General features: G+C 44.6%; 1 protein-coding gene across 9 annotated transcripts; it reads right to left on the bottom strand.

The window, feature by feature from the left end:
- Window positions 1-64,914: 64,914 nt before the first annotated feature.
- TBC1D1 (TBC1 domain family member 1) lies at window positions 64,915-270,612 on the bottom strand. Of its 9 annotated transcripts, none has more exons than XM_057729957.1 (22): window positions 270,398-270,612; window positions 259,024-259,531; window positions 162,693-163,151; window positions 160,634-160,723; window positions 158,787-158,891; window positions 158,328-158,460; window positions 153,891-153,982; window positions 146,724-146,834; window positions 141,673-141,801; window positions 140,131-140,217; window positions 136,076-136,356; window positions 134,131-134,292; window positions 133,174-133,293; window positions 132,025-132,164; window positions 99,762-99,947; window positions 93,413-93,574; window positions 89,274-89,432; window positions 84,235-84,479; window positions 82,090-82,249; window positions 75,480-75,649; window positions 69,025-69,198; window positions 64,915-65,439 (listed from the first exon to the last, which is right to left on the bottom strand). In XM_057729957.1, exons 2-22 carry the CDS (start codon window positions 259,438-259,440, stop codon window positions 65,239-65,241), a joined length of 3,783 nt encoding a protein of 1,260 aa, XP_057585940.1. In that variant the 5' UTR covers window positions 259,441-259,531; window positions 270,398-270,612; the 3' UTR covers window positions 64,915-65,238. The 9 variants fall into 9 exon arrangements, with proteins under 9 accessions (XP_057585940.1, XP_057585941.1, XP_057585943.1 ...); XM_057729958.1 differs by having other exon boundaries at window positions 136,115-136,356; XM_057729960.1 differs by lacking the exon at window positions 93,413-93,574.
- Between the last annotated feature and the right edge of the window lie 17,746 nt (window positions 270,613-288,358).

The raw sequence follows: 288,358 nt of genomic DNA, 5'->3' as shown, positions 1-288,358 counted from the left end.
GCACTGTTCTTAAAGCCTACCACGAACGTAAACGGTGAATGCATAAAACTCAACGTCCAGGAGCCATTTCCTTCAAGATTAGGGCCATGACAACAATCTTCACTATTACCACTTCCATTCAGCATCTCCCAGGAGGTTCTGGCCAGAACAAGACAAAACAGAAAAAACACAGAAGAGAAATAATCTGCTGCGGACCCGCCCAAAGCTGACTTTCTATAAAAACAGGTGACAAGAGGGGGAAGTTGTGAAATACCTTCTGCATGCCATGTAAATTCAAGTCCTGCTAACCGTAAGACATTGCACAAAACATGGCATTTTTGGAGAGACATGCAGAGAAGGCCCACATGCCCAGCCAATATTACAGCTGAACTAAGGAGTAATATTGGGGAATGCAAAAGACTATTGGAAATCATTGAAATGTCATATCATATCCAGCCTTAATGAATCACAACACACAGTAGGACCAAGTCAGCTCTGTGAGTGAAAGAACCACAGAGCTCTTATCTTTCACTGTTCTCCCAGCAGCTGCAGCCTGCCCGCATGCAGCTTAGAGCTCAATAAAGGCTCATTAGACTAACTAGTCTGTAGAGATTCCTCTCCTGGCCACACACACCCAAACAGTTGCTAGAAACAAACAACAAGAAAGAAACACCCCTGTGCAAAACAAAACCACTTTTCAAGCAACATATCTGGTCTCATGGATATCTGGTTTGAGATATTCTCAGCATCCCCCTGGAGTTTAAGCATTTCTATCCAAAAATCACAGAATTCCATCAGAGGAGCAAAAAGTTGGGAGAAGAGACCCCTTTGGCCATAAAACAACTACAAGCATTTCATGGTACATGAGATAATGCAAATAAAATTGCTTTTTAAGTTTCAAAGCACTATGCCTATATCAGTCTTATTTTTGTAGCAGTATTTATTCCATGTCAGTGTCTATTTCAGAATAGAACTTCCCCTTACCCCTTCCAAGTTAGTTTTTATCTTTCATCTACAAAATATTTGCAATTTCTAAAGTTTCTCAATTTTGACAGTCTTCAGACTCTGAACTACCAAGTCTTTCTGTGATAATTAGGCTCTCAATTCTGGGGGATTTTGGTACATCTGACAGCTTAAATTCTGCGGCAGCTTGAATTTCCTACCTCTTTCTCTTCCACATTTTGCTTCCTTGATCTTTGTGTTTGGGAAAATTTTTTCTTCTCTTCTCCCTGAGTTGTAAGTCATAGTATCTCACTGTTTAAAAAAAAAAAAAAAATCTTATCCTTGCCACCACCACACTCACCCTCACTCTCACATTCCTTTTCTGGTTCTATATCCCAGAGTCCTTGTAGCATTCCAAGGATAATATCAGAAAACACAATGTATTGGAATCAGGAGACCAGGGTTTCACTGCAATCTTTCTTCCAGGTGTGGAGAAAAAAGATTGGGTTGGGTATGAAAGGTCCTGGGTTAAAGTCCCAGCTCTGATAGTTACCAGTCTATCTCATCTCAGGTAGGACATGTTCCCTCTGGGGGCCTCCGTTTCCTCACAGATGAAGGATATGTTGGTCTACAGCAGGAATTCTAGAGCCCAGCAGCAAATGTAAATGAAGGCAGCTGACTGGGTGAAAGGAAAATGTCCAGAAGGCAGTAGGGAGCAGTGAGGATGTAGAGATCTGTGGGCACAGGCACCTCCTGCCATGAGGACCTCCTACTCAACTACAGCAATAAACGCAACTCGCATAGCAATTCAAGCTCTGTGCTGTCAGTCTTCTGATTTTTTTTTTAAGATTTATTTTGTTATATATTTATTTATGTATTTTTGGTTGCATTGGGTCTTCGCTTTGGATCTTCGTTTCTGCGCAGCGCACGGGCTTTCTCTAGTTGTGGAGAGCAGGGCTACTCTTCATTGCGTTGCGTGGGCTTCTCAGTGCAGTGGTTTCTCTTGTTGTGGGGCACAGGTTCTAGGCATGCCAGCTTCAGTAGTTGTGGAGTGTGGGCTCAGTAGTTGTGGCACACAGGCTTAGTTGCTCCATGGCACGTGGGATCTTCCCGGGCCAGGGATCGAACCTGTGTCCCCTGCATTGGCAGGTAGATTCTTAAACACTGCACCACCAGGAAAGCCCAGCCTTCTGATTTTTTTTAGAGAGTCCTAACGTGGATTTTTATTTGAACTCGATTTTTTTTCTTTCCAGTTTTTTTGAGATACAATTGATATACAGCGCTGTATAAGTTTAGGTGTACAAAATAATGATTTGATTTACATACATCACAAAATGATTATCACAATACATTTAGCAAACATCCATCATCATATAGACACAAAATTAAAGAAATAGAAAAAAAAATTTTGCTTATGATGGGAACTCTTAGGATTTACTCTCTCAACAATTTTCATACATAACATATAGCAGTGTTAACTGCATTTATCATGTTGTACATTACATCCCTGGTACTTATTTATCTTATAACTGAAGTTCGTACCTCTTGACTGCTTTCATTCAATACCCCCTCCCCCCACCCCCTGCCTCTGGTAACACAAATCTGATCTCTTTTTTGAGTTTGTTTTTGAAGTATAATTGACCTACGATACTAATGTCAGTTCCTGTTACACAACACAGTGATTCGATATTTCTACGTATTGCAAACTGATCACGAGAAGTCTAGTTACAATCCGTCACCATACAAAGATACTGCATAGTTCTCGACTGTATTCCCCACACTGTAGATTTCATATCCGTGACTCATTTATTTTGCAACTGAAAGTTTGCACCTCTTAATCTCCCTCATCTGTTTCTTTCTCCCCTCCCCGCCCCGACTCCTCTCCCCTCTGGCAACCACCTGCTTTTTCTTTATTTCTAACTCTGTTCCTGTCTTGTTATGCTTATTCATTTGCTTTGCTTTTTAGATTCCACATATAAGTGAAATCATACAGTATGTGTCTTTCTCTGTCTGACTTATTTTGCTTTGCCATGTTGTCTCCGATGGTAAGATTTCATTCTTTTACATGAAATCTCACATCTTCTCTATCCATTCATCTATTGATGGGCACTGGATTGCTTCCGTGTCTTGGCTATTGTAAATAATGGTGCAATGATCATAGGACTGCATACATCTTCTGGAATTACTGCTTTCGTTGTCTTCAGATAAATACCTGGGAGTGGAATCGCTGGATCATACAGTAGTTCTATTTTTAATTTTTTGAGGAACTTCCATACTGTTTTCCACAGTGGCTGCACCAATTTACATTCCTACCAACAATGCACGAGGGTTCTCTTTTCTGCACATCCTCACCGACACTTGTTATTTGTGGTCTTTTTAATGATAGTCATTCTGACAGGTGTGAGGTAATATCTCGCTGTGGTTTTAATTTGCATTTCCAGGCTGATTCATGATGTTGAGCATCTTTTCACGTGCTGTTGGCCACGTGTAAGTCTTCTTTAGAAGAATACGTTGCTTGTTTTTTTGTTTCTCAAAATTTTGTAAACCATCATGGGTCCTTTTGAAGTAAATTCCTAGAGTCTCATTTACATCTACTTTGTATGATCCTAAGAATATGCCTGGTTGTTCTGCTGCTCTTGAATTTTCAGAGACCCTTCCACAATCCTCCCTCCAGTTTTGCTGCATGTTCTTGGTGCTTTGCATTGCGGTACCTCAGCCTTTGAGGCTTTGCTGCAGATCTGGGGAGTGACCACCTCTTCCTGAGAGGAGAAATATTTTGGAGCTAGAATTTCCTCACACAGACAGAATTCTCCTAATTCTAATTTCTTGGCTAAGAGTAAGCAAAAGACGCAGAGCTGGCTATTGAAAGTTCTGCATCTAGAACAGTCTCTACTGCTTGGTAAGGGCCAGGACTGTCACCTGGGTCTCTCGGCAAGTCTCCTCCCACGCACAACCTCTTTTCAGAAGTGGAGCATGCTTCTTGCCCCCTTATCTGAAATGAAAAGATTTCCAGAGTGTGAGCTCCCTCTCCATTCCATCTACCCTTGTAGATGCTGGAATTCTCAGTCCTTCCTTACTCCCTTGTCTCACCCGTCACTAATCCTGCCCACACTGCCCTAAGTCATCCATCTCACCACCAGGAAACCAACCAGCCAATGTCCGGTAGGTCTGACCATGCACAATTCCCTCAGGCCCCTCTCACACTCGATTCCTGAGGCCCCCAGAGGCCCTCCCCTGGCCGACATCTCTTAGCCACCGATGCTCTGTTCATCCTTTCGGCAGCTCGTTTGACAACACTGACTAACTTTCCTACATGCCAGATTCCTCCAGAGCCACCACCTATATGCAGATAACAGAGCCAAATGGCTAAGAGCCCAAGCTCTAAATACAGAAATACGTGTGTTGGAAACAATAAGGGGAAAAAAAGAAAAAAATCCTCCAGCTGCCATTTACTCGCTTATGATCTTAGTCAAGTTGTTTCAAGTACCTAAGAATCAACTGCCACACCTATGAAATGGACGTAAGATTAAATCTTAATGTTATAATTCTGTGTTAATTTTATATGTCTTGACTGGGCCACGGTGCCCAGATACGTGGGCAAACACTATTCTGGATGTTTCTCTGAGGGTGTTTTGGGATGAGATTAACATTTAAATGGGTAGGGTTGCTGTAAAGATTGCCCTCCATACGTGGGTGGGCCTGTCCAGTAATATAATGGCCTGAACAGAACAAAAAGACCAATCTCTTTTGAGCAAGAGTTACTTCTGCCAGTAGATGGCCTTCAGACTCCAACAGTGACCTCAATTCTTCCCAGATCCCCAGTCTGCAGGCCTACCCTGCAAATTTTGGACTTGTTAGCCTCCCATGAGCCAATCCTTAAAATCTTTGTCTCTCCCCCTCTCTCAATAGATAGATGATAGATACATAGATGATAGATAGATGATAGATAGATAGATAGATAGATAGATCGATCGATCGATCTAGATATACTGTATATAGTAGATACCCACATACTGTATGTGTTATATATCTATATCTTTATCTATATCTTTCTGTAACCCACACACATTCTATTGTCTTTTTTTCTCTGGAGAACCCTGACTGATATAATACCTCATTGGGTTCCTATAAGGATTACATGAGATAAAGTTTATAAAAGGCAGGGGTGAAGGGGAAACTGAGAAGAAGCGAGAGAGTAGCACAGACATATATATACTACCAACTGTAAAATAGTCAGTGGGAAGCTGATGTATAACAAAGGGAGTCCAACTCGAGGATGGAAGATGCCTTAGAGGACTGGGGCAGGGAGGGTGGGGGGGACTCAAGGGGGGGGCGTCAAGGAAGGGAGGGAATATGGGGATATGTGTATAAAAACAGTTGATTGAACCTGGTGTACCCCCCAAAAAAAAAAATAATTTAAAAAAAAAAAAGAATAAAACTTGGCTTCAGGCAAAAAAAAAAAAAAAAAAAGGCCAACCACATGCCTGGTACGTACACATCTCTGACTAAAGGATCAAAAGGGACAAATTATTCCAGCTGAGCCACTGCCCCTGCATGCTGGCACCATCTCACCCCAGTGCTGCTGTCTGCTACACCGGCTGTATAAGCTGGAGGAGAAGGGAACAACAGCCACCCTTTCTGCAGTATTCTGGGAGCAAAGTCAACTATTTCAGAGCCATGGACTCAGGTGTCCCTGAGGGGTACCTGCAGGTTTAGGTACCATATTGGCCACCTTTAGTTGCTTCTAAAACTGGGAAAGCCCAAGTCAGCTTACGCAAAGGCCCTCAGGAGTTAGACCAGCCTAGAGAGATGAACTACTTACCTAGAGGTCCAAAACCTAAACCCTTCCCAAATACTCAGACTCGCTGACCAGGCTACCATCAGGCCAAAAGTTGAAACTCTCACAGGATGCGCTACATCAACAGACCATATGAGGAAGCAAGGAAGATAGAAATGCATATTCAGAAAGGTGAGCCGTTCTACATTCTTACCACCTTCTATTTACTTAGAGTCCAAAAATCTGGTCCTCCTGGGGCTTTGTCCAGAGCAAACACAGCCTCCCCACATCCACAGCTTTGCTCTCTCCACCACAGGCCCTATTGGAGGGGACGAATCTCAAAAACATCCTCCCCTTCTCCTGACAAGTGCTTCCTGGGAGTGGCAGCTCTGGGTTTCTACCCAGATTATTTTTTTGCTTGAACAACCTCTGCTTTTACAAACAGACCCTGGCTGCTCTGCAGGCGTTTCTGTGCCGGAGCTCCATCCCAGGCTGCTACATTGTTTTCATTTCCTGTGCTTCTGAACTTCCTTGTCATAATATTATCTTACAGCACTGGCAGCGCTGGCCGGCAGGCAAGTGATATGCCATCCTTTGGCATCAATGGAAATGTCTCCTTCAGCTGCTAATCGCAATCCCTCTAAGGGGCCCTTGGGTAGCTGTGTTGCTAGTTAGGAGTGAATGTCACAGGAATGCGAGGCCTGACTTAGACGTAGTAGATACTTTCCAGAGAGGCTGCCCCATATTGAAACTTGTCTGGGGACTTCCCTGGTGGTCCAGTGGTAAAGAATCCGCCTTCCAACGCAGGGTTCGATCCCTGGATGGGGAACTAAGATCCCACATGCCGCGGGGCAACTAAGCCCGCATGCCTCAACCAGAGAGAAGCCATCAAGCCGCAAATTACAGAGCCCAGGCACTGGAGCCAGAGCACCGCAACTAGAGAAGAGAAAACCTGCCCGCCACAACTAGAGAGAAGCCTGTGCACTGCAACAAAGAGCCCCTGTGCTGCAACTAAGACCTGACGCAGCTATAAACAAATAAATTTTAAAAAATAAAGAAGTCCAGTTGCAAATATTTACAAAAAAAGAAAGAAAGAGAAAAAGAAGAAAGAAGGAAGGAAGGAAGGAAGGAAGAAAAAGAAAGAAAGGAAGGAAGGAAGGAAGGAAGGAAGGAAGGAAGGAAGGAAGAAAGAAAGAAAGAAAGAAAGAAAGAAAGAAAGAAAGAAAGAAAGAAAGAAAGAAAGAAAGAAAGAAAGAAAGAAAGAAAGAAAAAGAAAGAAAGGAAGAAAGAAAGAATGAAAGGAAAGAAACTGGTTTGTGAGGACTCCTGCGGCCCGGTAAGGCATCGGGAAGTAAGAGTGTGCCACCTGGTGAGGTGGAGATGGAAGCCTGAACCTCCCTTTCACCTGGGTCTACTAAGTCAGGTAAGTTATCAAAACCCCGGGAGCACCTGGCCCCGCCCCCCAGCCTCCTTCCCCCTCAAGTGGACAAGCTGCCCCGGCTGCTCCTCCCACACGCCGCGGTGGGAACCCCACTCCCATCATCATGACAGACTTGCAGCCTCTCTGCAGACACTCACTACACAGCAGCAGAGGTGAAATCAATAGGCATATTTTCTCTCAAACCTCCCTGGTTATAGATTTCAAGGACATTAACATCCGGCTAATGGCAATTAACAAACACCATTTATCAAAAGACATATTCTTATTTCAGAACTGTTAAAAGATAGGGTGGGGAGGTGTGTGTCTAAAATGGATAAAATACAATATTATAGACCTGGTAGTATTTTAGTAGCTAAATTATTTGTTTGGGGTACAAGGCACAGCTAGTCTATCATCTTATATTATTAATCATGTTGACACCTACGAAGATCACAGTAATATATTACATTTTTATTGTGTTTTACACTTTATAACGTATGTGAAAAGACTTCATACTCAAATTTCCCCCTTTATGCACCCAAGAAAAACCCTGAAGTTGTCAACCTGATTTCCCTCCTCTATCCAGGAAGAATTCCTTCTTCCTGGGAAAGAAGCTGAGTTAATTTACATAATGAGGGAGCAAGGGATAAATTCGGAGCTTGGGATTAAAGTACACACCCTACTATATATAAAATAGGCAAAGCAACAGGACCTCTGCATAGCACAGGGAACTACACTCAGTATCTTGTTATAACGGAAAAGACTGTAAAAAAAGAATATATATATTTATACATATTTGTAGATTGACAATCATGCCACTATTAAAAGTGATATTAAAAAGAGTTGTGGGGTTTCCCTTGTAGCGCAGTAGTTAAGTATCCGCCTGCCAATGCAGGGGACATGGGTTCGATCCCTGGCCCGGGAAGATCCCACATGCCCCGGAGCAACTAAGCTCGTGCGCCACAACTACTGAAGGCCACGCACCTAGAGCCCATGCTCCGCAACAAGAGAAGCCACCTCAATGAGAAACCCATGCACCACAATGAAGAGTAACCCCTATTCACCACAACTAGAGAAAGCCCATGCGCAGCAATGAAGACCCAATGCTGCCAAAAATAATAAATAATAAATCTTTTTTTTAAAAAAAAGTGTTGTGCCCATCCATTCCACACCTACGTATATACCTAAGAGAAATGAAAGCATATGTCCTCACAAAGACTCCTATGCCAATGTTCATAGCCACGTTATTCACAACAGCCGTCCATCAACTGGTGATAGATAAACAAAAGGTTGTATATGCATACACCAGAACACTATCCAGCAGCAAAAAGGAACTGAATACTGATCCAAAATCCATCCAGGTCTTATGCACTACTGAAGCCTGCACTTGGATCCAGAAAAAGTGGGAGTGTAGTGACAGTACTCAGACAATCACAGTCACCATCACACAGCAGCCCAAGACCTCCTGGCTCGGAAGATAAGCCGCGGTCTATTAGGATGCTCTGTGAGGCAGGCGCTGTGTCAGGTATTTCATAGGTATCATCTCATGTGATCCTTACCATTATCCTCTAAGATTGGCACTGTCAGTCTCCCCTTGTATGGAAAAAGAAACTGAGGCTGGGAGAGGCTTAGTTTACTTTGCCAAAGGATACACAACTAATTAGCAGGACTTCTAAGCTCATGCCTTCTCCATCATGCCATGGGTACCCTGGAATCACACCAGGAGTTGGGAGCTTTATGAGAGTCAGGGGCCCAGTTCACATTCCTGTTCTCCTGCTCCAGCAGGATGAGCTTACCACTGCCTGGAGGAGGCCAGGTTGAGGGGGTGAATGTCAGCTCTGTCAAAGAGCCAGGCTGATAGGAGGGGAGTCTGGGGGAGAATGGATACATGTATAGCATGGCTGAGTCCCTTTGCTGTGCACCTGAAACTATCAACATTGTTAATGAGCTATACTCCAATATAAAATAGAAAGTTAAAAATAAATAAATAAACTCAAGTGGAAAGACAAAAAAAATTATAAATGGAAAAAAAAAAGAAAAGAGCCAGGCTGCTGTCACAGATGTGGGGACCTTGGGAGTAATGCTGAGAGATGTCCCATGGTAATTGGTACATCAACCTGTGTTTGTGTATTTTAAAAAATACATTTCTATTCATTTTCTTATTGGTTTTGCCCCATTTTAAAGAGTATAGAATTTGGAATTGGAAAAACTAGGATTTAAACCTGAATGCTCTGCAGTGTATTGTTGAGTGATCGTGGAGAATTTACTTAAGCCCTGAGCCTCGTCTAAAATGAGGATAATTGGTCCTACCTACCACGTAGAGTTGTTTAAAGACTTAAATAAGATCCTTCTCTAGAGAAGGGCTTTGTAGGGTATTACATATGTTAATTGTTGTTCTAAAATTTTGGACCCTTTCATTTTTTTGTATTAGCTACTTCCCCTTGGTTTATGGCATTCAACAATTTTATAAACCAGCCTCCTGTATCTTATCCAAGTTGTTCAGAGAGACAAGTGGGTTTGGTTGGGGTGACAGGATCTGGCTGAGGAAAGAGTTCTATTGTTTAATAGCAACAGCCTCCCTCGAGCTGTCATTAATCAGCACATCTGATTAATGACAGCATAATTTTTTAACCGCCAAGAACTAATCTATTTGTCCTAAATCAGCCTGTGTTTCCCAATCTTCTGAAAGAGATCATGAAATCATCTGTCAAGCCCCTGGAAATCCAAATGCTACCCTCATGACCCTCCCTGGATCTGCCAGCCCAGTGTTTCAACAAATGAAATCAGATTTGCTAGACCACCTTCATCCTTATTGAGCTCATGCCACTCTCCATGGATCACCCTTAGAAATGCCCATGAGCCACTTGTTCTAAATTTGTTCTAGAATGTTCTAGGGAAGTTAGACTATCATCCACGGGGTGATGGGACTTGGAAGAGCCCTGATGGCACACCAGGTTGTAAGGAGAGCAGGGGTCAGGCACCAGGCTTTGTCTGGGATCCACAGGCAAGGTGGTGTGGGTGACCAGCAGGAACCCATGTGGACATTCACGCAAGCAGCCCTCAAGCCATCCCTGGGGGGACCCAAATCAAAGGTCCACAGTACAGGCAAGTGGAGAATTAAGGTAGCCAGGCATTAAGAGCATCAAGGCCATGAGAGAATAAAACCAAGACTGGGAGCAGAAGGGGTGAGTGAATATTACCGCCCCCCACCAGGCTGCGTGATTAGCAAGAGGAATTTCAGATGAACTCCACGCATCTCCTAACAGAGTCTAACCTGATTCATTAGCCCAGACATAAGAAAGGTGGCTTTTTCCCTAGATTTTTTTTTTCCAAACAGGGAAGCCATCCCTGACACAAAACGAAACTCAAGCTTACGTACAGTTTTAGGAACCCACTTTCTCCCACTTCTTGAAAATGCATCTATTTGTGTGTGTCTAGTCTTCTGGCTCTTTCCTTATCACCCACAGTTTTTCAAAAATTCCTGGCAGATTCTCTTCTATCACAGCTGATAGTTTTCTCAGTAGAGTTGAGTCAAGGCTAAGAATATGGGCTTCCATTGCTAAACAGGACTGGGTGTATGTCCCTGCCAGGCTATTTACTTCTGTGAGACTGGGCAACTATACGATTTGAGCCTAAATTTTCTCATTGAAAAATAGAGATGACAATAATTCTACCACATAGGATTGTTGCGAGGCTTCAGTGAGATGACATATGTAAAGCACACGGCACAGTGCTGCCACCATGCACGTTCCACGGGTCCCTATGGTCAATGCATCATTACTCCCCACCCTTCACTCCTCCCACGATTGATATCCTTTGCCATTTGCCTCTGCTGTTCTCCCCGCTAGACAGGGTGAGTACCTCCCATCCCATGGGTACTGGGCTTTGCTGTCCTGTGATTGGCTTCAGACAATGGAATGCTTCAGAAGCAACAATGGATGATGTATTTCCACTCTTCCCATCTGTGCTTCTGCCCTGGGAGGCCTGCTGGTGCCAGCAGAATGCAAGACTCATGGAGCAGACCTGACCCAACTCACAGCTTGGAGCCATGCCCAACAGAGCTCAGCCTAGATCAGCCAAACCCCAGCCAACCCACAAACACAAAAACAAGAAATTAGAGCTTATCGTTGTCCACCACAGAGTTTTGGGATGACTTTGTTAAGGACCATTATCATGGCAGTAATTTATACTTACCTTGTCCAGGGCTTGGAGATTTAAGCTTATTTAAAGCAGTTAAAGGACTCGTTTCTCTTTTTTTTAACTTTTTTTTTTTTTTTTGAGTTACATTTGGTATATAGCATTATATCAGTTTCAGGTATAAAACATAATTCTATCTTTGTACACACTACAAAGTGACCACCACAATGAGCCTAGTTACCATCCATTACCATGCAGTAGACCCCCTTTATCCTTTTCAGCCACCCCCAAGCCCCCTTACCCTCAAATAACCACCAATCTGTTCTCTGTATCTATGAGTTTTGTTCTGTTTCCTTTGTTCATTTTTTTTGTTCCCTTAGATTCCACATATAAGTGGTATCACATGGTACTGGTCTTTCTCTGTCTCATTTCTCTTTTACTCCAGTTCCCGCCAAGCCTCAGTGCAATGGAAAGGGAGAGTGTTTCAGAACCAGAGAGACTTAATTCACATCTAGCTTCCACACCTTACTAGCTGGGTAGCTTAGGGCAAGCCCTTTAACTTCTCTGAGGCTTGGTTCCTTGTCTATAAAATGGGAATGAGAATACCAGCCCCTATAGTGTGAGAGTCAAATGGCATTGTTTGTGTCATACATGTGGACATCACATGGATTCTCGGGAAAGGTGAGTTACTCTCCCCTTTTCTTTATAAGTATGTTGTCCTTTACGCAATTTGGAGAGCCTCATCTCCAAACCTGAACCGAGCAGACAGTAAACAGAGTCTGGATACCTCCCCCACAACATAGAGGTTGAGGTATTTGACTTTGTCTCAGCCTTTGGTCCATTCCTTCACATTTATGTAGCCCCTGACATGTGCCAGGCACTGTTCTAGGCCCTGGGAATCCAGTGGCCTATAAGGCAAGTGAAGCCACTACCTTCATAGAGCTTACATTCTAGAAGAGCTCAACGTAGATAATGAATAAGAGAACAAAGAATAACCTAGATCATTCCAGACAGCAATCAATGCTATGAAGTAAACCCACAAGGGTGATGAGACAGAGAGGAACAGAGTGGGGGCCAGGGGTCAGGGCAGAGCTCTTTGAAGCAGCAACACCCTCCATTTTCCAAACAGCAGACATGTGGCTCTCTAGTCCTTGCTCCACACTCACCAAGAGAAGCACTTTTTGTCTTCAACACTTTAACAGGTCGATTTTTCTTCTTTCCTTAACCACCGACCACTCTTGGTACAGATCTAAGCAACTCTTTAAAATTCACACCTGGTCTTGCCTTTCTCCCTCCTCCCTTTGCCCACATCTGGATTCTGTAAGGTACCTTGGGCAACCACATCCATCTTTTTAGACACCACCTCCTTTTCTTCCCCACGGGCACCGTTTTTAGTTCCGTACGTAGTAGAGGTTCCGTTTCTGAAGGCTCACACCTTCTCATGCCACCTTCCCTTAAAGAACTTTGATTGCTCTCATCTTTGAACATGTTGAAAACTGCCTCTTTGTAGCCCACAATATTTTGCTCACCCTCCAGTCCCCAGGCAGGCTGTTAAGAACTTCAATTTAAATGAGGCAGCCACCTTAGTGGTCCCAGCCCACATCAACCTCAGCCTTCTTCACGGGCCAGAGGAGAGCTCACAGTAGCAGTTGCCCTCTCTCCTGACAGACGAAGTCATCAGGTAGTTTTCTGAGGAGATGATGTTCAAGCTGAGAGTCCAAAGAGGAGACGCAGGAAGACCTGCGGAGAATCCGCATGAAGGCGGAGGGAAGAAAGATCACATCAGGGAGAAGGAACAGTATCTGCAAAGGCCCTGAGGTGGGAAAGAATCTAGTGGGTTTGAGGAACTGAAATAAGTCTGTTGGCTGGAGGCTCACACAGTGGGTGGGCAGGAGGGGAAGTTAGAAGGGCAGCTCATCACGGACATTTGTACACCAATGGATTAACCATGACTATTAAGCAAAATGAACTTGAAACCCTAATGCAAGATGGTAAATCAATGATTTGGTAGGGTGGGATTTGTTGGAACAAATACTTTCAGAGTGCCTCCTTGTTCCAGGATTGGTATATGGAAATCCATGGTAGATTAAATAAAGTATCTGATTGAAGAGAATGAGAAAGACCAGTCACTGTTCAGAAAGCTGTTTATTTGCCTGGGTAGTAGATATGAACCCAAGAAAGGAACTTGGTGAAGAGGGTTTGCGTGGGAGTGACAGACACCCACATCGTCTTCCAACAGGCTGGGAGCAAGAAGGGGATAAACATATCATACGAAGTGAAGTCAGTCAGACAGAGAAAGACAAGCATTATGTGTTATCACTCACATGTAGAACTTAGAAAAGCACACAAATGAATTTATTTACAAAACAGAAACAGACTCACAGACATAGAAAAAAAATTTATGGTTACCAGAGGGGAAAGGGGAAGGGGAGAGGTCAATTCGGAGTATGTGAATAACAGATAAACACTACTATACATAAAATACATAAGCAACAAGGATTTACTGTACAACACAGGAAATTATATCCAATATCTTCTAATAAACTGTAATGGAAAATAATCTGAAAAAATACATATATACATACACACAAATGAATCACTTTGCTGTAAACCTAAATTAACACAATATGGTACATCAACTAGATTTCAATTTTTTTTTTAAAAACATAAGGGGGTAAACACACTGCACGTGCCTGTGTGTGTGTGTGATGGGGTGCGGGAGGAGAGCAAGGGCAGTGCAAAATGAAACAGAAGCCCCAAAGAAAAAGCAAGTGGACTGGAGAAAGGAAAATAAAAACCATCTCACACCTACTCAACCAATCTTTGGCAATACAGGTAACTGAGGGCACAGGGGCAGGAGGGGGACCCATGTCACAGGAAGTCAGCTAAAGGTGTAGTGTGGGAGAAATCTGTGTAGCCCACTGGGCAGGGGGCATCCCTATGACCTCACCCACCAAACACAACAGCTGGTAAATCACCCATTCGATGTAAGGCATCAAGTCCAACATGACCTGGACAAGATTCTACATTTTTTAAATTTCTTCAAAGCCCGAAGTCAGGGCAGAGCTCTGTGAACCCCTGGTCCGGCGGAGACAGCTCCTGGCACCACCTGCCCTGGGGCCAGGTTCCTCCTGTTTGGAGCTTCTGCAGGAGAGAAGAGAGAGGACCCAACTCTTCCCTTCCGTTGCAGGGCTTCTCAGAGACTTTTGCAGAGGCTGAAGGAAGCTGGGGACTTGGCTGCATGCGTGATTAACTCCTCCACAAGGTCCCCCTGCCTCCGTGTGGAGCACACTGAGTTGACTAACCACGTATTGACCCAATTTGGACAAATCTTAAGCTAAAATAAGACACTCTCTGTGCCCTTTAAGAAGCAGTCTCAGTGTATCTGAGAAGTTGTTTTCAATATATTTTTTCTTCTACATTCTCTATATTTCTAATTTTTATTGAGATGTAACTGACATACAGCACCTTATAAGTGTAAGTTGCACAGCATAGTGATTTGACTTACATAGTCACGAAATGATCACTGCAATATGTTTAGTGAGCATCCATCATCTCATATAGATACAAAATAAAAGAAATAGAAACAAAATTTTTTCTTGTGATGAGAGCTCTTAGGATTTACTCTCTTAACAACTTTCATATACAATGTACAGCTGTGTTAATTATATTTATCGTGTTGTACAGTACAGCCCTAGTACTTATTTATCTTATAACTAGAAGTGTGTACCTTTAGACTGCTTTCATCCAATTCTTCCTCCCCACAGCCCCTGCCTCTGGTAACCACAAATCTGATCTCTGTTTCTATGAGTTTGTTTTTGAAGCATAATTCACCTACACCACTATGTCAGTTTCTGGTACACAATATAGTGATTTGATATTTCTATACATTTCAAAATGATCACCAGGATAAGTCTAGTTTCCACCTCTGACAAGTTTGGTTTGTTTTTGTTTTTGTTTTATTTTTTGGCTGCGTTGGATCTTCATTACTGAGCGCGGGCTTTCTCTAGTTGCGTGAGCGGGGGCTACTCTTCATTGCGGTGCCAGGGTTTCTCATGGTGGTGGCTTCTCTTGTTGTGGAGCACGGGCTCTAGGTGCCCGGGCTGAAGGCACACAGGCTTCAGTAGTTGCGGCACATGGGCTCAATAGTTGTGGTTCACGGGCTCTAGAGCACAGGCTCAACAGTTGTGGCGCACGGGCTTAGTTGCTCCATGGCATGTGGGATCTTCCCGGACCAGGGATCGAACCCATGTCCCCTGCATTGGCAGGCAGATTCTCAACCACTGCACCACCAGGGAAGACCCTCTGACAAGTTTTAATTAGAAATATCTCTCCACAATATTAAAGAAAATTTCAAAAAATCGAGCCCTCCATGATCTCACCAAGCTCACCCGATCTTTTTCCTTTTTGCCACATCTTACTAGGACCTGTTCACGTGCTGAGTGCCCTCACTTGTTACAGCTGTCACATGGGTCACACTTTGTTGCTTCTTGCTTGTCCTTGCAGCACACATTGCTACACAAATGCAGTACCTTCTACACCCCCATGTCTCTATAGTCTCCACAATTACCGCTTTTGAAGGGCATCTCGCACGTTTGTTAAGAAAAAAATAATTCTCTTCCCCTTCAGTGGTTATGAGGCCATGTTTTGGAATCAGACAGGCCTGGAGCCAAACCCTCATTTTGCTATTTACCATCTGGGCAACTTTGGTTAAACTGGCCACGGGAAGCGTCAGTCTTCTCATCCATGAAAAATGGGACTGGGACTCTTACCTCCCAGAGTGGCTATGAGTATTAAATTGAGATACTGAATAGAGTCAGCCCTCAGTATCCCCAGGGGATTGGTTCCAGGACCCCCTTCAGGTACCAAAATCCATGGATGCTCAAGTGCCCTCTACCAAACGGTGTCGTTTGGTCAGTCCGCTGTATCTGGACAGAAGGAGGGCCAGTGACTGTGTAAACGAAACTAAACTGCACAGACTTGCACACTGTACGTCAACGGAGGCTATTTTATTAACAGCATTATTTTTATTTTTCTCCTTTAGAAATTCCAAACAGGATAAATAACAGCACAGAGGAACTCTGAGTGCAAATCCCGTCTTAGTTTCTAGGCAACATTCAAGACCCATTGTCTTCTCTCTGAGAAGAGCCAAAAGGGCTTGGAGGGAGGTCTTCTCCCCACATGAGGTGGAAGCAGTGCCCAGGCACTCACTCCACATTCCTGCAACCCACTCCACTCCTTGCCCCTGGCTTCCCTCCAAACAGGGATTTACCTGACCGAATCCTACCGCCTGGGGGGACAGGGGAGGGAGGTCCACGTATAGCCACCTTTTATAATACCACATAAACGCTTTAGGGACACCAAAGCATTCATCACACCCCTGAAGCAAAAACACTTACGGACGTTTCCTCCACGCTGAGTTCACACGCTTTCCACACAGAAAGCACAGGGGGGCTGCTGCCTTTCACATCCTCCTCCTACAGGCCACTGATGCAGATTATCCCTCTCTCCAATTGCAAGGGGGAATGCTCTGCATGAAGCACGCAGAGGTATTTGATACCTAACGCCACGGCCGCAAGTTGTGTATGTGTATAAAATAGCCAACAGGACCGTTCTCATTCCCGGAGGGAGGGAAAAAAATGGAGTCAGTATCATTCTCTTCAGCAAATCCATTATTAAGCACTCATTCGTCTGAGTCCTTTTTATTGAACATGTATTGTGTGTTAGACGCTCAGAAGGATGCTAATACTAACCAGGCATGGAAGTCACTTCTGGATGCTGACAGCCTAACAAGAGAGCCAAAGAAGGTAGAACACATGTATAGGTATACATTTATATGTGTACTAATGCAGACACATGAGTACAAGGAAGAGACAATGCCAGAGGAAAGGTTCAGATAAAGTATGAAGGGAGTTCAGATGGGGGACTCGTTTCCTCCCGCCGAGGCCCGCCCTCACCGCCTATTTACTTTCGCTAGCTGCCCAACCCCCACACTTCCAATCTGCCTCTTCCTGCTTTCCCAAGGCACTTATCACCTTGTCGTAAACCATACAAGTTACTTATTTATTGTTTTTTATCTGTCACCCCCACTAGGATGTAATCTCTCTCCGTAAAGGCAGAGATCGTTGATCGTTGTCTGTACTGATGTATCCCAAGTACCCAGAAGAGAGCCTGGCAGAGAGGAAGCACTCAACGTTTCCCTAAATGCAGGGCAGGCAGAACGAGTGAGTGCGAGAGACAGCCATGCATCCGCCCGTTCACGGAGTAAGCAACTGCTGAGTATCTCCTCAACGCCCAGAGTTATGCTAGGCCCTGGAGGTGTAAAGAAAGGAAACTTTCCAACCCCTCTAGGGGCCGGCAACCTGGACAGAGGGCAAGAGCTTCCCGCTTAGATAGGCAGCGTGAGCAAAGTCTCCAGAGGCAGAAGTTTGAAAGAAGGTGCAAAGCAGGGTGTGAAGGGGACGTCCTGGGAATAACGCCGAAGAATCACCATGAGCACCAAGCCCGGGGAGCGAGAACCCCTGACGAAGCAGTCCGTGCTGACAGCCGAACCCTCGCAGTCCTGGCCATATAAGCTCCATTTCTAAATAACTCCCTTCGATACAGACAGAAGGCTCCATCAAAGCCAAATAAATCAGACTTCATCCGAGAGGTGGCAAGTCAGGTGGGAGGAATGTTCAGAGCTCTCTTCCTTGCAGCCCGTGTATTTTTCATGCTTCGTGCTTTGCCTGTCTTTAAGTCACAGAGGAATGGGCTCACGCACGCACCCACATACGGGACACACTCAGGCTGCTTCCAACGTTGCACAGGTTCTTCCAGCCAAGGGAGGAGAAACCCAGGTGGAGTGAATACACCTGCCTGGCTCTTCAGTTGCCCAGCCACCTTGAGAGGCGTAAGGATTGCGTATTCAAGCAGCACATTTCTGGAAAGGTGTGGGCTGCAGCTCCCAGACACCATCCGACGCCCCGCACCTCAGGCCTGAGTACAACCAGCTGTCAGGATCACTTGCTGAGCTCAGAGCTAGGCACTGGGGAAAGTCGGAAAAGAAGTAGAAGAAAGATTCTGAAGAGCTCCCATCTGTCTCCAAAGAGGGGAAAAGGAGATGCTACAAAAATAGATGCTTATAGGCACAATTAGACTGAATGGCTGTACTGAGCTCTGGGAAAAAATGGCATATAAAAATAATTCTGTTATATGCTGACTCTCTCCTATACATAGCAAACACAAATAACCACCCACTTCCCCAGTTCATCTTTCTGAGTTCTTGTTTCTAAATGTTGCATTTTCTTAAAAGCTTGCCTCACAAGCAAACGTTCTAGTTCTAGCGTCAGTCACAGAGGAATGTCCAGCCTTCAAGGAGAGCTGGAGGTCCCTGCAGGGGGAGGGGAGATCAGAGAGGGGTTTGCAGGAACTGGGTGATTCATCCACAGGGGAAGTCAGGGCCCTTGGGCAAAATCAGAAGCATGCATTCCAATTGCTGGCGCTACTGGGCTCCCAGTCCTGTTCCCTGGGACCCAGAGTACTCAGCATCCCCGCCCCTCACCCCCTGCACCTCCTCTGGAATTCCTTAACACTATCACCATAAAATGCCCGGGATCAATGGTGGGAAGGAACCACCTACATTACGTGGTATAAAGACATTGGAAGAATACGAATCTCCAGGTAAACGTGTGGTCCCAGGTCTGACGCGCTGTCGAGGGCGCCTTTCCCTGTGTGTCCAAGGATGAGTGAAAAACCCCAGTCCCTCTTCCTCTAAACAGTTCAGCCAAGGAAATGAGCCCCCATCACACATCAGCGTGGCCCACGGGGCTGCTCCTAGGGATGCGTGCAGGGAGGGGCAGCGCAGACCTGGGGGATCACTCCTCTGAGGATAACATGCTAAGAGACCTCCAAGCCGAGTCTTGTCGGGAAATGCAACCTGATGTTACACCTTGTAATTCTACCCAAGAAGCATCATTTCCCATTTCTTCTTAATTGTTTCCTCCCTCTGTCCATGGGAACAATTTAAGTCACTCTGATGCCCCACTAACAGCCTACTGGGTGACAACAGATCAGAAAACAGAAGGCATTCCAGAAATAGGAAACCACCACGAAAAATGCCTGCTTAGAGTTTCATTAAGGCTCGGGTAGCAGGACCACTCCCCGGTCGTTGAATTGTTCGGAATGTAAGGGGATCTGAAACAGCAGTGGAATACATTTCTGGTGGCCTTCCGGCTGCTCCAGACAGGGCGTGTGGGTCAGGTCACCCATTCAGCAAGCAGGCCTTGAATGCCTGCTGCCTGCCCCAACTTTAAGCATCCACCACAGCTAATCGCTGACATCCGGTGGACCCGCACAGGCCAGACACTGGGCTAGTGCTTCCTCAGGGTACATTACCTAACGGAATCCTCCCAAATGTCCATGAGCATCTTTCCGCGATGGCTCCCGGTTCGTGATCAAGATAATGAAGGCACTGAGAGGTTAAGTAATTTTCCCAAGGTCACAGAGCTGAATCCTGGAAAAGCTAGGATGGAGCCCAGTTCATGCTCCAACTTTAACCGCTACACTCCACAGCCCCTATGAGAGATGCCCAAGGTAGACTGTGCAACCCACCCCGAAAGTCTATTCCAGGCTTTGCCCTCAGAAAGTCCCTTAGAGGGAATTCAAGTGTCTTCTACTTCCCTTACAGTGTATTTCCTCCTGCTCAGCTCGAAGGAGAGCTGGAGAAGAATGAGGCGGGGCAGATCCTGAGAAGCATAAGGAAAGAGGGGGGCAGCCCTGGCGGCAGTGAAGGGAGAGTGCATTCCTTCTGCCCGGAACTGCAGCCCCTGTAGGAGAGCCCTAGCTCCACCCTGGTTGAGGCCCCCACCTTCAGAGAGCGAAGGTCCATCTGCCTGTCGATAAGGCAGAATCCTGCCTCTGTTGCAACACCTCTGGCATTTTGTCAAGCTGACCCCGCTCCCAGAATAGGACAGACAGTGCTTTTGTATCCACTTAGAGAAGAGGCCCTTAGGCCAACAGTGTTTTCCACGCTTTGGAATCCCCACCAACCTGAGGGCTCAGTTATGCTCAGCACTGGTTAACACCACAGCCTTAAGCAGCTCTCTACTCAGCAGAACATGCCCGAGACACAAGATGCTGTGTTCCATAGCACCGCCCACTTGTTCCCTGGGTCTGGGATGATGTCCAAGAATTTGCGTTTCTAACAAGTTCCCAGGTGATGCTGCTGGTCTGGGGACCCTGCTGTCTCCCGAGATCGCTTTATGGGATTCTTGGTGCTGTGGTAGCACCAGCCAGGCCATTCCTATAGATCCCAGCTGCAAACCCAATTCCAGTACAATGTGATATTTAAAATCTCAGGAGCACAAACACGTGGGTGAGCTAGGAGGCAGAGGGAGCAGAGACAGGAGGACCTTGCACCCAACTGAATGGCCCGTTAAGAATAAACCCCTTGAGGCCTGGGGGGATGAAATAAAGGTGAGCTGAAAGGGCTTTCGGAGAAAGCCTTGTTTACAGCGGGGCTTTCCACCTCCTTGCTGAGAGTACCAGAGCTGGTCTGGGCAAAGCCAGCCCTGCCCAGTCCAGCCCAGCTCGGACCTGCCCAAGGCCTTCTCTGCCTCCTCTGGAAGCAGTTGATTTACCTTCCAGCCACAGCTCAGCGACTGCATTTTCCTTCCCTTCCCGGGGAGAGAAGGACCAGCTCCCCGCCTTGCCCTACCAGCTTGTTAGCACCCTTCCTCTAAGTCTTGGTCGGACCCTGGATTTCAGGATAAGTCACTGAAGGGAAGGGATCTTGCCCCTCATCTGCAATCACTGACCCTTCTGAAAGCCTGGAGGTCAGGAGCTAGAAAATAGAGCAGGGGCCTGACACAGTCCACCCAGGGACTCAACCTTCTCTTGTCGTTGCCAAGGGGACATCACTCCCTCTGAATGGAAATCCCTTTCTCCTTGGCCTCTCGGTGAACTCCTAGTCTTCCTCCAATACTCCCACTTGGTTTTCACCACTCTCACTTTCTCTTTCTTTCTGGGTATAGCGATCTCCCTTCCAGGATTCTTCTTTCTGTGATACAGAATCAAAGCTGGTGAGAGAAAACTGAAGCGACAGAGGAAAGAGGTATTTAGAAGAAATGAGAGGTGTGTGGACCTGGGCTAGAAAGATATTTTCTCTAAGATAGAAAAGGAAAATTTGTGTAGATCAGGGTAGCTTCCTGGGGGTTTTTTAAGGAAGAGTACCAGCGTAGGCTCAGGATATGAGGAAGCAGATTGAAAAGGGAAGAGGTTGTATTGAGGGTGCTCTGGACATCCATGAGGATTCTGGTTATCGAGTCTGAAAGCACAAGTAATGGACTTAAATTATGCTGAAGTATTTTCTGGTGGCTGGGACCCTCTCTCTCTAATGCTGCTCTGGGACTGGACCACGTGAGTTATGCGTTCATTGAGTTACATCCTTGGGCTTCAACCATCTTTTCACTTTGCTGTTCCCAGTGTCTAGCACAGAGCCCGGAGCATAAGAGATGCTCCTCAGAAAAGTTTAGCTTTTTTCCTCCCTTCTCTCCTTCTGTCAACCCTGAGCAGCCCATCAGGCTGAAAGGATGGCAGAATGGAGCAGGGGCTGACAGGATAGCTCGGGGGAGAGAGGCAAATAAAACATCCCACCAAGTCTCCCTGGACCGAGCAAGAACCAGTCGCACATTGCTGATCTTGGCTGGGAGCCCACCATTTACCAGCCCCCTCTGGGCCTCTGGGGTATGGCTAATTAAAGACATGGTTACTCATTTCATTCCCAAGTCGCTATTTAAGGAAGTAGAATCATGCCATTCCTATAAGGCCTCTGACCCTACCCTAGAGGCAAACAATGCCAGGGCTTGTCCGAGTGGCTGTAAGTACAGCGCTGTTGGGAGAGCCTGGGAGGGGGTGTAGGAGGGAGGAGACTGCAGGCTTTACTGCTGGGCCAGCTGCCGGGTTATCCCTCCTTCAATGCCCTCCTCTCTCCCTTCCCCTAAGGGCCAGAATCTAGAGACAACCCCTCCCTGAGGCCCCTGCCAGGACAACTCCTGTGTTTTCTGCACACACTGAGAGTCACACAGCTGACTCAGAAGGAAAAAAAAAACAAACTAATAATCTCCTTTTGGATTTTAAGTAACAGCAACTTGGAGCATTTGGGATTTTTCAGTTATTTTTTAAGAAGTAGAAAATCATTGCTTTTAAATCAATGGACTTACTGAGATCTGCTGAGCACTGGGAAGAATGAATAAACATAAGTCCTGCCTTCAAAGAGCATCCAATCTATAGTTGAAAGAGATGCATAAACAAATAAATTACACTAGTGTGGAATTGTGTAAAGGTAGAGTTATGTACTATGCACACTACAGAGAATGTGGTTATAACCTGTTACTGGTAGGGAACGAAAGATGTGTGGAGGGGGTTGGGGGTGGGAGACCTAAGAGGGGTTTTGAGGTGCAAATAGGAGTTCATCAGGTAACCTAGTAAAGGAAGAATATCCCTAGGAGGGGATATTCAAAGTCACTTAAATCAAGGAGAAATGGGTTGAACCCACTAGTTTCAATGGGTCTCAAACTTTCCTAACAAGTAACTCATACAGAAGAATAGAGTGAATGGAAGGTCTGAAGCATCCAGTACAAGCATGAATTTTTTTTTTAATTCGTTACTAGGAATTAATTGACATATAGCATCATCTTAGTTTCAAGTAGCATGAAATTTCTTAGACCTTTTTAAAAATTTTTTAAGCTGTGCAAATTATGCATTATGGTTTATGTCTCATGTTTCAACATTAAAATAAGGTTTTCAATTTCTAGTAAGATTATTTAACTTTCCAAACATACATTGTCAAATAAATTTGATCCTCCATGAAGGGGGACGCTCCACGTTGACCCCTTGAGGGAGAGAAAGGCAGTTTGTACCCAGCTTGAGAACTAGAAAGCCTTCTAAAGAGGGTTGGAGACCAGAGCTCTGTCTCTCAATGTACAAGCGATTTTTTACTCTCATATTTAGGTATTGGCCAGGTTTGACCACAGTTACAGTATTTTCCAAACCCTCTTGTGGAAGTAAGTTTGTCCTGGTGCCTGATGAGGCCATCCTTGTTTCTGCAGGAATGGGACTGTTCTTCTCACCCTTGCCCAGGCCACCACCCTCTGAGCTGTAGGGTATGTGGCAGGGGTGTGGTGCCCGTGGAAAGAGATCACAGGCTAGGAAGGCAATGATTACCGCCTGGAGAGTTCAGAACACAGAGGAAGATAATTCTACATTTGTGCTGGAACATTTCAAACAGCAAATTTAACACTCACACTTTCTTGCATGAGCGGGAACATGTGCATTTCATGCTTATTTGTCAAGGGGGAAGCCCAGGACAGCTTTTGAGAGGATCCTGGGGAGCCCACCCTCACCCAGAGCAGGGTGATAGGGCAGCTCACCGGTCACCATGTGACAACCCTTAATTTAATGATGGTTGGGGGAAGCTGAAGGGAGAAGAGCTATTTTGTTTCAATACAAACCAGACTCTGAGGAGCCCTAGCATTGGAAGAACAATGTTACTCCCTCCTTACAGTGGGAGGTGTGAAATTAACCACGAACAGTGTATTGGATGATAAAGGACAGGAGGACAGGGTGTCCAGACCTTACAAAGAATCTTCTCGTCTCTACCTATTATTCTAATTTTTCTCCAATAAATCACTATAACTTATACCGGCCCATGGAATTTTGTAGTATATTTTGTAATCAGCTTGTTTCATGGACATGACTCCCACCAGACAATTTTTGCCCAAGCTCTGCTCATGCTAGAGGCGATCCTGCTGGGCATCCTGTTTTGTCATTTTTTTCCCCAAAAGCTCCCCAGTTGATACCAGTTTTGTACCCAGAGCCAAGTGTCCCTGTACCAAAGGCAAGCAGGTAGATGTCCTCACCTCTGGTTTCAGCTAGCAATGTCAAAGTGCTCCGGGTGGGGTTAGAAGGTGAATTGTGTCCCCCCAGAATTCTTTTGTTAAGCTCCTAACCCCCAGTACTTCAGAATATGGCCTTATTTGGGTATCAGGTCATTGAAGATATAATTAGTTAAGATGAAGTCAGAGTAGAGTAGGGTGGGCCCCTAATGCACCGGGACTGGTCGCCTTATAAACAGGGGTACTTTGGACACAGACACAAACACACAGGGAGAACATCATGTAAACATGACGGCAGAGATCAGGGTGATGCATCTAACGCCAAGAACTGCGAGCAATCCACCTGAAACAGATCCTCCCTCACTGCCCATAGAAGGACCCAACCCTGCCGACACACTTTGATCTTGGACTTCTAGCCTCCAAAACCGTAAGACAATAAATTTCTGTTGTGTATGCCACCCAGTTTGTAGAACTTTGTTATGGCAGCCCCAACAAACTAACACAGGGACGGTCCTCAAGGGAACCAAATGGAAGTTCAGTAACAAAGGTTCTAAATGGATCAAGTGCAAAAACAAAAACAAAAGCAGAATCTCTCCAGGTAATGAAAGTGTTGGAAATCATTGGAAACAATTTGGAAATTCAGAGAACCAGTGTTTTGTTTTCTTTTTCAATGCCCTTAACTCTGCTGCAGGAAGCATCATAAATCTCCTCAATGAACACTCCCAATCTGCTGATAGCTGGTAAGAAAGTAACTGGCTTGTTTTGTATAAAAGCTCCTACACATCTTTCACTGCCTTGTTCATTTCAGCCTGTCAGACAAGGAGAGTTAATTGCATTAAATCACCTGGCAACTTAAATGCTCCCATCAAAGATGACTTTCTCTTTAATCAATTAAAAACCTGAGGTCTCCCTGGTAAGTGGGAAAGTCTTGGAATTAGGGGTTGGCCAGGAGCTGGATTCAACAAGAGAATTTCTGCGTGCAAATGGAAGCTTCTGGTGGGCCCTAATCGAGTCTCTTGCAGAGGAACCCGTGGAGTGTCCCAGGGGGCCCCAGACAACAGTGCCCTGTACATCTCCCACTAGATACTGAGTCCTTTGAGGGAGAGGACTGTCCCGCACCACAAGCCCTATTTTCATGACTGTGCCGTTGAATCCTCCTACCCTACCGCTTCCTCAGGCACCGAGATTGTTCTTCCTCACCTGATTCCTGTATAACGGGGACAAGGATAAGCAGATAGCTCCCAGCCTGCAGGATGCAGAAAGAGGGCAGGAAATGAGCACCTTAACAAGGCATTTGCGGCCGTTTTCAGGGTCATGCAAGCCAGATAAAAAGATGATAAACGGAAATTTAATTAGGATCAGTGAAAGGAGAATGGGTGTTGAACTTAGAAATGAGTTTTTCTTTTTGAAGATGCAAAAAGAACCTTGGAGTCCTTTGGTTCTTTTGACCTACAGAAATGGTTCTCTAATTGAAGAGCCTGAAACTCACTCATCTTCCTACATAAGACGTGAGCAGATCTAGGGAGCTTTAGAAAAGGCATTTGAAATAAATGCAAAAGAAAGAAATGAATATCTTCCACCCTGACAGCTCTTCTTTGGTCCCCTCCTACTCTAGGACTTTTCAGTGGGTAGACTTGGAGGGGGGAGAATATTCAAATATGCAATTAATTGTTCAATCTTAAGTCAGTTTCACCTCCTAGCTCTCTAGCAGGTGGCCTGCCAAATCAAGCCCTGCCCTCCGCTGTTCCCCAGACATGCCCTTGTGCAAATATGCAAACACCTGGTACCATTCTAAGTTGAGCCCTGCTCCTCTACTGGCTGCCTGGATCTCCACTGCTGGGAGGAAGTTCAGCCTCATGTAAAGAGCTTCCATAATAATGTCTCGGATTTGAGTCCAGGTCCTTCCCTGGTGCAAGTTACTTGACTCTGTAGGACTTGGTTTCCTCTTCTAAGCATGGAGATGAAATGAGTGATGTGAGTGGCTTCACAATCTCCCTGTGAGGATCCAGCAGAAGAATAACACCTAGTGCTCCTGATATACTGTGTCAGGAGAATAATAAGTAAAGCAAGCTCCCGATATGCTCCTGATAGATAATAAATAAAGCTCCTGGTGCACTGCAGTAGGTGCTCAATGAAAGGGCCTCCATGCAGCTCAGCTACAGGTCTGGTCCTTCTCTCCCGTCCATATGAAAATGGACAGGGGATGAGACCAGTGTTCTCTGCTGCCCCTGCCCTGACCCCTCTGGAGGTGGCTCTGAGCCCAGGCTCCTGTGCGCTGCCTTCTGAGGAGGGAGTTAGTGCCCATAGAGAATGAAAAGGGCAGACGTCTAGTCCTTTCCATTTCAGAGAATCAACTAAAGGAGACTCCACGTGCTGGACGTTAGTTCCAATCAGGACACGTGGGTTGAGCACAGACCGCACATGGAGGCTAGGCTAGGGCCTGAGGAGGAAGAAATGAGTAAGACTTGGTCCTTCCTCTAAGCCTCTCTTGATCTCCATGTGCTGCTGTTTAAGAACACAAGATGTCTTTCAGTATGTCTATTTCCTAACAAAAGTCACGATTCCATATTTTATTATATTATTTTGGTTTATTTTTATTTTAACAAAAAGATTTATGTGTGCCAGAGAAAAACGCCTTATTTTTTCCTCTCAATCTCTAAACCTCATTGACTTTTAAGATGGAATTAATTTCTAATAATATAAACAGGAAGTGACTTTCTTTTTAAGTTACTAAGTAAATAAGCCAACCACATTCCCACTGAGATAATTTGACAAAATAGTTTTTAAGTCCTGGAGAAGAACTTGTTATTGAATTGACTAATTAAAACCCATTTAATCTAATAAAGTAGATTCTCTATGGACCCCCTATAATAGATAAAATTTTATTAATTAAAACAGCTACAATATGAACATAGAGGAAATAAACTGCATTTTGTGAGGGGAACAAACATGATATAAGTGGAAACTCTCACCTATCCACACCAGCTCCTCAACTGACTCCAAGAGCTGTACTTACAAAGAAGCCTCCACACGTCCCCTTTTGATGCGCACTGTCTTCTTCAGTCAGGAACTGGAAAGCCAAATCCCCTCATCGATGGCCACTCATGTCTTTCCTCTTGGAAGACAGCATTCGCTTTTTTGCTTCTTCCTCCAGGTCAAAGTGATCTTCTTGTTCTGACACTTCCTTTCTTGTCCATCAGGTTCCCATTGAAAAGTGAGACCATTCTGGCCAGGTGGCTTTGCCCATGCCAGACAAGGGAGCTCAGGGCAGAGTGGAGGCTGGCATTGCCTGGTAGTCCTCCCACACAGAGGATATGGTACAAAACTCTCTCTCCAGGGACTCCCAGAAGAGTGGATGGTCATCTGGGTTATGAGGCCCCTAGAACACACTCCTTAGAAACTCACATGTATGTGTTACATATGTATGTATCTGCAAAAAATACAGCCATGAGTATCTCTATGTGTTCAAGAAAGAAGCTTTAGTTGAGGCCAACAAACATTTCCCTAGACCCTAGAGGTCTCTAAGGAACTTGCTTTAATTAATAGATCAAAATAGTTTGTATTTAATATATCAAATAAATAAATAGATGATAGATACATTGATTGACAGATAAATGGATGGATGGATGGATAGATAGATAGATAAATAGATTTGGAATTCAGATAGACCTGTTTATACCAATTATTGGCTGAAGGAGCCAGTATTAATTTCCCCTAAACCTAAATTTACTTGTCTGTAAAATGGGTTTGATTACCTCTCCAGGGAGTTTCAAGGCATAAATGAATGAGTGTATGTCAAGTGCTAATTAAAGTAACTGCCATAAAGTAAGCTGCAATAAACAGGAGCCATTACTCATTTCATTCTTATTGGAGGACAGTTCCTTTGGGGGCATCTTTGTGAGTTCAGGATTTCAGAATTTAGGGCAGACAGACTGGTTTCAAGGGAAGGCTCTGATATACCTATGTGTAAATGGATACTTTCTGCAACAATGCACAGCTTAAGTGGGGCCAGTCACCTGGTGGTCAGATGTTTCCCAAGTCCTGAGGGCCAGACAGTTCAGCCCCGGGAGCCCAGCTTGATTTCCTGGTTCAAAAATCACACCTGTGAAACTTGACCCAGGTGGGAAATTCTTCTGGTCGATTCTCCTGAAGCAACGGTTCATTATCAAGTTATTTCTCTGGGTCACTCTGAGGTCATCTCCTTAACTAATTTAACGGCCAAGGGAGGCCACAAAAGCTAGCTGCTCAGCCTTTGCCTAAAAGTCCATCACAGCAGCTCTTCTGTGTTGGCCAGGCACCATGCAAACAGCCTCGTGGCCATCAGTTTCTTTAATCCGCCAACAACCCCTCCAGCAGAACAGCTGCAATAATTCCCATTTATAGATGAAGAATCTCAGGCTTGCAAAGTCCAAGGTCACAGCTAGTAAGAGGTAGAGCCAACACTGCAGGTAAGTGAAGGAGCTCTTCCCACGCTTCACAGAAAACCATTCACCCTGCTTTGCTCTGCCCTGTCACGTGTGTTGACATTGCATCTGAGAACAAAAGGAGGTTTAAAATTCTCATTTTTCTCACCTGCAGCACAGCCTGTTGTAATCAGGTTCTACCTTGCTCCAGGCTCTCCAGACTCTTCCTCCAATCTTCTTCACATGGCACCTCTGTTTACCGCAATCCCTGCTCAGGATTCTTTTTGGCCTTTCGAAAAACAACTGGCAACAATTTAGCCACTAATTTAAATCCCTTTAGTGTGGCTAAGATGCCCCTTTGCAGCAGGACCTGGTTGGAGCAAGAGTGCCACCTGCTGGAACATTTGGGTCACTGCCAACACATATTCCTTGGGCCAGGTTGGGCCGGCTGGGTGGCTGAAGCTTAGCAGAGACGGAGTCACCGGGTTTGCACTGCCCAGACCCTTCCTGGGTAGTTACGAGAAATAACTCAGCAGTGTCCAGGCACCAGCTTACTGAAACCCAAAGTCTTGCACAAATTCAAGTTTGGGACTTTAAGGGTGTGCATTTCTTGGCTCCAAAGCCTAGGGCTGGGACCAGGGTGAGGCAAGTGGGGCAGGGCCGTGCAAGTACAGGTTTGCATCCCATCTTTGTCGAAAATTGTGAAGCTTTATTCATCATGGATTTTTTGCATTTATTTTGACCTTTTTTAAGTGCATTAAAATATTACTTATCTTTTTTTTAAGTACAATTAACTTTATTTTTTTATGTATTTATTTTTTGGCTGAGTTGGGTCTTTGTTGCTGCAAGGGCTTTTCTCTAACTGTGGTGGTGAGCGGGGGCTACTCTTCGTGGAGGAGTGCAGGCTTCTCAGTGTGGCGGCTTCTCTTGTTGCAGAGAGCGGGCTCTAGGCACATGGGCTTCAGCAGTTGCAGCACATGGGCTCAGTAGTTGTGGCTCATGGGCCCTAGAGCACAGGCTCAGTAGCTGTGTGGTGCACGAGTGTAGTTGCTCCACAGCATATGAGATCTTTCTGGACCAGGGATCGAACCTGTGTCCTCTGCATTGTCAGGCGGATTCTTAACCACTGCACCACCAGGGAAGTCCCGATATTACTTGTCTTGATAACTGAGTTGTTTCCTCTCCCTTATATTGTACACCCACTGCAAAGACCTCATTAGCTTCACGCTAGTGTCAGCCCTGCTGAAACCTTCTGCAAGAGGATTGTTTCATTTCAAAGCTCTGCCTATAGATAAGCTACACTCAAGAGTCTCCAAGCCGAATGCCCACATCAGGCCCAGTCACGATGCAGCTCTGTGTCTACACTGGGTCATTCCAGTCCCCTGATGCACAGCCTGAGGCCAGATGGCGGATTCTTTACCTGGAGTGTATGGGAGGGTTTGGGGGTGGGGGGTGGGGGGCAGGAGGGGCTGCGGAATGGTTCTGGAAATCCTGAAATTTTATGGAAAATTATGTGCATTTTGTGGGGAGGTGGTTTATCACTCTCCTTCCATTCTCCAAGGAGCCTTAACCCCATAAAGGGGAAGAACCACAACAGTCTTTATAGAAGCTTCAGGCTTTATCAAGGGTCTATGCAGGAAATAGCAACAAGAAGTATATTCCCATGTGTGCCCTGGCAAAACAAGCGTCAACTGCCTGATCCGTGGTCTATACACAGTGTTAGGCGACCCTGATGCAAAGATCCAAGTGTTTCTCAGGGGTCGGAGGAAGGAAAAGTTCCTCTCTTTTGATAACCTAGAAACTCAGCTGGACGTTGAGAATTGGATAGCCCACATTGCCTTCTTTACCTTTCACTCCTTCCTGAAAATCTCTCTCAACCTTGCCATTGTTCTCAGGCAATGATCTTTTGCGACCTCCAGACTCTCCTTTGGAACAGCCTTCCTTCCTCTTGGCGTCTTTTATCCATCCTTCAAGATCAACTTTCTCAACATTTCCAGGCAGGGCTGGGCCCATGCACACCCCCGTTACCCCACAGATGATTTTGCTCGATTGATTTGCTTATCGCTCTACCTGGCCCACAAGACTGTGAGCCCAAGAGGCCAGGAACCCAGTCTTCTTCGTTTCCACAGCCCCAGCACCTGGCCCAGAGCCAGTGTGGGATGACCTGAAAAAAAAGTAGATGCGTGAATAAATAAACAGGTTTGTGAATGAATGAACAACACGTCCCCCCAGCCAAGCCTTCTCGTCCTACACGAGGAGAGTGGGGCACCATAGACGCTGGCCTGTCAGGGGGCCTGCGCCCAGCAGGGCCTCCCCCAGGAGCCCCACCCTGGCCAGCTGCAGGCCCCCCACCGCTGTGCGCTGAGATCACCCCGCACCCCAGACCTCAGCAGTCGCTGCCACGGGGGCCCTCTTGCCCTGCTTTCCTTCCTTCTGCTGCTCCCTGGTTCAGAGCACGAAGCAGGGAGGCACTTACGGGGGGGGGACTTCAGAGGCGAGAAAGTGGTCGCTGCAGATGCCAGCTGTTCGCCTGGCAGGTCTGGGAAGCCTGAATCTTCTCCGTGGTTCTCTTTCCTTACCATAGGGAAGACCCACATGAAAAACACTATTTGACTCTTTCGAACTTACTTCAACAGCAGGGGAGAGAGCCGTATGTCATGCCCAGAAATGCACTGTCCGTGAACCTAAACAGCTCGTTTTTCTCTGCTTCCTCCCACCGGAATTAGATTCACAAGACGTCTGATAAAATCTCCGGACGGACGACCGCTCCAAGCGCTGCTGGTCCCAAACACGGTTCAGAAACTGGAAGAGAGCTGGGAGGAGGGCGGCCTCGCCAGCTGCTCTGTTCCTGCTCTGAAGGGGCGACAGCCCTCCGAGGAAAACCCAAGGCCTGAACGCAGCTGTGCTCATTACTGAATCGTTAGACGGGCCACAAAGGAGAGAAAAATGTCAAACAACAAAGAGGACTTTTCCGTGGTCTGCTGAATGGGGCTGGTTTCTCCTTAGGTTTTGGTTCCTTCTGGTGGCAAGGCCTCACCTACATGGTTTCCTCTGCTTGGGCTGCCTTCCTCAAAGAGCCACACAAGCCCCCACAGCCCCCCACGCTCTCCCCAGGAGTTCTCCTCAATGAGGCAAAAAACAAATTTTTTTAATGTAGGTAAATCCGGAAAAGACTCAGGGTTTTGAGTCATTGTTTTGTAAGCAAGCGTTGGACCTTCTCTTGTCCGCTTCTCAGAATTACTGGTCCTTTCTCCGAAGAACACAAAAGCCCACACAGGAAAAGAGAGGACTGTCCCAAGTTTATAGCTGGGAAAAGGGAAATCTGTTACTATTTGTCCTCAAATGTTCATCCAGTCCAAATTCTCCACCTCTTCCAGAAGTTGAGTAGAAACAGGCTGCTTCTCCTAGACCCCAAGGTTCTCTGTCGTGTGTGTCTTTTCTGTCGCCTTAGATCTTAGATCACTTTCTCTTCCCTTTTGTACCTACTAAGTAATAAATATTGATTAACTGATAACAGCCTAGAAAATCTAAAATCAACATAAAACCAAGGGCATTTTTATAAAAATAGAAATGATTTAGGAAGTATTACTACAAGCCAGGCCCTTTATTTCACGTCTAATTCTCATTTCCATCGTGTAAGGTAGGTATTTTATTCCATTTTGCAGATGAGAAACGGAGGCTTGGAAGGATTCTGGGGTGCAAGCAGCTTCTCAGGGGTGGAGTTAAGATTCTGAGACTGTCTGACTTGCAAAGCTTTGCTCTGCGTCACTTTGGAGTTCCCAGTGTTTCAACAGATGGCCCAGGGAAGCTTTCACTTACTGACACAAGTGACCTAAGGGATCAGGACACCATGTAAAATGTGGCCAGGCCCAGAGCAGAAAGAGGCTCCCCATATGCTAGAGGTGTCAGTACCTTTCCTGGCAGAGCTGCACGTACTGCCCAGGCCAAGCCCTGGTTCCTCAAGTTCTGCCGTTCCCTCCTAACCACACACAGCTCTTCTCACTCCCGTCCATCTCGGGTTGGTCTCAAACGAACCCTTGCTTTGTCTCCTCCATTTAACCAGCCCTGTGCTGGGTGGGTGGCACAGGGTGGTGGTTCTGAGGATGTGGGTGACTGCTGACACTCACCACAACCATGCCCATACCTGATATCTCTGAACCTATTCTCTACTATAGACGACAGACTGGACCTCAGCATCCTTCTTAACACAGCATCCCAGGCCTAGCCGCGACCCATCAATTAGCCTTGCCCTGAGGTTAAGCTTGTTTGTCATTATTGGCATAGCAAGTAATCAATGAAATGTAATTTCCATTTCCTTCTGTTCTTCCTGCTTGCTTTCCCCTGTGTTTCTGGGAAGGATAGTGGGATGGATGGATGGTTGGATAAAGGGAAACTGAATTCTCGTCTTACAGAGGAGGCCTGGGTGGCACCACTCCTAATTCTGCTGACTTCCCTCAATGCTGATGCCTCCTTGACAAAACTAGCTCCAGCAGGAGGCATGTTTTGTGGCGTTGGTTACAGGAACTGGTGAGATTCCTGGGTCATTTGGAGGCCTTGGAGGACGCTTAACGTCAGCACTTTGCTTCTCACTCAGTCTCATTTCCTCCCCCTTGAACATATGCTGGCGCTTAAAAACATCCAGTCACCCCAAACTTCCTTCTTCTTTTTAAAGCTCAAGCTGACAAAAGAAATTTCTTCTCCTGCTCACCTTTTTTTTTTCTTGTTCTTTTTCTTTTTTTTTCTATGCAAGAGAAAAATACAGCTCCGCTGTGGGGTGTGTAGAAATGGCCAATTAAAAACTCTTCTGTGTCTTTGGAGCCATTGGCATCTTTGACCTATGCCATTAGCTGCCTAGAGGTTCTGAATTATCCCATGTTTTTTCAAAGCCTTTTCAGAAGCCCCGGCTTCCGGTTTTGAGCCAGTCCAGTGGTGGTGATGTCAGGATATTCCTTCCCTTAGCAAAATACCACTCAGTGTTCAAGAGGAAGGAAATGTGAAGAAATTCTTATTCAAGAGAGTTTGAGGAGGACTAAAAGAGCACTTACAAAGCAACATTTTTGAGAACTGAGCACAAGTAAATCAGAAGCATCCAGATCATGTACTCTTAAAAACATGCTTTTGTTTCCCCAGAAAGGAAAAAATACTTGGAAAATATACCTTTTCTAAAATGACATGTATTGGAAAATAGCTGAAGATTTTTCAGAAAACTGAAATGCAGCATCGATGGCCCAATCCTAGTTATAAATATCTGGGAACACAGCTGGGGAGTAAAATTAGGTGGTAAAATGATTATATCATTTGTTATTCCAAGCTAGAAATGACACGTTTCTTGTATATTTCTAAAAAAAGAAAAATGCTGTCCTGAGGTCTACGAGATGAGGTTTGGCCTTCTTGTCTTTGATTTGATATTCATTACGATAATAATTCTTTTCACTCAACTACCAGACTGTGAAAGGTAAAACTGCAGAGGTAAAGACACGGCCCTGGGGTCAGACTGTTGGCTCCAGTCATGGCTCTGCCCCCACTAGCCATGGGATCTCGGGCAAGTCCATTCACCTCTCTGTGCCCTAGTTTCCTCATCTGGAAAGTGAGGGGAGGATGGTGATAATTGCTACACTTGGAATCCCTGCATGGTGCACAGGAAGGTCTCAGTCAGTGTTAGCTTGTATCATCTGTCATCCTGCCTAGAAATTTCTACCACTAAAGAACTCCGTGGTTTAGTCATTCACTTCGAAACCTGACAAACCTTTAGCTAGAGTGCCAAAGAAAAAATAAAACGAAATGACATGAAAGTGAGGATTTTACAACCAACCTTACAGAAATAAAAAGGATTAGAAGAGAATCCTGTGATCAACGGCACACCAACAGATTAGATAACTTAGACAAAACAGCAGGTTTTTGGAAATACAACACAAAAATTGTTTAAATTGACTCAAGAAGAAATAGAAAAACCACAAAGACCTCTAACAAGCAGAGAGATTGAATCAGTAATCAAAAACCTTTCAACACAGAAAGTCCAGGACCAGATATCGTCACAGGTGAATTCTACAAAACATTTAAAGAAAAAGAAACACCAGTCCTTCTCAAACTCAGACTCACAGTCTTAGAGAACAAACTTATGGTTACGGGGACAGGGGAGGGCAGGGGATGGGGGGTGGGAATGCGGGGGAGAGTTAGTTAAGGAGTTTGGGATTGACATGTACACACTGCTATATTTAAAATGGTTAACCAACAAGGACCTACTGTATAGCACAGAGAACACTGCTCAGTATTAGGTAACAACATAAATGGGAAAAGAATCTCAAAAAGAATAGATACATGTATAACTGAATCACTTTGCTGTACACTTGAAACTAACACAACATTGTTAACCTATACTCCAATATAAAATCAAAAGTTAAAAAAATAGAAGAGGAGGGAACACTTTCTAACTCGTTTATTCTATGAAGCCAGTATTCCTCTGATACCAAAATCTTCGCTCATTTCTTTCGAGTCTGCTCTTCCTGATCCTTGTATATAACCATAGCATCGAAAGAAAGAAAGAGAAAGAAAGAAAAAAGAAAGAAAGAAAGAAAGAAAGAAAGAAAGAAAGAAAGAAAGAAAGAAGAAAGAAAGAAAGAAAGAAAGGAAAGAAAGAACACAAGCTATAGCATCACACACACACACACTTATTCCCTCACCCTGATTTATTTTTCTTCATAGAACTTATCACAGCTGGTATATATTTATTTGCTTATTTATTTACTGACTCTCTTGTCCCACTGAGATGTAAGCTTCATCAAAGCAGGGAATTTGGGGTTATTTCCCACTATTGAATTCTCCATGCCTAGGATAGTGTTTACCACGTAAGAGTTGCTCATAAAAATGAATTGAATGAATAAATAAATTGTCTAATCATTCTTTCCCTGAGAAAGAATAGAGGGAAAACTAAAGAGAACCTAGGGATTGCAGAAGTCCAGGACACAGCTGACGAGAAGAAAACATGCCTTCAAAGGCGGATAACCAAGAAAGTGTTGTGTCAGGAAAACAAAAGGAAATGAGATTTCTGAAAAGCAGGGGATGGTCAGCAGTGTCAATTAATGCTGAGAAATCAAGTATAACGAGAACAAAAGTGTCCACTGGTCTTGCTGCGTGGTGATCATTGGCCACTTAGCGAGAGTCATGTGGGGTCATTAGACAGCCAAAAGCCAGGAGCCAGGCTGCTCGGAAGGGTGATGAGGGAGGCAGTACATTCTAACAACATCTTGACGTTTTCCTATAAAGAAGAAGGTACAGAGATAGGGAAGTTGCTGGGCGAGGTGAGACAAGTGAGGACGTTGTGTTTAAGTGGGAAAGACCTGTGGATGTCTAAAAGCCAGTGAAAGCAACCAAGTCGAGAAGAAAGAAGTTGACTATTCAGAAGAGGCAAAGTTCCTAGAAGGAAAGGCACGGGACCCAGACCAGAAGATTTGCCTAACGAGGGGCAACATCTCCTACAACTCAGACCGCAGACAAGGACTCCATGCAAACAAGCCCCAGAGGGCCGATGTGTCACACCCACCAGCCCCAACCGGGACCCAGGTCTCCTGACACCCAGTCCGGTGCTCTTTTTACTACAAAGTTTTTCTCTCTTGCTCAAATTAGAGTGTTCAAGGGGCAGTGTGAAAGTGGGAGGCAAAGAAACCAAAGCTGATGAGTAGAAAATTCTGCCTCTTATAGACTTTGGCATTTAAGACTTGGAGGGAGGTACCTCTTCCCACGAAGTTGTTCCCACCCCTGTGGTGTACAACCCATCAGCACAATGGTCCTCCTGCAGCCCCCACTCACCCCTGCCCAGGATGGTGGAGGGACCTCCCTGATTGGTGAGTCTGTGGGGAGAGACAGCATGCATAGCCTGGCCCCTTCCTGTCTCCTCTTCCTTTTAGGAAAACGCAGAGAAGACACGCTCTAGATGGCTCTCGATCCCATGGGGAACAGAGCAGGAAATGTCACTCCACCCCTGCCCTGTGTGGAGGCCAGCAGTGGTCCAACTCTTCCCATGGCCAGATGGGCAGTCCTGCCAATACTTGACCTCACAGTTAGGAAATCCATTAGCTCACAGATATATTCCACTTTCTCCCATGTCAACTTTATCAGTTGGAAAGATGATATTTTGATCTCCATCTGCCTTTCTCCTTTGTCTTTTTTTTCACAGTGGGTTCAGCAAAAGATGAGGAAGAAGGCTGCTAATTACTCCAACAGAAATTACACTGTTAAAGTTGGCTTATGAAACTGGATTCTCAAAGTCATTCTTTTCATAGTATAAGGACAAAAAAAATCATAAAACACAACAGGAATATTTTCTGATGTAATTTAAACAATGAACGTGCATTCTTCTCAGAGAAGAAGAGCTCTCATAGTGTCGAATATGAAAGCCTGATTCCTTTCGTGGACGTGGAAAACCCCAAGGGCCTTCTTTCTTTATTCAGTTGGATCAAAGTGCTAAATCACAGTCGATAACTTTTTCAACTCTTTCCAGGGTTTCACTGTTTTCTGTCTGGAAGCAGCCATGGCCACATCCACAATTTCAAACTTGAGAAAATGACCCAGAATCATCACAGCATGTGAAGAGGCCGCAGAGCAACAACCGTGCTGTGAGGGCCAGAGACAACCCTGCCAACATACATTCTTCGCTGATGAGAAAAAAATGCATCAACAATTGTAAAACTAGGTGTTGGCACCATATTTAGCCATGGACCCAGCCTTCACCTCCCTTCCCTCCAACTTTTTCAGTGCCAAATGCTCAATCCTAATAATCATTCCAGAAACAGTCACTATCACCTTCTCCAATTACTTCAGTCTCCATATTTCAAATTGAAAAATACTGGCCTTGACTGTACAACGTCTCTCTGCTGCTCCTAAATGGCTATTTGGAAATTTACCAAATAATCTTGAGCCTATCAGTGAGGACAAAGATTATCGGTGAAATCCCTCTCGCAATTTTGTTTGCAAGCTGTCTTAAGAAACGGAGGAGCTGGGGTTATTCAAAGACTTCATGGCGCAGCAGAACCCATGGGAGGTCGAGGTCCAGGGTGGGAAAGTGGGCTAAAGGAAACACTGCTAAAGCCCAGGCAGGGCTGTGTGATCCCATGCCACCCGGGCCCTGCGGTGAATGGCCTCCAACCTTCCCCCAGCCTCGCAGCCGTTGTTCAGATTCAAAGTTCCCAGAAACGGGATCTGGCCCTTTTGGTTTCCAAGAGGCAGGCACTTCCTCCACCACCACCACTCTCTTCCAAGAAACAGCCTGTGGTGGGAAGCTCGCTAAAAGGAAGATGCTGTGCTATCAGAGTGGCGGGACTGAGTGTCAGGGGTGGGGGGCAAAATGGGGCAAGTGCCCCCCCCATACCCGGACCCCAATGGGGAGTCCTGTGAGTATCAGTTCAGTGGCTTAATTTATTACCGAACTAAACATGAGTCTGCTCACCTGCACACAGTAAAGCCAATCTACTGACACCAGGTTGTGGTGAAGGAAAGAACAGTGTTTATTGCAGGGCACCAAGCAAGGAGTTCAGGACAGCTAGTGCTCAAAACACCCGTACTCCCCACTGGGGAGTATCACGGCATGCAGTATCATAGTTCCCTGACCAGGGATCGAACCTGCACCCCCTGCAGTGGAAGTGTAGTCTCAACCACTGGACCGCCAGGGAAGTCCTAGCAAAGCATTTTTAAAGGCCAGGTGAGGGAGAGGCACCTGAGGGTGTGTGATCAGCTCGCGCACAATTCTCTGACTGGTTGATGGTGATGTAACAAGGGGGTGTCACAGGGGTTAATATTATCCATCCTTAGGTGCCAGGAGGCCTGGGGGCTATATGTTCATGGTCGTTAAGTAGTTAATTTCTTCCATTTGGTGGGGGTTTCACATTTGTGAAACAACTCAGGAAATGTGCATCAGATACTATTATCTAGGTCCTTCAGAGAGGAGCTAAAGCAGAGGGTATGGGGGAGGGGTCTGTCCCAGGAAGGCCCCATAGGGTCCTGCTTGGTTGCAAATTCATCCGGGACTATTTGTTGCACGGTGATCCTGGAGCTCTCGTTCATTCACTACATGATAACTGAGCCCGTCTGGTGAGGACACACAGGTGAACAGGGGATACTGCCCCTGCCTTCATGCCGCTCACAGCCTCCTTAAATTGTCCACCTCAACTGACCGAACACTGAGCTCACGCTGTCGCTAAGAGCCCACAGTGGCTGTGAAACAATCCCATCCGAACTTCAGCCCTGGTCTCATCACTGAAAGTCTGGGTGGGAAGGACGCCCATTGGCACAGACTTGGAACACTGAGGGCTGAGACGTCGGAGTTCAACTCATCTGCAAATCAAAAAGTGAGCCCTGTGTGCAAGGAAATGCAGAACGCGATAACGTCACAGAGGACAGGTCTCCAGCTGGTGACCCCGCAGGGTCAGCAGACAACAGCACAGCTTGTTGGAAATTTTGTAATGAATTTCTGATATTGGCACATGGTAGTTCACACAAATAAACACTCCCATTTCAGCAGATTCATTTGTAAGTAATAATAATTCTCTATTCAAAGAAAGAGCTGAGCTACGTGGCGGGGGGTGGGGAGCGTGTGTGTATCTAGATGTGTAAACTAACAAGTATGAGAAAGAGTTCACGTTTTTCCTTGTCTTTTTTCATCTAGGCATCCATGGTGGTCAACGTCAGGGAAAAATTACAAGCCTTGGGGGCTTCTGCATCTAACCCTCTAAATTATTTACCTGCGTGGCCTTGGGGAAGTTACTTAACTTCTCTGAGGTTTGTTCTGAGAGCTGATGAGATTTTTTCTCATCCATAATATGAGAATAGCTGTCTACCATTTTTCATGCACTTTTCTTGTGCCAGGCACCCTGCTGAAAATTTAAGTATATTGTATAGCTTAATTCACTCCCTCAAATCCATTGAGGTTTTATTTATACTGATTTTATAAATGACGAGTCAGACACAGAGCAGTGCAACAACTTGCCTAAGGTCATGAGGCTGGCAAGCATATAAGAGGCAGGATTTTAACCAGAGTTGTCTGACCCCGAAGCCCACGCTCTGCAATGGCTCATTCTACTGCCTTCTTGCAGGGTGTTTCTGGTAGGACAGGTTCAGCTGCAAGTAACCAAAAAACTCAAAATTCTCCTCAGAATTACCGGGGACTGCAGCTCCTTCTTGGCAATGTACCCTTGTCAACAATGTCAACCTCCTGGTCTAAGGTGGCTCTTTACGTCCAGCCGTCATGTCCACATTCCAATAAGCATGGAAAAGAATAGACAAGAGGGGGCACGTTCCAGGACTTCCCTGGCGTTCCAGTGGTTAAGACTGCACTTCCGCTTCAGGGGGCACAGACTCGATCCCCGGTCGGGGAACTAAGATCCTGCGTGGCCTGCGTGGCGTGGCCAAAAAAAGCAGGGTGGGAGGCGCATTGTTCCTCCCTGTTAGGGATACTTCCTGAAACTCACATGCAGTACTTCTGCTTACATGCCCTTGACCACATGGGCACACACAACTACAAGAAAAGCTGGGCTATACGATCTGATTGAAGGAAGTCATGTGCCTAGCTGAAAAACAAGTAGGATTCCATTATTTAGGAAGAAGGGAAGAATGGATACTGGAGGACAATCTCCATCCGGCACACCGGGTTATTGACACTATGAGGGATAGTGTATATGAGGTACACTAGGAGGGCACCTAGTAAGGACCTGGAGCATAGCATCGTTTGCTCTTATTATTACTATTAATAATTGTATTATTATTGACCCGTATCAGGTGTCCTGCGGGACACATGCAGGAAATCATGAATTCAAATCAGACAGGGAAAAGTCACAGAAAAAGCGTGGGAGAAGGAAACACTTCTCAATCACCATGATGTTACTGGGACCTCCTATTTCACGCGTGCCGAAGTGCCGCCTTTGCTCATTTGCAGCATCCCCGGGACTGTGTGGAGCTGATGATGAGTAGGTGCTCCGGCAGCCATCCCTAGCTGAACCCGTCCCCCGCCACGTGACCTGCCGGACGACGCTATCTCAGGTGACTCTTGGTAAGTAATTTCTACTGCAGCCGTTAATGGAAATGCAGTTTTCATTACAGTAAGAAATTGAAATCTCAGCCAGCCTCTGTGGGTGCCATCCGACCCATCCCTCATTTCTCATCGAATGGTGTGTTTTCATCCTCCCCGTGATTAACCTGTACCGTGAAGGGTAGCGGGAGCAGGGTAATGGAAACCCCCAGGAAATCGTCACACCATCCGGCCGTTTAACAGTCTTCCTCAACCATCCTGATACCAGGGCTCTGAGTAAGTGGGAAAGGACTGTGTTTAATTTGAGGTGGAGATGTTATCCAGTACGGACGGTTGCATACAGCTACCCTGAGTTGAAGTGACAGACACGCAGCCGGTCTGGAAGGGGAAATAGGAAGGGGGAAGAGGGAAAAGTGGTGGCGTCAAGGGACCCACGTCATTCAAAAGTTCTCAGATGTACCAGACAGCTTCCCTTGGGTGGGACGGACATATCTGGGGCATAGGTACTGTGTCTGCCTTCCCAACACAAAGTCTGTCTTCAACTCAGGTTGGCTTTTGCTCTTTGAAATGCAAATGATCTGTGGCTGCACAGATTTTCTCCCTTGTTAGGAAAAAAGCGAACTGAAGACTATGCAGAGCTGCTCCCTCCGATGCCCCTTTCCTCTGATTTCTGGGTCATTGTCCCTCAGCTCCTGATCTCTCAGAGGCCCCGTGTCCTTTCCTGTCACTGCTGGCTACTCCCTTGCTGCTTTTATTTTTGCATCACCCACCCGACAGAGTAAGCAAGGAGCTAACAGATTTGGGGCAAAGAGAACATCTGTTCAGCCATGCAAGTCAAGACATTCAATTCCGTAATTTTGTTGAGACATTTAAAGAGCACTGGGCATCCTCCATTCTGCAAAGGCCCACTCTGCTTCCAGCTGATGGTTTTATCTCTTCCCTGTTCTTTTCTGTCACAGCTCATCCTATGACCAAACAGGTCCTGGCTGCCATTTTCTTAGCCCAGAACTGATCCTGTGTCAACCATGTGCAAGTAATTTCCAGAAGGGAAACTATGGTAAAATCAGGAAGGAGGGAAAGTTTGAGCAGACAGCAGAATTGGAGGCTTCCCCTAACCTCCTGCACCCTGGCATGGTGCAGCCATGACCAATTCGACATGGAGTGTGATGGGGAGATCCGCCTAAGCCTTCTGGCGCTGAAGACCTTTTCCTGTTTGGTTGGTCAAGACTTTTGAAGGAGGACAATTGCCCTATCCCTCATTTATTCATCACGTGTTCTCACGTTCTTCTCCTTGCTCAATCTCTCTCTTTTAGGGGATACCTCTTTTCCCACGACTGATAGACACTGGGGCTAAACCTATCTGTTCGTCTCTTGAAGGGCATCCTACCCCAACTTACAGGCAAACTGGGATTCCAGGCTGGGGATTGTTTCACTGGACAGTCAGTTGGATTCAGGTTCCCTCTTGTGTGGGAAAACATTCAGAAGTCTTTCTGAAAGCTTGAAAATGTTATAATAAATATGGCTAAAAGTAATTAAAGTATGTGGGCCGAGAGACTGGATGCAGGATATCCTGCTTGAGCTGCGGAGGAGCTAAGGGTGCTGGGTGTGGAGGCCATGGGGGCATAGGCTACCGTGGAAGCAGAATATTGACCCTCTCTGGGGGCACAGCCCCTTTCTCACTTGCACACCTCATATCACCCTGTTTGGCCCCGGAGGATGGCTGGTTAGCCAGAGACGGGTAAGATTCCTCAGGGGAGGAACAACCTAAGACAGGCACAGTCGCAGAGGGGCCAACAGGGGTGGGGCACAGACCCTTACTCCTTCTGAGAGAGGTCTCCTGCCCCCAGGGCTGCGTTGCTTCCCACACCCAGCTCAGATCGGGACCCAGGAGGCAAACAGAGACCTGGCCAATAGCAGATGCCCTCTTTCTGCTGTTCTTGCAAAAGACCACTGCCCCCAATTATATGAGGCCTTTGTTTGGTTATTTCAAAGAAAAACCTTGATTGTGGGACGAAACTGGGAGTGTGAGAACCTTATGCTATCTTGCTTCTGGAATGCCGAGAGCTCAATAAAAACAACGTGGGATGAAGCAGCAGGGCTTTTGATCCTAGAGGTCTTGAGTCCCCCGGTCCCATCTTTCTCTTAAACCTGTGTCTGTGTTTCTTTAAGCTTGCGGCACCCATCATTCACCGTGTGGCGGAGCTGGTCTCAGCACTCTTGGATCGTGGAGGCTTCCCCATCCCCACTCTTACCCTAAATCATGTTTCATTTGCATCTGCATATCCAGGAGGCATTTGAGCGTTTACTAGCAGGACCAACAGGAGACCAGCAGAGTCTGACTTATCCTCACCTTCTCCTTTGCATCTCTGAATCCAGTGAAACCGTGTGATGCCCCTCCAAGGCCCCACGTGTGAAGCAGACCCTTGCTCCTTGGCCTCCTGCACAAAGGCAGGCCAGCAGGCCCAGTGGAGAGAGAGTGAGCCAAGGAAGGACAGAACCACAGATCATAGATTTCAAAGTTATGAGAAAACTTGGAGACCACCCATGCTTGTCACATTACAGAGGGGAGGACCAAGGTCAAGGTCACGCAAAAACCCGTGGCAGAGCCAGGCCTGGAGACCAAACCTCCTCCCAGTTCAGGGCCCTGTCTGATGTGCCCAGTGTGCCTGATGAAATGCTGGCTGATTTGAACCAAATGACATCCCCCGATGCTAGAGTCCCCACTGTCATGGGAAGATACCAAAGAGACGTAAATGTAGAACAATCGACAGAGAGGAAGGGAGAGGAACTTTGTTTATGTGCGGACATCTGGCGCTGCCACTGGCCTGTTCGCAAGGGGGAAGAGTTGGATGGACCTGAAGGACAGGAAGGGAAACCAAGCTTCGAAACCAGCCAGCATGGGTCTGGAGACACAGCTTTGAACAAGATAGACCAAGCCCCTCTCCCTCTGAGGCAGAATCTCTATAAGGCTAATGAGAAGCCATTCAAGGACGTTTTCTTTTTATTCTAAATTCACATTCACTTTTGTGCTCAATTTTGTATTCTTATTTTTTAATTATAATACTTTTCTTAAAAAAGGACCTCAGATGCACACGCTCTTCAGGCTCCACAGAACTTGGATCTGCCCCTACTGCTCTCGTGGAGAGAACTTCCTAGTTGGGAGAAAGAAGGTAAACAAGGAAACCAATAGGGAGCTCCCTGATGGTCCAATGGTTAGGACTTCGAGCTTTCAGCTGCTGGGTTACAGGTTCAATCCCTGGCGAGGGAACTGAGAACCCACAAGCTGCATGATGCAGCCAGAAAAAAAAAAAAAAAAACACCAAGTAAACACACAAACATATATTGCATTGGATGGTGATGAGTATTATGTAAAACAGGAAGGCAGGATAAGGGGAGAGGGCACTGCTATGTTTCGTGTGGTTTGAGACCCTCTCCGAAGGGGTGTCATGTGGGCAGAGATTGATCAAGGGGAGTCATTCCTGCTATTTACTGCGGTAAAGACCATTGTGATTCACCTTCTTATACACAAATCTTTGTGTATGCTTCTGACTATTTCTTTAGAATGTATTTCTGGTCATGGAGCTAATGAATGAAAGGGACAAATGTTTTTAAGTTTCTTAAAACCACGTGCTTCCGAAACCTCTCTTTTTATTGAGACTACTCTTTAGGATTATGAAAGAAGCAATGGTAAAGACCTAGATTTTGAGGCACTTTAAATATCACATTTTCAAAACCTAGGCTCAAGGCTTTGTGTGTGTGTGTGTGTGTGTGTGTGTGTGTGTGCGCTGCATGCTGCTTACAGGATCTTAGCTCTTCCCACCAGGGATCAAACCCAGGCCCCGGCAGAGAAAGCACAGAGTCCTAACCACTGGACCACCAGGGAATTCCCGGAGAGGGTCAAGACTTTTAAGGGTTACTTACATCTGAACAGTCTGGGCTCTTCCATGCCTTCGTTCCTATCCTACCGACCCTGAACACCTATGTGTAATTCTTTATTCGAGAATCATGTCTTAAGTCACAGAATTTTGGTGGAAGAGGGAAACAGTGTTGATGAGTTCCTTCCAGAGATGTGCCTGGCGTACCCTAGCCTCATGGGGAGTTCATGGTCAAACTAAGATAAAGCCTCGATCTCTCGATTCCTGTGTCCGCAATCAAAACCACTCACGAAATGAAATGTGCCTGCCGTGTTTTGTGATAACAGAACTTAAGGCAGAAGTTTTAAATAAATACCCACGGGTAGGGCCTGCCAGATCGACCCACCTCGTAGGGGGTTGTGAGCCGAGTAAATGCAAAGGACACGGGACTTCGGTGCTGGAACGCTGCAAGGGACGTTCAGATGGTAGCAGTGGATGCTACTTGGTGGCAGAGCGGACGCGGGCCCCGTGGGAGAGGGAGCAGGTGTGGAGCGGTGCGGGGTGGTCTTGGGGCCTGCAGGCATGGACAGAAGACCTCAGCAGAAGGCGGCTGGCCGTTACACCTCCGGCAGCCCCGGAGCTGGGGCAGGAATCACAAGAGACCACCCAGAGGGATGGAGAACTTCAGCCTGGATCAAGGGAACCACAGGAGACGGGGGCCCAGCTGGAGGCCTCTGCGGAGCCCGTGCCAGGGCCGGCTTTAATCATCCGCCAGGCCACCCCACAGAGGCCGGCTGCCGGCCCGCAGGGCTTCGGCCACCCAGCCACGCGAGAACGCTCCATTCCCTCACCTCTCCCCTTTCCGGGCTTCGTTCCAGGCGTGGAGGGAAACAGCAGCTAGCAAGGGGAGGAGGTGAACAGAGGGAGAGGAGAGGAAAAGGACCGTGCCCCCTCTCCCAGGGCAGGCTTCCAGGACCAGGTCGATCTGAGCCAAGGCAGGAGGGAAGATTGAAGGCTCCGTTGCAGAGTTTTAACAGTTACTTAGGACTTGGAATGCTAAGACCTGAAGTGAGCCTACTTTTAGCAGCTCAGGGGACTTTTTTGATTGCCTGAATGTGATAGTAAGCTCCTTGCCTTGCCCAAGTCGTCGCGGAGGGTAGAGGGCTCTTGCGGCTATTAAAAAAATTTAAAGAGACAATGGGGGACCCCAAAAAATCTTGAATGGTAGATAGATAAATGATAGGTAGGAGAGTTGCATTTTGATCACAATCCCTGTTTCATGGTTTTCCAGCGTTGCCATTGCGTGATTTTAATAGTCATTCTGGTTGTGTCACACGCATGCATGTAATTTTTCTAGATAACCACTCTCTACTAAGAGGACCCACTTTTATTCCCCTCTTGAGCATTCACTCATGAGTTAAAAGTAATTCGGGGGCTTCTTTTTAAACGTCACCTTCCTGATTGCTCACGTGATAGTTTCATGTCCTGTAACCCTTTCACTCCCTGGAGCCCAGTAGTATCCACTATATAGGCCAATATTACTCTGAATTTGACTCAAGCTTAAATTGCAATCATTGACTCCTGATGTCTCCGCACCGTAGAGCCCCACACAATGTTTTCATGGTCCTCGAGGCCTTCTCCATCACCCTCCACTGACGGCTTGTTCAGATTCCATTTCGTCAGTTCACTTATTTATTCATTCATTCATCATTCGTTGGATTGGGGACCTTCTTCATGCCAATCACCCTGTGGGATGCTGGAGGTATAAACTTGAAAACTGAATGAGACACAGTCCCTGCCCTCAAGGCATCTACCATCTGCTAGTCCGTGATTCAGTGGATATTAAATCATTGTTATAACAGCTAATAAGGACAATGTTGGCATTACAGGCAAGGTGCAATGGGAGCACAGGAGGGTCAGATCAGCTGCGTGGAAGAGAACACCAAGGAACTGGAAGGACCTGTGGGACTTTCCCAGGACACTGAACAGGGTGGGGCAGGTGGAGGGGACAGCCAGGAAACAACGGAAGCTAGAAGAGGCAAGAAAGGATTCTCCTCCACATGTTTCAGAGGGAGCATGGCCCTGCGGACACCTTGATTTCAGACCTCTAGTTTGTGGTACTTTGTTACCCCTAGTTTGTGGTACTGTTACTTCTGAAACTAACACAACATCATACAACAACTATACTTCAATAAAAATAAATTAATTTATATATTTTTTAAATATAAAGGAGATTACTAAGGACATAGAGCACACTGGGGCATGTGCTGGAAGAGATTTATTCTGCCCAGGGTAGAGAGGAGGAAAGGGGATTGGACAGGGAAACTTCACAAGGAGGATGACATTTGCGGAGGGCTTCGAAAAATCTTTGTGTCTCTTAGCTGATGATAAGCTCCTGGGAGCCCAGTCTACAAATCTATTCAAGTATTTGACAAATATTCATTCAGCACTTTGTGTTAGGCTCTGTGCTAGACTCTGGGAATAGACTGGTGAGCAAAACAGGCACAGCCCCAACTCTCATGCAACGAATAATCTGATGGGGAGACAGACTAATGTCTGTGAGTACAAATAACCACCCAGAAAAGTATATAAGCATCACTCTGTGATATGAAAGGCAATTACCAAGTGTTAAGAGAACATATATTGCAGGGAAGTTGTTTAAGCCTGGAGGCTGTGAAAGTGATGTTTGAGGAAGTGATGTTTGAGCTGTGATCTTAAGTAAATGAGTTAATTTTAGGTGAGGAGGGAAGGGAGGAGACAGTCCAGGCTCAGAAGGGTGGGGAGGGTGGCTTGTGCAGATTTGAGGATCCGAAAGACAGCCAGTGTCACTGCAGGACAGAAAGGGAGGGACAGCTGACACTGGGAGCAGGCAGCAGCCATTGCAGGGTTTAGTCTTCATCCCACAAGCAACGGATGGAGGGGAAAGGCAGTCAGTGAACTGCAGCAGGGGTGCCAAGAGACAAGATCAGATTTGGGAGTTTTGTTGTTGTTGTTGTTGTTTTGATCACCTTGATGAGAAAGGTGGGGGAAAGTCAAGAATGGAAACAAAGAGAATCATTAAGAAACTCTTGCACTGGTCCTGCCCAGAGCAGATGGTGGCTTGAACAGGTGCTAGCAATGGAGAAGGTGGATTTAAAAAGCATTTCTCTAGACATGCAATGAAGGCAAAAAAATGAATGAATGAATGAATGAATGAGACCAATGGTCTTTATCTGCAGCAGTCCATATTCTTCAGGTATTCCATATTCTTCACCATCTCTGAAAAGTGACGATGATGTCTCCATATGAAATCTCTTGACATCTCATAATGAAGACTCGGTCTAAGAAGAAGGGGACATTCAATAGTGTTCTGGGAGATGGTGGGACTCTCTCCAGCTGGGGGAAAGAGAAGAGGAAAGAACAAGAAGCTGGACCCCTGAAGACTTTCAGAGGCCATGGAGGACCCAAGGCAAGGACCTATCTGAAGAAAGGGGTCCCTACATTACCTGCCAGCCAATAAGCTTCTCTCATCTGCAGTTCTCCAAGGAGCATCACTTACAGGTACCAAGTTCAGAGGGAACACAGCATACAATTGAGCCCCCTCGAGGCACCCTGCAACACAGTGTTATCACCTAGAAAGCACTGAAGCTCCTATAGGCAGATTTCCTTCCTTTGTTGCACTTTAACTCTGGACGTGAGGGCTGAGAATGGAGTACAGGCTACGGCTCTTGCATGGCAAGAGAGGGTGTGCTTCTTCCCAGGGACGCGGCACACACCTGAAATTCTCCTGAGCGTCAGATTCCCAGCTCCTGAAGGAGACCAAGCAGTGGTCCTGAGTGGCGAGAGACTTGGCCAGCTTCTGCTGCTTGGGATGTGTTGGGTTCAAATTGTTCACTCAGTTGAGTACCTAAAGTGCTGCCCTAGGTGGGCCTCGTGTTCCTTTTCCTCCTCCATCAGGCCAGGGAAAGACAGAGACAGGAGATATGAAAGGCAGCCAGCCGTCTCTGAACACCCAAGATGCCTCTCAGCTGACAGAATCTGAAGACTGGGGGAAATTACTTCCAATCTTACCCTCTTACTATTGTTCAGTAGATGCTGGAGTGGACTCTGGATTTAATTTAAGATGAATATTATGTTTTCATCCTAACTGACCATGCAACAAAAGCTACTTATGAAGTGAACAGATGACTCAATATTTGTATTATAATGACATCATATTCACATTTTTGCCCAAATTCCAATGACTTTGAGCTCCCCTTGCTAAACAGCAGGACCTGAGCCCTCCTTTATAATTTTCCCGTTCTTCTTGGACAGTCCCAAAGGGGTGTCAGTCTCTTGGCCACAGGAACTGCACTGCCCTGTCCATTGGCTTTTTCTGCAGAAAAAGTGGACAAAGAAGACGCTTAAGGAAACCTCCCTGTCACCACTGCTGACAGCGCTGAGATTGTCAAGAGCCCCGGGCATATCTGCAGAGAAGTGTTACTTACTCATTTACTCCTTACTAACTACATCGGAGGCTCAGCACCCACCTCCCTTCCGCCCAGATACACACACACACACACACACACACACACACACGCAAATTATTATAAGCATAGAAGAGGAGCTGAAAGGTCACACACCAAGGACTTTTAATAATGGTGAAGACTTCTGGAGTACGAGTGTTTGGGTGTTTCTCATTTTTGTCTGCTGACATACCCAGTTGCTTTGCTTTTTTAATGTCATTTTATCTTGTAATGCTCTTTTTTATTGTGTATTAACAAATATTTTGCATTTTATTATAAAGTGCTTTCATTTTTTTTTATTGGAATATAATTGCTTTACACACTTGTACCAGTTAGTGCTTTCATTTTTAAGTATAGTTTTGGATATAACATTTGGCTGATCACTGGAAGCCTTCTAATTTATTTCGACCTTCCTGTAAGTTGCACTGAACCCTTCAGCAACTGCTCTTTGAGTGTTATCTGGTTTTGTGTTTCAACCTAATACGGAAGCTGGTGAGAGCGGGCATCTGTGGCCCCTCGCTGTGTGCCGGGCACTCTGCCAAGTGCTTTCCATGCGTTGGGCCACACCACCCTCCCAGCACGCTGGGCGGGTGCTGTAACCCCCACTACACTGATGAGGAACAGTGCCTTAGACTGGATGTAACCTACAAGGCAGCACACAGTTGATGTCAGATGCATGGTGCAGACACCTAGGTTCTATGGGAGCCATGAGGTCTAGAGCCCTTCCGGGGGCATCTGTTAGGGCAGTAGTTTGCTAGGGGCTTCCTCAGCCACTGGCTAGCTGCACTCCCCACTCTCAGGGAAACATCTCTGCTCTTACCCCAAGCTCCTGCAGCGTAGAAGAAATGATGAGAAAGGGCTGGGCCCATCTGTGGAACCTTGCCCACTCCCCCCACACAGGCAGAAAGTCAGCAAAACTCAGCCAGCCCACGTTCAGGGCCGCTGCGGTCCTGCCAAGACCGCCCCACCCAACCTCCTGTAAGAGCTTAAGTCAACAGGCCCAGAAAATCAGACGGGCCATCTTGGGATAGAAACAGGAAAAAACCCTGCAGCTGCCACCTAACTGGCATTCTAAACAGCTAGAAGCTTCCAAGCACAGAAATGAATTAAATAAGCGTTTTTTCCCCTTCAGGGTGGAGTACAGCCTCCAGGTTTCCACCCAAGTCACACCCTAGCAGTGGCTATTTATAATATCTAAATGTCAGATGGAACCTGCCAAGGGTGAAACAGAAAACAGAGGGCTGGAAAACAAAGGCCCCTCGAGCCCGATTTTCCCCGGGAGCAGATGCAAACCCAGAGGGAGCACCTGGGGACTGGCTGAGGGGCAGGGCGCCGAGGACCCGGTGCCCGGCTGACCCTCCTGCCCGAGTGGCACTTCCCCAGCTGGCAGAGAGCCTCAGAGAGCAGCCTGTCAGATGCTTCTCGTACATTCCACAGCCCAGGGCACAGGGCTGGGCGCTGGGCAGGGACTCGGGCCGTACCTGTCAGATGGAGAGCAGCCAGCAGAGGCCAGGGAAGCTCGCCCGGGCCGGCAGCCAGCTGCGGAGTGGGCCAGACCCAGCAGCTGGGGTGGGGCCCCGGCTCCAAGCGGAGGTTGGAACAAGGTAAAGCATGGTGGTTCAAGGTGCAGAAGCGGGAATGGGAGGCAAACCCTGATGTCCTCTCTGACCCGGTGTGATTTTCTGCCTCTTATTAACCCCTGGGGTCTCTGCTTCCTTATTTGTGAAACGCAGGCAGCAATTACACCAACTGAATGGGATATTTGAGAACACTGAATAGACAGTAAGGGCTTAGGATAGTTCCGCAGCCCTGAAACGGCAGCTGTTCCTATTGGACTTTTTGCCCAGATACAAAAATGCCTCTGTATTGGCCACTGTCTGTACCAATGACTTGCAGGGCAAACACAGGTCCCTCTTCTCCTGGAGGGCTGACGGGCTTGGAGACAGATCACATCACAGCTTCCCGGTTCCTGCCCCTGATGGGCCAGTGCAGACCAGAAGGCTGGCTTGAGCTGAATAGGCACCTAAATAAAATAGGCACCTGGTGAGTATCCTGCTGCCCCCACTGCCCTGGCCCGGCTGGTCGGCTAGTGAGTGATCATAGTTTCTTCCAAAATGAAAAGCCCTTCTCTCATTCTCTGATGAAATCCTCCCTCCTGTCTCAGAGCAGCTCCACTCCACTTTTCTCTAGGAATGTTCCTGACCCTCAGACCGTGCTGAAGTTTCTTTCAGAGTTTCTAGAGTAGCGCTGTCCTATGGAAATGTCATGCAGACCACGCAGGTCATTTTAAGTGTTCTAGGAGCCCCGCGAATGAACGTAAAAAGAAACAGGTGAAACTAATTTTAATAATAGATTTTATTTAACCCAGTGTATCGAAAATAGCATCATTACAAAATGTAATCAATATAAACATTAGTAATGAGATGTTTTACAAAATCTGGTGTGCATTTTATGCTTATAGTACATCTCAGTTTGCTCCAGCTACATCTCAAGTGCCTGGTTTGCACATGTGGCCAGTGGTGACTGTAGTGGATGGCATATCCTTGAGTGTTTGCTTGATTTACTTTGATTTCCCATTGGAGGGCCTCCAGCTTCAGTCTTTGATGCCACCTGGCCTGTTCTGAGTTTCTGACAAGGGTAGGGATGCCGGGAGAGAAGCAGCGTTCTGTTACAGGCCAGTGTGGGGAGTTGGGAGAGACTGCCTTCCGTCTTCTCCTAGCCAGGCCCTCGACAGTTTGGACATAAGTCTTGGGGTGGGGATGGGTCACGGGCACTGTGAGTAAAACATAAAGAGCTGGGAATTCCCTCGTGGTCCAGGGGTTAGGACTCAGCGCTTTCACTGCTGAGGGCCCACGGTTCAATCTCTGGTCAGGGAACTAAGATCCTGCAAGACACGCAGCGTGGCCATTAAAAAAAAAAAAAGCCATTTGCCCCCAAAAGAGCTAGACAGCTGAGCTTTGCACACCCCCACCCTGGCTTCAGAGGAGTTGGTTTCTTCACCTCCTTCCAAGCTCTTGCAGCAGGAGTGAAGGTTGCAGTCAGGATCAGGCTGTCACTGTTGAGGAATAAAAGAAGCCTCCCAGGGAAAGGGTCTCATAGGGGAAGAAATGAAGAAAAAAGCGTGAAAGGGAAGAATCTTCAGCCCACCAGCTGCAAGGACATTGGCAGCCTTTTCACACAGTCTCAGGAAAGCTACTTTGGTTTCCAAAGTGCCTGCACCATTTTTAAGTTTGTGGCCTCTGAAGACTCAGTGAGCCTCTGCCTGTTAGAAATAATTTCCAAGACATCACATGAACAATATTTTCTTCTGGTGCTTGGAGGGCCTGAGCTCACTGAGGTCGGATGGAACCAGTGAACAAGGAGGAAGGCACTCCCTGACTGGTGAGCTGACAGCAGCCGCCCTCACCCCCCGTTAAACTACAGGATTACGGTGTCTGTCTTGTGCGGAAAATGCGAGAATCTTCTGGAAAACCCTGGAAGGGGCCAAGATGGGACTTCGTGGCTGATGCCTACCAGTCCTGAAGCCGTGGAGGCGACCCGTGGTTTCACACAGGGCCCCGCCCTGCCAGAGCCACTGGTTTCTGGCACAGCCCTGGAGGCTACCCAAGCCCTGGTTTGGCCCAGATTCCCAAGGCATTCGCCCTCTCTGTTGGCTGCTCACAATGCAGACTGCCAAGCCAGTTACTGAAAGGATTTGGAAGCTGAGGAGTAAGAAAAATCACCACCTATGCTGTAGGGGAACTTCTGGGAACAGTCTGAACAAAATGACCCCTTCCAGGCAACCTGGCTTTAGCACAGCCCTGCCCTTATAGAAGCACCACGTGCCCCCAAATTGAGCCAGTGTGCAAAGCTGGGCCTCCCCTGATTGTGTCTGGGCTACTCTTATGTCCATCCAAAAAAAGACCACGTGGACACCTTGTCCCAGAAGATGTAATGTCTCAGAGAACTTGCTACCGCACACTGTCCTGAAAAATAATTTCCTTTCTTCTTATCACCACAGAATCTCACAAATTAAAATGCTGAGAAAATGAGGTTCTCTGGATAACTGGCCTTTTCTGGTTAACAGGAAACTGGTTTTATTTTAACCAGTGGTGCTAACAATCTCTGTCCCCTGGACCAGGGCCTGGCCTGTTTTTAATCACACAGGACCCTGCCGGGCTACAGGGCACAGTGATTCCAGACAGCACGGCCATCGATGTAGAGCACACTGAGTCAGCCCACATTCCAGGCCTGCCACCGGCTCCCGGCATTTTCTTTCTGTGTGGTGTTAGCCAGGCCCTTTAGATGAGCTCATTTTGTTGTATTTATGTCCCTTTTCCCTAAAATCTAAGCATAACACTTCAATCTGGGGGCTCAGGTTAACTGGGTTCCACTTGGGAAGAGGCTCTCGTCGAAGTAAAATGTCTGTGGCTCACATCCAGCCCCGACCACACTGTGACCAGGGGACGACCTCAGCCTTCACTTGGCAAGCGCACCTCCGTTAGGCTCCCCATGCAGTCACTGAAATTCTAGTTGTTTCTGTCGTGTGTGACTGCCTGGTTTATTTGTAAGAACTATCCGTCGGGGCTGAGCTATTCTGCTTCTGCAGCCGCTTATACCATCACAGTTATGAAATGTTTATTTTCTCAGATCAGCTTGAGCTGATAAGGCACTTTTGAGCCATTAAGAACCCTGTGAGTCAAGATTGTTTAGATAGGAGATGATTTTTCTGGTGGGGGGGGGTTGGTAAATCAGAGGACTCAAGGCCTCTCCCTTGATTGGGCTATTATATTAAACGGGTGTGACTGTCACATGCTCCTCTGAGCAATGGTGCTGCCGCCTTAGGAAGACCTGCTGCCAGCTCGCTCTCGTTCCCCTGGCCCACACCCCAGCTGGAAAGCACAGCCCCAAGGGCCCGGAGAGACGAGGCCACCCCAGAGAGGCAGAGGGTCAGTCGTGAGTGTTCCAAGGCCAGGGGGCCTTTTCGCAGCCACGCTGGGTGCAAGCAGCCCGAAGAAGATAGTCCATATTAATGAGCCCTGAAGAGGCTCATGGATTTAAAGCCTCAGCACAAATCTGTTTGAAGACAGGCCTTTGCCCTCACCAATCTCGCTTTCCTGTGACAGGGACACATAGAGAAGGAAATACACAAGCACTAAGTAACTAGGACAGAGAAAGCAGGATAAGGGGAGAGGAGGGGAAGGGGAAGGGGGGCAGCGGGCACGTGTCAGGCAGGGCGGGCAGAGTGGCCTCTCTGAGGAGCAACCCGGATGGAGAGGAGAAATCCCGTGCTTCCAAAGCAGAGGGAGCAGTCCTGTCCTGATGTCCATTCTTACCGCCTCCTTTCAGTAATAAAATCCCCCACTGCCGTGGCAGGGCTCGTGGGCCTCTGCGAGTGACCACATCTTCCAGCCTCGCGTGCAGCGGCGCGTGGCCCCGTCATTACGTCCTTGTGGACGGACCGCGAATGGACATGGCTTCTGCGGCATCTCGGCTCCGCGCTCCCAGAGGGGGCGGAGTTCCTCCCTCTCTTTCATCCTTTCTTACAGGGGGAACCCAGACCTGGTGCCTGGGAGCCACCTGGTTCCTGTAGACCGGGGAAGGCCCCGGGCAGAGAGAGGTTCAGAAAGTGGGGTCCCTCGGCCTGCAACAGCAGCATCACCTGGAACCTTGTAGAAATGCAAATTGGGGGGGCCCCCTCCAGACCTACTGAATTAGAAACTTTGGGGGTGGGGAACAGCAAGCTGTGTTTTAACACACCCTTCAGGGGATTCTGATACACTCGGGTCTCAAAACCACGGCAGGGGGGACTCGAGGGGGGGGGCGTCAAGGAAGGGAGGGAATATGGGGATATGTGTATAAAAACAGTTGATTGAACCTGGTGTACCCCCCAAAAAAAAATTAAAATTAAAAAAAAAAAAAAAAAAAAAACCACGGCAGGCCTTCTCACCACGGGCCGTATCGGCCCTGCGGGCACCAGCGTCTTTGTTGTGGGGGGCTGTGTGCACCCTGCGGGCTGTTTAGCTGCAGCTCTGGCCTCTACCCACTAGAACACAGTGGCACACACCCTTCCTCCCCTCCGCTTGGTACCACCCAAAATGTTTCCATACACATTTCCTGTTGTATGTGTATCAACTTTTGGAAGGAGAGATAAGAAACTGACACAAGGGATTACCTTTGGGTAGTAGGACACGGGTTGAGGGGGCTTTGGAGGGCTGCCCTTTTATTTTGTGTGTTTCTGTTGTGTGCTCGAGTTTTTACCGTGCGTATCGCTGAGATACGTTTCTAGGCCCAAGATGGAGCTGCTCGTGTCCAGGGTGCCAGTTGAGCAAACCGAAACTTAGATAACATCCACGTCCTGCAAACGCTCTGCCTGACCAGACACGCAGTGTGTCCAGTCGGCCAGTCCCCAAAGGCCAAACCAGCTACGGCCTCCTCACCCCCATCCAGGGGGACTACGTGGCCCTGGCCAATCAGATATTTTCTGTTTGTCTCTTTCTCGTTCTGTGTTCTTTATCCCATAAAAGCTTCTTGCCATCTGCGCCATTTTGCAGTTCTGTGAAAGGAGATTATCCACTTCATGAAGTGTTAAAATTTGTATCATCTAAATTGTCTTTAATTATGTTTCAACAGGAGGTAACAATAACAGGGAAGAAACATTGTACAAAGACGACATACTGAAAGAGTGGAAACTAGGTTTCTTTACCACAGTTCTGACACCAGCTTCAACGTGCGTGGGTTTTCCCACATCACCCAGCAATTCTCAGACACCTGCAGGGTGTCCTACAATTCAACTCAGTTCTGACGCTACCTGGAGAGAGAGTCAGACCCCACAGGTTAAGGGCTCAGCCCCACAAGACCACCCACCCCGTCACTTCAGATGCCAACTGCAAGTCCAGGTTGTCACCTGTGCTTCTGACTAGCTGTAGATTGGAGGTTTCTACAACTCCATCCTTGGGTTCAATTAATTTGCTAGAGTGTGGCTCACAGAACTCAGGAAATCAGCTTTCTTACTAGATTCCTGATTATTTATTACTAAAGGACATAACTCAGGAACAGCCAGATGGAAGAGATGCACAAGGCAAGGGATAGGGAGAGGGTTCGGAGCTTCCAGCCCTCTCTGAGCACTCCACTCTCCCTGAATCCCCATGTGTTCACCAAACCGGAAGCTCTCAGGATCCCATCCTTTGGGGGTTTTAATGGAGGCTTCATTACACAGGTCTGATGGGTTAAATTATTGGCCATTGGTGATTAAGTCAACCTCCAGCCGCCCCCCCCCCCCCCCCCGCAGAAATCAGGGCAACCAGTCCCCCTTAGGTGCTTTCCAAAATTTCACCTCACACAACAAATGACACCTTAATGAGCATCATCTCAGGAAATTCCAAATGCTCAAAGCTCAAATCTATATTTCTTATTATAAGTCACAATATCACACTTACTATAGAGCTTCTCAGCATCCATAACACGTGCTAACACATTTTTAATGTCCAGCGGGAGCCAAACCCTGGAAACCTTGCGCCTCAGAACACTTCGGGAAGCACCGATCTGGCCAAACGCTGCTGCCTGGAGTTCCCCCAGTCCAGGAAAGAGTTGAAGGTGGCCAAGGCGGGGCATTGTACTGGATGCAGGCTGGTCCTTCCGCTTGGGTGAGAAATGTACCCTGAGATATGACAGTCCTTTCAGCAACTTTAGACTGGCCCCTGGGCAGTTCATTCTTGAGAGGAGTCCCGCAGGTAGTCTTGGTCTCTCTGGTTTGCACCTCACTCTGTGGATGAACCACCTGCAAGTTCCCCAGCAGCTGGAGGCGAGGGGTTTGTTGGCTCCACCGCCCTCTGCACCCCATTCTCCACACAGCCCACGTCCCCTGGACTGAGCCAGTCATCAGCCCTGCAGGCTCTCTCCCGACCCCTTTGCCCTCTCCTGTCCCCTCCAGGTGCGGAGGTGGATTCTTCTCCTCCTCTTCCTCACCTGCCCCTTTTCAGGGGGTGGGAAGGAGGGAGGGAAGGGAGGATGAAATTTTAAACCCTGGCGATCATTCATTTCTAGTCTTTTTTACTATTTACCCTACAGATCCTCAGGCACACAGCACACCTAGTGGTGTATTAAAAACACCGGAAGGTAACCAAGCCCACCCTCAATCCTTGCTACTCGTTTAATAACTGTGATCATTCCGCAACTGCAAACATTACATCCTCACCATTCCTTTCCTCATTAAATGAGTTAATGGTCATCTCAGGGGCTCATGACAGGGCCTGGCGTGTGATGACTGCTGGTTTCGTTTTGTTTTGTTTAGCCATTATTATAGCATCATACCCTACACTCAACTTTTCTCACTACTTAACAGCCTCTGGAATTATTCAGATTTTCAATCGACAGAATTATACCATGAATGTGGAATGAAGAGAGAAGCAAGTGGCATGACCCACAAAGTAAGGAAGATCTCCACCGCAATGGGAAAGTGAGGGTAAAGTAGGACTGTAGATCCACAGAGATCCTCTTCACAGCCTTGGATGCTAACTCAGGTGTCTCTCATTCTGTACCCGTCCAGGGAGACTTCCTCCCCCATACACAAGTCATTCTCACATTTTAACACAGATTAGAATCCCTTGGAATCCCTGAGAGGGCTTCTTAAAAAGAACACCAGCTCCACCCTCTAGAGTTTCTGAATTAGTAGGCTGGGGTAGAGCCAGAGAATTTGCATTTTTAACAAACTTTCATGTGCTGCCAATGCTATTGGTCTTAGGACTGTACTCTGGGAACCACTGCCCTTCGGGTGAACTTAGACCCTGGCATTTAAACATGCCTTTTGCTCGAATCAGGTCACGGGTCCAGCTTGTGTACATCAGTCAAGGCCCTGTCATTCATCAAGTTTGCTTTGCGGCATCCTTGCATCTGAGAGGCATGCCCCTTTGCAGGTCGTTGTACAGGTCATCGATGCAAATGCGGACTAGGCTGGCTAAGGACAAAATCCAGGTCAGGTTAATTAAACCCCTAGCTTTTAGGCTCATGTCAATTCATTATAATTACAGCAGTAGTTCTCAGTCCTGATTAAACTTTAAAATCACAGGGGAAGCTTAAAAAACAACGAAAAAAAAAAAAAAAACCTTAAAAAAAAATCTCTCCAGGGGATTCTAATGTGCAACTAGGGCTGAGAACCACCATCTAGAGGTCTTACTGGTTTAACCTGTTAAATCAACCCAACTGAACTATTCTGCCCGTGTAACTTTAAGTTATTGGGAGGGATGTTGTCAAAAGCTTTGCTGACATCAAGGTATGCTTTCCTACAGCTGGATCATTGCACTTCCAAAACCATAAAATTATATTGGTCTAGCATGACATAGTTTTAGGGAATTGTACTAATTTTAAAGGCCACCCTTTAAATATGTTTACACTCTGTTGAGGCATTTTGCCTGGGGTTGATTTCAAGCGCGCTGAATTGGATTCATGTAGTTTATAGAATGTAATGTAATGAGAGCTAACATTCATTGCCTACATTTTCTCAGCCACAGTGCTCAGTGCTCTTCATAAATATGCAAGCAATCCTATGAAATAACTATTATTATTTCTGCTTTACAGATGCAGAATCAGGGTTGGATTCTAGCTGACGCCAGGGCCCATGCTCATAACCACTAGTGCTGCTTCTACTTACAATTGCCGGGTTCCCTCTTGTTCTTCAGATGTTTTATGATGTCTTACAAGGATGTTAGGGATATGAGGAGGCATGAAATAGCTGGAATAAAGACAGACCGGAGAGGCTCAAAATGAGTCATGGGTCAAAACAAAATGCCTGCACATTTTCTAACTGAAGGATCACCAGGTTTGGCTTTGAGTGTTTTGGAAATGTCAAGCCAAAATAGGATCACGTGTTCAATTGCACAGTTGACACTGAACACAAACATTGCTCAGGAGTACCCGAGAAGCCCTGGGGCTTCTTAAAGACGACACTGGGGATTAAAGGAACGTCTGCAAGAACATCCTCATGGTCCAGGCAGACAAGAGTGTCACAGGACTCAATAATTTACACCAGCCAATGCCTCTCTTATTAACAATTTTGTGAATTTTGGCTAGCTTTATACTTCTTCAAGGATTTCTACATTCCCATTTCCGGTACCCCTTCCCCCACTCGCAACTCACTCCAAAAGAATATTAACAGCAACTGCACACGTCTTTGCTCACGCCTTCTCAGTACCCCGGAATATAGTCAAGATTTCCTTTTGGAGAGTTTCACAAAGTTTCTTGCCTCGCCTTCCGTTTTGGACTCTCATGCGTGAAGTCACACCTAACTGTGAAGAATCAGGTTTCCCCTGGGATGAAGCTGATGAGCTGTGGCTGAGTCCACAGGCTGGCTCTCAGGTCTGCCGGTGAGGTGAGCATCAGTGGAAATAACAAGGTCGCTCCCCATCAGGTGCCCATCACAATGCACGTGTCACCAACTCACCCCTCCTTGTAGCTTGATGGTGCAACGTCAAGAACAGCAGATGCCCTTGTGTCAGTTGAAACCATCAGTGATGAGGCCAATAATTTATCATTTATAATGTATCCGACTATAGAGTAATGGGAGTTTTATCTTGAAAGATATTAGTATTTTCTTGCAATCTGAAAAAGACATGGTGTTAAAAGTGCCGGGGTTTTTGAAAGGAGATCTCTTGACACAAGATTCACAGTCAAGATAGAATTATGCATCCTTTGGAAAGTACTCTGCCATCTTTGAACATTCAGCCACCCAACTCCTCCTTAGCGTGTTCCTTTTCTTATCCTTTGGATCCCACCTTGAGCACGGGCACCTCAGCTGGGCCTTCCCTGACCACTCTGTGCAGGCAGCCCCCACCCCGTGACGGATTTTTGTTTATTTCCATTACCTATGCCCCTGCTGGACCAAAGGACAGCAGGCACTTACCTTGTGGTCTCAGGACGTAGATCAGGGCTTGATGCTCAGTAGGGGCGCCACAACCACCTGCTGGGAAGAGTGAAAACCATCAGGCAGGTGAACATCACTGACTGTGGAGCTGGGCTCTGAGGTGGGCCCACTTCTACGTTACAGGAAGGCAGGGGGGCTGTCATGATGTTAGGTGTGATCACAGAAGCATACGGGGGAAAAGAGGGATCCTGAGTGAAAAAGCTCATTTTATCCTTTCCAATAACCAAGAGGAACAGACGATGAGAGCACATGAAATTCAGGAGTAAAGTTGATGGCCATGCACCTCAAAGGAAGGAAAATGATCACGAAATCCTTGGTGGAAAGTACAGGAAGAGCTGAAGCGGGAAGAACACCATTATATATATATCGATCCCCCTCCCCCCACCACGAAGCACACTTGCCTCTACCTCCCCCATATGCTGCTTCACCATCTGCACAGATTCCCCAAGATGGTACCCCAGGATGTCACCCTGCACGGGCTAAGAACCAAAGAAAGCCACGGTTTAACAGGAGCCAGAGTCAGCTCTTCCTACAGTCGGAAGAAATGAGGAACACAGAGGTTTAGAAAGAAGTGCTGTCTAGAAGAGCAGGGAGAAGACACCCCGAACACAGATCCAAATACAGAATAAGACAAAAACAACGGAGGAAGATGTAGCCAGAAGAGTGAGGAAAGGCAGATGAATCTGACTGGGAGAAAGAACGAGACAAAGCTGTCTCCCCATCCCCGTCAGACGGCTCATGCTAAGCTAGTGGTTCCAAGGGGCGGCCCTGCAGTCAGCAAGCGCAGGGATTCACAGGGGCTATCTGTACCACACACACTGTGCAGTTCCCCTCTGCTCTGCGCAGCCCAGTGCTTAGCAAGCTCCTGAAGGATGGCAGAAAAAGGGGACGGCGGGCACAGGGGCAGGGGAGCAGGCAGCCACACGGGGAAGGAAGACCCCCATACCAGTGCCTCCTCTACCCCTGTCCCATTACTGAGAGCACAGGGCTCTGAGAGGGGAGCCCAAGAAAAGACTACTGAGAATGTGCGATGGGAAGGGCTTTTTCAGAAAAGGATGCTTGAAGTGTTGCTATCGTTTAGGTCACCTCTTAGTCAAAAACTGTGAACGTGTTACTCAAACAATCTTGGAAATGCTTTTGTAACTTGTGCAGAGCTTTCCAAATGACAAGTTTAAGTGCTTTAAAATTAAAGTGCTTTTGATTAAAAATCCAAAACTCTTAACACATTTTGATTAGTTTACATTAGTCTACCCTTAGAGAAGACGGAAATTTACTAGTCAGATTTCATGAAAAACCTTTGCACAATTGGTGAATACACATGAGTTAAAAAAGCATCATGAGAGCTTGGGAGCCTCCTGTTTTCAGCCACGGCAGTGCATTCAAACCAACCATCACACTAGGCTGAACTTGGAAACTGACATCTGAATTACTGTATCACAGTCTTAAAACAATATTTAAAATGATGTGTTTATTGTTCTCCTTAGAAACACTGGATATCAACTTTTTAACCATCACTATTTTTAAACTGTTTTGTTTCACCTCATTTAAAACTTCTCATGATAAAATTTAGTGAAATTTTTAAATAAATATACACATAGTGGTACAGATTCAAACATTTTGCTAATAAGGGTTTACAACCAAAACAGTTGATCATTCACTTTAGAGATATGAAGGCAGTTATCTACGAAGCCTAGGTACTAAGAACATTCTTTTTCATCTTTTGTCACCAATTTCCAATGATGACTGCTGTGGCTGCTCCGTATCCCAGCTCTTACATCTCCTTAACTGTTCTGATCATTTCTAAAGACAGCAACAAAAAAACTTTACACAGTGGAAAGTTTCACTTCTACAAAACCAAAGGTAATCCTGTGTTGATTTTTTTTTTAACATGACAAGGCAAGGGTTTTCAAAGACTAAAAGTAAAAAAAGAAATGACTTTCAAGAGCAAGGACTGTACCCAATCAATGCAGACCCTGTCGCAGTAGCATTCCTCTACCTGGTTTTAACTCATGGCAAATTAAGGCCCCTGGAGACTCCCCATCTCAGGAGAGAACCTGAGTTTGGCTTCTTACTATACAGAGCACCCTTCTGGAAAGTGAAGCAGACCTTTCCTTGCCTTGAACATTAATGCTATCAGAAATGATTCCCCAAACTCGCTGAAATTAAAGCCAAGTGGTGTCGACTCGTAGGCACTCAGGAGGCTGAGGGTCCACCCTGACCCTGAAGCCAACCATTAGGTGGTTTCTGAGCCCCTCTTCCCAGTTTTTCCCTCTGTAAAGTGACGTGGAAGGTAGTTTTCTAGTATGAAATAGCAGCTTCCCTCCAATCCAAGATAATTTTGAGCTGTTTCAAACCCTTCAAGCAATTTCAATTTAGGACTATGTGGCCTGTCAATTATTTTCCCACCTAGAAAGTTTCTGAATCTTCATTTGAGGAATGTTTGGTAACATGTGACAGAGGGAAGCAGATGAAGGGTTGGGGTGGTCCTGGGAGTCAGCTGTGGTTGCTGCAGTGTTTAGTCTTCAGTGCTGCCCCATCCGCGACAGTTTAAATCAGTCAGTGTGATGCATCACGCGTCGTATATTCTCAGCTGGAGGGCCTCTGTCAAGTGACTCACACAGGCTCGCTCTCATTCCGGCTAGGCAGGTTCCAGAATTAATTGTGGTGGTTGGTATTATGTCAGCTTGGTTAAGCCCAGGACTACCTTTCCCCGCATGCGTCCCCTTCCCTAGTGGTTCTAAGTTAGAATCCGCTTGAAGACATGCTTGTGCGATTTTTGGAAGATAAAGGGAAGCAAGGGCCACTTTCCTGAGCGTCCATCGCAGTCACGTGCGGTGACGGACAGACCTGAGGTGCTGCAGTCCCAGCCCTTCCTCGTTCTCCTCCGCTCCACCTCCAGCTCTTTTCCCCAAGTTCTGACCTTGAGTGATAACCTAGGGTGGCTCCATTCCCACCACCAGATACTGGCCGCTGACTCAGAGGGGGTCACTACGTGGCGGCCACAGCTGCCCCCACAGCCCCACGTGCCCCCTGCCCCGGCCCCCGTCAGCATCTGCGTGTCCCCTGCCTCTCAGGCGGGCCACCTGGGGACTTCTCTTGATCCGCACGCCTCCTTCTGCACCTTCACCCCTGCGGCTCCTCACACAGCAGTGCTTGCTCTCATTCCTGTGACAACTCCTGCATCTCAGAGCCCTCAGAGCAACTCTCCTCCCCAGGTTCCCCAACCAAAACACACACAAATCCCCCAGCGGACGCTGTTGCTCTATCTACGTGTAACTCCTCAGAGGGCCCCAAACCAAGTGTTCTGCACAGAAGCCGTTTTTGTACATGTTCTATGTCACAGTGTGCTTCCTGGGGGCTCAACGTCTTCGTCTAAGAGGGTACAAATTGTATCAAAAGACAGACAACCTCCAAGTGCACACACGTGCGTGTGCATATAGTTTTGTGTTAGAGGAAAACATAACAGGAGCTTTCTTAGTTTAAACACTTGCCTCTGTGAATCCTCAGGCAGTGATGTGAACTATGGCTTTCTCTGCCCCTGGCTACGGCACAGGCTGTGGCCACCGCCCTCTCTGCCCGGCACACCCTCACAACAGTGCCCACCGGCACGCACCATGGATGCGGCTGGTCTCAGCATCCCTCCTACGACCGCCCGCAGAGGTACTGCACTTGGGTAGCAATACTGGACACGCAAGACAATCCCTCAGAGACCTCACCGCTGGTTACGTAATGTTCTCACTCCGAGCCACAAGTGTTCACGGGGCAGCCCTTCACTCCCAGGATGAAAAGCAAAAACCCAACGTTTAAAAAAAGAAACAAAAAAACAAAAAAACACCATAAGAGTATGGGCATGAATTGTTTTATTGCTTTCTTGTTTTTTATTTAATGCAGTCGCTGTTTTTGAGTAATGGTAATAAGATGTCCAAAATTCAACATTATTAAACATTCAAACAGTAAAGGATGTGCAAAGAAGCCCTCAGATATTAATAACTCCTTTAAGTTATAGCTGGTGGAACAACTCAGGATAAAGGCTACTGGGCTTGTCATCACAGTTTATGACACAGGGAACAGCAAAGAGTCCCCAGTGTGAACCAACTGTTTAGGCACCAGGGGCAGCACGTGTGCCTCCTTTGGAAATGTCTGTGGCGATCTAGAAAGGCTCCAGATATGAAAACCCTTCCTTTCATCTCAGGCTTGAAAGAAATGCCCACCACGAAGGGTGTTGAAGAACTCCCCTGGAAGAGAAGTGGTTACGATGATAAAGACCAGAAATGGCCCTGCTGTCCAGGAAGCGAACGTGCCTGCACAGCCCCTCTCTAACCCACTGCCCGCTCCAGGAGATCACGGGAAACAGCCTCACACAGTGACCGGATGACACCAGGGCCCCTGGGAGTGGCCTTTTGCTGGCTAAAGGCACCGGGTCCTCACCATCCTGAGGGAGGGGGTCGCTGGGTTGTGAGTTATGTTCCAAACACACATCCCATCATGAAAACCTGCTCTTAGCTGCCATACATTTGATTCCATTTCAGGCAGAGAGTCGCAAGACTTTGAAAGCCCCAAAATGTCTCGGACCCCTGAGAGTCCTGACATGCTGGGCGACTTCGGCAAGGCATCCGATTCCCAAGGGGCGGAGACTCACAGGGACACAGGGCTGCGTTACATCACACCACAGCAAAAATAAATACACGACTCTCAACTATGGATATGAAACACAACGAAATAAATACCTCAGATGCTACACTGCAAGCTGCACACTAGCAATACGTGGCTGAGTGTAAAAACTGCTGATTTTCTCATAAAACATTTATCTACCATGACTGTGACCAATGCTCAAGGGCTAAGCAAAAAGCATATGAAAACTACTCTTAAAAGACGAACTTCATTAAAAACCAAGCACAGCGATCGAATTTGAGATGCCAAATTTAAATAAATCACTTCCGATTTTTCCCGGCAGTAAGGTGGGGTTTCCACCACTGCGCCCCTGCAGGTGATGCTGAGGGTGTAAGTCACACAAACCCTCTTTGGAAGAACGAAGGACCCACATCTTGCCCGAAGAATCATCACCTCCGGCCTCTCCAGCTTTTACAATCCCACAGTATTATGAATGCCCTTTACGGACACAGTGGTACTGAAAAAGGAAACAACAAAGAAACACAAAGGTGCATTTATTCGAGTCCATGCCGTCTAAATCTACTGGGTACAGTAATCAGGACCGGAGAGGGGACGAATTAGAACCTAAAAAACAACAACAAAAACACCGGGACATTCGCCCCCTGCACTGCGAGTCTCAGTTCGGAAGAACCCGCGTGCTGGCAAGCCAGTCTCCTCCCTGAGAAGCGCGTCACGCCCTGCTCTCCCTCCGCGTCCTCGTCTCTCTCAGCGAAGGCCTGGACAGTGTCAGGGCGGTGGCGTCGCCTGCCCTGGAGCTGTGCTCTGGCGGGTGCCGGCCGGCCGTCAGTCTCCCGCGGGCTCGGGCGGCACGGGGTCAGGCTCCGGGCCGCCCAGCTCTGCCGTCTGCCTCCGGAGCTGCTCCACTGTCTGCAGCAGGGCCGACCTCTCCAGCTCCAAGGCCAGGCTCGCCTGCTTCAGCTTGCTCTCGCTGGTCAGGAGCTTCTCAATGGTGGCTTCCAGGCTCTGGATCCTCCCATTCGCCACCTGCAGAAGAGAAGACGAGATGAGACTGGAACTGCCCGGGAGGCCGCAGGAGACCCACGCGTGCTCCCCGGTCCAGCCTGGGGCGCACTCGGGAGCCCTATTCCGGCAGACACATCTCTCTGTGTTTACCCTCAGGTCTGGCCACAAGATGAAGATGCCACCTCCCAGGCTCCCTCGCAGGCGGGCTGGGCCGCCCCAAGATCCTCCAGCATCTCTGGCCCCCGCTGTGGCTACTCTGGAGCCGCACGTGGAGACGGTGGCTTCCCCGTGCGGAGGGAGCCCGGTTCCCGAGTCACCCGCTACAGGAGGGCCGCTGTGACACGGCCGCAGGACGCCTCGTGGACACGAGGCGGAGCGTCTGCAGTGCTGAGCCTGGGGGGCCCCGCGCTGTTCCTGCAGCACAGGCTGGCCCACTGTGACTAATACACACATTTACACGTACAAACTGACTTCAGACAGAGCATCGGAGTGGCTTCTATGTGAAGGCGCACGCAGTAACAGCTCTCCGACCTGAACCTTTAACTTTCCCCACAGTGCAAGGCCGGGCATTTCCCCGGGAACATGTGGAGCGCTCAGGGCAGCCGCTCTGCTGAGAGGGTCACGTGTGTGGCCTCCCTGACCACAGACACCAGCAGTGTCCCCACTCCCCCCGTCTGCATCCTCAGCACACAATCAATGTCAGGCAGACCTTCCGGGTGCTTCTCTCTAGCAACTGACCCTCCTCCGATCTCTAGTCCCCTCGGGCGGGCTTCCCAGGCAACCGGTGAGCTGGCTGCAGGGAAGCGGAAGCCCACCTCGCCGTGCTGCCGTCCTGGGCCCCCTGGCCGGTGCCAGCTCTCCGCTGCATTCTCCAGTGCTCAGGCCCGGGGTCAGCAAGGCACGACTCCCGCTCGCTCATCCACCCAGCCCTCTACGTGTCCCCGTAGGTTTTAGGTGGGGAGAATGGTAGGTATTTTTCCCCTCATTTTCAAAACAAGGGAAACAGCTTTTTGAACATGATAACATTTGTGCTAGACAGACAATTCATGACTCTGGCTGTGACACTGCAACACTCAAAACAGAAAGAAAAAAGGACTGAGATCCCATGTTTGTCACCTAACCAGGCAGGGGGTGGTCACACTCAGTGGGTATGTCCAAGCAGTCCTCTCTGACCCTCACACTCCTCCCCACAGTCAAGGCTTGGGACGGGTCCCACCTCGTCCCCTCCAGGGACCACTCTTGCGGAAGGCCGCAGCACTCCCAGGGGTACTCCCAGCTTAGCAGTGAGCCGATCTGCACGGTCATTTACCGGTCGGCATGAACGTCAGGTCTCCTCCTCAATGAGACCGAAGCTGTCTCATGGAAGAAGGCAGACCTCACCCTGCATGTGCGCCTGGCCTCCCACAGCACTCAGCTCATGGACTCTCAGGGACGGGTAGTTGATTATCACGAAAAACGCATGCCCCTTATCATCTGGCAACATCAGACATGTCTATGCAATCGTCTTACGTACAATGCTCGACAAAAGAGGTTAGACGGTTTAGTCTCCAGCTGCTAGACGACATTTTTAACTGTTTAACAAGAAAATAAATGGGGCTTTGGTACGTCCAACAACTGTATGAATGGAACAAAGCCAGGAAACGGGTCAATTTTGATACTTTGGCAAAAAAAAAGATTTATGTTGGAAAATTAAGTATTGTATTGAAGACCTATCCCTGGACTCTGAAAACTGTTTTAAAAAACAGAAAAAAGGGAAAAGAGGTGCGAGTCTCCCAGAGCTAATGTGGTCTGGCTGAAAGTAATTCCACGGGACTCGGTAATGGGAAAACTAGATGCAGGTACCCACAAACGCAATCCCTAGCCCGACCCTCTGAGCGCAGCAGCGTCTGACAAGTTTTGGTGGCCTCTGGCACCCAGCACAGCTGGGACCGGCACAAGCTCTAGTCTCGCGTGATACCTCCAGACACGCAGAGCCACGTGGTCAAGAGAAAGCTCACTCCAAGGAGAACATCTGTCGTTACCGATAGCCGCTTGGTGCCGTTCCTGAGGCCTGCAGATGTCTGAGCAGCTTTTCACAACTCCCTCTCTCTACAAAAGGGGCCCAGGATCAGGGCAGCAGCACAAAATTACCTCCCCGCTTCATCATAAAAAAACCCACACGGGTATCAGCCTAATAACATAAACCTTTCATCAAGCACTATCCTAACGAGATGTGCTTCAAAGGCGAATCTGAGCTTTACGAGAAATGTTTCCATCCTGCTGTGCTGTTTGGAAGGCAGTTACAATGACACCGGCACTGCAGACCCTTACAAGCAAGATAAGGCTCTTCGTCCCCTGGTGCCTCCCCTTCAGTTACAGCTAACACGCCCTGGAGAAGTTGTACTCAAGCCTATTTTCAGTTAGGACAGCTCAACCTTAGGGAAAAAGAAGATAACTTCCGGAATATGACTGGTAGTCATGACTGGGTAAGGAAAGACTTCTTTGTTCCTCTACAGTCAATATCTACTGGGTTCTACGGGGGTAAAACCCCTGCTGGGAGCAATTCACTTTAGACCAGGGTTGAGTTACCGAGCTCCCAAACGCTGGCCTTTCTCCTTTCACTGCCAAGCTTGATTCTGCAAAGCAGTAACTTTCTATGCAGAAAAATAAGAGGCTCAGATCAGGGTGGAAAGCTGATGCTAAGGACAGCCCAATCACACCACAGAATACACATTCTGGAAAAAATACAAATTATTCTCCACAGCAAGCTGAAAAATAATTTTTTAAGACACCCCCCACCCCCACCCACTTCCTTAACAATGACAGCTTTACCACCCATTACGACATTTAAAAAGCAGACTGGATGGTTACTTTATTCCATCTGATTGGTAGAGGAGTCATGCTAAGCAGTAAGGTATCTTTTGTCCCTGTCACAGAGATGAGGGAATCAGAGCAGAGCAGGTGACGGTGTGGGTGACACTGGATCTGGCACGATCTGGGCCTCTGGACTGCACCTCCAGGCTTGCTCCCTCTCGCCCTCCTGCGTGCACGGGCTGGGTTTGCCTATCTACTGTATGTCCTCAACCACATGTATCCATGTTAAAATGGAAGCTTCCAGAGGGGAGAACTGTGTCCCTTCATGAACCGAATTTTGGTATTTGCGCCAGGGACTCACAACTCAGGATCACAGGCTCTGGTTCGCTGCTAGACAGATTCTGTGGCACTTTCCTCACTTGACAGCACTCCATGGACCCAGCTGGTTTCACTCCTGAAAGTGCATGCCTTTGACGGCGTTGTCATTACTCAAAGCCCAGTCGCTGGCTATTTGGCTAACAGTGCCACAGCACCCTGAACCCAGGTTCAGCTCTGGGTCTGTCTCCTGAAAGGGTAAGTGCAGAAACAGCCTCTCAGAAAGTTCCAGGACAGTCTGACCTTAGCAAAGGAAAATCTGTCTGCTCCCTAACAAAAAGAACAATTCTCCTGGCCTACCTTTGATCCCAACTACAAACAAACCAGGAGAGAAGGGGCCTACGGCCATGGGAAAACCCAGCCTGCTGGTGCCTCCGGTGAGTTAATGAACTACAACACACTCAAGGTGCAGAAGGCTCCCTTGTAAATATGCCCTACCTGCAGTTGTTCAAGGAGGTCAAGGTTCTGTTTGCGTAAGCTGCTGTTGGTTTTCTCTAATTTGTCCATTCTTTGGTTGTCACTGAGAGGAGAGGAGTCAATAAGTTCTTCCTGAAGCACGTGGTACTCAACTTCATAAGCTTGTAGCTGTTTAGAGATGTCCATCTCAAACACCTGCGACACACAAAAAGAGAAGTCATCAGGCGCTGAGAATGAGAAAAATCACACACACACTCTCTCACACACACGTGACCACGTTGACAGGTATCCACTAAGCACCTACTGTGTGCCTGATACCGCTAGTGATAAACAGGGAAAACTCTGCACTGAGAAGGGAATAATTTTACTTGGGAAGAGAGGATTTAAGAAGCATTTGGAAATAAACCGAAGGTAACTGTAAGTGTAGGTTTTTCAAAAGCCAAAACACCTTATGTTTTAAAATGCTTACAAGAGTTTATTTTTAATTCTTATTTCAGTACTTAGATCCTTTTTCTCTGAAAATTCTATTAGATTAGATACACCAACTATGGGTCAAAGAGAGAATAAAACAAAACAAAAGAATCACAGCCCTATATGCCCAGTCACCAGGTCAAAGTTTAATTATAGTTCAGTTGGGTTTTCAGAGTTACAAGAACAGCTAAGTAATGGAACTGTTTACTAAAAAACCCTACTCTGCACATAAGATATGCAGAAATGAGCCAAAACCCAAATGTCACCCACACAGATGAGTGAATACGAAACAATGCCTGAGCTGCCTTCCTTCCCATAATAGTAACAGTCATGAAAAAAACCACTCGTGTGAAAAACAACCCCAGAGTGCACAAGTGAGCGAGCTGTTCATGTCTGTACTTTCTCTCCACGAGTGAAGCGAGCTGGATGGAAGCCGGGCCCGGGGGGGGGGGGGGGGGGGGGGTGGTGGTCAGAAGGCAGAGGCAGCGGCCGCCCCGGGCCTGCAGCCCCAGCGTGGATCGGAGAATGCAGTCACCACATAAAAAAAGCCAGCACGATCAGAACACACATTTAGAGAATGAAATCAGTCTTTATAAGAGCAGAAACTGACTCTTCACAGCATTTCCTTAAGAAAGAAACTCCAACACAGTTAAGATCAATGAAAACCTCACTTCCCTTGACGGCACCCTGTTAGCACCCAAACACGAACGCGTCCTATCTTTCCCGAAATCTGTTTTCAAAAACCATTCCCAGCAATCTTATTCTCTTCCCCGAGAATAATTTTCCAGCTTCCTGGTTTTCAATGTAATTCAATGGCTAATACTAATTAGGCACAAAAGTCACTCTCAGCTGAAAAACCAACACACGCTGTATTTGTGATGGGCGTGCGTGTTTGTGTGTGGAGCTGACTGCACGGATCTGATTCTCTGCTGTCCCTCAGAGTGACCGTGAGCTCAGCAGGGATTATTGCCTCTATTCTACAGTCAAGAAAACGGACACAGAGGCTTTGAGTCAGCCCTTGAACAGGGGCTCGGCTGGTGACTCCCTGGGTGACCCTGAGCAAGTTACTTGACCGTCCCGGCCTCCGTCCCGGGGGGGATAACGCCTGTCTCCCAGCATCGCTGCAGGAATCACGAGTCGGTGCCCACTCAGCTCAGGGATCTGCTTCCACACAACTGTCGCGAAACCCCTCACACCCAACCTTGTGCTGCAGCAAGATGACAGAGGACGCCACACCATGGGCCTTCTGAATAGTGCAGAGTAAAGACCGCACACATTAAAACCAAGATGGCCATGGCATTGGTGTGTGATTATAAATAAATGTCACACACACACTTTTTTTTTTCTTCCACAGAAGTTTTTAAATGAGCTCTAACCTGGAAAACCTGGGGACGAAACCATTGGCCTTTGATCTAGACGGACGAACGGCCAAGGTTAATGGCTCTCAGCTGTGCACAGAGCACGGCACTCTCGCAGGCCCCCATTAATCCCTAGGAACCATCCCGGGTCACAGTCATCTCTGCTTAATTGCATCATTACCTCCTGGCTGCCAAAACACACACAGCCCTTGCAGCTGTGCCTGGGAATTTACCCCCGACCACAGCAGCATGTGGCTGGCGGTGACAGGAGCGCCCTGGTCCTCGAACGACGCTTTCTCACGTTGCTGTATATTCTTCGTAACCATAATTATAAATGGCTTCATGGTATTCTACCAACGCGACATATCAATAACTATGTTAATCCAGTCATCAAATGCTGGATATCTAGTTACTTGCAAGTTTTTTTTTTTTTTAATAAATGACAATGTTAAACATCCTCTTATGTACAGCTTTTCCCATATTTTGGATTATTTCCTAAGCATACATTCCAAGAAATGGGATTACTGAGTCAAAGGGTACAAACGCTTCACTGGCTCGTGACGTATATACTGCCGAACTGCTTCCCGAAGGGGGGTAATCGACACACAATGCCATCAGCAACCTAAGAATGTGGCAGATACAGGATGCCCTCGGCACTGGGTAACGGCACTGAAATGTTTCACTTGGCTGCTCTACAAAGGTAAAGCATAAATGTTACTTAAATCTAAATTATGCACGAAGCTAAATATCTTCCCAGATATTTGTTTGCGAGATGAGTCTCCTTCTTTAGTGAATTTGTTTATGTTCTTGGCACATCTGCTATTGGAGACGTAGTGTTTCTCTTTGCTGTCTGTGGACACTCTGTAATGAGGCCAACAACCCTGATGGCTGCAGAACTAGTCACATACTTTCCACCCTCCCCACCTCCAGACCCTTCCCCCGAGCCTGCTGGTCTCAGAGGCATACCAAGAGTAGGATGGTGGAGCATCTGCCCGGATATCAAAAATAAGGGGGCGCAGTGTCTGTAGTGAATTAAAAAAAAAAAAGCCAACTAAAACTTGGTCTGCTTTTTATTATCACCAAATGCAAGCAATTCTAAACAATGCCAGTGGTTAAAGCACTCCCCCTCTCCATACCTCCACCCTCTTGGTACAGCACTGATTGGCCTTTTAAAAAACTAATTTTCAACTGCACAAGCTGCCCGAGCAGCGAGGGCTCCTCCCAAGGCAGAAGGGGCACCCTCGCCACTGTGATTCTGAGGAGCATCTTTTGAACAAAGGAACTTTGTTAAGATTCTGGTTTCTCTCCTACAAGCTCAACTAGAACAGAGACTTGTCTGGTGTGCTTACAATGAAGTCGCCCACAGCAGAGCTTTCCAAGGTGCCCCTGGGTGTGTGTGGATCCCCTGGGGATCTTGCTGAAATGCAGATTCTGACTCAGCAGGGCTGCAGTGCGGGGACCCAGATTCTGCGTTGAGTTCCTATATGATACGATGATGGTGCTGGTCCCGGGCCCCACTTGGAGCAGGGCCCAGAGGACGTTGAAAACGAGCTATCTGCCCCGTCCTCCAGGGCCCCCTTCACCTGCTCTCTTCCTGACGCTGACCTGAGGCTGCACAGGCACACCACACTCGCTGTGGTGAGACGACCCTGACCTCCCTTCTCTTCCTCTCTGTTTATTCCCAGGGCTTCCCCCTTCTTGTGAGGGGATTTTTAAGGCTTACATTCAACTGACAGTTAAGTCACACTGAGGAGCTGCCGCAGAGCCTCAGAGACCCTTGTCTCCGTGCCCTGGACCCTGTCAACTCTGGGCTTGCCCCCCGGTGGCGGCTCGCAGCCTGTCCGTGTTGGGCGGGAGCTCCAGGGCCCTGTCCTTAGGGACTCACCCCACCCTGGATGCAGACTGTGTTCCAGCTGCTCAAGCGGAGGCTTCCACAGAGAGCATGTAATGAAACGACGCCTGGCTATCACAGAGGTCCACCCAGGCTCCATCCTTCCACTCTCAGCTGCATGCAAAGAGTGCACTATCACTTCCACTCTGTGGGCTCTCCGAAGCTACAGAGAAATTGTGCTGCACCTCAGGCCTCTCTCTAAGCAGAAGTTGAGACTAGAGCACCCTCTGCAGGGAGGGGAGGGGGCAGCGAGAAGGCAGGAAGCCTGACAGCTCGCAGAGGTCAAGTTCCAGATGGAACACGTGGGAGGGAAGGAGGGCAGAGAGCTGCCTGGCCTTGGGTCTTGTTTCCCGGGGAGACCTGTGGCAGGCTGAAAACCTGGACCTCAGATGTAGATGCTGTGTCTTACTTCCAATCCCCGTGCCTCCCCCCAGGAAAGCTGAACCTGTGCCTAGAATTTCTCTCTCGCTCTTTGCACGTACTGTAATCGGGGCTCAGCTGACTACAGCCTGTGGACCAAGGCTGTCCCACTGCATGCTTTGCAAATAAAGCTTTATTGCAACACAGTCACTTCATTCCAACAAATACCAGGTCTGGTGGCTTTCATGCTGCGGAGGCTGAGCTGACCTCAAGTGACCTTATGGCCCACAAAGCCTGAAACACTTCCTCTCTGGCCCTCTGCAGAAAAGGCCCAGGTGAACTCAACTCCCTCACCTCTGCCCTGCAGACCTGCTCACTGCTCACTCCCTGCATGGCCCGCTCCTGCAGCCCTTGCACACACACCACTGGAGCTCCGACCACGCTTGCAATTATTGGGTCGCATACTCCTTTTCTGCACAGTGTGGGCTCTGGTGGCCCAGAGCACATTACACTCTTAGCTCTGCCACCTCACACAGGGTGTGGGGCATCTACTCCCTCCGGGCCCCAGAGCTGTTAAGGCGCCAATGGAATAAAGGATACCAAGTTCAAAACGGATGCCTGAAACAACTCAGGCACACACACAACTGTCTTCTCTCACCGCTGTGTCCACTGCTAGTCTCTCAACATTAAAGAGCACCGTCACATCCTCAGTAAGTATCCTTTACAGACGAGGGGAGGAAAACAGGATTGTTTTCTGGGGCTCAACAGCCAAAAGGTAACAACACTGGTGAGGCTGCCTGCCTTTTAGCCAGGCCCCAGGTGCCAGGTCAAGGCGCTCACGGCGCAGACTTGGGTTTAAAGCACCAAGGCTCTCGCATCTGCCCCTGCAGCCAAAAAACGTAAGTACATGCAATGAAAGCTCCAAAAGGGAGTAAATGCATGGAAATGTCAGAAAGTAAAGAATCAAAGGGTGGAGAATTCAGTCTTAATATACAGGTACAATACAGAGAAACTCTGATTAAACGACACCTGGAGGCACGTGGTGGAGCTGAGTAACTGCTAACGCGTTTGAGGTGAGTGGGCCCTCGTCTGAAACCCTACCTTCCCGCTTCTCGGCAGGGTGACGGAGGGCCAGTCAGGTGAGCACTCTGAACCCTAGGTTGCTTGTGGGTTAAAACCACTTGTCCTCTCAGGAATGCGGTCCTGACTGAATGAGATCAGGTGTGTATACGCAGTCATACAGAAACTGTAAAAAGCAGGGCGTCAACAAGCCAGGGCTATTCACAGACAGGGAGGCACCAGGCAAGTAAAAGCCTCTCAACTAACTGAAGAAGAAAGTGCAGTGACAAAAAGAGCTGCTCCTTCACGCAAGCAAATGAAATGTGCAGACACCCAAAGTGGCACCCGGACGAAACCCCCTCCCTCTTCCAGGCCAGACCTGCCTCCTTTTCTGGGCTCAGCACCTGAGGGGCAGCAAAGGAAACGACAAGCTGCTGCCTGCAGGTGAAACCCACCACCCCCGGGCTCTCAGAAGCCCTCAGAAGGACTTTTTAAAAACAGAGCTTTATTCCACTATTTGCTTTCACCAAATTGCTCCATATTTTCATTACATTTGGAGCAGGTGAGGTAAGTTCTAGGCTCGTGAGAGGCCCGACTGCTGCGTCTGTGGCGCCCACCGCAGAGATGCCTTCTGAAGCACTCGGCCAGCCAGCCTCCAGACCCTCCCAAGGGTGACCTCACCCTCTGCCAGGCAGCTCAGTCCTGCATGGTCAGCAATCATTACTGGAAGAGTCTTCCTGATACAGAGTCAAAATCTGCTCCCATTCCTAACCCAGACCATTTAACAGCTGGTCGAGCTGCAACTCCAGGATCACCGCGCCCTCAGCCCCTCACATTTCAGAGAGTGGTACATGCATACACGCAGTCCTACTGTATACAGAAACCAGAGGGACTGGAACCACAGGTGTGGAATTGAATTCTATTAAAAAAACAACACACCCCAGAACAAACTTATAGAATATACACTCTTCATCACAACTTTGTATCCAGTTATTTTTAGAAAATTCCAATTAATGCCATTTCAGCACAAAAATCAAGGCACTCATTTTACAAAAGCCTAAGTTCAGTAAAAATGTATGTATTTAAGAACAAATGCCAAGGGGTGAAGCCTCTTCACTGCAAGAAAATACTGATAATCTGTGCTGGCTGTCACACCTACAACTCACAGCACGTGCACACTCAGACACTGGTTTCATCTTGGAACAGGGATTCGACACAAACTGATAGGAAACAGCTCCTGCTCAAAAAAAAAAAAAAAAAAAAAAAAAAAACGGGAAATTCAGCTTCTGCATACCCAGGATTGCTGGAGCACTTGGAAGGTCCAGACTGAACCATACCTGACTGATGGTCTTTTCCATCTGCACCAAGCCCAGGTTGGGGAGCGTGCTTTTTATAAAGTCAACTATGGTTTCTAGGTTTTCATGTTGCAGAATCAAGGGCTTATGGCTTCCCAACAGGCTTAAAGCCACTTTAAATATGACCTCTGATCCCTGAAGAAAGATCATATCTGGGAAAAGAGAAAAGCAGAAAGTTAAGCCGGACCAGATTCTGATGAAATGGTACTCCATTCCTCTTCACACACATTGAAGAGCAGGACAGTGGGAAATGCAACCCCAAATTATAAGATCCTGGTATTTCAGATAGGCTTGTCAAGACAATACAGCAAATTAAAATATTAATTAATGTATGTATGTAAACATACTGCTAAAATTTTATCACAGGTACAGATAAATCTTTTTTTCACTCCGAAAAATACATTAAATTCAAACATCCTTCAAAAGTTGAACTGTGAAAAAGAAAACTTTTCATTAGTCTATTGTGCCAGGAATTCTCTGGATTTCAAAGCAGTTATTACTAAAACATATGTTTTTATGAGTAAAACAAAGATGTGTATAAATATCCTAATTTCTGATGCTCTAAGCAAAAAACTTCTGTTTCCTTTGCTTTGAAATAAGGGGTTGAATTAAAAGATCTCTAGAAACTGTAAAAAGCCTGCGCCACTGCAAAAGTACATTACTCAATACTTACAAGTATACTGAATTTTAGCATAATAATGGAATAAAAAGATTTTTTCCCTCTGAAGAATCCAAAGAACTTTATTAGCGTTATTTTCTAGTTCTTGCCATTTTTTACCTTGGAACGGCTGGCAAATGTTAACAATCCCCACATCGACTGTGCACAGGGAGAGGGCAGGCAAGTGGCCCCGCAGCCAGGCCAGGCCAGCCCAGCCCTGGCTCCACCTTTCTCAGAGCTGAAGCCATTCAGAATGAGACTCTAATGTCCTGGGGCTCAAGCACAGCCCTGGTAACTAATTGTTGGGTGATTAAATTTGGAAAAGTGTCCTAACAACTGGCATAATAACGTTAAGAAGAAATACATATTTTAAAAGATGAGAGCATAAATCTAATTAGAGGCAACTGTCAATTTTCTCTCTTTTTTTTTTTTTGGGTGCAGAATGGAAGAGACAAAGAAGCTGTACACTCCATCAAGCCAAGGAAGACAGAAGCAGGTGAGAGGGAGCATTCCCAGCCTGTGCCTCTCTGGGTGGTTTAGTGTGATGAGATGTCAAAGCCATTAAGAAACAAGCCACTGAGTGCAGGCTGGATGCTGCTGTGCAGATGGGAGAGGTGTCCCGGGGTGGCTGTGGACATCACAAGGAAGACACCCAGGCACCGGCTGGCCAGGTTAGCCCTGGAGATGCTCCGAGACCATCATATGAGCAGACTTGGTGCCAGGCTGGGTGCAGCCCTGCAGGCAGCCACTCTCATGGAGCCCAGGGCTACACTGCTCCCACAACTTCAAACTGCTCCTGCTTCAGGGCAGTGCCAGGAAACTGAAAAGGATGGATGCTGCCTCCTCCTTAGGTCTGGCTGCAGAAGATGGGAAGATAAATTAGAGGACCAATCACATCTTTGAAATCTGAGTTTCTTAGGGGAGATGGTACATGTATTGAGGCAGCGCTATGGAAGAATATTCCTGTGAAATGTCTGATTTATAAAATATACAGTCTACCCATATAATTCACCACTACAGAAAATATAAAGATCTAAAACTGCACTATAACTAAGACATATTTTTAAACAGAAATGATGTTTCCAAAAAAGAAGTAAATTTGAAGTTTCTTTGGTTTAGACAGTAAGACTTCCTTTCAATGTATGAACATTTATAGCTGAATAAAAACTGATGGCATCTATCAGAATCAATATCAAGGCATTCTCTGCAGGGTTTCTGGGGAGTGGACTGCATTACCAGACCAATGACTTGCTATACAGCTCAGAATCCTCAGTCTTTGGGGCAAGTACCTTAAATTTAGATATATACCCACATCTAAGCCAGATAAATAACAACTCTTATGAGCATAATCAAATATACCGTCCACATCAGCAGTATTAAGATTAACACCGGTCTTCCAAGTTTTATTCCTTTAGGATCTTGGTTTTTCTAACAAACCTACTTATTAGCAGAGTGCTTCCTGTGATTCTAAACTTTTCCAAACTGTATGAAGAAAACAAAGGGAAATTCGGAGAGGTGTTTCTTTTTCTCTCTTTTTGGTACCTCAAAACCAAAACAAAATACAAAAGGGAAGAAAATGCCCCAAGGAAAGGTGGCTGCCGAACCCAGCCTTGAAGTCAGGGAGTAATACTGCTGAGCAGAAGGAAAAGAAGGTGGAAGCGCAGCGAGGTGTGAAAGCACACAGCGTGTGCAGGAGCCTGAAAGAATAGGTAGGGCAGGAGCCCTGGCCGTGGGGCCAGATCGCCAGGGGCCAGGCCACTCTAGCTTTGCCAGCGCGCACACACCAGGAGCGCAGAAGGCTTTCTCTTCCTCTTTCCTGAGTAGGTCAGCGCATTCCTTGCTTAGGAGATGATGCCAATGGGACCCTGGTTATGGGTCTGAGCCTTGCAAGGAAGGGCTGGTTAGCTTTAGACAGAGACAAGCCACCTTTTAAGAGCCGCTGACAAGACCATGCTGATTCCCAGCAGCAGACACCCCCGTGCGTGCTGCCAGCGGCAAGATGCCCGACTCGCCAGCACTCCTGGAGGCCCGCCCCAGGTGCCCAGCCTGAAGACGAGCCGGCCAGTGGTCTGCACCAGTGAGGCTGGGAGAGCTCAGCCCCAGAAGCTTCTGTTAGACTAAGGAGGCTTCAAATAAGGATTTCCTTTGGGGACACAATTGAGGAACGTGTCTGAAGGGTAGAAGGAAGGACCCCTCTAAGCTTTGCTGGGAGGAAGGACCTCCTACATTTATCTGACTACACTTAGGGGCAACACCTGTATCCCTTAAAGGTAATTAGCATCTCTTTCTCCCTCTGGAGATTTTAAAAATTAAGTAACTTTTAAATAACAGTAAAGAAAAATGTTACCTATACACCCACTGCCCCAACCCAATTACTGTCATTTTTGCCCATTTCCCAATCCCTATACATTTACACACTAGAATTTATTAAAAAATAAAATAAAACAATAATCTCCTTGGAAAAGTGAGTTGATTTCCCACTGCACAAGGAAGTGAGCCGCTAAGCCTTTCAGCAGCGCGGCAGGAGCCCAGCTCACAGCCCTGTGGCCAACTTTCCTTTCTTCTCTCCTTTTGTAAGCCAACCTAGAAACAGGCAAAGGGGGAACCTTAAATTCAGCTGACTCCACCACTTTGCGAACTCTTTGCTGAGAACACCACAAATAACTACTTTGCTTAGAAGACACTTCAGCAGCCCTGTTATCGTGTCAGCGTGTATGGGAACTCCGAGACTCCCCACGATATAACAAGTGCGATTTTTGCCTAGCGGGGAAAATGATCACGGCAAAGCACACGGCCAGTAGGTGAACTTATCCTGCATCTCTCTTCCAGCCACCTCAGTCTCTGTCAAGGGCAATCCCCTCCTGAACTTTCTCTGGGAGGCTGTAGTCCTCCAGCCGTGACACCCCCACATTCCTACCAGGAACGGGCAGGAGGGAGATGAGGGATGATGACAGCCTTGCAGTAAAATAACAGCACAGATTTTGCAGAGACTCACTTCATCACCACTGTGTCACATTGCCCTGAAGAGCCGTTTTTCTTGCCCATCCAAACAATCTTATTTTCCAGTCTATTTTAGTCTGAAGCCTCTCAGAATCCTTCCCTACATTACAGGTGGCTTCTGTGTTTTTGCCAAACTCTCGGTTTTTTATATTCCGCCTCCTCTCTCATCTACTTGGCAGCACGTCCTATAGAAAACATCAGGAGCCTAATAATAGCACAGCCGCCACCTCCAGCAGGAGCAAGGCAGGTCCTATTTTTCAGATTTTCCCCCCCTCAAAGGTAGACATTAGAACGTGAACAGAAAATGCATCTCTCCCAGGACCCCTCTACAGCCAAACTGGAAAAATATAGGAGGAGGTTATTTTACATTACGTGACACTCAGATAAAAGGACTGACATCCAGAAAAGTGTGAATAATCACCACGTAAAGGTCGAGGCACAGGCATCATTGGCAGCTGTCTCTCCAAGCAGCATATACTTAGTCCGAGGTAAGCTATTTATCTATATGTGAGCTACACTGATTGCAAGCTGAGAATCCATTGCTTACATATAAAATAGTGAAAAGTTAACAAAAGTCCATGTGTTTTTAGGTTTTATCCAGGCCTAAAGGCCTATAATGAAATGGGCCTCAGGCCTAAAAAGCCTACAGTGTATGAATGGCAGGCTTTGGGATGTAAAACCAAGCTACCCACCAATGTGGCACTAAGTCACCACTGGTAAATATAGAAATGGTTTTTAGAAAATCTGTCGTTTCTATGGACCTTACTAATAAAATGGCTCACTTTTAAGTACTGACAGATGGAATGACATCACAACACAGTGCTGCCTTGAGTCCCCACGTCCTGCCTGTAATCTCGGAAGCCCTGAGCCCTAGCCAGCTGGACACGAACACAGTGAGTGCAGCGGGGGTCTCTGGGCTCCAGGACTCACGGAGACCGGCATCGTTGTGCATCCGGTACAAGAAACTCCAAGACCCACCTCTGACTACATAATACCGAGAAGAAGACCCTGCTTCTACTGGCTGCAGCTTTACTTCTGAAGTCATCAGGGTGAGCACTGGAGTTCTGAATATTCTGCAGCAGAAGGGCTGTCATCTCCAAAGCGGATTCTGGTTGTTGTTAATGCCTCTTACTCACTTCTGCAGTGAGGACAGAGCTTCTCCCCCAGAGCTTTACGGCCCCAGAGCCCAAAACACTGTGCAGCGGCAGCTTCCCAGCCTGCAGGTGGGGCAGTGACCCTCAGTGCTGACCTTTCGGCCCTTCCTGCTCAGCCCCCTCTGCAGAGTTTTCTTCAGAAATGGTGTAATTCGATGCTTGAACTGTTTTCAAACCAACTAATAACACTCCCTTCTCCCTCTTTCAATCTTCACTCCTGTTACCCTTTTGAAAAAATACAGCAAAGAATCAGGAGAAAAAGTTAAGCAGACTAATAATATTTTTTTAATTTACAGAGTAAGAAAAGTAAAAAACACAAATGTTTGGCAAGAAAGACTGAAGCCTACAGCTATCTCGTAGTTTCTGTGACTTTTTTGGTAAACTAAGCAATTTTGAGGACTTTTTAAAAAAAAAACTATGGTATAAAACCTTCATGAAATCTCACTAATGATTTGTTTAACCAGGAAGAGAGTTTAGTATCAATTATTTTCAGTACTTATTTTTTTTTTAGGGACAGAAAATAAAAATCAATTTGGGAAGGTAGTTACACAAAATGGGGAAGAGTAGTGAATATTTTAAGAACATAGATTCTTCTAGTAAAGCCAAATGGGAAATTCTTTAAAAGTTCTTGTGGACAGGAGTAAATGATGATAAAAATCTAGTACTCTGGGGGGAAGGGGAGGAGAGAAGACGACTCAATGCCCACTTAAAAAGCAAATTTTAGGATTTCTAGAATCTAGATATACACGTGGTCTGCCCACAGCTGCCTAAAGTATTGCTCTCTTTTGTGAACATTCCCTTTAAGATGCTCTCTAATTCTAAAAACAAATCTTAAAAAGTATAAAAAGAGTGCAGGTTTTTAAGCTACCAAGTGACTCAACATAACTGGCACGTTAAAACCACTTGGTACGTGACGATTTTTGAACACCCTCTTCCTCCACAGGAAAGAGAGAAAACAAACCTGAACTGTCAGAATTACTCCTTCACCCTGAGACAGGGCAAGCGCACCGCACAAGGGCTGACGGCTCACGGCACATCACTCGGCTCCCTCTCTGCTGCGGCAAGGCAGTCTTTGACATTTTTTAATTCTTAGTTTTTTAAATTGAAGTGTAACTGACAAGGCAGTTTTGAGACTTTGCACATGAACGCTTATTTAACTGTGACAATCTTCTCGAAAAGTGAATCAAGAAAACGGCAGATGGTTTGAAAGGTGACCCACCTACAGTTACGGGGGCACAGAAGCGGGAAGACAAGGCAGGGGGCACGTGAGGATGGACCGTGAGTCAGCGACACAGAGGTGCCTTCAAGAGCACAACGGCTGAGGACGTGAAGGGTCAAGGGTAGGAGAAGAGGAGAGCGAGGAGGAAGAGATGCAGAGGAAACCTAGAAAGGACAGCAACCCAGAACTCCCGGTCGAGAAGCCTTAAGGAGCTATCAGGGAGCAAGCCCCAGGCCACAGGGGTCGAGGAAGACGGTTCAGGAGAAACATCTCTGGACCGCGCACAGGGCTCCTCGGCCCAGCCTGCAGCACAGCTGCTCCAGGGAGAGCCTGCGGGGAGGGAATCAGATCTGAGGCCTCAAGAAGGCATCAAGGGGAGCCCCCGCAGGTCCTGAAACTCCCAAAACCTGAATCCTCAGTAAACGGAGAATGACAAACAACACCCTATCCTTGTAGAAGACATGGGTGTGAAAATGAGAAGAATCACCACGGAGTGAGAACACACAGCTCCCACCTAACGGGAGGACGCAGGTTCTGGCACACAGACGCGCGCACACTCACCAAAGACTCTGGCTACGAACCCCAGGGGGAACTGCGAGGCAAACACGGTGAGGAACCAGGGCGCGGCGTAGAGGCTGGGGCCGATCTCGTGCTCCTCCAGGTGATTGTAGAGGTCTCTGTGGTAGTCGTGGAGCAGCCTCGAGAGCTGGTACATCTGGATCTGCAGGGACACGCAAACACAGTCACGGTGGGAGATCAACATCCACCCCACGCAGAGCGGGAAGGGCCACGAGCACGTCCTACGTGGCTCCTGAGACCCCTGCTCGCGGCTCCGCTTCGTCCAGCAAGTGCTCGCCGGGGCTGCTGCGGCGAGGCAGGGGCTGGGGTGGGCCCGGGCACTCACGGCAGGGCTCCTCCGCCACGGCCTTTCTTCCTGTCCCCTTGTGTTCCTCGGCTGAGAGAAGCTACACATCTGCCTTGTGGAAACATCTCACAAATTTCCTTACACATTCTTAGCAAAACTCAAAGCCAGGGGAGTTTGAAATAAAAAGCCAGTCTCTCGCCAAGAGTCAAGTGCGAGCACAGGTTCTGTAGAAAGTTGCTACTGTACCTGTTCCCTACGTTCCTGCTGAATCCCCCCAAACCACTCAAGAGACAGGACAAGTGTGACCTTTTCAGGTTTACAACACAGGAACGTTAAAATAAGATGACAAGTGTTTATCTCAAGATGGAGAAAACTTTTCCAACTGGGCTGGACTTGAGCTCACAGGGCTCCCCCTTCAGAGAGGCACGGCTCTGGCAGGAAACCCAGAGGGTCCCAGGGCTCACGGCTGGCCTAGAGCCAGCCCCGACGGAGCGGTCCCTGGCCTGAGCCCAGAGGAACAGTGACTGGAGGGGGCGCTACAGCTGGATAGGTACTGCCCACACTGGGAAAAACTGTTCCCAGGGGGCCAGGTAACATAGTTCCCTCAGGTACCAGCTGTGGCTCTTTCGTATCAAAAAGAATCTAATCTCCAGGCCACCAGCCCAAACACAGTCATGTGTTATGATACTATATTATACAAATCTGAAAAATTCCACTCTCTTAGATGACAGGTGCACCTACGTTAAACACACTAATGAGAGAATGTAGGAAGAACCTGACAGCACGTGTGGAAAGTATTATGTGGGCCAAAATCTCCTAGTGAACAGGACGGCTTCCTTCTATGACATTTATGTTCACGTGAGCCACACACACAGGTGGAGGGGAAAGGATTTCTAGCCATGTCGCTTGGTGCTCTGGAAAAGTCCTCGGCTCTAACATATATTTTCTAAGGCTCTGAAATAAGAGTATCTTGCTGGTAAACAAACATGTAAACACATGTTCCAACATTCAGGAATATTCTCATAGCAGGATCCAGAGTTCTCCCCACCTCTGAAAGGCAATGGTAGCAGCCCTGGAACACACTGCTGTGTGGGGTTTTCTTCTTACATGACCTGCCACCTGTCACTCATTCATTCAACAAATAGGGACCAGGTGCCCACTTCATCCCAGGCACTGGCCTAGGAACTAGGGACTCAGCCCCAAGATGGGTAAGATCCCTTCCCTCTCATGATATACGCTAAGGAGAGCCAGAAAATAAACAGGTAAATACATAAGGAAACAAGATAATTTCGGGCAATGAGTGTGTTACACAAAAGGAATGAGACAGGACCATGTGATACAGCGAGCCAGGGTGGAAGCAGGGGGACACGGCATCGGAGTGAACAGGTGGTATCTCAGCTGGACCCGGGGTGGCAGGGGTTGAGGGGCGCGGAGGGGATTCCCCGGCAGAGGAAGGAGCAAATACACTGCGAGGTAGGAATCAGATCACCTGAAGATGGCTTGATAAAGGGTAAAAGGCAGGGCCCTGGAGTCACACAGGCCTTGGTTTAAATCCCAGCTCTGCCACCTGCTATCTGTGTGACCTGCTCAAATTACATAACCTCTCTGAGCCTCAGCTTTCCCATCTATAAATTGAGCTGATCAACAATGTCTTCCTGGGGGTTGAGGAGATAAGCGCACATGAAACATTTGGTGTAACGCCTAGCACAGAGTAAGTTCTCAGCAGTGACAGATGTTACAGTGTTAACTGATGGTGGGAAGGTTCCTTACATACACCTGGAAAGGGATCATAAACATTTTTAGCATTCATCTTTATCAAAGACTTAAGCAACGCTCTCTACCTGTAAAATAATCATATCCGGCCGATACTGTTTCCGCAGACCCATGTCAAACATCAGGAACTTGAGCATGTTGAACGCCTCTTCTTCACCCATATGAAGCAGCAGAATGCCTGCTACAAAGCTGAGACCTTGGCAATAGCCTACTTCCTGGTCTAGAAGCGAGTAGGCCTTCAAAATGTTGTAGAGTGATAGCTGCCCTGCTCCTAACTGAGCAGAGAAGTACGGATGTGTTGGAAAGGTTCGCCCTGTGAAAACAAAACATATCAGTTGTATTTTTAAAAAAAGAAAGCCTATTGAACCAGAAATCTGATGTGCTTCAGGTTAAAGCAACATCTTTACAAGTGGGATCATGTCACAAATCAGCTCTGTACACATGGTCAGCTGCTTGTTCTTGGAATACTGTTTGCAATTAAAAAGTCAGCAATTAATCATGCTTTCGCATGAAAGAAATGAGAACCGGCTTCAGGGCTGCCGATATCTGGACTTCAATCTAAAACATCAAGAAAAGTGTCCGTCCTCTGAACGGGAGTCTACTCTCCAGAGCAGCGGTCAGCTGTGGCTCCACCTCACCCCACCCCGGCACCATCACCTCGCCCCCCACAGGCCCTGATCAGCTCTGCCCAGACTGCTCGTTTCCCTGCAAGTGCTTCACACCACACGCACATCATTTCTGTACTTTTAAACCACAGGCAGTGCTTTGAAACACAGCGGGGAGCGGCAGGTGTTTTCTTTCATACAAAACAATTACCTCTCAGAGGTTAAAATAAAATGCTCTTGACACCCCGATTTTCACAAAAAGCTGGTACTCAGACAGAGTTTAGAAACCTTCTGTCCAGGAGGCTTGTGTGGTTGATACCTGTCCAAATCCCACCTCCCCCTCTCCTTCTGGAATGTGACTGATGGGGAAGTATGTATCCAGGGAGCAGAAAAGTGTCTGATTAAAGAGATGCTCAACCAGGGCCATGCCTGGACCCAGGTGAGAATTACGGCCTCATCCAGATCAGCAAAGGCAGAAGGGCATGGAGGCCTTGAGGGAAATACTCACCTTAATTATTTGGTCTCAGCAAAAGGAGGAGGATACATTTGTGTGTTCTTCCTCAGCTCTGTGAGAAAGCATTTAACCAATCCAGATCAGTTTACCTGCACTTGATTTAGGACAGCAACAGTCTTTCCTGATTTCTTGTCCTGTGTTCATTTCTTTCCTGTGGTTCTACCTCTCCCCGCAACAAACCTTGCCCAAACACACCCTGCACATGTCACCCCACTGCTGGAAAGCGATCCGGAGCAGCTTCTAAGTCTGCTCTCTGATTCAACAGTGTCCCTCCATTTCTGGACCTGCTCCAGCGTTGTTCTGGCCAATCCGCCTATTGTGGGAGAGGCTGGACAGCCTCCCAGGGGAGGCACTGACGGCAGGATGCCCAGGAGAGGAGCAGCCAAGAGGGTGGAGGGTGACGTGGAGCCTGAAGGGGGTCTCCAGCTCGCTGCTCGGTGTTCCCTGCAGCCTTCTGTGTGGCCACAACTAGACGGGAGGCACAGCCAGAAGGCGGGGTGCTGGGCAGTACAGGTTGTCCACCCAGGATGGAAAGCCAGAGAAGAGCAAGGTCAAATTACCTGAGGGCAACACAAATGGATGTAGCTGGAACCAGGCCTAGAGGGTGGGGCAGGTTCCTGAACTAAGGCCCGAGCATGACTGGTGAAGTGTCATCTGATAACACTGTTTCTCCTGGCTGAGTGGGGCCAACTCTGACAGCATTTCTCCACCTAACAGGAGGAGGGGAAGGCTGTGATGGTCTGCAGTGAACAGAGCCAAGACAGACAGAAGCCATACAGCATCCTAGAGGGGACGTAATATAGAGACTAAGAAGACCAAAGTTCTAGAACTTTCTGCCACTGAGTAGTAGCCTGTAAGTTGGGCAAAGCACATCATCTCCAAAGTGGAAACAGTATGTGTCCAAGTTCATACAGGGTTGTGTAAAGGTGAAACCCAACAAAGCTAGAGAATATGGTTCACAAACTAATAAAACACAGCCCAACTACAAAGTCTATTATTCTCACTCTTTGGAGGAAATAATACCGCAAAACCTGATTCAATTAACAGCTAATTTTGGAAAGTAAAGCAAAAGCCCAGAAAACAAAAGTCCTTGTAAACCCAAAATATCCAACCAACAAGCATTCTGTTCTTATGGTCAGGATACTGATGTCACTTAAGAAAAACTGAAACATGATTTGTTTTTGATCTGCCCTACACACCTTTGCTGGGCCTTGAGTAAGCCACAGTGCAGACTACATACAAAGCCCAGACAAAACAACTGACTCGGCAAATACCACGTTGGTGAGAGAGGAGGGGCATACAACGAGCAAAGTTTGGAGGAACTCCTAGGAGAGGCCTCCCTGAACCCAGCAGAGCCAGAGCCTGGCCGGCAGAGCACCTGGTCCACCACGGGATCTGGGTCAGTACCCAGGTTCTCCCAGCTCAAGGGAGGAGGGTAGGCTGGCCCTGGAGGAAGCCTGCTGAGATGCACTGATGTTACCTGGGAACTGCACTGTTGGAAACAGCTTCTCTGGGGCCTTGGGAGGGTACCGAGAAGGGATCCAAGCTGGGGGCCGTGACTGGCGGAGAAACGAGGTGGAGAGACAAGGCGGGCGCTGTCAGGCGGAGGAGCCGCAGCTGGCCTTCGGGGGTGCAGAAGGGTGAGGGTGGGAGATGAGCAGGGACGGAGAGGATGCGAGTACAGCCTGGCCCTGCCCAGAAATGAGGAAAGGCTGACTCCTGGCTCTCGCAGACCCTGTGCCAACTACAGCAAAGGCAGCCGCAGGCCCCCGGGCAGGGAGGCGCCCGAGGGTGGCCGTGCAAACACGGCTCCCTGGGGGAGAGCCCCTCTGAGGCCCTCGTGCTGATCTGGCCTTTTCCTCCTTCTGCAGAAAAGTAACTGCATCTGATCTACAGGAGGCAGAGGACTAATCCCGCCCAAGGAACAATGAAAGAAGTATTTACTGAAAGAAAACTGAGAGAAGAGAGGAATTAGGAAAGGGGACGTCATCCCCGCCTTCTCCCACCATCCCGGGGGGTAGAGGGACTGTGTGTACTTCCTCCTCCCTTTCAACCTCCTACCCTAAATTTATCTTTTTCTTCATTTCACATGATAGGAACATGATGTCATCCTTTTCTGTTACTCATCGCATTAGCGAACACAGCTACTGCCAGTTCACAAAACTGCTTCCTTGGGGTCAGCGAGCCAAATGGGCTCCAGCCACAGGCCTCACAGTTTCACTGTCCCCAAGGCACAATCACGGCCTCTCAGCATCAGCCTGCAGCCAGCCACCTCCGAGGAACGCATGGGGCTCCTGGGCAGAGCCTCGGGGATGGAGGGGCCACTGCAGCACAGAGCCAGAGCGGGGTGAGGTCCTGGCAGTCAGCTGTGTGGCCGTGGTCAACGCTCGGCCTCACTGTGCCTCAGATGAGATGTTTCCTCATTTCCTAAAGAGGATACGGGGCCACTTTCCCAAGGCTGCTATGAGGGTCACGTGAGACTGGGATGCTAGTGCCGTGCCTCACAGTCAGCATCAGGAGACTTACTGAGCATCTGCTGTGTGACAGGTTCTGTCCTAGGAGCCGGGGTACAATGGCACACGGCCCCAGGCCAGCCCACAGAGGAAGGGCCGCAGCCCATCAGGGAGGAAGGCAATAAAAAGGGACTGCCACATAGCTAAGGATGTGGGGCGTTAAAAGCACAGGCCTGGAGTCACACTGCTCACTGGCACACCAGCTGTTACTCTGGGCAAGCTACCTAACCTCTCGGCTTTTCAATAGGCTCAACTCCAAACAAGGACAGGACAACATCTCCCCGATCGTGCTGTGAGGACTGAAGAAAGTAGCTTAAGTGACTTCCCCCAACAACTGGTCCAAGATAAAGTGAAGCATGGGCTTTAATCCTAATGACACGTGTGACAATGATAACTGTGACCCGGAGGCTGGGGGGTGTGGAGGGCGGGACACAGGCTCCGCAGAGGCGCCGCACCCGGCCTGAAGGTGGGAGAAGAGGCGACAGCAGGCACGGCTTCTCAGGGAGGACGCTGAAGCCTAGACCGGAAGAGGAACACGTGCGAAACCCACCCTGGTGAGCTCTGTGCGGCCGGACAGAAGCGCCTCGGCACTGCCTGGTCCGCTCACACCGCAAAGGGCTGGGACGTGTCCTGCCTCCGCCTGGCTGCTGTGCTGCAGGAACCTCCAAGAGCCGGGCCTCAGTGGGCCCCAAAACACTGACTGGGGAGCCCCGGGGCAGCAGCAGCCGGGGTGGATGTTCCAGAAGCAGGACCGCGTGCTCTAGAAGCAGCAGGGCCTGCAGCCCGCGGGGCTCCCCAGGAGCCCTGCCGCCAGGGGAGACGGAGACCCCTGGGGGACGCAGCAGGCAGGAAAGGATGCCCCCGCGTGGGGCTGCTGACCAGACAGAAGGTCTTTCTGTTACCATGATGACATCCGAACGCCGCAGGTTCTCCACTGGGGCAACTGCACATGCCGTCAACACACTGCTTCCACCTTCGCGTTTTTAAAACTGCTCAAGAGACGAGGTGTCTCCCCGTTTCCAGAATAAAAATCACTCAAGGCGCACTCACAAACTGCTCTCCGCAATTTTTCTAATAAATCCTGTTTGTAAACAGTAAAGACTTGGGAGTGGCTCCTGTAACTAAACACAGCCTCAGCTCTGACGCTTGCGTTTGCAGCATGTTCCTTTGGTTGACTATAAAACCTCCTATCAATATCTGAGCTACGGAACAGAACCCTGGTCAGACCTGGAGCCTCCACGACGGCCACCCTCCCACGCTGAGCAGAGTTACGGAGCCGCCCGGCGCACAGGGAGATCTTTATATACCTGAGAAGACATTTGTGATGACTCCAGGGCTCTGTTCACTGAAAGTCTCAGCAGTAAATTTTGATAGCTAAACCTAAAGGCAGATCACTAAATAACTCGGACAGTCTCTTCAGATTTTTCAAAGTGAGTGAAACTTCCATTTTCGTGTCAGATCGACTGTAGGCTTACCGAGGTCGATGAGAATGGCGTGCTGCTGGGAGGTGAGCTGCTTTAAGAGCTCTTTGTATGGTGTGTCCTTTGGCTGCTGTTTACTGGGAAACGGGTGTTTTAGGTGGTACTGCTCTGCTAGGAATTTCCAGATTTCACCCCGGTGATGTCGTGGCACACCTTGAAAAGAGGGGGTGGAAAAGAGACAGAGAGAGGCTTCATGTACAGAATACAACTTAATAATAAACATGAGTTGTGTTTCATTCCGTTGATCCAACTTCTAGTTCCATCATGAATTAACAGCATAGGAATGGAAATAAAGCAACCAAAATTCCGTGGGGTTTGCTCCCTTCCTTCCTCCCTCCACACCTTCTGCCATTCGTCCCCCACCTCCCGACCTCCTCCCGACTCTCACAGTACGTGTATCTGTGCTGCGTTCAGACTGTGCGAGACTGCAATAAACTGATGAACGACACGAACCCCTCACTGGTACCAGTAATAATGTCCTTGGGAAGTAACTGCAAGCATGTAAAATGACACTGCAAAATGTGACCTCAGAGAAGGAACCGACGCAGAGAGGTGAGTCTGGACGAAGGAAATCAAGGTTTCCTGGACTCCTTTGCTTGTGCCAAGACTCAAGAGAGGGAGAAAGAAGAGAAAAACCAAGTCTGAGGAAGGGAACCAAGAGCCTCTCCACGAACCTCCCTGGGCACAGGGCACAAGTGGGAGGGAGCAGGTGGTAGTCGGGCTGGAAGGGCTTTACTAGAGGCAAAACTGAGGGCAAGAAACCTGCACTTTATTTGCTACCTGCAGGGAACCACTGAATGTTCCTGAGCTGGGAAAGAACAGCCGAATCAAAGCTGAGATGCTGGAATACTGACGGGACACCTTTCTGCGAGGGTGGGCCGGGGGAAGGGGCCAGCGGCTGGAAGGGGATGGTCTGCATGGACACGCTCCGGTGGGCACTCAACGTGGACCCAAAGACGAGAAAATTATCTCAGAGCCTCCACCTCATGTTTTAGATGTGATTAACCGGAATAAACTCAATTTTAAAATGCTGTCTAAAACTAAGGAAAGTTCTCTTAACGTCAACAATGTTACTCAGGGCAAACCTCATTAGAAAAAGTGACTGTTTTGAATCAAAATTCTCGGATTCATGATTCCGCTGTTTCAAGGCCCAAACACGGAAATGGGGAGACAAAGAAAACGGCAGGATAAGACACCAAACCCTCCTCATCCTCTGAGAGGAGTGCTCTTCAAAGAAAAGGAGCCTCCGAATCAGGGATTAATCTTTCTCTCCATCCAGAAAAAAAATGTGAGCACCCTGTAACCCTTCCCTGCTACTCGGAGAGCCTACTCAGGAAGGTGGTCTGCTGGTTTCCCCTGCCGTCTCTGAGAGCTCCGGGAAACAGCAGCAGCTAACACTCCCTGTGAGGAGACCAGGTGCTACCTCCACTCTCAACACTTTACGTCATCCCCACGACCTGCTGAGGGAAATGCGGTGATGCTCCCACGGTGCGGATGAGGAAACAGAGGCCCCTTGCTGAGAAGAGACACCCCAGCTGTTGCCAGCAGCCCAGGGAAAGTGATCACCATTTCCCTCAAAGTTCTCACTGTCAGACACGCCGCTTCTCAGATGGTACTGGGGAAAAGATTTTATGTTCCTACCTGGCAATTAATGATAAAATCTCACTTGTAGATCTGAACCAGAAAGTCAATTTCACCTTTTACAGATCCACAGGAACTGTTTGGAAAGCGTCGCTCAGCCATCTCTTGGAAATACAGTATAGTCAGTAATTTGGTTTGACACGAAGGGGAGAAACACAGGGCCACACTCAACTGTGACCACATCCTACACCTTCTCTGAATGTTTAACGCGGAGTTCACTGGATGACCCTGTGTAGTGGATTGAACGGTGACCTCCAAAAAGGTATGTCCATGTCCTGATCACCGGAAGCTGTGAATGTTACCTTATGTGGGAAAAGGGTCTTTGCAGATATAATTAAGTTAGGTGAAGACCTTGACATGAGATCATTACTCTGGGTTATGGGGGGGTGGCGGTGGGGTGGGGTAGCGAGCTATACCCAAAGACAACATCTTTATAAGAGTCACACAGAGGAGAAGACAAGAAGAGGAGGCGCCGTGCCCGTGGAGGCAGACACTGAAGTGATGCAGCCATGGTCAAGAAATGCCAACAGCCACCAGAAGCTGGAAGAGGCCAAGTGCAGCCCTGTCCACACCCTGACTTCAGACTTCTGGCCTCCAGAACTAAGGGAGAAAATGTTCTGTTGTGTTAGCCACCAATTTTGTTATCACTTGTTATGACAGCAACAGAAAACTACTACGCCCTGCGAGCTGCCTTTGTATAGTACTCTATTTCTTTTCTCCCTGCTCGTCCTGATCAGAGATGTGTCTTTGGGGGCGGGGGGTGTGCGTATACACACACACACCTCACACTTCAAGCAGTATTAGGAACAAGTGTCGGCTGAAAAGCAGTCAGCATGTTAAGTGATTAATAGTGGGGCTTTTCACAAAATATTTTTGTCAAACTGGGAAGTTTCCCAAGTTATGAGATGACCAATTTCCCCTTATTACTAAATCATTCCCATTATCTTATCAAATCTTTATTTTGGGGAGGAAAAAAATGCTGGCTGTCACTGTACAGTACTACATATTCTGGTGTTTAAGAGAAAGCTTAGATTTTATGATTTAAAAACAAAGGGTCATGCAAATCAGTGCCAATGTTTTTGCTAAGAATGACCTGGAACACCCTTCCCCACGCTCAGTTTTGCCTCCACTCCTAACCCCAGAGAGAAACCTGGCAGTGGACTGGGGCCTGCAGGCAGAAGGCCACCCTCCCCCCAAATGTAAATACTTTTTAATTTTTACTGACTTCAAAAGTAATATATGCTCACTATCGAAACGTGAAAAAAAATAAACAAACCCCTCTGAAAATACAGAAGCTATAAAGAGGAAGGTGAAAAACCACCCATAACTAGAGGGAACATATAATTCACCACCCAAAGCAGGAAGTTTTTGAAAGCGAAGGGGAGGAAGGCTATTAACAATTGTATTTGGACAGGCTGTAAAGCAGGGCCACGCCAGGTAACCCGGCTGTGTGGCCATCCTGCCTACAACTCAGGTATCTGCAAACACATCACGGATGCCTTTCTACACATACACATAAGGAGATACACAGCCGTACATGAGGCCATGCTGTGCTTTCTCGTTCAACGACCTTTTACATCAGTCAATACAGATCTACTGGGTTATTTTCAAGGAATGTGACATGAGTGTGGTCACCTGGTTGGGGTTTTTCAGCCATGAAACAATGCCACAATCAGCACTCTTCCCACTGCGGTGCATTTCTGACGTTAATTTCTAGAGTGGGCTCCTATACATGGCAGTGCCGGGTCAAGGGTGAGCAGTCTGCATCTGGCCCGTATTGCCAACTGCTCAGGTAGCCTCTTTGCCACCCCACTCCTAGAAACGTATGCTCCAGATTATAAAGTTCTGCCTTGATACCTTTAGAGAAATCATTTAAAACCAAAATAAGCTCTGAATTATTTAAAATCCCCTAGAATTATTCCTCCTTCTCCCAAGTCGACACCCTAAAATCCTGCCACCTTGATGGAACCTGAACTTGGGACAATTATAAATCTCTTAATTTGACATCTTATGTCACTTAGGGGTCTCATTAAGAGGAGAGGCCTTGTTACCCACATGGCATCTTTTATTTCAAGGGCTGCAAAGTAACTGGTAGAGCTGGGATCCAAACCCAAGACTACCCCCCTGAAGTCAGGGCCGGACACTATGTTACCTCCCGAGAGCACCCAGACAGAAGGCACATGATTCATTGTCAGTTTACTATTTAACTCAGTGTATCATCACATCATTACCCAGTTTACAGGCAACTAAGCCCTTAGGTATTCTTTTATCTCCTTCCTGTTTCCTTAATTAATTTAACTAAGAGGAATCATGAAAGGTGATGAAACTCACATCAATTAACTAAGACATCTGGAAACAGATTTGGTAAAGACATGATAAACAGAAGAGAGATGGCCACTGAAATCGGACTTAAAACTTTTTTTTATTCCGTGCTTCTCCCCAGTCATCAGTGAGGCGTGAGGCTGGCTGGACGGATTCCCAGTTAAGCTTACCTTGCCCGACAGCCGAGTGCATTTTTTCCATGTCAAACTTAATTTTTGATCTTCCTGGAGTGCTAAGCATCTTTTCCCACACTGTAGTTACTTCTTTAAGACAAGGAGTGATTTCTTCATAATCAAGCTTTAGGCGCTTGTTCAGCAAATCATTCTCAGAGGCTAGAACAGGCGATTTGAGAGCACGTTAGTGAACGCTACGGCGCCATGTCTCCTACTTCACAGCATGGCCGCCCGCTCATCACCACCGCTGAGCCACAGCCAGCTGAGCAGGTCCGGGGTGAAGACACGGCTCCCGCCCCACCCCCGCTTCCTTATCTTGGAAAAAGCTAAACACCTAGGAGGCATCCTTGATTCCTCTTACTCCTTCACCCCCAGTGGATTCTGCTGGCTCTACTGCTAAAATACACCCCACACCTGTCCAAGTCTATCCATCTCCACAGCTAGCCTGTTAACCAGAAACATCTCAAGGGCAGGAACTATGTGTCAGAATTCCTAGTGACTAGATCTCAACAAAACTTCATCTAAACTAGGAGTGGCTCTCTGAGGATAGTTCCTTCTTATTTAGAGCCAAACCTGTTAAGTAGCTTTTACCCTTAGTCACATTTCTGTTGCCTGGGGCTGAACAGAATAAATCTACCCTTTTCATACTGCATCTCCTCAAATATATGAAGACAGCTATTATTTCCTACCAACCTTATTCAGCTTACAGCTGCATTAAGAAGAATTATACCTAAATTACCAAACTGGGTCGGGGGGTCCATAAAAGAAAAGTATAAACTAACCATTCTAAGAAGGATTAAAACTGACAACCTCACTGCCACCTAAAATCACTAAATCCTATTCAGACACAGTGGTAATGCTCTCAGCCCAGCCCATATCCATTTCACAGCACATCGCTGATGGCGACTGTGAGTTTACTGGGAAAGCAGAGCTGATAAACTTGTCTTCTTTATGATAGTAATACACACATACTTACTATATGTCTTAAGTACTTTATACTTAGTAACATTTAATCTTTTTTCTTTTCCATTTTTTTTGGAGTTGCTTTACAATGTTGTGTTAGTTTCTGCTGTGCGACAAAGTGCATCAGCTATATGTACACATATATCCCCTCCGTCTTGGACCTCCCTCCCACCCATCTAGGTCATCACAGAGCACCGAGCTGAGCTCCCTGTGCCATACTGCAGGTTCCCACTAGCTATCCGTTTTATACATGGTAGTATGTATATGTCGATCCTAATTTCCCAATTCATCCCGCCTCTCCCATACCTCCGTGTCCACACATCCGTTTTCTGTGTCTGCGTGTCTACTCCTGCCCAGCAAATAAGTTCATCTGTAACATTTTTCTAATCTTAATGACACTGTGAGGCAGCTTGTTTTGGACCAGAAGCCTGAGCCCTTCCCCTAAGGCCCAAGTGGGAGGCGGAGCAGGCCTGGGCCCCTTGCCTTTCTCCGCTTTCTCCACTGCACTGCAGAACTTGCTGCCGTTAATCCCACATTTTCTGAGACTAGGCATGTATCAAATAGGGGCCTTAAATGTTTGATTGAAACCAGTGGAGCTATCTGAACCTAGAGTTTTCTTTGTGTGAAAGATTCTCAATACAAATTTTACCTCTTTAACAGATATAGAGCCATTCAGACTTCTTTTTCTTCTTCTTTCAGTTTTTGATAAATGGCCCTTTTTAGTATGTTTGTCCATTTCATCTAAGTTGTTAAGTTTATTGGCAAAGATGTGTTCTCAGTCCCAGAGTCACTGGTACATCAGTGCACACCTGGCACAAGTCTGCTCTCCCCCCACCCCACACATACACGTGCCCCCGCCCCAGGTTTTATTCTGGAGACCGAGCTTGAGCAGGGTCATTACTTTGCTCAGGGCCGCCGAAGCAGGACGTGCTGGGCGCAGGGTTTTTGCACCCTGGATTGTTTTTTAAGTAGGAATGACAGCTACTTCATTGAGTTGCTCCTGTGAAGATTGAGATGAAATATACTAAGCATCTACAAAATGTCTGCTAATTAGCAAGTGTTCCACAAATTATCAAAAACATAAAAACAAAAAAATCGAAATAATGTTGCTTTACAAATGAAGTACTGATAACATGAAATATTCTCTTTTTCCACATTAGAAATTGAGCACATGTTAATAACTCAAATAACTGGGCTAATGCTAACCTGACAGTAAGATCTCAGTCATCTTACGCATGGTTTCTGGACTGGACTGACCCAGTTACCACCTTTCAGTACAAATGCATCAAAAGACAGTACTGGAAAGGGCTGCAGAGATCCCTTGTCCAGCCTCTCACTTCATGACAGAAACCGACGTTCAAAGTGAGTAAAGGGACTTGCCCAAGGTTATTCACGAGCTGGTGGGTAGCCAGGAGACACTAGGTCTACTGCTGCCTCCTTCCCATCTTTTGTGATTTTTCATCTTCTATCTTTATTCTTTTCCTTCTTACTTTGAAGAATATATTTTCAAGATCCTACTAAATAATTATCTAGGCCTGTGGAGTTCAAATTTTTAAAAAATGTCCACCCTCAATCTCTTTCAGCTGTGAGAACACACAGTGGATGCCATTAGAGCTGAGCTAACATCAGGTTCAGGGCCAGCCCTGCCGAATGGTGACTGCAAGAAGTATGGGGCTCAGGCTTCCTAGGTGGCGCAGTGGTTAAGAATCCGCCTGCCAATGCAAGGGACACGGGTTCGAGCCCTGCTCTGGGAAGATTCCGCATGCCGTGGGAGCAACTAAGCCTGTGTGCCACAACTATTGAGCCTGTGCTCTAGAGCCCGTGAGCCACAACTATTGAGCCCATGTGCCGCAACTACTGAAGCCCACGTGCCTAGGGCCTGTGCTCCGCAACAAGAGAAGCCACAACAATGAGGAGCCTGAGCACCACAATGAAGAGTAGCCCCCACTGGAAGCAACTGGAGAAAGCCCGTGTGCAGCAACGAAGACCCAAAGCAGCCAATAAATAAAAAAAATAAAAATAAAAAAAGTTACTTAAAAAAAAGAAAAAAAAGAAGAAGTATGGGGCTCTTGGTGCAGTGAATTCTGCTGTGAACATGTCTGGACAGACTAAAGAGCCCAGAAAGCAACCAGAGGAATCTACTCTGAAGTCAACAGAACAGAAATATCTGGCCAGAAAATGCAGCTGAAAAGGCTTAAGCTATGTATTTTGCTATTAGCCCAAGCAAGAGCCTGCCATTTCAGTATCCTAACAACACTGCTCCCTAAAAATCAGTGGCCTCCAAAATGCTTTATCAAGCAACACAGATGGTGGAAGCCCACAACAAAGGTCAAGGCTCTAAGGCAAGGACTTGAGATACAAGAACAAACTGTTTACAATATTAAATAAAGGTCAACAAATCCATCTCTAAGAGTTTCTGGGGCTAGGAGAAACCAGGACTAAATGAGATCAAAATGTAACTTTGCAAAAGAGTCATCTAATCACCATTTAACATGGATGTGAGCTAATCTGGGCCCTGGACTAATAATGTTCAGGTCTGACTATGTCACTGCACAGGGTGGGCTGTGCTTGCCTGTCCCAGTTCTGCTCTGTTAGCAACTGCCTTCAGACAAAATGCTCCTCCAACTGCTGCCACCTCTTGAAAACTTGAAAAGGGAAGGAAGGCTAAGAGGCTGGGAGCCTCAGTTACCAAATGACACCCAAACCTGTAGAGATTTTAGAAAAACTGCACTCAATATCTACTCTTTTTTATACCCAACATGTTTAACCACCAGTATTTATTTAACTAGGAAAATATCTTTTAAAAATATCTCCAATTATAATTCGATTAAAATTCAAAATTCACTGTTATCATTGTGCCTAGGTAGTATCTGCAACATTAGATTATATGAATCAGTCCAACAAGCAATACAGTGCTGACCAAAACCCATGGTCATGGTGAATCACCCTGCCATCCTGCACTGGGCTGCTCTATCATCATTTATGATGGGGGAAATGGCCTTGCAGGGGCCGCTGCAGAGGACTGAGGACTCGGGAGAGAGGCCCTGCCTTTCAGTCCCAACACCACTGAAACTTAGCTGTTTAACTTTGAGGAAATCACCATTCAGCTTCTGATGGTCTACAATGAAGTGAAGTAGACTTAGATGATGTGGTTTGATTCTTTCTTGAATGCAATGCTCCCAGAATAGTAATAAATACTTGATCCATGTATTCAAAAGCCAGGATAAAGGCTTAACCATAAGAAGAACCTCCTCACATATGTTCCTCTAATTTCTTTCCCCCAAAGCATGCAATTCGGCCTGAATTCTTGATCAACTGCAAGAGCCACTTCCAGGTGCAATTTAACCTTCCTTTAAAAAAGCAATTGAAAAAAATGAGATAAAATGACTCTCTCTCTAGTGCACTCCTGGTTGGTTCTTGTCAAATCTTGCTTCTATATTTAATGATTCTGCGCACCCCCATGCCACCCCAACAAAACTTAAGTATTTTTAGGCAATTCCTGATTAGGCTCTTATTGGTGATTATTTTTCTCAGCAACACAGGCACTGTGTACACACTGCCATGTGCTTCCTAAATGATATTTAGCAAGTTTACGGTGCTTTCACCACAAAGATAAGCACACACTGGACTTCACAGAGCCTAGGAGAGAAATAAATTTAAACAGTAAAAATAAGAGACCACAGAGGACAGAACTCCGGATGAAACGAAGAAGCAGCAAATGAGGATGCTGGCAAGGGCTAGGGAACGAGGGCAAGGTGTTCTGGGTACCTCAGGAAACTCTCCCCTTCCATTCTAGTCTGCCTGGTCATCATTTACATGGCGTTACAAAAGCTCTGCCTCTGTGGCAATCTGATCTTATCTCATCAATCATAGTCATGATTCCTCCCAATACTCCCAAGAAGCCAGCCAGCATCCTTCCCATTTTACAGCTACGCCCTGATTTTCCGTAGCTGTTAGCTGCAAGAAGATTGGCCAGGATAAACATTAAGGGTTATGACCTACATGATGAATATAATTGCCTTTTTGCTTTTCAACAAAAAGCCCAACCAACATACACATGATTCTAAGTGCTGTGCTCCAAAGCTGTCATTTAGCTGATGGAACACTCAACGATGCCATCACTATCAAATCTCTTTTTAGACATCTGCTTTTAGCATCCACCTTTAAGAACATACAAAAAAAAAAATGGTAGAAAAACAGAGCTGGAAGAAAACTTAGTCGTCACTGCTCTAAACTCCCTTCACCATGGCATCCCTTTCCATAGCAGCCTCATGGGATGAGCCGTCTCTCTCAGCTTCATACTGGAGAGCCCACTATACCCATAAGCAGACCATTCCAACTACTCAACTACTCTCTTATCAAAAGGTCTTATTACTTTGTACTTGACTCCTTGTTTTTGGTCAAAGATGACATACCTATTTAGACAATGAACCTTATTCATCAGATTTGGTGTCTACACTTTCATCTCTATACAAACATCACAATAAAAGATACAGATGTGCAATCAAGGAGGAAGCTCAATGAAATGGACTCTAATTCCAAAACTACTCTGGACAGGGCCAGCACATATTACCTGTGTAGCCTTCCTTTTAACGAGTATGCTCAGACTTCCCAACCAGGATCCTCCTTCTTTTATATCCAGGCAGCTCTCTGCATGCCAAGGCCCATGCTCTTCCCATGATACCACCCAGGGTACATAAAACTTAGCTCCTTAGCTACTTTGAAAATAATATTTATTGGTTCAAATGACTATGGAAACAGGAAATGAACAAAATCTAAACTTTTAAAGTACATGTCTTATTCAGATACTAATATAACCCTGGGCTTCTCTGAGTATTAGTTTCCTCTTCAGGTGACTACCTGCCTTCTGGAGTTGTCACCAGGATTAAATGAGTCTGTCCATATAAAACCCTGATACCAGTACACATAGAGTTCAGCTGATTTGAAGTCTAGTTCTCTATTTTTCAGATTACCTGCAACTCACTAAAAATGCACACGGACTGAGGTTATGGACGTTAATGATTTACGTAGGATCAGTTCATAACTAACACCCAGGCAAAGACTACGGTTGAGGACAAAGCGGGGCGGGGAGGGGGGAGAAAGGAAAACAAAAAAACACTTCTCAGAGTTAACGCTTACATTCGAAGGAGGTCTCTCAGAGGATTTAATCTAATATAATTGGTGGGATTATTATTAAATCTCCAGAAAGTGAAAACTATTAAACTTTACTTTGAAAAAGTAAACAGGTATTTCATACGCCCTCCCCCCACGCCCCCTTTATTTTTTTAAGAATAACACGCTTATGTCTGATGTGCTTCAATTTAGGGTCAGGACAAACTAATTCATCATCAGGCCTGTTCATTATCAAAAATGGCAAACCAACCTTGCAGCTTCTGATTTTCCTTCTCCATCCTGAGGAGCAGGATCTGTTGTAGAATGGCCTTTTGCCACAGCTCTCGAAGTTCACGAGATGTCCTTCTCTTTTCCTCTGGGACAGGGCCAAAGGGTCCATCTTCACAAACCGGTTCTAGGGGAGATCGTGGGGGAAGCTCTCCCAGGTCTGAATAGTCTGGGGAGGAAAAAGGACATTTCAGAATGGTCATTTTTTTTTTTTCCCTTTTCTTCCTTTTTATTTTGTTTTTTTTTAAGGACGTATACTTGCTGTACAACATTATATAAGTTACAGGTATATAATATAGTGACTCAGTTTTTATTTTTATTTTTTAATTATCTTTTTTAATTAATTTTTTTTGGAGTATAGTTGCTTTACAATGTTATGTTAGTTTCTGCTATACAGCAAAGTGAATCAGTTATACATATATATCCACTCTTTTTTTAGATTTCCTTCCCATCTGGGTCACCACAAAGCACTGAGTTGAGTTCCCTGTGCTACACAGTAGGTTCTCATTAGTTATCTGTTTTATATATAGTAGTGTACGTATGTCAATTCTAATCTTCCAATTCATCCCACCCCTCCTTACTCCCTTGGTAACCATACGTTTGTTTTCTAACCTGTGTGATTCACAGTTTTTAAAACTCATACTCCATTTATAGTTAATATAAAATACTGGCTATGCTCCCTGTGTTATATCATATATCCTTGTAGCTTATTTTATACACAATAGTTTGTACTCCTTATTCCTCTTCCTCCTCATTCCCTCTCCCCCCGATAACCACCAGTCTGTTCTCTGTCTGTGAGTCTGCTTCTTTTTTGTTACATTCACTAGCTGGTTGTATTTTTTGGGTTCTACATATGAGATCATACAGTATTTGTCTTTCTCTGACTCATTTCACTTAGCATAATGCCCTCCAAGTCCATCCATGTTGCTGCAAATAGCCAAAAATCATTCTTTTTTATGACTGAGTAATATTCCAGTGTATGTACACACACACACACACACACACACACCACATCCAGCATGGTCATTTTCAATAAAAAACTTATATTTAAACATAATGTCCAATGTAAAAATTCTGCTCATTCAGATATTACACAATGGTATCACCAAATTTAAAAACCAAGTTTTAATACGCACTGAAAAACTACACCTGAGTCACAAACATCAACCAAATTATACACTGAATAGTAAGCAAAAGTCACAGCAGCTGAGGAAATGTTCAAAGATACCTACTTTGTAAGTAAGGTACAATACATTCTCTGCTTCTGAGTTAATGAGTGTATTATTGATAACAAGAGCTAACATTCATACAGTGCTCTGCACCAGACTGTTTTCAGGGTTTCAAGTATAACAATTTATTTAACACTCAACCACCCTAGGATGCAGGTACTGTATCTATTCAGTTTTAAAGAGAAGCAAACTAAAGCACAGGAGTTTATGTGCCCTGCCCAATGCCACACAGCTGGGAAGTAGGAGAGCCAGGGTTGGAACCCAAGCGGTCTGACTTTTATATACATTCTTAACCACCATGTTATATATAAGGCTAGGTGTTTTAAAAGAAGATTAAAACTTACTTAACAGCCAAGAGAAACAGTGACCATTAACAGGTCCTCTACCAAGTGCTGGGCACCATGCCAGGTGTTTTATATGGACAGATTCATTTCCGCCTGATGCCAACTCCAGAAAGCAAGTATTAGCCTGATGAGAAAACTACAGCTCAGAGAAGCCAAGTAATCTGCCCAGGGCGAGACAACGAATAAGACCATGCTTTCTGTAGCTACTACTCCTACGATTTAGACATGCCTACAATTCAAATGTCTCCTATGCTATCAATTTTCAAATTTCTGTTTCTTTGTTCATATCTCTTTACAGCTCAAGAATTTGTGCCTTTCCCAACTGCAGACACTCTGCTGCTGGTACAGTGTTGTTATAACTCACTGATACCTTACGGACACGCACAGAGAACATTCCACCGGTTTACTCTGAAACTGGCAATGAAGAGCGGTGTAAGTTCCCACACAAGCAGACCTCATCTGACACAGAGCATTCTTTTTTTCTTTTTTAGTAAATGTATTTATTTATTTATTGGCTGCATTGGGTCTTCACTGCTGTGTGTGGGCTTTCTGTAGTCGCAGCAAGCAGACACTACTCTGTTGCGGTGCACAGACTTCTCATTGCGGTGGCTTTTCTTGTTGTGGAGCATGGGCTCTAGGCACACAGGCTCCAGTAGTTGTGGCACGTGGGCTCACCAGTTGTGGCTTGCAGGCTCTAGAGTGCAGGCTCAGTACTTGTGGCACGCAAGCTTAGTTGCTCCACGGCATGTGGGATCCTCCCGGACCAGGGATCGAACCCACGTCCCCTGCATTGGCAGGTGGATTCTTAACCACTGCACCACCAGGGAAGTCCCTGACACAGTGCATTCTTAACACAGGCCGTGAAAAGCCCCGCACAGGCAACCTGAGTCTCACAACCATAAGACAATACACTATCTCTTCCATTCAACAGCGCCAACATAATACCATGTTATGACTAATTTACAGAACAGTCATAACCACTGCTCTTTAAAACTGGGTTTGTTTTCCTGCTATGAAATCAAATACAAGCTATACAATGTTTCATTTCTTAATGTAACTTGTCCATCTTAACTCCTCTTAAAAGTACACAATTTTCTTAAAAAATGATGAGCATTAAGGATGCCTTACACGAAATAGAGACACAGATGTAGAGAACAAATACATGGACACCAAGTGGGCAAAGCGGGGAGGGTGGGGGGGGGGGATGAATTGGGAGACTGGGATACCAAACTGTACACTCTATGTGCAGTTTATTGTCTGTTAACTGTATCTCAATAAAAGTTCTTTAAAAAAAAAGAATGCCTTACAGTGTCTGGAAGCGTTTATACACTTATCATCACATTTTTATTCATGCTTATTTCATCACGATCCTATTAAACAAAGGAATTAAAACTCTACTTCTTTTGGAGGGAAGAAATAATAGACCATTTACACACGTTACAGGAGGATGTGCCTGTGTAATGGTCAACATAAAAGCAGGAACTAAAACTGTCTATACTGTAGATCTCAGTTTTATAAATTTTATGAGAGGCAGTACAGTTCCGTGATTAATAGGTCAGGCTCTGGAGCCAGGATGCCTGGGTTTTAATCCAGACTCTGCATTTATGGATTTTGTGAACTTTAGCAAGCTGCTGAACCTCTCTATGCCTCAACTTCCCAGTCTCTCAAGTGGGAATAACAGCACCTCCCTCACAGTGGTGTTACAGGGACTGAGCTAATACATACCATACGAACCGCCTAAAACAGGGTCCAGCACACAGTAACACAGTGAACATTAGCTCTCATTGTTCGCTTATCACATATCCACTAAGGGCACAGAAAAAAATACTGGAAGGAAACCCATCAAAACTTAGTCACTCAACACTGTAAGCTGAGAAGGCTGGAACCTTGTCCCCTTGTCGACCAGGGTCAGTCCAACACCACGCAGTCCCTGGCACCCAGCAGACGCTTGATAAATAGCTGCTGAATACCGAAAGAGATAGGTAGGTCCTGGGTTTGGAGGGCTTGCTGTTCTTCTTTGTATTTCCTGTATTTTCTAAATTTGTGATAACAAACATTTCTATAATCAAAACTTTAAAGAAAAATAATGCAAATCTGTTCTGATTTAAATCAAAGATTTAAAAATGTTCTCTTGCAAAATACTCAGGAAGACAAATCACCCCTCACAACCTATATACTTAGGATTACTCCTTATTGAACATGATATAGTCTAAATTAATCCCTTTTTTCAAAAGGAATTTTAGTCAGTATTCTTATTTAATCTTATTCTGCAGCTTGAAGTCTTCTACTTGAGCCCTTTCCTTTTTGTTTTTGTTTTGTTTTTCTCCTTTTACCATCTTGGCTGTTGAAACTTTGCTGGACCCTGCGCTTATGATTCAAGTTCTGCTTTATCTCATACTGGAAGTATTTACACTCCCTCTGGTTCGTCAAAGATTCCTGTTTCCAAAAAAGCAATTCTTGTGAGCTGTCAGGGCCTACGTGGCAGGCACAGGAGAGGTAGTTAGAGCAGCATTTTAATGGACCTTCACGTGTACAGCAGGAAGAACCCAGGGAGCCGCCCATCAAATGAGCATCAGGTGGACTTAATCTGGAGACGCCTTCCCATCCTTAAACCCTACCAGAAAGACAAGGGCTCATCTCCTCTAGTCTCCCTCCTCAAACCGCATCCTTCCTGCCTGCCACAGCCTTTCTCCTCCCGAGTGTCTTGAAAATTCCTACTACATTAACTTTCAAATTGCAGAGCCATGATCAGAGCAGGTGTGCCTCAGGCTGGGCTGATGGAACACATCTAGGAGTTCTGGCTGTTTGGTTCCCAGATCACTTACTCTCTGACAACTAGACTGCTGACAAGAACCACAGCCTATAGAAGCTTACGAAGCTCCAGGTTTTGCTATTTTCCTATTCAGAGAAATTAGATCTGCAAAGAGTCCAAGCACTGTTTGGTGATCATGACTGCAAGGTTTAGGACATAAATCGCCTCCCTAGGGTTCTCTACTTTCGCCTTCTTTCTCTTATTCTTAGTCACAGCTCAGTTCGTTGAGCTGTTACCGTGTGATATATAAGCCGGTCTGATTGTCACGACCACTTCATGAGATAGGTGAAGTTATTCCCCTTTCCACAGCCGAAATAACTAAGGTGCAGTGAGGTTTTGTAACGTGGCCAAGGTCACACCTCTGGTAAGAGTCAGAACCACAATTTGAACCAAGGTATATTTTCCTCCAAAGGAAAAAATGCTTACCCAGTGCCTCCCTAACTCCCAGATGCACAAACATCACGTGGGTGTCTTGCTGAAATGCAGATTTTGACTCGGTCTGACAGTCTGCATTTCCATCAATCTCCCAGGTGATGCCACTACTGCTGGTCTCAAAACACACTCCGAACAGCAGGCTCCACACCACATTTTCACTCTTCACTCCCTCACGCAACCCTATGTACTTATTATCATGTCAGCTCTTCATTTTCTTTCGCTGTGACTGCTAGAACCAAGTCCAAGTGCTGCTGTCGGCTGCCTGAACTTAGGCCTTCACACGTGGTCAGAAATCATCCCAATCTTGGTCAGGATGCCAAGGCCCAGTGCAGAGCACAAAGAAGGATTAGGAGCACTAGAGTTAATTTCACCTCTGAATTAACTAAATAAAGGCTAATCCACTATAAAGGTCAGCAAATAAACCTAACCATTTACAGCAGAGTTTCTCAAGCTCAGCCCTACTGACACTCTGGGCTGGCTAGTTCTTTGTCACGGGGGACTGCTCTATGCACTGTAGGACGTTCACCAGCATCCCGGGGCACGACCTACCAGATGACAGCAATATCTGCCCGTGCCAGCAGCGACAACCAAAAAAGCCCCGACACTGCTACATGTCCCCTGGGGAGAAGGGGGGACAAATCATCCCCAGTGGGAACGTGAATCAGAATAAAATACCCATCGCTTACTCTCCCCTAAACCCTGGGAAGGGGTAAAATATACCCCTTTCCCCAGGTTTATTTTATGCAGTAACAATTAGAGACGCTAACATCCGTAATTAACCATTTTTTAAAATATACTATCTTTTGTTCATATTAATAGTAGCCTAGTTACAAAGTAGTTAGTAATTTACAAAAGGAGGAGAGTAAAATATGTGTTTATTCCAAATGTGGCCTGGCTAATCTCACCAATGCAAAAAGATCCAGATTTGGGACAAAGCTATAGCTTTAGGATCAGTCCTCTTTCACATGTGCACGTGCACGTGTTTGGGGTGCAGTCCTGTGAGATGTGTGCTCACGTACACGGGGGCTGAAGAGCGCAGCAACGTGAGGAAAACAACATGAAAATGTCGGGCAGCTGCTGACTGAGAACCTTGTTCTAATAATAAATACGTGCACTGTTTTAACTTGGATAATTCCTACTTACACCAGTATTTGTTGAGTCTCTCATCTGTACCCAGGATGTGATGTGCTCAGTAGTCTAGGAAAGACTTTGATGTTTCCAATACTCTTCAGAACAACAGTGGGGATCTGGCTTCTGTCCTCGACTTATATTCTTGCTGACAGGCAGCCGCCGGAGCTCAGGTGGAAGAGCACAGCTTAGCGCAGCAGAGACTGAGCCGGGGGCTGCCCCATCCCCAGGCCAGCCTGGGGGCTCCTCTTTGTAAACCTTTGTAAACATGTACACCTTTTGGGTTCCAGTCCCTTGGGGCAAAATGTGAGAAATGACATTCACTTCCAACTGCCCCAACTGTGGGGAACACAGGCACCGACAGACATCTTCACAAAGTCTGCAAAGCCACAAAACCACAGGGCTTCAGGAACAGGTCAGCCTGGGATTGGCTCTTACTATTTTGACATCTCCAATAATGACAGGATGCAGAAGGCTTACATTATGTAGACTCTCAGAAACAATGGCCTTCAATGGGTTCTAAGAATTTTAAAACCAGCCATAATTCAGGGGTCCTAAGAGACAACTGCCTCCATCTAAATCACTGCTGTGACATTCTCACAAATATGATCTATGCTGGTGTGTCAATACTGTAGATGCCAAACTGTTCTCCGACGGCTCTGTGGGGCCGTGTCCTCTCTGCACACACACGTGTGGGGAAGAACGTGACGTCGCATCACTGCTGGTGTGACAGGGCACGAGGAAAAGGAACATGCACACAGCCTCACATCTCTCCAACCTCGGCTCTGCGGTCTGGAATTCAGGGCTCCTTTCCTGTGCTTTCACAAGACACTGATACCAAGTTTGAATCTCAGTTCTCCTCCCTTTAAAGACATGACATTAAATTACATATTAGGTGCCCTGTGAGAAAGAGGAGCCCCAGGAAGAAAAAGAAGAGACGGATCCTTATTCTCCAATATTCTGCTTTTTTCTGTTATCCCACAACAGAGCAGTTTATAACTCTCTCCATCCCTCCTAAAAAATCCTGGTCTCCAGGGCCAAAAGAAAAAGAAGATGTTTAAAATTCCAGTTATTCTCAAACTTCTGTTTGAACGATGTGAACAGACCTTGGAAACGAGACTTAAAACTGAACATTAAATCTCTGGAGAAAAGGTAACAAGAACAGGGATTAACATCTGAAGCATCTGTTGTTACCAACAGCTGAAGAAAGTTTCTTTAAAAAAAAGGTAAAACGAGTGTGTAGATTTAAGAAACAGGCAGTCATCGAATGAATGCTGTCAAACTGTTCACAAAGCGCCAACTTTACCTCTACTACAAGAGAACACAGATACCAAAGAGAGCAAAGCTTTCCGTGGTCCCTGCTGTATCCTGTGCCTGGGAAACCACAGATGCACATGAAAAGTCACGAACAAATAAACTCATTCGCCCCCAAGATCTCTCTACACGCTACCCTGACTACTTTGGATGTTTTATGGAAAATAACCCCAAAATAAGAATCTTGTTATTTTTCTACAGTTGCATTATATTATGGTCTAACTATAGGAAAACAGAATTTTTAAATAAGATTCATTTCTTAAAAAAGTATTTTTAAGTTTTTTCCACCTGCTGCTAGAAATCCAGATATGAGTATGACACAGTCCCTCAAATTTCAACAGGGTGATTGAGAGAAGAACACAACTGCTGAGAAATACAAAGAAAGTGTTCTAGAAGTTCAGCAAAGAAAATGAATTTCTCCCGTGTATCATGTCAAGGGCATAGGCCTTGGGGCCAGATGCCTGGGATCAAATCCCCGCTCCACCACTAATCTAGCTACTTAACCTCAAACAGGTGGTTTGAACAGTTTACACCTGTATCCTCATCTGCAAAATTTGCATTCTAGTGCCTCTCAGAGGATGAGCCTGAGTATTAATTAGGCAAATGTGTGGGGGAAAAAGACAAGCCGGCAAACAGCAAGCATTCCATAAAATATCAGCTGTCGTTCTTCTTATCAGCATCACGTTTTGGAATTGGTAGTTGCTCTTCAAGGACAAGTGAAATTCAGACAGGTGGAAACAATGGGCGCCCTTTCTGGTAAAGGGAGCCGCATAGCAAGGCGTGCAGGTGAATATCAGTTCTCATGCACTGACCTATTTTTGCTAATGACCAGATGTGCACGTGCAAACAAAAGAGAAGAATGGTCAGGGCCAGACTACAGACAGCACTGATTGCCTGGTTGCTTTATGTATTAATTAGCGGGAATCATGGAAAATTGGGGGTTTTTACAGTTTAAAAAAAAAATTATTTCATTTATGCATGCTTTAGCACTGGAAAGATATCCCAGCCGTCAGGGAATGCAGAATTTAGTGGATCCGACAAATGAAGGATTATTATGAAACAATGTGGAAAAGTGCTAGGGGCTGGAGGGTAAGCTCTGAAGACAGAACAGGGAGCCTGACTCTGCCTGAGATGGGGTGCAGTGGAGGCGAGGTGGGGAGGAGATGTTAACGGGGAGGAGATGTAACGGGGAGGCAGGCACACGATTACGTTGTTAAAAAGCAGCCAAGAAATGCAGAAACTAAAAACAGACACAAGAGCCCTGCAGATCTTCATCCCTATGCCCTCCCAAATTCGGGGCCAGTTTCCAAGGCTCTACGAAGATGACTTTTGGACTCAGCCTGGCAAAGGGCTGTGACAATCGCTCACAGCTCAAGGAAAGGCAGGAAGGCGCCAGGGGTGGCAAGGCCCGAGAGGAGAGCCAGACAGAGGCCCAGGGAAGATGACTGAAGGGAAGGTGCAGCGTGGGCGCTCCTGGGGAGGCCGGTGGGGCAACCAACAGTGCCCCCAGCTCCTTGCTCCCAGGCTGAGCTGTAAGCACAGGCACGGAGCACCCCCGTGCGGGGAGGCAGCGCCTGGCAAAGTCAAGGCCTACAGAAGCTTGAAAAGAACCAAGAAAAGGCTGTAGACATGAAGTTTTATTTAGTGCGCTGGATAAAATTATCCTTTGAAATGAATGGCATTTGTTTTTACATCCGCAGAGGGGATGACACGGCACTTTTTGGGCGGGCCAAAGGTCAGGGCTCTCGTTTCTTGATTAAAGACAATAAAACTATAAAGAGGAACAGACATTCGGCCTCAGAACATGAAGTGCTGATCTTTATCACCGTTTGAGCTCTCCTATTGGCACTTCCATAACCTTGAATTTCAAATTGTGGTTCCTGCAGTTTTATGAGACACGGTGAGGTGGGAAAGAACCACCACCACCAAAGGCCCTCGGCCAGGGCCGCCAGGACACGTGGGGGGGTGTGGCCAGGACCCAGGCTGCCCCCCTGCTCCCTTCCCCTGGTCTGTAAGGGAAACCGCCAGCACTCACAGGAGCACGGAAACGCAGGGCCGAAAGGGGCGCTAGAGGATGACCTAGGTGCTCTACAAGCACCCACACATCTCACCCTCACAACCACCCCGTAAGTGAGGACGGCTGTGACAGTCTTGGGGACAAAGGCCTGAGACAGGAGCTCATCTGCGGGTGGAGCGGGACTGGCTTGTCCCAGCGCCTGGGGGCAACGGGAATGAAGGCAGAGAGGGAAAGGAGAAGGCCCTCACTACACCTGGGCTGCCACGTGGCGCCCTGGAAGCAGCAGGCCTGACTGCTCCGGGCCTCGCGCCCCCCACAGACGGCGACAGACAAGAGCACCCACCTCCCACCGCTCCGCTGCAGCGACTGAAGAGAAGACCCTTGAGAGCACTGACAGCCGTCCAGAGGTGCGTGCTGAATTGCTATCATCATCCGTATTTTATCTATTTTAATCGAAACCTGGCAAAATCTCTGTGCTGTTTATAGACAGACTTCTCCACAATCAGACTGGGGCCGGGGATAAAAAAGAAAACTGGTTCACTGAAGAATCCTGGGGAAGACAGACACGTACTCTATGAAGCAAATAACAGTGTTGTCCTGGTCACCGCCTCGGTGTGTCCAGGACCCGTGGTCATGAGAGGCCCAGCCACTCTCACGACAGCTGGGCTGTCTGTCCTTCTGGCCTTTCTCTGTGTGGCTGACTCCCTCCTCCTTCAGAGCTCGGCTCCAAGGTCACGCCCTCTGGGAAGTCTCCTCCTGTCACTTCCTGCCCCGCCAGGGGCTTTATGCGCCCTCAGCGGAGCCTCTAAGATCCTGAGAACGGCAGCCCTGAGGCTGACAATCACTGCCCTGAGCACAGACGACAACGCGAGAGCAGCTCAGAGAAGCAGGCGGTCAGGGCAGCCTGCAGCATCCTGGGAAAGGTGATGCAGAGGGGAGAGAAGCCCAGGGGGCAGTCTCGGCAGAGGGGACAAGAGGAACCGGGCACAAACGGAGGAAGAAACAAGGGATGCCCCTGTGTGGCACACAATTTCAGGCCCAAACGACTGGGGCTCAGCTCTTTTTGACAGGTTTATTATCAAGGTCATGCAAAACTATTTTAAAACTTCATATAAACTTTACATATATCTACGTATATGGAGATATATGGATATCGGACATTTATGTAGACATACAACTTTTATACATAAAGCTTTACAGGAAACATTACAAGTTAAGGTGTTAATCACCTCTCGGACCAAACATTCATTTAGTTCATCCCGAGAACAATGATGAAATGAAACCAACCTCTGTCCCCAAGGAGACAGCTGAGCAGGCCACCATGACAGGTCAGTGTGACAAGTGGCAGGACAAGAGCCCACAGGGGTGGTCAAAGTGCTGAGGGCCATGATGGAAGACCTACCTCGAGGAGAGGTGACCCTGGTCTGCCCCATCCACGGGGGGCGGGGCAAAGGGCTGTGGTGGAGGGAATGGTCACGGGCCAAGTCCCATAGCGTGACCAGGAAGGCCACTCCCTGTGAAGGGAGGGAGTGAGAACAGCACATCATGATGCATTCCTGGGAACTTTCAAGCAGTCCCACACAACCCGGGGAAGCGTGGGGGGTGGGGTGGGTGAGGGCAGGCAGACGGTCAGAAATGAGTTTGGCAACAGTGAAGGGCCTCCTGTGCCAAGCAAGGCCACCATCCTGACAGAAGCTCTACAGAAGAGGCGAGAAAATGACCAGTCATTAGGTTCTGTTTCCGAGAGGACTAACCACGAGGGGATTTGCCCCAAATGCTACCTTAGCCCTTCGACCTCATCCACATGGATTTTTTTTAAAGGGGTCAAACCATCCAACTGTCATCACTTACACTGTTGACACTCTCTACAACAACAGCTGCCAGTAAAGCCCACCCTGCGCGGACCTCGCTGTGGGCGTCAAGGGCGAGAAGGCTCCCTGACCCCACTGCCCACATCAGCACATGAGGTCGCTGTGGGCGTCAAGGGCGTGAAGGCTCCCTGACCCCCACTGCCCACATCAGCACATGAGGTCGCTGTGGGCGTCAAGGACGAGAAGGCTCCCTGACCCCACTGCCCACATCAGCACATGAGGTCGCCCTCACCAGAGCCCAGGCCATGGTTCGGCCCATGGTAGTTTTCCAAGTGAGGTCTGCACGCCAGCAGCACCCACGTCACCCGGGCACCTGCTGGAACTGCCCGTTCCTGGCCTCTCCTTAGACTTACTGGATCACAAACTCTGGGGTGGGACCCAGTCACCTGGGTTTTTTACGTTTGGAGCACTCACTTTAGGTTATAGGTTTACCTTAATTGGTGGTTTCACATGATACAACATGTGGGAACAGGGATGCTTTTTAAATATATTATTTCAACTTAATTCAGCAATGACTCCATCCACTACAGATGATCTGACCACTAAATGACAATTTTAAATGTAACATACCTTGCTTTTCAAACACTAACCAATTCTTGTTTTTATCTTTGTCAAAGGCAACTGTTTAAACTAAAATTAATGCCATTTCTTAAGAAATGCATTCAGAAAGTGGTCCCTCCCTGCTGACCCAGATCGACTACCCACACTATTACAGAGATAATAAATTTCCTTCCAGAAAACTTCCAGATATGAACATAAACAGTCAGAAACACAAAGAGAAAAATACATGAGTCACCCAACACAAACAGAAAAACACACTACTAAAAGCTAAGATCACGATTTCTCAACTTGTGTTTTTTGAACCATCTGCAAAAGCAGCTCATTTGTTTACCGCACGGCTTCCAGGACCTCCTGGCCTCCTCCCAGCAGGACAGCCCCAGCCACCTCACCTGAGAGCAAGGTGTGCTCCATCTCGGGGGGCCTCTCTGTGCCTCAGTTCTACTGGGCAGGTGAAAAGAAGCCTACAGAGGAAACCAGCGTCCTCACCCTCAAATCCCCCCTGACCACAGCACAGGGTGTTAGGAGAGTCAGAGTGAGGCCTGGTGAGAGTGAGACAGCTGCATTACAGAGCACTGGCTTCCAAACTGTACCCCAGGATGCTCTGTTGCAAAGCCCACACAGGGGACCAGGAGAGAGGTGGGGTGCAGAGCTGGCTTATGAGCTCAGGCTGCTAAAACAACATACCATTTACTGGGTGGCTTAAACAACACACATTCATTTCTCACAGTTCTGGAGGCTGGGAGTCCAAAATCAGGGTGCCTGCTCAGTCAGGTGCTTGGGGAAGGCCCTCTTCCTGGTCTGCCTCCTCCCTGCTGTACCTACCCTCACATGGCAGGGAACTCTGGTCGCTTCCTTTTTTTTTTGTCCCTCCTTATGAGGAAGGAAGGAAGGAAGGAAGGCACTAATCCCATCATGGAGGCTCTACCCTCATGACCTCCCCGAGGAGGCCCCACCTCCGACACATAAGATATAAACAGGGCTTCAACATATGAATTCAGGGGAGACGTAAACATTCATTCCATAGAAGGAGCAAATGTGGTTCTCAATGACTCCTCCACTCCATTTCAGCACAGCGGGTCTGACTGAATGTCTTAGAGGGCCTCTGGAAAGTTTCCTTAAAAAAGAGGTCCGCAGCTAAGAAAAAAAGGAAAAGCTTTGAAAGCACAGGTAACAAGGTTTTATGATGACCTAAAGGAATAGGCTGGTCTTTTGAGTCTTGGTGGATTGGCAAAGTCCAGATTTTTTTTTTTTTTTTTTTTTAGGGGGAGGGGAGACCCGGAGCCCAGAACAGGGGATCTGCTTGAACGTGCCGTCTATGTCACAAATGTGGCTCCTGGCCTGCGCTGCCATGGGGCGTCTGTTATAAGCCGGGCCCTGGACTGGACTCAGAAGCGGACTGGCACCTAGGCTGCCTTTTATCCTGCGTCCTCACCCTGCCGACGTCCCTGTCAATGCAGGACCTGATCACCCTGCTGCAGCACGCAGATCTGGAATGCTCCTTCCAACCAACAAGCTGCAGGGCACCAGCTGGGCACACACTCAACAAGCACAGGCTTCCAGGCCCTCAGAGGATCTCAGAGTGTATGCCAGTGCCGGCTTTACAAGCCCACCTTCCAATTTAAATTGCTTGAACACCTGTAAGACGATGGAGAAAAAAAAAAGGACAGCTCCGTAACCTCAAGACGTGAGACAAACACAGGTTTTCAATATAAGACCAGAGACAACACGTGCAAGGCAAGAAAGCATTAAGGTTTTGTGAACGCATCGAGAGTCAAGACAGTCTCTGTCACACATGTATAAACCAGATAGACAGATGTCGTGTATTTAATCTGCACTGAAATAATACTTAGAAAGCTTGGGGGTGGAAAAGGATCCCTTTACCCTGATGAAGTTGTCACCCCCGAGTCATTAAGGGTTATGCCACAAAGCAGCACTGCATCAACACAAGACAGTAACGGAAATCCTCCGGGGAGTTCAAAAGGCTCTTCCCCTCTGCAGCCAGAGCTCTCCAATTCAAACCTGAGCGTGGTCACATCCATACTCAGCAGTTCCCATCTTCTTTCTCCCTCGGTGTTTACGTGTCTCCCTGACGACACGTCATGCTCCTTTATCTGGCATTAAATCCACTTTCAAATCAATTCCTGGGACGGCACTCTGCGTACAGCCATGCACGCGGGATGTCTGTATGTTCATTAAGTCACACGTTAAATCTCCTTCATCCTGTCACGGGCCGGGGATGGATCTTGTATGCAAACGTTGGACTTTTACCGAAAACAACATCGCTGTCCTTGACGACGTGATGACCAAGACAGGTACAGGGAGAGCCGTGGTGAGAGGCAGAAGGAGCCGCCGCTGCTGCCACAGGGGCCTGAGAGCCGGCTCCGAGGGGCATGGAGGAGGCAGAGGGAGGGGATGGTGAGTGGCCGCGGAAGAGGCGAGGAGGCGGAGAGCCGCCTCCACGTGTCCGGTCTCAAGGGACCAGCAAAATGATGGTGACGTTCAAGAAGGGAAGCCCTATTTTTAACCCTCCGGCTTGGGTGAGGGTTTTTAGGAATGTTGACTGGCTTTCTTTTTCCCCATGAAAAGAGTAATATTTTAACTGACTGCAGAGAAATTAGACACCAAAAATATGAAAACAAAGAAAGGAAAAAGGTACCTATCACCCTACCTTCCCAAAGATAAGCGCTCTTGGTGGTCTCTGCCTGGACTTTCACTGAAGGTGTACACGTGGATTCTGTGCTGCTGTCAGCACCCCGCCGTGTCGTCGCCCCGGCCCACCACCGCCCTTTGCCACCATCACCACGGGGCCTGGCTCTAGAGCACGCCCAGCAGGAGCGAGAGGGTGGGATCCTGACCCCAGGCCCACATGAAGAGGTCAGGCGGGGCGGGCACACGTAGGACTCATCTCCGCAGAGGAGCATTTGAAGCTACTCTACTAGAAATAATCAAAAATGAGAAGGTCGCATCACAATCCCCAGAGAAAAGCTGGCAAAGCATTCGATGGGAACTGCTGGGAACGGTGAAGAGAGCAGGAACGGGAAGCAGACGTCTTTAAAGGGGGCGCGGGGAGAGGGGAATGTGTGACCAGGAAGAGAGGGAGAGTGGAAGGAGAGGTCCTGAAGGCAGGACAGGCGGTGCATGGTCCACGGAGGGGCTGTGCCTGCCCCACAGCCCTGCAGTGAGCTCTGACTCAGCCACTGCCAGGGGATGGACTGCTGAAAGCCCCATTACGAAGTCTGCCGCCCTCCCTCCTGCCTCTCCTGCATCTGTGACTGAAACACCCAACCCCACCCATCCCATTACACAATGCTTATCTGGATATGATCAAAGGTCAGCATCCCTGAAAGGAAGGTCATGACTTAAAAGTTAGGAAATACTTCTGTGCTTTACTGGGGAGAAAGGATGGGAAAGTCCACACTATGAAATAAGAGGTTTAAAATAGTGAATCCAATTCTTCCCCCAACTCAACACAACGCTCGTTGGGTTACTTGTGGAAATGTGACCTTTCCACCTGGAAAACCCCAACCTCACTGCCATCCTTATAAGGGCCCATATCCTGAAAGAAATCAACTTGGGAAGTAGCACGCTCCTTGGGAATCCACAAACCTTAGGCAGTTGGGAAACTTGGGTTTCAGCTTTAGCGAAGTTTCGAGCTTTGATGCCTTCAATTAGAAAATGGAAGCAAACTATATGATCACTGAGAAGGCTTCTGTCCCGTTAAGAGTCAGGACACTGATACTCATTCAAAACTTCGACAGATTTCAAACAAGCTAAGTGTTTATTATATAACTCAAAGTGGACATGTCAAGTTCAAATGTTCTGCAGAAGCTGATTTTACAGTAAGCAAATTTCTTAAATATTACCATAATTTACTTTGCCCAAAAAACTCATTAAAGACACAACAATTTGAAATTCTCTAACTGACCATAACTGAACATGACAAATCCCTGCATACTGAGCTTCAGTTAGTAAGAGATGAGAGGTGTTACATGGGTACAGGACAAAACAAAGAGGTGAGAAACTGACTGCTTGGATTGCATAAACAAAGTAATCTGGTAAGAGTTACATATCTGCCACTCCAAAGGACAGGTACTTTTTTTTAAAACATCCTGGCACAACACAGAAAAACCAAGTACAGCACGCTCCACCTAAAAGTGGAGCCTTAAACTCCAAAGAAGGTTTCAGAACAGGGGGAAAACGACCCCTTGGAGCCTGGCAATTGTGGGCTTAGTTAGCCAGGTCACCCTTCACTGCACTTGTCAACCTCCGGGACATCTTGAAAGCTGCATGTTGTCTAACCTTTTCCTGGGATGATTTTAAAGAGTGAAACATCTATGACTAATTTCTTTACAATTCCCAGTCTTTTGTCTTTCCCATCAAGAGAGTTTGAAAAAGAAACCAGACCCCTGCAGCTGTCAGTACTCTTGGCCTGTGGTTTTTCCACCTCTGAATTCAGAGAACAGAGACACTCAGTAAGGTGGGCCCATCCCCACAGGTGTGCACCTGGGGTGGAGCAGGCGTGTCAAGCTACTGCCCAAGGACCCAGGTTTCCTCTGGCCATGCGTTCAGGCAACGACATGCACTTTGCCAAAAAGCTGAAGCCATCGTGCAAACCACCAACACACCGCCCAGGATGCCCAGAGAGGTTCTTTTTGGCAACAAGAGTGTCTTCCATATGCCACTGAGCCTCTGACTGTCCAAACACATCCTTTCGCTGTCCTAAAACTCTAGTGATGATCAAAGGGGAGGTGGTGGGGGTGGAATTAAAGAGTGGCTGCCATTCGTGGAGGGGACGGAGAAGGCAGCTATTTTTATTTCCTTCAAAACCCCGTTAGGAAGAGACTGCCTGCACTCTTCCAGGGAGCACGCGCTCCCATTTCTTGGGCCCTTCCTCCGCAGTTGCCCAAATCCCTAACTCTAGGAGGTGGGTGCCACTGCTGTACCCGAGAGACGGCTGCGGACCCTGTGCCCGCTGCCTCTGCTCACAAAGGCTCGTAAACGCAGGAGTCGGGGTTGAAGGCCAGAACAGCCTGATCTTAAAATCCATACTTCTTCTTTTTTTTTTTTTCCTTTAAGAACTTTTGTTGAGATACAACGACATACAATAAACTGCATATATTCAAAGTGTACAGTTTGATAAAATCCATACTTTTCAACTCAGCAACAACAATAAACCAAATAACTCAATTTAAAAATGGGCAAAGGACTTGAACAGACATTTCTGCAAAGATGACATATGAATGACCAACAAGCATGTGAAAGGATGCTCAACAACACTAATCATTAGAGAAAGGCACATCAAAACCACCATGAGATATCCCCTTGTACCCATCAGGAAGTCCACTTCAAAAAAAACAAACAAACAAACCAGAAAATACAAGCATTGGTGAGGCTGTAGAGAAACTGGAACTCCCAGGCCCTGGCTAGGGGGAATGGAGCATCTGCTGTGGAGAACAGTATGGCAGTTCCTCAAAACATTAAAACAGAAATACCATGTGATCCAGCAACACCGTTTCTAGGTACATATACAAAATAACTGAAAGCAGGCTCTGGGAAAGCTATCTGCACACCCATGTTCAATGCATCATTATTCACAGCAACCAAGAGATATAAACAATCTAAATAGCCACTGACAGGTGAACAGTTAAACAAAATGTGCTCCATGCATACAGTGGAATACTATTCAGCCTTAGAAAGGAAAGAAATCCTATCATATGCTTTAACATGGATGAACCTTGGGGACACTATGCTAGGTGAAATAAGCCAGTCACAGAAAGACAAATACTATATGATTCCACCTACACGGGGTAACTGAAGTAGTCAAACTCACAGGAACAGAAAGTAGAATGACGGTTGGCAGGGCTCGGCGGCGGGGGAGGAATGGAGGGCTACTGTTTAATGGGTACAGACTTTCAGTTTTGCAAGATTAAAAAGTCCTGCAGATCCATCACACGACAAGGCGAATATACTTAACACTACTGAACTATACACTTTAAAATGGTTAAGGTGGTAGATTTTATATGTTTTTTACCACAATCAAAAATTTATAACCATTTTTCAAAACTCCACACTCTTAAGCAGGATGCCACAATGACCCTTTCCCTCAAGCGGCCAGGAGCCATTTACAGGCGCATTCCTCACAACGGGAGTCACCAGCCAGCAGCACGTTTCACTTCGTTCTGCCTCATGACACAACGAGAAAACAAAGGACCACAGGGCCCATTTTTAAAACCGGCAACCAAGAAAGGGCAGGGGTGCAAGGAAGGCGTCTTGATGTAAATGAACATCTGAGGTTCCAGGATATCCTCCCAAAGGCCACTCAATTCAAGACATGAAATCACATTCCCGAGTCCTGCCTCTCTGCCCGCAGACAGGCGCGGGCTTCCCAGGCGCGCACGGTCGCCTCACTCAGGCCCCAGCTCACATTCATGATGCAATACTGCCTCTCCTGGAAGGAGACTGGTAAAGCTCTCCCCTCTGAGGTGAGGCAGCAGGCCCGAGCTCCTAGAGGTGGGAAGCAACACGGCACCCCGCAGCCCAGACCCACCACACCCCAGGGCTCTAACCGGGATGCTCTGTGGTCAGCCAGCTCCAGGGTGCTGACCCTGGACGCTCTTCCTAAACACAGAGCAGAGGACGGCTCCTGTTCTTTGCAACACGAAAAGTGCTAAATAATCTAAGCTACTAACAACATCAAGGAGACTTAATGGAGCTCCACAGACTCAGGGTGTCATAACGGGAGCGTGAAGTATTTAGGTGAACAAAAGAGCCCTTTTACCCACCATGCAAGAGTCTGTAGTCTCAGGTAAAAACCAGTGCGGACACACATGCCAAAGACAGCGGGGACAGAACTATACCATCTGAGAAAGAATGAAGTAGCAGAAGGGTGATAATGAAACCATGTCTGACCCACAGCTGGTAGGAGAGTGGTAGGTCACAAGCACGGGAGCTGTGGGAGGCTGAGGGTGGGACAGCCAGGGGCTGGGACTGGCGTTGACATTAATGCAGGTGACCAAGAAGGCAAAAGCCAAAAGCCTCCACTGAGAGGGTCTGGGGGAGATGACCCAGGTCACTATGCCACGACAAACAGACACCACACTATGTTTGCTTTTTTGTACCACTGATGTTACTTCTTCAGAAAAAAATAAAACATTATCAGGAACCTTAAAATCAACCACAGAGTTTAAACTTAAACTATGTTATTTTAGAAATTGAGCCTACTGATCTGGACTAACCTATTGATTACAATTTCAGACAAAAAATTTTTAGTTCTACGGAAAGCAATCAGAGGTGATGGAACATGGTATCTTTTAAGCTACCAGAAATAGAGAAAAAGGTTCCATGGGCTTTTATATTTCTTAATTTAACTTTAAAAAAAAAAATTCAATTCCCAAACTATTCTCTGAAGCTATAAAGATCCTGAAATCTTATTTCTGCTGAAACGAGAGAAATCTGGAATCTCAATAAGCATTTGCAACAAAGTGCTCTGCAACACCCGAGGCTGCTTCCTGGGGCAGGTGAGCAGGTGGTAAGGGGCCCTTGGGAGCAGAGGTCCTTGAGATGGGTAACAGCGGTGGCAGGAGAGCCAAGAAGAAGAGCACTTCACATGAAGAGTGTGTATCTCCAACCTTCAGGCTTGATTTCTGCAAATTAAGGTTGTCCTTTTCTCAACTCAAGTCACTGGTCATGCCAAGCTTCATAATTCAACAGAAGAAGGGAGGCAGGATCCCCAAGTGACCACCTGCAGTTTAAGCCCACAAAAGAGAAGTGATTTTATAACTGGGTCCGTTTCCAATAAATCTGGATACTTGCTACCATCATGATTTGAGACAGAAATGTGCTTCCATTTTAACCTCCATAAGGCTACATATATATTGAATGTTTCTTAATTTAAAATGAGTTTTTCCTATTATCAAAATGTTACTGCATTGTAAAACTGAAAAACAGAAATGGGAAAATACCACCTATCACTACAACTTATCAAAACTTCCGTAGAATATTAGTATGTTTTCTTTGTATACGTTATTTTTCACACAGTATTGTCTGAGTAGTTAACAATAAAATACCCGTATTTGGTTAATATTCCAAAATCATATATCCTTGCATCCAACAGAAACCAAGCACCATCTATAAACCAAACCCTGTGCCAGGCTGCAGAAGCCTAACAAGGCAGCGTCCCTGCCTCAGGGAGCTGGACCTGGGTCTCAGAAACGGGCTCCAGTGCGTGCAGTGGTGCCCTAGGCACACACAGGTGTGTGACAGGGCCCCGAGCCCAGCTCGCACTCACACGCGTGTGTCTAAGGTCCACGGGAAGCCCCGAGTGGTCCCCTAGCCTTTCCTCCTCCAGGACCTTGACCACCTCTGGCTGCTGAGCTGCGTGACGATTTGCTCTAAGAATTCCAAATTCTTATGACTGGGTAAATATACCAGTCAAGCTTCTTTCCCAGCAGAGGAATCTCTGACAGAAGGTCACTCAGCTCCTATCCAAGTACTTCTGGTAATAAGAAATTTACATACTTGCCCACACACAATTTCACCCACTTTCGGATAACCACTAACTGTTAAAAAGCTAGTTACTTTCACTGTCCTGGCTCTGCCTTTGGTTGGTCAGCAATATAAGTAACGAGAAGACACTGACTTGTGGTGGTTGGAGGCTATGCCCTCTCCTCCCAGCACTGGCCCTGCGCCTCTCCTCCCCACAGCCCAGATAATATCTTAGGTGGGTCTCCACTGCCATGCTGGTACCGTGCTTCTCCCATCCCTTCCTGGAAGAGCTACCATGCGTTGGGCCTATCAGCTCCCCCAAAATCTGGAAGTCAAGAAACTGGATGCTCCTGGAGCTAAGAGATCATGTGGACATGGGGCTGGCAGACTGTATACAGTGATGAGCAAGCCTGGAAGGCTGGTGTGTAGAATGAAGAGACGGGGAAAGAAAAGAAAAAAGAAAAATTACATGATACAAAAGAGGGGGAGCCAAGGGATTTCCTGGGTTCCTGACAACGTCCTAGTTCCTGACTCTTGCCCTTATCTTGATTTTTACAAGCCTCCTTCTAAGTAAGCTTGAGTCACATTCTGATTCTTGCAACTAAGTGATCACTGACTAAGAGAGGTTTACGCTCATCTGTTTCCTGAGCATCCTCTGAGCTCTGGCTATGTGCGGTGGTCATCTGAGAACAGCCAAGGGTGAGAAACAACTTCCTCTCTCAAGAAGCTGGAAACTGGGTGACTAAGCAAGGACAGAACTTAATTAGGGAAAACACACAGGTTGGTGATACTCGATCAGATCTAGTTTAATGGAAAGAGAACCACAACTCTAGTTCATCTTACCTGTGTGACCTTAAGTGGGTCCCTTTCCCTCTCTGACCTTCAGTTTCTTCATCAGTAAAATAGGGAATTTGGAAGAGCTAACTTTCAAAGTTCCCACTTACTTTCAGGATTCCTCGAAGGCAGTGGACTCACCTCCGACACATCCAGGAACGATCACTTCAGAAGCTGGGTGGGCTGCAGAACACCTCGCCTCTGCCCAAAGCCTGCTGCTCGGTCAGGAGGGGACACAGCACAAGCACCGCCTGTCACGTGCTGTGCTTGTGGCTCTGAGAGGAGTCGGGGCGAAGGGAGACCTCCGAGAGCTCATCACCAAGAGCAGCGTGTCCAAGAGAACATGAATGAGGGGAGTGTCCCAGAGCTGTGCACTCCAACACGCAGCCCCAGCCACGCGTGGCTCTTGAGCACCTGAAATGAGGCGAGGGTGCTGAACTAAACTTTCACGTTTCAGCTGAAATGGCTCTACGCGGCGCGTGGCCACCACGTTGGGCTGCACAGATCCGAAGGTCGGGATGAAGAAGCGCAAGACAAGGCAAGCGGCAGCCCCACAGGGACCAACACAAACCCTAAGGAACATGGGGATGGAGAGGCTGACCGCACCCGAGCGGGAAGAGGAAGAGACGGCGGTGGGAAGCGGCCTGAAAGGATGAGGAGTCTCAGTGTTAGACGGGGGTGGGCTGGGTGGGGAGGGAGGAGCTCTCTGGGCAAAGGAAAGCAGCACGGCACGCCGGGGGCAGAGAGACAGCGCGCCCGCGCCCGGGCAGGGCGCCGCCCCACGTCCACTCTCCCCTCCACCCCACGGCCTCGTGCCCGTCCTACAGGCTGGCCGCGTGCTCAGCCAAGAACCAGTGTCGCCCAGCCGCCCCACAGCCACGAGCGACCAGGTGACGGAGTCCCGGATGACGAGACACGAGTAACGCGCTTCTGGGGGCTTCTGGCAGCAGTCCGCTCTCGCGACGTAGAGGGGCTGCCGTCCGGCCCTCGTTGCCTCCTCCTTCGTTCTGCTCCGAGCTGCAGGGGACGCAACAGGTGGAGCAGCCCCCGCTGTGACCAGGAAGCATTCGAGAGGATAAAACAGAGATGCAGAAATGACCCCAGCTCACTGGGAACATCAGGGGCCCGTGAACAACCTTGCCCCAGCGTCATCCAGACTTCCTCCCCGGTGACACCAGCGTGGCAGGATTTCCAGGACATTCAGTCAGACACAACCTCTAAATGATGTCAAAGATCTGCAAGTGAGGGGCTGGAAAAGGTGGAGTGGCCATGCAGAGGAAACTGGGCAAATGAATGGAAACCCGGTGACTCTGCCACGTGCTGGTAAAACATCCGGTCTCAATGGTACGTAGCCGACGGTACACCGGGACATACACCAGGTGTGACTGAGACGGGCGCGTTAGGGACAGTGGCAGAAGACGTCCAGGGTGTGGCGCACAGATTCCTCTCAGGGAGAATGATGAATGCAAACCACACCAGCCACTTTGCAAACAGAGACAGAAAAAACACCCCTTTGTTAAGGCAGGTAGCCCCGTCTATAGCCTCTAATCGAAGCCCCAAAATCTGAAGCCTTGCAGGGCAGAAAAAGCCAACTGCTTCTATATCGTGCCCCCAACACAAGCCTTGGCAGGACACAAAGCTGGTGCAAAGAAAAACGTCCCCTCAGCAACTTGGGAAGATGCTGCTGCAGAAGACAATTCCAAAAAGCAAACCACAGAGGAAAGACTACAGCCTCCCATCACCAGAACTATCCTAAGGAGGCACTCATTCTCAGGGCCAGGTAAGTTCAGGGTCCACAGACGCAGGGCCCCAAAACTGAGGGCCTCCTTACATTTTGCACTCAGGGTGCTTGCCTGCCTTGGCCTAATCCTGTCCCGATTTTGAGACTGCTTCAAGTTCAGATATGTCTACAGATTCTCTCCCCCTGAGAACAGTTTCAAACTACTTACCATTTCCTTGCTTTACAAACCTCAGTGGCCCCCCAGCACCTACAGACTACAGTTCAAAGGTGACAAATCAAGATGTTCGACTTTGGACTCTAATCGTGCAGGCGCACAGGCACAGGCTCTGGAGTTAGATGAGCCCTAAGGAGAAACTCTCTGCCAGCCAGGCTGCTGTAAGCAGGGCTCACACCCGGCCTCTGAGCTCCAGAACCTCCAGTGCCCGAGCTCTGGGCCCTCAGCGCCCGCAGCCCTCCTACCAACAGCAGAGGTTAAAATTTCGTCTCTGTATCACCATCAACTCCGCCCCAGCCTTTGCGCAAAGTGTGAGGACTGACGGTTTAAATGCCAGTGGGTAACTAGGAAAGGCTCAATCAATGCTAACCTACAACTCTTATCAGGCACACAAGCAGAAAACTGAGGGAGAACCTTGCCATTCACTGTGGCTTCCCCATCTGTAATGAGGTGCCAAGATGCACGATAAAGGAGAAAAACCTAGTAGCTTCAAACTACTGAAATCCACAAACAATCAACTCCTGGCTTGCAATGTTTTATCCTGAATCTGGTCTTTATTGGCCACAGAAGAGCAAAGTTAGATGGAAAGTAAGTTAAGAACAATCTTAAAAAGCCATGTGTCTCTGGCCATCAGAAGCCATTTTTTCCTTCCTTATTCTGTCCATTCCCTAAGACCTTGTAGAAAAAGAAAGAAAAAAGTCTCAATTTCAGAAGGTAGCTCTCCCTGTTCAAGGAAGTTGCAAATGAGCAAGGAAGGTACACACTATAATAAAAACAAGACCAAAACCAAAAACAGAGAAAAAGAAAGCACACTTTTCTGGGATTGGAAAAAGAAAGGAGGGCCATCAAGACACAGCGAGCGACACTGCCACCAAGTGGTGACAATGTCTCAAGTCGCCCTCTGACATCTAACTAAAGCAGCTGTTTCAATCAGGGCCACCATCAGAAGGCTCTGGGGGCATCCCCACCCTCCTGACACCGTGAGACCAGAGGGCAGGTGTAACCCCTATTCTAAGTCTCCCCACGCGACTGGCACACAGTGAATGCTGAGAACCAGGGATCAAAACAGAGGGTCACACAGATGTCACTGTGATGCTTACAGGTTCCAGTAAAGTCCTACTAGCAGTTACTCGCTTATACCATCCATTAACATTTCCCAATGGCGTGTACATTTTTGAAAATCTGGCCATGAACAATACCAATAGATCATAGTCACACAACAGTTTCTACATTTTTCACAATAACATAAAATAGTAATTATAAAGATTCAGATTATATTCCTTGGTTTTGCCATTACTATTTACACTTAGTATCTAATCCAGTCCACTTAACTGTATCATAAATTAGGCATACTGGCACAGCTATACTCACAACAGAAAAACCCTTTGAACTTCAGTTTCACTGGAATATTTACTTATACAATGGGTTTAAGATCAATAAATCTTCCCTACATTAGATGGGTTTTCCTTTTTTTAAACAAGACATGTAATGTCTGAATGCTTCTATTGTTAGCGAAATCGGTAAACGCACAATGTAACCTGAAATGCTTAAATGAAAGGCATTGGACCAACACTAAAATTGTTCCTTGGCACACAGAGGTAAGTAAAAGAATTTTCCCCCATTCCGTAGTTGGGAGTTACCTAAAAAATTATTTCTTAACAACAAAGAATTATTTTTTGTATGAAACACTAGGAGGAAAAACTGTAGAGTATTTCTACTACCAAACATCTAGTTAGAAGTTGATTTTCAGCATTTTTTTGCAGGCCTGACAATTAGGTCAGAGCCCCCAGCTAAGAAAACAAACACCTGCACACTCTCCGTGCCCTGCAGCCACCCAGGAGACAAAGCCTCCCTGGAAAATAAAGTGGCAGGAATGAGGCAGATGCCGTATGTTTGGTTTCATTTGGCACGTTGTCAGATTCTTCTTCATCCCAATCACCACGTGTTTTCTATCACTGCATTTTCCCCACCAGACCAACTCTCTGCTTCTCTAGGCAGCACGAGTCCTCTCAAAAAAATGTCACTCGTGACCCAGATTTGAGGTCTGACACATGTGGGTGATGCCTTGGGTCATCTACAGCAGCAGAGAGGCACAGGAGTCCTAACCTAGGACTAGACAGTCTGGGCTGGATGGACCACAGGTGCTCCTTCTAAGCCCTGGCCACACACAGTGGACCAGTATCATCACTGGGGAGCCTGCCATAAACAGAGGCCCTCTGGACCCATCCAGACCCACAGCACCAGAATCTGCCTTTACCAAGATCTCCAGAGCACTCTGAGCACGTGGCAGTTTGTGACGTGCTGCTCTAGATCACGACCTGGAGAAAGCCGTTTAATCTACAGGTGTGTTCACTCCCCACCTGAGGGATGAGAGTACCTCTACTGCCTTTACCTTCAGAGCAGGCCTGTGGTGGGGATCAACCGTGGGAAGGCTTTGAAAATGACCAAAGGTCGTTATGCAGACAGCAGCATTGCTATCCACTATTCAGAGGAACAATCACATCTGCCCTCAGCCCACTCAACAAATGTCGCTTCAAACACACCCAACCTTCAAGGCTCTGCCCTGTGACAGATTTAACTGAAGCCCCATAACACTGCCCTCTATCGACTTTAGAATTTACCAAGCCCGGACCTTTCACATATGCAATCTCTCCAAACCTTTCTCCCAAAGAACCAGTGACACAAAGGAGAGAGAATGCCTTTCCCTGGGGTTTCCGGGGCACCGGCCATCAGTGGCCACAAACTTAACGCTTCAGTGAAGACTTCACTTTAAGCTTAAACCACCATGCAGCTTTTAGTGTTCTACTTTATGATCTACCTATGTTTGTTTTATCACAAAAAAGTGTTTGCCTCACCACGTCTTCAAGTACAAACTGGTGATTGCCCCATTCACCATAGTTTCCCTGTGATGTGGTGGGACTGTATACCTGGCATACTGGCTGAGAAACAGAGACCTCCCCTCTCACCGCCTCTGAGGGCAGAATGGAAACCACCCTGCTAGACTCACTTCAAGTGGGAATCCCTACAAGAGATCAACTGGTCTCTGCTGAGTTTAAAAAAAAAAAAAAAAAAAAAAGCCTGGGATTTGGGAGTGTTTGCACTGGTTCTACTAAACATTTATAAGTAAATTTCTAAATGGAAATTTCTATCTGTCTACCAACTTCAGATAGGTCTCCAAAACATAAAATTCAGATTCTTACAACTCAATTATTTCACAGGGATTTTGCACAGAGAAAGTCACACACCCTCAAGCAAGGGACAAGCGGACTCTGAGACAATGTGCGCGGTCTAATGTCTCCGCCTCTGTGCACACAGCCTGGCCTCTGTCCACACTGCCTGGCCTTGTACTTTCCTCTTTTTACACTATATTTAGTTGGAGTCACACTGCCTCCTCACTAACACCCTTCTCTCCAGGCGTAAGCCCACCTATAAAATCCAGAACCCCCAAATTACAGAAAATTTCATTTCTCCTTCACTTGTATCCTCATTGCTCTGCAAACACCACGGTTTTTAAATTACTAGTTTGCTTTAATAGTATTTTCCAAGCAGGATGAACTAGATGGGACTGTACAAAGACCCCCGTCTCACTTTTTCACCTTGAAGAAAGGTTAGACCTGTTTAACTGACGTCTGTAGTGCCAGAATATAAATGCAAAATGGTGACAAGGAGTCACTCTGAGCATCTGAAACATTTTAAAAGGCACTGCAGACTTTAATGTTCCTCATGCCACCGGTTGCAGACACCCTAAGGCAGAGCAGGACAGAGGCCTAGAGGTGCCTCTGGCAACACGTGCTCTGCCTGAGACAGCCTTGCTGATGCAGGAACCCTTGGGGGCCCTCAACTGCCTGCAGATCTGCAGGTCTCACAGCTGGAGGGGACTACACAGAGAGCACGAGGGTCCAAGTGGTCCCAGACCACAACGGAAACGCTGCTTGCTGCACTTTAAGGATGGGACGCACACAGTGGCAGTGAATGAAGACGCCTGATTTGGGAGAAGAAAATTCAGACAGATATTATGAACACATCAACCTCCCTCCCCAGCACCCTCCAGGCTCAGTGCTAACATGCAGGGAGGGGTACGATTAACTGAAGGCAAGTCCATGTGTTAAAATGCTCTGAAATGTGTTGCTGCCTGGCCGACGAGGGGACACAAGGATAGGCTGAGAACAGTCGCCTGACGCAGGGAGGCTCCAGAGGAGGCCTGCAGGACCCATGTGAGGTTCAGCAGGACACAGAGCTGTGGGCACAGACCTACAAGCTCCGGTCCTACCTAGCAGCTCTGTGGTGCGGGGAGAATGACTTCAGCCACTCCAAGCCTCTGCTCCCTCATCTGTGACACTGGTGTAATAAACACGCTGACCTTGATAAGGTTGACTAGGAATTGAAGGAAATAACTCACGTAAAGCACTTGCCAAAAATAAGGGCATATGATATGCGATGATGATGGTGGTGATTATACCAATTCCGAGCTCTAAATGCTTTCATTTTCTCTTCTCTCTCTCTTTCATACACAGAGTACCTACCATATAATTTAAAAATTCAGGCAGCATTTCTTAACGAAGAGCAGAAAGGACATAAGCAGGACGAAGGGGAAGGAGGAGGGAGCTGAGAAACCACTAAGGACCAAATATTAAGTCTGCAAGAATCTGAGCAATGTGCTTGCCTTCCCACGGCCCGTGGGCTGCAGGGACCTGAGGATAATGAATAAGGGAAAAACTAGAGGATGCTCCAGAGACAAACGCTACAGGGAAACCAGGACACGGGGACTGGGAATGTCGGGGGGGGTGGGGGTGCAGTCTGAAATAGAGCGGCCAGCGCAGCCTCAACGAAAAGCTGACTTTTCAGCCATAATCTGAAGCAGGTGAGGAAGTCAGTCATGGGGATATCAGGGGAAGAGCGTTCCAGGCAGAGGGAACAGCCCGTGCAAAGGCCTCAGGAGCGAGCACGCGTGGCGAGAGCGAGGGGTCGCAGCAGACGCCTTCCTCAGAAAGGCCGGGTGGACACTGCACCGTGACGTCCACCCAGTGTTTCATCGGGGTCCCTAAAGACACCTTCCTGCAGGAGACGGTGGGAAAACCAACAGCAGCTGCACGGTCTGCGGCCTGAAGAACCAGTGACGACTGTGCAGCAGGAACGGCGGGCAGGGCCTGCGGTGCCCAGCGCGTCTCTCAGTCACTAAGAGACACAGAGGACCCGGCTCACCAACTCCACACCACTCGCCACAACTGGTCACCGGAACCGAGCTTCAAAACCACCCCCAAAGGACCGGCTGGTGCTGTGTCACAGGTACGAACTAGATTAAAACATTTTAAAAAATCTTTCTCAATCGAGTGCAGCTAGGAATCAGTCCAATCTTGAAATAATAGTTCATGCCCCAAAGGACAAGATATGATAAGAGCCAAGAATGTGAGTTAATTACCTACAGCAGAGACAGACTATGAAGGTGACCTTGCACTCAGAGAAGAACGCACCGCGTGGGTGGGAGACGGTGAGACACCGGGCTGGGTCCCGGGTCCCACAGGGACCGGGTGTGCTCGGAGGACAGGACTTTGACGAGAGGAGGCTCAACCGTAAAACGGTGCCAGGGTGAAGGAATGAGGGCAATTAGCCTGGAGAAGAGCTTCAGAGGAAGCAGCGCCTCTGTGACCCTCTGTTATCTGAAGACCAGGAAGTGCAAGCAGGCGCGTTCTGTGCGGCTCAGAGACCAGAGGAAGCGAGGGATGGAACCACAGGGAGACAGGATTGGTTCCACCCAAGCAAGCTCACTTGAAAACTGAGAACTGCTCTAAAATGGGACAGGCTGCTACACACAGTCACACATGGCCCGTAACACACTCTCAACCACCGCACCGAGCATTTTAAAGACATTATCATTACACGTTACACGTCTGAACACATTAAAGACATCATACAGCACTTCGATTTCCCCAGTCCCCGTGCAGTATGGCCGCCGCAACACAGGGGCCCTGTCTTCAAACAGTGAAACTCCATTGCTGGTGTTACTGCTGTTCCGTCATTTCAATCACAAATCACACCTCAGTCCCCCCCTCCTGGGCTTCCCTTCCCTCCCTCCAGTCTCCTCCCCTCCCCTCAACCCCTCCCCTGCCCCCAAACCAGGCATTGCCAGGACCTGGGCAGAAGAGCCCTCTGCAGCAGGTGGGCCTCTCCACTACGGCCGGGGAGGAGCCAGGCACGGCCATCCGCTCACACTGGCCGCCAGAGACTCAAAACCCTGGTCGCTCAGCACAGCAGTTCCCCTGGGGCTGCAGCACCAGGACTGTGCGGGCGAGGGCTCCACGGCGCCCCCCTGTGGAGGGGCCGAGGCCAGAGAAGTTTCCAGCAGGAGCACCAAAGGGACTTCCACAGGGGGAAGGTGACTTTCCACCACAAACATCTGCATCACTGATATTCTGTCTCATCTTATGGATTCTTAAATTCTTAAATAAAATGTCAGTAAAAACATCACGCTCCCCTTTCTCAGTGTGTCAAGAGACATAACTAACCCTGCATCATAGGTGAGAAATGAGACAGCTTGTTCCAGATCACGGCTCCTGGGGAAAGCTGGGATCTGGGTGCAGGCGCGATGCTCCTGCTTTCAGAGGTTACCCTGGATGAGCTCTAAACTCACCCTTTCCCACGTTCATCTTCGTGACCACCTCAGACCATGATAAGGAGGCCAGCTCTCTGCTCTTCGACAAGCAGGCAGGTGATCCTGGGGGGCCTGTTAGGTGGACACTAGGGTGCTTGTTTTTAGTACCATTCCCAACAGAGGAGATGGACACACCAATCTGGACACATCGACTCGGTTCCCGGTTCCCTGGAGACCATGCCACCTGGCGTGCAGGGTACTGGACAGATCAGCTCAGAGCTCTGACCTCTGGGGCGATAACCACTTATTCCCTGCAAACTTTTGCCCAGCTGTGTCAGAGGACCCAGAATTCACCAAAGAACCCTGTCAATTGCAAATATCAGCAATAAGAATGCAACTTGGAGTTAAATACCCATTTCTTACAATATTCCCAGACTGAACTGATTAAAAAGAAAAGTTTCCTGCTTAACTTTCAAAAAAAGAATTCAGACACAAACTATGGCATTCTTCCCCGTTCCCTTTCTACCTGCTGGGGTGACACAAGATCATGTTCTCTCATGCCACCCACAGCGCAATCTCCTCACCCATTTTATCCTGGGGTTCTCCAGAGAATCGATCATTTGCCAGCACTGACTAACCTTTTGACTCAGGTCCCCCAGACACCGACTGGGAGATACCAGTGCCCGTCCTGTCTGGAAACTGGTCATACTTCCAAACACAGAAAAAGGGTGGCACCAGGGTGGGGCCTGCAGACACCAGCATGTCCCCAGAGGCCAGAGCTGCAACGAGGAGCCACGCATCTTACGAGCCTGGTGTTTTCTACAGCCACTACCCTAGCAGACCCCTTTGGCTTAGAATTTTAAAAGAAGTTTAAAAAGGAGCGAACTAGGTTACACAATCTGGCTGTTGGACATCAGCAGGCAATCCACAACATGAAAATGAAATCCCTTAAAAACAAAGCTTTCTGAAATGATACAAACTGAAATAAACCCACTTACTAAAAAAAATGTTTAATCACACTGAATTAATAAACCCAGCGCTCCTCTACATGGCTCCTGCTAGGGAACTTCGGTATCGGAAGCTACACACACCAGGGCTCCTAACGCTATAACGGTAACAAAATGTAAGCACTTTACTATGTGACATGTCTTTAGGTTTTCAAAGTACTTTCACCTTTATAATTTAATGTAATTCCATGAGATAGGAAGAGCCAATACTACTGTAACCATTTTATAACCGAAGGAACTAAGTACAAATAAAGTTATATGATTTACATCACAAAGCTAGCTGAGCCCTAACCAGGCTCGTGTTTAATTTGACAAAAGCTTCATTCTCCGAATTAAATATTAACAACTCTGGAGGAGAGAGGTGGGGAGGGGGAGAGAAGGAACAACGATGAGGGGAAAGGGACCAGGAAGGGACGGCTCCTCCAACAGCACCTGCTCCCCAAGACAGCTGCTTGGAACCTAGCCTGAAGACTCTTGGATTAGCTTTGGCTGCTTCCTAAGAGACAGGAAGAAGTGTATCGAGAGACAAAAGTGAGTCTATATTACATGCAATCTTGCAACCTGAGGAACTCAAGTAACCTCTGGAGGTCTACTGTTTCACTGTGCTTTTATAAGGAAAAAATGTTTTCTGATTAAGGAATATTAAAAAAAAAGTCAATACCTACTGTTGAAAGTTTATGACATCATTGGGTAGAGAAAAATCTTAATTTTACTCAGAGGAGCTGCATTTAAACTCCTCTTTTACATTATAACTCAACATACAAAGGCCTAAGGATAAACTTTAGCACATTCTATACAGGCATACCTCTTTTTATGGTTGGTGCTTTTTAGAGCTTTACTGTACTTCACAGACACTTCATTTTTTAGAAATTGAATGTTTGTGGCAACTCTGAATTGTCAGATAATGGTTGGCATTTTTTAGCAATCAAGCTTTTTTTTAGCTAAGGTATGTATGTCTTTTTTGACAAAATGCTATTGCACACTTAAAAGACTACATTATAGTGTCTATACTATAGTGTAAACGTAACTTTTATGTGCACTGGGAAATAAAAAAATTCTGTGATTTGCTTTACTGCAACGTTCTTCTTATTGTGCTGGTCTGGAACCCTAACCTCAGTATCTCTGAGGTCTGCCTGTATTTCTTTGGAGGGCACAAGAAGGATGAGAGAGAGTCCTCCTGTGACACCAGACGAACAGTAACTGACAAGGCACAGAGCATCACAAATGTGACCAGCGGGGTGGGGGTACCTCTAAAACCATACCATGAGAAGGCAGGGTGTAAACCGACACTCTGAGCGCAGAGAGGGCAAACAAACAAGCCTGGGAATGCACTGGGAAGGCAAGGAGGGAAGCAGGGGCATCAGGCTGAGCCCCTCAACATTCCCATGCGTGGAGGTGGGGAAGGCACCATCCTAAAGGCTCAGCAGAAGCACCATCTGTAACACAAGGTGTGGTAAGCTGCTGAATCCAATTACAGGTTTCCCAGAATGTGGGATCCTCTGGAAGCAGTGATAGGCATTGCCACTTGAGCTTCTTAAGCAGAGAACTTTAAAATCAGGGGATGACTTTGACTTGAAATCTCATTTCCCCTCGTCTTCCACCAAACGTACTTTTGCTACAGGTGACACGGAGCCAGAATCTGGCTTTACGTCGGGGTGGCCCTTACCTTCGCATCTGCCAGGAGGATCACAGGCTTTCTGTGGGGTGGCGACGCGAAGGAAGATCTGTTGCCTCCACGAGTGTCTCCGTGTCTTTACAGGGCTCCCACTGGCGTCAGCGGGGTGGCCGGCGCTGCACTCAAAGTCACTAAAATGACGAGACGATTGATTTGCGATTAGTGGAGAGATACACGCAGGTATGTCAGCTTGACTTTTTGTTGTTGTTTTTAACAGAGCACTAAATTATACATGATCTTCGCATAAGCAAACGTAACCAGATAATCACAGGCATCAAATCAGAGCTGGCACTGGGGCAACACTCCCACAGGACTGCCTTCTTACAGGGCACTTTTTATGAAAACAGTAAGGTCACATGTCCCTAATTTATTTTTATTGTGCAAGATACTAGGAACTATGCTCCACGGATCTTGGCTTCCAATTGGGCCTCTTGGTGCCACTTCAGAAAAGAGAGACGGCCTAAAGGGGGCGCTGTCACCAGGGCCACAATCTCCCCTAGTCTGTGTGTGGGGAGATTTGCTTAGCATAGGCCTGTGTCTCCAAGGATCACCCCACACACACACACACACACACACACACACACACACACACACACGTTAAATTACACAGAACCAGCAAGGGCAATAATTATGCAACTACTTGCTAATGATGATTGTTTTAACATCGGTATGTTTTAAACTACAAAACAAAGTATATTTTTCAATGTACATAAACACAACCACTAATTTTCTTTCTATTCACAGGACGACTTAAGGAAGCCCTTATAACTTACACCTGAATATATACCCACAACTGAACAATCATCTGAACTTGCAGGTCGAGCATCCTGACTGATTCACTTGGCAGCCATATATGCTCATTATCCAGAAACACTTCTATCACTTACAGAAACAGTTAAGACTTTCTTTAATTTGCTGAAAATAACAACATATTAATAAACTAAGCCTAGTCAAAATTGGATAACAGGTTGACTCCACATTTTTTTTAAATCACATCAGTAAGAAAAAAGTATAAGAAAAAAGATACAATAGATCTAGTGAAAATGATTTTTTAAACGGCAAAAGAATAGCTGAAAAATCCCTGTAGGTCTAACAATCAACACTTCTAGCCAGACTTGATATATCTCAATTAAACCCTACCTTTTCGTGTTCATAAAGTCAGAGGTGTTATTTTCATCTACAGGAGCCAGAAATTTTAGAAAATTTGGCACAGAGGAAGAAGAATGAAGTTTTTTCCGCAGGGCATTACGGTAGGAGATGCTGAGAGTGTGGTTGAAAAAAGAGTTTAGGATAAAGAAACACAAACACACAAAGTATAAAACAACCTTCAAAACAAAAGAAACATTTTATAGTTCTAATGCTAAGAAAATTAAAGCAGGTAAGAAATCACAAATAGTTTACAAATGATATTTAACTTTCATTTTCAGTCAATAAAATTCTATTATTTTAAACGAATGGAATCAGTGAACTAATTAACAAACACCAGTCCATTCCGTTACACAAGAGAAATAAACTCTAAAGCTCTGCTGTGTAACACTGTCTACAGTCAACAACACTGTGCCCATAGTTAGTAATACTGTGAACACGTAAAAAATCTGTTAAGAGGGTAGCTCTCGTGTTAAGCGTTCTGACCAAAACAAAGTAAAAACAAAACCACAACAATAAAAGATTCAGTCCATCATCCAAAATGACTCTTTCCTTCCAAAGTGGAAAAATAATTTTCCTAAATTAATGAGGAAGTTTTTGATATGGCATAAATTGCAATGTATATGATTAAGCACATTGCTGTTAACCTGTGTGTGTGTGTGTGTGTGTGTGTGTGTGTGTACACACACTAGGGCAGGAGAATGTGAAAATATTTTTATAAAAAAATACCTTGCCATCAAGACTGTTTTCGTAATAATTTTGAGGGAATTAAGCAACAGTAAAATTAAGCAGATTCAAATGATAGACTGAAAATAGGAAAACCAAAACCAGACAAGCGCACACACACACAAGCGGTGGCCCGGGGTCCTCGCGTGGACATTCAGCACACCCTCTCCGCGTGATCATCCCGGGAAGACGAACGACACTGAACTTGCCAGGCAGGCGGCTCACCTCTTCGGCACAGCATTCCCACTCTGTTCTCCACTTGGGTTATGTTTGAGGTACTTAAAAAAATTGGGCGAGGAGGCGGAGAGGCTAAGATGAGGTGGAGGAGCAGGAGCTGAAGGCTGACCTGAGCGACTCTTAGACTCGCCAGCAGGTGGCTGATCCCCACTAAACAGCAATTAGAGAGAACGCGGGGGGTTAGCGGGCGGGGACGGCACCGCGCAGGAAACGCAGAAGACACACGGAGGAAACAGGGACCGTCATAGTTAGGGGTGCGCTCCTCCTCTGCACCCCAATTCCCACTGGCAAAGGCAGCTCTCAGTCAAGAGGGCACTGTGAAAGGTCCCTCTTGATCACTTCCCACATGTCTATGTGCCCAAGAGACCCGTTTCCTCTACTCCTTTTTTAAGATCTGACAGGGGAAAAAAATTCAATTAAAACAAAGGCAAAGGAAAGCAAAACAAAATCCAGAGTTTTAGAAATACATCTCTCTTCAAAATGAACAATAACCTGCTTTGAATGTCCAAGTCTCATTTCCCGTGCATGAGTGAGCAGAGAGTTCAAGAGCGGGGCGCAAAGCAGGAGCGGCATGCTGGGGGGGCGGGGAGGACAGTGCCACGCCCCCTCATCGCCCACGCCCCGCGCGGCCCTTTAGGGGGCTGCATTCTTAGGGGAGAAGGGAAATGGACCGCCAGGGTCTCTGATTTCCTGCCACCTCTGGCTTGTGTGAAACAGCAGGCTTAGCAAGAGGACAAGGAATCTCCAGACAGGAAAAGTTCCATTATCACTAAAATGCCAGAAAAAGAGGGGTGGAAGCAGAGCGGAGAGGCAAAATAAAAGCAGTGTGTGCACAGGGTTTTAAGAAACAGGACGAGAACCCATGAAGTCTCAAACGACGCTTGTCTCCAGAACATCGCAGAATTGAATGTCAGCTTCCGAAGCACGTCCTGCTTTGGGATCACGATTATCCAGCCAAATTCCAAAGACCCATCATAACCCTTTGCGATGCGGACGCAAAACAAAGCTGCGCGGCTCTGCTAGCTGGTCTGAGCTTGCTAACACGTGACACTTCCTCACCAGCAACACCTCAAACAGCCCCGTGTGGACGCTCCCCTCACCTGTGCAGGGCCTGCACCGAGATATGGGCCCTGGCTTCTGCTGTCACCAAAATGAGGCAGCGGCTGCCACACAGGTGTGGCCTACTTCACACTTACAAGGTGAGGAGTTTTAAAAGATTTTTAAAGTGATTATTAAAGGATACCTCCGTGTCTACTCATGGTCTCTGACACTTGGCGTTGAAGTAATTGCCAAGGGACCCCAGAAGGAAGTGGGAGAACTTCTGCTACTGTACTGCTTCCCCAGCTCTATAACTGGAAATCCCAACTGCTCACTAGAGCCCAATTATTAAAATTGGTAAATCTTGTTCGAAGAATCCAGAGTTCTCACACTGGAGGAGATCTTAGAGACCATACACTCCAACTGCATCATACAGTGAAATCACTTTGCCCGGGTCACAGCCGGTTCAGCAAAGAGCTAGGACAGAGCCCCGCGCATCACTGCGTCTCTGGCCCAGGGCCTCCAAACGAGCAGACTCGCCTGCCGCCCACTCACTACTTTCCTCCAGGCCAGCGGCAGAGTTCACAGTCAGGGCTGCCTCTCACTGCATGAGGAGGGACCACGATGCATCTTGGGGGTCATTTCTGCCCGTCTTACCTGCATCCTCACAGTACTTGCACTTGAATAAGTAACACGCATCTCTTACATATTTCCCAAGTGAAGAAGGTGGAAGGAACACGTCACTGTTTTCAGTTTTATTTTTTTAAGCCAAGAGTGAAACCTGACTCGGGTTTCTCTTTCACCCAACAGACACGCCTGGGATGCACATACCTGATCAGTAACAGATATGCCCCAGCCATTCACACAACAAGTCTACACTTTCGACAAATCTTACTTTCGTTCATGAGGCGTCTCTGTGCTCACTGAGTGATACCTCACAAGTTTCCTTTGCGAGACCCCTGGAGACCCCTGGGCCGGCTGCGGAGGCTCCTGGCATTCCACGGGGACGTGACTCAGGGTGTTGGCACGCCTTCTGAAGCCCTGCTGGGGTGAAAGCAAGGCTGGCTCCACCAAGGGCTGGCTCTCCGAGTCGCTGGACAGGTCATCTGAGGAGCCGAGGAGCCTGAAAGAGCTCTCGGAGATGGGCAAGGCCTCCTTTTCGTACACAGACAGCTCCTGGCAACAGGGAGACAGCAGATCAGGCACATCACAGGGCACTTGTGGGATTTACAAAAATCTCTAATCCCAGAGGCAGGAAAACATTTCAATGTGTAACCACACCTTCTGATCATAATGCCACCTAGAGGCCACCAAAAGTATAAGGTGATAAAGGCCCATTAAATACCTGCCCGTTGGTGACAAACGCTCGTGTGCAGGACAAATGGGGAAACTGCCCCCAAGTGCAAGTGCGAAAGACATAAATTATAACAAGTAACCCCTAAGCAAAGCCAAAATAGTTATCTTTCTAGAAAACAGAGCTCTTTACTACTGCTTGTAACAAGTATAGAGAGTGCTGTGTAACTTGTTTGCACTATTTCAACAAATCAAGTTCCTTATTTTGGCCAAGTGTGTTTATACCTGTGATACCCACATTTTAAGGCTCTCTCTGAATCTGATCTAATGTTTGGATTTAACTTGGCAATCTTGAGGGTTAACAATTACATCCTGTATTATTCTTGGATATGGAAAATCTCTCTCTAGGCACTTATGATTCAGGGCGAATCACTTGACTTCTTCCTGCACTTCAATTTTCTCATCTGTAAAAAGGTATAGTGAAAATTTATCTCACCAGGTTTCGGAATTCAGCAAGATTATACAACTAAAAGTACTTGTCCACTGTTCAATGTTACATAAATACGAGTTATTGTTTTATTAAGTACTCAGTGGATTTCCTGAATGGGTACTCAAACATTTGTTGAGAATCATGACAATATTTTAATATTGTAGGCTCTCAAGATGCATGCTATTTCAAAGGAATGAACTACCACCACTCACGCTCAGCACTGCATGCCCAGGACATAGTGGTATGCGGGAGGAGGGGGCCGCAATATATTTTTCTTAAATCAAAAAATATAACATAAAAAGAAGCATACCAGCTTGTCCCTACTGAAATTGCTAGAGGGGATGAATAAATCAACATGAAAAAAGCAAAAAGGAATGAATGCATCTAATGTTGGACTGGAGAATCTAAATTCCATCTGTTCATTTGACCTGCAGTTGAGGGCCTCTTAGGATTGTAATTTTAAAAAATTAAATTTATGTTTATTGAGGAGAAAGGGTACATACACAATTTTGTAGTAAGTAGATTTAAAAAGCTTAATGAAATGTTAATTACTTTAAACAATAACTTAAATTTTTCATTCTTCAGGACTCTACAGTTACAAAGACTCTTTTTAATTTAAGAATTTAAAAATGTGTTTAAGACAATTCAGCAAGCAATCTCCATCACGCAAACCTATTCATCTCAGCTCTCATTAACATCCTTCTAAATTATGTGGAAGAGCTAACCCTTAGCTTCATCTTACACCTGAAAGGGCCACTGGATGTCCAGTTTCTTTGCTTCCAGATGATCAATTTATTGGAAGAGATCCAATTACATAAAAGCGCACTTTACAACAGTTTCTCAATCTCAGGGTGAACAAAAGACGTAAAGAAGTGCATACAGCCATGCACACAATACACACAGGCGGGTTCTGAACACCTGCATTTCCCTTAGAATTACCCTAGAAATTCACACCATGTGTATATTTCTAGATCCGTGATTTGAAGAATAAAAAACAAGCAATAAGACTTACTGGAACAGTCACTTGAGTGACATGAATTTCTTCACAGTATCTTTATTGGAACTAATCTGGAACACCTTCTTCCCTGCCCACTCCCACAGGTGCAATTCCTACACTTTCTCTGAGATTTAGCAAAAGCACTATCACTCGCCTCTCCAAGTTTTCTCTGGTTCCACTGACCAAAAATAGCTCCCTTTCCTTTCGCTCCTGTGATCTTTAAGTTACCATGGCTCTTATTTGAACTCAGGCTCACAGCTACTCTACTCGAAGCTGGTGTATCTGTTGTCTCTCCTGCCAGATGAGTTCCTTCCTGTAGAGTAGAGGCTCTGTCTTTTTCATCTATATCCAGCAAACAAACCAAAACGCTTCCAAATTTCAAATGAAGTGTGGGCAGAGTCAGTATGGAGGAGATGGAGGACAGATGACGCTACGTTCCACTAGGTTCTAATTTAGAAAATCATATTCAGGGCATTCCCTGGCAGTCCAGTGGTTAGGACTCCTCACTTCCACTGCCTAGGGCACGGCTTCAATCTCTGGTCAGGGAAATAAGATTCCGCAAGTGACACAGCACGCCCCTCCCCGCTAAAACAATCATATTCAGAAGACTGGGGCCTAGAGATTTGCTCCCCTAAGTGGGTCCACAGACCAGCAGCATCAGCATCACCTGGGATCTTGTCAGAAATTCACCACTTCAGGAATCACTCCAGGCCTACTGAATCAGAATCTGCATTTTAACCAGCCCCCATTACAGATGCACCTTAGAAACCGAGAAAGCACTCAATTAAGGCAGTATTTCTCAAACTACAGGTTGTAACACATTGGTAGGTAGTGATATCAATTTCCTGGTCTGCCACAAGCTTTTCAAAACAATGGAAAACACCAGTATGTATCACATTTACAGCAAATACTATTTTGTGAAATTTTATTTTAATTTTAACTAGGAGCATATACTTATGTGTGTTTGTGAACCATTTTGCAATGTTAAATGTATAAATTACTGTTGGTTATGATATAAAAACTTTAAAAACCACATGCCCAGGATGGAGCACAGAGGAACTTCGATTCCTGTGGTAAGCCGCTGGCCTCCATGACGACTCCCCCTTTTTCCACCCCAGGGCACTCTGACCTCCCCAGCACAAAACCTGAAATCCACTTTTCTGGTGGTTAAAAAACTGAACTAACCAGGTTTAAATACACTTGTATTGGGACTTCCTAGGTGGTGCAGTGCTAAAGAATCTGCCTGCCAATGCAGAGGACATGAGTTCGAGCCCTGCCCTGGGAAGATTCCACATGCCATGGAGCAACTAAGCCCGTGCACCACAACTACTGAGCCTGTGCTCTAGAGCCCGTGAGCCACAACTACTGAGCCCATGTGCCGCAACTATTGAAGCCCACACGCCTAGGGCCCGTGCTCCACAACAAGAGAAGCCACTACAATGAGGAGTCTGCGCACCACAATGAAGAGTAGCCCCCGCTCTCAGCAACAAGAGAAAGCCCGTGTGCAGCAATGAAGACCCAGCACAGCCAATAAATAAATTAAATAAAAATTTATTAAAAAAAAAAAATACGCTTGTATGTTTAGAAAGCAAGAAATTAATAAAACAGGGACATAGACACAGGCCTGCTATCAAAGAGAACTGCTGACTTGCTCACTACCACAAAGCTGTGCTTGGTGGCAGATGCGAGAGGTGAAGCTTATTTATAAATAAAAATAGTGATGTTTAATTATAATCATTGAGTCAGGTAGAGGACAGAATAAGTTTCAGGAATTTAAGCTGTATAGTTCTTACAATTCATAAACGCAAGTTTGAGGTTTTCCCAATTTAAATTATTTTCAATATTTCATTTAGATTTCATTAGAAAACCTACTAAAGAAAGAAATTCATTGATTGCTTTGTGATTAATTAGATCTCAGTGGCCTGAAATTGCACTTTTACCTCTTTGCTTATGGAATAGCCCCTCTGCTTTGGTATGTACAACTTTTTTTGCTAGAGTAGAACTGCACGGCCAGCCCTCCTCCTGCATCATGAAGTCTGGAAGCACCAAATTCTTCATGATTGGAGCTATGAGGCTTCTTTTGTTCCTTTTGATAGGCCCTGTATACAGGAGATGAGCAAGACCTGTTTGCTGGTTTCCTCGGGTGCCATATAAAAACAAACGTGCTTACTTTGCTGGTGTTACTTAATGTGCTAGACACAGAGCTGTCCAGATCCAGACTGGTGGAGTGCTCCTGGAGGCCTCTGGCTTTATTACCCTATGGAAAGAAAAGCAGTCGAGTTATGACCCCTGAGGCTTCTGCAAGGGCATCTGATAGAAGCAACCTGGTCTATTTAAATAAGCTCAAGAAAAATGCATCTACTGAGAAACACTGCTGAGCACATATGTACATTAAGACAATCAACATCTCTGTCTTGTCTTTTCTTTTTATTTTATTTTTTTTATTATTTTATTTTTTTTTGGGGGGGGTACACCAGGTTCAATCAACTGTTTTTATACACATATCCCCATATTCCCTCCCTTCCTTGACGCCCCCCCTAGTCTTTTCTTTTTAAACCAAACTAAATGTTGCAAAGCACCCTGTGGGCTAGTCACTTGGCAGGGACGACGGGCAGGAGGAGAGACAACATGTCTAGAAGAAAAGCAAGTGCCGAGGCGTGCGCCATCAACAGCTCTCTCCTCTGAGTCGCGCGGTGTCGTGGCCCACCAGCCTATGACATGCAAACCACAATCTCTCCGTCTGGGAGCTCTCAAAGGCAGCCCCACCCCAACTCCAGTTTTGTAAATGAACCACTTTTAATTATCTGTAAGGATGCTGTAAAATTCTCAGAAATAAAATTTCTGAGAAATTTTCAAAGAATAAAATTCATAACAAAAAAAATGTTTCAAATGGAGTGATTCATGAAATAAAACCATAAGCAGATACTGCAAGCTCCAGAAAGGTGTGAAACTTTGAGAGAAAACAGACCTTTTATTTCTTATAAGTGCATTCTAGGTATTTACACTCATGCTGGGGTGGGGGCAGGGAGGTAGTGGGGGGGGGGGGGGTGACAGTAATTTCTTAAAGAACTCCCAGATTGGTACATATGTATGCTTTGTTCTTCCTAAAGAGCTGCAGGCCACAATTTTTTTCTGTAAAGGGCCAGATAACAAATCTCTTATGCTTTGTGGACCATATGGTGTCTGTGGCAAGTATTCGACTCTGCAGAAAAGCAGCCTTAGACAACAGGTAAATGAATTGATTTGGCTGTGTTTCAATAAAACTTTATTTATAAAAACAGGAGGCAAATGGTATTTGACCCAAGGGTCACAGTTCGCAGATCCTGCTATAAACAGTTCCAGACATATAACAATAGCAGCTAACAATAACAATTTTTAAACTGTACGTACTGACACCAGGGAGAACAGAACCCACACCTTGGTGTAACTAATCCATGCTCTTTATAGGGACTGGTCAACAAACAACAATCTTTTGGGAGACAAAAATTCCTCAGAATATAATACAAAAGAATAGAGAACATTTTTAACCCAGACCAAGTTAAAAACTGAATTCTAAGGGTAGATAACATTTTTCTAACACTGAGAAGACACTGAAATGTTTTACCCTTCTACACTTTTATGATGAACACTGACGGAATGAAAGCAAAGAACTGAATTTCATGATCTCTCAAAAAGTGATTTAACTTAAATTAGGAGGATTTATGTTACTTACCCGGGACAAAATACTTTCTAAAGACTCCGTTAAAGATCTTTTCGCTTTATTTTTCAGCATATCTAGCCTAAATCGAGTGGCACTAGATGGTAATTCACTTCCAATATTCTCCGCTGCAATCTGTGCTGTCTAAAAGTGAAACAAAAGTTAAGTCATTTAGATCTTCCTTCCCTCCTTCTTTCCTTCTAAAGGACTGAAAAATCTCTACGATGCATCTTTTTGACCCCAAGTCATATTGTTTCTGTGACCTCTTCTCACCTGCTCCTTGGTGACATGACTGCAAGTCCAAGAAATAATTTTGCCTCAAAGAGTTGCTTTGCCTACTCCAAACAAAATAAGGAAATGTGCTTACAACCCAATCAGTTAACAAAGCAGTTTAGAGCTCGGGCTCTGCAGTTGGATCAGAGATATGTCATTCACTAGATGTGGCCTTGTGCAAATTACTTACTTTCTCTGAGCCACAATTTCCTCTACTGTAAATTGACCAATCTCAAGATCTAATCATAGTACTATGTTGTGACTTTAAAACACGTAAAACATGTAAAACACTGGGCACAGCTTCTGGTACAAAGGTAGCTATGATTAGCTTTTCAAAGTAAAGCAAAAACTTACTTTTGGGGGCATTTCAGAGGCTGAGGCAAAATAAACCTAATCAACTGAAGAATCCATCCTCTCAGCCTACACTAATCCCTTCATCTCCTTCTACAGAGTTCTGTTCGTCCTCTCTCCCACCTATGGTTTCCATCATCTCATTCATTCTCCTCTGCAACCAAGTCTCTCCCTTAACTGACCATAACATGAAACTGACAACATACCAGTTTGGTTGCCAATCACAACATGAAGTTTAATGTTACTTATTAACAAAGAGGTATGCAAAAAAAAAAAAAAAAAAAACCCTCAAGATTAAATTGCTTCTTCTATGGATTCCTACCTGAATGCTTCCTGCTAGATGATGATTTTGTTAGAAAAACACACAACCACATCCTCCATTACTCTAAACATCAGCTTTTCTTTGTTGTTGTTACATATTTCAAGCATACAGAAAAGTGTGCAGATTAATACAATAAATGCCTTCATACCACCCCCGGCGTTGGCTGAGTTAGCATTTTGCAGATGTGGAGAAGCACTGTGATGAGCACAGGCTGGGGCAGTCATTCCACAAACACTAAGTTATATACCATGGATGGGTGCTTACTAGTTGCAATTTGGTCCTGTGCAATCACTTATCGAGAAAACGAGCCTATCCAGACTTCAGTCAGCCTTTAGAGCAAAGGGAGTTATCCACAAAGAACCCTCCGGGGCCTTCATCTGACCCAACACCAGTTCACTCAAGAAGTTAAGAAGCTGTAGATCTGCTTTCAAACTCATAACCAAAGTTTTCATGACATTTTGAATTGTTCTGATATATAAAGAAAATACTGACTAAAAGAGTAGTAGTTCGTAGTAGACCCTGCATAGACAGAAGAAAAACTGCTCTTGTATTTTTCTTTTTATAAACCAGGCCATAAGAATCTCTATACACTTAATTCAACACTTCTTCTGCTCTCCTCTACCAACTAAAAAAGGTGTTTTTCTATGTCTATCACCATAATTCACGTGTAATCTGAAAGTAACTCACATTTAGAGAATAATTTGCATTTAGAAAATAACATATCCCTTATTTATTTTAAACTAAGCATCTGGAAGTATCTCCTTTGAAGGTGATGCTGGTTCCTGGAGTTTCTAGTTTGGGGCTCTAGAGTGAATTGTACTGTGGTCCTCACACTGCCCATCCCCAGAAAGATGGGTTAACTCTAAGTATGAATGTTTGGAGCCAAGTTTTAAACTCTGAAGCTGCAATGAAGTTCCCAAGTTCGGAACCCACCATCCAGTGGCGTCACAATGTACCCACCAGCAGCCTTATTCAGAATAACCAGCATCTAGAAACAGCTTAGGTGTCCATCAAAAGTAGAATGGAGAAACAAACTGCTACTGACACAATGGAATGAAAAGGAACATACTACTGATTTATGCAACAACAAGGACAGGCAACAAAAACATTATGCTAAGAGAAAGAGGCCAGAACTAAAAGAGAACATACTATATGATTCCATTTATAAAGAGTTCTAATATAGGCAAAACTAATCTATAGTGGGAAAAAATAATCAAAACAGTGGTTGCCTGCGGGAGGGAAGGAGTGAGGACTGACTGGGTGTGGTGGTACTTTCTGGCATGATGGAGATGTTCTACACCTTGATAGGGGTCTGGGCTATTTAAATATAAAAAATCCTCAAAACTCAACAAATGGTACACTCAAGATCTGTGCAACTTACTATATGTAAATGCTATCTCCAAAAAACTGTAAATAAATACTGAATGATATGTATACTGAAGTGTTTAGGGATCAAGAGTACTAATATGAGAAACTTACTTGGAAAAGCATCAAAAATAAGGCAGAATAATAGATGGATAGATATACAGGAAAGCAAACACAACAAAATGTTTAAAATGGTTTCATCCAGACGGTGGGTATATGAGTGCTCACTGTGTGATTCTTTCAACTTTTCTGTATGTTTGAAAGTTTTTGTAAAAAGAAAAGTCAGAAAAAAGAAAGAAAGAAAAACCTAGCTACTGGATAATGGACCCAGACAAATCGATGAGCAGTTACATAACGTTAGATTTTGTTAGTTAAGCTCCTAAAGGGCCTAATGATTAAGACATTGTCCTTGGACCTCGGACACATGGGCTCCACACTGCCTAGCAAACAACTTGACCTCTGTTCTTATGTCCTTGTCTCTAACATGGGTATTATACCACCTATCTCAAAAAAGTTGTTGCAGAAAAAAATGGAATAATTCACATAAAGAATTAAAACTATACCTAGCACATAGGAAACAATCAGTGGCAGCTGATTTAATATTACTAATTTTGTACCAGCTTAGTAAATACAAGCAGCAATGATATGTCCATTGATTAAAACATGATACCCCCTAAGATTTATTAATTTGTAGGTCTTTGTCCAAACTGAACCCTTTCCCATGAGATCAAAGGATTCATTCCGTCTGTTTCCTACTTTATGGAGCGATGCCTCCAACAGCTCTCCAACACTAACACTTCAGTCTGAAGAGCACGTACAGTGTGCGTCTCCACGGCTCTGAGAAGCACAGCCCTGAGACTGTGCTCACTGTCTCCTGTTTACTTTTCAAGGCTGGTGGACACAGACCACAGTTCCACCTCTTGCTAGGTCAAGTCTTAACACATTTTCAAAGGCTACAGGAATTTTTATGAGCAATAAGAAGATAATGAAATCCATGTGGTTAAATTATCTGGTAGCAGAAAGTGAGAGAGAAATCTATTGGTGACTCTCAAAAGTTCATCCGGTCGATTTAAAGCAGCAGCTGCTCTGAAAAGCTGAACTCAAGAGCCCAAGAGGGTGTCCAGCCTAGGGGACACCCAACCACTGCCCAGACACCAGTTCCACTTTGTGAGGCTTGGGCTCCTTTACATTAAGTTCTCTGTTTTCAAATGAAAAACAAAACAAAAAAAAAAAACCATTAATATATTTCTCTATTGTACTAGTCTATGCCCAAATCATAAAGATACTACCCTGTTCCATAGAAATAAGATTACATTTAGGTCAAAACTTTCCATCCACCATAAACACTTCATTCTCCTTTCTGGTGGTTATTAAATTATTTCAAAATTATCAATTTCCTGTAGGAGCAAGTTAGACTGACTTAGGAAGAAGAAAATCACAACACAGAATAACTATCAGTGGCACAAGAGCAAAAAGGAAAGAAAATGAGAAAAGAAATAGGTTGAAAAGTGAACTAGAGAATTAACTGAAAACCTAGACTGGGCAGTCCATCCAAAAGTGGACAAGAGGAGCACAGAACTTGCACCCTCTCTTAAGGGTGCTGGCTGAGGAGGGAGGAAGGTCAACACACAAAGGCCAAAACCACAGGGTACTGATATTAGGGTCACAGTTAAGGGGCCCCAGAGTTGTCTGATGAAATTAAAAGCAATGTTGGCTGCTGTATGTGACCAGGAGTTCAGGGAAGTCACATGATTGCCGAAGCCAACTGGAAGGCAGAAATCAAATGGGGAGAGTTGCTGTGTGTGCATCCAAGTAAAACTGCATCACAGTTAGGGGACCACAAAAACAGAGGCTGTTTACAGAGAAAATAACAAGAGGAGAGCACACAACTGTGCGTTAAAACACCTTTAGAATAAGCACCCAGGAAGTGTTCTTTAAAAAAAAAAAAAAAAAAGGCAATATGCTTTTGGAAACTAAAGATTTTTTGAACATCCTTCACTGATTTTTCTCTAGGCTTTCTGGCCTACCAGTAACTTAAATATAAAATGCATGTTTACAAGCTATAATGCTCATTATAAACTGACTTACACAGAATCCAAAAGAAATAGGAAAATGGTCCTGAATCCCAAACTGGAAGCTCTTCAAAGACAGAGCCCTGCAGGCAGCCCCAGCCTGTGAGACAGCACCCCTCACACACAAAGGCTGAACAGAGCTGTGCACAGGGAGGACAGGAGGCCGACCCTGCACCGCCAGCATGCGAAGTGGAATTAATGGAAGCTCTGTATCTGAAGAGCATGTAAGCCAGGCTAATGCCGTATGTGATTTATCAGTCGTGCTATCTTACATCCACACTGCATTTTTATCACACAGAGCTTCTGGGCACTTTAGGTAATTCTGAAGGCAGCTGTACAATGTCAGTCCCATTTTATCACGGAGAAAGGTGAGATGACAGGGACTGGCTCCCTGCAGGTCAAGGAGCTTGTCTTGGTAGCAAAGACTCATAAACTTCACTTTCGATGCTCTACACCAGTCCCCTCATCAGAGCAACTACTCTGCTACCACCACAATGCAGACAGAAACTTTCCTCACCTTTTCCAAGCACAATCTAAATATCCCCCAACTTTCTCTACATGTATAACAAACGAAAATAAAATACAGAGAGAAAAAGAGGTTTCAGAGCTTAAAAAAATCCTCAAGACTCTGTTTTACACAGTGTCCTGTTAAAATTATAAAAAAAGAGAGAAAAATGCCATACCTGCTTTATCTCCCCAATATGGACATGAACTTTTTGTTTCTCTTCATATAGACATCTTAGGAAAGAAATAATCAATTCATTCTCTCGCTGCTCACTTCTTGGTCTCAATTTCTTAATGGAAAAAAAAAAAAGAATATATTGCATTAATTTTTAATTTTCACCAAAACCACTAACCCTTTGAAAATGCTAACAGCTTCCATTCATCAACTAGTGCTTTTACCCAATCATCTCACTAGGGGGCATCAATGATCCTACAACTGCAGATAATTTTTAAAAAGAAACGGATAATGAAGCCAGTGGGCCAGATTTAGCTTCTGACCTCTGATGTCCATATACCTAGAATAAACATTTCACATCAGATAGAAGCATGGTCAAAATATTTAATAATCAGCCACGAAAACATACGAAAACAACAAAATCTATGTAAACACCCAGAGGTCAGGAGCCACAACGGCTACTTATTTATAAACGCTTAAGGTTGGGGAACTGGAAAGGAAAACAACAGCTGGACCCAGGGTCATGGTTCCTTCCATATGTCAAACATGTTCAGCATGAAGCACTTTCCGGAAGCCCCGCAAGGCATGTACCTGCACACAAAATTTCGTGGCATGGACTCAAATTTTTTTTTCTTTCTTTTTAAAAAAAATTCTTTGTATGCCTTTTATTTCTCAGGCAAGGTAGTGGCAAAGCACACTGGGCTTGAAATCAGGTCATGTATGTTCAAGGTGCTGCCTCGAAGTGGGACCAAAGGCAAGTCATTTAAGTTTAGTTTCTCTGTCTGTTCAAATGAAGATTATGCATGAAATACACTCCAAAGTCTTTCCCAGCTCCCAGATTCTTTGGATTTGAAATACTAGAGTTCCTGTTTAGAAGACCATCTAATTTAACGTGTTCAATTATTTTACCTGAATATGAAGAAAATAAAACTGAATTACTCTGGAGATACACAAAGCTTCTGGTCTATAAGCTTTAGAAACATATCTTTTTTATAATGACAGTTATCCCCTGCCCTGTTCCTCCACGCTCCCTATTCCAAACCTCTAGCCTGCCCTTTACATCAAAGTCGGAGTGTGTAATAAACGGGTCAACTACACAAGCATCTGGATCAATGCCGTTCCTGGCAGCCCAGCTACCTAAGGAACAATCTTACCCCTCGTGTCACAGACCAGAAACAGAGGTAACACTAACCCAGACCCTTTAACACTCCCTCTCTTAAAAAACAAAGATCATTTTAAACAAGTTGTTCCTGTTACTCAAGGAAACGACAGTAAATGATTAGAAGAGGTTTTTTTTCACTGAGGACTTCTTGTTCTTTCAAATTTCAGATTTAAGGATTAAATATTTTAAAGGTTAGAGTAGATGCTCTCAATCTGGATGCCAAGCCATGAACCTTGATGTTATAAATTTTTACATGCTTTATGCAACAAGAGGATTTTTTCAGAGAAAGTGTACATCAGATCTTCAAAAGAGGAAAGTGGTAGCCATGTACCACAATCCCAACTTAATTCTGCTGACCTCAGGAAGGTTACAGATATACTGTGAGTCTTGCCCCCAGAGGCAACAGGAACTCTCGCCCATTGCTGGTGGGAACATGAAATGGTACAGCCACTCTGGGAGCCAGTTTGGCAGGTTCTTACAAAACTAATCATGTTCCCACCATGTGATTCAGCATTCCCACGGCTTAGTATTCACCCAAATGAGTTGCAAATTTATGCCCATACAAAAGCCTGCACAAGAATGTGTATAGCAGTTTTATCCATAATTGCCCAAACTTAGAAGCAATCAGGTGTCCTTCAACAGGTGAATGGATAAACTGCGGTACATCCAATGAAATATTACTCAGCACTAAAATGAAAAGAGCCATCAAACCATAAAAAGACATGGAGGAACCTTAAATGCATATTGTTAAGGGAAAGAAGCCAATCTGAAAAGGCTACATACTGCATGATTCCAACTCCGGAAAAGGCAAACTACGGAGACAGTAAAAGACCAGTGGCCGCCTGGGGTGTGGAACGGAGGTTGGAGGGTGAGGGAGGCAGTGAATAGGTGGAGCACAGAGAATGTTTTGGACAGTGAAACAATCTGTGTGACACTGTAATGGTGGACACATGCCACCAAGCATGTCAGAACCCACAGAATGTACCACACCAAGAGTTAACCCCAGTGGAAACTACAGACTTTAGTTACTGAAGATGTATCAGTATTGGCTGATCAACTGTAGTAAAGGTACCACCCTAAGACAAGATATTAATAGGGGAAACTGGCTTGGGGGAGGGGCATGATAAGTTTTATGGGAATTCTCTGTACTTCCACCCACTTTTTCTGTAAAACTAAAACTACTCTAAAAAATAACATATACACCTTTTTTTTTTAAGTCCAAGAAAGAGGAGCAAGCAGGAATTATGAAGCCTCTGAGCAGGCACCCAAGAGCAGACCCATTCTTTCTTCTCCTATTCTTCAATTAAACCTTTGGGCTGCTCTCACAAGAAAATTTGTATTTTCCTTGGAGAAATTCTTCACAATCACTTGTTTCAAAATATCAAAAAAGGCTAAGAATGCAGTAATCAGAGAGGAGCATTATTAATACATTCTCCTTTCCTCAACATACACATGAAAGAAACTACTAGAATGGACAGAAAATGAGACTAACCTGAGCACAATGTACGACCACAGCTGCTGCCCAGACACTGCCTCACCGGGCTCGTTAAACATCACAGGGGAAAGTCAGTGAGGCTGAGAAGACCATGTCTGTGCTGTCAAAGGTCAAGAAATAAACCCTTCCTTAAAATAACTGAAACATGACTAGCGGCTACTCTTCCCCTGAGTGAAAACCATTAGCAAGGTGTCATCTCCTGAATGCCTCCCAGGGGACTTCACCATCTTCCTAAGGGGCAAATCATTATATCCTAAAGGTGATTTAATTTTATAAACATTCATGAGTCAGAGAGACAGGTCTGAGGAAAACAATGGGGAATCAAGTTGGATAATATCCCTTTGCAGTCAAAAAGTAACTTGCTTATTCAAAGTTAACCTACAGCGTCAGGCGTCAGGACACTGGTTACCTGGGGGCAAGGCCAAGGGGGGCTCAGAAGGATTGGAAACACCATCTCCTAACCTTCGTGCTGCTGTACCAGTGTATTCATCTGATAAAAATTCACTGAAACACAGCCAATATTTCACAACATCTATAAACAGAGCATAACCTTTAAACACTGTGAATCCCTAGGTTGTACACCTGAAATGTATATATTATAAATCAACCATACTTCAAAATCTTTTTTATTTCACTGAACTATACACCACTGATTTGTGTTTTTCTATAGTTAATATTTCATTTTTTAAAAAAGAACAATACAAAACAATTGCCTGTTAAAAGCAACAAAGCCAATTTTGTTACATGTTTCTTAACCTCATTTCTCAGGGCGGCGGGGGGGGGGGGGGGGGGGCGGCTATAACTTGGTTGTAAAAACAATCTGAAAATCATTTTCCAACACTGCCTAATGAACACACTGGAATGCTGAGAAAGTCTATGGTTTTTTGAGGAGTCTACTGAAAATGGCGATGCTCACCTGGACGCTACAGTCTGACATCTTTTTTAAAAAATATAATGAAATCTTGCAAGAAAAAATTGTAAAACCATGGAAAAATCCAACTAAGTTGCTATGCATTCTGTACAAAGTGAAAAAAAGTTCTTCCAACCATTCATCTTTAACTTGTGAAAAGTCATGTTATCCATTATCAACATCTATTGGCTATAAATCTACTTGATTCACCTACTGGGTATTAATTAAGTCATTCCCTGAAAAACACTCATTCAGATGAAGAGAATTCGACTACGAGACATTTTCTTTACTGGCCCAACTCAAGTTGAAAGCATTTTCTCCCCACTTCCTCTCGACCAATGTGGCCCGGGCACACTCGGCCAGCAGGGGGCGGTTCCAGGACAAAGCCAGACCCCACGGAAGGTCACCTTCTCAAACGCCTGCTCACACATGTTTGAAAAACATACATCTCAAAAGGTCCTAAATTAAAAAGTGTCCCTGCAGTGTCTTGAGTCCTCTTAGGAGGGTAAGCAGATACACACACCCATCTGGCACCAAGTCCTCTCAGAGCTCAAAGTCAAAGCCGGCTTGTTCAAAGCAGTGATCATTTTCCAGCCTCATCTGCACAGTAATCAATGATTTCTTTTTCTTTATGGTTCTGTTTGGGTTGCACTTACTTCTCTGCATGAAACATTTATTTACAAAAACACTGAATATGTATGTTTTTAATAACTATTCAAGTCATCATATAGTATTAATTTCAATAGTAATTACATTTGTTTTATAAAAATTTGCCCTTGGAGAACTTCCTCCGAAACAAATTATTCTGGGGACTTCCCTGGTAGCGCGGTGGTTGAGAATCCGCCTGCCAATGCAGGGGACACGGGTTCGATCCCTGATCTAGGAAGATCCCATATATCATGGAGCAACTAAGCCCGCATGCCGCAACTACTGAAGCCCACTCGCCTAGAGCCCGTGCTCCACAACAAGAGAAGCCACCGCAATGAGAAGCCTGCACACTGCAAAGAAGAGTAGCCCCCACACCCTGCAACTAGAGAAAAACCCATGCACAACAACCAGCCAATAAATAAATTAATTAAAAAAAAATTTTTAAAAAGAAACAAATTATTCTCCTGGAAAAACTGTACAAAGGAAAATATTAGCCATTCTATTCAAAAGCGGTCTCATGACACTGCAAAGCCACCCTTTTCCTTATGATCTGTTTGAAATGCATGGTTTCCAAACACATTAGCAGGCACTACTACCTAAAAAGAAACTAGTGACTTGGTTTATAAAATATTTTATAAAAAACAAGAATGTCATTGAGGAAATAATTAAACAAGACAGCCAATAAGCAATCAGAAGAAGAAATTCAAGTTAAATTTGTTTTATTCAAAAAGAGCCACACCTACAATGATGGAGGACAACGTACGAGCTGGCTCTTCAGAGCCAATGAACAATATGATTTCCCTTTGGTCTTTAAGCCAATCAAAAAATTACAGAGCCTACTACAACACCACATAGGGATCCCAGGATATTAACTGAATCCATCTTTTTTTAATTTATTGATTTCATTTATTTATTGGCTGTGTTGGGTCTTTGTTGCTGCACACGGGCTTTCTCTAGTTGCTGCGAGCAGGGGCTACTCTTCATTGTGGTGCGCAGGCTCCTCATTGTAGTGGCTTCTCTTGTTGTGGAGCACGGGCCCTAGGCGAGTGGGCTTCAATAGTTGCAGCACATGGGCTCAATAGTTGTGGCTCATGGGCTCTAGAGCACAGGCTCAACAGTTGTGGCGCACAGGCTCAACAGTTGTGGCGCACGGGCTTCGTTGCTCCGTGGCATGTGGAATCTTCCCAGAGCAGGGCTCGAACCCGTGTCCCCTGAATTGGCAGGCGGATTCTTAACCACTGCGCCACCTAGGAAGTCCCTGAATCCATTTTTTTAAGCAAACTTTTGTCACTGATTTTCTTTAAAATCTCTTTGCCATCACACTGGGTTGGCCCAAAAGTTCGTTCGGGTTTTTCCATACGATCTTAAGAAAAATCTGATAAGATCTTAATGAAAAAACTCAAACGAACTTTTGGGCCAAGCCAATATACTGAGTGTCTCAAAGTCGCACGGATCAAAGAGAATCTCAGAATCACATCCATCAGGAACTCAGTCATTGCTGCAGAAGAATATTTTGGGTATTACCTACCCTGGTTCACCCTACTGCCTGGGGAAAAGCTACACAGTGCTATCCAAATAAAAAAGAAAACCAACTCACATTAGGGGAGGAATGTGCATCTTCTTTGCTTGCTAGAAAGACATTCCCCAAAGTGACTTGATGGCATTAAAACAGCAAAGTGGGCTAGCATCAGAGGCAAAAAGCCCTGACTCCCATCACAAACGCATTAGCAATTAAGCAAATTGTCCATGCATTTATGAATTCCAAGTACAAATCACAATAAATGTGTCTGAGAGTACTGTGTATACTTAGAACACTAAATATCCTTTAAGAAAAAACAACGCAGTGTGTCTCAAGTCAATTCAGAAGAAAATAAGAAAATTTAAAGGCAATTGGAAATTGTAAAAGTTGCATTCTAAGCTATTTATGAAATTGAAAAACTCTTCCTATGCTTTCCTCCTACAAGCATATGTCAATCCTACTACAGAAGATCAAGGGAAGGAGAACTCAAACGTGATTAAAAAGAAAGATAATTCTTTAATTTTTCACTCTAACATGGGCCCTGTCTGCAGCCTTTCCCTCAGTGAAGAGGAAGAGAGAACCTACAATCTAGACTTGTTGGCTTTCTTGTTTTGTTTAAAGACTTTTCTATGTGCAGAACCCCTGCCACTCTCCTCCCTACAAGAGACTTATGCTTTGTTCTGATGTACTCTCCTCCTTAGAAAAATGCCACAAAAACCACAGAAAATGCCCCTCGGCTAAAGCAGACATGAAATTTTTGATGAGCTCATTAAAGATTCCTAATGAACAGACAGAGGCATGCCAGCACACCCTGTGTGGTTTCCCCAAGATACGTGCATCTAAATGCAAGGACAAGAGCGAGCTTCCAGGCTTAATGCAGAAAACCGACGAGCTTGGGTTTTCTTCTGTATTTTGTTCTTATGTTTAGGTTTGATATACCATATAGTAGGTAACACCTACATGTATTTTCAAAAGCAAAAAAAAAAAAAAAGAGCAAGGAAGAAAAATTATGTTCAATTTCATGTTCAAAATGTTATATCCTTAAGACTTCCACACTTAGGGCTGAAATTCCAAGCAGGAAGGAGCTAACAGAGGTCTCCCAGGGAGAGCAGTGCCCAGGGACCAAAGTCCAAGTCCCCTGTCTCCCAGTGGAGACTCTCTCCACTTTATCATTTCCTTTCGCTCATTCTGTAAGGGATAGCTCCCCTGGTTTAGTAGTTTTCACATGAAAACCAAGCCCTGATGCGAATCTGCAGTTCTGACCTGGAGCTCTGACCTGGCCCCTGTCCCGAGGCTGTTAAACCTTAAACCAAGAGGAACTCGGGCCCACTTCCTTGGGGCTCTGACAGGTTTGCTTTGCTATTTTTTATAAATTACATTGCACAAGAGAATCTGTCTTTTTTTTTCCCATCTGGAAATTAAAAACCAGTACTGTACCTGAACCTCCTCAAAAATAGTTGCTTGCTCCTGATTAGTTAATGTTGTCAGGTGCTTCTGGAGTTCTAGTTTGGTTTTGGAAGAATTCATTCCTATTAAGAGAAAAAAAAGAGACATGAGAACACTCTAGCTCCCAGTTACTAGGCAGAGTTAACACGCCCCACGCTCACTCCTGGTCTTACGTGCTTCCCCGCCCTCTTCAGGCTTCTGAAGGTTTACAGAAATTCTAATCAGTAGTGTCGGTGATGATGACCCTGACCACAAGCAACTTTTTTTGACTGAGCCCTCACATGCTAGGCGCTGACTTAAAACATGAGGCCTGTTTCATTTCATTTAATACGCAGAACAATCTGATGAAGAGGACTCAGCCCCATTTTACAGTTAAGCAAACTGAGAACCAGACAGCTCACATAATTCCCAAAGACTACCATATTGGATGCTACCTCAGCTTTGTGTGGTTCCAAACCGCTTTGATTGTTTGCCGCTACTCCATGTTAAAACACCTCACACAACAAGAACACTGTCCTCAGAAGCTGATGAGTTCTCGGGAGTATTTATGTGTAAACTAGACAATCTCCCTTAAGGAAAAATAATGACTGCCCCAACATTCTTCTCTCACAGGTTAGGCTCTTTCACATAAAAGTGATTAGCGTGGCTAACAACTTTCCCTTTCACCACATGCTTAGCAATAGTTTTAAGACCACCTCATTAACAAAGGATTCTGAGGGAAAGTCATTTAAATACAGTTGCAATTTTAGTGCCCATCGGAATCTGCTATTTCAGAAAGTTCCTTCTCCACACATACATAGCTCAGACCCTGTTTTGCCTTTTCTTGGTGCCAGAGATAAATGCTACACATGGTGAGAAGATGTGGGATGAAAGGATCTGCTGACGTATGCTGGAAAAAACCTGCTGATTGCTTTTATCAGCCTGACCCATCCACCTGCCACCCCCGTCTTCTCCTCCCGACGGGGAGCCACTGGGCTGGGGCTCGGCCAAAGCTCTGAGCCAGATTTATCTACATAACTAGGATGGCCAGAGGGGACACCTCTGAAATTTAGAACAGAGACTTGGAAATCAGGCCTCGGTTTTACAGATGAGTTTGTTCAGGTCCAGAGAAGTCAGGCGACTGACAGGTCAGGAAGCCAATCAGCAGCCAAGCCGGCCCCAGAGCCAGTGCTCCTGGCTCCCTCATCCTGGCCCATCCTCCTACCAGGCTGTGTGGCGAGGCCACTGCCCCTACTCAAACCACTGCAGCTTCCAGAAGTCCTTCCTCTCCCCTCCACTACCTTTTTTTTTTTTTTTGGCCAAGAAAACCCTAAGAGGCAACCATAAAAATAAAAGCCAATATTTCTTAAATGACTGCTGTGCCACTTCATGCAACACTACATAAATAATCTCATCTAATCCTCAACATAATCCTTGAAGTGGGCACTATTTTTAGTAATCCCAAGGTCTACAGATGAAGAAACTGAGGCACGGTGAAGTCAAATGTTTTCCCCAAGGTCATCAGCTAAGTAAGGGACAGAGTTATAATCTGACCCACATTTGCTGCCTCCAGAGACCACTCTAGAACACTCCACTGTCTCCCTTTACCCAGACAGTCAAGTCACCTGACGCCAGTGGCTTCAGTACCAAAGTGAACTGCTAAGTGAAATAAGTCAGACAGAGAAAGACCAGTACTGTATGCTTTCACGTACATGTGGAATCTAACAAACAAACAAATGTAACAAAGTAACAAACAGAAACAGACTTACAGAGAACAAACTAGTGGACCCAGAGGGGAGGGGAGGGTGAAATAGGTGAAGGATTAGGATGCACCAGGGGATTAAACTACCAGTTATAACATAAATAAGTCACAGGGATGTAACGTACAGCCCTGGGAATACAGTCAATAATGTTATAATGATATTGCATGGTACATAATATATAAAAAATATTGACTCACTATGTTGTACATCTGAAACTAACAGTATTATAAGTCAACTATGCTTCAATTAAAAAAAAAAGGAAGTGAGTAAAAGTGCAGAAAGGACAGACGGATTTCATCAGAACACAGTTCAGGTACTCCTCTGGCAAGCTGTCAGGTCACACAAGCCAGGGAAACAGAGATGCCTTTACTGCACTAACTACTTATACATTGAATCAAAACCGTGTTTAAATTTACAAGTAAAATTAGCACTTGTAATCATTAAATCATTAAATAAAAATCCTCCCTGCATATGAATGTCGATGACATAGTGCATGCATCCTCTCTTGGACACACTGTACTGTTTGATGAGACATTCAATGTGGAGAAAAACCCTTAGAAGAGTCAGACTAATTATATATACTTCTAACAATCTCAGGTGAAATTAAAAAATACAGACTACTCTTCATATTCAGCAGGTACGGAGAGATCCTTAGACAGTTCTATCCTGTCTTCAAGAGGCCTCAATTCATTAGGTCCTTCCTGCCCCATCTCGAATCAGAAGTGGTCCTCGCGGCCCCAGTACCTGCTCTCCACTGTGCACCCTCCACCGGGCTTCTTACTACCTTCAGCCACTCCTGGCTGGGGGGATGGGGGCGGAGTTTCAGCAAGAAGGGGACACTCCCCACGTGGTGCCAAAAGATTTTATAGGGAAGATGTGAAGCAACTGAGCCCGCCTTCATGCTGTCTGGTTGAGAAGGCTCTTATAGAAGGGAGCACTGATGAATGGCTTTGCTTTACTGAAGGAAAATTTACTTAGAGAGCAAAAGCAAACCTCAGTAAAACTTTTTTCTTTTTAGTGAAAGTATAATTCATCCCAAGAATTCCCAAAAAGCTCTTCTAAACTTTAAAATAAGCAAAATACTATATAAATACTAGTGACTGGATATAGTTCACAGAGTCAGCACAGCTGCACCTCTTGCATGTTGTAAGAGTCCAACAACACCCATATGTACAGTGAAATTATTTTATTTTACAGATTCCAGAGCATACTGACTATATCAGTTTATTAAGAAAACAGTCTTTAAGTCTTTCTTTTTGTGGCCATGTCATTGGTCTTCTCCACAGTTTATGGAGTTCCTGGTTAGACCATAACTTCCTATTAGAACTACTCTAACGGAAACATACAATGAGCTTTAATAAATGACTCCATTCTACTTACTAGGGATGCAATATAGCAAAAAGCAAGAACCTCAAGCTGTTTATAAAATAATCAGCATCTCCCCTACTAAGGATGGCTCTAATAATGTACCATCTATACTTTAGAAATGCTTCCCATCATGTTGGCAAAACAAACCGTCACCAGCCTTCTAATTGTGCTATTTAATGGATGTTTTTACATTAGCATAGCTTTCTGCTTTGCTTGGATCTTATCCGGTAAAAAGATAAATTAAACGATAATTCCGAAACTACAGCAGCAAAATCCCAACCACAATTAAACTTTTCAACTATAGCTTTCTGAAAGCTAAGCCAGACCAAAGAAAGGGTGATCAAGTGCAACTCTGGAAACTTCCCAGTTCCTGCAGATCAGGATCTGCTTTATCTTCAAGGCCAAAGTCATCGCTGGCTTCTTAATAAGCTCATAAGAGACATTTCCATCATCGTTCACCTTATCTTGACAACCTCTAAGGAAAGGGTTAGTGATCCTCTCAGATGGGATCTTTTGTTAAAGCACAGCTTTTCTTGTTCCCAGATATATTTTGTATAACGTCAGCAAAGAGTAACAACTAGGAAAACACAGTTGAAAATGTTAATCATTTTGATTCATTCTAAAGAGCACTGGGATGCCAGCAAATGAACCTTTGAAGACCTTAAGATGACGTCAACTTGCCTCTGAGAAGGGAAATCAGATACGACTTCACACCCCTCAGGATGGTGACCATCGCCAAATCCCAGAAAGTAGGTTTGCTTATCCCCGAAAGGTGCAAATAATCCCTTTTCCTCCCACAAAGTGGTGAGGATTAAATGAAGGATAATATATGTTAAAGAAAACACTTAGTACTGTGCCAGGCACATCTTAAGTACACAAATCATAACATGCACTGCAGTTTCTCCCTAAGCCAAATTTCTGGAGATTGCGGCACCACTTCCTGTGCTTTTTCTCACAGGCTCCTCAGCTGCAACCTGCCTGATGGCCACCCCCGCCACTAAAACTGCTCTGGCGGAGGTTATCAATGACCCCGTGACTGACTCACACAGTGAAAACTCTTAGTCTCATCCTACTAGACCCCTCCCTGGCAGCCGACGTGACTCACCACTCACAACACCTTGGTTAACAATGCAACTGATTCTACCCTCTGATTCCCTGACTCCTCCACCACCCTCAGGGCCCCGAGGGGAGACGGTAGTACCTGACATCCGGAAGACATCCACCTACAACCCCCATAACTAACGCAAGCCTCTGCGGGGCAGAACCTGCCAACAAACTTGCCCAGGACCCTAAGTGCCCCCCGCCCAGCCCGGCTCACCCTCGATCCGCTCACAGAGCTTGTGCAGGCCCTGCAGGGGGCAGCCCTCGCACAGCTGAGCTGGCGCCTTCGCTGTCTGCTGCACAGCGGCCACGGTGAAGGCCTGCTTCAGGGTCATCATGATCTCATCCACCTGATCAAAGGGAAGAGACTGCAGTCAGCAAATTACACACTCAACGAAGAAACCAACTCTCCCAATCAAAAGTCCAAAACGACAGTCGGAAAATGCTAGAGCAGAGGGGGAAAGTTGAGCAGGCCTCCAGGAACGATGAAGACTGAAAATGCACACCCAAGTCAGTCTCGGGAGCGTACCAGCTGCTTATCAAACAGGCACGAAAGAATAATTAAAGCCAGATAATCTGTCGATGAGGCCTCATGGCTTTGCTAAGTAAGAAATCATTGAGGCTGCAACCCCTTGTAAATAAGACTTGAAGGTAAGAACGGCTGCTTCTCACTTACCAGAGCTTCATTTGTGCACTGAAACACATAACAGACGAAATGAAAGCCTCCACCTCCCGAAGACTCCCGGCAGATAAACCCAAAGTGGTCCACATGTCTAATACCCTGTTGAAAGCAGGGACAAGAGCGAGGAACGGTGAGTTGCATCCAGAAGAGGCACCACTGCCAGACATGCAACTGAAGATTCACACAGCACGATTTTAAAGGACACTATAAAAGTATTATTTTCTCAGATACTTTAAATATCTAAAGACACCTCTCAAATATGAAGTTCTACTAAAATGTTACTCTCGTTATCCCAATAAGAGAAGCAGGACCTGAAAACTGGAGTTTTTAATGCTCATTTTAGTAGTGAAAGGAAGGAGAAAAAAGCTGACATAGAAAAATGGGAACTTTTCTTAGGTATTAAGGAATAAGCAGATGAAAGACTATTGAAGAAACACAACTGTACCAACACATATGCACACACACAAACACATGCAAACACAAAGGTTAAAAGAAAAGATTTAAAACATATATACTACTAAAATAAACATGTAAATACTGAAGGAAGCTGGTAAGAAGAATGAGTTAAAAATTATACACACAAAAGAAGAGAGATGCTCTTACACATAAGATATTATGGCCAAAGTTCTACCACAGTTCCCTAAGAGCTCTTTTTAATAAATATTAACATGTATACTTGTTTTGAAAGTACCAGCTAAGAGGCACCTTAATGCAGATAAGACATCATCCATAAATATTAATATACAGTGTCTCCTGGAAGCACCAGCAGGCAGAGACATGAGTGCTGACAGCTTGGAGGGCAGGTGATCATGTAAACCTGTAAACTGCACCCTTTAGGAAATAATAAAACTATCACATGAAAAAGCAAATATTTAGTATTAACATTCCAATAGAAATAGCAGCAAATCAAGATAAAATGTCTATGGAGAATCTCACTTTCAGGTCAAATATTTCCCAATAAACGGGCAATCACTGACATACCCTGGCACCTCCAACCATGCTCTCCAATGGCAAGTTAAGCATAGGCTAGAGGCTACTCCTCAGGGGAATATGATTTGAAAGAAGTGGTTCCCTATTCGATCTTACTCAGGAATGTTCTTTATTTTCACCTTTTGGGGAAAAAAATTCCCTGTTGAATCCTTGTGTAGATCGCATTATAAATCAACAAACAATGAGACTTCCATTATATCTTATTAATTGTGAGAAAATGGAAATAAGAAAATAAGTCAGACTTTTAAAAAGTAGCCAAACAATAACTCATATTCGCTAGGAAGATCCTGAGTAAAATTGGCCTAGCTCATTATAACTGACAGATTCTCCAAAATCTCTCTATGAGACACACCCAGGAGATCTGCAAGAAAGATCTTAAGTACACACTATACTCTGAGGAAAACATCCTCAAAGGTAGTCATTATTTATATTTAAAGGAAGAAGAAATAATGATCTTGGTACCCCAAAAGTTATGAATTTTTATAAAGTAAAAAAAGGATCTATTTTTAAATATATATTTGTGTGTGTGACTGTATATATATAACATGCAAACAGACAGACACACACATACACCTGGAAATCATGACTGTGGAACATTACTACCAATGACTGAAAAAAAAGCAAAGGAGACCTATTTTCTCCAGCAGGCTATGGTTGCTAAAAGCAAAATTCTTAATTTCAAAATTATATTTATATTTTGGCTTAATATGCAAAAGGAAATGCAAGATCACAAACTCAGTACATAGAAAGCATACATCTTGTGACCTTAACCACTTCTATTGAACAACAGACAGTAAAAGAATTCATTAAAAAATTAAATGGCAATTGAGCTGATAACCCATCTCATTTACCTGAGAGCAAAACGATATCTCCTTAAAATTTTTCTCCAATGCTATTTTTTTGGTGTCAGGACTGATGAGGTAAACTTCAGATTGACCAATCTTAAAAGACAAACAAGAAAAGAAACTAGCTTTATGTGAACATTGAATTCAGATTTATACACACAGTCTCTCATTTCATAACCTATGAAAAATAAAGAATCAATGGGTCAAGCTCCCATAGGATTCTGACCATCTCATGTAGAAAATCACTTCAAGGTCCCACTCTCTCCTACAGATTTCGGGAAGCACAGGCAACCATCAGTGTGTTCACCTACATCAGGCAGCAGTCTTGAGATAAAAGGACCAAATATCCAGAAGTTAGCAACAAAGCCTCAGGTCCCCACAATCCCCCTTTGTAAGGAAGAGAGGTTTCTACATAAGTGAACCTCCCAGGAAATAAGAGCTTCTCTTTTAAGATTTCCAGAACGCTTTCTAATGATTAGAAAAGTCTTCTTAAATTATTGTTAAAACAATCTACCGTTTGTTGAATGCATATTGTGTTAGGTGTTCACTACCGCTTACCTGACTTTCTAAAAAAGCCAGAGCGTCAGCACAAATCAGCACTGTCTCACAGACCTGGGTCAGTGTAACAGAGCTCCTTTGCAGCCGAGGACTGTGTTGCCATAACCACACTGCTAGCTGTGTAGCATCCCTCCCTCACCTGCTGCTTCCTGAACCCAGGATTCTCTTCTCGCGGGCCACAATGAAACCTCTGCTCGGTGAAAATCACTTCCTCAAGGAAGCCTTCCCTGATTCCCTAGATGCCCTCATAGCATCCTTTACTTCTCCTCTGCAGCATTTATCACAATTTTAGTGAGACAATTACTTGTACAATCAGTTGTCAGTCTCACTGGAATCTAAACTCCACGTGGAGAGAGATCATGCCTGTCTTGTTCACTGTTGTATTTCTAGCATATTGCAAAGGCCCCGGTAACGGCAGTCACACTACAAGTACCTGAAAATAAATGGACTGAGCAGCTTTCCCAATGACACTAAGAGGTTTTTTGTTTGTTTGCTTTAATATAGATCACACATTACAGCACCAGTCTGCCAGCATTAGCACTCTTTTCAGTATACTAAATCAACCATGAAAAGAGGAAGAAATCAGCCTTCTGACACCCCATCTTGATTGTGAATCTGCGTACATCCATACAGCCAGCTTCCTCACCCCTGGGCCATCCACTGCCTTGAGTTGGGCACAGACACAAGACATTACACTTAAGCTCACTCTGCTCTCTCTAGAATGTCAGTCAGCCTTAGGCCAAAGAAGAGACAGAGGAGGCCGAGGAACAATCCGCTCCCTATATTGTCAGAGGCCAGCTTGCTACTGGACCAGCTGAGTCCCATCAGGTCCCACCCAGAGGACTCCCAGGGAGGGCAGCCTGCCCAGAAGAGCTTAGATCATCATGGAACCCAGGAGCAGTGACTGCCAGGGACAGCTTCCCTGCCCATGACTTTTCTGGCATTTGCCTGTCAGTTTACCCAACCGTTTCTAGAAAAAAGTGAGTAAGCAGTTGGCTAAACTAACATTTTGGTTTGGGATCAATTTCAAATATCATGTTATCCCCAAATCTAATTATCCAGATAACAAAGGGCACGCATTTTACAAATTAGTAAAAACAGTAAAGAAGGGGTATTTTCCGAAAAGATTTTGTTGAAATACATTACTTGAAATCAACATCTATTTTTAAAATCTCCTTTGGGGGCCTTTTTTACACATATTAACTGTTCTTTCCACATTGAAAAGGTGTCCTCACAACCATGAAGGGGGGGGAGAAAAATCACAGAGGATATAAGATAGATTCTCTTTATGTTACACCCCCCCCCCCCCCCCCCGCCCCGTGATTCCTAAGGCTAACGGGGCCTAAATAAGGATTTTATCCCGAGAAAAGCGTTATTCAGTATAAAAACATGGATTCACACATAAATCCAACAGCAATTCACAAAGAATCTTCACTCCATAAAGCAGATATTCTTTTGAACACAGAGCTCAGACTGGGGATGTGCACGAGGCTTGATGATATTTTACCGTGAAAAGCATAGTTCGATTTTCCTCAATATCCGTCGGCTGCACAATATTGTGTCCACTAATCAGGTGGTTCTCGATGTCGTTTTCCTCGAAAGAGCTGAAAAAACTACTGCTGCGCAGGCCTGCGTCCTGAAACTCCTTCCGGAAGGCCATGGAGCGCAGCCCGGGCTGGGAGAAGGACTTGCGCATGGGCCGCGGGCCCCGCTCCGCGTCCCCCGGTGCCGGCGGCGGCGCAGACCCGAGCTGATCCGAGCAGAAGCCGCCGCTCACGTGGCTGAAGCCCTCGATGCACTCGTCGATCAGGGCGGGCGGGGCCTTCCTGTGCGCCACGGCCACGCGACCGCAGAACAGCACCTCGAACTTCTTGGCGAACGTGTCATCGAACTCGGACGGGCAGCGGAGCTCCTCCTGGCGGGCGATCTTCCCGGCCTGCCGGATGGAGCTGATGATCTCAGGCACCTGCCGGGCAAGGAAGGAGTGTTATTTGGAACCCGCAGCGGTTGGCGCGCGCAGGGCCCGCAGCCACAGGAGCCAATGCCATGGGCGCTCTCTCCGTCCGCACACAGCATATCCCATCGCACGGGCCTGAAGGAGCATCCCACAGGGAACCTGGAACCAGGAGAGGGAAAGGCACAACTTTCACAGAGACAAGACGGGTACAGTATTTCTTAACCACCTCTTACACACTAGGCCTATGCTAGAGGACTCACATGCCCAACACCCCACAAGCTTAAGGAAGGCGCTCACAGGCACACAGCCACACGTGGCAAGTCAAATCCACGCTGGTCCCCTCTCTCCAAAGCCAAAGGTCTTCTCCGGGAAGCTGTCACCCCCGGAGAGGTCCGTCACCAAAACACCATGCAGTTACTCTAGATTTCACAGCAGTGCCTCCTGGCAGTGCATCAAGTCTTCCAAAATAAATGATGGGACGAGGATAACAAGACTGAAATTATCTTTTGCAACTTTTCTTCTAATCACGACATCACTACTTGATCTGACGACAACTGACAATTTATTCCTCAGTCTTATATTCCCTGATAGTTGAACAGTATTGACTAAGCAGCTAGGAGGTTTTAATCGAGTAATAAACAACCCGTGACAGTATCATTATCACAGCAACACACGGGGGCTTCTTTCCACCAAGCTTCTCAAGCCTGTGGTTCCTAATGTAAGGTCATGATCAAGAGAATGGACGAAAGGGTCTCGTGTGCTACTGTCGGCCCTACTGCTACAGCCTCTCATCATCAGCTTCTGACAAGATCCTTCAAAGAAGCCGCAGACAGAGACGGGTCCGCAACCGCGTAAATTAATAAGCATCTAGGCAACCATCTGCATGACGTACGGCCTCAGCACTCACACAAGACAGGCACGAATGCAATTCTCATAAGGAAGGGCCGAGTTTCTGTCATGACCTAACACCCAAAGCCATTTTTTCCTTTTCTCTTTGTGAGAAAATCCAATTTAAGACTCAATACCCATAGGCCCAGTGTCTTTTTAACAACATTATAGAGGGAAAAGAAAACCAAACCCCCTTTCAATTCAGGTCAAAGATCAATACATACAGCAAAGGCATGTGGTTTTAGTGGATCCCACAAAGCAAGCTTCTATTCTGTGCTCATAACATAATCCCCAAAGACCCAACGACTCAAAAGACTTTTCTCTTTGGATTTCATATCAAGCACACCTTAAAGACAATCTCTGCCATAAAGATTAAGATATATCCTTTCAAGGTATTTTATCATACAAAAAGTCAAAATATCTTCAGGCATTTTATATTTTAAAAAATTAATTCCTGAAGCATAAGACTTAAATGACACTAAGGAAGCCAGAATTTCAACGTCAAGCACCGATGTACACCGAGTATTTGCTTGGGCTGTGGCTCATTCCTCTACTGACAAATAATTATACATCCTGCGGGGGCCAAAACATTGTTCATCAATATAGAAGACAGAACAGAGAGAAGAAAGAAGTAGAAAGTTTACATTTCATCCACACCTCTGCCAACCAGTCACTACAGGACCTCGGCAAAACAGCCTCAGTTTTTCTCTCTGGGGAAAAAAATGCTTATAAGATTTTTCAGGTAAAAGTTCTTTTTGTGAGGATAAAGAATAATGACTTTTTCAAAAAAAGAAAAACAATTTATGCAAGTAAAAACCTTGCTGCTTTTCTAAGCAAGTGGGTAAAATAATTTTATCAGGAGTCACCTGAATCTTCCTAATTATCAACCCCACCCTGAACAGAAAATTCAAAGTCTTTTGAGGCTTTTTTTTACAATAACTGACATTTCTTTATGCTGGGTCTTCCACTGTATCTGAAGTGAGTAATGGTGTCTTTCATTACATATCAAAGGGGAGAGAAAATGTGTGAAGTCACATGAATTTATGGTGACTCAGTAATAAAAGATACAAACACAAGTAAGACACAATGTGGAGAACCTGCTTGTTCCCTCACTTCACAGGGTCAGAGGAGGCTAAAGAATACATCATCCTCGGTCAGAGTTGAGCTGTGGTTGTTTCTCCAGCCACCAATCTCTCCTATCCTTTAATTAGAATCTTCAAAAGACATGCTTTAGTCAAAGACCAGTGCCTTCCTCTCCCCGCTCTGGTGAGCTGTGTGAATAAGGGTATAAAGGAGATAATGGGGTTAAAAAAATCTCAGGGATTCTGACAAGAATGTAACAATTTCAGAATATTTGAAGGCATGTTGCCAAACACAGTTTCAACAATAAATTGTAAACAGTTAAAAATCTAATGTTTTTAAAACATTTCCATAAGTCGTTCAAGTATAAACTAGAAGACTAAATAGAAAGTGGACTCCACCTGTGCCTAAGTTTGTAAAACTTTGATAGTTTAGTTCCCTTTACCAGAAAAGACCTTTTGAAGAAAGAAGGCATATGACAAACCCACAACTAACATCATATTCAACAGTGAAAAGCTGGAAGCATTCCCTCTAAGATCAGGAACAAGATAAGGATGTCCACCCTCACCATGTTTATTCAACATAGTTTTGGAAGTCCTAGCCAAAGCAATCAAAGAAAAAGAAATAAAGGAATCCAAATTGGAAAGGAAGAAGTAAAACTGTCACTGTTTGCAGATGACATGATACTATACACAGAAAATCCTAAAGATGCTACCAGAAAACTACTAGAGCTCATCAATGAATTCGGTAAAGTTTCAGGCTACAAAATTAATACACAGAAATCTGTTGCATTTCTATACACTAACAATGAAATATCAGAAACAGAAATTAAGGAAACAATCCCATTTACTATTGTATCATAAAGAATACCTAGGAATAAACATACCTAAGGAGGCAAAAGACCTGTACTCCAAAAAACTATAAGATGCTAATGAAAGAAACTGAAGACAATGCAGACAGATGGAAAGATATACCATGTTCTTAGATTGGAATAATCAATATTATCAAAAGGACTATACTACCCAAGGCAATCTACAGATTCAATGAAATCCCTATCAAACTACCTATGGCATTTTTCACAAAACGAGAATCATAATTTTAAAATGTATATGGAAACACAAAAGACCCCAGATAGCCAAACAATCTTAAGAAGAACAGAGCTGGAGGAAGCACACTCCCTGACTTCAGATTATATTACAAAGCTACATAATCAAAACAGTATGGTATTGGCACAAAAACAGAGATACAGATCAACAGAACAGGATAGAAAGCTCAGAAATAAACCCATACACTTATGGCCATTTAATCTATGATATCTATGACAAAGGAAGCAAGAATATACAACAGAGAAAAGAGAGCCTCTTCAGTAAGTGGTACTGGGAAAACTGGACAACTACATGTAAAAGAATGAAATTAGAACATTCTCTAACACCATATACAAAAATAAACTCAGAATGGCTTAAAGACCTAAATGTAAGAATGGATACTATAAAAATCCCAGAGGAGGGGGAAAAAAATCCCAGAGGAAAACACAGGCAGAACACTCTTTGACGTAAATCAAAGCAATATTTTTTTTGGATCCATCTCCTAAAGGGAATAAAATTGAAGACAAACAAATGGGACCTAATTAAACTTAAAAGCTTTTGCACAACAAAGGACACCACTGACAAAACAGTCTACTAAAAGGGAAAAAATATTTCCAAATGATATGAATGATAAGGGATTAATATCCAACATGTATAAACAGCTCATACAACTTAACATCAAGAAAACAAACAACCCAATTTAAAACATGGGCAGAATAGAAATTTTTCCAAAGAAGAAACGCAGATGGCCAACAGGCACATGAAAAAATGCTCAACATTGCTAATCATCAGGGAAATGCCTGAGTCTAAAAAAACTCAAAACCACAATGATATCACGCCTATCAGGATGGCTATCATCAAAAAGAACACAAATAACAAATGCTGGCAAGGGTGTGGAGAAAAGGGAACCCTCGTACACTGTTGGTGGGAGTGTAAATTCGTGGAGCCACTGTGGAAAACAGTATAGAGATGTCTCAAAAAACTAAAAATGGAACTACCATGGACCCAGCAATTCCACTCCTGGGTATATATCTAGGAAAAACATAAACTAATTTGAAAAGATACATGCACCCCAATGTTCATAGCAGCAGTATCTACAATTGCCAAGACATGGAAACAACCTAAGTGTCCATCAATACATGAATGGATAAAGAAGATGTGATATATATATATATGTATACACACACACACATACATACACACAATGGAATTCTACTCAGCCATAAAAAAGAATGAAAGTTTACCTTTTGCAGCAACATACGAGGGTGAGTCAAAAATTATCCACACTCCAGTTATATTAAAATTTCTGTTGGCTGCACTGCCTTATCAGCGCTTTCCGTTCAAGGTTGTTGTCTCCCCAGTCACTGCTGTGCAGGTATGAACGTGTTACATCAATTCATTTATAACTTCGGTGCAAGGAAAAATGGATGCCCCACTTGTGATTTGGATGAAAGAAGAGCAGCGTGCAGTGATGTTTTCTATGGTCTGAGGGTGTGCACGTCCACACACTTCTGCCCACACTGTCAACACTCTGCAAAAACTTCCTTCTGAGGTGTTAAAACATCCTCCCTGTTTGGTCCCCTGAAAGCAGCCCTAAGAGGATGAAGATTCACTTCGGATGAAGAAGTGAAGAGAGCAGTACATTCATGGTTCGCAGCTCAGCCTAAAACATTTTTTAATGAGGGAATACAAGAGCTTGTTGACAGATGGGAAAGTGTACTGAAAAGCAAGAAGATTTTGTCAAAAAATGATGTATTTGTCTTTTCTAAAAATTAAATTCTACAGCCAGAGTGCAGATAATTTTTGACTCACCCTCGTAGATGGACTTGGAGGGCATTATGCTAAGTGAAATAAGTCAGAGAAATCACTTACATGTGTATGATATCTCTTATATGTAGAGTCTAAAAAATACAACAAACTAGTGAATATATAACAAAAAAGAAGCAGACTCACAGATATAGAGAACAAACTAGTGGTTACCAGTGGGGAGAGAAGCAACATAAGGGGAGCAGGAGGTACAAACTACTGAGGGTAAGACAGGCTCAAGGATGTATTGTAAAACACGGGGAGCATAGCCAATAGTTTGTAATAACTGTTAGTGGAAAGTAACTTTTAAAAATTATATAAAAATTCTTTTAAAAAGAAAAATGAAGGCATATCGTCCACTTGTGCTGAAATCCTGAATTCTCTATTCTTTATAACTCTGTGCTAGACTCACCTCACCTTCGCTGTTGCTTGTTACATAAGGGAACTGGATCATTTACTTCATTTTATTTCCAAATGTTGTCTCTGGTATCACTAGATGCCAGGAGGCAGGATTCCCGAAGTGTGAGATGAACACAAAGTAGCCCTGCCTGGGAAGGGAGCAAGGCCTGGAGGGAGATTTCTTAGAACCCTTTACAGTAAATGAGGTGAGGTTTGCAGGGAACCTGAACTAAACAGCAAGCAATGAAGATGGAGAGAAAGGCTGCGTGAAAGATTCTGGAAGACAGACCCACAAGACTTGGTGGTTACCTGGATGCGGGCGATGAGGGCATGGAAGACTGCACAGGACTCACAGGGCTCTGGCTTAGACTTCTTCAGTAGGGAATACAGAAGGAGCAGGCTTGAGGAGAGATTACAGTGAGCTCTGCTCCTGTCCGTGTTGAGTACGACCAGAAGGACTTCAAAGTAAAGGCATCTAGTGGGCAGCTGGACAAGCCAGCCTGGAGTCCAAGAGAGGAGACCTAGTCTGGACATCAACAGCCCATATACACAGGGGAGGTGGGTGACGCCTTCGGAACAGAAAAAGGGAAAGCAAAGGAAGAGGGCAAAGATGGCATGTTTAAGATACACCAACATTTCAGGTATAAAGAAACTGAGGAATGACAGGCAGAGAAGCAGGAGGGCAGGCAGGCAAGGATGATGCCAGAGATGGCAAAGGAAGCAAGCACTCCTTCTTCAAGAAAGGGACAGGAGGGGACTGAAAATAAATGAAGAGCTGAGACAGGTCTGCAGGAGTTGGCAGCTTACAGACAGACATATGCAAAATAAAGTGGGGGGCTTCCCTGGTGGTGCAGTGGTTAAGAATCCACCTGCCAATGCAGGGGACACAGCTTCGATCCCTGGTCCAAGAAGATCCCACATGCCATGGAGCAACTAAGCCTGTGTGCCACAACTACTGAGCCTGTGCTCTGCAACAAGAGAAGCCACCACACTGAGAAGCCCACACACTGCAACGAAGAGTAGCCTCTGCTTGCCGCAACTAGAGAAAGCCCGCACAGCAACCAAGAAAAATAAGTAAATAAATAAGTAAGTAAGTAAGTAAGTAAAGGGAGGATGCCCACACTGACCCTCCAAAATAAGCAAGCAACTGAAAAATGTCTCAAGGTGAAACTTTAGCCTGTGAGAACGCATACTTCAAGTTACAATATTTACTGCAAATATACAGACCCTTTTAGGGCAAATACGCTGAGGTCAGTGGAGTTTATTCCCACTGATTATGATCTGGGTACTTTTAACAAAAGTCTTTTTTTATTTTAGTCACAGCAATAATATCTACGTCATTTCTAATCGCAGATGAGTAGATAAAGTAAATCAAAACTAACTGCAGCATAAAACTCTTAGAGGAAAACACAGTAAGAACACTCTTGGACATAAATCACAGCAGGATCTTTTTTGACCCACCTCCTAGAGTAATGGAAATAAAAACAAAAGTAAATAAGTGGGACCTAATGAAATTTAAAAGCTTTTGCACAGCAAAGGAAACTATAAACAAGACAAAAAGACAACCCTCAGAATGGTAGAAAATATCCGCAAACAAATCAATAGACAAAGGATTAATCTCCAAAATACATAAACAGTTCATGCAGCTCCATATCAAAAAAACAAACAACCCAATCAGAAAATGGGCAGAAGACCTAAACAGGCACTTCTCCAAAGAAGACATACGGATGGTCAAGAGGCACATGAAAAGCTGCTCAACATCACTAATTATTAGAGAAATGCAAGTCAAAACTACAATGAGGTATCACCTCACACCGGTTAGAATAGGCATCATCAGAAAATCTACAAACAGTACATGCTGGAGAGGGTGTGGAGAAAAGGAACCCTCCTGCACTGTCAGTGGGAAAGTAAATTGATATAGCCACTACGGAGAACAGTATGGAGGTTCCTTAAAAAACTAAAAATAGAATTACCATATGACCCAGCAATCCCACTCCTGGGCATATACCCAGAGAAAACCATAATTCAAAAAGACACATGCACCCAAATGTTCACTGCAGTACTATTTACAATAATAGCCAGGTCATGGAAGCAACCTAAATGTCCATCAACAGATGAATGGATAAAGAAGATGTGGTACATATATACAATGGAATATTACTCAGCCGTAAAAAGGAATGAAATTGGGACATTTGTAGAGACATGGATGGACCTAGAGACTGTCATAGAGTGAAGTGAGTTAGAAATAGAAAAACAAGTATCATATAGTAACACATATATGTAGAATCTAGAAAAATGGTACAGATCAACTGGTTTGCAAGGCAGAAACAGAGATACAGATGTAGAGAAAAAACATATGGATACCAAGTAGGGAGGGGGGGCAGGGGGATGAATTGGGAGATTGGGATTGCCATATATACATTACTAATAAGAAAAAAAAAATCAAATTGTACACATTAAAAATATGCAGTTTATTGTATGTCAATTACATCTCAATAAAAGTTCTAAAAAAAAACTAACTGCAGCAAAAACAAGAATCTGACAAGCATTTTGCTGAGATAAATTCAGCAAGGGTTTGAAATTTGGTTTTCTTTCTTTTAATAACAGGAATCACAATAAAAAATGTAAACTGAAATGAATCACCAATAATGAAGAAACAGGCCCTCTTTCAGACATATAAAAATTTACTCAACTGCTCTTCTGTAAGCCTATCTGAGTTCATGGTAAAGGTCAGTTTTAAAGTTAAGTCTGCATTTATTTCACAGTCAAAACAAGTTTCTTTTGAATTCACATACTAACAAATGCACAGTATAGTATGAAGTTCTGTAACAGGTTTGAGTTAATATTGTTTTATAAGTAGTCAGAAAATGATACTCTAAGAGAATTAGAAATATTCATTTCTATAAATAACATCCTTATTTAAATCTTTGGGTCAAGTTTCTTTTTAAGGATTTGAGGATTTTAAAGGATTATAAACACACTGCAAGTGTAATTTTATTCACAAGGACTTAGGAAAGAGATGCTGAAACAGTATTTAGAATGAAAAGCCATTTTACTGCATGTTTATGCTTTTGTTTTTCTGCCAACTAGTAACAAATAAAATATTAAATGAATCTAAAGCAGCCCATATTTGTATTTAAAATTCTAGCATTTCTTCCTGTTATTGAAGATTAAAGCATTCCAAAACTGCAAAAACATGGCAGGCCACACTGTGTTTTTGTCCATTGTATTAAATGTTCCCTCAATGCGAGGAGTTAAAACAAGCACTTCAAACAGAAAATTGATCATTCCACACAATTATTTTCCAGAAGGAACGGGTTTTGGTTTTTGTTGATAATGAGTGGTTATTTGTATTTGTTGGTCATAAGCAAGGTAAATAGGGGAAGAAAACAAAATTAAACCGTGTCTCCTCAGTCCATCTTACATGCCTTGAATTTCTTACGAAACACTTAATACCTTCTTACTAGTGGCTCAATACTCAAATTATTTAACGAGAATAAGAGAGCTGTCTGACGCTCTCTAGATAAAACGTGTGTCAGCATTCATATTTCCCAACGGTTCAGCCTGTCAAGACGAGCTTCAAAATATAGATGTGAATACACCTCATACAGCAAGTGTGGCGCGATCCCGCCTGGCCTTTGGAGAGGTTCACAGTGCAGGGAGGAGGGGACATGTCTGAATGCGTGATTTCCAGTGTGTGCTGGAGAAGGCTGGTCCCCAGGAGAGGTCTGCAGTGGCTCCTCACAGGGAACCAACACCTCCACTCCTGCTGTGCGCTTACAATTAGCCAAAGGTCAGACGAATGAGTGACAACTTCCCTAAAAAGAGATGAGATGTGCTATGAGCTGGCTAGGGAAGTGCCAGGCGTGTTAGAAACGCTGATGACCGCTGGCCCCTAACACAGGGCCTCAGTCATGACCGCCTTATCTTTTCTATCCTCTGGGTGAAACAGAAGTAGTAGTATTCAGCCCCCCTAGTTTTGACGTGGCAAATTGGATAAACTCTTTCCTTAGTAGTTTTTAAACCCCATGGAAAAATGTGATGCAAACACAAAATCCAGCGTCATATTCCAAAATAATCGTTTGATAGGTTCACTACAACCTTCTGGCTAAACCAGCACTTTTCTACAAACACTTAAATGAATGAGACTAAAATCCAACTTAAGAAGTGATTTAACAGCTGCACGAGCTAACAAAAGAAGGTGAGAGAAGAAAGGAAGAGTGGGAGAAGACACCGCTGTAAGATTATGAAATTGTTTTGTGAGTTTTCTAAAACAGTTTTTAAAAGCCAAGCCGTTTTGAATGGTCAGCATAAACACTGACAGAAATCACTGGATGTTCAACCTGGGAACAGGAGACCTCAAAGTCCAACCCTCTTCATTTAATGCACTGATTCGCAACTCTAATGTGACTGCACATTAGAATCGCCAATACTTTTTAAAACGAATGACTAGTTTTCATCAGTTTAGATGAAACAACCTGTGGAGGTGGGACCCTGGCATCTGCAGTTTTCAGACGCACCTGACAGCTCTCAGAGGCAGAATCCCAGACTCAACAGCTGTCCTGTCACACCCTGAGGTAAGGAATGCACTCCTCGCCCTACCCACTACACCATCACACCCCAAATGCATGGGTTAGGAAGACCCGCCCAAGCTGTGAACTGCAATAAAGCAGCCCAACTGCACAGATCCAGACCCTGCTTACAGCAGAGATGAACAGACTAGCGAAGACAAACACAAGACTCGCCACACAGATGCTGACAAGCTATTTATACCATTTAAGGGCAAATTTGATTTGCAAGTAAGTTTACTGTATTTCAGAGGTCTCAGATTATTAAATACATAAGAGCAAATGCCTTATGAGAAAAACTATAATTTTGATTAAAGTTTACTTCAAAATAATCTCTCCAAGATTAATAAACATTCACAAATATAATGAACTAGCAGATAACCATGGCAATCACCCAGTATTAGTTATGTATGTTACATAATCTTTGAAAAGGGACACTGGGGTTCCTTTCCTACAAGGCAGGGGAACTAAATGTATAAATGTGCTACAAGAAGCCATTAAAGAAAGCACCGGATTCTTCTCCAGGACACACACCATAATCAGTTTCTATAAATGATGCCCTTTTGAAATTTGATCACTGAGGAAAGAGCTTCAATAAAGGAGTATTTGGTCACATAGTGTACATTTATAAACAAAACAGTGAATCCAGCTAGAGCACTGAACACCAATACTGTTTTGCTTCTACCTATAATCATCCAGGACCAAACATATTAAACTCATTAAAATCGATTTTCAAGCTAATCAGTGCCCATGTGTCATCTTTTCATGTCCAAATCAATAACCTCAGAGGAAAGAATATGGACCTTCTATTAGGTGACAGACACCTGAGTGCTTTTCACCTGTTCTCCTTTATTCCTCAAAAGTCTTTGAGAATCTCAGAGCAGCTAAAAACGCTAGGGGCCTGTAGAATGAGAGTGAACAAGCTGCTCTATACACAACAACGTGGGTAAATACAAACACCAGCTGAGTAAAAGCAACAGGTATAAAAGAATCACATGGTATAATCCCATTTTTGCCAAATTTCAAAAACAGGAAAAAACTAAGCTCTGACAGGAGGAGGAAGGACAGGGATCATCTATGGGGAGGCGGGACTGGGAGTGGGCCTGTGGGGGGCCTCCTGGACCATTTACTGATCTGGTTGCTAGTAATACAAGATTACTCAAACTGTAAAGTCACTGAGTATATGATTTACGTATAATTCTATGTTACACTTAAATGAAATTTTTACCCCCCAAAAATTTTTTTCTTCACAGGCATGATAATAATGTGATTGAGAAGGTGGATAAAAACTAGCCCAAAGGTACTCAGCGAATAAGCAGAGGAGCCAGGACAGCACCAGCCTGACGCTAGACACACCCTCTTCCTACCACGTCAAGACTTCACTCTCAGCTCAAAAAGACCTCCCAGTCCCTGGGGCGGCCCACACGGTCTTTGCTTTGGTTTGGGAGTTTGTTCTTACATGGACTCCATCCCCCTTGCCTCTAATAATAATTAGTACCTCACCCCACACCCATTCCAGTGCGTAGGTGGGACACACAGGCCCATCTAACCCACAGTTCATGAGTGGACTGGCAACCCTGGACGAAGCCAACCAGCACATCTATTAATCACTCCACCCCACCACGTACTTAGCTCAGGGTTGGGCACATAACCCACTGCAGACCAAGGACTGCTAGGCTTAGCGTTCTATGGAACTGGTAGGGAAAAGAAACTTGCGCTTGCTTTAGACAATGATCCCCAAAGAGAGGCAATTCTGCCCCCACCCCCACCCCCCACCCAGAGGATATCTGGCAATGTCTGGAGACACTGTTGGTTGTTACAAATGGAGGGTGAGTGATGCTACTGGAACCTAGATGGTAGAGGCCAGGGATGCTGCTGCGCATCCTACAATGCACAGGACAGTCTCCACCACAAGGAATTATCTGGCGCAAAATGTCAGTAGCACCAAGGTTGAGAAATCTTGCTTTTAGACTTACTTCTGTGGATATAAGCCTGGAACCCCAGGTGCTATCACACATAAATGCATGCCAGAGAGTTCCACAGGAGGTGGAATAAAGACAGGGAGGGAGAAAAGGTGAGAATGATGGTTGAATATGGTTGAGGACCTGGATCCAGCTATGCCTGAAGCCACTCAAATGGGATTCTTATGTCAATAAATTTTTTGATAATGCCATTTTATACTGGGGTCTGTCACTTGCAACTAAGAGTCCTATTCACACTCCCAATATGTATAAAACCTTATGCCAAATACAAAGAATACATAAATATTCTCCTTCTGGGAACCCACAATCTCAACAAAGAAAATAAACAAGTATGCAAATGACTAAACAAAGTAGAATACCAAGTACTACAGGAGTAGAAGTGCTAAGGAAGTTAGAAAGATAGAGAAATACAAACTCAGTATAGAGTACATTTCAAATAAATTATTAAAGGCAAATAGGATGATTTAAGTATTCACCAAACTGCCCTTCTTAGAATAAAATAAGCTACCAAAGACCCTCAGGGAGGGAATTCCCTGGCGGTCCAGTGGTTAGGACTCTGAGCTTCCACTGCAAAGAGCACAGGTTCCATCACTGGTCGGGAAACTAAGATCCCACAAGCCGTAAGGTGTGAACCGAAAAACAAAAAGAAGAAAAGATCCTAAGGGAGTCCAAATTGACTTCATTTTTTTCCTATAAAAAAGTGAATATGTAAAATTTTAGATCACATGACAAATTGCTGAGAGAGCCAAAGTGAAATTCATGTTTGAATGCCTTGTTTCCACATGATTCCCATACCCCCTCTGCTCTCTGCTGTGTAGAGTGAGGAAGGATTGTAATCACGTGTAACACACAAGGACTACGAAAGAGGACCAAAAAAGATGCGTCATTTGCAAAGTAGCTACACAATGCCTCACACACAGGTCTCAATGCTCCACTCAAAGATGATTTTGCTTCTCTCTTAAAGTCGTATTTTTCCTCTTACACCAGGCCCATGTCTGCAGTGGGACTGATGCCTGTTTTCAGTGACTGGGACCACTGAAGCGTCACGTGGCCTTGCCCTCTCTCCGGGACTCACAGCCCTCCTTCGCTCACCTGTAAGCAGAACCCACCTCAATGAAAAACACAGCAAAGGAATTTTCTGGGTGTCAGCAAAATTTCCAAGGGTAGGATATATTTCTTAGGCAAAATATTAAGGCTTTCCTTCCCCAAAGGAATGAAATGAGCAAAGGATAGCGGCCTGTGCCCAATACAGGGCTCTGAGCCACAGCAACAAGAAACAGCCATCCCCACGGAGGCTGCACTTGTGTCTCAGAATCCAGGCAATGCAGGGCGAGCCCAGGAACAGCATCACACGTGCCAGACAAAGGCCAGGGAGGGGCTGCTCCCTACCTTGGCACAGGACCTCGTCTTGTTAATCAAACCGGGACTGTACCTCTGCATGATGGGCAACAGCCCAGGCTCCTGGATAACCAGCCCCGGAGAATATCGCACAGTCCTACTCTGTGTACTTAAGACAAAGTGAATGGAATCAGCTTGTCAGAATCAAGACAGCTACTTGGAAAACGCAGCCTTTGCTCTCAAATTCTTCCCCTCCCTCTCCATCCCCTTGTTCTAAGAAGAAGATAAAGCATGTGTTTTTCCCTCTGGGACGCCTCCCTCATATGTGCACTCTGCTCACAGGCAGCATTAGCCCAGGTGCCTCTAGGCCAACCAGGCTGGACAGAAAGGTCCATCACTTTATGACTAAGACATTGCAGGGAGGCTGCTGCTGGGCAGAAGGGACAGAAAGGAGGAACACCTTGCTCCCTGCCTCTGACTCCCTTCCGGGCCCAAGATCAGGGCCCTTCTCCTGGGTCCCAGCCAGGAGCAAGCTGGCCTGCAGCATCTTGCCTTGGTGTGAAAGGGCCAACCTCAAGAACCAAGAAGCAGCAAGTACTAATTGTTTAACCACTTCTCAATAATCCAGTCTCCTTTTTTTTTTTTTTTAAAGCTGGGCCTCGCAGCTTGCAGGATCTTAGTTCTGCAACCAGGAATCAAACCAATGTCCCCTGCAGTGGAAGCGAGGAATCTTAACCACTGGACCGCAAGGGAAGTTTCCAGCCTCCTTTTTAAACACAGCCCCAGAATGTACTTTTTAGTCATCTATTATTTCCAGTAACAAGCTTAATACAATCCGTATAAAAGAAAAACACAAAAATATACAAAGTTAAAGTTGCCTATAATCCCAAGCCCAGAAATATCACAATTAACAGTTTTTTCTTACCTGTGATTCCCTGTGTATACTAAAGGGTCATTTCCCTTAAAAAAAAAAAAAAAAAAGGATCACAGTGTTCTGCATTTATCATCATGGACATATTGTCAACCCATTCATCCTTCTCATTCCTTCCCGATCAAAGCATCAATTTCATTCACGGCAAACACTGTAAACAATGGAAATAAATAAAAAATTTAAAAAAAAATTTTTTTAACCTATTCAGGATCCAGTTCCAATTAACCTCATGCTAGCTGTCACAAACTCTGCTCAATCAGAAGCCATTCTGGCAAATGTGTGAGGAGCATCCCAAACTGTGCATACAACACCCAGACCCCTAGAGCTGGGCTGAGCAAGAAGTGTTCATGTGCATATGGGAAGAGAGGCGGCAGGTAAGCAGGAGAGATGAGAGTGAACCCGGCACTGCTTTTTAGACCAGAGAGAAACATTTCATTTGGAGGGGAAGGGAGGGGCAGGGTATCTGGGAGCAGAAGCGAAAGGGAATAACCTTTAAAAAGATACAAAAAGTTGGCCCTGACTCCTGCCCCAACTGAAGCCATGAATCTACTACATGGACAGATCCTACAGGGAATTCTGGAGCTGAAATGCCAAAATAAGCTCCAGGCTCTGCCACTTCATGCACAAGTCTGGACAAGACACCCAGCTTCTTAGAACCTCAGCGTCCTCTTCTATCAAAACTGGAATACTACCAGCTACCCTATAGGTTGTTTTCAGGAGAAAATTAAACAATGTGAAAGTTGTTAGTGTAGAGCCTAGCACATACCAGCTTCCAATAAATGCCAACTGTGACCTTTGTGTTTGCCAAGTAAGAATAGGTCAACTCTCTATTATTAGAGTAACAGCACCTAAAGGCAATGAGCTTGCCATTATTCTAACTGCCTTTCAGTACAGAACTGGTAACAAATGACAAAACTTTATTCCATATCAGCCAGCCACAGATAATGCCAATCACATTTTTAATGTGACCAAATTTCCAAACACCCTGTAGGCAACACAGCTCTCCCCCACCTCACCCCACCCCCAACTTCCCAGCAATCCCAAAAATATAAGAGTAGCAAAGCTCTGATTAAAACGGAGCTGAGCAAGGAGGACATTCCCTTCTCTGTCCTTCTGCCAGCCCGGAGATGTCACGAGGACCACAGGAACAGAGAGTGAAAACCTTACAAAACTACACAGGTCTGTGAGGGGCAAGCAGTTTCTTTGGCACTTACAGGACAGCCCTGCAAACTTCAGAGCATCACACACCTAAATGCTTGAACATCAGCCCTAAGACAGCAGAATCACTGTCTCCTTTGCTCTAGCCCGAAGTGCCGAGGACAGTGCCTGGCACACAGCAAGTATTCAGTAAATTTCCTCAATGTATGAATGATTGCAATTGAAAATAAAAATTTAGTGACTTCAAGGTTTTTAAGTGATAAGAAATATCTCAAGTAGACCTTAGAAGAGAAACCAAGGTAAATCTGTAGAATCTCCAACACAATGCCTGTGCATAGTGTGCATGCAACAAATATTTGCAGACGGAACAAACGCTGTAAAAACAGCAAACCAGAAAGACTGAGACTAAATCCTTTCGGATTATAAGATTTTTCTAGACTGCTGAAGGCTGCCCCTTTAAGCACCTAAGCTATTTTTACTTTAACCATTTTTAGATGGGAATCATTTAGCGTATTTTTTCAAAGGCTATTGAGAATGTACGTTAACACTTTTTTTGGAGGGGGCTCAGCATATACTACAATGACCACGAGAGCTACGGAGGCTGTGAAAAGCACCGTGCTGCCATGGATTAGGGCAACAGGCAAGGCTATACGGCAATGAGAGGCGGTGTCTCAGCTTTTAATTACATACCCCACATTCCTACCAGTCCTCCCAAAGTAAATGTTGGCATGCTCTCTCAGATGCACCCCAGGGGCCAAAGCAGAGGCTCCTACTCGCATTGTGCCACAGACCCCCTCTGACAAACCCCTACAGACCCTCCTCAGAGTAAGATTTTTAAATGCCGTAAAAGAGAACACAAGGCAATACACAAGAATTATACCAAAAGGGAATTATCCAAATAATTATGATACAGCATTATGTGCTTATCACCATACTTAACAAGGTCTAGTGGCAAATCGTGTAACTATCGTAATTTAAAGTAATGATGAGCATACATGGTATTTTGGAGAAACGTGTAGCAACCATAATGCAATATGAAAACGACTGATTTTATTGATGTTACTGTCATAGGAGTTGCCAGTGCTACTGGGATCGGGGCTGATGACTCATAACTAAAGATGTTAAACCACAGTTAAAGGTTAGTGATAATAAAATTGAATTTTTTTCCATATTCAAGTTCATGGACCTCCCCACCCCCAACTTCCATCCTCAGATCCCAGGTTAAGGATCCTTGGACTAAAGGAAGGCATGGAGGGGGCAGGGCCATGTGCAGCGGGACTGTGGTGTGTATATATTGCATATATGAATGATAAAACAATAAAATAAAGCCATCCCACCATTCCAGTGCAAGAATAAATCTAGCTGAAAATGGGAATGCTAGACTAGAAGCTTTAGCCATCAGTCTGCAAAGGGAAACTACAATGTTAAGATCCAGTCAAAAAGGGAAGCAAAATCTCAGTGGGTTAAAACTCAAGTGTCCATCAGTTAAGAGTTACGGACGTAACGTCTACATAATGTAAATCCTTCATCCATATAAAAACATTGCAACTCTTCTCAAATGTTTCAAATACTCGATTGAAGTCTGATGTGACTACCTAGTCCTTGATATGACAATTTAGTATAATATACAAACAGATGAAAATAATTTTCAACTGTCAACTTTATGTTATTCCTGCCCGTGGGAGGGTAGGAAAATATGACAAAATAAATACCTTTAAATCCTCATTTCAAGGAACTGTCATTTAGGTTGCAGCTCACATATGACAACTGCAGGCAAGCAGGGGAGCCTTTACTCTAGAATGTTCTTCCATCGACTCTGCACTTAGCATCTGCTGATGCTTCCAGACCCAGTTCAAGCATCTCCACTCCCACGGGCCCCAGCCCACTGTGGTAACACAGGTCACCGCACGGACACTTCGGGCTGGGAACGGGGTGCTGTTTGATCCATTTCTGTGGACCCTGCAGGCCTGTGTCAGTGTTTACTAAACACACACACTTTAAAAATGTGAGAGGCAAATGAACGGCAGTTTTCAGTTTCTCCACCTTAAAGTGTAAAATAAATAATGTAATCTAACCTCAATTGAAACATATTTACTTGAAAATACACCAAAATCGGGCAAGAAAACGGTAGTGGTTAAAATGAAAGAAACACACAATAAAATGACTATTTTCAAACCTTACCTAATATCAGGTAGAGAATGTGTGACACCCGTATTTTATATAAGCACATGCACACTGTCAGGGGAAAAGCTGAACTTCTGCGACTTTCATCGGATGGAGTAGTTTAAGCTATTTTCGTATCTCGGGCACTAACCCCCCACTTACGGAAGCCAACTGTGTGCCGGACGCTGTGCTGCACATAGATGATCTCACCGAATCCTCACCCCGACCCTCTGCGGAAAACCCTGCTATTTCCATTTTACAGAAACACAGACTCTTCTGGATCAGTGCTGGGCACCAGGACTGTTGACGAATGTGACCATCTAAGTGGGGCCAGAAAGGCAGCCCTTTTTAGAAAGCCAGGCACTGGAGACCATGGAGCTGCACGGGCCTCAGCTCACCAGTGAAGGGAGGGGAAGGCAGGGCAAGAGGAGGGACTCTGAGGAGAGGCACCTGGGGCTGAGCCTTCGCGGGGTAGAGGCTGGCCGGAAGAGGCAAGGAGGCAGCTCCCCTGGCCCAGCACGCGGCTGCAGGCTGACACAGGTGAGGCCGGGCCGGCAGAGGTTCCAACAGATCACGCAGCTGCTGTGGAGAGAATGGGTTTGACGGACAAACAGCAGAAGGAGGGTGACAGGCAGGAGGATGCTGAAGTGGGAATGGCTCAGTCACCTACCCTCACCCCCACGGAGAGGCTCATTCCCAGAGGCAAGGGCCTTGTCATCCCAGTGCCTGGCCCTTTCCCTCACATCATTCCAAATAAATGAATCCACGTATGAACAAAGGCACATCTAAGCAGCAAGAAACAATGACCTCCAACTAGGGCCACAGCAACACAAATGGAGGGGAGAGGAGGAGGTAAAGCATGATTCCAAAGGTCAAACAGGCAAGAACGAGTAACTGACTGGAGTTCACTGGCTGGATGTGAGAACCACGCACTGAAACCAAAAAAAAAAAATCCAGAAATCTGAATACAAATTACAGTTCCATATTCATGCCTATGAGTTCTCTCTCTTTTCAAGGCCATTTTATTCCTGAAGGAAGCATGGAAATTGTGCAGGTAGCATGTGCTGCCGCCCCCAGAACAAGTCCGCTCCCCATCCACCCAGTCCATTCTGGCATCCTGGACCAAAATTCTGAAAGATTTTTTTTAAAAGTACGTATGCGTGAAGAGCTGTTGTTTCTTCTACTTATTTTCAGCTAAAGAGATGCAATTTTAAACAGTGCTTATCACTAAAAAAGATCTGGAAGGGATGGCTCGTGGTTATCTCTGGGTAGCAGAAATTCGGTGCTTTGTTATTTTTGCTTATCAACATGTTATTTTTCTATATTTACATACATTGCTGTTGCAATCTCAAAAAAAGTTAACTTTTAAAAGAATACATTTTTCTTAAACTTTAAGAAATCTTAGAGGTTACTGTCTAATTTTATTAGATAAAGCCTTCCAGGGACAAAATTATTTGGAGGAAAAAAACTTCATTTTAAACATATGATAAATTATTTTCAATGTCGAATTTCAGCATACATTTCTAAGTGCTCCCAAATGCTTTACTATATAACATACAAAATTTAAGTCACGGGATGCAATCTGAAAAATAAACTTCTGTATCCATAGAAACTAAAAACTTTAGATGACACTCTAAAAGTGATATTCAAAAGACTGCATTTTTTATATGCATAGGTAATTACTTAAGACAAAAATTTGTAGCTTAAATAAAAATTGTGTTAATAGTAAGAATTGGCCTATCTCATGAAACTGACAATTCAAACTTGAGTTTAGATAAATCATTAGCCCTCTTAATCAGATAAATACTCTTGCTACATCCTAGGACTTGCAGTAAAATCAATCTAATTCAAATTATAACATCTGTGGACACAGTATGGAATCACTTGACAACATCAATACTAATTTCTATAAAAACAAAATAATTTATAGCATAGGGCTACACTTCACATATATGGTGCCTTTGTCCAAATTACTGAAAGCCAAAAACCCCTGTCCTCCCCAACTTTGCAAAGCAAAACCTATGGACAGCAGACTCTGGTTTGCCAAGTGTGGGCTGGATCTCAGCCCCTGCTTGCCCTGTTGGCTGGACGCATAAACACACCCAGCAGCCCAGTCACAGCCCTGTCACCCGAGTCTGTGAGACCCATGGTAGTTTCCAGGAGCATGTTAGAAATTTAAACTTACTAGCGGTATGACTGCCAGACTCAATTGCCAGAAGGGCTTCTGGTATGGCTTATAAATATTAGTTGCAAGCCATATTATTTGCAGTTTTTAAATACTGCACCACACTAGCTTTTACAGCATTAACTGCATTCTTGAATAAAACCTATCACATATGTTGAAGAATCCTAAATTTCATTCAGATGGGTGGTAGAAACAGGACTTTTTCTCTCATATCACCTGAGTACTTTTTTTGAAATAAACTATACTCACCAAGTGGCCGTCCCTTTTCTTTAATCTTGATCTACAGGCACATCAGAACTTGGGCCAGTAAAGGATATCAGAACTGCTCTAATCTATTTTCCACCTAACACACTTTATACTTTATGTTTATCAAGTATAACAATAACAGTACTATTTGCTGGTCCTTGATTTTCTCAGAAGTTATGTTAGATAACTTCAATAAAGGTTTAAAAAACTCAGACTGTATCCTAGCACAGGATACCTCAAAAGTAGAATTAAGTGGGAAACAGTTTCTTCCTGAATTTAGAGATGAAGGAAATCAATCAAAAAAAAAAAAAGTACAGGCCACAAAAATGATACAGCGTAAAGTCGCACACAGAACAAAGTTGTCTAAGTGTCAAATTCCTAACAGGCGCCCAGCCCCCAGCTAAGGTTTCTCCTCCTCCCTGACCCACCTACACTCCCAATGTATGAGAAAGAAAATCTGATCTTGCCCAAGCACCCAACCATCCCCCAACTGGCAGTTTCCCCAAGACCGTGGACTCGTGTGTCACGCTGAAGGGAACGAACTGAAGTATTCTTTAAATCACTTCCAGTTCCAAAATCCTAGTATACTATACAAATAAACTGGCTAATAGAACGAAAATACAAAAAAGTAAAAAAAAAAAAACAAAAAATCCAACATCAGGAACATGGTGATACGTACAAAATATTATAAACTCCCAGCAGGGTAGAGGTACCAAAGGGTAGACCCAGCATGCCAAAAGTTCATGTGAAAAAGATTTATGGATTTTAGTTGTCTGTAAGCCCAGGATAAGCCAATAGAACAGGCTGGATATCAAAAAATAAAATGAAATAGAAAAGCCTGTGGCAGTAGGAGAAATGTCATCCTATGTTAAAGCGGTCACGGCCTCACTGTCCTTCCTGCCCATCACGCCACACAGCAAGTTTCATTTTCAGTTTCAGAAGACTTTAAAAGCAGAGGCAATGAGTCGCAAGGTGCCTGCAAATCCATGGAGACTTGGGGGACGGAGCTTGCAGCTTGGGCAGGAAGATGGAAACACACCACTGCCTTTGCAAGTCTGTTGCAGGGAAAAGGCAAGGGCGCACGCGCTCTCTCTCTCTCTCAAATGGGAAGGAAAGAAGGTGAGATACAAGTGAGAGAGTTCTCAGAATACAACATCTTTCCATTTGAGCTGTGCAGAAGTGCAGGGACGTCTTGGGGATGCTGAGCCTCCTGGGGTGGGGGGCAGGGGGGCACAGCCATGCGGCTCAGACCTCTAAGTCTCCTAATCTAGGGCCCCCTTACAGACAGGCACCAGGACCCGCCCCCTCCAAGTGCCCCCAGAGCTGCGCTTCCCAAATGGCAGGAGTCTGACAGCATAGCTCCTCCTCCCACCCCCATCCCCCCCCCAGGCTCCTCCACTGACCTCATCTTCACGAGACCAGATATTTTACAATCAGGAACATTCCTAGAGAACCAACACCGAAACCAAGGCTGACGAGAGATAAAGGTTCAGCTGTGCCGGCCAAGAGCTGCTGCTGGGACTGTGTCCAAGGCTCTGTCATCTCCCCCCAGCCAAGGGGATGGCTCACATGCACTGAGAAGCCTCCATGCCTCACTAACACTCAACTCTGATCTATGTTTCGATTGCTTCTACCATCAAGGAACAAGCATTGCACCTACCAAGCAGGAACTGCAGTCTCTGAATCCAAAAGACATTTTCAAAAGTGGGACATCATCTTGGTTTACAAGTGTAAGAGGAAAAAAATAAAACAAAGGTAAGCCCTAAGGGCAGGGAAGGGGTAAGGAAATCTTGTTAGTGCAAGTCCCTCCTTTAGGATGTGTCAGTAAAAGGCCCCTCCATTTCACAGACATCTCAGGGAAGACTCCTCACAGGGTTCTGCTTTTCTCTATCTTCAAGGACCTCACCCACTCCCCCAAGGCTGACAATGATAATTTAGTGTACATCTTAGCTCTGAATTTATTCCTAAACTTGACTCAAATTTCCAACCACCTCTCTAAGAATCACCCAGACTTTGGACATCCAAATCAAGCTCATTCTCTTCCAGGCAACTAGTATGAAAGCCTGGAAAGTGCCTTCTACTCTTCTCTCTTTCTCCATTTTTCAATAAGCCATCAGCCATACAGTTTCACTTAGGAGCCCAAAACCTCAAGCCACTAGGCCCGCAGTTAACTCAGATCACAGCAAGACCCCCAGCCCTGCCTCTGGCTTCTCCCAGTATATATACCCACCCACCCCACTCTCCACTGGCAGAAGCCCAGCTCGGATCACATCAGCCTACCACTCAACCAACTTTCTAGGGCTCCTCTCCAGTCGCTACCAAAACACCAACCGCCTAGCCTGACCCTCAGGGCCCTCCACGCTGGCACTCCAACCACCTCTTCCCTGTGAATTCTCTAATGCACCAACTCCGGCAGGGAGGGAGGTCCACTCAGCACCACGCACACACATCCCGGGCTTCGGCTTACACGGATGTCTGTCTCCATGCCCTTGCTCGTGCTGCTTCTTCCACTCAAACATTCCTGCTCACCCCCTGGATGGGACTCTCAAACCACTTGTTTAATCTGTTCATTTTCTCAGGAAACAAAGCCTCAGAGGCCTGGAACCACAGGCATCCGGTTATAGGCCGGGCTGGACAGAGCCAGACCGCCCCATCCAGGGCTCTTTTCCTAGACCATACCAGGTCCCCATGATTTGCTTTTAACAGGGATGAAACAGAGAGTTTGGCTTGAAATGTTCTTATTAGACTAAAACCTCTAAGCCCACCAAATTTATTTTAAGAAACAAAAAACAGAAAAACACAGTGCCTGCCTTTCTAGTGACTTAGGGGACTTTTCCTAGACTCACAAGCCCCACTGGTTGCACTTTCCAGTTTCCAGTTTAACCACTAATACTATGTGGATGTGAAGGGCTCTGTTGCCCAGCCTGGGGTCTGCCCCAAGGGCTTGAAAGCAGACCCACCCTCTCCCCGACAGGGACAAGCCAGCTGCGCTCTACTGCCTCCGTTTATTCAATCAAGATTCAAGCAAAAAATTGTTAAATCTACAGAGCTCTGAAAACCTGCAGAGAGAGGTGTTCCAGGACACTATAGGCTTTTTTTTTCATAACACCTACATCCAAACCACATCTCTGGCTTCTTTTGAGAAGGACAACATTTAAGTTAACCATGTACAATCGGTTCTGACTATGCTTGCTGATTAAAGTCAACAGTGAGACTGTCAAGTAGGATTTACTGCATTTGGAAAACGATTACCTTCGTGTACCAGGAGGCTACTCAAAGGTTGACCACCACCCCTAGCCCACTTGACTGTGGGACTTCTACATAAGGACCACTGCACACACCCACCTTCCCCTCTGAGAGGAAGGAATTGTGTCTTTCTCATCTGTGTCCCAAGGGTCTGGCAGAGAGCAGATGCACAATCACTGTGTGGTGACTGACACTGAACTTAAAGGACAAGCTGGATTTCTTGGCCAAAAATATGTAAAAATACCACAGGACTCCCCTAAGCAGTGTGGTAATTGCAAAATAATTAATACAGAATCTATGCTTTGGTGGTCTAGCACACTGAGCTCTTCCCCTGGGGAAAAACACCAGAGATCACAATCTCAACTAGTTTAAACACTATAGGATTGATAAAAATCAAACCCTAATACAATGCTCTTTCAGCTACGCTAAAACTGGGTGATACCGCCTTGATTGAAACTCCAGTGTACTCTAAAATCATACATTTTCAAATGTGGGAAGAAAATGTCTTCCATTCACCTAGAAACTGTAACATGGCTGTTTTTTGGAACTATAAGAGGGCTCTGACCATATCAAAAGCACTAGCAAACTTCATGCTCATTATACAATTTATTTGGTAATAATCAAAACAAAAGGGGCCACAAACTCATTACTCATAAGCAGGTTTTTGGTTTGTGTTTCTGAAGTCACATTTTACAATTAAAGCTCTAATATTTTAAATTTGGAAACTTACATGTGTAAGAAAACAAAAAAACCTGACACAATAGAGACCACCACAATAGACATGTGTCTCTAGGCAAATACTGCCTCAAACATCTTACAATTTATTTTCACCTAATGACTGATTTCCTCTGGGTCCACCCAGTGAAAAGAACTTCCGCAAAATACCATTTGGCTGATTCTCTGCCTCCGGCGGGCCTACAATTATGAATTCTGCTTAAAAAAAAATAAACTTCCTTCCTATTTTTAAAGTTTTCCAAAATTGGAGAATCTACATCTTTGGTTGGCACACTATTTCCTGGACTTTCACAGCCCTGGAAGTGAAGAAATTCTTCACAATATTTTGAGAGATGACAAGGACTTAGAAACGGTGGGGCAGCTGCTCCCTCCCTCTATTTTAGGAAAGGGGAAATCGAGGCAGAGTTGTGACCCTGGGTAAGGTCATGCAGTGGCAGCAGCCAGTGTAATTCTCTCTGCCCCATGATCCCCTTATCGGATCTGAATGACTTGTGGGCTGATGAGAGCATTTTGCTCATTCTCTACCCATGAACCAGGGCTTATGTTTAATTCAAGCAGAATGTGATAAAAACAGTGAAAAATAATCTCAATATCACAGTGAGTACCAATGATGCAAAGTGCTCTGGACTGAGTCAGAACACCTTGTTTTATTTATTTATTTGTGTGTGTGTGTGTTTTGTGTGTGTGTTTTGTGTGTGTGTGTGTGTGTGTGTGTGTGTGTCTGTTAACATCACTCAGAACACCTTGCTTTAATCTCAGCTGTGACTCTGGGGAAACCACCTCCCCTCTAGAGGACCCAATATTTTCATCTTTCAAAAGAGGGAACAGGGACTTCCCTGGTGGTCCAGTGGTTAAGAGTCTGCCTAACAAGCCAGGGGACACGGGTTCGATCCCTGGTCAGGTAACTAAGATCCCACATGCCGAGGGGGAACTAAGCCCTTGAGCTCTAGAGCCCACGCGCCTCAACCAGAGAGAAGCCCCTGTGCCGCAACGAAGATCCCATGTGTCACAACTAAGACGTGACTCAGCCAAATAAATAAATTAAAAAAAAAAAAGAGGTAACAGAACCAATAAGCAACTGTGAAGGTCATCTCCACCCCTAAATGCAATGAAGATGATGGTGGTAATGGCCTACTCTTATGAAGTGCTTACCCTAAGCCTGGCACTGTTCTAAGTATGTTATGTGGATAAATCCTCAACAGCCTGGAAGACGGCTCTTATCCCCAATGTTGAGGATGAACACATTCACGCGTAGACAGAAGTGACGTATCCAACGTGGCACCTCCACTGGGAACAGAGGGAGAGAGGGTCTGCCCCAGGCCACTGGCTCCAGGGGCCCTCTCTTCCTTATCAGAGGTGGAGAGTCTAAGATGACCGCCCTGACCTGCAGTAACAGAGACATTCCAAACGAAGATCAATCATCATGATCATTCAACCTGATGTCCTATGAGACCAAAGGCCCAGGGAAGTATAACTTGAAGTGTTTAAGTCAAGAAATTTAATGGAAACTTACATCTACATCCACCCCACTGCTTACACAAGCTCACCCTAATGGGTGCTTGACAGTTTACATCACTCATCTCATGTGACACCAAAACAGGACTAGGTGGGGGGCAGCAGGGCAGAGATCACCACTCCCATGGCATCGAGCCAAGGCTAAACAGCAACACAGGCAAACCTGGGCCTCCAACCCACGCCTTCAACTTCCTGTCTGGTGTCCTGTCACAGGCTGCAGGAGATGCCACTATGGCGGGATGCTCTAAAATAATTCTTAACATAAAGAGCACTTTCCAGAGAAGCTGAATAACTACAAAACACGGTTCCATGGTGCTTTGAAAAGAACATGAGATGATAAGTGATAATGCTCTAAAGCTCAAAATTCAAGTCAACGAGAAAACTGAAAACTCAGGCTTATAGTCACTTCAAAACTGACCTCTTTTGGTCTATCATTTACTTGCCCTAACCTTCCCCCAATTTTGACCCATCTTCAATTTTCTATTGGTGAGAAACCCTTTATTTCCTGGTTTTTTTCCTCCCTAACCAAGAACACCATGAAACTCAGGCATTCAAAAAATATGAGCTCCTTCTTGAATAGCTTCAATCTTATACATCTATTTTTTTTTTATACACCTATTTTTAAAAGCAGCCAAGTTGAATGTTTGTTTTTACCTCTCACCAATGGGAGAAAAAAAACAAGTTCAGTCTTTCTGTTTTTCTAAGTTCTGACCGCCCTTTTTTTTTATATCCTGAACATGTGTTGTAATCCATTTATTACAGAGATAGCATAGGTACAATAGATAAAACATGAATTCACAACTAGACAATTCAAGCTTTAATCTGAATAGCTATGACAAGTTGCCTAACTTCTCTGAACTTCAGTATCTTCACACACCTTTCCCAAAAACGGGGGAAGGAATAATACCACTACTTTCAGGATTCCTTGGAAGCTGACGGCTCCCAACACAATGGCTGGCACATATTAACTGCTCAAAAATGTAATCATCTCTTCCTTTCCGTGCTTGCGTTAACACTATAAATCCGCTCTGCAAGTGACACTTCTCTAGAAAGCTCACTCTCTTACTGGAGAAGAGACAATGGTATACACACCTGCCTCATCTCCCACAGGATGCCCTCCTGGGAATGCGAGTCCAGTACTGGGAGGGGGCGCTGTGTCACCACACTGGACTTTGGCAACTTCCACTCTCTTGAAACACTCAGGCCCTGGTTTCTTCCTGCACACAGTTCACACAACTGGTTGGGCCTCCCAGGCTCTTGAGCATTTAAGACAATGACACCCTTCACATGTCAGGGAATCTCCATCCACCCCAACAGGCAACTCACTGCATGCTTCTTTTCTTTGCCCTTTTCTTTGCAGGGCCCTTGACCTACTCTGAAATGCACATGCATAAACTCAGGTGGCTAAAAAAAAATATTCTCAACTACAACCTATTGCTACACATGCATACTTTTGATTTTAATAAAATAATTTAGAAAGCACAAATAAATCAGCAGGGCAACATTAACAAAGTGTGCAAAACCCAGAGATCTGGGACCTTGGGTTTAAGTTCTGCCACAACAACCTATATGATCTTGTTCAAATTAAGCCACCTAATTGCCCTGGGTCTCAGTTTCCTTATGTAGTAAACAGAAAATAAAGTTACATTCTGGTTACACCAGAATGACCACCATGCCAAAATTACAAATAGGTGTGTCCATGCCCTAGGGTGTGCTGGGATGAAAGAAAAGAGTTGCCCTTAATTCTGAATCTCCCTGTATCTGGGTAATTTACTTAATGTGACATGCCTCCCTTAAGGTTAAAAAATCATTGGTCTCACAAGCAAAGCAAACAGAGAGCAACCTTGAATAATTCTAAAACATGCTAGAAAACTACCAAGAGTATATCCTAACTATTTTTCTTCATAACCTACGATTCAATCACCTTTCTTTAAAGACATAGCTCAGGGACTTTCCTGGTGGTCCAGTGGATAAGACTCCGTGCACCCAATGCAGCGGGCCTGGGGTCGATCCCTGGTCACAGAACCAGATCCCGAATGCTGCAACCAAAGAGCCCGCGTGCCGCAACTAAGACCTGGCACAGCCAAAAGAAATATTTTAAAAATTAAAAAAAATAAAGACTTAGCTCACGTATCCTCTCCTCTAAAGTCTCCCTGGACTCCATGGCTGTGTGACTCCCTGTTCATACAACTGTATTGTCACACTAAATTAAATTATCTTCACGGGGCCCTCTCCCTGCTAAACTGCAAACTGCTCTAAGGCTGAGCCTGTGTCCTACTCTTCTCTGGCTCCACAGCACTGACCACGACACATTCAAAAAAACCACAGACTTAAACTGCAAACTCAACCACATTTTAAAGTTTACGTTTGCAGACGGTCTTCATAATTTCTTAAGCAAATTTTGATATTATCTGATTTTAAAACAGGACCTGGGCTTCCCTGGTGGCACAGTGGCTAAGAATCCACCTGCCAATGCAGGGGACACGGGTTCGGGCCCTGCTCCAGGAGGATCCCACATGCCGTGGAGCAGCTGACTCCGTGTGCACAACTACTGAGCCTGTGCTCTAGAGCCCGCAAGCCACAACTATTGAGCCCATGTGCCACAACTACTGAAGCCCACGCACCTAGAGCACATGCTCTGCAACAGGAGAGGCCACAGCAATGAGAAGCCCACACACCACAACGAAGAGTAGCCCCCACCTGCTGCAACTAGAGAAAGCCTGTGTGCAGTAACGAAGACCCAATGCGGCCAATAAATAAATAAATTTATTTTTTTTAAAAAAAGGACCTATAAAAAAGAGATAAATACAGAACACATTATTAATTTTATAGGTGATAAAGGCTCAGCAAAGAATTTATCCCAGCTCAATCAAAGCGAACAAGGCCTGAGTCTAATCCCATCATAACACATGACAGATCTAAAAATAATCTGCAGAAGTATCATAGTGCATGAAAACTAGGAAAATTCTTTTTCATCACACTTTTCTCATAAATCTAACAAAACAGGGCTTCCCTGGTGGCGCAGTGGTCAAGAATCCGCCTGCCAATGCATGGGACACGGGTTTGAGCCCCAGTCCAGGAAGATCCCACATACCGAGGAGCACCTAAGCCTATGTGCCACAACTACTGAGCCTGCGCTCTAGAGCCCACAAGCCACAAGTATTGAAGCCCACGCACCTAGAGCCTGTGCTCTGCAACAAGAGAAGCCACCGCAATAAGAAGCCCACACACTGCAATGAAGGGTATCCCCTGCTCTCTGCAACTGCAGAAAGCCCACGTGCAGCAACTAAGACCCAATGCAGCCAATAAATAAAAAATAAATTTTTTTTTTTGAAAACCCAAAAAGCAGTATAGACTGGTTCTTTAAATTTATTTAAAAAACCAGTACAGACTGCTAGTTCATCACTCTTCCAGTAGCAAATATAGAGGTAACAGAAATAATGGAAAAATGAAAGGTACTTAAGTCTAGATTCACAAATATAACCAAATAATTTTTTCCTTTTCTACAACTTTTATAAATGTTCCTGAATACCAATGTATATTATGAAATAAAATTCAAAAAAACCGATGTATTATTTCTACTCCTTCTTAAAAGTCATCAAAAGGGAGGGCTCCACATCATATATCATTAGGGAAATGCAAATTAAAGCAACAATGAGATACCTTACACACCTATTCAAATGGCCACAATCTGCAACACTAACAATACCAAAGGCTGATGAGGATGTAGAGGAAAAGGAACTCTCATTCATTGCTGGTGGGAATGCAAAATGGAATGGCCACTCTGGAAAACAGTTTGGCAGCTTCTTACAAAACTAAACTTACTCTCACCATATGATCCCATAATCGTTCTCCTCGATGTTTACCCAAAGGAGTTGAAAACGTATGTCCACACAAAAACCTGCACAACGACGTTTACAGCAGTTTTATCCATAACTGCCAAAACTTGGAAGTAACTGAAATGTCCTTCTGTAGATGAAGAGGTAAACTGTGGTACATCCAGACAATGGGATACTACTCAGTGTTAAAAAGAAATGAGTGATCAAGCCATGAAAGACACTGGAGAAACTTAAATGTACATTACTAAGTGAAGGAAGCCAATGTGAAAAGGATACATACTTTACGATTCCAACTATATGACATTCTGGAAAGGGCAAAAACTATAAAGATCAGTGGTTGCCAGCGGTTGGAAGAAGGAAGGGATGAACAGGCGGAGCACAGAGAATTTGGGGGGCGTGGAGACTATTCGGTGTGATGTTACAGATACATGTCATTATCCATTTGTCCAAACACATGGAATGTACACCACCAATAACGAACCACAGTGTAAAATATGGACTTTGGGTGAAAATGATGTATCAATGCAAGTTCATCAATTGTGACAAATACACCACAATGACTGGGGATACTGATAATAGCGGAGGCTGTTGCATGCGTGGGAACTGAGGGTGTATAGGAAATCTCTGTACCTTCTGCCCAATTTTGCCAGGAACCTAAAATTGCTCAAAAAATAAAATCTATTTAAAAAAAGGGGGCAACTTGAGTCTATTTTTCAATAATAACCCGATGCCTAGCCTATTATAATATCCTAATGGTGTTTGGGACAAAGTTAAGTACACTGAAAAAGAGAAAAGGCCATCAAAGTGTTTTTCAAATTTGATAAACTGAATAGTTAATATGTAAAATGTTCCAATTTTTTAAAAGGTGCAAGAGTATGCAATGCAAATTTTTCCTTTCATTCCTATTCTCCAGACAACCAATTTCAAACCTGTTGATTTTTTTTAAGTTTTATTTCATGGGACACTATTTCCACTATTGTCCTCCCAGATACAAATGACTATTCTGAAATCACAGCAGTTGTTCCAAAAAATATGAGCAACTTCTACATCTAATAGTAGGTATTAGCAGAAAATATTTAAATTGAGAACCTTGCTACTCCAAGTGTGGCCCCCAGACCAGCAGTATCAGCAGCGTCGGGGAGCTTGTCGGATATGCAGAATCTTAAGTTCCATCCCAAACCTACTAAAGCAGAGCTACATTTTAACAAGACGCCCAAGCGATTTGTATGCACTGGTATACATGACAAGGCCACCTCTGTTTTCACAGAGTTTACAGGCTAAGGAGATAAATTATTCAAATAACTTCAATGAAAGATACACAGAATAAACTACACAGCTACAAGAGTTTGGGGAGAGATCAGCTTTGGTCCCTAAGGGGTCCCCACTGCCCCAAGATAAAACGCCAGCTCCTCGGAAGGGATCTGTGTGCCATGCACATCTTGGCCCCAGCACATCTGTTCAGCTCACCCTCTGCTACCCCCTACAGCAGATTTCCTGCCAGCATGACCAACAGCCAGTCACTGAGGTTCCTCCAAAGTGCCTGCAGGCCACTGCACGTGCTACCCCAACCACCTGGCACACCCTGCCCTTCCCCAGCTACCTCCTCCTTGGCCACCGTCCCTGCTCTCCTGTGGCACAGCCTCGGAGAGAGGCTACTCTCCCTTGCCAGAGGAGCTCCTCCAGGGCAGAGGAGATGCCTAGCGGTTATTTTCTACCCAGTTTAGTACATTCACCCAATGAATGAGTAAATGAATGAATGAGAGATGCTTCAGGGAAGGGGTGAAGATGAGAAGGGCTTAGATAGTCAGAAATGGAAGATCAGAGCAGAGGCACATTTAGGCTAAGATCAGATTAGGGAATCTGTCTCGGAGAACAAACTATAATTTGCTTTTTTCTCATTATGAGATCTGCTCCAGGCAGTGTCCCGTTGTGGATTAGGTGGGGTTTCTATCCCTGCTTTTCTCCCTTTTCCTTGTTAAACCAACCTGCACCCAAATTGTTATTACTCTAAGCAACTAGAGCTCCCAAAGCACAGAGAGAGGCTGCTGCTACTATCCAACAAACACTCCACAGGAGTGCTGCTGAAATCTTGGTCGGGGTTACACCAGCTTTGCTTAGCAGAGGCAGCAAATTTTTCAAATTCAAGGAGTGGTTTGACTATGACAAGTTCCTCCCTCTTCATTAAACTCAAACATGTACTAATTAAAAGTAATATAAGTCTACAGACAAAAAAATGTTAATACATATTTTAAAATTTTCCATCACAACCTAGGACACAACCTCAAGCAACTAACCAACATCAGACTGACTTGAAGCAAGACAGCAGAACTGCCGCCTACATACTAGCTCCAGTCAGATTCACATCTTACAGGAAGGCTGCTGTGTGCCAGTAAACAGAAGAGCAAGTCCAGCTGGTCTGAGGCACCCAAGGTGGGCTGATCCAGTCTGCAGGAAACCACAAAGATAAGTAAATAAGCCCAATGCCAGGACACAACTGTGCCTGCAAGCTGTGGTTAGAGGCAGCTGAGCAAAGGACAAACTGCTTGTGTTCAACATAAAAGAAGCGATTTGTTACTCGGTCATTTGCACCAATCTCAGACACTGGGTCACAATCATTTCACAAGATAAAGAATAATTATGTGTCTAAGGTATCACTACCACCTCCCACCTGAAACACACCAGCCTCCTAAGTGGTCCCCTTGGTTTCTGCCCAAAGTAGACGTCACTCCTCGCTTTCATGCCCACAGCATTTACAAGCAAACCCCACACAGTGCCTATGGAGCCCTCCTCAGCCTGGCCCAGATCAGCCCTCCCCAACTCAGGGCCCAGCTCTCTGCGCTTCACCTGCCTTCTTCCTGCTGCTCTACCAGGCCCACCTCCAGGCCTGTTCCCTCTTCCTAGAACACCTTTTGGGCCCTCTTATGCTCAGGTGAAATGCCACCTCCTTGCCATCCAGCCCCCAGGCGCCCTCTACCAAAACACCCTGTTAACTTCCCTTTCTAACACTCACCACCATCTGCAATTATCTTGTTTATCTGTTTCCTTCTTTGCTGTCTCTCCCACCTAGAATTTAAGCACCATGAGAACAGGGACCTGGTCTGCCTGTTCATTGCTCAATCTCCAGCTCCCCCAACAGTACCTGGCACATAGTAGGTGCTCAATAACTACAGCTGTGTTGAACACATTTGTTAAATAACTTGTTGAATGAATAATGGCTATAAACCCATGTTTTATGCAAGGCCAAAATATGAAAAGCCTGGTTTTACATAAAATATTAATTAGTGATTGAGTACGAGTTTACATAAGGACTCCTTCCCTAATGCATTTTTAAATATTTGGCTTACAAAGCTTCAGTGTGCACATTTTTTTAATATTTACTTATTCATTTATTTGGCTGTGCTGGGTCTTAGCTGCAGCATGCTGGATCTTCGTTGCGGCATGCAGGATCTTTGAGTTGCGGCATGTGGGATCTCACTTGCGGCATGCAAGATCTAGTTCCCTGACCAGGGATCAAACCCAGGCCCTCTGCATTGGGAGCACAGAGTCCTAACCACCGGACCACCCAAGAAAACAAATTCATGTTCAGGTAACCACCTGCACCAAGTGACACCCACTCCCCTTCTTCCCTAACAGGTGCTGGGCTGCAGTTTACACAGGTCAAAGCAGGAATTAGATGTGCAAGTGTTCGTGTGAGGTGTGTGCTCATATGCATTTATGTGTTTTCATTCTAAAACCTAATATAAATGCACTTGGGGAGTATGCACGTTCTGTGTATTATCTATGCCCCTTGTTTCTACTTTTAAAACATTTCCTAGTCTATGATGCAAAGTATGTTAATGACTTGTCTCTTAACTGAACACCAAATAAATTCCATAGGAAGCCACTCTTATAATGTGTAACCCCAAGAAATGAACTTTCAAAGAGTAACCTGGTATTTTGAAAGCTCTCACAGATTAACACATTGTCTACAAAAATCAATTACAGGATGCAATTTACTATAACACAACACCTAGAAAAAATTAAATACAAAAGAACTACATTTTTTTTAATTATGCTGACAACTGACAGATAACTTTGCTCCAAAAACATTTCATGGTTTTTTGTTGTTGTTCTGTAGTTTAAACAAATTTGGAATAACAAGATTCAGAACTTAGATTAAGTTATCAACATGCTGTTCATTTTCTACATGAGGTTTTCTAAAGTACTGCCAGTTGCAAAAAGCTGACAATCCTTATAAAATCCTTGATTTCTTTTTCAAATAAAGCTTTGGTTTGCTGTTTTCACTGTCACCTCTGTAGGCCAAAGCAAACAAAAGTCCACCTCACTCCTATAAGTGAAAAGCATCTTATTAAATATGCTTTAGGAAAGTATATAAAACAGTACTAGCAGTAAGGTTTTTTTAGACTTACCTCTTGATTTTGGAATAAAACACAATGAGTCTATTTTTTTCCTCCTTTTGGCCTTGCAGTATAAAACTAATAAAAGTAGACTCAAATCCTCAACCTCAGATAAGTAATATATACTCAGGCAACACACCCTGAATTACTTTTAAAACTATATAACATTTGTAAGTTTTAAATGTACTTTATAACATTTATAAATTATTTATAAAAGCCAATTAGCTATCATTTCAAGCCAGAAAATCTGGGCATTATTAGTTTTTCTTCAGTACAAAACCACCTTATAACAACTCACAACTTGTTTGAAAGTCACTTCACTTTACTACTAGCTGAGTTTCAGGAAGTGAAGATTTTGGTGAGGATGGGGAGATAGAATAGGATATAGTGCCTGTCTAATAACTAGTGATACCTGGTTTCTGTGTCTCCATTTTATTATCACTTAAATGACACACAAGGCCTTACCTGTCTCAGAAATAGGTACTTATAAAAATGTACTTTAACACTCTAAAAGCGCTGCATCATAACTAGGGATACCACCACCTATTATTTGTAAAGCGTCACGAACGGCTAACGGGTTCTCTCAACATGAGTTTACTTCTCAACCAAACTGCCATCCACCAAGAGCTAGCGAGCTCTCGAAGGGGCTGGCAAAGAGAAGAGCCTGTGGGGAAAGGTGCCGGATTAACCTGCTGGCCTGTAGAGGGTCTGAGAGCTGCATCATTCAAAAGACACAAACACCTGGTACTTCGGGAGGGTATGATTCTATTACTGCCTTCTCAAGCCGGTGGGAACTCTAGAAATCCACTCCAATCCCTTCATTTCTGCAATGGAGGAGTTGGCCCAGACTTGTAACGCTTAGTGATTCTGAAGGCGCCAATGTTCTGTAAAGAAAGCCTTAAGGAAATAAAAAGGACTTACATTTAAAATTCAGACACCAAAACCTGCCCCCGGAAACCAGCGAGTTAAAAACAAAAGACAGACCTCCTCCAAGCGCACCAAGTTCAGCCTTCGGGCATCTTCCGTGCACCATCCCGGACAACCGAGCGCAAACCTGTATCCGGGAGACCGCCGCGCGAGGTCCAACCTCGGGTAAACACCTCGCGGCGCATCCGCGGCGCGCGGGGGGTGGGGGGGGGCGGCGTTCGGCGGCCGGAGAAGCGCCCCCGCCCGGCGTCGAGCCTCGCTCTTCCCACCTGTGAAATGGGCGCGACGCCACCGGCCAGTTCCCCGCCACCGGGAAGAAAAGCCAATGAATGAGAGTCACCTGGTGAAGCGCCCGGGCGGCGTGGGCCGCTCTCCGGCCGCGGTGTCCCGGCAGCCGGGCGCCCCCCGCCGCGGTCGGACTCCCCGCCCAGGCCGCGGGCGCTCCCCGCGCCCCGCACTTCCCGCGGCCGGGCGGTTACCAAGGCTCCCCGAGCCGCGCCCGCCCGCCCGCCCGGACGCCGGCTCCCGGGCCGTCCGCTACCGTAACGGGCGCCGGCCCGACGCGGCCCCGACGCCGCCTACCTTGGCCACCCAGCTGAACAATGGTGACATCGCGGGCCGGGCGGCGGCGGCTCGTCGCCCGCAGCTCCCGCTCACTCCCGCCGCCGGCCCGAGGGGCGGCGGGCAGCCGGGGGCGGGCTCGGGGCGCGGCGAGGCCGGGGCATGGCTCCCCCCGCGGCGGCGGCGGTGGCGGCGGCGGCGGCGGTGGCGGCGGCGGCGAGCTCCTCCCCGCTCGTCACTGCCCGGAGAGGTCGCGCCCGCAGGGCTGCCCCGCCGAGAAAGGGAAGTGGGTGGGGAGAGCGGGGGAGGGGCGCGGAGGGGAGGGAGCGCGGCCGACCCCGCCCCCACCCCGCCCGCCCCCACGCTCGGCGCGCGGCGGGAAGTTGGGACCCGCGGGGGTCGCCCTCCTCCGGGACTGCCCCGGCTGCGCGGCTACCGGGGGAGGAGCCCTGAGCCCGGCGGGCTAGGGACGCGGCTTTCTAAGCCTCTGGGGTCCGTTTCGCCCAACTTTCAGCAAACTAGGAATGCCTCTCCTTGAGGCTTGAAAAAAGCCCCGGAGTTGGAGCGAGCGCAAAGCCCGCCCAGCTTCCCAGGGGTCACCCCCACCCCCACCCCCATAGCGTTTCTTCCTGAACGCTCCAGATTGCTGGGAACAAAAGGGCCAGTGTTCCCCTAACTCTTAATACCTTTATATAATCGAAGGTGGTTTTCTTGGAGTCAGAACACTCAGCTGTTGAGGCTAGAAAAGGGGCGGTGGAAAAAGAACCTTCGGTTCCTGCCAGCTGGGAGGTTTCAGCAACGTGAGAAATGTTGGTTTCACCAGTTTTCTTCTCTCCCAAGGCAGGATGATAAGCGGCATAATCACTTTATAGCTACAAAGGTTAAGCTGAGTTTCAAACTCAGACACCCAAGAGTTGCACATTGAGAAAAAAAAAAGGGCAAAGGTCACACTAATAGCCAATGTGTACATACACGTGTCACGTGGAGCCACTCTCTGAGTTTCCATGGCCAGATAGCCACCCTCGCCCCATAATTTTGCTTCTTTCCTCTTGTCACATTAATTGTGTCTTATCTTCATGACAGGCCAGTAGGACATTTTAATGTTCCCCAAGTGCCTGGCATCTGAGTTAGGTGGGTATACTCCTTATCTACTGCTGCATAAGAAATTACCCCAGAATTATGAAGCTGAAAACAACAGTTTCTGTGGGTCAGAATGCAGGGAGCCTCTTAGCTGGGTGCCTCTGGCTCAAGGTCTGTTAGCTGAGGCTGCAGTCATCTCAAGACTGGAACTGAAGGATCCACTCTCAAGCTGACACACAGCTGTTCCCAGGATTCAGCTTTTTGCAGGCTCTTGGACTCAAGGCCTCAGCTTCCTGATGTAGCATCTGGTCCTCCCCATAGGGCTGCTCACAAAGTGGCAGCTTGCATCCCCTAGCACAGGAGATCCGAGAAAAAGCACGTGTTCAAGAAGGAAGTCGATGGTTTTTATAAACTAATCTCAGAAGTGACATCCTAAGACTTCTGCTGCATTCAATCTAGTCCACACTGAAGGTGAGGGGATTACACAAGGGCATAAATACCAAGAGAGGGCCATGGTGGAGGGGAGGGGCGGTTCTTTTTTTTTCTCCTCCCAGGTAGGATACATGGAAACAAGATAAATGATAAAGGCATGGTGAAAGTCAAGAGTGATAGCATTCTAATAAAGCCTACCTGGGTACTTTGAAAAGGGCCTTCAGAGCATCTTAGGGAAGTGCTATTCTTTCAATCTTTTTAGCAGAGGTGTTCCCTAAAGAAATGAAGAGGTGAGTGCATTTACAGCCATTTAACCAAATCTTTCCCCGTTATCACATTATTTCCCCAAGGAAGCAGAAGAGATAAAGGTTGAGAACTCCATTAAAGTAAGAGCCTTTATGGCCGAAAGTGTGATCCATAGACCAGCTGCCTCAAAATGAACTGGCAATTGTTAGAAATGCAGACGCTCAGACCCTGCCCTAATATCCCGTCCTGCAGAGTCAGAACGTTGGTTTTACCATGAGTCCAGGTGGCTAGGATATACATAAAGTTTGAAATGCACTAGCATATGAAATTCACTAACATTGGCCATAAAATAATGTAACTGACCAACAGCCCCTTGAGGAAACAGCCAAAACTGCCCTTCATCCTTTAAATCATGTGAACTAGCTCAGCAGAGAAAGACCTAGAGAGCTATGGGGAAGCAACATCATTTTGATGGAAGTGGATAGGCAGCTGAGGACCAGGCAGAACAAGCTGGACAGATGACAAATATCATCATACACCATCATTCCAGTCGCTGGCCTGAACTCTATGAAAACGCCCAGGTTGGAGAAGCAACTCAGGGCAAAGGATGAGGGGAACCGGAAATGGACTGAAGGAACCTGAATTACCTCCGACTGACTGAGATAAACATTCTACTTCAACAGGAGGTGGGGAGGCAAAAAAGAGAAATTATATTAAATTTAGAATGAAAATTGCACTTTTTTCAAGAAAAAAAATTTGAGGCTAAATCCTGAATATGACAGTTACAAAGAAAAGAGTGCTGGCAGATGAAATAGGGACATCCAGGCTTCATTGTTAAACCTGGGTCCCATTCTCCGTGTATATACACATCAAGGTGGAGTCTTCTGCAGTTCCTGGTTTGCACTTGCCTAAACCTTAGATGACTTTTTTTTTTTTGCTGGCCATGTGGCATGCAGGATCTTAGTTCCCTGACCAGGGATCGAACCCGTGCCCCTTGCAATGCAAGCGCAGAGTCTTAACCACTGGACCACCAGGGAAGTCCCAAACTTACATGATTTTAGACTCAAGTCTCCAGGTCCATCTGCTCCAGGTCTCCCTGCCTGATTTGGGCAGAATCACTCATTTCATGGGAACGTAAGACCCTTTCCAATGGGTGGACTTGATAGTAATGTGTAGGGCGCTAACACTAAATATTACATGAAAGTTCTTCATTCCCTGCCAACGTGTCACTTGCCAACAGAAATTCTGTTATAATCTGGAAGTTCATTAAAGGGAAACTGTTAACATCAGACAATCTAAAAGATCTCATTCAAAACAATTTTCCTTAAAATACTACATTTCCTCCCATCTGCAAAATGTATCCTTCTCTAAGAAACTGTATATTCCCCCAGGGAAGCACTGTACAACGAGAGGGCATGGGTAATTTTTAATAGCTCCCCGGTGATTCTCTTTCAGCCAGAATTGAGAATGCTTACAGACAGAATAATCATTGCTCAAAGATGCTGATGGTTCCCAGCCCTGATTTTTCTATCAGAGTTACCTGTGATTCCAAGGCAAGTAGGTAAGGAAGGAGGGCAGATCATTTGGCTGCTCTGTGGCAGAATCAAATTCTAGATACCTCAGAGGGCAGGCAGGTCATATAAACGTGTGAAGAGGGCCAGGTGTGAGACAATAAGGAATGAATGAACTGTGGCAGCTTGGAGAATGTGTGCTCAATTATTAAAACACTCCGCCCAGCCAAGCAAAATGTGCCAGCTTGGAGGAGTGTGTGTCGTGTGTGTGTATGTGTGTGTGTTTGTGTGTGAGAGAGAGAGAGAGAGAGAGAGAGAGAGAGTCTGATTATCAGCCAGGATTGAGAACCACTTCCATAGTTCTAGTTCCCTTATTAAAAAAAAAAAAATAAGTTGCTCTGTGGAGAGCAATAGGCTATCCAAATAGGAGTGCAGAGATCTAAACAAGTAGGATCTACAGAAAATGTGAGACCACTGTTTGAGTAACTCTGAAAGGAAGCTTTAATGTCTCACCATCTCAGTTTTCCTGAGACATTAAAAGGGTGGGTGGGAGAACCCAGGAACTGGAAGAGTTGCTCATCTACTAAGCCTGACCATAACTCCCCAAATAAACCTGACACTCCTGCCCCACTCTTTTTCCGTGTTCCTCCTGTGAAGAGAAGCACAGAGCAAGGAGAGCAAAACCTCCTGGGAGTTCAGGAGGCGATGCTGACAGGCTGCTCTCCACCAACTGAAATGTGGAGGGCACAGAGGTAGGAAGCATGTAAAAGCATGACCTCACTCTGCAGCCTGGTCCTCCCCATCACAAGACCTGGTTTAAAATAGAGCCACTGTAACACCAGCTCCACAAGGAAACTCAACTTGGTTTCAAGTGAATCAGAATCACCTGGCACTTGGTAACAAGGATTCTGACAGCAGTTACAATCTGTTTTGTTTTGTTTTCCCCACATCACCATGCTATTCTGGGACACCAGGTAATTCAACTCAATTCTGACACTATCTACCTGGCGATTGTGTCAGATCCCATAGAATAAGGGCTCAGTTCTACAAGACTGCCCACCCCCTCCAACTTCAGATACCAATCACAAGTTCAGGTCATTACCTGTGCTTCTGACCAACTGGCTATAGATTGGAGGTTCCAATAACCCCGTCCTTGGGTTCAATGACTTTGCTAGAGTGGGTCACAGAACTCAGGGAAACATTTTACTTACTAGATCACCAGTTTATTATAAAAGAGTATAACTCAGGAACAGCCAAATGAAAGAGATGCATATGGTAAGTTATGGGGGAAGGGGGCAAACCTCCCATGCTCTTTCTGGGCATACCACTCTCCTCAAATTTACACCTATTTCCAACCCGGAAGCTCTCCAAACCCCTTCATTTTGGGTTTTTATGGAGGCTTCATACAGAGGCATGATTGATGACATCACTGGCCTTTGGTGAATGAACTCACTCTCCAGCTCCTCTCCCTTAGGCAGAGTTCAAGGGGTGGGACTGAAAGTTTCAACCTTCTAATCACAAGATTGGTTCTCCTAGCAACCAACCTCCATCCTAAAAGGACCAGGGGCATTCCAAAAGTCACTTGATTAACATAACAAAAGACACCTTCATGGCTCTCTTCACAGGAAATTCCAAGGGTTTTAGGAGCTCTGTGCCGGAAAGGGAGACAAAGACCAAAAATATATTTCTTTTTATAAATCACAATATCACAGCAACTGACCAAGAATTTATTCAGTTTGGGAATATTCACTAGCACCCATTGTGTAAAGCAAACACATGCCTTAGCAAGGAATAGCAAAGATGTTCAGACTGAAGCCTGTCCTGAGTAGGCATAGAGGGTAGCAGGGAAGAGTGAAAAATGCCAAAGGAAGGGCCCAGGTGAACCTCCATGGAGTCCCAAAGGAACAAAAGATAACTTCCGGCTGCAAAGGAAGAACCAGCATCCTGGCTGGAAGACACTGGGTCTCTTACAGATGGTGATGAGGGAGTGGGCTTTCCAGGAAGAAGGACCAGCTGGCATGAAAGATTGGTGCTCATCTCCAGAAATCACGCCTTACCAGGACAGACAGGATAGAAATCAGAGCTCACATTGCAGAGAGCATTTTAGTAAATGGTAGTTTAGAGGTGTGCAGTCATCCTTCACTGGCATAAAAGTTTGTTTCCAGAAAAAATATTTGCTGAGGATACTGTCAAATCCAGAAACGTCATGAAAAAAGTCCCTCTGTATGAATTGAAAACATAGGTCCATGAAAACACTTGTACGTGAATGTTCACAGTAGTGTTATTCATAATGACTAAAAAGTTGAAACAACTCAAATGTCCATCGACTGATGAATGGATGGTGTACCCACACAACAGAGTATTATTTGGTCATAAAAGGTGATAAAGTATCAAGCATGACCTTGAAAACATTATGCTAAGTGAAAGAAGCCGGACACAAAATACTACATATTGTATAGTTCCATTTATAAGAAATACCCAGAATTGACAAATCCAAAGAGACAGAAAGTAGATTCATGGTTTCCAGGGATTGGAGAGTGGGAAAAATGGGGAGTGACTGCTAATGAGTATGGGGTTTCTTTTTAAGGTAATGAAAATATTTTGGAATTACATAGTGGTGATGGTTACACAACTTTGTGAATATACCAAAACCCCAGATTTCATGGCATGTGAATTATATCTCAATTTTTAAATTCCCTCTATGTGATGATGGTTTAATGACTTCAGATAAATTATTTCCCTAAGCTTGTATAATAATGGAGCCCACACTTCAAAAGGCTAGTTTCAGGATTAAATAGGATGCATATAAAGCATTCAGCCTGAATCCTTGCACATAGTAGACGCTCAGAAAATGTTAGCTATAGGAGAATAAGAAGGAGGATGAGGAAGGGGAGGAGGGGAAGGGAAAGGGGAAGAAGGAGGAGGAGGAGGAGAAGGGGAAGAGAGGAAACTTCAGTAGCAGCAGTAGCAGTGATTGGTGTAGGTTAATGATGGGTATGTGTGACAGTTAATCCTCATGTGTCACTAAGGGCTGCCCAGATAGCTGGTCAACATTATTTCTGGTGTATCTGTGAGGATGTCTCTGGAAGAGATTAGCTTTTTGAATTGGTCAATGAAGTAAAGAAGATTGCCCTCATGTTCAGTGGACATTATCCAATCCATTGAGGTCCTGAATGGAACAAAAAGGTGGAGGAAGAGAGAATGTGTGCTCGCGCTCTCTCTCTCTCTCTCTTTCTGCTTGAGCTGAGACTTCCATCTTCTCCTGCCATCAGACATCAGCGCTCTGGTTCTTAGGCCTTTAGACTCAGACCAGGACTTACACCATCAGCCCTCCAGATTCCCAAGCCTTCAGATTTGTACTGAAATACACCACTGGCTTTCCTGGTTCTCCAGATTGCAGACAGCAGATCATGGGACTTCTTGGTCTCCGTAACCACGTAAGCCAATTCCTATAATAAATCTCCTCATATGTATATAATATATCTCTCTAATATATCCTATTGGTTCTGGTTCTCTGGAGACACCTAATACAGTATGACTGTTATAAATACAGAAATAGAACAGAAGTGATGGGCTGGAGATCTCAAGTTCATGGCTGGATTTGTAGACAAACAGTTGAGAGCAAAGAAGAGATTGTGTGTTAGCCAAAACTATTACTGGGACGGGTGGGCCCCCCGACATCTCTCAATATTTTCCTCTCCCTTTTTATGGCTTGCTGTGTCTAGTAGTATGACTGTACTCCACTTGTTACTTTCACTCTATAAGCTATGCCGTGAATCATCCAAGTTTCGCTGGTAAATTCCCGTCATCTGGGCAGAGACTCGGTGTGCGCAAGCATTACAAGCCTGTCACACTTTCAGAGAGTTCAGATATTCCTCCCTAAGAAATCGATCCTGCTCACGCACACTGTTCATCTCACTTTTCTCTTCCCCACACATCCTGTCTCATGACCTGCCTGCATCTCTTTTTTTTAAATTTATTTTATTTATTATTAATTTGTTTATTGGCTGCATTGGGTCTTCATTCCTGTGCGTGGGCTTCCTCTAGTTTTGGCGACCAGGGGCTACTCTTCATTGTGGTGCGCAGGCTTCTCATTGCGGTGGCTTCTCTTGCTGTGGAGCACGGGCTCAGTAGTTGTGGCGCACAGGCTTAGTTGCTCCGAGGCATGTGGGATCTTCCTGGACCAGGGATCGAACCCATGTCCCCTGCATTGACAGGCAGATTCTTAATCACTGCACTACCAGGGAAGCCCCCTGTCTACATCTCTTGCTTTCTCTCAAGCACACACATGTATTCACATTTTAAATGATGCCAGACTCAAAATGGAGTCTTTGGCTGGCAAGACTGAGTATTTGAAGACCAGCCTCAGAGCAAAGGATGCCCAATAAATTGGTAAATAAGTGAAAGAAAGTACAGAGTGGAAGGATAAATTTTGTGAAGACTTATTTGGAGATAGACAATACATTCAGGGGATTAGCTGAAGAACACTTTACTTTGATAGAGCTGTGTCAACGTTTAAATTAAGGTCTCTAATGTCATGTTTTGATTTTGTGCGTCAAGTTGTAGTTTGTTAGCCAGAGAAACAGCAAACAGATTTAAGAAGAACATTTTTAGAGTTCTTAAGCTCCAGCCACCTACACTACATTGCAAAATTAAAAGCTGGCTGGGAATTCCCTGGCAGTCCAGTGGTTAGGATTCGGCGCTTTCACTGCTGGGGGCCTGGGTTCCATCCCTCATTGAGGAACTAAGATCCCGCAAAGCTGTGAGGTGCCGCCAAACAAAATAAATAAACGCTGGCTGAAGCCCAGCTAGAAGTCCTAAGAAGACTCTGCAATGTAAAAAGGGAGCCATTGAACTTGTAACTCTAGAGCTCTAGAGGGAACCAGACAGTAACAAATCCCCCCAAGAATACAGTTCACACCAGTGAACTTTCTCAGGATGCCTTTTTTTCTCTCTGCACTCAGCAGTCTTATTAAAGCAGAAACTTACTTTATGACACAAACTCCTCTCTTTAGTAGAAATAACAATCAATTCATTTCATTGTGATATTTCAAAACCAGCTAAATTAATATATTTGCTATTTAAATATCTGTTCCCATCTCAGTATTTTGCTTAATATGTACAGTAACTGTGTTCACTTTTTAGCTGGTAAGACATTCCAAAAATAGAAACAGTGTTCTTCTATTTTTAGCTCAGTCTATAAAGTTTAAGCAAATAATCTTCTTTCCAAAGTATTGCACACACATGTTTCAAATTCATGGAAAAACCCAGTGGCAATGAGCTCATAAAACAAAACACAGTGAAAATCTGGAGTCAAAAGATTTTTGATATCCTCAACCCTTTGTTATAACTAAACATAGATGCTTAGTTTTCAACTCAGATATTTCAATTTTAATTTCTAATAGGAACACGAAAAACACCACTTAGCACAGTACTAATTTCACCAGAAAATCACTTTTTTTTTCTATGCTGAAAGTTGTTTTTCCTTAAAAATTAGACTGAAAAATGCCAATTCCCATTTCCTGATCAAATCTATTAGTGAATAAAAATCAGACCAAAACTTCTTTTTCCCCTTCTTTCATACTAAATCATAATTTCCTTTTTTTCCCTAAAAGAGGTGATTTAGTTTACCCTTGATTAGAGTGATTTCTCAATTCTAAAACAATTTGTTCACTTTCATCTAGTTCTTTAAATGTGTCGTATTTCAATCCAGGAATCGCACTTCTTATTTACCCAGGTTGAAAACTTATGTCCACACAAACACCTGCACACTGACATTTATAGCATCTTTATTCATTAATTTCCAAAACTTGGAACAAACTAAAATGTCCTTTGGTAGGTGAGTGGATAAACTGTGGTACATACAGACAATGGAATATGATTTCAGTGCTAAAAAGAAATGAGTGATCAAGCCATGAAAAGACATGGAGGAACCTTAAATGCGCATTACTAAGTGAAAGAAATCAATCTGAAAAACACTACACACTGTATGATTCCAGTATATATGGCATTCTGAAAAAGACAAAACTATGGAGACAGTGAAAAGATCAGTGGTTGCCAGCGGTTGAGGGTGGGAGAGAAGGGATGAGTAGGCAGAGCACAGAGGATTTTAGGGTAGTGATAATACCTTGTATGATATGATAATGAAGGATACATATCATTTTATATTTGTCCGAACCCATACAATGTACGACACCAAGAGTGAATCCTAACGTAAACGGTGGACTTTGGGTGATACTGATGTGTCAGTGAAGGTTTGCCGGCTGTTAGGATCGTACCATTCTCGTGAGGGACAGGGATGTTGATAACAGGGGAGGCTAATGCAGGGGGCGGGGGTATATGGGAAATACCTTCTGCTCAGTTTTGCTGTGAACCTAAAACTGCTCTTAAAAAGCTCTTGAAAATAATCAGGTTTTAAACATCTTTGACACTCTCTGTCCATGTTCGTATTTCATGAGTGTGCTTCCGGATTTTGGATCAGAACAGCACAGCAAGCCCCCAGAAAGAGGCAGAGTGACTCTTCCATGTCGGATATCTGTGCCTGGTACAGAGCCATGCACCTCTGCACAGTCATGCAAAATAATTCATATCTGTTTCCTCACCAGAGCTTGAGAGTCCGACAGAAAGCCCACCAAGCCGTGCACACTCATGCCTCCCCAGGAGGACTCTGCCTGGCTCTGCTCCGCACAGTGCTCAGGTGCACGGAACAAGCATATTTTCCAGAAGCTAAGATCCACGTGCTGTGTTCTTAGTCCACGCCGCTCTGAAAACTTTAAGATACAAGGTCTCTCTGGGCTCACTGCTTAGCAAAGGAATACGTAGGTTATAAAATAAACCAGCACCTGCTTCCTGGTCTCTATACACAGCTAGAGAAGGTACATAACATGTTGGTTTTCACAGGAGATGCAAAGGCTGAGAAGATACAAGAAGGAGGAAATGGCTTCTCTTTTCCGTTTGTGTTGGAATCACCTTCCATTTCTCAAATGCTTATTAGTGGAAAAGCCTGAACACGGCTCTCCTCACCTGGAGTTTTTCGAACATGGTAGAGGTTATGCTGTAGGTGAGGTGAAGATAAATCCAACCTTCAGATGAGGGTCCGAATTCATCTAAAGTGGTCAGATTGATTTGCACCCAGCCCTTTGGAGCCTTTCTCACTGTGGAAGCAGCGTGGCTTCAGAGACAGCCCAGGAGGAACAGGGGCTAGGCACCCAGGTGTGCACATCTAGTTTCTACCTGCCCACGACTGTCTGTGTGGCCTCAGGCAGCTCACGCTGCATCTCTGGACCTGTTTCCACCTTGTAAACTTAGGAGGTTAGACTCATGATATCCAAGGTCCCTTCCAGCCTTCCCTCAGGAACGCTGTGGATTGTGCTAATTGAAATGCCCGTGATGAGTACGTTCCTGGTAGCCTTAGCTCAGGGTCAAGGTAGAACTAAAACATACCTGCTCCCCAATTTTAAGGTCATAATGTCACAAGGGCACCAACTTGGAATTTTTCCACCCTACAGCTGGTTTCTTACCTCAGGGGAAAAGATGACAAGAATGAATGCCTACAACATAGTGGGGGGGTCACCTGACTCCTGTCTGAGGCACCCCTTCTCCAAGATGGAGGGTCAGGAAGGAACAACATCCACTGAGCACTTATTACACGCCAGATACGTCACTTATTCTCATTAATCCTCACGACTCCAAAGCCATGGGGGCTGGACCTCCCAGAGCGCTGGGGGTCAGACCCCTCCCTGCAAAGCTGCAGGGGCAGGACTTCTGTGCCACTGTGTCTAGTAGGTGGGGCCTGTGCCCCAGTGGGGCTGGTGGGCAGAGAATCAAGCCAAAGAGGATTATTCTAAAGCCTTATGATCTCATGGAGTTTGCCTTGTGGGTTGGAATTACTTGGGACCTATCCCCCCTTCCTTCTCTCAGATTTCTCTCTTTTGGAATAGGATTGTCTATTCCAAAAGGGCCTGGCCCACCACTGTACTCCGGAAACACATAACTTCTTTGATGTCACAGGTTCACAGCTGGAGAGCATTTGCCTCAGGATAAATCATATCTTGAGTCTCACTGATACCTGATTTAGATGATATTTAGATGAGGCTTTGGACTTTTTGAGTTGATGGTGGGATGGAATGAATGTATTTTGCATGTGAGAAAGGCATGAATTTGGGGGGATCAGGGACAGAATGCTATAGAATGAATGTTTGCATCCTCCCAAAATTCCTGTGTTAAAACTGAATCCCCCAGGGCCTTTGGGGGTGATTAGGTCATGAAGGTGAAGCCCTCATGAATGGGGTTAATGCCCTTATAAAAGAGACCTCAGAGAGATCTTTCCTCCCTTCCACCATGTGAGGATACAGCAAACACACAGCTGTCTATGAACTAGCAAGCCGAATCTGCCAGCACCTTTATCTGGGACTTCCCAGCCTCCAGAACTGTGAGAAATAAATTGCTGCTGTTTATAAGCCACCCAGTCTGTATATTTTTGTTATAGCATCTCAAACAGGCTAAGACAAGTACTAATAATAGTAAAAGAACATGATGTGCATCGAGCACTTACTGCCCACCAGACACTGCTAACACCAGAACACCTTTGAATTGTACTCTTTAGGGATCAGGCATTTGTTCTAAGCATTTACAACACAGGAAGCTGGGACCTGAATTTCCCTATTTCGGATGGGGAAACTGAAGGGGCAGAAGCAGGATTCGGCCTTAAGCACTATGTCAACTTAACCACTATACTACCCTAATTATCTCAAAACTCTGCTGCAAGCTCTTATTTATTATTTTGCAAACAAGGAAGCAGAGGTTGAGCAAGGTAAAATCCATCATTCACCCAAGGTCTTACTTGGGTAGAGCTGAGGCTCTCTGCAATGTCAGGAGAGAAAATGGTGCTTTCCTAAGTGCTATCAACACAGGGCTTCGTGCTCTAAGGCCAGTCTAGATCCTGGCCAAGAGAGGTTCTTGAGACAGCCTCCAGCTTGCAGCCAACAGCAGGCTCTGTCAGAGCAGAAGTTCTGCCTCTCTCTTGGAGCCAGGGGCTGAGCCAATGCCAGCTAGATTAGATGGAGGTGAGCTTGAAATGGCAGCAAATTTTAATGAATCAACAAGTGAATAAGAGAGGAAGGGAAGGAAAAAAAGCTAGTTCTCTTTGAGTCTAAGGCAGCAGGGCCCTTCCAAAGGTACAGCTGGGCCAGGGGCTAGTAAGAAGGAAGTGAGGCTGAGCAGGCTCCCTACTGAGGCCACCCTTGGGGTTGTCAAGACAGACCTGACCTGAACCCAGAACAAAGCATGGACTGGGCTGTTGGGTGTAGGGGAGGTGGGAGCAGTGGTCCTCTCTGTGAAAAGCTGGCCTGGCTGATGGGCTGGGGACCCCGACCTCCCAGTACCCAGGAAATTCAGCTGGGTGGGATATGGCCCCTGCATAGCTTAATGAGAATCTGATTCTTGGATTGAATGTATCAATGGATCCAGGACAAGGTTTCCTTATATGTAAAACATCACCCTGCCCTTCCTCTCCAAGGGCGCACAGCTGGCCAAATCTAAGAAAGAGGCATAGAGCTCCTCTGGGCCAATAAATGCTGTTTGAATCCAACAAGCAGTGATTTCAGGTACTCAGCCTTGGCCCACCATGTGCACAGCAATGGAACTTAAGCCGCTGAAGTATCCATTCATTCACGCAGTCCCTTGATAAATATCTGTTGCACACATTCGCACAGCCATCCCTACAGTAAACAAGCCACCTGCCCCCAGAGGAATGTCATAGGGTCCAGCGGGCCCACACAGCAAGCACACAGGAAACTGCATGACCAAGTGAGACGTGCTGCTAGAAGGAGAAGACAGGTTGCTAAGAAAGCATGCAGAGAAGGCATCTGTGGGCTGGGGGCATCTAAGACTTGCCTGCAGCAAAGAGGCTGAAGGGCTTAAGGACACACCCAAAGGCCAAGCAGAAATTACCCATTGCAGGGTAAAAGGTGATCACTCATCTACAAGGGAGTACAATCTGATACTGGACTTTTTATTACATATGGCATACTTGTTTTCTAAGGTTTTTTTTCCTTAAGTATAAAATATTTCCAAAAAATTAAATAGAATAATATGACAGATACGCAGGTATTTAACCACCTGGTTTTAACAGTTTTAAATGTTTTACACACATGTACATTTTTTTTAAAAGAAGTAAAGTGTTATGGAGATCTTCCCCTCCATCCCCAGAGGTAACACCCTGCACTGGGTGTATCTAACCCCCTTCCGTTTTTATAAATTAACTCCATAGATATCAACCCACAAACAATATAAAGTAGCATTTTGTACTTTTAAATTTTTTCCTACATGGTTATCATAGTGTATATATTCTTTTAGAAGCTGCTTTTTTATATTCAACACTGTTATTTTAACTGCTAAATAATATTCAATTGTATTAAGCTTCATGATTATTCCACAATTTAATTATCTCTTCCCTTTAGGATGGAAATTTAGATCCCCCCACTTTTTTTGCCATAGTAGCAACACTCTTCCACTTGTCTCTTTGTGCACGTGTCCATGATGTGTGGCTGGGAATGGAATCGCTGGGTTACTCACATCTCTGGCTGCACTGCACACGGCCATATTCTGCTGCAGAACCACTCCCACCTGCATGCTTATGCTCCTGTTTCCTCACATCCTCACCATTCCTGATGTCCTCAAGCTCTTAAATTTTGCTAACCTAAAGGGTGTGAGGTTATTTTTCTCACTTTAATCTGCCTTTCCCTAGTTGCTAGTGAGTTGCCCATCTTTTCATATGTCAAATGGCTATTTCCTCCTCTGTAAGTTGCCTAATCACATAGGCCATTTTTCCTACTGAGTTGTCTTTTTTTTTTCCCCTGAAAATCAAGTGGTTCAATTGAATGCCTTTATTATTATTTTAATTAGTTAAGTAATTAATTTATTGGCTGCATTGGGTCTTCGTTGCTGCGAGCGGGCTTTCTCTAGTTGTGGCAAGCAGGGGCTACTCTTTGTTGCAGTGCTTGGGCTTCTCAGTGTGGTGGCTTCTCCTGTTGCAGAGCACAGGCTCTAGGTGCACAGGCTTCAGTAGTTGTGGCACGTGGGCTCAACAGTTGTGGCTCTCGGACTCTAGAGCACAGGCTCAGTGGTTGTGGTGCACGGGCTTAGTCGCTACGCAGCATGTGGGATCTTCCCAGACCAGGGATCGAACCCATGTCCCCTGCACTGGCAGGTGGACTCTTAACCACTGCGCCACCAGGGAAGTCCCTAGGTTGTCCTTTTTAAAAAATTGATTTGTAGAAATTTGTTAGATATTCTGGATATTAACTCTTACCAATTGTTCTTTGACAATTATTTAGAAACTATACTATTAAGAAAATCAGTTAAAAGATGAGTGTAATGTCTTAAATATGCAACGCTTCAACCAAATGATTTTTTATTGACTTTAGCAGAGGACCTGGCTTGTATTTTCTTAATGGTTTCATATCCCATTGCCTAGGGCAGCATATGCAAACAGAAATCTGAAAAGAAGAGTTCATGTGCATTGCCAAAGAGACACGTGCCCTAAATGATTACTTACTGTCCTGGAGATGTTAAAGACCTTCAGAGAAGCTACAAGCCCTGTGCTGGTGACAGACATACTTTAAATTCACAGACCAGGTTATCAGTGGATTTAGGGTGATTTTTAAAACATTTTCATTTTTATTCAATTTTTTGTTCAATTTGCTTTATTTCAGTTTAGCATTTGACTTTTTATCATTCCTTATAATAATTCTGAAAAAAAATCAATAATAACCAAAAATTATCACAACTATTAACATCCTCATAACTAAATCCACAGACTGGAAAGTTATCATCCTGTTCAACCTCTTTATTTACAGGTGATGAAGCTGAAGTCTGAGAGGCTAAGAAATTCATTCATTCATTCACTCAACAAATATTTCTTGAGCTTCTTTCTACTCTAACAAATATCACTTAGGTGCTTGCTGTGTATTAAGCTAAGAATTTCATTTAAATTTAGATATTAAACATTTAAATGTTAAACATTTAAGCAGAATTTAAACACATGAGTGTCTCTAATGACAGCTTTAAGAGGTACAATTTTGGAAGTTACGTAGCTTGCACAAAGTCCATGGCCCCCCAGTGGAGGAGGCAGGGTTAAGACCCAGGGATTCTGATGCCAGCAATACTTTCAGTCTTGTCATAGGATGTGCCTGTGGTGCTTGGCCTGAGTTTGAAACACAGAGATATGAAACCTACAGGAGAACAGGGCCCTGGCATTCACCCAATATCATGCCCTCTTTCACTGATGAAATCCAGTTCTCCTGGTGAAGGGGGCGATGGATGGGCAGGGGCTTACGCCCACACCTAACAGAAACTCATCCTTGCAATGGGCCACTGACCCAAGACAAAGATTACTTATGTAGAGAATCCACCAGAGGGTCAGCTCCTGGGAAAGAGTAAGTACTCAGTCTTCACAGTGAACCAACCAGACATGGTCTCTGGCCTCACGGGGCTCACAGTCTAGCGGAGGGGACAGGCAATAAGCAAATAAGGAAAGCAGTGAGATATACAATTAAAAGTATAGCTACGTGCCACGAAGGAAGGGAACAAGGTAACGTGAGAGAGAAAGCCTCGTGGGCAAGGGGCTTACTTTAGAATGTGTCATCGACAGGCCTCTATGAACACTTAAAACTGAGACCCAAGTGAGTTAGTCATGGCACCGGTTAGGAGAAAAGCATGTGCAAAGGCTCCGTGAATGGAAGGAAAAGAAAAAGAAAAAAAAAGTATCTCTGTGGGTAGAGCAGAGAGAGTCAGGCAGAAAACGGCTCACGATAAAAGCAAGGGACAGATTACGCAAGGCCGTGCAGGCTGTAGTAAGGCGCTGGGCTTTACTCTAAATGTCGTGGGGATCTATTGGTGTGTTAAGCAGTGGCCTTACATGACTGAATTCTTTACTCAGTCGCTCTGACCACTAAATGGAGGAAAGAACACTGGGGTCAGAGATGGGAACAAGAGACCAGTTCTCCATAGTTAGGAGGCCATCGTGATGGTGGCTTGGATGAGGACAGGGACAGTGAACATTAGATAGAAGCTGATGGATTCAAGATATATTTTGGTAACAGAACCAACAGGGCTTGCAAATAGATGGAAGGTAGGGTATGAGTGAGAAAGGAGAATCAAGGATAACCTTTAGATTAAAAAAAAATGTGACTAAGGAACCACTTATAATTATTTTCCAAACATTTTATGATCTGTCTTGAATTCTTAAACTTAACAAGCCTCCAGGGAGACATGTGAGGGGGAGAGGTCACAACATCATGACTCTTCTATAAGGAACAGTGTGGCCGCCTAGGACTGAGGCTGTGTATCTCTTCTGGAGGTCGGCTCTGAGCATCCTTTGCCTGGGAAGGAATCTGGACCCTTGGCCTCTGGCCGCCTCATATGGTTCTTAAGCAGCCATAGCCAGTCAGCTTTTTGTGATGTAAGATGTTCAGAGACATATCACCCACTTTCAGTAGCAGCAACAAAACTACTAACCCATACAATAAATGCCTATTCCTGATTTAGAAAACTCACTAAATCCTGGAATTCAGCCACCACGGCGCAAGTCCTCAAGCCTCGCAGGTGATCTAGATCGAAATCAGATGTCTACTAAAACTTTGTACAGAATCCAAGGCATGGGCATACAGCTGCTTTACGTTACAAGATGTTAGAAGCAAGATGGGAATTCATGAATACTATTTAACCATGAGACATTTTAAGATACTCAATGTTAGTCCACGCTGCAAATGTGTTTCCTATTTTTTCAGCATTCCACTTCACTCTCAATCTTCTCTTGAGTATCACCTTTGGCTTCTAGGACCTCCTTAGGTTTCTATATTGTTCGCGCAAGACTGGAAAGAGACGACGTGGGAAGCTCTTGACCTGACCCTGGCCTTTTCTCCTTTTTCCTTTGCTATTTCCTGTCTCCTGATTTCTCTGCAGGAGCAAGTCTTGTTCACACATCCCCCTAAGTAAGAGCCTCAGTATGGAAGGAGGCTAGGACCAGCGGACAGCTCAGGGAGAATAAGAAGGAACATGACCCACTTTATGTTTAAGTAGAATGTTAATTATAGCAGAAATTGTTGCTGTAATAACTAACGTATGTGCCTAGAGCTTGATCTGGGAGCCACATGACTGCGTGCAAAGAGGGCAGCTCCAGGTCAGACAGAGCTGGGCGGGGTCTCAGTGCACAGCTTACTGTGAGCCTGGAGACTTGGGCTAGTTTACTTAACATCCAAGCCCTATTTCCACAACCCTAAAATGGAGGTAACGCCCATCGTTCAGGCATTTGAAATGATCAATAGCCCTTAGGTAAAGCCGAGGGCAACCAATAAACAAACAGCAACATTTATAGCATTTCCTAATTTATAACATACTTTTGCATACATGGTTTCACTTCTTCCTAACCTTGAATAAATCCAAGTCTTCCGTTTTTGACTAAAGCAGCATTCCAATGTTCTTCTAACTACGGGGTGCCAAATTATTTTTCACCCTGACTTCTCTCTTTTGCCAACTCTGATCTTTTTGGGAGCCGAAATCTAGCACTTCGTTGTGATAGAGCCACAAAGCCCTGTCTGGGCTCAGGGATGATGTCATAGGTAAAGAGGTCTGCCATGGGCACAGGACACAGGAGTGTGGTACTGACTGCATCCATCTGCCAACCCTCCTCCAATCCAGTCCAGCCTCTTGATTCACAGCAACAAAGGGTCACTCCTGTTTCTAAGGCCTAGAGATAAGTTGAAGGCAGTTTTGCAGGGAATTCTTTCAGTTCAGTAATAAATCTGCTTGTTCTCCTGTGCATTCCAGGAATCTTTGACCCATCACCATGTGTGTGTCTGTATTTGAGTCCACATGCAAAAATATACCTGTTTCTTTGCATAACCCATATCAAATACAAAAGGCCATTCAAAGATATTAATAGAACTCTTACTTCTAACCCAAGACAACTAGCTAGGAAATGACAGAGCCATGACCTGATGTATCGAGTGATTAACAGCTACATGGAGCGTTGAATTCAAGCACCATTAGAGGTCAGGCACATACGTACATATGTGAAACACCAGGTGGAAGGCAACAGGGAGTGGGGAGCTAGGGAATACAGTGTACATGCCAACCTGCAGGCCTTCAAATGGAATTTCTTTGCTTCTAACACTATAGTTGAGAAATTTAAAAAGTCTGCAGGCCACCGGTCTGCAACCTTTCACCATTATACCATTAACAGAAACTATTGCTAACCGCTTCCATTCAAAGTGTTTCAACACGTTCATTTTTTTAAGAAAATGAATAGTCTTAAAATGGTTCTCTGCATTTGGGCAGAAATAAAGTAAAAGATGTAGTATAAGTGTCCTAAAGAAGGGATAGACTGGGGAGGTCTAGAGGTGTGAAAGCAAATCCAGTCTAGGAAAGCTTTCTGGAAGAGGTGGTACTTGAGATAGGAGAGATGGAACGAATCCTTTTCTTAAGTAGAGAAAGAAAAAGACTCTTTAGGTAAAAGAAACAGAGGTGAGCAAAAAGAGGAAAGCTTGACTATTTCATAAAAACAAGCAATCCTATTCTGTTGGAGAACAGAACACAAAATCTTGGAATTAGAGGTAAAAGTCTGAAAAATCAACTGAGACCAGATGGGCAAGGCCCTTGACTACGAAGCTAAGGAGTTTGGCATTTATTGACTGGGGAATGGGAGGTAGACTGGCCAGAAAGCTCTGGAGATGAAATATCCTGATCAGAGAATGGATTTTCTAGGAGATAAATCTGCCTCTTTGACTTTACAGACTCTTTTCCTAAGCATAATTTTTTTCCTAGACAACTTCAATCTGAAAAATGTGTCATTCTTCTTAGCATATGTTTTTAAAAGTACACTTGGTCACCATAAATGTATATGAGAAAAGGAGCCATAAAAACTAGCAACAAATCCAGCAAATGTGGCCATCTGTTTGTGTGGCTCTGGGTAGAGATCAGCAAAAATAGCATTTTAAAAAACATAGCACTATAGCTGAAATCATATTTTCCAGTGTAGGTTTCCCCCAGTGACTACGTGTAATTTTATTTGTATGGCATTTTCAATAACATATACCACCTCCAGCACATCATGAAAAACTATCATGTGTTGCATTCCAAATGTAAGAAATGAAAAAGGAAGGAAAAGAGGAAGGGAGGAAAACGATATGTGGCTCATCAGGAAATGTAAATCAAATGTCAGAATCGACCTTTTCAAAGTAATGACGAAGAAAAAGAAAAACATTCAACAATCTGTTCTGAACTTTTAGGCAAAAGCGGTGTAGGGTAAAAAAAAATAGAGTTTGGAGTCAGCTGTGTTGGAATCTCAACTCTCTCCCTTTATTATCACATTCTTGTGACGAGATAAATTTCCTCCTCTCTCAAACAGGGATGTTATTTATTACTTCAATGGTTGTGAGGGATAAAAGCGTCACACAAGATCATGGATCATACGTAGTGACCTCTTTCCTTCCTTTGGAAAGGAAGGGATATGCTGCCGTAGTGTGCTACGGTGGCCATGGATATTTACACAAACTCAACAGCTGCTGAAGTTCTCCCAACCTACAAAGGGAGTCTGACCGTGCGCTGGGTCAGCTTGGGCCTGCATACAGGGGAGGGAGGCAGCAGTGCAGATAGCCCCAAGGCCCAGGTAACAATAATCCGTGACACGTCACTGTGACAGGCACCGAGGGACCTCTCTGGGGGAATTCATCACTGTACTTCCCTTTTCTCTAGGTTAACATTAGCATCACTTGACCCCCTGGAGCACACCAAATGAGGCCAAGGGGGAAAGGCACAGAAGGGAGAGATGGCAAAAAAAAAAAAAAAACATTTGGAGATTTCAAATGTGTTAGAAGTAAACCACAGTGAGGATAATCTTCTGGAAGTTCATCCATCGCAAATATTTATTGAGCACCTATTTGGGTGGAATATTGGGTAGGCTATGAGGATATATCTGTTAACAAAAAACAAAACAATCCCTGCCCTCGCAAAACTTACATCCTTGTGAAGAAAGAGACAGTGAACAAAACAATAAATGCCGTAGTATATGAGCAGCTCATTAGAAGCAAACTCTAGATTATAATCTACATATGTAAATAGAAAAAGGAAAGGGGTAAACGCTGAGGCAGAGCCTCCTATGTGAACACTGGGGATGCCTGGAGCACAGCCACTCACGACAAATAAAGGGCAGGGATTTTTGCGGAAAAGAGTAACAGTGGAAACGACGTGCTGCAGACTAATACGAATAGCATGATTATGAGAGAGAGAAAGAAGAGAAGTGTGTCTGTGCGTTGGAACCTCTCCATATTTTCCTGAATGACCTTGAAAAAGTTGGGGGGAGGGGCACGTGTTCCAGAAGCAAGATGGAAAGGGCGATTCCTTTTTCACTTTTTATAATTTCTTAAATTTATCAGATGACAAATCGTTCTCAACTTGCTTGTGCTTTACAGTATTTTTCAAATAAATAAAAATTAAAACAGTCACAGAGGGATAAGATAGCTCTATATGTACTGACACCACATCAGTGCGAGATACATAAAGTGGAACATCTAGGTTACAGAGCTTTGTGTCCTGTGATCATATGTATGTAAAATGCATATTTTTTTTTTAAAATGGCATGTTAGACAGCTGACTGAGTTACCCCATCCAAGTCTCAGTGACTCATCTCTGAACCCTCTCCCTGTCTCACCATCCACATACAGCAACACTAAGTAACAACTCCTGTCTTGGAGTGGACTTCCAAACGTGTCCCCTCTGTCCACCCCGCTGTCACTGTCCTAGGTGAGTTGTCACCACCTCTCACTTGGACAGTTGCATAAATCTCCATATTGTCTCAGTCCATCCTCCACAGGCTAGATTTACTTCTCAAAACACAGATATGTCCCTACTTTGATTCTCCAATGACCACTAGATCAAGTTCAGTCTTGGCATGTCTTTTAAGACTCTTCCAAATCTGGCCTATCCCACCAGTGGTGGACAATGATTTCTGTCTGATAATGGTTTCCCCCATTCCTCTTTACTAGCAAAACCCTAATTTTGTGCAATTAATGAACAGAGACTCTTGATCTCAGGCTTTAGCCCCAAGGGATATGTTATGTGTTGGCACATATTAGGCAATCCATTTTTTTTGAAACTAAATGAATGAATGGTAAGAATTAGTCATGTGTATACCATTCCTCTTCCCAAACGATTAGTCTACAAGTCAACATGTGACCCAGTTCTGGCCAATGAGATGCTAGAAGAAGTATGACACATCCTTCTTTTTTGGAACTTACTTGCTCAAGGAGCTACGGTAGCCATCTTGGAACCATGAGGTCACAAAGCAGAAGGCCAAAATCAACATGCTAAGCCTGGCAGAATGTAACGAGATGAAAGCTTGTGTTATTGATGACGCAGATCCAGACACTCTAAAACTGCTTACTTCCAAACCCTTATTAAATAATATGTCAAAATATCTTTACTGCCTAAACTGGACTTTAGTGTGCCTGTGAATCACTTGGAAATCTCATTAAAATTCTGATTCAGTAGATGTGAGGTGAAGGCCTGAGAATCTACATTAATAACAGACTCCCAGGTGATACTGCTAAGGACCACATTTGGAGAAATGAGGATGTAAACCACTACAAACCGGACATTCCATTACTTTTAGCTGAACCCATCCTTACTGCCTACTGTCCCTCCCCACTTACCAGGCTAACCACCCTAATCCTCCAGCCTTCTCATTGCATCCGAATAGCCTCCTGGGCCTGCCGCATGCTCAACCTCTTCCTCTGTAGAGTTTACCTCTATTCTACATATCAGCCTGGGTCACTCTTTTCACTCATTAATCTTATTTGCACTTACTCCCATATATGTTTCTCTAGGGTCTTTTATTCAAGTCAGTATTAAACAATTACAGCAACATGTTCAATAGGAAAAATGATTTTGAAAGACTTGAAATTTAACTGCAAAATTATCGAATTCTGTAGTAGGTTTTATATATTTTATTATGATTGTGTTCCATTTCAGTAACATGGAAATTAAAGACTACATAAACAGTGTTCTGTTGCCAGTAATGTCATGCATGTGCCTCTCCTTGATTAACCCTTAATTGTACATGGCACTTCGACACAATTTTTATAAAGCCTGATATTAACATATATCAACTTAAAACTGAGCTCATGGAGTTCCCTGGTGGCGTAGTGGTTAAGAATCCACCTGTCAATGCAGAGGACATGGGTTCAAGCCCTGGTCCAGGAAGATCCCACATGCCGTAGAACAAATAAGCCTGTGTGCCACAACTACTGAGCCTGCGCTCTAGAGCCCACGAGCCACAACTGCTGAAGCCCATGCACCTAGAGCCCGTGCTCCGCAACAAGAGAAGCCACCACAATGAGAAGCCCGCACACTGCAATGAAGAGTAGCCCCTGCTCACCGCAACTAGTGAAAGCGCCTGTGCAGCAACAAAGACCCAACGCAGCCAAAAATAAAGATTAACTAATTAATTAAAAAAAACTGAGCTCATAAGAATTATTCATGCTCACCCAGATTATAAACACCATCCCTCTCTTACGTCTCCAAGAAATTCCTACCTGATTCTATTTCATTAATTAACAATATGCTTTGCATATCACATTGTATTTCCCTGTACTTTTAAAAATATTACTCTGAAATTTAGCATTCATACTTTTCAGCCCAAACTTGCCAGAAAAGGCATCCAATTACTGGATTTGAATGCAAGACACGTCGCATACCAGGGTGGGAGGGGGATGGAGGAGATGAGCATGTGAGGTGAGTATCTGCAGCTGTCACAGACTGCACATCGTGATTGCAAATCATCAATCAAATGTGTTGATTTGCTTTGATTTCCACGGTAAACGAGCACAATTTATCTGCAGCCTCAATCAACCCAACACCATTGCAAAATCTGTGCAAACAAGGAGGACATATGGGATAACTGAAAAACCAGGACTCCAGAGGTGGAGATTTTCATTCAAATTCTTTCAGCGACTTTGCACAAGAATATCAGCCTCTCCTCGCCACTCCCCCGACCCCCCCACCCCACCAGATCAGCAGAACTTGCTCCCCTCAGCCCCACCAAATCACACACTGTAGAAGTGAGAATCTAAAACCACCCTATGACATCCACAACTGATTCCGTAAAGACCAAAACAAAAGTCTCAAAGAACAGTGTAAGGATACTGGTATGAATAAATAAATAACCTCAGGGCCACTGATATGAACTAGAAGCCGCTGGGCTATGAGTGACCACAGGCTCTGTGACAGTCTCAGCCTTGCCAACACTGGTAGCTCACTTTTGCTTTCCCAGTAGATCTTCCCCCTCCTCCTCCATCTCCTTCAAATCTCACTCCAGTAATGCTGAGCAATTATAATCCAGGGAAAGGCTTATTCGTAGTCTGAGGACTCTTAGGTACTAATGTGTACATGTGTACACTGGCAGAGTGGGGTGGCATGGCAAAGTCCATGTCCATTATCATCTGAACCTGAACTTCATGGTAATATTCTGAAAGCCAAAACTCGTAATTTACTGCCTTACTCGTCCAGGCAAAGACTGTGACCTCTGTAGATCTTTAGCACTTAATGCTCTCGGGCAAATACTATAACCACTTTACAGATCCTAAGTGCTTTACTGAGCAGATACCGATCTCTTTCAAATATTTGTTTTGAACATCACTTTCAAATACCTTTTTGAAGTTTGTTAATTTATAACCACAAGGTGCACTTTTCCATCTTGCTAAGTGTCGTCGTACCTTGTCTTCTCTAGCTGTGTCATGAGGCCCCTCCCCCACCACTGACCACACAATTTGATATGTTTTGACAGAGGAACATCTCTGCGAAACCATTGCAATTTACCAAACATTTCCATCACCCCCCAAAATTCTTGTGCCCCTTCGCAATCCATCCCTCCCTCTGCCCCATCCCACTTTCTAGAGTTTTATATTGAATATAAATGGAATGATATAGCACGCACTCTTTATCAGTGAGGGGAAAGCATGTCTCACTCAGCAAATGATTTTGAGATTTCCCACATCGCCACGTGCCTCCTTTTTATTGGTGAGTAGCATTTTACTTGCCACCTGGTGATGGGCATCTGGGTTGTTTTCAGTTTCCTGGCTATATTCGATTCTTGGCTGCGACATATAAAGCTACTGGGAGCATTGGTACACAAGACATCATGGGGACATGTATTTTCATTTCCGTAGATTCCTGTGGCTGTACCTAAATTTTATAAAGCCTAGTAGCACACCTGGCTTGTAGTCCCTGGGCTGAAAAGACAAACTAGCTTTGGCCTCACCACAACTTCCACTCCCACACGCCCTCTCCAGACACCAGTGGTCCCTGGCTGTTCCCTCCATGGTTCCCACTGCAGCCACCACAATTAAGCTTCCTCTTTCCATAGCTGATGCTGTAATTATTTTCTTTGGGCCACAGCTGACCCTTCAATGCCCCGGTCATGGTCTAGCCTCTCCTTGACAATATGACAGAATTGTTCACTTCCTACTCAGACAAAACAAGGGTATTATTTTAACAGATTTATGTGATATGGGCTTTTCTAACATTTCTAGTCTATTCAGATTATCTGTATAAAAGCAAGAGCAAATTAAATTCAAATTAAGATATCAAAGTGTATTGCTTTCACCTGTTTTTAAATGTTACCACTTTAACTGGCACCTTCTTTTAAACAGCCAATGCTTCTTTGCACAAACAAAATAGTATGGCTTTCTGTCATATTCATTCCAGCTTTGCTATAAACACGTTGTATAATAATATTTTTAATGAAGGCCTGTCTCTGCTGTCAACACTCGAAATATCCACGTTTCCGAATGAATCACAGCTGCCTTTTATTTTGGCTGTGATTCCAACCTGAAATTGTCTCAATGAATCCACATTTTAAAATTTCAGCCTATATCTGTTCACTAGATTCTATGATAAAGACCTAAAATGTATCGCATTTCACAAGTGTTAAACAGAAGTGCTAAGTGTAGGTACCGATAAGGCATTGATTTCAAACATGAAGGCTTTGTATGGGAATCCTGGATGTCGCATCATAATCTTATGGTATCTGCTGCCTTCTGTGTAGAAACACTGTGGACTGCTTGTTTGGTAAAGAAGAAGCACATGGCGTGGCTCAAAAATTACATATGTAGCATCTTTCATAGATGTAAAGCTGGATATGTGACAACACAGAGCAAAGCAGGCTGGACTGGGGTGCTGGCTTTTGCTCCTAGGTTCTTCAGAGAGTGGTCTCTGAATACCAGTCCAAGGCTTTGTTTGGGGGCCAAACTCGACCGCCTATTTGGGTCAGCCATGTGACAACCTGAGACATATTTATCATGACGCACTTAAGTATTTTATTCCATTTACAATTTTAACATTTTTTTTTCATAATTTCTTATAAGACTTTTAACAATCAGTCTTGCTTTGTTAAAATTCGAATCACTTATTTGAGCCCCAATTTTCTGTCTTTGTGTGTAACTGACTGATACAAAAGAGTCTTATGTTCGCACTGCCAACCCCTGCAGGGCACCAGGCACTGCTTCCTGAGCGCTACAGACCAGCCAGCCACCAACGCAACAGCAATAATTAACACCTACACGCCCAGAATAACTTCCCTGGAGGTCAGTTGAGAGTGGGTTGGTTCTAGAACCGTACTTCTTTAAAATCCCAGCAAAATATTACTTTAGATAATTTGGGGGGGGTTTTAGAGAAACTTTATTTTTTAATTATTTTTTAAATTTATTTTTAAAAAATTTTTCATCTTTATTGGAATATATTTGCTTTACAGTATTGTGTTAGTTTCTGCTGTGCAACAAAGTGAATCAGCTATATGTATACACATATCCCCATATCCCCTTCCTCTTGAGCCTCCGTCCCACCCTCCCTAACTCACCCCTTTAAGTCTTCACAAAGCATCGAGCTGATCGCCCTGTGCTCTGCAGCAGCTCCCCACTAGCCATCTGTTTTACACTTGGCAGTGTATATATGTCAATGCTACTCTCTCACTACGTCCCAACTTCGCCTCTTGCCCCACTGTGTCCTCAAATCCGTTCTCTATGTCTGTGTCTTTATTCCTGCCCTGCCACTAGGTTCATCAGTACCATTTTTCTAGATTCCATATATATGTATTAGCATACGGTATTTGTTTTGCTCTTTCTGTTTTACTTCACTCTATGACAGACTCTAGTCCATCCACCTCACTACAAATAATTCAATTTTGTTTCTTTTTATGGCTGAGTAATATTCTATTGTATATATGTGCCACATCTTCTTTATCCATTCATCTGTCAATGGACATTTAGGTTGCTTCCATGTCCTGACTATTGTAAATAGTGCCGCAATGAACATTGTGGTGCATGTATATTATTGAATTATGGTTTTCTCCAGGTACATGCCCAGTAGTGGGGTTGCTGGGTCATATGGTAGTTCTGTTTTTAGTTTTTTAAGGAACTTCCATACTGTTCTCCTTAGTAGCTGCATTAATTTACATTCCCACCAACAGTGCAGGAGGTTTCCCTTTTCTCCACACTCTCTCCAGCATTTATTGTTTCTAGATTTTTTGATGATGGCCATGAGAAACTTTAATTTTTTATGCATTTTCTTTTTTCCAGTTATATTGAATATAACTGACACATAACATTGTATGTTTAAGGTATACAAATGATTTCATATATATATGAAATATATATACATATAGCTAAATGATTACCGCAATAAGTTTAGTTAACAATTATCAAAAATTTTTGTTTTCTTAAGATCAGAACTCTCCACATGTGACATCCTGAACAGGAAGTTGTCCCTTTGGCCCCTCAAATCAACTTGGGCAAAAGCAGAGGGAGTACCTTCTTTCCAAGTTTTGCTTACCCATCAAAATGACAGAAGCCATAACATCCTGGGGTCTCTCTCAGGCAAAAAACACCCAGTAATATTTAACACAGCACGTGCAAAGCAACTGGCTTACCCTTCATTGGGCAGTCAGCACCCCTCCAAGAATATGAACCCACAGGAGCACCAAACGTGGCCAGGTCTAGAGACTCCAAGCAGCCACTTTATTTCCAAGTGAAAATATCAGACTACAAGCCTTACATGTAAATTCTAAGCACCCGGTAATAACTATGAAGTCTAGTCCTGTGCAGTTTAAGAAATAATTATTATCCAAGAAGTCTCTTGAAGAAGTGAGAAACTATTCCCAACTGATAAGTGTGGTTATGTCTTGCGGTGGAATAAGGATTGAGAAGTAGAGAGGGACTTATATTTTATACTTTACACACTTCTGAACTGATTGGATTTTTTATAGTGAGCATTTACGGTAAAATGTTTTAGATGAAAAAATACTTTTGTTGGTTCTGAATTTTTCTGTCCAGTCCTCCCACAGTGGACACTTGAAGCTTTTTAGGCTGCCCAGCATTGAATCACTGTCTTATTTAGGGAGAAATTCTAAAACACGTGGCAGCACGGCCCCCTCTGCTGGTGGGGGACAAATATTCACTCTCTCTTATTTTCTGGCAACGAATACCCAGGCAATCAATGTTGGTTCTGCCAGCCAATCACATATTCATTCCTGTCTGGGATTTGCCACTTGACGGTGTAAAGTCAGGTCACAGGGTCAGTGAGATCTGACTCACAAGGACGGCAGTGTCATAAGAGGCCAGCAGTGCCACAGCTAACGGCCAGTGGTGGCAGTGCCAAGGATGGGGGCGCCTGGTAGCAGGGGTGCCAGAAGTGGTGTCCTTAGCAGGTGTTCCTTGGCCGTGGTTCCACCTGCCTGGCTCGCCTCAGTTGCTGCTCATTTGCAAGGCTGGATACGCTGGTCTTTACGTTGATTCCGAGAACTACCCTATATCCTTCCAATAAGTTCTTTTTCTGCTTACGACAGCAAGGGTTGCTTCCTAGAGCCAAGAATTCTGACCTAGAATTTGTTCATTCATTCATCCAATAAAGTATTTATTATTTATTAACTGCCTAATACGTGTCCAACACTGTTCGAGGCACAGGGATTCTGCCGTGACCAAAATAAAAATCCATCCCCTCGTGGAGGTTAGGGTTATAACAGGAAGTTAATGGTTTAGGAAGGAGCCAGAGAAGGTTTCCTAGGGGAAATGATGTTTAAGCTGAGATCTGAGGGGTGAGTTAAAGTTAACCAGTCGAAGAGGATATAGAACATAAGTCAGAAGGAAAAACACATGCAATGTTCTAGAAATAAGAGAGGGCACGGCACATTAGAGCAAATGGGAGGGGTTCAATATGATGCGGGCAGGGAACATAAGCAGTTATGAGGGGTGGTCAGTGGTTAAGGTGAGACTGGAGAGGCAGATGAAGACCCTTATTAGCGTTTCACAGCTTTATTCTCAGAACAGTCACAAGCCATCTGCTTAAGAGCTCAAGCAGAGGTGGCAATAGAAGGGTGTATTGCTGGTTCTGTAAATTACAAAGATCACCAGATGCTTAGGTGGAATGAACTGGGGAGGGGGAAATACGCAGGCATCGGGCTTATTTCAGAGCTCACCAAAGTAGTCCAGAATAGAAAAACTATATCCCGAACTAGTAGGGGCAGGAGAGATGAAAAGAGGCAGAAATGTTCAAAGGACATGTATTGGGTACAATCAAAAGGACTTTCTGAGTGATGGGTGGATATGAGGTGAATAAGGAGAAAGAGAAGTCACAGATGATCCCCAAGTGTCTGATTTGGGTAACCAGGTGGATGGTAGGCCTTTAATCAAAAAGAAGCGAAATGCTAAAGAGGAAGTGACTTTAGTTTGGCCATGTTCAATTTAAAGTGACCAAGGAGAATTACCTGATTGGCAGCTGCAGATGTGGGCCTGGATTTCAGCACAGAGATCTGAGCTAGAGGTCCGGAGCTAGGATCGTATGGGCAGTGGCTGAGGTCTGGGAGTACTGAGACGCCCCTGTGGTCAATGCAATCACGGGGTGGGCTGTGTTATTCTTATAAAGATTCCTTGCCCCTTCTTGGGGAAGGATTCAATTTTGTCACCTGGATGCCACACGACTCGTTCTGACCAATAATATGTGAGTGGAAATGACATATGTCACCTCCCTTCTGTGCAGAAGCTTTAAGATCATCTCAGAGTTCTCCATGCTCTCTTTTCCATTTGCTGTGATGAGCAGCAACATTCCAGAAAGAGGCTGCACCGTCAGCCTGAACCTCAGAATAAAGATTACAGGTAGCCAAGTGATAGCCAACTCACAATGAATATGGAGCTAGAGCAAGAAATAAATGTGTGTTGTTATAAGGCACTGAGATTTGGGGATCATTTGTTACTGCAGCAAAACCAAGCCTACTACGACCAATATAGGTGGGAAGAGAAACAAGTCTATGACAGAAACCTGCAGAAAAGCAACATTTATCAGTAGATAAAATGCAGCCTACAGAGAAAGCCCACTCCTGCCCTAGCCTCTGACTCAAAGAAACCTCTGCAAATTAGCCTTTGTCAGACTCCTCTCTGCTGGCCGACTCAGGTTTCCATCCTAACAACAACAACCCCTTTTTTCTTCTGCTCGCTCTGCTGCCTTCCTTTTGCCAGAGTTATCTGCATCAACTTTCAGGTCTGGGGGGACAAACTCTGCACAGGGAATATCTGGGAACAGATGACAGTAGAAGCAACACACCTTCATCTCCTCCCTCCAAATCTGTCCCTGCCCTAATCAGGCCTGTGACTTACTCTCTTCATTCCCTCTAGCTTTCCACCAAATTCTTGGACTCCCTTCCGGCTCACCTTGTTCTTGGTCTTGGACCCACCCTCAGCCTGGGGGTTGTCTGGACAGCCTGATGTACATTTGCTCCTGGCACAGGCCCAGGGGCACTTTGCACTGTGGTGTCCATGTCTTTTCTGACTCATTCTGACTCTGGTCTTGTCTCCTGGATATATCTCCAGACCAAAAGCTGTCCTGCCAGTTGACCTTTCCAGGTTTCAATCAATCTGGTTCCTCTTGCCTTCTCACTCACACTGCAGGCCTCTTGCCAAACCTCCTCACGTACCAGCTTTCTCTGGTTGATCCAGAGGGTCAGTGTTCACCCACTATCAACTGACATGTGTAAGTGTCTTCAGATACACCAAACACACGCAGCACAGGCGGCTTCTGTTCACCTTTGACCTGGGACAGGGCTATTCAACAGGCCATCTTGCTCTCCCACGTCCTAGGCTCCTTTCACCATAGATCAGGACTAAGAATGTCACCCTCTGTTTAAAAGCCCTTTTTTTCTGAATGAATAAAACGATGCCACTTCTCTTGGTTGAGGCCCAGTCCCCAAACCAGAGGTACCCAGCCTGTCCTGATGATTATGACCAGCCTGGACGTCAAAATAGTAAAACATACCTAGCTTCTCTCAAGTTTACTCAATGGTCTACATGTTGTATGTTTTGTTTACAACATTAGCTATTAACATTTATTGAAAGTTTATTAGATAGCAGACAATGTGCTAAATACTTAATGTATTATTTGTTTTGTTTCTCACAAAATAAAGAATAGTATTATTTATAGTAGTATTAAGTCTTGGTCTAAGATTAGTATTATTTTCCTTATTTTACAAATGGTAAAACTTAGATTTTAAAAGTTCACATATTTTCCCAGAGATAAACTATGGTCAACTAATCTATGACAAAGGAGGCAAGGATATACAATGGAGAAAAGATAGCCTCTTCAATAAGTGGTGCTGGGAACTGGACAGCTATATATAAAAGAAAGAAATTAGAACACTCCCTAATACCACACACAAAAATAAACTCTAAATGGATTAAAGACCTAAATATAAGGCCAGACACCATAAAACTCCTAGAGGAAAACATAGGAAGAACACTCGTTGACATAAGTCACAGCAAGATCTTTTTTGACCCACCTCCTAGAGGAATGGAAATAAAAACAAAAAAAAGTAAGTGGGACCTAATGAAACTTCAAAGCTTTTTCACAGCAAAGGAAACTATAAACAAGATGAAAAGACAACCCTCAGAATGGGAGAAAATATTTGCAAATGAATCAACAGACAAAGGATCAATCTCCAAAATACATAAATGGTTCATGTTGCTCAATATCAAAAAACAAACAACCCAGTCAAAAAATGGGCAGAAGACCTAAATAGGCATTTCTCCAAAGAAGACATACAGATGGCCAAGAGGCACATGAAAAGCTGCTCAACATCACTAATTATTAGAGAAATGCAAGTCAAAACTACAATGAGGTATCACCTTACACCGGTTAGAATGGGCATCATCAGAAAACCTACAAACAGTAAATGCTGGAAAGGGTGTGGAGAAAAGGGAACGCTCTTGCACTGCTGGTGGGAATGTAAATTGATATAGCCACTATGGAGAACAGTATGCAGGTTCCTTAAAAAACTAAAAATAGAATTCTATGTGATCCAGCAATCCCACTACTGGGCATATACCCAGAGAATACCATAATTCAAAAAGACACATGCACCCCAATGTTCATTGCAGTACTATTTACAATAGCCAGGTCATAGAAGTAACCTAAATGTCCATCAATATATGAATGGATAAAGAAGATGTGGTACATATATACAGTAGAATATTACTCAGCTATAAAAAGGAACAAAATTGGGACATTTTTAGAGACATGGATGGACCTAGAGACTGTCATACAGAGTGAAGTGAGTCATAAAGAGAAAAACAAATATCATATATTAACGCATATATGCAGAATCTAGAACAATGGTACAAATCAACCAGTTTGCAAGGCAGAAATAGCAGCACAGATGTAGAGAACAAATATATGGACACCAAGTGGGAAAAACGGCAGGGGTGGGGTTGGGGTGGGATGAATTGGGAGGTTGGGATTGCCATATATACATTACTAATAAGAAAAATATCAAATTGTACACATTAAATACATGCAGTTTATTGTATGTCAATTGGATTTCAATAAAAGTTCTTAAAAAAAAAAAGTTCACATATTTGCCTGAGGAAGCACAGCCAATACCACTAGAGTTGTAAGTTTGCCTGATTCCAGAGCTCTTATTTTCTACTATTCTGTTATATATGTGTGTGTGTGTGTATGTGTGTGTATAGATACATGTACATTTGTGTGTAGATATGTGTGTACACATATAAAAGTGTGTATACATATACATACACACAAACATGTATGTGTATGTATACACACACATATGTATATGGGTGTGTTGGCATATATGTGTTATATATAGTGTATGTGTATAAGGTAAATATGTGTGCAGATGTATATACAGATAAGTGTGTGTATGTGTGTATATATAGGTATATATAGGTATAAATGTTTGTGTGTGTTTGTGACTATATATACGTAAGTGTATATACAGCTGTAGGTATAAAAATTTTCCAAGCTCAGGTTAGAAATTAGGTAATGTATTGTGTTTTAACCACCTGGTATCACATCAAGTACAATACAATATTCCAAAAGAAGTTTTAAAAGTCTTTTAAATTTATTAAGTTTTAAGGTTATGAAATAAACTCTTTTAAAATTATATTTTACATGAAAGTCATTTAGGAATTGGTCTGTGAGGTCAGGAAGTCAGGAGTCCTGGGTGCCCGTCCCAGCTCTGCCACTGCCTGGCAGCGCAGAGCTTCTCCGAGTCAAAGTCGCCTCATCTGTAAAAGGAAGGAGTTCGACTTGAGGCCATATCAGGGCCATTCCTGCTCAGAAGCCTTAAGATGGCAAAGCAAATCGCTCTTAAAAGAATAGCTTTATATTTAAAGTAGATTTGCACTTTTGATTTTCCAGTGCCTTTTTCCATCCTGAAAGCCATGTAAAATTATTTTTCTCAAGTTATCAATGAGAACAATAAAAGTTGATTTCCTATGATCTCCAGTCTAATGAATGCATTAAAGCAGTGCAATTATGAAGTATCACTGGTAATTCTTAATGTTCCACATCAATTAAAAGCTCAGAAACGAAAAAGATTGTATGTTCTCTCTATATTTAGCGGGCCACACAATGTACCATGAAAGGAATCAGTTCTAGAGACCTGACAGAATCTATTTCTGTAAAGGGCAAACTAAAGAGGCCCAGTCTTGACACATCCTTTAGAAATGACAGGGAGTTCAGTTCCAGAGACCTCACTGAAGATTCAGACTGTTTATTCTGGCAAAAGCCCATGAATGCAATCTTTAGCAGCCACTGGGGAAAAAAAAAACAATGACAGATGAGTTTAAGATTTTCTCAGATGATTCCAAACTTGTTATTCAAAATCCTACCAACTGAAGCTGATGGGGGAAGAAATGGAACAGATACAGAACTTAGATCTAATTCATTATTTCAAAATTTATTTCTCTATCCTGGTCAGTTACTATCATCAGGGCAAAGTAAATTAGATTTGAGGAACAGGAAAGAGTAAAAGTTATTTTACATTAAAGGATAAGTTTGTGGGGACTTCCCTGGTGGTCCAGACTCCTTGCATCCACTGCAGGGGGCACTGGTCCAATCCCTGATTGGGGAGCTAAGATCCCAGACGCCATGTGGTGTGGCCAAAAGAAAAAGAAAAAAAAAAAAGGATAGTTTGTAAAAAGCATCTGACATGAATGGGGACAAAGCACTTCATTCTCAGGAAACTGTGTGACAAGTGGAAATAAAATACCTACAAACCTGTGGTGCAGAGTGGCATAAAGTAGGCATGGAAGTAATGGTAACAGCCATCATTACCCTTCTATAGACCCAGTATCACAAAGTCTCCTAATACATCCTTTCTCCATAGGAAAGGAAGAGTACTCAAAGTATAACTCAGTATGGTTTTCTCCATCTTTGTTAGGGGGAGTTTTTATCTTGTGAATGTGCCTAATTTCTCATCTTTTCATCTCAGAGATACTGAGGGTTCAGTTAGAGACCACAATAAAGCGAGTAGCACAATAGGGCAAGTCACACAAATGTTTTGGTTTCCCAGTGCATATAAAAGTTATGCTTACACTATACTGGTAGTCTCTTAACTGTGCCATAGCATTATGCCTAAAAAATGTACATAATTTAAAAACACTCTATTGCGAAAAATGGCTAGCCATCCTCTGAGCCTTCAGCAAACCATAGCAGTAAAGATCACTGACCACAAATCACCAAAACCAATACAATAATAATGAAAAAGTTTGAAATACTGTAAGAATTATCAAAATATGACACAGAGACACGAAATGAGCAAATGCTGTTGGAAAAATGGCACCAATGGACTTGCTTGACGTGGTGTTATCACAATCCTTCAATTTACAAAAAATGCAGTATCTGCAAAGTGCAGTATAGTTAAGTGCAATAAAATGAGGTCTGCCTGTAGGTTAATAATTTATTATTATTTATCTATTTTAATATCTGGCACATACTCTTTTAGAAAAACAAATACATGTTTTGCATTTATTTCATTCAGTATCAAATCTTCAGATGATTAAAGCAGATTCACTTAAAAGTGTTACTTGCGGACTTCCTAGGTGGCGCAGTGGTAAAGAATCCGCCTGCCAATGCAGGGGCACAGGGAAGATTCCACATGCCACGGAGCAACTAAGCCCGTGCGCTACAACTATTGAGCCTGTGCTCTGGAGCCCGTGAGCTGCAACTACTGAGCCCATGTGCCGCAACTATTGAAGCCCACGTGCCAGGGCCTGTGCTCCGAAACAAGAGAAGCCGCTACAACGAGGAGCCTGCGCGCCACAATGAAGAGTAGCCCCCGCTCTCAGCAACTAGAGAAAGCCCGTGTGTAGCAACGAAGACCCAACACAGCCAATAAATAAATAAAATAAATAAATAAATTTATTAAAAAAAAAAGTGTTACTTGCCCTTCTAGAAACCTGTAGCCACAGAACTCAGATAACTTAGTTTATCCTACCTTTAAAAAGTTTAATTATTCCAGGCTTCCTAGGTGGCGCAGTGGTTAAGAATCCGCCTGCCAGTGCAGGGAACACGGGTTCAATCCCTGCTCCAGGAAGATCCCACATGCTGCAGGGCAACTAAACCTGTGCGCCACAACTATTGAGCCCATGTGCTGCAACTACTGAAGCCCACGCGCCTAGAGCTCGTGCTCCACAACAAGAGAAACCACGGCAATGAGGAGCCCACACACCACAACAAAGAAGAGTCCCCACTCACCGCAACTAAAAAAGGAAAGCCCGCACACAGCAAAAAAGACCCAACACAGCCAATAAAATAAATAATTAATTAATTTTAAAAAAAAAAGGTTAATTACTCCAAATCTTTTATCTAGTCAGTTTAAATACTTGGCATTGCGGATTCCCTTGCGGTCCAGTGGTTAGGACTCCACGCTTTCACTGCAGAGGGTGTGAGTTCAATCCCTGATCAGGGAAGTAGGATTCCGAAGGCCCCTCGGCGTGGTCAAAAAATAAATAAACAAACTGCCCCACCCCTCAAAACAGATAGTCTAAAAAAAATACTTGGCATTTAGTATTTTATTTTATTTTGAGTTAGGTATGATTCCAAGAAAAGATTTTATTTAAATTTATCTGAGTAACAACGAAAGCTTAAGTATAAAAAGGGAACAACACAATGCAGTTGAATTTGTTAAGCTCATGAATATCTATGCTCATGGTGGATACAAATATTCATGCTCTAGCAACACACAGATCCACCTTCTAAACAGATCATTAGTGAGGTTCCAAAGATTTGACACAGAAAGTCCAATACCCTTCCTTGCAAATTTTGTGTTTTGAAAAACGTGCATACAGTCATCCCTCAGCATCTATGGGGGACTGGTTCCAGGACCCTCCTTGGATGCCAACATCCACAGATGCTCAAATCCCTTATATAAAATGGTGTAGTATTTACATACAACCTACACATATCCTCCCGTATACTGTAAATCATATCTAGATTACTTATGATAACTAATACAATGTAAATGCTATGTAAATAGATGCCAGTGCAAATTCAAAAATAGTTTGCTGCATGGCAAATTCAAGTTTTGCTTTTTGGAAGTGTCTGGAACTTTTTTCCTGAATATTTTTAGATTCCTGATTGACTCCAGGGATGTGAAACCCACGGGTGTGGAACCTGCAGACAGGGAGAGCCCTCCGTGTTATGAGAACAAAAGTCTTTTGTCCAACAGCTCAGTGGATTAGTGCTTACAACCAAGTACTGTTAGCCATCTCAGAATGATTTACATTAATGGAAGAAAAACACGGACGACAGGTGGATGCAGAGACTTTGCTCAATTCTCCTTCAAAGCCTTCTTGTCTGAACGCTGAACAAACTGCCTGTGAGCAACTGAACTGGCCAGTGTGAGATTTCTTCTTTTTCCCTTACTCTGTAAAAGGTTATGAGAAGAAAGGTATTTATGTCCAACTTACAAATGAAGAAATGAAGGCACAGTGAGTCAATGGATGGTCACTCCCACCAAGTAACCAGGTGCTGGTGACTGGGCACATCCAAGTCCACCGTGCTTCTCACTCACGCATGGGATGAAGGGTTTCCACCCTTAACTGTGAGAAGGCTTGGTTAGGACCAGTTCTTTGGTCTTCATGGTTAGTTCCATTTCCCTGGCATTTCTAACACCTTATTTTTCTCCCCTCAACATTTTTTTAACAGCCTTATTGAGGTATAATTGACCTACAGTAATCTGCATATATTTAAAGAGCATAATTTGATAAATTTTGACATTTGTATATACGTGCAAAATCATCACCACGATTAAGTAATAGAGATCTTCCTCACCCCCAAAAGTTTCATCACATCCTTTGCGAACTCTTCCTCCCATTCCCACCCCACCCAGTCCCCAAGTCATCACTGAGCTACTTTCTATCATTATAGAATAGTTTCCATTGTCTAGAATTTTCTGTAAATGGAATCATATGGTATAACCTCTTTTGAGTGGCTTACTCAGCATAATGACTTTGAGACCATCCATTTGTGGCATGTATTAATACTTCACCCCTTTTTGTTGCAAAGTCATATCCCACTGAATGGATATACCATCATTTGTTTACCCATGAACCTGTTGATGACAATCCCTCAACATTTTAAAAACTTTTCTATTGTGAAAAATAACACACATACAGAGAAGTATACAAAACCACTTATCAAAATATATTAAAACAGGCACATATATAATTACCACCGAAGTAAAGAAATGAATGAGAACTGCCATATGACTCAGCAATTCCACTTCTGGAAACACATCCACAAAAACCCAAAACCACTATGTCAAGGAGATCTGCACCCCCATATTCATGGCAACATTATTTACAATAGCCAACACATGCAAACAACCTATGTGTCCAGTGGTGGATAAATGGATAAAGAAGCTGTGGTATAAACACACACACACACACACACACACACACACACACACACACACACAGGAATATTATTCAGCTATTAAAAAAAAGAAATCCTGTCATTTGCAACAACATGAATGAACCTTGAGGGCATTATGCTAAGTGAAATTAATCACACAGAGAAAGACAAATACTATATGATCTTAATATGTGGAATCTTAAAACAGAAACAAACAAAATCTCATAGAGAAAGGATGAGATTTGTAGTTACCCCTGTAGTTACCAGAGGGGGGAGGTAGAGAGAGCAGGGGGGAATTGGAGAAGGGGGTCAAAAGGTACAAACTTCTAGATATAAGATAAATACCAGGGATGTCATGTAGAACATGATGACTACAGCCAATGCTGCCATATGATATACAGCAAAGTTGTTAAGGGGTAAATCCTGAGTTTCTCATCACAAGGAGAAACGGTTCCTCTTTTTCTTCTTTTGTGATATGAGATGACAGATGTTAACTAAACTTATTGTGGTAGTCATTTCATGATATATGAAAGTCAACTCATTAAGCTCTACACCTTAAATTTATACAGTGATGTATGTCAGTTTTAGCTCAATAAAACTGGAGAAATTACAAGAAATAAATTACTGTCACCAGCCCAGAGACTCCAGGTGTTCCTTCATGATCCCAATTCCTTCCCTTCCTGGAATGGTAATGACTCCTGACTCCTAAGTATGCAACCCTAAATAATGTATCAGTTCTCTTTTTTCACCCACTTTGAAATTTATATGGAATCCAACAGCATATATTTCCTTCTCTCTGATTTGATCAGCAATATGTTTTTAAAATCCATTCGTTTCTGCACGTAACTGGAGTTCATTCATTTTTTTTTTTTTGGAGTTCGTTCATTTTTGTTGCTGTTTAGTATTCTATCATATTCCACAGTTGTTCCCTTCTACTGCTGATGGGCATTTGGGTTTTTTCCAATTTTTAGTTATTGTAAACCAGGCTGTTATAAACTTTCTGTTCCTGTTTCATGGCATGAGTGTGAACAGATTCATAGGGTATATTCTTAGGAATGCATGGGTTATAGAGTATGCAATATATTCACTTTTTTGGTAGATAATACCAAACTATTTCCCAGCGCCTCCCCCCCCAACTTTTTTTCCTTCTATTCCTTTCTTCCTAAGAGACTTTGTGGTACACATCCCCAAAAGGTCAGTTAATACGATTTAATTGAATACAATAGACTCGTTGACTTATTTCACCGTGAGCAGGACTAGAGAAGACATTTCCTTCCTGAATTCCTATTCAAGTCAAGGTCCTATTCATGTATTAAAGTTGATGCAAGTATACTTAAACCTTCATTTACACCTTATGCCAAAGATGTTATCTTCTGCACTCTATGAAAAGACAGTCTTCCCTTTTCATGTTGACTGTCAGAAAGCTGGGAGCCACATTTACCCATTGGCAGTAAGTAAATAGGTCAGTGCTTCTCAAGTGTGGCTACACCACTGCAGCAGAATCCTCTGGGGGCATGTGTTAACAATGTGGGTGTCAGAGCTCCTGTGGTGAGGCCAAGGAACCTGCGTTTAAACAAATACTCCCACCAAGAGGCCAACGCCTGCTGAACTCTGAAACCACTGGTGTGATGCTACATGATATTGCATTTTAGCTTTCTTATCTGACTTAATATTACATCCTTATTACTGTGTTTCTTTCCTCTGTCACCCAACTTTTAATTCATGGAATATTGTACATATAAATCACCCATGATCGTTTCTGGTTCAAGAGCTGGATTGGTAGGGAAATAGGTAAGTGCTAGACTAGATATACAGAAAGAAAAAGTTTCTCTGGTATCCCTTAACCAGATACCACTAGTCACTTATGAAATTATCAAAAAGAGATTAGAAAGATACAAATTACTGGATATGGTTTTACATTTTACATTAAGCCATCTTATAGTTTCCTCATGATGAATATAAAGCACCCATAGATAGGGACTCCCTGATGGTCCAGTGGGTAAGACTCTGTGCTCCCAATGCAGGGGGCCCAGGTTCAATCCCTGGTCTGAGAACTAGATCCTGCATGCACGCTGCAACTAAGAAGTCCGCATGCCGCAACTAAGAAGTCCGCGTGCCGCAACTAAGAGTCTGCATGCCGCAACTAAGACCCAGCACAGCCAAAATAAATTAAAAAATAATAATTTTTTTTTTTTTATAAAGCACCAGTAGATAAAGGGAGGTGACGACAGGTCTCGACTAGCAGTCAGAAATAAATTCTTTGTTTCCTGCCCACAGTTCCTAAACCACGCCCAGAGACTGCTCAGGAAGAGCTCACAGTGCTTCAGGTAATCCTGCCTAGGCTTTGCATGACCTTGAATTTCAGGAAGTTACTTGTTAAAAACAACTACTGTAGTGTGAAAAATAACTGGCCATCATCACTTTCTCAAAGTTATGATGATATTATTCACTGCAATAGAAAAGGCTGGAACAGTGGAAAGTTGAATTTTTTCTATTTACGCTCAATTCTGGCCACCCACCGAGGAGCACACAGCATTCCTGACCAGAGCAGCCAGGCGTCGCTCTTGTGCCAAAAAGAGCCTGGAAGAAAACTGGCACAGGTTGGCTGTTTATTGTGCACAGACAAGCTGCAAACTCAAGATCTAAATTTTCTGAAGTTTACCCACTGCAGGAGCTGGCTGCCTTATGCAGTGAGGAAGAGAGAGAGCAGAATCCAAACAAACTGTGCAAGAAGCAAAACAGAGCAGAGGATCTTGCCACAGGGATTAAGGAAGAGTGACAGGAACAGAGACTCAAGGAGAAATAGTAAGGCTCTACTTATTACGCTTACTTTGACTCTGACAAATACATCCCACCTGAAAAGGAAAACTCCTAGGGTAATGCAATTATCAAAAGTTTGCAAAATAAAACACACCACCACTCTGCTTTAAAACATGTAAACATTTGGTACTTGTCACTGTTGGATTTAATCACAATTAGCTTGGCCGAAGCATTAAAAAAGGAATACTACATTATAAAAATGCACACCTAAATTGTGTCTGGCTTCCAAAGATAATTATACAGTATTTTTAATGTCATAGCTAACATTTATACGCTAGTAGCTCTTACTGTGTACCAGGTCCTATTCTAAGCACTTCATGTATATTAACTCATTTCATCCTTGCAACAATGCAAGATAGCGGTATTGTTATTATTCCCATTTTACAGATAAGAAAACTGAGGCACAGCTTCCCTAGATCCTTAAACTGTAGAGTGCAGCTTTTTATCACATTTGCTATACATACCTCAATCACTGCCATTTTTGCGAAGGAGCAATAATAACCTGAATTTCATCCTACCCACATGTTTAAGGGTGCATTAACTGGACAAAAACAGAAGGACTTGTATTTAAGCAGCTCTGCTTGATGCTGTATCACATATTTCCACAAAATTACATCTCATCTGCATAATGGCACACAGATTGTTTCTAACATGAAAAATGCATTCACGTCTAAGACAATGTAATAACAAACATTGCTGCGGTAAAGAAAAAACTGGGGGTGCTTAGTACAGTTGGAGCCATGGGTCTGGGCTCCCCAGACCAAAGAAAATATGAGTTAAACAGCAATAGTTATAAGAGAGACCCTTCAGGTGTAGCTGAAGAGAGAGAAAGGTTTGAGACCAAGTAGTCTTGGCAAGTTTAAGAACCAAAACCCAAAGAAGAAATAGAATTTGTTTTAGCAGAAGGAGAGTGGACTTCAAATGAAAAAAATTTAGAAATGAGGAGAGTTTTAGACAGGGCCATGGTTTTGGAAGATCTAGCTGATGTCTGTGACTACATTAGGAGTCCGTTTGAATAGCTGCAAATCCATTAACTACATAGTGATATTTCAAGCACCTGTAGAGAAAACAACTTCCAGTAAATTCAGCTGAGACTCAGAGGACATTGTTGAAAGTTCTAGTCTCTAAAAGACAGAGTAGGTGGCAGTGCTCCAAGAGAAGGCGAGCAGATAGCTTTCCAAGGGGACTAGTCTTGGATAGTAAGAGCTCAATAAATACGTGTCAAGTTGAGGACCACGTCACCAGGGCTCACCTAGAGTGCTGCCTGCATCCCCTAGATCTAGAATATCTACAGCCTCCACATCCCCAGAGAGGGATGAAACGCAAAAGGGCAGAGCCAGGACCATTACACAGAGTTTTTTGTGTTGTTCACTGAAAAAGGGTGCCCAGCCAAGGAAGCAAGTGGAAAGTGAACTCAGCACCATTCCACTGGCCACATTGCACAGCACGGCCACCCCCTGCCAGAGGAAGAAAGGGTGCCTTTTTCTAATTTGGACAAAGGTGCCATATGGCTTCAGCAGCTCTGGAGAGCGGTGCAGTAAGGGGCCACCGCCACCAGACCTACAGGGAGAGGAGGCTGCGAGGACGCCATGGAGGCACAAAGGGAGGGAAACTGAATCCTGATGTTTACTGCTAGAATCCACCGTCTTCTCTAGGGACGCCTCCCTCTGTGTTTTCCTCACAAGAGACCTTTCTTCCAAAGCACACACGTTCCTTCCAAATAGTTACAGTTAATGCTGGCAGATTATGGAGCACTTCCTTCTAATGATGACGGATAATGGTAGAGCTGTCACAGGGCACCATCTGGCAAACCCGGCAGGATGAACGCCCTTCAAATAGGAAGACATAAATCTGCAGTAACAGAATTGAGTAATTTAAACATATCAGAGGTAGCGGGGAGGGGGGTGACTTTCAGGGGCCGATTTCTCCCCTTTGTTTCCCAGAGCAAACTGATACCAAACTACTTTGATCTTTTCTAACAGAGGAGGATGTAGCATTTTATTAACTTATTTTTAACTTTCATTAAAAACCATGATCTCTGGATAGCTTGATTATAGGGTGATTTCTGTTTCCTCCGCTCTATGTTTCTATCGTTTTCCCAAGTTGTCTGTAATGGCTACCTGCCGTTTTTAGAATCAGAAGAAATACATAATTTTTTTTCCTTAGCTTGTTTCCTTGTTCCCTCCACCTCCAGACGGGACTGGATTCGTGCAGGAAAGCAGCTCTGAAAGAGGCTGGCAGAATGGGTCACCGGCGGGGCGAGAATAAAGCCCAGTGGTGTAAACGGAGAAGATGAGACTCCGAGAGTGAAAGACAGGCTACACAGAACAGGGTGACTGCACCTCCTCTCAGTTCACGAACCAGCGCTCCAGGCGTGATGAACACGTGACTATGTACTCCAGCATTTGATCCAGTGCCTGACACACAATATATGCTCCACGTGTGCTTCTTGAAGAGCCTGTGGGATGATTTTGTAGTAGCCTCATAAGAGCACGGCCTCTGGAGTCCCACAGGTATTGGTTGCTCAAGGAAAAGGATGTATCCTTGGTCATGTTCATTTCTCTGAGCCTCAGCTTCCTTAACTGTAAAGTAGGAATAATAATACTACCTCATAAAGTTGTTGTGAATGTTAAATAAAATAATGAGCACAGAGACTTCCCTGATGGCACAGTGGTTAAGACTCTGAGTTCCCAATGGAGGGGGCCTGGGTTTGATCCCTGGTCAGGGAACTAGATCCCACATACCACAACTAAGAGTTTGCATGTCGCAACTAAGGAGCCTACTTGTCATGACTAAGACTGGTGCAATGAAATAAATAAATAAATGTTTCAAAAAATAATGAGCATGAAATACATATATCACAGTGCCTGGCACATACAAAGTGCCGGGCTGATTCAGTGATTCCACTTCTGGGTATATACCTGAAAGAATGGAAATCAGGGACTCAGCGGGATACTTGTGTATCAGTGTTCATAGCAGCACTACTCAGAATAGTCCAAAGGTAGAAACAGCCCAAATATGTATCAACAGACGCATGGATAAACGAAACGTGGGCTATACACACAATGGAAGATTATTCAGCCTTAAGAAGGAAAGAAATATGCTACAACATAGACAAACTTTGAAAATATCATGCTAAGTGAAATAAGTTAGAAATAAAAGAAAAAATATTATATGATTCCACTTACATGAGATACCTAGAATAGGCAAATTCATAGAGAATAAGCATAATGGAGGTTACCAGGGAGAGGGAGAAATTGGGAACTATTTTTAATGGCTACAGAGTTTCTCTTTGGGATGATGAAAAAGTCCTGGAAATGAATAGTGGTGATAGCTGCATGACATAGCAGATGTACTTAACGCCACTGGATTATACACCTAATAATGGTTAAAACATATATTTTATCACAATGAAGAAATGCCGGATTAATGGTAGAAATTTCTTCTGTCATTATTAATAACAGCAATAGTCAGTTCACACAAAGCACAGGTAGCTCATAAACTTATAAGCTCTGACTCCTAGCAGAGTAATGAGAAAATATCCCAGGAGAGGGTCGAGGGTTTGGTAACGGGCAACAGGGAAGGAATGGCTGATGGGACAGAAGCCAGCAAGGAACAGCAAACCTGAAGCAGCCCAGAGTAAGAGGGCTGGTCTGAAGCAAATCCTAGACAATCTGAGGATCAACCTTGGTGAGTCAAAGCAAGACATAGGGGGAAGATGGGGCGGCAAGAAGGAAAATGTTAGTTCAGGCTCTGTGGTTGCAACTGCCACTCAGAAGGATTAAACACAACTGAGGACTTCATTGGCTCGCGCACCTGGAGTGTAGGGAGAGCTCCAGCTCCAGGCAGGCTGGATCTCGTGAGCAGATGACATCAGCAGGATCCAGCGACCTGTCTGTCACTGTGCTGCCTGCATGCTGGCTTCATCCTCCCAGGCACTTTCCAGGCAGGGGCCACGTGATCTTCAGCAACGCCAGCAGAGAGAGTCGTTTTCCAGAATCGACTCTGATCTGCCTCGCTTGAATCACAAACCCACCCCTAAAGCAATCATTGAGGTCCAGGTAACAGAATATGCTAATTAGCCATGAGTCTTCCCCAGTGAACCATAGGAGGGGCTGTTGATAAATTAAGTAAAGATAGATGTTGCTCTGGCAAAAAGAATGAATGTCCACCAACAGAGGACAGGAGTGGGAACACAGCGAAGGAGTCCAAAGCAATCATCACAGATGAGGCTGCAGGGCCCACGGTTTGGTTTTACTGCTTACGAGCATTTAGCTCATGAAGGAGTCATGAGGAACAGGATCTTATTTGGCTACGGGTCAACGCTCCTCCTATGCTGAGTTCCAACAGGGTTGCCGGAACGTCACCAATATCCCCACCCTGTAATCAGTCGTGCAGTGAAAATCAGGAAGTTGGTTTTTAGTACCAAAGAGCAGTGAAATTGACATTGACACCCCTCAATATCAAAAGAGGGACTGAATTCCAAGGCATCTAGGACCCTGTGTGTCTGAGCTTCAATCCTAAACAACTATAATTCAGTTAAAATTCCAACTCATTGGGTGGGTGAGCATATTATATACAGTGATATACGTGAAAGCATTTTGTAAATTATGAAGAGGCATGTAAATTAGTTATGGTTATTGTTTTTAAGGTCAAAAGGTAGGCGAGGTAAAAAACAGAGTGGATGGGCTTGAGCGAAAATAAGCAGGAAAAGGAAATAAAAGTAGGTCAGGCAGAATGAAAATTTTACAATCTAAATCTATCTAGATGTGTGTGTGTGTGTGTGTGTGTGTGTATATATACACATTATATAATGTATTTATAATGTATTTCCTGCCCCTTCCCCTCCTAGGCTGGGTTAGAAGTCACAATGGCATCTCTGACTCTTTGCCTTCCATTCACTCTTCACCAACCTCTGGCATCCACCCCGTTACTCCAGTGAAACTGCCAAAGGTCATCAGTAACCACCCACGGGGCCAAATCTAGGGAGCATTTGTCAGCTACTTTTTAAGCACATATTTTATTTATTTTTTTGACTGCGTTGGGTCTTCGTTGTGGTGCAGACTCTTCGTTGTGGCACGCGGGCTTCTCTCTAGTTGTGGCCTGTGGGTTTTTCTCTCTCTAGTTGTGGCACACGGGCTCTCTAGTTGAGGTGTGCAAGCTCAGTAGTTGTGGCACACGGGCTGAGTTGCCCCATGGCATGTGGGATCCTAGTTCCCCCACCAGGGATGGAACTGGCATCCCCTGCATTGGAAGACGGATTCTTTACCACCGGACCACCAGGGAAGTCCCTGTCAGCTATTATCTTTCCTTCATTACTGCTCTTGACACTGCTGTCCTTATCTTCATTCTTGAAACTCCCTGTGCCTTGGCTCTGAGGACACTACTGCCTCATGGGTCTCTTATCTTAGTATTGCGTCTTGTCTTAATATTCCTTTTTGGACTCCCCTTTCCCTATTCACCCCCTAAAACAATCACACCCCCAGGTGCTTCTTCCTCCTTGGATGTTGTCAACCACTCTCATAGTTCTGACTACCACGTACACGCCCCATCTACACATCTCCAGCCCTGACTACGCCTCTGAGCTTCGGCCCACGGGACGTCACCAGCCACTCCAACACCCCACAAGCCCCAAATGGAAGTCATCCGCTCCCCTCCCTCAAGTCTTTTTCCTATTCATTCTATTCCCCATCTCAGGCAAACACTAAGGTCAGAAGCCAACTCACTCATTCTCCCTCATCTTTTTGGCCACACCCCACCTCACACTCCTCATGGCTCTGTGCCTATTCTCTTTACTTGGTTCTCATTCCTCCTCAAAGATTCAGCTCACACATCATCTTCTCCAAGATGGCTTTCCCAGAACCCCAGGTGGGGGAGAGTCCACCTAGTGCCCTGGGCATAACTGTACCTCTTTACATCTTACCAGATAATACTGAAGCATCTGTCTGGCACTGTCCTCCAATCTCCTGCCCTTCCTCACGGCCCCCTAAGTTCCTCAAAGGCATGTGCTGTTTGGTAGTTTATATTCCTCATGGCTGGCACGGTGTTCAGTTCACATCGACTGAACTAAACCAGCCCTCACCATTTGCAGTGACGCTAAATAAGAACATTCTTCTTGCCATGAAAAGAATTTGTTGGGTAATTCCCTGGTGGTCCGGTGGTTAGGACTCGCTGCCGTGGCCCCAGTTTGATCCCTGGTCACAGAACTAAGATCCCACAGGCTGTGCAGCACAGCCAAGAAAGAAAAGAAAGAATTTGTTAATTTTTAAGAGTCAGGGTAGATAATGTAATGTATCACTCAGCACTGATAGAGTTGAAGAAGGGGAGGCTCATACAGCTAAACTATGAAACAGAGGATGCAGCAGATTCTAAATTTACACTAGGTTATTTATTTTGAGAAATATGCACATGCATTTTTTAACCAGTGACCACACTATGAGTCTTAAATAGGAGCAGTTGTTCTTTTCTAGTAAACTGCACAGCAACTGTCTGACAAATTAAAATTTATAATCTTAAAATTCTTTGGGTTATTTTTTCTTTGGAAACTTTCGTTTCCAAGATGCACATTTCCAGTTTAAAAAAAGAAAGTGCGGATAAGTCTTCAAGCCTCTACATAGGAATCATCTTCTTTCACATCTTTCACGCTGTTGTTGACATTTGCAATAAGAAGTAAGATATCATCTAAAACCTTAAAGGAAAAGTTAGTGAATGATTATGTTGAATTATGCTAATTAACATCTTAAAGTAGTATAATACCAGAAATGTGATAAGTTAAAAATAGTATATGTGTAAAAAAAAATAGTATACATGTATATCTATTTTTTAAAGTAACATTTAAAATTAGTTGATAGATGCAGTATACATTGGTACATCTGGTTTGGGATACTAATCAAAAATTGTAAGGTTAGCTTTACACAGAAAATGCCAGAAACACTCCATCATGGCATTGCTTTGTTCACTATCTAAAACATAAAAGCCAAGAAAGAAAAACCTCAAATCTTATTTAGTGTAATTTTACTTTCTTCTTGAAACACAGATGCCAAATACAGCTTTCCAATATAAAACAATTTTTCTTTTTCTGTTCTGCATTGTAAAAGTCAGTGGTAGTCACCTCATTTATTATGAGCAAAACTGAGAAAACCAAGAATATCATGGGAGGAGAAAGGCAAGAATAGATTTCAGAAATCCAAGTGTTATCAATGAAGTTTGGAGACTGGAAGTCACAAGGCTGTGACATTTACGCACATGCGTGTGCAATGTATCTCCAGTTGTTGTTTTTTTGAAGCTGTGAATCCCATCACATGCCATCATAATTACAATGTGATCTGCTTTGGAATTTAACATCAGGGAACTAACCCACGGCAACTATGGGCTCCAAGCCATGCCTGCTGCTAAGGGGATCATATTCAAAATATTCTTAGTCTATTTTTTGAGGGAGGCAGCATTGTTTCTATTAATCCATGTTAATTAACGATAACTGCTTAGAAGCAGATACAAAGCTATGCAAGATTTTGGTTGCAGAGAAAACTATAACAAAGATAGGAAAAGGGGGAAAATCTAAATGACCACTAATAGGGGCTTGGCTAAATTATGATACATCCATATATAGGCCAGACGGCAGCAGGGGTCATTCTGCCATTTGGGAGATTAAAAAATGGGATCAAAATCTCCTCTTATGGGGAAAGAGAAGCCCAGCATCTACCCCAAATTCTCCAGGGGTTCCTGGGAGTCCACGGCTCCTCCTGTTCCCTCTGCCTCCAGATTCCAGGCCCCAGGGAACGCTGGCTCTCTTCCCTGTCTTTCTTTTTATCACTCTTATAACTTGTCCCTTCTCTGTTCACTGTGTGCCACATACCACATAGCCCTTTTTCTTCGATGCTCGCAAATAATGCTCCCACGACCTCTTACGTGTCCTAGCTATTCGGGGGTATCAGCAAGGGAAGGCCACGGTGGAAGAAGACAGAGAGAGAGATTGCCGCAGTATAGTAAACACACATGGCAAGTAACTAACAGCTAGTACTAAGATTGCCACAGTGCAGTAAACACACACGGCAACTAACTGACAACTAGTACTAAGATTGCTGCGGTATAGGAAACACACACGGCAACTGACAACTAGTACTAAGATTGCCGCAGTATAGTAAACACACACGGCAACTAACTGACAACTAGTACTAAGATTGCCGCAGTATAGTAAACACACACCGGCAACTAACTAACAGCTAGTACTACGCTTTCCGTCCTTAGAAGACCTTGGTCATTCCCGCAACTCCACCATCAAAACCAGGAATTTCGCTTTGGCCTCAGCTTCCCATCCTATAGAGGCTCTGCTTTCTCCAAAATCTTTTTTTGTTATTGTTGTTATTTTTATTTGGGGATTTTATTTAGTACTGTTCCTCTTGTATCTTTTTTCCAGCTTTATTGAGGTATAATTGACACATAACATTGTGTAAGTTTAAGGTGTACATTCTGTTGATTTGATACACATATATTGCAAAATGATTACCACCATAAGACTAGTTAACACCTCCATTTCATCACATAATTACCACTTCTTTTTTGTGGTGAGAACATTTAAGATCTATTTTCTTAGCCACTTTCCCGTATATCATACTGTATTAGCAACTATAATCACCATGATGTACATTAGATCCCCAGAACTGATTCAACGTTTAACTGGAAGTTTATACTCTTTGACCAACATCTCTCCATTTCCCCCACTGTCAGCCCCTGATACCCGCCACTGTACTCTCTGTTTCAATGACTTCAGCTTTTTGAGATTCCATATATAAGTAATATCACACAGTATTTGTCTTTCTCTGTCTAACTTGTTTCACTTAGCATCATGCCCTCAAGGTCCATCCATGTTGTCAGAAATTACAGAATTTCCTTCTTTCTCATGATTGAACAATATTCTATTGTGTATCTATCTATCTATCTATCTAGATATATACATCACATCTTCTTTACCCATTCATCTGCTGATGGACACATAGGTTGTTTCCATATCTTAGCTATTCTGAATAATGCTGCAGTGAACATGGGAGCATAGATACTGAGATCCTGTTTTCATTTCCTTTGTATATATACCCAGATGTGGGATTGCTGGATTACACAGTAGTACTGTTTTTAATTTTTTGAGGAATGTCCATACTGTTTTCCATGGTGGATGCAGCAATTTACATTCCCACCAACAGTGCACAAGGGTTCCCTTTTCTTCATATCCTCACCAACACTTGTTGTCTTTTTGATAATAGCCATTCTGACAGGTGTGAGGTGATATCTCATTGTGGTTTTGATTTGCATTTCCCTGATGATTAATGATACTGAGCACCTTTTCATGTACTTGTTGACCATCTGTATATCTTCTTTGGAAAAATGTCTATTCATTTCCTCTACCCATTTTTTTAATCAAATTATCTTTTTTCTATTGAGTTGTATGAGTTCTTTATATACTTTAGATATTAACCCTTTATCAGAGATATACTTTGCAAATATTTTCTCCCATTCCATAGGTTGTCTTTTCACTTTATTAATGGTTTCCTTTGCTGTGTAGAAGCTTTGTAGTTTCATGTAGTCCCGCTTGCTTATTTTTGCTTTTGTTGCTCCAAATCTTGCTTCTTTCTTATGGTAGGCAGATCAGACATCTCTGAGTCACTTCCAGCCCATCCTGGCCATGTTCTCTTCTCATCTTCAAAATGGCTCATCAAAGCTTAACAAAGATGATGCTGTCACCTGACAGCAGTTCTGCCAGTCGTGAAACCAGCCTTTTCTTTCTTCCCGCTGCACAAAACTGTGCAATCACTCAAAAGGATGTATCTCTACTACAATAAAAACATGTCTAAAATATATCTATATATATACCTATGTGTGTGCATATATTTTCTATTATATAGATAAATAGAGATCAAAAGGGAGGCTGAGTTAAAAAAGATATGCATAGAAATGAACATATAAATTGATTACATATAGAAACATTTGTTTCTATAATAAAAGAATAAAATCTATAAGGATATATACCAATCTATTAATGTTGGTTTCTCTCTAGGAGGTGGAATTAAGGGGGAACTTTTAATTTTAACTCTTTTGTACTATTTTTTTTTAATATTCAGCATAAATGCCTCTATAATCAGGAAAAGTATTTATTTGGGGAGAAAAAAAAGTTGATGCCCAAAAAAAGGGGGGGGCTCAAATCACAGCTCAAAGGACTTAACACACACCACAGAGTTACACAGCAGTAAAGATTAGTCAGCATTCATGAACTGCTTCCCAAAACTATGACCAATAAATGCCTCCCAAATTTACGTTCATAAAAACCAAAGAAGAGAACTGTGCAGATTCCAAAGAGCTGAAAGCCAATGAATATTATCTTATGAATAAAGACTCTGAGGGGAAAGAACTTAGAAGGCATGGGAAGAGGGGGATTGTATCTAAGACTGAAATCCTGACTGAACAAGAGAAACCTGTCCTGATGAGGAAGGAGAGGAAGTACATAGAAATAAACGAACATGGCTGCACGGGGGGTTTCCAGACGGGATTTGACTAAAAACTTAAAAATAAAAAAGGAGGGGCACATCCCCAAGAACGAATACAAAAAGGTGACATCCACTCATTCATCCATGAAGCACCCACTCTGTGGCAGGCATGGTTCTGGGTGCCAGGGTCTGGCCAGGAACAACACAGGCAAATGCCCTGCTCTTTTGTTTCTCAGGCAGGTGGGGAGACAGCAAACAAGGAAGCGTGTGAACCAACAAGATAATTCCAGATAGTGGTAAGTGCTATAAAGGCATTAAAACCGGATGAAGTGTCAGTGACCGGTGTGGGGTACTTTTCACTGGGAGACAAGAGGATGAGGCTGAATTGAGTTCATGATGATCTAAGCAACCAACCACATGAAGAGGTGGGAGCAGAGCCTTCCAGGCAGGGCCAAAACAAAGACCCCATGTGACGAAGGCGGTTGTCATATGTCAGTAATGTGAACACCAGGGTGGCTGGGGTCCAGAGAGTGCTGTAAGGAGTGTGAAAAATGAGATACACGTGGAAACCCCAGCAAAGATCCAGAATTTTAGTCTAAGTACATGGGGACATCGCTAGAGAGGTTTTGAGCAGGGGAGTGGCTTGAATTGATAGGTCTTCTAGAGATGCCCTGGTTGCTTGCTTGGTGGAAAGAAGAAGCAAGAAAGGAAACAGGGAGAAAAGTTAGGAAGTAGATGGATTCCAGATGAGAGATAATGGAGCCATGGGCTCAAGATTAGCCATGGAATCAGAGAAGTGACAGATTTGGAATGGGTCTTAAACAATTTGGATGGAGAGTGTGAAGGAAAGAGAGAAACCTAGGAGAAGAAGAAGCTTTAGGCTCACAGGGTTTGTTTGTAAGATGAGAGGTACATTTTAGAAGACCAAGCAAAAGCATATCAGGAATTTCACTAGTATGTTATTTTTCATATCATTCTTTAGGAACCAACCAGGTCAGCATCAGCAGGACAGGAAATCAGAATCTGACTGACGTTTTCTTCCCTCAGAGGCCAATGAACAGACTATTAAAATCTTTCTGGGTACCAGAGCGGAAAGTGATCAGAAGACATCAACACGGGTTCACTGGGAACAAGCCACTTCATATTATACTTATGGATCAAGACACTGCTTGGGGGATTTCCCTGGTTGTCCAGTGGTTAGGAGTCTACACTCCCAATGCTTTGGCCCGGGTTCGATCCCTGGTCAGGGAACTAGATCCCGCGTGCCACAACTAAAAGATCCCACATACTGTGACGAAGATTCTGCAGGGGGCAACGAAGGCCTGGTGCAGCCAAATAAATAAATATTAAAAAAAAAAAAAGACACTGCTTGATTTTTCACATGACTACTGCTATAGGCTCCTAACTGGCCTCCCTCCTCTGTCTCTCGTCCCTCTACTCCATCCTCCACGCCAAGATCTAAAAACAAGTCCAGTTATTTCACTTCCCTGATTAATGCCTCTCATGGCTGACACTTACAGCACAAACTTCTCAAGCAGAATACACAACACCCTTAGCAAGACAGACCAAGCCCTGTAAAATCTGACCCCAGCCTTTCCTTCCTGTCTCATCTCTGACTGTGCAATTTGCAAAACATTAATCACAGTAGCTCCTGCAACAGTGGACATCTCTGCACGCCCTTGTCCTGCTCTGGCTTGGCACATGCTATATCCTCTACTTAGGACATCCATTCAATCGGCACCCAACTCATCAGCCTGGGAAATTCCTACGGGATCTTTAAAACCCAGTCAATTGTCTCATGGAAAATTCATTACATTCCGGAGGGTCCCTCCAGAAGACAAATCTATGACAAACAACTAGAAGTTACAGGAAACAACTTCATCTCAGGGTAAGAGATTTAGGAACAACTCAGTTGTCTGAAATAAAAGGGAACATGGTCAGGTAGTGCGTTTGTTCCTCACAGTGGGGCATGTGGACACTGGAAGATGATGTCTTGCCAGGTGAAACCTCCATCCATGTCCATTGCTCAGTAGAACCCATTTAATTATTCAATGGCTATCACTGTCAGGAGGAGCCAAAAATCTGTCTCTAGAAATTTCTCTTGTTCCTACTTCTACCCTCTGGAGCAATTCTGAATTTGTCTATTTCCTTCTGTACACGGCAGCTTTTCACATAACTGCAGGCACTTATTACACTAGGTCTCCTCCCAGTCTCTCAAATTCACTCTTTCATAACTTACAGATGCTTGCTAACTTCTGGCAGTGCAGCATTTAGAATCTGTATTTGGCATATAAAGCATCACTCTATTTCTTAAGGGGGCAATCATAGCGTGATTTTGTACCCTAGGCCCCAACCAAGTACATGACACACAGGTTGCATTCCAAAGAAAGAATTAATGTAAAATCTGCAACATTTCAAGTACCTACATCACTTGACCACAGGAAAGGATGACTTCTGATGTCCTGCTGGAATGAAGCAGGCAGGAAAGGGTTCCCGCAGGACGGGCTGCCCTGAAGTCACATGTAAGTTTTCTGGTATGTTCTGCATCAGGCTCTTCCCCTGAGCCCCACCCCCAATCCAGCCTCTTCTGAGGCTTTCTCTGAGCCAGGCCAGCTCTCCAGTTGGCCGGCTCTGGTTGCTGGTTCAGAATCACAGGCAGAAGTTAGTAGGGTGGACGCCTAAATCCAAAAGAAAGAAAAGTATTCAAAAAAGAGAAAAAGTAGAAACAAGAGATTTATCCCTTTAACTATATCTCAAACTAGTGGCCCATAGAGCTCTCATCCACTACAATATGTATCTAGAATTAAAAAACAGGTCCTTGGCTTCCCTGGTGGTCCAGTGGGTAAGACTCTGCGCTCCCGATGCAGGGGGCCTGGGTTTGATTCCTGGTCAGGGAACTAGATCCTGCATGCATACCGCAATTAAGAGCCAGCATGCCACAACTAAGAGCCCACATGCCACAACTAAGAAGCCCACATGCCACAACTAAAGATCCTGCATGTCTCAACGAAGATCCTGTGTGCCACAACTAAGAACTGGCACAGCCTAAATAAATAAACAAATATTAAAAAACGAACAAACAAAAAACAGGTCCTTGAATTCCCTGGTGGTCGAGGGGTTAGGAGGTTTTCACTGCCGAGGGCGCAGGTTCAAGCCCTGGTCAGGGAACTAAAATCCCACAAGCCGCGCAACGCAGACAAAAAAAAGAGAAGAAAACAGGTCCTAGTTTTTAATGTGATTTTTTCAGAGTAACTTTGAGCAAAATTCTATGATTAAAAAATAGAAAGGGGACTTCCTGGTGGCACAGTGGTTAAGAATCTGCCTGCCAATGCAGGGGACACGGGTTCAAGCCCTGGTCCAGGAAGATCCCACATGCCGAGGAGCAACTAAGCCTGTGCACCACAACTACTAAGCTTGTGTGCCACAACTACTGAAGCCCACGTGCCTAGAGCCTGAGCTCCACAACAAGAGAAGCCACCACAGCAAGAGGCCCGAGCACCACAACAGAGAGTAGCCCCCACTCGCAGCAACTAGAGGATGCCTGCGCGCAGCAACAAAGACTCAATGCAGCCAAAAATAAATAAATAAATAAATTTATTAAACAAACAAACAAATAGAAGGCAGCAAAGAAAAGGGGGAAACTTGAAGTCACTCTGTGATAAAAGTTCAAATTATTCCCAGAAATTCTTGCTAGGTAGCTAGTCCAGACCTGACTAGTAAAAAGAGGATGCGAGCTACATATGTAATTTTAAATTCTCTTATAGGCACATTCAGAAAGGTGAAATTAATTTTAGTATCATATTTGATTTAACCCAAGACATAAAAAATATTATAATTTCAACATGTAACCAATATAGAAAATTACTGAGATATTCTTACATTCCTTTTTTCAAACCAAGTCTTTGAAATCCACTATTTTGACACAGCACATCTCAACTCAGACCCGCCACACTGCAAGTGCTCAATAGCCATCAATGACTACTGATTACTGTACTGGACAGTGGAGGTCTAGGCTATAAAAAAATCCCTTTAAGATACAAGTCAACTTTAGGTTCAAGATACTTATAAAGTCTATTCTTAGGAACAGATTTATAGTATAAAAATAATTATCAAATACAAAACATTTGATGAAAAATGCAAAGCTATAGAAAGTGACATGCATTGAAAATAAAGACTTCTAAAAAATTATCTAAGCACTTATCAGAAGGTGGATGCTTCTGAAACCCTCAGACTCATTTTTCAAAAATAAATTACGTAATCAGTCCTGTGTCATGGACCCAAAGCTTCCAACAAATACTCTGGAGTTCATGCAGTCCGGGACATTCTTTTTATAGATGGAAAAGAATCCCTGCCAATCCCTGTACCCAGCAACCGACTTCTGTCTAGTGTGACAGACGGTCAAGTGCTGATGGGCTGACATGGACATACTGCTCTGTGCGACCATGCACTGAGTCATAGCCGCCGAGTGGGCCCCCAAATGAAACCTTACATAACAACCAGAATGAATTAAAGATGCCCAGTGGCAATTTTAACATCGATTAAAAAATCCTCCGAAACATAGACCACAAAGCCTTCTCAGCACCATTCCCTGAGTAGCAAAGAAAGACTATTGTCTGATATTTGGAAATTATGAAGACCCAATCCAGAAAGGGCACTGGATAAGAAGAGCTGCAAAATAATACTACATTCTTCAGAATAATCACTCTCAGGAACAAAACCCTCCAGCTCAGCGTTATAATTCTGATCTTCACTCCAGCAAAGAAAGAAAGTAATGAGCCGGCAAATGTAACAGCCAAGCCAGAGACGCCACAGACGCCAGCCGCTATTGAAAATCCTGAAATAAGTGGTGCATATTTTAAGTCACTAACTTAAAATTCCAAGCAGGTGGGGAATTATTAAGACACATGAGTAATAGGTAAAATGCAACCAAAACAAAGCTAAGATCAAAAACAAATTTTAATTGTTAATTAAATCATAAAACTCAGCCAAAGCAACTTGGGCTTTTAACATAGGGGACTTAAATATTAATCCTGCTAATTACAGGAAAACAACTTTAGACCACCTTTTTGATTGATATGCAACACAACGAATGCAAAGAGTCTAGGTGAGGCAGCTGTCCATCAGTAACTGAGAAAGACGGTGTGCGTACAGGGCCTCATGCGAGAATACACTGGTTCTTTACTGAAAATTTCAAAAGGAAACCTTTATTGCTATTAATTTAAGTCTACAAATAGTTAAGTGCTCTTAAAATTAGCAGTATGGGAGCCCACAGGCTTCAGTCTCAGATATAGATCATCCTCAAGAAATGAAGTTTCGTTGCCAAAAATCATAGAAAAGGAAACCCATTCTTTCAAAGGACACTGACATTCTCTCAAACACACCTTCCTCAGCAACATTTAGTAAAGTCCTCTTCTAGAAATAGACTTCTTTCTGGAAGTCTAGTTCCCATGCAGTACTCCAGCTCCTCCACCCCGCAACCCAAGCTCCTTTGCCACACTATTCCCTGCTCCTCAACCCTAAGGTTTTAGTACTTTATTATGTCCCAGCAAGAGATAACACTTCCTCCTTGGGAGAGGGAAGAATGAAGCTAGCAAGATTCTAACAAGTCCAAGATGCTCTTAAGGAGGGTGCAGAAGGAGAAGCCCATGAGCACTGCTGCATTAATGACATCCGTCCCGTCACAGTTATGAAACCCCCATGGTGTGCCCAGACTGGACACCAGATCCAGAAGATCAGATCTGACTAAAGTCAGGAGCAGTGTTTCAAAAGCCACGACAGGTTACAGGTATGATAAGTCAGTTGAAGAGGAGTGGGCTTTTACAGCAAAACTGTCCACTGCCTTGCCTGCACACCATCCTGTACTTCTCCTCCACTTATTACCAGCTCAACAACCCCTGCCATTCCCCACTCAAAATCCATTCTTTCCTTTTTTTGACATAAAACAGCAACATACAATGTCACAAGCCTCAGCCCAACACTTCTGCTGCCTGCAGCTCAGAGCTGGAAAGTCTCTTAAAGGAAGCAGAGCTTTTTACTTTGTAGATTAAAAAAGGATTAAAACGTAAATACTCTTCTGAGTGATCTAAAGTAGCACTCAAGGGAGTGGCAAATCTGATGTTTTTCTTAGAGGAGACAAAGCTGAAGAACTGGAGGAGGAAAGAATCTAGAGATAATTTTCTTAGACTTTACGCTTTTTCTAGGGCTGAGTCCAGGAGGAACTCTTGATTTCTTTGTCATGTGATGTGGTAAAGACCTAGTCAGGGTCACCCATGCATCCACATGTTTTCTAGAGTGGATGTTTTCATTTCCTGCCACGGACCGTAACTCAAAACTAAACTTCAACACACAACCTTATGCCGCTGTGTTCACGTGTGTTCTGAGGGGTGTCCTGAGGGGTGTTCTTGGAAGTTATGAGAAAATGTAATCTATGGTCTGATAAATTTGGGGATTTAATGAACTAATGTACAATTCAAGAGTGAAATAGAAATAGTGTTTCCTTAAAACAGCAGTTCTCAGAGTGTAGTCTGTATAACATAGTGAACCAATATTTTCCAGATAATCAATGCATGATGTTATAGAATCAGGCATGCTTAGAAGATTCATTAAAGCACAGACAGACTAATGGATTTACTAAAACAAAGTGCAAAAAGTGCTTTCATATGGTTTCAGATTTCATATTGCAACAAACCTTTAAGAAACTACCATTTGTCGAGTTTTGGTATAGCATTAAAGAAAAATATCCACCATTTTCAAAAAAAAGTTATAAAATATTTCTCCTGTTTCCTACCACAAATCTGCGTGAGGCCAAATTTTCTTCATATGCTCAACCAAAACAACATATCACAAAAGAATGAGTGGAGAAGCAGCTGAGAATTAGTAGTTGACTATTGATCCAAACACGAAAGAGATTTGCAAAAAACCAAACAAAAAGTAAAACTATGCCACTCTGATCACTAAATTTGGGGAGGAAATACAGTTATTTCTCACAAAAAGATTATTTAGGCTAACATATAAGGGGCTTATTACTTTAGTTTTTCAATAAATTAAAACCTTTATAATTTTTTCAGTTTTAATTTCTAATATAGTAAGTATTAACAGATATAACCCACATGAAGCTCTTTGGGATACTCAATAGTTTAGAGTGAAAAGGGTCTTCGGATCAAAACGTGTGAGATGCTGCCCTAATGTATTTTGATCATGGAAGCCTTTCTCTGTGGAACACCTTGAGTACATTCTATGGAACATACAATAGGAAACACAATCTCATGTCGTACTTATAAAACAATTCCTTTTTGTGTCTCTTCTCCCTAGACCTTCTTCAGTAAGTTAATTTATATGCTGCTCAAGGAATTTCCTCTCACACAGTAGTTTTGTGCTCATGACCCTGGCAGTAAATGCATGTATCTCTTCTGGCAAATAGAGGTAGATACTGACCTCATTTATTTAGAAGACGCCACGATCTACAGAATTATTTCACTGAGCAAATGCTACAAATAGTCAGGAGAAATGACGACATAGGTTAACATCCTCCTACAGCAGATAATCCTCTGCTATGAGAAACCATGCCAGGAGGTCCCAAGAACATAAAGGATATCTTGCCAGCTAGAATCAGGGCCAATTTGGTTTACCGTTCAGTTTCCAACAACAAGAGAGTCACTGATTGAGAGGCCTACCTTACAAATTACTCTTTTCTAAAACGAGCAGGATGACAGCAATTTATTACTCTGAGTACTGGCAATTTGTGCTTGTAAAAATTGTAAGCAAGCCAAAAATAGCTTAAGAACAGATTCATATTTCTACCGTGGCTTTTTAGAACACAGAGTAAGGCCAATTCTCTACTTTCAGCACGACTCAAAGCCCCAATTCCAGAATTTAGTTATAAATCTTTTCTTCCTGTCAGGTAGCTGAATGACTGGCTAGAAGCCTGCTCTCGGATGGCTATAAACGATTTTGGGAAAGAGTCAGAAGTGTAAAGTGCTGAACAACTATCCCATGCAAAAACTTCCCCCAAGGAAACTCAGGCCTTATATAGAGCTGGCGTGGAGCACAGGCTGTCCAGTCCTCTAATTTTCATTCTAGAATTTGCCCAAATAAGAGCAACCATTAAATCTACTTATGCAGTTTTTAAAGCATCTGGTTTATAAAAATGTTGCTCAAGGATGACCAGGATCTCACCCTGAGAGCTGAAGACGCTCATCTTGTTCTCTTTTTCTTTTTACTTAAGACTAGAAGTGAAAGTAGCATATAATCAGCTTCTGGTAAAGCTTTCTTAGATGAAAATAATTTCTAGCCATAAATGCTCACTAGTTTCAGGTCCCATTCTAGTTCATTGAGTCCTCCCAGCAACTCTATGAGATAGAGACTATAATTATCCCCATTTTACAGATGAGGAAACAGGCTCCGTGTTGCCCGAGGCCACCTAGTTTACAGGTGGCAGATAGGACTGGAATCCAGGAAGTTATTCCCTCTAAATCGGGATGCTGTTCCAGCTGAGATGCATGAACAATAACATTAAATGCTTTTTAATAAGAAGACATCCAAGTCTGTGTGTAAAATAGTGGCTTTAAGCTCCAGATGAGCCATTATTTCAAAAAGGCTTCCTTACACTCCCATGTGTTAAGCCCCATTCTGTCTTCCTGTCAAGCCCTGTCCACAGACCATGCAGTATTTACCTGCAGCCGCTTCTGCCTCCCTTCCAGCCTGTACTACTTCCTCCCGCCCAGCACCTGGAGCAACAATCTGAACAAGTGAAAGAACTAAGGAAAGAACAAACAAAAGTGAATCTCCACAAATCCACTTGGTCACCAAGAACATTCATTTCCAAGTGAGGTTCATGCACCCTGGAGAGGATGCAAAACCCCAGTGGGGTGCAGGGAGAAAACTTTAGCATTTTTCTTTCTATTTACTGACATTTACCCCAAGGATTGGCATTAGCGTCCTCTGAGTCTGCTCCAGTGCACGGGGCAGACAGCCACACAGGCCTGAGAGGCACTCAAGGCCTCATGTGGGCATTCCTCAGCTCGTGGGCTCAGCAGCAAAGCCCTCACCTGCTTGCTTGCGTTCTGTGGTCTGTACTAAATCGCAGTTTACATGGGCCCCATTGAGAAAATGACTGTCGGGATTATATTTTCAACTGTATCTAAACTAACCCTCACAAAAAGGCCAAGTGGCTTTGAACAAGTCCTGCACCGAACTGCAAAAAAATGCTAAAAACGATACAAGCACAAATAAATGGAAAATAGTAGAGCTGGGGATATTTTTTTCTTTTTTACCATTTCTTATATAATATTTTTTTCTCAGCCATATCATAAGATACAACAACAACAAGCTGGTCAGATTAGACTTGAAGTTGGCTGAAAAAACAAAAACAAAAAACCAGACCTGAAAGTATTAAAACCTAGATGCATATCCGCTATTTTTTTACCAATGGGCTCTGCCTAAGTGAACATGACACCTTGGGAAACTGGCTAATAATACTCTTATACAGCTTATAAATAAATACATTCTTGTTAACAGGAACAAAAATGTGGAGCTTGCTGACTTAGAACTTTGCTACAAAGTGCGATCTTCAAAGGAGCAGCGCTTGCATCACCTGGAGGCTTGCTAGAAATGCAGGGTCTCAGGATCCATCCCAGACCTACTGGATCAAACTTTGCATTTTAACAAGATCCCCAGGTCATTCATGTGCACATTTCCATTTGAGAAGCACTGCTTTAGAACACACATCTTAAATGATCTGAATCCTAGTAGTTCAGCTTTTATGTATATGTTTAGAAAGACTTCTCTGTTGAATCTTTGAACTCATAAACTTCCTTTTTAATATCTATTATCAAATGTTCTCCAGGACTATAAAGAACATATCCCCATAAACCGAAAATCCAGTGAAGTAATCTATGTATAACTACAGCATTAGCTCCTCATTAATCCCAGTATACTTAAAATAAATGTTCTGATCCTGTACAACAAAAGCCATCCAGCCACACCTTCATCTTTTTGGTCCCCACCTCCACTTACTTTTGTTTGATCATCAGCTTTGAACACATAGCAGATACTCTGCTGACTGGCTGCACTGTCTTTAATCAGACAAGCAAAATAACTTGGGTCATGACTGTTGTGAATCAGTTTGTGAACTCGCTGAGGCTTACACTCGAAGATGCTGGAACAGATCAGTGGATCCCATTGTTGACTTTTTCCTGGCTCAGGCTCACATCTCAGTCCGGAGGGCGACACACAAAGGCGGACTTGCTTGGTACCAGGCTCCTTTTTGGAGGACTGCCCGCTGAGCCTTCGCACCTCTGCCACGACCCAAGGTAGCATGGGCATGGTGGTCAGAGAATGCACAGGCAAGGAGCCCACCAGCTGGAGGCCGAAGTCCACCGAGACCTCGTGAGGAAATGGGTGTTTCCTCGCTGTGAAGCTTATTGCTTCCATGTTGGGAAAGGTCTGGAAACTCAGCAAAACGTTGCCACTGTTCTCTATTTTAGACCAAGCAATCTATTTTACATGCTTCTGATGCAGAATCCTGCGGGAGAAAAACAGAGGCATTAGAATTTAATGAAGTCATAGCAATAGCTATTTTCAAAGAGTTATTATTTCAGAGCTTAAGAGGCTGAAACCCAAATAGAGGAAGGAATGGATATTAGTTCAAATAAGCTCTTCTGCCTAGAAAGAGCATTGGAAATTGTATTACATGTAAAACCTGAAAATGCCGTAACTGTCACACTCACTACGGGTTACAGAGATCCCACCGGGAGACTCCTGTTAAACATAAGCCTCATACAGCCAACAAAGGCCAGCACCATAGAAAACAATACGGTACTGCTTGGACAGCTTTAAACCCTGCTGTATTATTTAACACACATTTCAGGGACTTTTTTAAGATGATCAAATTCAACACTGGTGGCTCCCCCCAAAAAAGTAATCTTGCAAGAAAAAAATATCAGCTATCTATCATCACAGTCTATTGAACCAGACCAGTTTTCAACCACTGACCTTATCACTTACCATACCACTGAAGTTTTAAAAGGCTCTTCCTGATTTCCCTGGCAGTCTGACGATTAAGACTCTGCACTCCCAACACAGGGGGCACAGGTTTGATCCCTGGTCAGGGAACTAAGATCCCACATGCCACACGGCATGGCCAAAAAAAAAAGGCTTTCCCGAATCACCAATTCAAATTCCATTAACATGCACGGGTGACTATTATGTTCTAAACACCATCACAAATATTTTGTTTCATTCATTTACTCTAAGCACCCCGACACCTTGCTTCTCCTCATCAATAGAGGGAGTTTCTTGTACTAGACCCAAACTCACTCAGTGGGTAATGTTTCCATCTCTAGGGGTGATTTTCAACAACCACGTCTGATGTATCTTAACACCCTCCTGTTCCATTAGATGACAAAACCCTTCTGTCCAGAGCTGAGCTGTCTACAGGTTCTCAAGCCCTAGTCTTTACACATTTGTTCCCTGGACCTTCATTTTCTCATGTATTCCCTGATCATATATACACACTAAGAAAAAATTCTATGAAGGCAGAGACTGCATGTTACTCACCCACAGAGCCTGACTCACAACAGGCTCAACAGATATCTTAAAAGAGTGAAGAAAGTCTCTCCCAACCAAAAAAAAAAAAATCTTTTCCCTTGACCTCAAATCTTCCCGGCCTCAATTCTTCTTTCCCTACACAACTTTCTTCAAGGTAAAGTCTACACTTGCTGTCACCAATTCTTCCTGCCCATCCACAATCTGGATTGCCACCGGAACTAACAAGGAGCCACCGCCATTGCTCCCTTTAGGGTCACCCACATCCTCTGGTTGTGAAATTCAAAGGGGGATTTTTAGTTCTTAGCTGCCTTGTCCGTTCTCACGAATTTCTCAGTGTTGACCACTCCATCCTGCTTGAAACTCTCCTGGTTCTCTTATCTCTCTCATTGCTTCTTTTCAGTTCCTTAATGGCTTTTCCCCCGCTGCTTGACTCCATCCTCTCCCCTCATTCCACCTGCATCCTTTGGGCAATTTCACCTAATGTCTTGGTGTCAGTGACCACATTCTAATACTCCTGCTGCCACTGATAACAGCTTACTTTCCTTAGGTACCAGGCACTTTGCACGTGTTATTTCATCTTCATAACAACCTTCGTCTCTCACCTTGGTCTCAGTTAGAGACTACTTTTATTGCCATTTTTATGACCTTGGAAACTGAGGCCCAGAGGGTTGGAGTTGCCTATCACAGGTGAGTTTGAGTTTGCACCTGATTCTCAACCTATCCTCCTGAATGCTGCACAAGAATGCATCTCCCATGTAAACCCTGATGATTCCCATTTGTTTGTCTCCTTCCTGAGTTCCAGAACAGGACAGGCCGTTAAGGATTCCTATCTGGATAGCCTATCCAGACAGCACCTCAGCCTCAATTTAGCTGTTTTCAAACTAATTCAGTCTCACCTCCCTCCTTTCCAGAATTTCTTTTCCTTCCTGTAAGCTACATCTCTGTGAACAGTATCACGATTTATTGTATTGGCCAAGTCAAAAGCCAAGGAGTCGTTGCTGTAGACTGAATGTTTGTGCCCATCCTCCCTCCGTTCATATGTTGAAATCCTAGTCCCCAGTGTGATAGTGTTTGGAGGTGGAGCCTTTGGGAGGTGGTTAGGTCAGGAGGGTGGAACCCATATGAATAGGATTAGTGCCCTTATAACAGACCCAGAGAGCTCTCTTTCCCCTTCTACCATGTGAGGCCACAGGGAAAAGACAGCAGTCTATGAACCAGGAAGCCATCACCAGATGCTGAATCTGCCAGCACCTTGACCTTGGACATCCCATCCTCCAGAATGGTGAGAAATAAGTTCTGTTGTTATAAACAGCCCAGTCTGTGATGTTCTACGACAACAGCCTGAATGGACTAAGGTAGTCATTCAGATCCCTTTTTCACCCTATCACTACTTCTAAACTGACTTTACATCTAAATATATCTTTTCTTTTCTCAGCTGGAGAAAAGATGCCCCCACCTTCAATCCAGGCTTCACATATTTCCTAGAGTAATTCAACCAACACCTTAGAGGGACCATGTCACTCTGCTGCTAAAATTTCTTAAAATCTAAACTCTTCTACATGGCATTTAGGACCTCTTCAGAATCTGGCCCTATCTATATCTCCAACTACATATTCTCCTCCAAAATGCCCTCCTTCATTTACCTTTTGGCTCTGAAGATAGGTAACTAGGCACGGTTCCCCACTTGAGATGTGGTTTCTCAAGCCTCTGTGCCACAGAGCAAACTGTTCTCTCTCCCAGGACACAATGCCTGTCACAATTGTAGAGGGCCTGAGAGTTTACCCTACCGGCAAGCTAACAAGTCTGCCTCCTCATAGAGAACATGAGACTCCCAGGTCTGAGACAAATGATGATTTATTTCTCAGTGCAATAGCAGTAGCCACAGAGGCAGCCTTCGTGCTGGTTCCCTGACCCTCAATTCCCACAGGCCAGGAGACACCTGTATCCACAGTGGGTTACAGGAGAGGCACCTGAGTTTTGGGAGCCTGAATATTTTATAATGGGGAGTAAGCATGTCTGTCCTTCAATATTCTGGAGTGTCCTCCAGAAAGAGACACTGTTGCTATTTAAAAAAAAAAAAATTGAAAAGGTAGTCCAGAAGAAAGCAGTCAGTGCCTCTGCTCACAAAACAGAATCATGATAGACCCAAGGAGAATCTCCCAATGACCCCACTCTTGTCATCTAACCTAATCCCAACCAGTCCTAGTTCACGCAACTATCACCTCTTTCTTCCAAGATAATTTAGGGCATCCATTACCATGTCCTGCTGCACTTTGTACCTATCATCATATTTACTTTTAAAAGTTTGAATAGGTGTCCCTCAACAAGTCTGTAAGCTTCTTAAACTCAAGCTTTTGGATCTCTAAAACCAGTATTCAAACTGTAAACCTTTTCTGAACTAGACTGAAGTCTATTCTTTTTACTCCATGTTTTTCTATGTGATATATATGCATATATCCTAAGAATAAATTTTTATAACATAATTTGAACATACCTAAGGGCTAATTTTTAAAATTTTAAATGTTCAAAAGCTCAGAAATAAACCCATATTTTATTTCAGGTGCTAAAGTTTTTCATGAAAGCGCATTCCCTCTCCCTTTTCCTTTAAAGTACAGCTTCTACTGATGATGAAAACAGACTTGAAGCTCATATAACCCCATAAATAATGGTCTCTCTCTCTCCCCTTTTCTCTTTCTTTCACCGAGAGGTGAAAAGTGGCATTAAATGTCTGGCTCAGTTTACACTCCTGTAACTGAATCTGTTTCAAGTTCTAACCGTTGACAGCTGCTAATCCCAAGACATGTTTAAAATTATTACAAAGGACAGACCCAAGATCTATCAATTAGTGTAGACGAGGCAGTTATTAATGTGGTAGCAACTAGTGTAGCAGAATTACTTTCCGTTTTCTTGTAAGGGAATATACGCATAGTGCAAAAAAATAATTACACAATTCAATCATTTCAATCATTTGATAAATAATCAGTCATCAAATTAGTTCTGCCATTTCACTGACAAAACTATTTGGATGCCTCAAGTTTTCACTTTTCAACTAGGGCACATCTTAGTTTCTCTGTAAAAAAGAGATTGTACCTTAACACTGTTAATAAACTATCAAGTAGTAAGTTCTGCTTCAGACATAGTCATAATTATTTATAGGCAATTCACGATTCTGCTGACATAAGCTTTATGGTAACTTAGACTAGGTAGCTGTTTACTATTCAATAAAAAGTTCCATGAAACAGAAGAACCATTCAAATAATCTTAACAAACCATCAGATTAATTTTTTAAGCCATCTCAATCCATATCATTTGCATGCAGCCTGTGACCATCCTTTAGGCCCCGCGTAGAGCCATCTATTCTAGGAAGTCTCTTGTGCCTCAGACCTCAGTAAGAAATACTCTGGGACTTCCCTGGTGACACAGTGGTTAAGAATCCACCTGCCAATAGAGGGGTAATGGGTTCAATCCCCGGTCGGGGAAGGTCCCGCATGCCTCAGAGCAGCTAAGCCCGTGCACCACAACTACTGAGCCTGTGCTCTAGAGCCCACCAGACACAACTACTGAAGCCCGTGCGCTCTAGGGCCATCGTGTTGCAACTACTGAGGCCTGTGCACCTAGAACCCCTGCCCTGCAACAAGAGAAGCCACTGCAATGAGAAGCCTATGCACCCCAATAAAGAGGAGCCCCCACTCACAACTAGAGAAAGCCTGCATGCAGCAATGAAGACCCAACACAGCCAATAAATAAATTAATTAATTAAAAAAAAAGAAATTCTCTGATCTCTTATTCCAGTGAGCACCTAGTCGTGTTCTCGATAGTAGAGTCATCTGTGGACAAGCCCTATCCCTTACAGAGACCGTCTGTGTTCCACACAACTCCTACCCACCACAGCCCATAAACATAACACCCATAGCACCCAAAACACAAAGGTACTCTTTTATTAGAACAGTTCCAATAACCTTGTGAATGAGTCCTGCTATGCTAAATATCCCTGCAAGCATGCTCCTAGAATCACAAAATTTAAAGCTGGAAGGGTCCTTTCAAGTCAGTCAGATATGAGGGAAATGAGGAAACCGGAGAAGCTAAATGGCGACAGAATTAGGACAATCCAAGCCCCTGACTCCCATCCAAGTGCTGCAAGAACCTTGGTGTTTTTCACAAAAGCACTTTCAAGTGTGAAGTTGAGAAGACAAGTTACTTCTTCAAATCTCAAGTTTATTCTTATAAAAGAATGGAACAAGATCATCCCTGAGTTTTCCTCTGTCTCTAAAATCTGGTGAATCTCATTTTCATAATGTATAATACCAAATGTCCCTGACACTGCGTGAGGATAGAAAGCTGCTCTCATCTTCCCCTCAAGAATATAAACGTGTGTTGTATAACAAAGGGAGTCCAACTCGAGGATGGAAGATGCCTTAGAGGACTCGGGCAGGGAGGGTGGGGGGGACTCGAGGGGGGGGCGTCAAGGAAGGGAGGGAATACGGGGATATGTGTATAAAAACAGTTGATTGAACCTGGTGTACCCCCCCAAAAAAAAAAAAAAAAGAGCCGTAATTAAAGTTTAGCCTTAATTATGAAAAAAAAAAAAAAAAAAGAATATAAACGTGGGAGAGGTACATGAAGAAAGGACAGGGTTGATCAATCCGGAAGTGAGAGAGGCGATGGTGGGAGTTAGCTGGCCGCCACTGGGAACCCCCTCTCTTCCTGCTCCCCTCCACTCCCTCCTGGTAAACCACAGGGAGTAGGATGGGGACTTTCCAGTCGCTAACTATACCATACCCCTGCGGAGTCAGCCCTCTCCTGAGAACGCTGGTGGGAGGGGAGGAGGGCGAGATAGATGGACGAAGGGAGGGCTGTTGGAAGCTTCTAGCTCCGGGCCAGGTTAGGAACCAGTCAATACTGATTCGCTGTCAGGGACCTGCAGGATAGACAGGGAACCCCAAAGTGGGCACTCATTTCCCCTTGAGAATCAATGACTTAATTTTTCTGTTCTTCACCCTAGATAGAGTGGGCATGCGGCTGAACAGGATTATTCTGCCACCGGAATACTCTAATCTCATGCAGTGGGATCACTGGCTTGGCTCGACTCTCTGTCCATTTCCTGCACAGAATCCCACCCAATCAGAGCAGTGTGAGGCTCACCCAGAAACCGCCCATGGGTTCCAAAGCTTTTTGGAGCAGTCGGCTGTTTCACTATCATGCAGAGCTCCTGGAGTCAGTGGTTCTAACACGCATATCATCAAGGATGCTTCAGTACTGGGCTTTGCCTCTCTAATTTGACACATAAAGTAATGCTGTTTTGAGTGACTTCCTTCTTATATAAATCAGAGCTAATTCAAGCCTAGTCCTTTAGAATGCCACTGTCACTTCTTGTGTTCTCTTCCACTGTACCGCATGGGTAAGGGGGGCAGTGGTGGTCCTAGTTGGCCTTTAGGGATTATGTCTAACCCTCCCTCCTACATGGCTGCTGTAAGTTATTCTCCTAAAAGGAGCCATACTAACTGTTAACACATAATAACACTTCCTGTGAGTCGGTTAACAAGTTTAGCTCTCACAACAACCCTGGCCAATAAGGACCATTGTTATCATATCCAAATAAGGACTATCATGCACTGTAATTGTCACTGTCAGCTCCAGTTTAAAGATGAGAGATGAGAAGGAAGTTGCTGGCACAGAGAAATGAGGTCACTTGCCCAAGGTCATACTAGCAGCAAGTGGCAGAACCAGGATTCAAACCCAGGTCTTTCCACTCCACAGTGTGTGTTTGCTCTTAACCTCTTTGCTAGAGGAATACCTATTGACTGGTATTGGACATTCACACATGACCCTCTGTGTGCTTACAACTCTGACAGGAGTTTTTTAATCATTCCCATTTTACATAAGGGTCCTCTAGCTAGTAAATGAGGAAGGCAGGATCTGAATCCAGGCCTGCCTTGTGCCCAAATTTCTGTTCTTTGCAATATGATGATATCTCCAGATAGGAGTAACTCTAAATTATCTTTCTAGTGGATGAGCTGGGTTGTTTTTCTACCTAAATTTTGCATCAGTAATCTAAATCTAGTGTCAAAGTTATATGCTCAAACTGTAAAACAAACACTTATAATAATAGCAATAGGACTTCCCAGGTGGCGCAGTTGTTAAGAATCCGCCTGCCAATGCAGGGGACATGGGTTTGATCCCTGGTCTAGGAAGATACCACATGTCGCGGAGCAACTAAGCCCATGTGCCACGACTACTGAGCCTGCGCTCTAGAGCCTACAAGCCACAACTACTGAGCCCATGTGCCACAACTACTGAAGCCCTCACGCCTAGAGCCTATGCTCTGCAAGAAGAAGAAGCCATGGCACTAAGAAACCCACACACCATAACAAAGAGTAGCCCCGGCTCGCAGCAACTAGAAAAAGCCCTCGTGCAGCAACGAAGACGCAACGCAGCCAATAAAAAATAAATAAATAAATAAATTTTAAAAAGATAATAGTAGTAATACACATTGTGTGCTCACTACCAAGCACTGTTCTAAGCACTTCATATGTATAAATTCTTTGTTTTACAACAAACCCGTAAGTGCTTACTCTCTTTGGACGTTTAGATTCACCAATCATATATAATGTGTTGTTAAACAGGTATATTTTCTTTTTAAGAGAAAAAATTAGCTGCTGCTTTTCTCAAAGGAAACAGGCACACTCAAAATTAAATGCATCTTCGTTGGTACTAAAACATATTTCCGACATTCTGCACAGCTTCTCTGAAACCTGTGTCAAGAATATTTCATATGGCCCAAATATGACAAACCTTTTTTCTAAATATCTGAAACCGAAAAGGGACACATTGCCCTTAAATCTAAGAACCCATCAAATGGAAATCTTGGCTTGAAAACATCAAAAACCTTGAAAATGGAAAACTTCTTGTCTTTTGTAAAGAATTTGGTTTAAAAATATTTTTATTGGAATGAGAGATTGGAAAGGAAGAAATGAAGATACAAGTCAGCAAAGGTGTTTGTAATCTGCACTGAAAACCTAAATCTTTTGTCATCACCAGAGGGATACAAAACCCATCACTCCTTGGCCTCTGAGTGGACTCACAGTCATTTTAATGAACAGATTCTGCTTCTCCAAGTTTTAATGACCAAGAAAAGAGAAGGGCTGGAAGACCTATGAAGTATGGGGGTGAATGTGGCTATTAAATTTGAGATGGGCAGCACAGTAGACAAGAAAAAGGGCAAAGCAAACTATGCCGAGGCACCCACACGTAAGCACACATACTCAAGCCCCTAAATGGGCTAGTATACATGTTAGAGCATCTGGGGAATCTGAAGAGAGGAGACTGGGGACCCTCAGACAAATGCTGTGCAGAGAGTGAAAGGGGACTGAGGAGCTGTCATTTTGTGAGACAAAATTAAAAGCATATTCAAAGACAGAATCTGCAGGCAGACATCCCCCCTCTGAGCACCGTCAAGACTGGAGCTGCCATGCTGCTTGGAGCGGCACTACCGGCTGCTTGCCAGTGGTGCATCCTAGAAGCTCCTAGAAGACCTGGGCCTGAATGGAGCCGCCCATCCACACCTGGCTGTGCACAGGGGCACATGTGATGGCTACTGCAGCCTTTCTGGGGAAGGTCACCTCCTAGGGAAGTGGGACACAGAGACTGTCAACAGCTGGGTAATAAGGGAAGAGAGGCAAGCTGAATCATTTCTTCAGAGTTGCCCTTTTCTTCCTCAAGCTGCCTGCTACTATGACAGTGTCACATGGGATAAAAGGTCAACACTGACATGGCTGTACCCAACCAGAAATGTTACCATAGCGAAAGGAGAAATCTCCAGAGCTCTCAGTGGGAAAGATAAAGGTACACTAAGCAGAGAGGTCCATTTGCAAAACTTTACTTTGATGCTGGTAATTTATAACGACACCAATGAATTTTTCCCCCATTTTCCTGGTTTGCCAGTGGCTAAACAAACCCACATAAAAACATTTATCTTCATTATTGCTTGATGATTTCACTTACTGCTTTGAGCCACACTTCGTCCCTTTTATATCTCCTTGCACTCAGCTGACAGTCTCAGGAATACTCCACTGTGTTCACTTTAGAAAACTTCCCCTAAACATTTCTACAGCACCCTTTAATTCACAGCTGTGCTCACTATCCAGTAGTTCATGTTTTGTCAATGGGTACTTAATAGAGAAATCTGGAGAGCAAACATTTTTATGGCCTTATTTCCCTATACCTTGGTAGGAAAAAAAAAGAAACAGGCAGATTCAAGACTGCCACAGCTGTCTTTCCACCTCAAACAGCTGTAAAACACCTGCTTACAAAAGCAGTCAATCCTATTTTATTTTTTGTATTTTTATTTTTACTAATTATTTTGTTTTTATTTATTTAGTTTTTGGCCGTGCTGTGTGGCATACGGGATCTTAGTTCCCCCACCAGGGATGGAACCTGGGCCCCCTGCAATGGAAGCGCAGAGACCTAACCACTGGACCCAGGGAACTCCCAGTCAATCCTATTTTAGGCAACTTTTTCATGCAATGTCCTTATTCCTTAAAACATCCCTCAAGGTTCCCAGGAAGGAGCTGAGCAGGAGGAATACCTCCTCCCCAAGCAAGAGAAGCCATCTCAACTCTAGGAAATGGCGCAGAACCCAGCTGCTTCCGGGATCCCTAACCAAGACAGTGACAGAACATCAAGGGTTCAGAAACATGAAGAGTCGTTCTGCAAGGTGGATTCACAGCCTTCTGGAACGGCTCCCTGTTCATTCCTCATCCCAGCCCCTCCCACCCACAGCAGGCTCCCAACACACAACAAAACCCCTGGAGGTGGCCATGCTTCAGCTCCTACCAAGGAAATTAATTTCTGCTTTCCCAAAGAAGGGGTTTTTATCAAGGCCTCTGCAGTTCAGCTTAAGGACAGAGCAAAAAGTTTAGAAGATGGGACTTGTAGAGACAGCTAAGTTTCATGGATGTGACCCATTTAAACAAGGTCATTTCAAAATGCTCTTTCAAAGTCTGATTATATTAATAAATGAAATCACCCTATTATCTAAAAGGAAGAATGAGCCATCTATGAAGGGAATACCCATGAATTAATATAGGGCACTCTGAAAACTAAACGGTTTGGTGGGAGGAACAATCATCACTTTCGATTTCTTTTCCTTTTTAAGTAACTTCCAGACAATAATCTATTTAAATGAAATCCCCACACGTAAAGCCGCCTCTAGGCGGACTTCAAAGGAAATGACATTTCTTTTAAGTACACACACACGCACACAAACACACACACTCACACCCACAACAACAACGTGTGGCGAAGTTTAGGGGTCTCATAATCACAGACCCATCAGGAAGCTGCTAGAAACAATTAAGCAGGGTTTCAAAATGACTGGTACAGGATGTGCCCATAGAAAGAAATGTTGAGCGCACTGGTGGAGCTGCCAAAGTTGCTACTGCAAAGTAGCCTGAACTTTTAAAGGGTGGCCTGGGGTCACTGTGACCGCCCTTCCTCCGTCTGGTCGCTTTACAAACACACAAGCCTTAGAGATACTTGGCGGGAGGGGGAGGGGAGAGATGCGAGGACCGCGAGCAGGAGTGGAGGGCGGGGCAGAGGGAGGGTGCCTGCAGAAGAAGCTCCTGGGTCGTTCTGAACTTGAAGGTTTCGCTTGGGTGGCAATGAACTTCCTCCCCCGAGAGACCCCCCGCGCGGCAAGGACAGCAGGAACGCCCCAGGAGCGCCCAATGCCAGCTTTTCCGCGGGCCCGGGAGCGCAGGGGCCTGCTGGGGGTGGGGGGCGGCCGGGATGCCCCAGGAGGAGGTGGCGGGGTGGCGCGGGCGAGGCCCCAGGAAGCGCCTACCTGTGCGGCGGCGCGCTCAGAGCCCGGAGCACGGCCGGGGCGCGCAGGTGCTCGCGGGCAGCCCGGGGACGGTTTGGGCGGGCGGGGAGCGCATCGTACCCGGCGGGCTGCGCTCTTCCTGCCGCGGGGGGCCGGGAGGACTCCCGCCTCTTCTCCAGCCGGCGGAGGACACGGCGGGTCCCGCGGCGGCGGCAGCAACAGGCGCCGAGGCGCGGGGACGGCGGCGGCGGCAGAGGCGGCGGCGGCGGCGGAGGAGGAGGTGTCTGCGCGCGGCTCGCGTTTCCTGCTCCCCGGCAGGGCGAACGCGGGGGAGGGGAGGGGAGGGCAGAACCCGGGTTCTCCCAACTCAGTCCCCAGGGACCCAAGAGGGGGGCGCGATGCCCCCTCCCTCCCCACTGCATCGTGTGACTCATGTTGGGCGACACGGCTGGGACGGGCGAGGCACACGCGGGCAACAGCTGCTGCAGTGCGGGTCCGCCGCCGGCTCCCCCCTCCCTGTCTCTCCCCTCTCCGGCCGTCCATCCTCAACCCGCCCCCGGGCCTCCAGCCCGGCCGGGTAGCGGGTGTCCCGGGCGCCGCCGCACCCAGCCCCAGAGTTGGGTCCTGGCCCACCGAACGCCTGGGGCTCCCGGGATGCGGAGCCCCGCGCGTGTTTAAGGCCCACGAGGAGGGATGTACTGTCGCACACCCTGTCCTCGGCGGCCTATTTATAGCAGGTGGCCCTGCCCGCCGCGCTCTCGGCCTGCGAGGCTCTCAGCAGGTGGCACTGCCCTCCCGCTCTTCGCTCCCCTGCGGTAGCCTCGCCTCCTCTGCACGCTCGCCTTCTCTCTCTGAAACGGACCGGGTGAAAACTGCACAGAAAACAAGAAGGCGACCAAGCCACCTGGCTCTCCCCGGCATCACCCCTTCTTCCCGTCCTAGGCAGGGAGTGAACTGAGGCACGGGCATCCTATGGGGCGCTGGCAGGCAAGGCTCGACCATCAGGGAGTCAGGAAAGTGTCCTCCCCTATTGCACACCAGTAAACCCCATTTCCGAACAACTGCGGAGTGACGCAGGAGCTACATTGGGCGCTTTCTCCCTCCTTGCTGGGTACAGCGCGGGCGCGCACACAGTCACATACTCTCCCCGCCCCTCCGCCCCCCACCTCGGTGTGGCTACCCTCGAGTCAGGTTTGGGGAAGTTCCCAGCGGCTTTGCAGGGTATAAGGAGAGACACCAGGGAGGTATAAGACGTCCGAGAAACTGGGCTCCTAGGATTAGGAGATGGCACTGTGCAGGAAACAGGCAAACCTCCCAAATGCCTGTCCCCCCAGCTAAAAAGGGACAACTTCACTCCCGGGGGGTAGGGACAGGGATCTGAGGAAAGTGAGGGACTTAGCAGGGAGAGAAAAGCAGGAAGATTAGGAAGATGGACGTGGGGTAGGCGGCAGCAGAAGGGAGCCGCACCTTTCAGGATTTTTTGCTTGGTGTAGCTGCAGGCTGACTTTAGGGAAGTGGCTGAATCTGAGCTGCAAAGTTGGACGTGAACCCAAATCCCAACTTTACCACTGTGTTGGCTTAGACGAGCTGCTTGACCTCTGGTCACCATTCTTTTACCTGTAAAATGGGACCAATACATACTTTATAAGAGCATTGTGAAGATACAGTGGGAAAGTGTATGTAAAGTGCCTAGCACAGTGGTACCTATGTGGACCTCAACTAGTGGCAGCAACTACTGTTACCCTGGCTCAGAATGCAAATGCATGTCCAAGGTTCTCCCCTCCCTTCTTCCTCCTCCCTCCAGGAACAGTGAGTTGCTAGAAACTGAGGAGGCCCTCGGAGCCTTTTTTTTTTTTTAAGTTTTTTGTTTTTGTTGTTTTTGGTTTTTGTTGTTATTGTTGTTGTTTTTGATGTGGGCCAATCTCAAAGTCCCTATTGAATTTGGCAAAGGCTTAACCACTGGACCACCAGGGAAGTCCGAGGCTCTTGGAGCCTTTTGTTGGTTTTCGTTTGCTTTCTTTTTAAAGCAATCTTTTAAAAAAATTTATTTATTTATTGGCTGTGTTGGGTCTTCGTTGCTTCGTGGGGGCTTTCTCTAGTTGCTGAGAGCAGGGGCTACTCTTCCTTGGGGTGCACAGGCTTCTCAGCATAGTGGCTTCTCTGGTTGCAGAGCACTGGCTCTAAGCACAAGCTTCAGTAGTTGTGTCACGAGTTGCGGCTCACAGGCTGTAGGGCGCCAGCTCAGCAGTTGTGGCTTGGGGGCTTAGTTGCTCCCAGGCATGTGGCATCTTCCTGGACCGGGGATCTAACCCATGTTTCCTGTATTGACAGGCGGATTCTTAACCACTGCGCCACCAGGGAAGTCCCATTGAGCCTTTTTGATTAGGACTACCTTATGATCCCTGATCCCGTTCCTCTGGATGCTCCCATCCAAGGGAGCTATATTTCAGTGGGATACAAAAGTTTTATCCACAGCTTTATTTAAACCTCATAACCTGCTAGCTATTATTCGTTGAGGGGCTAGTCTATTGGTGGCTTTGTGGAAGCCACTTTATATATATTGTCTCTAATCCTCACAAAAACTCTTTAGGGCTGAGATAATTAAATCCACTTGACTAATGAGGAAACTAAGAGGTTAATGCCTCTTTGGACCACGGAACTAGTAGGTTCTGGGATCTGGATCTAACTGTGCAGCTCTCTTGTAGCACTCAGAGCATTCTTTGTTATAGCACAGTTGTCTGTGTACTTAGCCTCAAATCTTTTTCTAAAAAGAGGTAAGGAATATATACAGACATAAATACTCTAATGGGGACTTCCCTGGTGGTGCCGTGGTTAAGAACCCACCTGCCAATGCAGAGGACATAGATTTGATCCCTGGTCCAGGAAGATCCCACATTCCACGGAGCAACTAAGCCACAACTACTGAAGCCCGCACGCCTAGAGCCCCGTGCTCCTCAACAAGAGAAGCCACCACAATGAGAAGCCTGCGCACTGCAACGAAGAGTAGCCCCCTCTTGCTCTAACTGGAGAAAGCCCTCGCGCAGCAACGAAGATCCAGCACAGCCAATAAATAAATAAATAAATGAATAAATATAAATAAATACATAAATAAATACTCTAATGATTAGACTGTTTACTGGGTTATGGAAATTGTTCTTCATTAGGTTATAAGACCAGGTAAACCAGGTAAACCATATCGTTACCTCTTGGATCCCACCATAATTATTTCCCATCTTTGTCTCCAACTCACGCGTACAGTTCTCATCCCCTCTCTGCAGCAGCCTGCTGAGCACACCTACCTCCAGAGTGCTAGACAGCAAGACAGGCACACTCATCCATTTCACTGACATCCCCAAACTGCCTTTCACACACGACGGCCAGATGATGGTTGAAACTATTACCTAACAACCCTGGTCAGGTCAAGAGTAGACACTGCACACAGGACATCCTGGCCAGAACTCCTGTCCATCCTGCCCTTTACTCCCTTTGGTCTTCCTCATGAATCCCCTCCACCCGCACTCCACCCTCACCCCCAGCCTCAGAATGCAGGAGAGCTCAGGTACAGGTAGGGAGCTAGATGGGGTGCTATTCAGGTCACAAAGGTAGGAAGTGGGAGGGGTGGGGGCCAGAGGCAGGCCTAGGACCCAGGTCTCTCATAGTATTCCTCCCCTCCACCCCACTGCTGACACCTAGCAAACTGTGGCTCAGAGATGTACGGCTGAGTGGTAGATGATCACTTCCCTGACCCTGTATCCTGAGTTGGGGAAGGGTCATGACCTTGTGAGAAGCAGCGATTTCTGCATCACTCTTCTAGTTCCCAGAGTCAGTTAGTGCCCTAGGAATAATAATGAGGGATTTTATAATACTTTCAGCTTTCTGGAAACAGAACTTGCTTTATAATATGTGATAAAGATTTTCAACTTTTTTTGCTACCAAGCATTGTCTCAGAGAGTGGGGGAGAGCCTGCCATCAACCTCACTGGTACTCATTTCTAGCAGCTCCGGAAGAAATAACAAAGGGGACTTTGGGACTCATGGTATTCCTGGGATGGCGGGATAAAGACTGTTGAACAGGAAGGGGACATTCATGTGCAGAGCAGAAAGGTGAGAGCGATGACCCAGATGACCCCCTCTTACCTGCAGGTGCCATTGCTGTAGGAGGGAAGCGGCTCCTGCCCCTCCTTCCACGGATGTGACTCCCCACAGGGCTGGTATGCTGCCAAGGCAGAGACTGGGGCAGCAGGGCCTTGGCGATGGCAACTGAGAGCTCTCCGGGGCCCAGGTTGTAGTTACTTTAAGTCGCCAATAACAAAACTAAGTATGGAATGGAGCCAGACACTGTTGTGGCTCTGCTCCCAGCCCCTGATTCCCCTGAAATCCTGCCATGGATCATTTGGGTGTGTCTTCCCCTATACATTCTTTCCTAATTTAGTCATTAGTTGCACCGTAATTAGTTGTTCGTTGCCGAAAACCAGGAACATTGATATCAGCTTTAAGACAGCAGAGGTGCTCTAGAAAATTGTGAGCCACTGGCACCTTTAATCAAGTGAGAGGCCCAGAGAGTGAAAGAAAACAGAGGCCATTTTTACTTTGAAAAAGTTAAGGGGACCATATATAAATCTAGAAGGAAAAGTCTTTGGTTCATGTAGAAAAGAGACCTTTAATAAAATTATTATCATTATATCTATGGTTGCTTATTTAAATGTTCGTATTAGTTGGAAATCCAAACTCTAATATTGCTATGATATGTTTTCACCTAAATTCCAAATATTCAAAATCAGGTAAGAGTTTTTAACCAGTGGGTCTATTTCCAAAATTGGTGTAAAGGCAAGAAATAAAGACTGTATTGGACAGAACCCTAGGAGAGTAAGGTGGTTCACTGGGTACGCCTGCTCCCGTTGATCAGTGGTGGCTTCCTGGAGCCCTGGGGGGAGAAGGTTTCTGAGGCAAGTCTAAGCTCAGTGCAAAAGGCTGGGAGATGGAGAAGCCGCATATCTGTCTGGGGCTGGGAGGAGGCAGCATCGCAGGGTAACTTGCCAATCCTGCCAACGCAAGGCATGACTATTAGCGTCTAAAGAGTACGTAAGTCATGCCCAAGTATCTTTATTAGCTGTAAATAATATTCTTCACGACTAGACAATGGATTGACGTCAAGAGCCCTGGTGGTCCAGCGGTTAAGAATTCATCTTGCCATGCAGGGGATGCTGGTTCGGTCTCTGGTAGGGGAACTAAGATTCCACATGCCACAGGGCTACTGAGCCCGTGCACCACAGCTAGAGAGCCCTCGTGCCACAACTAAGACCCAAGGCAGCCAAAAAGATAAGTTAAATAAATAAATAAATATGTTTTAAAAATCAAGTTAAAAAAAAAAAGTGAAGTGTACATTCTACTGACTTACCTACAATACTAAGGCCTTGAGATTGCTTTCTGAAAGGCATAAGAATGATTAAAATATAGTGGAGTAAACAAATAAAACGAGCAGATAACCGATGTAGATTTTGAAATTTCGCCTATTAAAATAAACAAAATGTTACCGCCCTGGAGAACTCATGCCTGCACTCGCGCTTGCCGTGGATAAGACTGCATAAATCCATGCAGTGTGAGAACGAGTGATCTATGTCCCTGAGCCCCAGGGTGGCTGCCGTGAGAGCTTCCTCTCCTTTTATAGACAAAACAGATAGAACTCTGGGCACTGGTTCCACTTCCCTTTTCAGCTCCCGCTCCTACTTGTTAAATCATCGCTCTTCACAAGCAACCGTCCCACTTAGTTCTCTGACGATATCCAGCCTTTCCTTGGGCTTCCCCCTCCCCACCTGAGCTGGTTTGCTGGGCTGGGGCATCAAACACAAAGCTGAGCCACTGTTTGTTAGATGGCGGGTCACCTTTTGTTGTATCTACATTTGTCTTAAGCATCTGAGAATCCCTTTGTAAATCGTCAGAGTTGTGGATCTCAGGGGTTTTACCCAGACTGGTAAGATAACTAAACTTCCAACACTGCAAGACCCCCCGCTTTATGTGATCCCAAATGCCATAGTGACCTTGCTGGTACTTAATGTGTAATCTCATCTAGAAAATGCAGTAGCCGGCTAACTGGTTTCCCTGCTGCTGCCCTTGCCACCCTACAGTCTATTCTCAATACAGCAGCCAGGTGAATCTGTTAAAATAGTAGTTGGGGCATGTCACTGCTCTATTTAGAATCCTCCCAAGTCTTCCCAGGTTTCCCAGAATAAAAACCAAAATCCTTATGATGGTTTATGGAGCGCTATGGGATCTTCCCCTTTCCCCACCCCCATACCACTACTTCTGACTTTATGGTCTGCTACCAGTCTTGGCTCACTCTGCTCTAGCCATATGGGCCTTGCTGCTACTCAAACTTGTCAGGGACACTCCTGCCACAGGGCCTTTGCACTTACTATTCCCTCTGCTGGTCATGCTCTTCTCTTAGATATTCACATTGTCCCCCCTACTTACTGCACCTTCTTTAGTATTTATTGAAATACTACCTTCTCTATGAGGCCTTCTCTGACCAACCTTTTGAAAATGGAAACACACACACACACACACTCACACTTATACTTCTTATCCCCTTTTCCTGCTTTATATTACTCTGGAGCATTTGTCACCCTCTAGTATACTGTATTAGTCACTTGCATTTTTTATTTGTCATCTGTTTCCACCCTGCTCCCCCTCTATCAGGGCAGAAGATTGTTCCTGTTTTGTTCACAACTGTATCTCCAGAGCCCGGCACGTAGTGGGCATTAAATAAATATGTGCAGAATGAATGAAAATAACTTGTAACACGTGACATTTGTGAGTTCACTGAATGTCTGTAGAGTACTTCCCTTCTGTTAGAAACTTTTAGGTTTCCCTCTGTTTACCCCTTGCACCCTCATCGAGTTTCTCAACTGTCCTAAGAGATATGTCAGTCCTTCCCCCAAGGTGAGCTGATTGTTAAAGCATGTGACTCCTTGTTTAACCATCAACATAGGATCAGATTTCCAGATATACTGTACAAGGATTGCAAAATCTTGGAACAACTGAGAACTCATTCATACTCAATGTTTGTGAAAATTTTGGTTAAGAAGATCATTTTAGAAAACTTCCTAAGAGATATACAGTCCAATTGGCCCTCTAGAATCTGTATCCCCTAAAATCAGTTCCTATATCAGATTAACCCACGAAGAGCAGATTGCCTAGACTGTTTTCAGAAAAATTTCTTGTATCGAATTGTATTTTGACATGATCCCATTTGCTCATACTGGAGGGATACATTTTATAAAAAGGCCCTTTTAGTCTGAGATATTGTTTACTACCTTACACAATGTCCTTTCAAGGAGAATCCAGGACTTCTCGCAAGAATAGCTGTTCTTTCCTTGAGCAACTAGTTATATCTCTATCCCTGGACTGATTAATGGGCTCAAGGGGTCCATTGCTTGGCAAGTGTCCAGGTCATTTTGTATAAAGTCACAAGTACCCATTCTAAGCCCTCGCCAGCTTGTGCCAGTTTTCATTCACCCAAGATAAAATATGAATAACAAAGTATAATTTCATAAGACTAAACAGGGCTATCCTGTATTCTGAGATCACATTCTTCCCACTTTGTAGCTATTATCAAAAGGTCTTTTTTTACAAAGCGATGGTGAGTGTCAATAGTAAGCACTTTTGTTTATTTGTTTTGGTTTTGTTATTTCATGTCTTTACCTGACAGAAGAACATGATAGCATGCTTTGTCAGTTCCCAGTTTACAGGGAAATTTTACTGGTTGGTAAAATCCAAGGTCTTGGAAGCACCGGTTTTCCACCTTACTCCTAGTTTCATTCAACTTCACCTACTTTCTCTTCCTTTAGTCCTATTTTCTTATTTACATATTGTTAAATTTTTTGTTGTCTTGCATGCCTTCAAACCCCCTTCAATCATTTCTGGGATCTAGCAGACATGAATGAATATAGGAGTGAATGAATGAATGAAAGACCAGGCAAAGGACGTATCAACTCACTTGGCACTGCCTCCAGCTCCACACTGCGCCAAACTCTCTCCTCCATCCTCACCTGACATGTTATCTGCACTGCAGAGTGCTCTGTAATTGGCATCACATCTTAATCTTCTCCGTAGCCCGCAAAGGTGAGTGTTATTTTCCCTCTTTCCCTCATTATATAGACGAAGAGATTTAGGCTTAGAGCATTTGAATTTTCCTAAGGCAGAAAACTTGTGGGGGAGAAATTGGAACTTTAACCGAGATGTTCTGCCTCCAAGCCTAATTCTTTTCCTCTACACCACATTACTGGCTTTTAAAATTACTGTTTTTGAGGGTGGTAGTTTACAGAGTTGCTGTTTTTTAACAAGACATAAGGAGAATCTGGTTACTTCCCTGGCTTTCAGAATAACCTTCCTTGTTGCAAGGTGTTCTGTGGGAGGGCTGCTCTTCTGCTGGGCTCCTCTGACTCCCCCACTGTAGCTTGCGGGAATGTTCATTGAACTGAATCAAAGTTCCCCTTATCAGTGCATATTGAAGAAATGTGCTGCAGGGTAGTCTCCTTTTGATCTCGTTTTCTATTGCCTAGTAATTCCTATTGTGCAACAGAATTATAGTGGGAGCTTGCTTCATTACTTAGTAATTTCCTTTAACAGTAAAGCTGAGCATTTGGCCCTCTTCTCTTTTTCCTGTTGCTAAATATAAAGTGTAAGATGAAGTTCTCCTATTATTCAAAAGAAAGGAAATTGAGTCCTTGAATTCGAAGCTTAAAGAAAAAATTAAGAGGCAATTAGAATTTATGAAGATTCCCAGATTGGCAGGTGTGTGCCACAAAAGGCTTAGAAGAGTCAACCAGCAGAGAGATTTGTTGATTAGTGATTCTTTCTATGGACTTGGACGAGGCACTAAGTGATGTAAAGAAATATGAGACATCATTCCTGTCTTCAGGATGTTTATACTTTTCTAATTCAGGGTCAACAAACTTTTCTTAAAGGCCTATTTAGTATTTTAGCCTTACAGGCCATTCTGTCTCTGTCCCAACTTTCAACTTTGTCACTGTTGTGCAAAAGTAGCCATAACAACATGTAGGCAAATGAGTATCGTTGTGTTTTAGTGAGTGCGAACACTGCCATTGGAATTTCATGAATTTTTGCGTATCAGGAACTATTATTCTTTAAAAATTTTTTTCGATCATTTAAAAATGTAAGAATTACTATATCAAACTAAAAAGTTCCTGCCCTTCAAAGGAAACCATCAACAAAACGAAAAGGCAACCTATGCAGTGGGGAAAAGATTTGCAAACCACGTGTCAGATAAGGGGTTATTATGTGCTTCATTATTAACATATTAAATAACAAAATCTGGCCACAGGTCTAATAACTAACATGATTTTGTGGCGATGAGTATATATGATAGTCTGAGATGCCTGTGGCAGCTGAAATGTGACGTGAATATAGGTGAATTCTGTTGATGACAAAGACCCAGGGCCTGATGATACTTTTGTGGTTTGCTGCCTGCATTCGTAATTGAAGGAAAATCTAAATTTTGGTTAGAACTGCCAGAAGTAACTTTAAAAAGTTTTAAATTTTCCATCCAAGTTCACTAACCCTCTGCATTCTATACACAGAATCATTGGAGAAACTTTGATCTCAGGTTAAGAGCTCCTGGGAAGTCAAGGAGGATGAGGGGAAATTGGGTAGTTAGGAAGCCCTCGTCTGTGAGAACACAATTTTAATAGAGATGAGAAGACAGTAGAAATTGAAGGGCATTGATTCGGCAATGTTGGTTTGCAAAAAGGCTCCCAAATGCAAGGACAAGGAGAGAATGGAGAAAGAGGCAGAATAGGCTAGTTAAATGGCTGTTGCCTTAAGTCACTAATTTTGGGGGTGGTTTCTTACACAGCAAAAGCTAACTCTTACAGGTGGGTAATGTATTTTCCAAATCTATTTTTCCTGGCAATGTTCCCATATTCCATGAGGTGTCCAAGACTCACATACCATGTGTTAGGATAATATCTACAACTATTTTTAGTACCCAGAGAGATTCTTTTGAGTTGTGAGTATTTTCTTAGTGTCATGTTATCCATCCCAGGCTTCAAAAATTCAGTTACACTTGGCATGCTACAAGATCACACCTGGATCTCAACATCAACTGCCAATCATCACAACTCATGTCTTCCTATAACCAGTGACAAGACTCCACAAATCTGCGTTAAATTCCCCTTTAATGTTCCATAACCACAGAGGCTGCTTTAGGTTTGAGTGCTCCTTTGAGGAAAGACCCATTCCTGTCACACTGACCAGCCTCAGGTGGCCATGGATCACTGCTGAGCTTTGTAAACGTAGGCAAATTACTTAACTGACTTCTTTTAGTTCCCAGTATCTCCACCTATGAGATGGGGATAAAAATAACCATACTTACCTTACAATGTTATCAATAGAATTAGAGTTAGTAAAATGCTTAGACTCTGACATGTAGTAGAGCTGCCATTATTGTTATATTTCAGTGCTGCTATTTCTCGCCTATTCCTTCTTCTCTGGATCTTGTCAGCTTTCTTTCCTCTTCCATCTCTCTGTAGGGAGAACAGGATACTAACCTAACAGGCTATTTTAAATAACCCCAATCTTTTTGGAAACTAAGATTCCAGGAACTCAGCATTTACATTGCTTCAGAAGCAGTATAATGATTGCTATAAAGAAAAGGTCTGAAACATTTTTCTCTTTTACATGGTCAAGGTCTTTGCAGCAAGGACAGGAAAGCTTTTTCAAAGCCAGTAACACTTTTCAAGTTAAAATTTAAACTTAAAAGTCTTTCAAAATTCCTTCAAGTCCTGTTTTTCCAAATTGAGACTTTGCTGTGAGCCAGTGGGGTGTGCAGGAAAGCAGCCAGGGTTGGGCCAGTTCTGGAAGCACGTGGGCTCTGCTGGTGTGGAGGAGGCTCACAGTTCAAGTGGACATTAGTGCTAGGTAAAACAGAACAAAATGTTTTTAAATGTATAGTTGAACTCCAAAGAAAAGAAAACTTCCTAGGTGTTAACCAAAAGTTCCTTGGTAAACTGAGAGGAGCAGAAAGCAGCTGCTGGAAACCCTATAGCCTCAGGGAAGTATGAGACTAGGTGTGGGCCTCAAGGTCTGGGGTTTAACATAACACACACACACACACACACACACACACACACACACACACACACACCCCCCATGAATGGGCTCCTGGAAATATGGCCCTGGGGCTGATACAAGTCAGGGAGTTGAAGCTGACTTACTTACTTGTCTTTGTTTTTTATTTTTTTTCTCTCCTAAAAGTTCTATTGGATTCTTTTTTCAAGTCTCTTATTCTTATTCATGGTGTCCTATCTTAATTCCTTAGTGTCCAAGACACCTGAAAAGGACTGTGCCTCTGTGAAAAGAAAAAAATGTGCTCCCTGGTCCAGCATCAGGGAAGCTTGAAGTTTGCTTGAGACACTGGGTGGGGATTGGTGGGAGGGTGCTGGGAGTCAGAGGTAGGAAGAGTGAGTTCATGATCAGAAATCAGAACTCCAAACCTGCGTCACACAAGTGTCTGAAGTGTGGATTTATGCCCACAAGTTGGTGTAGGATTCAAAACTGATAAAAGTAACATAAAAACTCATCACCAGGACTTCCCTGGTGGCCCAGTGGTTATGAATCTGCCTACCAATGCAGGGGACACGGGTTTGATCCCTGGTCCGGGAAGATCCCACATGCCGTGGAGCAACTAAGCCTGTGTGCCACAACCACTGAGCCTGCACTCTAGAGCCCTTGAGCCACAACTGTTGAGCCCTCATGCCACAACTACTGAAGCCCATGCTCCTAGAGCCTGTGCTCCACAACAAGAGAAGCCACCACAATGAGAAGCCGGAGCACCACAATGAAGAGTAGCCCCCACTCTCTGCAACTAGAGAAAAGCCCATACACAGCAATGAAGACCCAATGCAGCCAAATAAATAAATAAATATTAAAACAACAACAACAACTCATCATCAACTTTGTTAAAAGTTACAAATATCTTCAACACAGATTGTGGGTTGTCTTTTAATTCTACTTATAATGGCTTTTATTATACAAATGTGGTCAATGCTTTTGCTTTATGAGTTGGGCTTTTAGTGTCTCTTTTAAGAAATCCATCTCTACCATGATGTCATAGAGACAATCTCCCACAATTAATTTCTTCTAAAAAAATTTTTAAGCTTGCAACAGGAAGTTTTAAAAATATTTTTTTAAATTGAAGTACAGTTGATTTACAATGTTGTGAGTTTCTTCTAAAAATTTTAAAGTGTTGTTCACATTTGGATCTTGAATCCAACAGAAATTTATTTTTCCATATGGTTTTGCATACGGTTTGAGGTAGGGATCTAATTTTAGTTTTTCCATCTGGATAGCTAATTGATCCAGAATTTTTTACTCAGTAGTTCTTTCCTTACAGACTTATGATGCCATGTTGGTCATGTATCAATTTCATCTATATACATGAGATTATTTGTTATTTCCTTCCATTGGTTTATTTGTGCACCTCTCTGCCAAATTTATTTACTCTATCTTTATAATAAATCCTAATATGTGGTAGCACAATTCTCCTCTTCTTATTGTCATGAACTGTGAAGAGTCTGAGAATTTATCTGTTTGCAAGCTAATGAGTTAGCCTGTCACTGATTCATGGGTACAAGTAGAAGGCATGAGAGCCTGGTGAGTCAGAGGCAAAGGACTTTATTACTCATAGCACAGCAGGCAGAATAAGCTTTATGTTCACCTCAATGGCCCTTGTCCCCAAGTTCCATGTGTGACATGGAAGAGCTGAGATGAATGCTGCACATGTCACCATGAGGAACCTGTGCTTAGGAAACCCCAAACTTTAAAGGGGGATGCTAGCAAACCTGCCTGTCCTTTTCCCCAGAGGGAGACATTTCTTAAATATCCTAGACATCAAACAAATCTTCCATCTGCCCTGGAGGGAGACACCATCTCGGTCTTCCAAAACTGTTCACTGTACAAACATCTTTGAAAAGATAGTCTGGAAAAAAAAAATGTCAGTGTATCTGTTCAGGAGATGTGCAGAAATGCAAGAGACCAATGGAGTGTTGTCTCCCAACTTTATTTCTTCAGTATTATTTTGTTTATTGTGGCTTTTTGTAGTAGGGAAGAAAAAAATCTGATTGTATATTGGCTGTTTCTTTTACTTTAACCTTTGTATTCTACTGCTTTTGCAACAAGTTAAGAATGTTGCCTGTAGCCTGAAATATACAGAATCGCCCATTCTCAAGGCTCTGACCTTTAAAGGTATAATACTTTTCCATTCATATACAGATAAAAAGTTGCAGAATAGAGAATAACATTTGTCTTGTTGGAGGTTTACTGGAACATAGTGACCTGACCTACCTACCTGAACAGCTGCAAGAACAAGGATTCCAACACCAAGAAGTTTGCACCAACCAACCACATACCCCTCCCCTTTTAGCAAAAGAAGCCTGAGTTCTTTGGGTAAGATGGTTCTTTGGGACACTTAGCCCACCATCTTCTTGGTCTGCTGTCTTTCCAAATAAAGTCCCTATTCCTTGCCCCAATAACTCATCTCTTGATTTATTGGCCTGTTGTGTGGTAAGCAGTACCAGCTTGGACTCAGTAATACCTTTACTCTTCCATATGAATTTTAAAATCAATTTGTATAGTTGTTTTGGGTAGCACTACTTTTGTGTTTGGGTAGCACTACGTTACTAGATAAAAATTTATACAAATCTTTTTGAAATGTATTCTTTACAACGGTGTATAAATAGTATCTTATAATTAATTAATAACTAATTATAGGCATGCAAAGCAATGAACAGTTTAAAGAAAGATTACAAAACAAACCAAAGAAAAAGTTAAAAAAACCCAACAGCAGCAACAACAGCAACAAAACAGTGAAACCTTTTGGACTTTGCAGAAGTAAATATAAAATCACCTTGTAATAATATTTTTTACAACGTAGGGCACAAGGGACTCCCCCAAATTAAAAGAAATAAAAACAGAAAAAGAAAACCCTCTGCTGAAAATAAAAATAAGCAACCTCACAAACACTAGAAAACTGAAGAAATAGCATTTCAAGAACTTTATAGAACAAGCTGAAAGAGAGACTAAAGCAAGCATATTAAAAGTTATTCATAAACAAAAACCAAAACTGGGAACCAAGAGAATGGAATGGGACACTAATAATAAAGAAAAGGAAGATTTGAAAAAAGATCAAATAGAACTTCTAGAATTTTTTAAAAAAGCAACAACATTGAAACTTCAAATTCCAAAGAAGGCTTGAATAGCAGATTAGGAAAAGCTAATGAGACATTAGTGAACTGGAAGACAGTTCCAGCTGAGAAGGCAACACAGAGATAGAGACATGGAAAATGATGAATATGGTAACCTAATATCATAATGAAATGGCAAAACATCAAAGAGCAAAAAAAAGTCTCAAAAGCAATTGAGCAAAAGATACAGCTACATTTACATTCAGTTCAAGAATGGGAAAAATGAATCCATGGCCTTACCTGTTAAATAGCAGTTATCTCTGGGGGTTGAGGGAAGGATAAAACTGAAAAGGTCATCAGGGTACCCTTGGATACCCTTTGAGATAATGAACATGTTTTATATCTTCACGGTTACATGGATGTTTAAAGTCTAAAATATCACTGAGCTGTACATTTAAGATTTTGTGCATTTTATTGTATGTATTTTACACCTTATTGAAAACATGACTTAAAAAAGCGATCAGAAAGAAAAAAAACTATCTACAAACAGATGACAGTGAGAGTAACAGCACACTTTGGGGCAGAAACAAAAAAGTCCAAAATATAATTCAACAGTGACTTCAAAGTGCCAGAGGAAATAAACATCAAGTTAGAGCCCTTTACCTGGCAGAATTATTACCAATGAATGATGGTGACTAACACGATTTTCAGGCCAAGACTAAAACAACCTCTAAAATATGTACTTCAGCAAGAAGGGTTAGGATGGATGACTCAAAATAGCAAAGAACTGGGCGAATCTACATAAGCATTAACTTTCACAAACGATTCTGATGAGATGATGGAAGTTCAATAAACTTATTGAGATAATCATTTCATGATGTATGTAAACCAAACTATTATGCTGTACACCTTAAACCTATACAGTCCTATATGTCAATTATATCTCAATAAAATGGGAAAAATTTTAAAAGTCATTCTGAAGGGTTTTAAAAATTTGGTGGATTTTCTTGCAGACACACACTCATGTGAAATGATCCACGACAAGGTTATTCACTGCTGTGTTGTTTGAAACAGCACTAATTACAAACAACCTTAATATCCATTAATAGGGGAAATAATTAAGTAGATGGCATTACATCCATGCATTGGAATATCATTAGACTCTTTAAATATATTCTCGAGTGTGATATAGAATAAATGTATTTCTAGATGAGTCAGATTTTTCTTCATTAACAACGGCAATGTGTCAGTGCGTTATAACAATGAACATGGATTTCTCATATGCTCCATCTACAGAAAAGAAGGCAACCATTACAACACTCTTTCACAGTTGGCAAATGAAAAAAGCAGAGCACAGAACAGTGTGTGCGCTGTCCTACCATTTGGATAAAATAAATCAAAATAATCCATTACATAATTGTTTTATATACAAGATCTCTGGAAGAATACACTTGAAATTGGCAAAGATGATTGCCTTCATGCATAGGAACTCAGTGGCTGTTAATAACTGTAGACTAGATATATTTCACTCTATATATACATTTGTACATTCTGAATTCTCTACCATTTGAATGTACTACCTAAGCAACAATTAAATTTTCTGTATTGTTTGGGTAGAGGCTAGAGATAATAACTTTAGACCTGATTAAGAAAATATACATGTTAAGATTATAAAAGTAACCATAAAAATAATAGAAATTGAATGTACAAGTAAAATGGCACAGCAAACAAAGAGGGATTAAAAAAATTATTTTGAGCACTTAAAAAATACATATATTTAAGAGCCATTTGTGTTTCCTCTTCTGTGAACCATCTTTCCATATCACTTGTCCTATTTTCTATTGGGTTGTTGGTCTTTTTCGTGATTGATATCTAGGGGCTCTTTATACATTAGGAAGATAAGCCCTTTGTGATACAAGTGGCAAACATTTTTGCCCAGTTTGTCACAGAAGATTTTATCTAATGTGGGCAATTTTTTCAATCCTTTCTTTATAACCTGAGTCATAGAAAGGTTACACTCCAAGATTACAAAATAATTAATCCATATTTTCTTCAATAGTTCCCATATATCCTGTGTGAGTCTCATTTCCCCAAACTTTTATCTCTTTATAGGCAGGGACAATGATGGGTACATCTGCATATCACCCATGAGGCCTAAATTACCCCCGTGTGTATTTTCTCCAATATGTAATACTTTTCTGTTGACAATGTTAAATTTCTCTCTAATCACAGATTAGTGTCCTCTATGGTCTAAGACAATTGAAATGTCATTAACAATTATTTTGCAACAAATGATTGGATTTCATCCTTATCTCAAATAGGGAAACTGAGGTTTAGAGATGTTAAGAAACGTGTCCGACATTTCATAGCTGGAAAGTAATAGAGCTGGGATTGAAACTCAGATAGCCTGACTATAGAGTCCACAACCATAACACAAATGGGTTGTAGTGGACACAACCTAGAAATGGTATAGATTTTCTTTTCTTTTTAAAAAATTACTGTCACCAGCTGGAAAATGAGGGCAGCAAAATGATACTGATTTTTAAGAACAGAGCCGCAAACACGGAATGGGTGATTATGAAACATAGTTTATTAATCTAATTTGTTCATTTATCCAAAGATAGTAATACTCAACACCCTGCAATGTATGAAGTGTTCTCACTGAGATAATCTCATGCATTCTTTCAACAAGGAGGTGTTTTAGGTGTTAAAATAGCATTTGTCCTATACTAGAATGAGAGGGAAAATTATATTTACATTGCATATATACAATGTTATTCATTGCTATGCTATATTAGCAAAGAATTGGAAACCACGTAAATGTCCTTCTTCTAACTAGGGGATGAAAAGCAGATGCAGAACAGAGTGTATAGTATGCAACCATTTGTGAACAAATGCATACTATTTCTACTTCTTCATCCTTTTAATTTTTCTAAGTTCAGAAAATGGCTTAGCCAAGATTCTCCCAAATAAAATGCGTACATTGGCCACAAACTCAGGATCTCTTTTACGCACAGGATCAGTCCATTCAACTGTAACTACATTTCTCTATTTGTTTAGGTTTCCACTCTTTAGCCAGCTCCTTGCTTGTGCTGGTAACTGGTGATTCTCAAAGAAGCAGAACCCTCAAATCTACTTTTTGTTATTGATGATCAAGATGATATTGATGAAAAAAAAGGTTATATTGATGATAAAGAAATGAATGATAGAGGACACCACTGGCTAAACTCTGGGTGACTTCCCAGACTTCTTTCAGAATCTTTTTCTTTGTCTCACTTTGTGAAATTGGTTTTCGTTGCTTGCCACAGAAATGCATACTCCAGGGCAAACGTCATAGCATCACACAATTTAACAGTTTTCTGTCCAGCATCCTTTCCACAGAAAGTGCTTAATGCATACTCTCTGATCAGACAGAGGATGTAGATCTTCAATGAGACCATCCTTCTTAAGCAGCAGCACAAACTCAACCTCATTTAAGTCTTTTGAGATCTTATCAGCACAGATCTTGGTTCCCATTCTGGGTTGCACACCAGAGCACAAGCCCTCTAAAGGAAGATGGTCCTATTTCCTCTGTCTTGTGGTTATATTCACCACGCAGCTGGTCCACTCGAGCAAAGCCTTCATCACTCTCTCCGTGCACCTTGCCCACATTTCTCCCTTTGTTGGTCTTCACATCTCAACACAAAAATGTAATTTTGTTCCAGAACAGACAAATGATCAATTAAAAGGAGTCATTAAGAACCTAAAGGTGTGACAAATCCCTTCCTTTGAGCTATTGGAGC

This window comes from Hippopotamus amphibius, chromosome 3, assembly GCF_030028045.1.
Source record: "Hippopotamus amphibius kiboko isolate mHipAmp2 chromosome 3, mHipAmp2.hap2, whole genome shotgun sequence".
Taxonomy (NCBI): Eukaryota; Metazoa; Chordata; class Mammalia; order Artiodactyla; family Hippopotamidae; genus Hippopotamus; species Hippopotamus amphibius.
This window is presented reverse-complemented; position numbering and strand designations above follow the sequence as displayed.

Excerpts from the sequence above, each read along its gene's own strand:
- TBC1D1 (XM_057729957.1), bottom strand. The coding sequence starts at position 259,440 with ATGGAAGCAATAAGCTTCACAGCGAGGAAACACCCATTTCCTCACGAG. Across the intron at positions 140,218-141,672 it reads TAGAAAGTATTTTGTCCCGG|GGTAATAAAGCCAGAGGCCT; the intron begins GTAAGTAACATA and ends TTCTTTCCATAG. Across the intron at positions 65,440-69,024 it reads ACCTCCTTGAACAACTGCAG|GTGGCGAATGGGAGGATCCA; the intron begins GTAGGGCATATT and ends TCTCTTCTGCAG.